We start from the raw sequence: 288,358 nt of genomic DNA on the forward strand, positions 1-288,358 counted from the left end.
TGAAGGGTCCCTGAACACGGCAGTGAAGGATTTTTGGAAATCTGTAGAAGGACAGGGGTTGATCCCTGCTGCCTCAGTGGATCACTGAGACCCTCGTGTGTTAGAAGGAGCTGCCCGAGTCCAGCAGAGTCCCAGCTCTGCCCCCTCTGGCTGTGACACCTGCAAACACTCGGTACACCTTCCTGCCTGTGGGGGGATTGGGATTATGTCCACGTGGTGGGCCCAGGTGCCAGGGAGGCGGGCTTGCTGAGCTGCGTCAGCAGCTGGGGATGTCTGCAGGCCGGGTAGGCTCCGAGCGTGCGTGGGGCCAACCATGCCAGGAACTGCACGTCTGGCAGCTGGCGTCCCACGCTGCCCCATTACGGCTGGTTTAGTCCAGGCCAAGGGGAGCCGTGTGATGCTTGATTACACACAGCAACGGTGCCCCATGTGGTCAGACGCTAGACTCAATGCTGCTATGAAGATATATCTTACGTGTGATTGCTATTTAATGGTTAAATCAGTAGACTTTGAGTAGAGCAGACGATCCTCCATAAAGTGGGTGGGCCTCATCCAATCAGTCGAAGACCATATGAGCAAAGACGGAAGGTTTTTTTTTTCATGTTAAAATGTGAATTTTAATTGTAAAAGTTGTATTCTGTAAATATAGTTATATCAACCTCTGCACACAGCTTGGTTCAGATATATACAGATATGATATACACGGATGTTATTTGTACCACAGAACAAAATCCATTAAACATTTACTCCTAGCTTCAGGATTAACCCCAGCTTTCTTTAGGCCATTAAAATTATTACCATTCAAAAAAGACGGAGGTTTTCCTGAAAAGGAGGCATTTGGCCTCAAGACTGCAACACAGAGACCCTGCCTGCTTTCCAGCCTTCTGCTCTGCAGAATTTAGATGTGCCAGCCACCCATAATCATGTGAGCCAAATCCCTAAAATGAAGCCCCCTTGTCTCTCAATAGACTACCTGTCATTTCTGTTTCTGTGGAAGATCTTGAGTAATAAAGCAGGAATCACAGGGTCAGAGGTCACCCTTGAATTAACTGTGGAGGCGCCTGGAGAGGCTGCCCCCGCTCAGGTTCTAGTGGAAGCCGCAGAAACCTCGGTCTCGGGGCTGCATGGCCCCTGTGTACTGCCCACTCCCCACCCCCTGGTCACCTGATGTCTTCCCCCCTCCCAGGCTCCTCATTTAGGGGCCCTTTGTCCTCAGACTAGTTCCAGCACTTTCTCCTGGACCAGTTCCCCACCTCCCTGCCAGGCCCCCGGATCTCAGCCGCACAACTCATGAGCAATCACAAGCAGCTCAGAAGCAAGTGGTACAATATAAAATTTATTATAAAACTTCAGCAAATATAAATATCCAGGTGCCCATTCCACACAGAGCGAGTGGCGGGGCAGGAGGAGGAAGGGTAGCACCGGCGGGCAGTGGAGTGTCAGGGGCTGTGTGCAGCCTGCACCCAGGAAGGCTGGCCTCTCCGAACGGGTCTTACAAAACAACTAAATTCATGGAAAAAAAATCCCAAAACAGCACAACACACGGGAAGGAAACCTGGGGTTCTGCGGGTCACCACATCAGCTGAGGACATCTGTCTGGGTGGGACGGCCACAACCTCATCAGGGCAGCAGGGGTGTGGCGTGATGGTCTAAACTCCAGTAGAACCTGAACGTCTGTCATCTGAGAAGCATGAAGAATGGGTTGGGATAGAAACGCTCGCTTGCAAATAGCTGACAAGGGTGACACACAGGCTACCAAAGTTCTGTTCTCCAGGCGTGAGTCTGAAAGGGACGGAAGCACTGTGGCATGATTTTGTGTTTCCCGTTTCCAGAAGCAAAGTCTCAAATCAGGACATGGAGGCCAGAGTCTGGTGTCTCCCTGGCAGGGCAGATGCCGCTTAGAGGGGACACCCAGTTCTTGTTCCAGAAGCAGGTCTCAGCAGACAGCAGCTGGGCTGCTGCGGCGGGAAGAGGGGGCCCTGGGGACGCCCACCTCCCTGGGAGCTGTCCCAGCTGCTTCTCCAGAGGGAGGCCGCTCACTCCAGACCCGGGGAAGGGGCCTCTGCGGGCCCAGGGGGGCCGGCACACTTGGCGGCAGAGCTGCTGTCCTTACTCCTAATTCCATCACCTTCTTTCTCCAAAGCACCACCCATTTAGCGTTTAGCAAGTTCAGCTCAGCTCCTTCTGTTTTTCTGACATGATTCATCTCAAGTGCACGTGATGAGCATGCGTCCAGGTCTGTAGAGTGGGCCTCCTGCCCACCTCCATACTTCATTGAACAGGTGTGTGCACCTGTGCCCAGACAGGCATTCAGAACCACGGTTTGCACGAGCACACACACACAGACACACACACACACTCTGTCCCGTCAGACAGCCAGACACAGCTCTCCTTCTCCCACTTCCGTCCTTCTTGGCTGCTTTCCATGCTCCCTGCATGGCTGATGTGGGCTGGAGATGCAGCACCTCGTATTCTCCGCCCTGGGAAGGGGCCCCCGCCGCCGGGGACTCACAGGTTGGTTGTGGAGCACGTCTTGCAGCACCGCTCGCCGTAGAACTGGTGGCTGCACATCCTGTGCTGGGGGACAAGAGAGCACCAGGGGAAGTGGTCTCTGCAGGTGCCATCTGAAAAGCAGAGGACACCGCGTTAGCCCGGGGTCCCGGGGGCCGTGGCTCTGAAGCAGCGGAGGGCAGCCCTCTTGGGGAGAGGTAGCTGTGTGCCGGGGGGGGGGGCTGTTCCCCCAAGACCCTTCTTGGAAGGCCCCTCAGAACCGAAGTGTCCTCCCTCCTGTGCTACCCCCACCCACGGAGTGACTCTGGTGATGACGGCCTGGCCGCGTTCAGTTGTTCTCTTCATACCAAACTTCAGTTATTAATTCTCCAAAAAGGAGAGAGAGAGAGAGACAATGTCACAGACTCAAGGCCCTGAGGCCGGGGCTCTCTACCAGTGGGCACCCCACTTCCTCGGGCCCATGAAGGAACCGCTCCAGAAACGTGACAGCCGTGCCCTGAAAAGCCACGGCCAAGCCGAGGGGCTCTGGACACTCACCTGTCTTCTCTGCGATGGGGCAAAAGTGGGTGTTGCAGGCCAGGGAGGCTGCGGGCTTCTGGTGCAGGAAGCAGCCCAGGGCTGGCCGGCCCCCCGCCAGGCACTGCACGGCCCTGGTCTGCACGCCGCCCCCGCAGCTGGCCGTGCACTGTGAGAAACACACGCACAGGGGTCAGCCTGGGCTGCCGGGGCCTGGGGCACCCCCTGTCTCCCGAGCTTCACCCGCCCCCCAGACTCCTCAGTAATTATGGGTGAGCTGACCAGGTTCTGGATCAACAGGGGGCCAGTACCAGAGTCTGAGACAGTCAGTCTCGGGGGTCCACAGTGTGATGATCACAGGGAAACTGGAGCGTATCTGGGGGGTACCATGGTCGCTCCCCGGGCCTACCCCTGGGTCCACACCAGAAAACAATCCCCCTTCATGGGAGTCCATCACCTGGGCACCCTCTCGGGACTCTTGCTGGGGAAAACCTTGACAAGCCAACTCCCACGGAGGTACCATAAAACCACGTTCCTCCTATATCCCAAGTTCCCGAGCCCTGGATGCCTGCCTGGAGGCGGCCACACACGCAGCCTGGGCTTGCTGGCATCCTCCTGCGGGCATGGCTCCGAGGCACGCAGGCCCTGGCGCTGTGAGGCAATCTAGCACAGCGGGGCACGAAGGAGCCCATGGTCAGGCGACCCCTCCCTAGCTGGCCAGGCTCCCCCGGACAGACCATGTGAGCGGGCCCATCTGAGCTCCACAGTGGGCAAGACATCGGGGGACGGGCCACCTGAGAGACGGGGGAACCGAAACCAGCAGGCAGTGAATCTGTCCAAAGAGGAGCTCCTTGGAAGTCTGGACCGAATTATGTAAATTATGCTTAAACCAGGTTCCTGTTTCAAAGATGCCAAGGATGTAGGCAAGCGGGGAGCACCTGCCAGAAGAGGGGTCAGACACCATGGCAGGTATCTGGTGCGTGGGACGTACGCGACTCCCTGGCTTCCATGCAACGGTAGACGGGTCTGAACGGAACTGGGCATGACAGCACGGCGCAGGCTGCTTGCCAAAACGTATGGCACGGCCAGGAGACAGTGACCACCGGGGCCACCCACGGGCATGCCGGGGGCCCATTCGAGTGCGTGAGGTCAGCAAGCCCTGGGCACCACTTCCCAGCGGACGTCAGCCTGCCAGTGAGCAGCGCCGCCCTCCTGCTTCGTTCCCAGGACCCGCTGCAAGCAGAGCCTCCCGAGGTGGCGTTTTAAAGTCCCTGGGGGTAGGGGCTCCGATGCAGCAGGTAAACCTCTTCGTCGAGTCCGAGTCCTGGAGGGTCATAAGCCGAAGGAATTGTTCTTTCTTTTCCCCTCTTTAGATAAAGGACGGCCGGGGCCCTGGCGGGGAAGATGCAGGACTAGCTGATCAGCATGTGGGTCTGGATCGTTTCCGAGGGGCTTGCCCCTTCTCTTCAAAACCAGCTTCAGCTAAAGCCCTCAACGACTTAGGTTCAATATACGACTGTAGCAATCAGGAAAACAAAACAAAACAAAACAAAACAAAAACAACAACAAAAAAAACCCAAACCCATTGTGGGCAGATCCCAGTCTGGCTGCAGAATTAGCAGGCTCACCCAGGATGGAGCAGACGTTTCCTACTGCCTACTGCACCCATCTGAACGTTCCGCAGCAGCACAGTCACGGCTTTGCGCTCTGCCCTTCGAGCCCCTCCCCGGCCAGCACGGCGGAGACCTTGAGGAACGCGGGCTGCCCTGGCCCAGGCTCACGGCTTCCCACGGGTCACATCTGCATCTGTATGCAGCCACGACCTCTCTGCCCCCAGCGGAGGCCCCGTCATCAGCAGCAGCCGGGCAGATTTCCAGCCTCGCTGGCGACATGTCTCATCCATGTGTCTCTCTGTGGCCATCATTTTGCACCACTTAAAATCATTTGGAAGCGACTTGATTCTGTCACAGACTCATTTATTCACAATGGGAATCGCTACCTCCCCTGTACCAGGCACCGATCCAGGCACGAGATACCAAGTGCTGGACACAAGCGACTTGCCCGTCTTCGGGATTTACCGCCCCTACTCAAACTGGGATCCTTCACACTTCGTGAAGAGACTCCAGGACTTGGATCTGCAGGTCAGAGCTCATGGCCTCTTCCTCAACTTGATGGGGTTTCACTTGAGCATTTCAGGAAATTGGAAATGGGGACCTGCGTTGGTCTGTCGACCTACACACGGCGACAAATGCCACAGCCACTGTCCAGACCGTTGGCTGCTGGCCTCACCCCAGGTCAGTGGCTCTCAGAGCCGCTGTGCCAGCAAACCACCTGCTGGACTCACCTCAAACCTGGCACTTCAGCAGCCCCAGTGGAGCCTGAGAACCTGCATTTCTAACCATGGTGCTCAAGCTGCGGGTGGGGCCACGCTTGCTGGGCCACAGCTCTAGGGGACAAGAGCTGTGTCGGCAAAGGTCCTTGCCTCCAGAGCCGACTCCAGTCACATCTGACAGAGCGCATGGAGCTGGTGCATGGCGTGACGCGACCAGGTGAGCCAGCCGTCTCATAAAGGTGCCCGTGTGTGGCCTCGGCGGTCACTGTCACCTGGCGGCCACACGGACTGCTCCTCCTCACCCCCCAGCCCACTTGGCTTACTTCTGCTCATCTTCTCGTGTCCCTGCTGCAGGTGTGGGAGGGCCCTGCACCCTGACTCTAGGGGAGCCTCTTCTTGCCTTACAGCCCCTGGAGGGCAGCCACCGCCCAAACTCCCCAGCAAGGACGGCCTACAGGTGTGCAATTCTGGGTCTGTCTGCTGAGGGGGCAGTGAGGCACCTGCAGCTGCCAGGGTGAAGCAGGAATGTCACGCCCTGAAGAGTGTCCCTGGGCTGCTATCCTCCACCGCCACCAGGCTCCTCAGGTCCCCGGACCCCTCTGTTGTCATCCTCCACACGCCTGCCTCCCTCAACCGGGACCTGAGGTCATGCACAGCTGAGCCAGGGCTCTTTTTGGGACTGCTCTTTCCGAGGATGCCCCACCCCGAGGTCAGCAAGTAGGGTCTTCTTGCCATTCCAGGATTATACAACCTTGTGGAATGTGAATGTGACAGCACCTCCTGGGAGCCCTCTGTGCTGCCCGCCCTCTGAGACGGCCCCTGCGGGTGTGTCTCAGACTTCCTGGGGGTCTGAGCGGTGACCTGCTAAGCACACATTTTCCAGAACACTAAAATCCTGAAAACCCTCTTCCTTCTGGATTTCATCTGTTTCAGGAACAATCTCCGTGTTTCTAGGGACATCTTGCACCCAGAGGTGCTACGTATGCTCTGAAGAGATGAGTGGGAAAAACTGATAATCACTTAGTGGTTAGCAAAAATGCAAAGAGTGCAATTTTAAAATAATGTCTGCCTCTGGGTTTGTTTTAAATGACAAGGATTGCCTTTCTGTGTCATTGGCCCTGATGGCAGAAGGCTGGTGATGCCTGCCATTTGCCGATGCTCTGGGTGGCTTGATTCAAAGGCCAATTCCCACCCCCTGCATTCACGGGACCCATGACTGCCTCAGGGCTTCTTGCAGGGGGAGGCTCATCTCCCAAACTCAGGTCCGGCTAGGAAACAAACCCACTTTCATTCCTGAGAGTCAGAGGTCTCACACCTTCCTTGTCCCCCTTGATATCACTCCCCTCCCAGGAGACCCACCAACGCTTCTCCCTTTGTCTCCTTCCTGGGGCCCTGCGGGCTGTGCTCTCTTTCCAAGTCTGCAGCTCTGCCCACCAGAGCGCTCCCCACTGTCCTGAAGACCAAGGTCCACTCAGGTCAGGGGGGAGAGAGCACAATCCTCAAGGGCTTCACCATTACAACCTCTGCTCTAAACATAAATGCAGCTGGGAGTTTGTGTACGGATTTAATGGCCTACAAATAGAAACTCTCTCCAACTCGGGTGGCTCGTGCTGTGACCTTAACCAGCACTGCCAGCAGGAAGGTTCTGGTCTCCCTGGCCGCCACCCATAGCTGCAAGACAGAGAGAGCAGGTCAGGCAGTGAATTCTTAGAGGTGGGTAGGCAACTGGATAGAAGGGGGCAGGGAACCTGTGTATTGTGTGTGTGTTTGTGTTTGTATGACTGTGTGTGTGCATGCCCATGGGTGTATGCTCATGGGGGTGCATGCCTGTGTGTCCATGCTTCTTTGTGTGCATGCCTGTGTATGCATGCCCGTGTGGACATGACTACATAAGTGCATGCCTGTGCACGTATGCTCACACGTGTGTATGCTCATGTGTGTGCATACTTATGTGTATGCATGCTTGCATATACTTGTGTGTGCATGCCCATGTGCGTGTATGCCTGTGTGTATGACCATATGTGTGCATGCCTATGTGTGTATGCGTGTGTATGTGCGTGCGTGCATATACCTGTGTGTGTGCATGTGCCTGTATGTGTACAAGTGCATATTGTTTGTGTACATTGTATACCCACATGCGTGTGTGTGTTTGATACGACTTTCATACAACCGTAGTCATAACTGCCATATCGATCATAAGCGACATAGCTCCTTGCCTCTCAGAACCAATGGGTTTCTAGGTCATTTGTGCATAGTCCTGCTGAAGAACCCCCAGAACAAGCCAGGGCTCCCACATTCCAGCACTAAGGACACACTCTCATCTCCGTCATGTAGAATCAGACAGTCCAACAGGTGTTCACATGTAAGCCATTCTCAGAGCAAATCAACGTGTGAACCACCTGACACTAAGCCCAAATGACCAAAACGATTTCAATCAGTCCTACCAGGCAACCCACCATGAAATGCGGTGATAAGCAAAGCCATTTAAGTCAACAGAAACCCTACAGATCACATAATAGAAACCATGGTCTTTTGACTGTGACAAGAATAAACCTGTCTGGGGGCAGAGTTCAGCCAGGCACTGGCCATCCATTACAGCCTGACAATTTCCCACAGTTCGGGGCGCGGAGTCTCAAGTACCAGCGCTTATAGCAAACATAACCCTTTGAGTTATTACTGCCAAGAAGGTGAAGTCTCAGAATGTAGTAGATGAGTCACCCAGGATAAAAACCTCAGGCGGCTTCTGTAAACATGATTCCTTAGACAAACACATTAAATACTTCAAAAAGCTACACAAGATGTATTTTAGGCTTTAGGTTTTAAATGAAATGCTGATAAACTTTGTTTTCCTAAATTTTCCCAAGGTCTCCACATTATGTACCGGGGGCTGAACGCTGGCTCAGGAGAGGCTGGGGAGCTGCGGCGGCTTCAGGAGCCTCAGTTTCCCCATTGACAGAGGAGGAGCGGTGTCGGGAACCACCTCTACGTGTCTCCGACCCACACCTTCCGAGGGACAGAGTACAGCCTCTGCCCCAGAGACAACTTGATTCCGCTTCTTTGCTCATCCCTCGCTTCCTCTTGCTGCATGGACTGTGTTCACAAGAAAATTAAGGTGCCTGCCTGGGAAAATGTGGCTGTTGATGCATTTTGTCGACTTAACATAGAAAATGCTTGGGAAGGATATAGCTCACACGCCCCTGCTCCGACCATTTCAGCTGAACAGTTTCTAACTGAACTACTTAGGGGAGAGGGGCTCATCTATTTCTAAATGCAAGTGCTTGGTCAGGTTGAAGACCCGCAGAACCAGCAGCAGGCTGGGACGCAAGCAGCGGGGTGGGGGGCACACAGAGGCTGGCTGCCACCACACACCTATCCTCCCCACCCCTCCGTCTCCTCTGCCTGCAGCTCTTTTGAAAGAGGAGAGAGTCCAGGCCGGGCTGCCCCGTGCACATGAGAAAGCTCCTTCCCGTGGTTCTGCTCCTCTGGCCAGGCCAACAGATGAGAGATTCAGAAAACGCTCCGCTCCTGCTCGCGGGGCCGGGCCGAGGTGAGCATCCTCTCTCCTGGGCACACCAGCATCACCGGACTCGTTGGGGTCTGGCCAGTGGGCCTGGCTCAGGACGCCTGGGCCCCACACACCCCTCCAGCCTGGGTGCACCCTGGAGCCAAGAGCAGCAAGGGCAGCAGATGTGCGAGCAGTGAGGGGACCTGGGACAGGCGGGAAGCAGAGACCACGTCCGAGGAGCAGAACCACCGGCAGGGACGGGAAACAAGCCCCAGGATGAGGACGGCCAGGAGTCCAAGCAGGAAACAGGGCAACGTGAGAGGTGGTTAACACACCACCAGCAGAATTCTTCCCTAGAGTGGAAGGTGGTGTAGACAGAGGTGGGGTGGGGGCATGGATGAGCTCCCTTGTCCTGGGCTGGCCTCGTCTGAGGGCCCGGGCAGGCCTGGACAGCCGGGGGCACTGCACCCCCTTCCCACGTGCACGGCCTCGGGGTTACCGGGGTAGACAGTACCGTCACCGACTTATTCCAGATCTTGTCCTTCTTCCCCATTCACACTCACCCCCGGGGAGGTCTGCTCTTACATAAAATAAAATCACGTTCGCCCACACTTAATCGGGTGACGATTTAGAACATGGCATGTGGGCCCCAGAGCCCAGCCTTGGAGAGCTGCACCCACACCTGGGAACACAGGCTCCGCACCTACTCTGGAGATAAGGGTTGGGAACTGGCTCCGTGGGTTCAGGGGGTACGCCCCCTCCTCCCCCCGCAGAAAGTTCTCTACCTACACCAGGAGCCAGCTCCCAGAGCAGGAGGCTCTGCTCACCCACTCCGCGGGCCCCGAGTGCCAGCCTACCTGAGACCAGGGTGAGGCAAACCAGCTGGCTCGAGGGGGGCCTGCGGCTGTGTGCAGGGGGTGCCGGGGGCAGGGAAATGGGGTGCAGGTGCGCTCCAGCTCCACGCTGGGCCGTGGCAGGTGCAAGCACTTCTTGGAGACCAGCTCTCGATATTTCCCAGAAACATGTTTTTCAGCACATTTTAAGAATCTTTTCTGTGTTCCTCTTTCACAGGTAACAGAGCACTAAAAATAAAAACAGAAGACGTGAGTGAACCACATTTCTTTGCTGGCGGCTGTCTCTTTTATAGCATCTGAGAGTCGCACTGTCTTCTGATTATATCAGCTTGAATAGTAATATAAGTGTAAAAATTCAATGAAATGGCATTTTTTGAAGGCATTGCTCTTGTAAAAAGGAGGATTTTAAGGCGCAGCATTTTGGGAGATCCGTAGGGGCAGGGCAAGCATACACGACGGGAGTCGTCCCGAAGCTGTCATTTGAGAAGTTGAAACGCTGGGTTGCAGCTGATGCTGGAATGTGCAGAAATCTAATACACATGGACGAGAACAAATGCCAGGGCTCCAGGAGTAGCACCGTTCAACCGTGGTGCGATGCTGGCCCCCAAAGTAGGGGCAGGCGGAGGACTCCCAGGGCTCATGACGCACCTTCCTCAGAAGGCTGGCTCAGGGCACAAATCCATTCTTTCCCCACCAGGGAGTGCTCTGAGGCCGGGCTGTCCCTCATGCCGCACAGGGCACGGGCACAGGGGTCCTGGGCAAACCATGAACAGCGAGCCTGGCCAACGGCTGCAGTCACAGCATAGTTGCAAGCGATGCACACTGCAGCACCACCAGGCCGGGCTCTGAGGGTCTCAGGAGAGAGGTCCCGGCTTCAGACACTGCCGCCTCGAGCTAGCGGAGTGGGTGGTGCTGAGCCCAGTGATGAATCCGCCTGGCTCAGTGTCTGCAGATCACATAAACGGAGGAGCCCGGTGTGTTTCCGCACCACAGAGGAGATGGCCCTGGGAGGCTCCTCTCTGCTGCTGCTGGGAGAAACTGGCGTGTGTGCGTGCACGTGAACTGTTCAGGGTGGAGACTTTCCACCTGGACACCACCCGCAGATTGCATGGCGCGGTGGCTTCCTTCCTACAGGCTCAGCCTTCAGGGACGCGCGCAGAAAGAGATGTCACTCCTGACGACAGTGCGGCTCAGTCCTCGGAGACACCTGCCCTCCCGTGTCCCAGGTGGGAGAGAACGGGAGTCCCTGGTTGGCAATGGCAGGCTTCCTCCGGTGAGCCAGCGTGTTTTTATTTTTCAGTGTCTCCGCAGGATTCAAGGCCCTGCTTGATCGATCTATCCCGCCCTCCTGAACAAGGCCTCACCGAAGCTGTTGGGGGGAGAGCCCAGGTCGGCCCCCGAGGGGAGTGGGGCTGGGGAGCCACTTCAGGGGTGCAGATGTGCATCTCTGGGACTGCGGTCTCCCAATACCCTGTGCAGAGGTGTCCCCGCTGTGTGCGGTGCTGCTGTCTCTCTGTAGGGCGTTACCTTTCTGATCTTACTGTCACCTCCACCAATGAATTGTTGCACGGGGTGATTAAGGAGATACCCTGGCCCTCAGGGTGCTGTAGAGATGCAGGGACCTGGGGGTGGTGTACCAATGACCCCTTCCCAGGGGAGGTGGCACTGGGCACGGGCAGCACTCTGTGCGCACCCTCATGTGGGGCCCCAGCCTCACTGGGCCCAAGCTGGTCATGTAATCTTTACCAGTCACACTTCCAAAAGCTTCCAACCAGCACACAGGACATCCGTGCCAGCGAAGCCAACAGAACAGATTCTTCCCAAAATGCAACCACCGTCCATGGAAACTCGTCTGGGGAAATGGTCCCCTGTCTCTTCCACCTCCTTCCTGGTCGACGCTCCAGGAGCACTGCCCCGGGAACGGTCACAGCTGTGCTGGGGTTACCTGGGCCCCCAGGACCCCTGCCAGCATGCAGCGCGTCCCTCACTCGTCCTGCCCTCAACACCGAGTGATGCTGCTGGGCGACCTGCTTGACGGAGGGGATTGGAGAGTCCCAGGGACGCCGGGACACGAATGCTGTGAAGGAGCTGGAGCCCAGAGGAGCGACTTGAGTGGAGGGAAGCAGACTGGAGGAAGAGGAGCGGGAAGCAGGGAGAGCAGGGGCGGGGAGACAGCCCCGGGGGACAGCCGGCCACGCGGTTCCGGCTGGACCGGGCGCACATACCTGGGACCAGGCAGACAGCAGCCATTGCAGCTTCTTGTGCTTGTGGCAGCGCTCCAGCAGGCAGACTTCGTGGGTGCGGGGCTTGGGCTCCGAGCTGCACACGGCATCCGGCAGCAGCTGCGCCCTGGCCGAGGGGTTCGTGCTCTTACAGGCCACCGACCTCTTCCTCCATCCCTTCCCGCAGGTTCGAGAGCACTGCAGGGGAAGAAACGGGCAGCTCCCAGCAAGGAGTGCATGCGACTGAGCCCGGGGGTCCAACCGCAGGTCTTGTGGGACCAGGTGAGAACCCAGCTCTGCGATCCTCAGGAGGAGCCCACCCTGCCCCCGTTACCTCTGCCCAGGGCCCGGTGCTCCAAGCAGGCGGGCAGCTCTGAGTGTTGCAGGCCTGTTGGCTGGAGGGCACGGGCTGTGGACACAGGCTGGCTGCCACCCGCTCTGACACGTAGTGTACCCGTCGTGTGCACTGGACGGGCCGGCTCTGAGTGCCCCCGCCGCACGTCCGGCTGCACGCACTCCAGTTCCCCACTGACCAACTGGGAGGAGACAAAGACGTCGTTGAGGGGCACCACCTTTCCAGCAGACACAGTGGCACCAGTCCCACCAACAGCCCACGGGCACCTGGGTATTTCTAGTTGCTCTCCAGGCCTGTCTGGTCCCTGTTGATTCTCCCTGCCTTGATTAGCTGTCCTGGTTCACCTGCCGTTGAAAATGACCGTCCTCAACCCATTCTGTTCTTCCCTCCAGCTTGGTTTTAGGTGAGAAATTCCACACATGTGCAAAAGGAAAGCCCCGTGTGTCCCCATCCACCCGACTTCAAGAATCTTCAACTTAGGCCCCAAACCCCATAGCATGCTGAAGCAAATTCCAGATGTGACCATGTTTCAATAGGCATCTCCAGAAAATGAGGATTCCTTGGTTTTTAAAACATCACCACAATACCATCATGACATCTAAAATATAAACCACGATTCCTTAATATCATATTATTCATATTATTTTATATTGTATCAATTCATATTGTATTTTTCAGTATCATATTATTCATTAATATCATAATATTCAGGGGTTTTGTCCCCAACCGTATCATAGACATCCTAACTGCTTGTTAGAGTTCAGAACCAGTTAGTCCACACTGTGCGATGGGTTGGCAGGTCTTTCTTCTCCTTTCCTCCATAGGTTCTTCCTTAATCTATTCTTCTATTCCATTTATTGGCATCAGAACCAATACTGCTCAGCTTGCTGAGTCTGCACAACTCTTTCTGATCATCACATGAGTTTGCAAATTATACCTCTGTGGTTCCACTTAACACGTTCCTCTGTCCTCCCCACTTTTATCTTAGCAGCTGAATCCAGTGGCTTGAGAACATTTAGGTTCTACGTATGTATGTATGTATGTATGCATTTCTTTTTTAAAAAGATTTTTTTATTTATTTGACAGAGAGAGAGAGAGCGAGAGAGAGCGAGAACACAAGCACGGGGAGTGGCAGGCAGAGGGAGAGGGAGAAGCAGACTCCCTGCAAAGCAAAGAGCCCAATATGGGGCTCCATCCCAGATGAACTGAGCCGAAGGCAGATGCTTCACCGACTGAGCCCCTATGGATGTATTTCTGGTATGATGGCCTCAGGCGTGATAACTTCCAATAGGAGGCTCATAATGCTTGGTCATCTTTCTTTGAATTTGTCAGAAGCTATAGAGAGTCTCTCTCAAAGTAACCTTTTTTAATTTTCTTTTCTGAGAATTAAAGTGTTTCTTGTTGACATGCATGTCGGTAGGCTGATGGAGGTGGGATGGATCCATCTAGGCTCAGCCTGCGGCACCACGTTGGGTATCAGATAAGCCTGCAAAGGTCAACAACGCTGCCTGCTGGCTTTGCACAAGCCCATCTGCAGGAGGCCCTACGATGCACTCTCTGGGTGGGGGTCATTGGAGGCAGGAGGGACAGAGGGTGAAATGTGGCCCAGGGACTAGGGTTCCTGTGATGGGAAGGCCTTGGGCTCCCCAAGGGTGGCAGCCCATTGGTCTCTCAGAGGACATGATGAGTCTCACTCGTATTTGTCTTCCTATTCAGGGCATTCAAGCAAACACCGGGAATTTGGCAGGTGACTTTGGGACCCAAGGGGCTCCATGCTGGTGGTTGTGAAGAACTGCCATGAAGGGCAAGGAGAAGCCATGGGTTCCTCACTCAGCCAAGTCGGCATGCCTGTCCTGCAGCGAGGAGCACAGATGGCCAGCCACGCTTCCTGGGGCAGCATCTGTGAGCCTCTGTCCCTTGGGATGCTCCTGGGGGCCACAAAAGGAACGCCGTGTCTCCTCCACAGCTATTCCTGGTGTGACTTAATCCAATAATGGTTTTCTTCTGAATCGTGGGGTCAAACAGAGGATTTGTGCCCTGATTTATCCTTTGGCTTTGTGACACACACACACACACACACACACAGCACGCTGGACCCTGACAGTCACATTCGGGTTAAGCCACAGCCGAGAATGCCTGGTGGAGAGCCCAAGAGACACCTCTCAGAAACACCCCGTGCCCAAGGGAGAGAGTCTGTCAGGACCCAACAGGGACCCAACCCATGCAGAGAGGGATGCAGCGCAGAAGACATGGACTGCCCAGAGGACCACTGGGATTGCTGGGTCTCTCTCGCAGCGTGTGTGCACATTTTTGTTTATAAACAGAGGTGAGGGCTGGCAATATATGCAACTTCCAAGTTTGTCATTTTAAAATGTGTTATGGAGCCTACTTAGGATTAAAAACCAAACAAAACAAAACTGAGAAAGTGTTAGAGCCAAGAGGAGCCTAAGAATACACAATCAGATAGAATGAGAAAGTTTCCTGAACCAAGAAAAGAACAGTAAGTAGAAACTAAGAAAAACTGAGTAACCTTGGAACTTTAGTTAATAATGTGTCAATACTGGTTTATTAATTCTAACACAGGCACCATAGTAATGTAAGATGCTAATAATGAGTGAATTGAGGGTGTGTGTGTGGGAGCAATGGAGACTATGTAATACTGAACTACCCAGTTTTTCTAGAAATCTAAACTGTTCTAAAAAGAGTCTATTAATTATTTTATGAGTTAATTATATTTCTGTATTTGAGTAATAAAGAAGTGGCTTACATGGTAAAGCTTCTGTAAATGTGTTTTCAGACTCTCTCTGGACCAAGGTGTGGTTGGGAATACCTGTGGGCCAAAGTATGGAAATACCTAAAGAAGGAACCAAGGGCTCCGTGCCCCAGGAGGCCCACAAGCCTCACAAGAAGGTGCCAGTTCTGGGGGTGCCGCGCTTACCAGCAGGTCTGAGCGGAATGACAGGCACTTTTCTCACGCTCTCAAAGGGGCTGTGACCCCGCAGAATCAGTAGAACCGTAGAGCCAATACCTGGACTCTCGTGAAAGCTGCGACAAATGAGGTGGCCAGGGGAGAACGGGGGGCTGACAGGGACAGAGGGGCCTTGTCTCTGCGTGTGGGCAGCCCTGGCATGCCTGGCGCCGTGGGGCTGGCACAACAGCTCCCTTACGTTTGTCTGGAGAGGGCTTCACCTATTTCATACCAAGTGTTTTTCCTGAACAGATCCTACCGTGCTTCTAGGAAAACTATAAAAAACGGTGACTCCAAGTTTTAGTCACCCAAAAGGAAACTGTTGGCTTTGTAGGAATCGTTCTAGATCAGCTGTGGAAATGTTTTCATTTTTCAGTGTCGACGAGATCAGTGATTTTTATTTCATGGTCAGCTGTGTAAGTTACACACCCTCGTTGTGAAAAGTCAGCTTTCAGCCTTGTGGCTGCGACGGTTCTGCATTTGGAGCCTCCGGGTGGCTCGTCTGTTGTCTCCCCCCATTTCCTACATTTGCTCTCCCAACCCCGAAGCCTTATAAATTCTAATTGGTGTGTCCACAATGGGGTTGCAAAGATGTCTTGGCTGCTCTCAGGCTTTTCACACCACCTCGTTAAGTCTTCTGTCTCCACCATCTTAAGCTGTTCCAACACTGGGTTGATCCATCCTCTGCCCTTCTCTTAGCCTGTCATTAAGGAATCCTCCCGAATGAAGATCATGCACACGGCATATGGAAGCGCCAAGTGTCTGTTTTATTTCACAGGCAGTGCTCTGGGGAAGTGTCTTGATTTCAGCTCATGAAGGAGTCAAACTCCACGCAAGCTTCTGTGTGGGTGTCTGAGGGTTCCGTGAGCAGAAGCCAGGTGTGTCTGGTTGCTAACCAGTGGCCATCCCTGCCCTGCCTGGTTCTGCTTTCCCGAAGTCCACCAACTGGAACAAAGCAGGTAGCTGGTATTACCCAGATCAGCTGGGCCTCCCAGGCAGGACCTGGAGGACCCAGCCACCCGGCCACCACGGTACCTCCCCGCGGAGGGCCCCCTGGCCCGGGCACCCCTTCGAGGCTCCCGGTGCCGCTGGAGGAGGTAGGAGAATTTATGGCTGCCTCTGGACAACTCAGGCAGGGTTTCCTGGAGCCGTTTGTTCAATAGTCAATATCCACAATTATCACCAGCCATTGGCTGCTTCTCAATAAAATGACTTTCTCTTCTCCATTAAAAAAAAACTTATAACATTTTGGTTTTGATTATTTCATGTTTCTTCTGAAAATGCAAATTCTCAGCAAGGGCATATGAAGCAGGACCAGGGCAGCCCTGGGGTCGCGAACTGCCACTCTGACTCCAAGGTCAGCGGGGCGGGGACCTGAGCTTGCTGCTTAGGGCGCAGCCCCACCTTGGGGCCACCCAGAGGCTGTCATGGATTTAGCGTCAGGAAGTCTCGCAGACAGCATGTAACTAAATTCATTTTAGAATTTAGTTCCTGTTTCTTTTTTTCTGTTTGTTCCATTTGCAGTTTCAAAACTGTGCACCTGCTTGACCTTTTAGGTCACTGTCTTTCGAAAAGGTAAATGCATGTTCCAGTGGCCATGGTAGATAGGAGGCGTCCACGGCTGGATTTAGTTCAGGAGTGAGCATCAGACACGGGGAGGGTCGGCATGGAAGTTCAGCTGTAACCACGGGGTGGCCACTCCGCTCAGCTGACCTAGGGCACACGGTGGTGCACCTGCCCCATTCCAGCGGGCTGCTCTGAATCAGACTGTCCACTCTTACCTTCCTGTTCCACCTGCCAAGACCTCTGCCCAGTGTGAGCGTGGGTGCTCACAGGCTCAGCCCTCAGAGCGCAGGGGTGAGACAGCTTCTCCTGTGGTCTGGCGGGACGGGTACTGTGTGACTTTGGGGCACGGATGGGCGTGTCTTCATGTGCAGGGAATTTGAGGTCTACCCCACTTTCCTTCTAAATGACAGGTTTTAAAAATCACATGGCACATCCAACAATACACAGATGCTACCTTGAAAATCTGTCTTTTTCGTAGGAAAAAAATTGGTCACAAGTTAAAGAGCACGGGCAGGCTGTATGCTGAAGGCACAGTGTCGGGCGCTGGGAGAACTGGTACCCGGAGCCCAGCCGGCAGGATGCCACGGGCCCAGGGTGCACCTGCCCCGACCGCTGCTCTGAGAGTTCGTTACTGGTCTGTGCCAAGCACGTTTCAACGGCACACACTAGTGCCCGCCATTCTCTGGGCAGGTTCAGAGGCAGGCGTGCTGCTCTGCAGGAGCCAACAATCTTGGTGCTCAAATGTGTAAGTGAACAGGGTCAATTTAGCCAGAGACCCTGGACAAACAGCTTGCACTCAGCTCACACTCCCACATCTGGAGTAATGCACCGAGTCCCCAGGTGCATCTAGAGGGAGGAGCAAGCCGTCAGAAATGACAGCCCGACACTCACCCACCCCTGTGTGTCGGCATGTCCTGTCCTGGGTGCGGTCTCCCAGGGGCAACACTGGGGACCGGCCCTGCATCTCACCTCAGAGCCAGACGTCCATTCCTGGCGGCCGGCTGGCAAGGACAGGGGCCAGACTGCGGAGACCAGGGGGCCTAGCGGGGAAGGCGGGCCCTGCCGTGGGCGCTGGGAAGCACGCGACTTGACAGCTACTTCATTGTGTTCAGCCTCAAAAGTCAAACCACCCCGTCTTGCCTGTGACCCCGATGGAGTGGTTTCTAATGAGCCAGACCCCTTCCATGAGCTGTGCTCCTCCCTACACGTGCTCACTGTGTCTTTGCCCCATCCCACAACAAAGGGCATCGGAGGGCTCACTCCGGGAGCGGTGCTGCAAGTATTCACTTCAGGGACTATGTGAAGCCAAGGGCAGGCGGGTTTTCATCATTAGGAGCCAACATGCCATCTGTACTGGATTTTCCTGTCTCCCCATCCTGCAACCAGATGCTGCCTTAAGGATCGGTAAGACCAGCAGGGCGTCCACGCACATGGGGAAAACCAGGGACAGTGGAATTCCGAGGGACACACAGATCAGAGAACCTGAGACTGCTCCCCTGGACAGGCACCCAAATGCTGTGGCAACAAAAATCCTTCACCGGGAGGTGTTGTCTCTGCAGATCACAGAGGGTGTGTGCATTCTGCTGACTCAAACACAAAACTTGGACTCATTACAGGTCAAGAGCCATCATCAGATTCTAAATGATGCCACGGTGCTGCTTCACTGAGCTGATGCTCCTCCATCCAATTTCCACGGAAAAATGGGAAAAGGAAGCTGAGCATCAAAGCTGGGGAGGACACCAGCCTGCCTCAGGTCTGGGGAAACTGAGTCCCAAGAAGCAAGGGTGGCCGCTGACACAGGGAGGGGCAGGGCCCCAGGACTGTTCTCTGCTCTCGGAGGTGAGTAGAGGATGAGCAGCATCCTTTCCATCCTCATATTTCTCCCTGGGGGCGCCTCCCTCCTGCTCCCATTCAAACCCATCCAACATCCAACCTCCCTCCTGCTTCCGTCCATACCCATTCAACACCCAACAGCTGAGCCTGAGCTGGTTACCGAGATGACAAACACTTCCGCACAAAGCAGAAATGTTGGGGTGGTGACTATGAACAGTAGACAGGCCAGCAATCCACACCGGATTGCAGCAGGAACTGTATACCCACTGAGCAGGGGGTTCTTTCTCCACTTTACAGGGTTTAACATCCCAAATTCTCCTGCCCGGGGAGCGTGCAGAGGGGCGGACAGGACCCTGGTCTCTGTTGGCAGCCCCACCTGAGCTAAGACAGAGGCTCCCAAACCTCAGCTGGCTGGTGCAGTTCTCAAACACCTCTGTGCTCCTGGTCTCTCCTCCGTTCCACAGGAACCACAAACCAGGGGTGGGAGGAAGGAATGTGGATTTTTACAAAGCCCTTCCTTCCCCACCTTGGTGGCCTGGGTGACCCGCAGAGTCAGAGACACGACTCTAAGAGATGCAACCTGCTGTTCTTGAGGACACTTCAGGGCACGGGCCCCTGCGGTTCAAAACTGCCCTCCCTCCCCTGCATTAGCACTGAGCTGACATTATTATTTAACTATTAAAAGAATTAGGATATGCCAATAGAATCCAGGGCTGAGGAGCCTGGTGAATCGATTCTTTTGGTGGAAGGCAGATACTTTGATTCCCTATTGTTAACAAGTCAGAAGGGCCCACCCAGGTGCTCCTGCAGACCAGTGCCCTGGCTCTGTGTAGCACTCAGGTTTTTAAGACTGTGCCCTGGAGCAGGTTTCTGGCCCCTGACCCCACAGCAGGGCTGCTGGGAGTGCAAGTCATGCAAGCTTAGGCTCCCTTCCCAAGAAAGAGCATCCCAGCACCAAGTACTGAGGAGCTGGCACAGACAGGAACAGCTTCCTTGTGTACGGATGCTTCCAACCTTGAAATGAAGAGCTCTGAGAAGTAGAGGTAACAGTGCCCAATCTGGATACCCTTCCAAGGTCCCAAACAACCCACCTGGAGAACTGCAGAGACATTCCTACCCTAGCACGGCTCCGTGGTGCACGGTCTTGCAAACTCACATTTTACTTGGACACGGCAGGTTGTGATAATGGACATTTTCCTAACTGGTGACGCCAGCGGGGTCCCTGAGCGGCAGGACCAATCTAACCTCAGGGCCGCCCTCAGGAGGACAAAGCGGTTGGGTACTCCTGGGGGAGTTTCTGTCCTGGGGGCCCTCCCCATCTGTTCTGTTCCTCTCTGGACACCAGGCAGACTGCCTGCATGGCTGCCTCCCTGCCGCTGGGTCCCTGCCAGCCTCCAGAGAGCTCTCTTCTCTATTACTCACAAGTGTTCTCTATTACTTCGTTAGACTCACCGGGCCTTTCCACTCTCCTGGCGAGTCACCCTGGCCACCGCCCATGCTGTGTGGAGTGCCGGCCGAGTGCTGGCCAGGGTGGTCAGCATCCTTCTGCTACCACCCAGTGACACGGAGGCGCACATGGGACCAGCTGGGCCTACACCCACCGGTCAGCTTCTGCCAGAAGAACTCGTTACTGGAATTATGTAATATAATTAAATTTGGTGTCACTCGATGCAACACGAACATGGAAACTGAGAAGCCTGTTTCTATGAAAACTAAATCGAATTTCTGGATTGACTCAGGAGAGACCACTCATCAAACAAAACTGCTGTCAGCTTAGGCGAGGCTGAGGACAGGGTAAAATGTGGAAAATAATTTAAAAATGTAAGTGATTTTGCACTCAGATGAAGGGGACAAGTTTCACCTTATTCTTAAAAAGCCCTCAGACTGGACACCATGGGTAATGGGCATGTGATTGCAGATAGTCAGCTCAGACTTCTTACACCCAGTCCTCCTCCCAGGGAGCTTTTGGCTATAACTAAAAGAATCAGAAATTGGAGGCATATTTATATTTAATGTGAAAATAAAGGTTCAGCATGTATATGTATTCTTAAGTGGTTTTTTTCCTCCTTGTTCTATTCTGTTCATCAGTGGGGAGAATAAAAGCTTCTCTTCTATCTGGTGAGAACCCCTGAATCCCATCTGGGGAGCTCCCCACCTGCGCAAACCCCAGCTCACAGAGCATCTCTGCTGACAAGAGAGAGGAACCCAGAGCCAGCAGTCCCTGCCTCGGCCTGTGCTATCCTGCGTGCCCATGTCAGGCAGGGGAGCCTTTCTGGCTTCCTCCCTGCAGCTCCTCCCACATCTCACCAAATCTACTTCCGAATGTCTAGCAAAGTCGCTGCCTCCTGTCCATCTGGCTGAATTCAGGTCTGTGCTGGCTCATTTTATGTGCCACTTGGCTAGTGCTTTGGTCCTGCACTATTCTAGATGATTCTGTGAAGGTATGTGTTAGATGAACTTAACATTTAAGTCAGTAGATTTTTAATCAGTAGCAGATTGCCCACAGTGGAGGTGGGCCTTGTCCAATCAGTTAAAAACATACACATTTATTTTGTTGTATTACCTCCGAGTGATTCCCCAAAGTGGGTAAAAATAATGTGATAGAGGGATTATGATGTTGAAAGTATGCAATTTTAGGATATTCCCGCTTATGAGAATTATTGAGGTAGTTCAGAATTACATTCTAAAAATGGATGAAGGGATATGGAAAACAATGCTCCCCAAGGAAAGGTAACTTAATACATTTATTCATAATCTAAAGAAAGGATGCTATCTCAATTATATGAACCTAAATTAGAGCTGGCCCCAGACAGGTGGTCCTCATCTCACCTGAGAATAGGACAAAAGTCAAGACCTCTGATGGAAGAGCATGGCTGAGAAGCTACCGCTGGTCCATTCCCCAAACCCTTATCTTTCAGAGAAGGGGGTAGGTAGGTACTTGAAGAAGTCCTGAGAGACACTGCTGATGCTCATCGAGGCCTGGAAAGGAGGAGAATCTCGGGGCCTGGGAAGCTGCTGTTGGGCAACCCCAAAGGGTAGTGGTTTGTTTCCTGCTTCGTCCAGAGAATGTGCCCCTGAGGCCACCCACTACCTTAGACGTTTGGGTAGCTGGCTAGGATATTAAGACATTTAGGCCAAAGCCAGCTGTATAAATATGAGCTTGCATGTTTATTGGCCCTAAATCTAATTTACTTTATTTAAGAGAAACTTTCTTATCTTCAGGATAAGATATCTTATCTTTGTTTCCTAACTGAGAAAGGAGACAAAACATCATTCAACTGTTGAGAAGATAGATGCATGAATAAATCCACCATCCAAACCCCCTACGAGATACCTACATACTGATGGGAGGGAGACTGTGGGCTTCAGCCAGGCTCAGGCTTTCTGGAATATGTTGTTTCAATCACATTGACACAGTGATTTTGCCCTGAAAACAGGACAGGCTGATAGGATAGCATTTTCCATCAAGACAGTTATTTTGCCTATTTTGCCATGAAGATGTTTCTATCTAGCCCGGGGGCTGGTAAACCACTTCCCAGGGGGCCAGGTAGCAAGTGTTTTCGGCGGGTGGGCCACACGATCCCTGTTGTGACAACTCAAGTGTGCCAGGGCAATGAGAGAGCAGCTAGAGACAACCCAGGGACACATGGGCGTGCCTGTGCTCCAGCTAAACCCTAGCGATGGTATCAGGCGGCCGGCTGCACTTGGCCTGGGGGCCGTGGTTTGCCAAACCCAGGCTCCAAGTCACTCATGAAGACTAGGATGGAACTGCAGATGGAACACATCTGAGACACCGGGAAGTGAGGGCTATTTTTACGGTAGCCAGGGTGCTCTGACCAGGTGAGTGCTCTGGCGTGTTATACCTATTCTGAGCGCGGCCAAAGCAGATTGCTGGCAGGGCCAGAACACACTGGCTCCATCGCGGGAGACAGATGTTAGCAATAAAACAGCAGCAACAAAAGCAACACGCCCAACACGTTAAGTCTCCAAGCTGTAGCCAAATACTTAGGAATCTGTAAGAGGCAGAGTGAGGCCTGTAGCGGGCGGCCTTCAACACAGCGAGCGGGAGGATGCCCAGCAGCACCGCACACGCAGGCCAGGAGTCCAGCCTACTAACAACTGCAAGCTTCTGAGCACTAGGGACTCGTGGAATTGTCCCCACGAGCCAGGGAGCAGGATGCTAGGATTCATTCCAGTTCGCCGAGGGTGGGGGTGATGCCAGAAAGGTCCAGGAAGCAGCATGGGGCAGGTGGGAACCAGTGAGTCCAGCTCTGGGGCCCAGGCTCTCGAGGCCTGTGTCTGCTCTGGGCCCTGTGCTGTTCTTGGTATTTAATGCCAATTCATCCATTTACACTCACACATGCACGCACACACATACCCATTAACATCCCCAGAGAAATTCTCATCTTACAGATGAGGAAACTGAGGCCTGGTGATGATGAGAGGCTTTGCTTCAGCCACTCAGGATGGTCAAGGTCAGGTGGGTGGCGAGGGAGAAAACCCCCAGAACCCATGTTCTTACCCACTGCGCAGAGCTGGGAGCTTCTCATGGGAGACTGTTATCCAAAGTGGCCTGGCTCGAAAAGGTCCCAGGAAAAATGCATATGTTCAAGGGCTCGGTAGCTGTGATATATCTCAGCTGCAAATTTTGTGATGCATTATCTATTTCATAATCACAGAAGCGAGCTCGCTACTCTAGGTAAAAGCTGCATCTTTCTACTCACGGCTAATTACGCACACAGGCTAGTGTTTTGAGGAGTCCTTAATGATTCGGTATTGAATCAGGGTCCAAATACTTGGGGCTGAGCTCTTTCCAAATGGCCTTCCCCTTCCTTGTCACGACATCAGACTTCCTGGAACAGCTGAAAGATCCCTCCCAGCCTCTCAAGACGGCCTATTTGGTGGTGCTCTGGGGGAAAGCCTGTGTATCTCACATGAACCTAAATATTCAACAACTGACCTGGGTTCATTTTTCTTTCTTTTAAAATGAATGACCTTCCCAGAGGAGAGGGTTTAATTCGTAGCTCAAGGTGCAAAGTGGAACTGAAATCACACAAGAATCACCCACCAGTGTGTTCCGACTCCTTTTGTTTGGATTCTCATTTTCTGGGGAAGGCACACCAGTTCTTCCCTTCTGTTACAGAAGGTGAACTCTCCCCACTGTGGCTTCTTCCTTTTTATGAGAAGATTTAAAATGATGGGCTCACTCCTCCTACGATTTCAGGCTTTTCTGGCATTTCTGCTTCAGGGTTTCTTGGATGCTCACTCCTAGATAAATACTTTAAAATGATCTTCTCCAGACTCATGAGTCAATTTTCTAAGAATGCTTTCCAGGTGGCCTCTTCCAGAGTCTGGGCCTGGATAGCAGCCAACCAGCACTCAGCCGGTGGGGGTGCAGTGGGGGTCCAGCCCAGGGGTGGGGGTCGGTCAGCTAGGGCCAGGGTTGCCAGGGACTGTCATCCAGGGAGCTTGCAGAGAGAAACCAAAGAAGTAGACGGAACCCATGTTTGACAGGGATGGAACCTGCGAGCAAATGGACCCCTGGGAAGAGACCAATGTTAGTATCCTGCCCTGAGTTTCTGTCACATTCTTTGCTGTCAGGTAGTAGAGACAGTAATAACATCGAGGTCACGTGGCCATATAAAGCTCCCGTGCTGTCCTCTTCGATTTCTGAGCACTTAATATGTGAAATCAAAACAAAATTGGTCATCTAATTTCCTTGCTTCCTTTGGTTTAATTTATGAAAGCGGTAATGACAACCGTATGATGGGGAATGGGAGGCATAAACCTCCCGAGAGGGCTCTAGGCAAGGATTCAAAAGGAAAGGACAGAAATGATGGCAGACACAAATACTGCAGTTTCCATAAAATGATGGCAGGAGATGACTTTTTACAGTGATTGCTAAGAATCCCTAAGTTTTATCTTTTGAGCCGTCAAACAGCTTCCACACTGAGGTCCAGGTGTGAAGGCAGCACATTCTGGTGACGAGCTTCCTGGCTGTGAGACTCCAGAAGGCCAGGTGCCAGCCGAAAACACATGGTTACCATCGGAGGGCAGAGTCCTCTTTCTTGACAAGGCATAACAATTCCATTCTTCGCAGGAAGGATTTCTCATTGTGGCACTTTAAGATTAATCGGATCCAGGAAATGAACACACAGAATTTGTAGAACAATATTGATGTAACCTCGTGGCTCCCAGCCCTGGGAAACCACCTTTTCCAGTTGCATGCACTATTCTTCAAGACATCTGCAGATGAGTCTTATTTTTCTCACCAAGTCTTAGAAACCCGTTGATTGCATTTTATGCCCATCAGGTAGGTCTTATATATTACCACATACTGCAATTAAGTAATATTGCTAGTTGTTAGTAGCATTAGCTAATTACGTAATTTACTTGGTCAAATACTGCTGTCATTTTTGGAGTCGACAAGCTAATGTAAAGCTTCAGATATTCTATCGCAGAACTTATCAGGTGAATCATGCTGTATATGACATATTCACCTACTGCTCTTAATAACACTGGAATATGAGCAGGGATGTATCTCATTAATGACATTCACTGCATCATAATTTGTATAATTAATTAGCTTACATTGCAAAAGAGTCTAATGATCCAATGGTATTTACATTATATACATGGACATAAGAAAATGCTCTACTGTATATTTAAGTGGTTTCACATATGTTCAGGACTCTAACAATGAGTCAGAGTAGAGAGAAGCCCCATATTTAAAGATCTCATTTTCTAGCTCTGCTGGTTTAAGTGACTCAGATTGGAATAGCAGCCAACCCATATAGCATTTCTGATCATTTATCCCAAAATATCATATGCAGAGCATAGAAATGATGTCTGGGTAGTTTAGACAGTACTGTGATGTCTTCCTTTAACTGCCCATATGATGTAAGGTCTACATATGTACAAGTAGCCATGAGAGAATTGCATTAGCATTCATAGACACAGGAGAGAAACCTGCGGGAAATTCAACTCCTTGAACTAGATAAAAGGATCTCCTACAGAAGAACAAGTGAAGGTGTTTGGAAATGCTGAAGAGGTCTCATGTGCAGCTCATTCTATAGCATGATATGACATTGGACAGTCTGCAAAATCTAATTGTCCTATAGAAATCAATATATGTCCCAAGTTGGAAAAACCTATAGTCAGACAATCTAGGCTGATGAATCTGATGCTTAAATCCCTCTAGTCTGCAGAGTTCCAATACTGGTAAGGATAACTAGCATCACTGAGATACTTTATCTGTATTAGCCTGCTAAATCTCATGGCAAATGTATATGGTCAGTTCAGTGATTACATCCATTTCAGAGATGGGAACCTGGAGGGCGGAGTACTAAGGACCTTGCTAATGGATCTGCAGGAGCATGTAGAGCCAGGATTTCAGTGAAGTAGCTGAGTCCTGACACCTGTCCTCTGAACCATGTTAGGCCCACGACTCAGAGGCCAACTGGAGGCATGTCACAAATATGGGTCACAGTGGCCACTAGGATTGTGTGACTAATCACCAATCCTGGAGGAATGCTCCAGAAGCATCTCCTTCTGCAGGCTGGATGGTGGTGTTGCCTGTAGGGATAAACAATGCTGTTGTTGATCAACAGACTTGATTCTGAGTTCATGTCTTTGGTAACCAAAGGTAGGCCACATAATTATTTGATGGGTGTGGACCACTCTTCAATAGCTTTATAAAGAAAGCACATATGTCTGACACTCTTTTTTTTTTTTTTTTTAATGTAAAAATCCTGGTGGAGATTTTGGGTAAGAAGGTACAACCAATGCAGTACAGAGATTCCTTTACCAAAAACAAATAAATAGCTGACAATTTGTGAACATATCAAAAGAACCAAAACAAAAGGACTAGTCACATTATAAACTATATTTGTTCCAGAGGTTCTTGGGAAAAAAGTACCACAGGAGCAAGGCCAGGAGGAAGGAGATTAGCTCCACTCTGGGTGCTAAAAGACTTGTCTGGAAATCCCCTGCTTCCACCTGAGCTGGGGAAAAGGAACGTTACATGGAACCTACATGAAGATTATAGAGTAACCCATGCAACAAAATGCACATGTGAAAAAGACAGCACTCAAAGGAAAGATGAAGAAAATAAAAATATTGTGAAAAAAGACCGTATCAAATACAATTCTGTAAAATATCTTACACTGCCCAGAAATTAAAAAGAGAGAAAGAACTGTATGGAGGAAGAGGTAAGATGACTGGGTGGCATTATAGGGAGCAAGAAGAGTACCAAGAGAAAGACACTCCAAGGTGAGCAAGGGGTAAGGTGATCCTTCTTGAAAATATCCTGGAGACACACTCCTGCTGGCCAGGAAAAGATTTAAACTACTCAACTCAAGAATGGGAAACTTGTGGGATCCAGGGATTGGTGAGGCCACTGGATCTAATTTTTTAAAGATTTTATGTATCTATTCGTGAGAGACACACAGAGAGAGGCAGAGACACAGGCAGAGGAAGAAGCAGGCCCCATGCAGGGACACCAATGTGAGACTCGATCCCAGGACCCCCGGGATCATGCCCTGAGCTGAAAGGCAGTCGCTCAACCATTGAGCTACCCAGGTGTCCCTACGAGATCTATTTAAATAGACCAGGAAGGTTGTAGCTCAGAATGAACATGTCTTCCTTATTGAAAGAATAGACTACATGATATCAAAATCATAATAAAATTAAAGTTAAATTGAAACAAAACACCCGAAGACCCTTATAAGAAAGATCGGGACCTGAACTGAAGTATGATGAGTCAAAAACAAAAGAAGGTGAAATATACCACTTGCCTTACTTTGTCCAACAATGTTTTTACAGCTTTAGTTTATTTCGTGATGTTGAGTAAAAAAAAAAAAGAGTGGCTTACACATATCATTTTAAGTTTTATAGGTAAGTATACTAAAATTTGAAATAGATGATATATTTCTGAAATAACCAGAGGGGCAGAAAAAGAGAAGACCATAAATCCAAAGTTAGCAAACAGTAGAGAACTATTTAAAAGTCACAAATAGGAAGCCAACACAAATGAAAGAATTAATGTTAGACATAGCTATGGAGACATCATATGCAAGTAAAACCCCAGATCACTCTGATAGAAATGGACACACATTTTAAAGAGAATACTACCAAATTAAAGGCACCTGTACAATAAAGGACACACAGTGGCCAACAGGGGGTCACTGTAGGAGCACCATCTGGTGCTGTTCATCACTTGTCTCAGGTATAGGATGACAGGTGCTTTCTTTCTCATCACCAATTTAATGTCCCAAGGGCTCACTTGTCCAAATGATGGAAACATATTCCAGTGACTTGGGGGCTGACACCATGTCCCTCACATAAACACGCAGAGCTTCAGTGCACACTCAGAGGTGTGTATGCTGTCTCTGGGCTCCCGTGATTCCATCTTTGACCTGTAAAGCCTGTGGAGCTGTGTGTAGATGAGGCTTATGTTCCAGGTCAAGGGACTAGATTTTTTTTTTGAGGCTCTGCAGCTCTGTATCCTGAGGGGGGTGTCCTGTGGGCTTCCTGGGGGCAAGGTGGGGATGGGAAGCAGGACCCCACCCTGTACTATGCTCAGAACCTCACACACTCTAAAAAAACAGATTCATCAGTCTTTCCTTTTTTCTTTATTGTTTCAGATTTATTTATTAGACAGAAGGAGCACAAGGGGAGGGGCAGAGACAGAGGGAGAGAGAGGATCTCAAGCAGACTCCCCACTGAGCAAGGAGCCCAATCTCAGGACGCTGAGATCATGACCAGAGTCGAAATCCAGAGTGGGACACTTAACTGGCTGAGCCATCCAGGTGCTCCCATCAATGTCTTTTCTTATTTTTTTTTTAAGATTTTATTTATTTACTCATAGACACACAGAGAGAGGCAGAGACACAGGGAGAGGGAGAAGCAGGCTCCATGCAGGGAGCCCGACATGCGACTCGATCCCAGGGTCTCCAGGATCACACCCCAGGCTGCAGGCGGTGCCAAACCGCTGCGTCACCGGGGCTGCCCCAATGTCTTTTCTTAAAACCTCTTCAAGTCTACTGTCATGTCAGGAAGATAAGGCATTCACTAAAATTCAGTAACTCTGAGAAAATACAATTAAGTGAAGTTTCTTATTATGATAAATCAAAATATAAGCGGCAAGTTCTATCAAATAAAGAGCTGAAATTGTTGACACATTCCAGTAAGGATCTAAAAAGGGACAGACACATTTTACTTTTATTCTAGAAGTATATGCCTTTGCAATTAAACTGAGGTGGGGTAGACAAGAGGTATAGATATTAGAAAAGGAAACCAAAATTATCATTATTGATTTATGATATTAAAGATCTTAGATTATTGACTGAAAAAAAAAATGGAAAATATAAAATGTTAGTGTCTGGTTACAAAACTCATTTGACTATAAAATCATAACTAATTAAAGTGTAATGGTATAAATATTTTACTTGCAACACTAATAAACATGCGAAATATCCAGAAAATATAAATGCTCATAGTCACTTAAGTAAATAAATCTATGTATGACCTCTTCTCAAGGAACTTAATGACAAAAATGGAGTAACAAAGAAAAAAGAAATGGGTTTCTGGTAGATGACTTTCATATTTTCAAGATCTCGATTTTGTCTAAATTAGTCTACTAAGGCTGTATAATCCCAATCAAAATTTTGGAAGGATCCCTTTAAAAAAATGTAACTTGGCAACATAAAGTTCACATGGAAGAAGACATTTGAATATCCAGAAAAATTCTAAAAAAGATAGATGTTTCATAAAGTGCTGGTCATCAGAGAGTGAAATTCTGGCATAGAAAAATAAACCAGGAAGGGCCCTCGGGCCAGTGAAGCAATGACCTCTGTGGATAAAGCTAGGATGGAGCTGGCCTTCCAAATCAATGGGCAGAACATGAGTTTTTTACTGAACGGCATTGGGGGATCGCTGGGCTGTGGAAGGAAAACTGTGGGACGTGGACTTCACCCCTCATGTCAGAATATAGCCTATTTTGATCAAAGTCACACATTTAAGGTAACCAAAATGTCCGAAGAGAATACGAGTAAATATTTCATAATATTAGAGTACAGAAAACTTTCAAGTTACATCTATAAACAGGAATCTATGAAAAGTAAATATAGTCTTCATTGCATCGCATACTCATTTAAAAATTATGTAACAGTAATAAAAATGTATCTGACAAGGTGCTCTGCAGATTTCCAGGGGTGGTCATCCCGAGAGCAAGGGTTAGGTGCTCAGTGACTCATCGGTGTATCACCCAGATGAGGACACTGGAGGATGGAAGGACTCTACCTGTTGTGGAGGGGCTGCAGGGACCAGGTGACAGTGGATAAACTGGAGTTGCCCTGAGCAACCTGGAATGTCCGATGACCCTTATGGTGGGAGTTTTGTTTTCTATGCTCTGTACATGCACACACATACACACACACAGACATGTATCAACATAGACTAGTTAACATATATTAACATGTTATCTGCTTCGATCACATGTACTTTCCTAATAGACACACATGTGTGCATGCGAGGAAAAAGAACAGAGGACAAGTAAAGATGTGTCAAATATACTTTCTTTTTCTTTTTAAAAAGATTTTACTTATTTATTCATGAGAGACACAGAGAAAGAGGCAGAAACACAGGCAGAAGGAAAAGCAGGCTTCTGCGAGGAACCTGATGCAAGACTCGATCCCAGGACTCCGGGGTCACGACCTGAGCCGAAGGCAGACACTCAACCACTGAGCCACCCAGGCCTCCCATCAAATATATTTTCATATGAATTCATTTATACTGAAAACTTACATGACTTTGATGGGTGCCTACGCGTGCCTATGATAATTTTCTCTCTGCACAACGTCCTGTGGCCGTCTGTCTGAGAGTCTCCACGTCTCTACCTCAGGATGATAGCAGTGCCGACTGGCCTTCTTGTGAGGATCAAATGAGCGGATCCCTCATTCGGGATCAGACTACTGCTGTGCACGACTCCTCCTCAGTCAGTATCATCCCCAGCACCGCTGGTGGATCCAGGTTTGTAAGGCTTGGAGCTTATATGATTTAAGGACACTCACCTCTAAGACTAGTAAAAACAAAACTGGGAACTTGCAATGAGAGGATCTTTCGCATCAGCTTCAGGGGAGGGTTAGCTTCAGGGGCTCCGTGCCCCCCCATCACTAGCATCCCTGCACTGATGTTGCACCTGCATCTCTGGAAGCTTCTATATCTCTTTTCAGAGTTACTGCTTAGGCTCCAAGGGTCACTATCACTGGCTATGAAGGAAATCCCTGGATGAGCATTTTCTATCATAATTCAGTTTGTTTTCATGTCACACGTGGAGCACGAGGGCGCGGTGACCCTCCACCCTGGCGGCCTGGACCTGTGGGTGTCCTCAGACACAGGACCATCCTGGGTCATCTGGGGCATGTTGATCGCTCTACAGACAATTTTCTTTCCTTTCTGCTCAATACCAAACGGATTTAACCCTAGACTGGCATCAAGGTTTCCAATAATTTTTCTCCATGTTTCAATTGCTTTTGCTTCAACTTTTTACTTCTAGCTATTACTATGAATGCCGCGGCAGCACCCACATTTTCAGGATCCTATGACTGTGTGGTTGTTACTCCAAGCACCACCAGCAGAAGCCTTTAGTAAGACATGGTGGACTGAGCAGCCGTGCTCACCTCCGCTGTGTCCCCCAGTTCTAAGGGAGCCCAGGCTTCCCACTGGAGATGGGGCTCGAGAGAACCAGGCGGGCTCGGAGACCCCCCGGCCAGCCCCTTCCCCACTGAGCCCGGTGGCTGGGCCCACCCGCCGCCTCCCCCAAACACGCTCACGTCTGAGGGCAGGACCCTTCCTGGAGAAACCTGTGCTTCCAGGGGAGGTGACGGACCCACTGATAAGCCTGTCTCTGCACAGGCAGTGTCCACTGCTCGTCCTAGGGTCTCTGTCTCACTGTGTCTGGACAATGAGGATCACGAGGAACTGGAGGAAGACACCAGCAGGACAGAGGGAAACCCACCAGCCCACTGCTAGAATAAAGGGATACAGAGGGAATAATTTGGGGGGGGTGTGGGGGTGGAGAGAGAACAAAGAAAACATAAAAGAAAGAAAGAGAAAGACAGAAATGCTGATGCTGTCCAAGCAGCACCTGCTCTGTGAGGTACGCCCGACACTCTGGGCCTGCTGCTCTCACCTCTCCCATGTCCCCTGCCTTGCTCTACTTTTGTTCTTTTTATCCCTGGTTCTGATCACCTTCTAGAATATTCCATCATTTAAAGAACATCTTATGTTGATGGCTGACTGCATCTCTCTTCAGATAAACTCCCCTAAAACAGGGACCTCTTTCAACCCTACTCATGTTTCCGCACGTGCCTGGTGCGTAGCAGACACTCCGATTATGATACTGGTGAAGTGAATCGATGAACTTAATATGTCTCTTGGGGATTATGTAAAGAAACCTAATGAGGCAAAGTTCAAGCAGTTATTGACTCTTAGGAACATAAAGTTTTTATATGCAAAAGGACACAGAATCAAATTATCCTATAGCCAGCAAGGACTATTCAAGAATGATGTGAACAGTTCCAACTATGGGACGTGGCCACATGGAAGGATGCAGGGCAAGAGGTGGTGGCCACACAGCACAGCCGCCGGAGGGTGATAAAGGAGGTGCAGTGGACACACCCTCCCCTGTGATGGAGAGAGGGGTAACCACGAGAACCACTATGTGGGGCATGGTCATCATGCCTGTTATTTTTTTTATTTTTATTTATTTATTTTTTATCATGCCTGTTATTTAGGAATATGGGGAAAGATACCAGGAGAGAGAGCTAAAGTGAGAGATTTTTGCCCCTGGTCAATGGGATTGGGGATGGAGTGGTGGGCAGGCAGGATTGTGATTTCTCATGGTGAGCTTCAAAGTACAGTAGAACTTTTTGAGCCATCTGCAAAGAGTTCCTAAATAGAGTAAAAATCAACTAAAATGATAGTGAAAAAGGCCAGCATCCTTGAGAATGTAAATGGATTCTTCTCTTTAGTTTTCTTTATTAAGGAAATACATAATAAATGCATCAAAACAATTAAAAAAAAACCCTGTTAGAATTTTGTTTGTCATAAAAGCCATGTGGCAGCTGGAGGAGGAAGGGGAATGCTTGAGTGGGCTCTTGTCTTGCATTGGATCCAGACAAATCTAAACATTCCGGGAGACTGTGGTCTTTCCTTTCTGGAGATTACATTTCTGACCACCACAGTCAGAAGCACATTAAAAATTTGTTTCCTGTTTCAGCTCTCTTTGACCTGAACTTATATGGAACCTGTAGGGGGAAAAAAAGCCACATGAAAATGTCTTAAGCTCTCATGTGGTCATATTTTTCACCGTGCAGAACTGTTTCCTCAGAGTGCAGAGAGGGCTTGTCCTGAAGGCATTATTTCAATAGAAAAATGTAAACAAACTTGTCTAAACAAACGAATTTGAGGATCTCTTTGGTTGTGGGAATACTGTTTAAAAATCTAGGCATGCCTTTAGAAATGAAACAGGTAAGACTTCCTGATAATTTTGTAAATGAAATAAGGACTGCTTAAGCAGAAACCCAAGGGAAAAAGAAGAGGGATGGGAAAAATCTAACATTGGGTGACTGCATTAATATTGTCGGAAAAAGAAAAAAAAAGAAAGAAAAAAATATTGTCGGAAAATTTTGTAGCCATATGACAAAATTCATGTGTAAGTCTGCTTTTCCTTCTAGACCCAGAAAACTCTATAATGTCCTGACAACTGGTAATCGGCTTGGTAAAATCATGGTTTACAGGTAACTTTGGAATGACAACACATCAACAAGTCAACCAAACTAACCTGACTTCTTAAAAGCAAATGTTAATGTGAATTGTGAAATAAATCATTAAATTCCCGTATCAAATTCTAAAGCCAATTACATTTTACCCTGGAACAACGTAGGTTTCAGTTGCTTGGGTCTATTTACATGTAGATTTTTTTCGACTATGGGGCGTGGCCACATGGAAGGATACAGGGCAAGGAGGTGGTGGCCACACAGCCCAGCCACTGGAGGGTGACAAAGGAGGGACAGGACTGTGAGTGTGTTTTCTGTTCCTTATGATTTTCTTAACATTTTTTTTCTCTAGCTGACTTTATCCTGAGAACACAGGACATAATATATACAACCTGCAAAATATGTGCTTCTCAACTGTTTGTTATGTGAAGGCTTCCAGTCAATAGTAGGCTGTCAGTAGGGAATTTCTGGAGAAGTCGAAAGTTATACTCGGGTTTTTTACTGCATTCAGGGTTGGGTAATGCAACCCATTGGGCACCCCAATATGTACTGATCAACTGCAGCTTGGTTTCCCTCTTTCGTAAATTTTTAAAAAAGATTTTATTTATATATTTTAGAGAAAGGAAGAGAGCACAAGCAGGGGGAGGCACAGAGGGAGAGAGAATCTCAAGCAGACTCCCCGCTGAGTGTGGAGCCTGATGTGGGGCTCCGACCCAGGACCCTCAGATCGCAACCTGAGCTGAAATCAAGAGTTGGGACGCTCAACCCACTGAGCCACGGAGGCACCTCTCGTCTCCCTGTCAGCTAAGGCTCTTTCAAGGTTACAGGAGCTCACTGGACTCATTGGCTAATTTTCCTTGCCCTGTAATGCCTATGATTTCTTTTTCTTTTCTTTCTTTTTCCGTGACATTCTTTCTTATGATGGTGGCAGTGGAGTGGGGTGGGGAGGCTAAATGGGATTCTGATGGGAAAAATAACTTTTTAAAATCGAAAACCTTACAGAACCCTCTGAAGGCTCAATAAGCCAGAAGCCCATCCTCTGCAGTGGTTGCTATGGAGATGGGTGTCCAGCTGAGCAATTGCAGGGGTCCAGGGCACAGAATTTCTGGGGTGTCTGAGCAATGCAGCTGTTACAAGATCTACAGCATGATGCAGAAAAGGAAGGGCCACCCCACCCTTCCACTATTCCCCTCCCTCCACTGCAGATGTGTGTGCTCACCCTTAGTGGGGAAATAACGGGTGGGTCCCCTCCCTGTCTTCCCACTCATGCTGCCTTCAGAGTCTGAGAAAGTCGGAGACACAGCATGCTTCCCTTGAAGGGAACTTCCAAGAGTTTTGTCTAATGCTATGGCCTTGGACCTCTCAGACTTCTTTTTTTTAAGGAGTCAGTCTTAAGAATGTCTTCCTTTTAAAAACCTGGTTTATGACAATGTCGTATCACGTCAAATACCAGGAACCAGGCTGGACACTTGTCAACCCCTTTCAACAAGAAAACAGTGGCCCTGATCCCTGAGCATCATTTCAGGGTAATCACATGAAATGCCCCAAACTCACCAACAGCGCCGTTTGCAAATTTTCTCCTCAGCTCCAAACACTGCCTTAAAACACCACCCTCTAATGAGGTCGGTCACTGGGTCTTGTTAAATAGTATGCAATGATTTACAGACACACCAAAACTCAGAGCGTACATCATTCAACCATCTTCTGGGAAGAAATTCATTGCAAGCAGATGGGTTGCTAGCGGCGCCAAGGGCCTTTTTCTTTCCTGTTCGATTTTTGCTAAGTCACATGGTTTCGATTTCTTGAGCTGCATCATTGGATGAACACGTGATTTTGCCAGGACTGACGTGTAGAGCCCTGTGGCCGGCTTGGGCACGGGCTACTGTGAAAGGATACGGGGCGACGTGAGCTGTGCTGCCCTTTGGGTGCGGACACGGACTCTGCGGAGGCTGCACGGGAGATGGGTCTGCGAACCCGCATCTCCCTCAAGGTGGTGCCTACAGAAGAGCTTTAAACGACCCACTCTCAACCGAAACCGCTCCTCCCTTGGCGGTTCTCCTCTGGAAAACACACCCCGGGAAACAAGCCCAGCCCGAAATGCCAAATGGCCCCTCAAGTGTCAGTGCACTGAACAACCCCTGGTTCTGTTGCCTTTAAAGTTATGTCTCTCAAAATCCGGCTCTTAGGATGGTTTGGCTTGTGACACTGACCAAGTACGCCCTCATCCAACGGTCCTGGGAGTGCATTTATTTCAAGTTAGTCAGTACAGAAGCGGGCCTAAGAGATGTCATGCAGGGCAGGAGCTACATGATCCCAGGAGCTTCTAGAAAACACCATGGTGTCTAGATACTGGAAGCCCCTGGGACACCAGGTGAGTGGTCTCCAGAAGCAGGGCACTCCTGCTTTGGGGACTGAGCCGCAAGCCAAGCACTAGGTGCTCATGTTTGGTGGAAAAAAGGCACATCTTTAGACACTAGACAAAAACAGCACCGTCACATGGTACCAAAACCAAAGTCAGCTGGGGAACAGAGGGACCAGGACGGCCCCCTTTCTAGGACTGAGCTGGCCTTTCTCCCTCATTCATTGATCACCAATTGGCAGCTGAAAATGCTAGTTGTACATGCCAAGCGCACATGCAACCACACAACAGGCCCTCTGAAGTGCCGGGCAGCACCTGGGAGAGATGTATTTCTACTGGTGAATCACTGAAATGAGATGAATGATAACCTGTTTTGTTAATTTTCTTGTATTCTGGGTAAGCCAACTCTGCCCATCATGTCTGCATCCATGACCAGGGTGCTACGCTCAATTTAGGGCCCTTGGCCGGGTGCCCGGAGGTGCATGTCCCTGGTGTGGTCACTGCCCCACCTAGCATTCTCCTTCTCTGCCTGCACTTCCCCTCACGCTCCAATGACTGAGTCCCTTTCACTGCAAAACCAAACACAATGAGTACAGAACTTCCTGAACGTGGGCCACCACCTCTCAAGCCACGTCCCTCTGTGTGCCCAGAGAGACTCTTACAGGTACCCGCCACGTCCGCTCTCTCCATCCTCCTGGCCGATCATCTCCAAGCACTCACGGGCAACTCTGACATGAAAATTTGAATAAAGGCTGGGAACCCTCCATGGGCTTCAAGGTCACTTACTGCTGCAGCCCTGCCTCTCTGCTGTTCTCGGCGGCAAGACTTCTCGAAAGAGGTGCCGGGGCCCAGAGCTCTGCTTTCTCATCTGTCCCTCTGTTCCCCACTTCTCTCTCACCTTTGTCCCCAGGGCCCCTGGAACTGGATCGTATGGTACCAATGCTCAAAATCTTCCCAAGTTTTATCAACACTCAAGGAAGGAATGGAATGCAAACTCCCCAGCCTGGCCTCCAAGGCCGTGCACACTTGGATCTACCTGCTACTCCCCTCTGGTCATGGCCTCTGGCTCCCTTTGACCAAGGCCACCAAGGCCTCCCAGCTCTCTGCCAACATCCAGTCTCCCTCTGCCTCAGGGCCTTTGCACTTGCTGCTTGTCTTGGCTGGAGCACTCCCACAATGCAACCTAAGAGCTCAGAGCAGTCTACTTCAATCCTCTAGGGGAAGTAAACACCCCCTGGATCTGCCACTCTCCGGATCAGCGTGCAAATGCACAGGTCCATATCTGTGCCTGTTGATGGCTGGCCCCCTGAGTTCTGTGGGTCAGGGCCCAGTTGCAAACCATCTAGAATGGTGGCACATACTAGGTCATCACTCAAAGGTCTGGCAGATAACTGAATAGATGTTGCAGTACATATGGTCTCTCAAACTAAGCCCTGCTGTGTGTAGTGAAAAGATGTGACTTTTTCCTGTGATAGCGTGCAGATGCTAGCCCTCCCATGGCCTCCTGCTTGTTCTTTTTAATGACATCAGTGAACCTCATGCTTGGAGACAGTATAAAGGTACATTTCAGTCCAACTTAGCTTTAGAAAGTCACAAAGTCTAAATAAGTGACGTCTTAATAATTTCAGGTCACCACATGTGAAAGTATCAGAATGAAAGCATTATTCACATGATCCCCAAATTTGGGCAATGTTCTCTCCACAGAGGGCGACACTCTTTAAAATGAGACCTCTGGGATCCCTGGGTGGCGCAGCGGTTTGGTGCCTGCCTTTGGCCCAGGGCGCGATCCTGGAGACCCGGGATCGAATCCCACATCGGGCTCCTGGTGCATGGAGCCTGCTTCTCCCTCTGCCTGTGTCTCTGCCTCTCTCTCTCTCTCTCTCTCTCTCTGTGACTATCATAAATAAATAAAAATTAAAAAAAAAATTTTAAAATGAGACCTCTGTATTTCCAAAACATAAGTGGCATTAAAACATTTATTCTTAATGAACACAGGGTTAAAGGAGCAGTTTTCTTCTTCGTTTTTTTTTTTTTTTTTTTAATTATTGTTTATTGTGTTTTGTTTTCTGGCAAGAAAAAACAAACTTAGGCTAGAGGCCTTTCTGGGGAGGGGAAGTGTTGCCTTTCTAGGACCAGCGGTGCTGGTCATGTCTCTGAGGCTCCCCCCTGCCAGCTGACTTCACTCTGGTGCAAATGGCCTGCGGTGCTGCTGTCAGGGAAGCCTTGAGCCTTGCTTCTTGAGACCCCACACTGGGGGTGTGTCCTTTCAGTCTGTCTCCAAACCCAGAGATTCCTAACACTCTCCAAAGACATATCAGAGCACTCTAAAATACTACACCATCCATCTGTGAGAAGATGTACTCACTTTAAGCTCTGCCACTGTTCACTTAGCTTTTTCCATATTTCTAAGGGCTTTATGATAATCACATGTGAGTGACCACTAGTGGTCTATTTTATTTATTTTTATCAGAAGACCACGGTGTGAAGAAAAGGAGAATACAGAGCTTCTGCAAATAGTGGAAATAAAAGGGAATAAACACAATCCTACAAATTCATAAGCAATCAGTAGAGTCACAGCTCATAAAAGCAGGTTATGTGTGTGTGAGAACTTATATTCTTTTTTAACAATTTTATTTATTTCTTTGAGGGAGAGAATGTGTTCACATGTGTGAAGATACACATAACCAGGGGGAGGGCAGAGGGAGAAGCAGGCTGCCCACTGAGCAGGGACCCTGACATGGGACTCGATCCCAGGACCCTGAGATCATGACTTGAGCCAAAAGCAGATGCTTAACGGACTGAGCCACCCAGGCGCCCCGAGAAATATATTATTGATTTGATAAAAATCAAATCCACGAGAAACGATGATTCAGTCAAGATGCAGAGAAGCCTAATAATGCTGACATTTAAAAACACAGAGAATAAAGAAATGTCAGGCACACCAGAACTAAGGGCATGGAAGCAAGGGTCACACTGTGAGCTTTCAGAAACAAACAGCTTAAGTTGGAAAACAATATTAGGGGTGAAGATGGTCTTCATTTAGCAACAGAGAACAATTCATGTGGAAGCTGTAATGCTACCAACACAATGTAGAAATTTAATGTTAATGATGAAATAAAAGTAGCAGGAGAAATTGAAAAATAAGCAACTATAAAGTGAGATTTTAAAATATTTCTCTCAGAAACAGATATATGAGACAGACAAAAAGTCAGAATATATTTGAATAGATAAATAAGGATAGTGATCTAATTGCCATATAAATAACCCTGCTCCAACACAGAGCACACATTCCTCCGTTCCCACAGGAAACGGTTATAAACACTCCCATGTTCAAGTCATAAAGGAAGTCTCGAAAATGCGAAAAATGATATAATTTTAACTCTTTCTTTGATCTTGATGTCAGAACATCTGAAATAACAAAAAAATTACCACAAAGCTCCATAAATCTGGAAATATTAAACTACAATAATTCTAAATAATTCACAGGTTTGAGAGTAAAGCAGTGGTACCTAATCATACCTAAAATCAGTATCCTATAGTTCTTCCCCCACAAAATGTGATTCTGAGTGAAGCTTCCAGTTTTCAAATATTTTCAGAAGCACTGATTAGCATATGTAAAGTGAATATATAGCTGTAGGTAAAGATTTGTAGTAAGATCTATTCTTTCTACCTGTCATGTATCTTCATCCATCCAACAATCATCTATATCTATCTACCACTGGTCTAGAAGTTATTTTTAAATTTTTATTCCAAAATATTTGGAGCATATATCATAGTGTATGTTATTTAGGGGACAATGATGTTGAACCTGATGGGGGGATTTGGTGAATTCTAGAGTCAATCATACTAAGGCCTGGAAACCAAAATAATAAAAATATTATGAAAAATTATTTATTTTATATTATTTAATGTATAAAACCAGTTAAGTTCCCTGAAAAAATAAAGTATTCCCAAGGTGACTTTCTGTCTTTTTTCATATGGATAAATAAGTAGATATGTACAGAAATATACAACGACAACAATACACACACACACAAACCCCAAACTAAAACAAATAAAGCAAACACAAGCAAAGAACCCTAAAACACAAAATATTTTACAGAACTACTACCTAAGGCAGATTCTTAGGTGTCAAATGACAAATTCAAATCTAGAAAGCTGGTTATTTTTATATTCCTACTGCCATGATTTCTACATTAATATTTAAGTGACTGAGGAAGTAAATTAAATCAGCCTTGCCTATGACAAATTCCATTTGTCCATATTTATAACCTGACTTTCCTTGGGGATGCATTCTAACAAATATCGTACCAGCTTGAATGCATTTTAAAGATTTTAGTTTTAAGTAATGTCTACACCCAACCTAGGCCTTGAGCCCACAACCTTGAGATCAAGACCCACACGCTCTGCCCACTGAGCCAGCCAGGCGCCCCTTGAATGCATTTGAAATTCATTGTTTTGGTGTCAAGTGACATCTTTCCCCAGGGGATGCTATAAGACATTACCATCTCTTTTTTTTTTTTTTTTGAAGATTTTATGTATTTATTCATGAGAGACACAGAGCGAGAGGCAGAGACACAGGCAGAGGGAGAAGCAGGCTCCCTACGGGGAGGCCGATGCGTGACTCGATCCCAGGACCCCAGGATCACGACCTGAGCCGAAGGCAGATGCTCAACTGCTGAGCCACCCAGGTGTCCCAAGACATCATCTTCTATACTAAGATTCCATCACATGAAGATGATGTGATCGTGATGCTCACTGGTGACCTCATGCTTTAGCAAAACATCCTTCTAAGAACAGTGCCAATTCCGGACATTTTTGGTTTCCCTGATCAAATGGAGCAGGTTGGATGCCTTCTCCCTGAGGGTGCTGGGAGCAGGACAAGACACAGGGATAAGAGCCGGGTCCTCCATGTAGGGGCGTGAGCCACAGCATCAGGCTCCCCGATGGAGCTGCGCCACGGCCAGATGATGAGGACTTGGGACGCATCTCAACAGACTGTGGACCAGTGATGGTCCTTCTGTTCAGCCTTATTGGCGTGCATCCCATCAGTGAAGGGGAAAGTCCAGAAGAGATCGGCACCGAGTCGCCTCCATCCCCTACATGTCCCATTGTGTCACAGGAGACATCTGTGATTTGAAGTCACCTTGGATTCACCTTCTCAGCCCTATTCTAGATGTCACTGTTGAAGCAGAAGCGGGGCTGGCTGCTGGGCAGGGCCGGCTGCATAATTTGTGGAAACCAGTGCAGGATGAAAGGCTGTTAGGAATTTCAAGTTGGAAGGGCAGAGAATGAAAGCGCGTGGGGACCCCCTACTGCAGGTCATATGCCCATTCTGCTGCTCGTTTATTCTCAGACACTCAGATAATCAGATGAACTAAAATGCTCACTTCTTTGGCATTCCCAGGCGTTAACCCCTTTCGTATGTGGGAATCACCTCAGGGACGAGGGCTCTTTTCATTCCCTGGCAACCCATGCACACCGACTGGCTGGCCGGCAGTTAACGTCTCTATGGCTTGTATCTAAAGGAGCTACGAGACAACATCACTGCCCCTCTCCTGTCACTGAAAATGTTGCTTCAGGAGAATATCAGTAATGAAGTTATCCTGCTCAACGTTATCTTGCATTTCCACAGTGTGCAACCAAATGCACCCAGTCACTGACTCGGGCACTTGGGGTGAAAGCAAAAGATTCTGCTAATGGGTTTGTCACCAGAGTGTGGGCAGAAATACCCTGCGCCTGGTGGAGAGGATTACAGGGCCGGGCTGCCTTCGTGTGACTTTCTAAAACAAGAAAACAAAGTATATTTGACCACCATCTATTTGACCTGAACACTTACTCTGCATTCGCAGGACAACAGGGCAGAGGGAAGAAAGGACCTGTTTCCCATCTGGAAAGCATTTCCTCTTGCACCATCCCTCCATCGTCCAGGAAGTCACGCTCTTAGGTGTTCACGCATCCAAACCCAGACAGTAGTTTAGATAAAGGACACGAGGAGCCACTCTGTTTAGATAAACTGAGAAATATAAGGGAAAGAAGTATCTGTGTGATTCATGGTTCGTGTTTCAAAGGCAGGTGATAGGAGAGCCTGACTGACTCTCAGATGAAGACAGAGGTGGCGGGGCCCTGGGCGCACCCGGGCCGTGTGTTCCGGGCCGAGGAGAAGCCTGGAGGAGCAGCTGGGAACTGCTTCTATAGCCAGAGCCTCCCCGACATTTTAAGATCATCTTCCTCCTGAGGTTCTTCACCCCCGGACCCCCACCGCATCGCCCCCGGGAGAGAGGGACAAGCTGGGGGAACCAGGCGGCCGAGGTCCGGATGCTCGCAGGGAGCTTAGCATTGCAGTCGGTGCGGCAGGGTTTCATTTTCATTTCAGTTAAAGAGGAGAAGGCTGGGGGCACCTGGGTGGCTCAGCGGTTTAGCGCCACCTTCGGCCCAGTGATCCTGGAGACCCAGGATCGAATCCCACATCGGGCTCCCTGCATGGAGCCTGCTTCTCCCTCTGCCTGTGTCTCTGCCTCTCTCTCTCTCTGTGCCTCTCATAAATAAATAAATAAATAAATAAATAAATAAATAAATAAAATCTTAAAAAAAAAAAAAAAAGATGAGAATGCTGTGGATTCAGATGTTTTAAAGACTGTTTTAAAGACTGCACTCCCGGATCCTTCTGGGACCCTCCCTGAAGGGGAACCAAAACACCAAATCACACCGACTGCATCTGGCATTCAGTCCCCGGAGCCAGCCTGGTGGCTCAGCGCTTGGGTCCCTCTGAGCATCTGCTGCAGCTTCACACCGCCACTGGGACACCAGGACAGACCGCCCGCAGCTGGGACATGGCTCCTGACCCTCACAGCAGACAGAGTCTAAATAAGAAAGGTGCACACACACCTTCCTGATCAGAAAAATGAAACTTGTCTTTTCAGCCCATTTGGTCAGAAACAAAAAACTGCCAGCATTCTGGGCAAGAGAGAAATGCATCTTACTTACATCACAGAGGAAAATAAAACAACTTTTTGAATTAAGATCGATTTTCCCAGCTCAATTGTTCAACTAAAATAATCCATAAGGATTAATATATGTAATATAAGCTCATTCTTCTGCATTTTGTCATAGTCTTGCTTTGCAGACTAAATAAATAACGGATGTGAATTTGTTTCTCCTTTTACACCACAAATAAAAACAGCCAAGAGTTGTCGAGTGCTTAGCACATGTGCTGTGCCCAGAGTACCTGCATTTTATGTGGATTCCCTCAACAAAGCCTTGTTCTCTCTCACCCCAATTACACACAAGTTGGACACACAAGGCGATCTGAACCAGGTCACTGGCTGCACAGTCCACACCTTTAAACAAGTTGCCAAGCTCACACCACCCTTGCTCTCAATCATTCTCGTAATCCTGGCCAACCCAGGCCACTCCATCTAAAGGACTCTGATGCACAGAGTTGGGGCCAGAGGCTGGGGCCACCTGTTCAGTACAGACCCGCAGAGTCTCACGCGTCATCAGGCCTCTGCTCTCTTTTGGGGAGGTATCGAGAATCTCGTTAGGGATCTCCCAGCAGGAAAGCACGGCCTTAGGTTTGCAGCAAACTCAGGACTGTCTCCAAAAGCTTTCTCCTTCCGAGAAGAATACAAGTACTCCAAGACATTAGACATAAATCAGACAGCCAGATGGATGGGGGTCTCTGGATGCTTCTTGGAGGAACTTGGGGGGGTGTCCTCACTATTTCTCTACAATGCTGTTCCCACATCAGAGCCAACCTCTCCCAGACTAGTCCCTTTCACTCTCAACTGTGCCTTTTTTTTCAGCACACAAAGCTCCCAATGGAATTTACTTATACAATTTTACCTGAGTAAGTTTAGAACACATCAAAGAACGTAGAGATGTTTTAGCCATAGATCCCTCAACACCAGAAACACAAACCATAGGGACGCAAAGGAGGCCCGGTGAGAAAAGTAAGGGTCCCCAAAGATGACTCGCAGGGAAAATGAGTGACTTTCAAATAGGTGTGTGTTTACAAGAGTGAATAAGGAAAATCCAACAACATCCATTTAAAAATCTTTCTTGGAAGGAATCAATAAGCATGAAGGGAAAGCAGAGTCAGAGACATAACCTATGAGGACTTTTCGGGAAGAAATGAGACTGTTGGCTCACCATGAAGGAGGCTGGAGTGAGTGGGGGATTCACAGGTGGGCTGTAGCAGAAGCAGAGGTGGTCCTTACCTGGCTGGTTCTTGTCTCTGAGGTCTGAAGTTGTGGGTTGAGAGAGTGGATGGGGAGGAGGAGGAATTCTGGAGGACACTGGAGGTGACACGGAACCCCGGGAGGGAGCAGGCGAGCAGGACGGGGTGGTGGGATAGCCTGCCAGCCTGGGTAGGTGGCCACATCAGAGAGTGGCCATACTTTTCAACTGAGAACGTGGGCTTTCATTTCCTTGGCAGGACGTATCGCTCCTGAGCCCCACAGACAAGCGTGGGTGTCGCCAGGGTGGTCTTAGGGTAGGATAATGGAGGAAGAGCTGGGCAAGATAGCTGGGCGGGCCGGCGGGATGAGGGTTACAGCGCCATCCCTGGACTCTGGGCTAGGGACAGGCCAGGGCATCCTGGACAGTGAAGGGGGGAGAGGCAACCGCCCCGGTGAGACAGAAGGGAGTGCAGGTCCGGGACTGGAGAATGGCAATGACAAGGGGTGGTGGTGGCCCGCAAGGGGTGGCTCGGACCCAGGTTGCACAGGAGGCGCCCCGGAGTTAGGCGAGAGGCTTTGACATACCGGCAGAGGCCTTGCAGCCAAGGCTCAAACACAGGAGACTAGATGCCCTTTCCTGGAAGCCCGAGCTGGTAGGCAGGTGGGGGCCAGGTGAGGGCAGCTCTGCTTCAGGAGGTCACCGGGAATCTGACGCCCTCCATCTGTAACGCCACAGGCTGAGAGGTGGCCTTGCCCCAGGGCTGGGGCCGGGGCAGTGAGGCCAGCCCTGCTGCAGCCCACGGAGCGTGAGAGGAAGAGGAGGAAGCAGCGCCTTTGCGGGGCGCCCACAGAAGGCACCTGCCTCACTGCCGCTCGCTTCCCGCAGCCCAGGGGGTGAGCGGGGAGGGGATGGCGATCATCTAGCTGGGCTTCCACGTGAGAGTGGAAGAACGTCTGTGTGTATGTGCACACACATATGTGCATGTGAGTGCATGGGAGTGTGCACGTGTGAGTGCATGTACCTGTTGGGGTTCTGCTAACAAAGACAAGGAGAAAACAGACGTGGAGGGGGCACCTCCTGGAAAGTGATGACGTGTTGACACAGGTAGGACAGGATGAGACAACAGAGACGTGGCATGCCATCGGGTGCGACCCCGAACATGCAGCAACCGGGTGTCCTCTTGAATACCCCACCTAGGGTTTCTTAAAAGAATAGAGTCTGGGCGAGCCCACCAGGAGGGAGCGAAGAGGGGGTGGGGGAGCCCCAAGGGGGGGTGGGGCTGTGGCCCTCTGGGAGAGGACCCCCTGCTCCCGCCTGTGGTTCTGGCCTTTCCTGCTGCCTGGCCTGAGCCCGGCGTGGGTTGCAGGCACAGAGAGGCCTAGTCTGGGGTCTCCACCGGCAGCTCACATCTGACCTAGGTGATGCTTAAAGTCACAACAGGGAGCTGGTGACTTAGTTTTGGGCAGGGTGTGTTCTCTGCATCCCCTCCAGAGGAGCCTCACTGGTCAGGCTGGCCTGCAGCGGGGTGAGCCACTCACAGGACATCCGGGGTGATGCCATGCAAACACTAAACGTTCCCAATTATCTGGAGCTTGAATGGATCCACCTTCACTAAGGCTGGGTCCTCTGCACCCACACGGGACATGCACACACTTATCTTAGTCTTGGGGAGGGAGGCTTCCCTGCAGCACAGCTAACTGGCTGTTCTGAGGCGCACCAGGTCGGCGGGCCCTGCAAGAACTCAGCACATGCTGCGCGGCCACCTGTTTCCTTTGGACAGGATGATCGGGGTGCCACACTGCCACCAGCCTCCCTCCGCCAACCACAGGTTTCATTTCCTCAACTATCCAGGACTTTGTGCACTTGGCATGTTGTTTGGACCCAGAGCAAACCTTTGGTACCCTGAGTGCCCGATGTCCAGCTCAGTACCACCCACAGGGTGCATGAGCCAGCGGATTGACCACGGAGGCCTATGTAGTGGGTACCAAGGCGTGTGGCCATTCCAAACACCTGTGTAGCCCCAGGGAGGATTCCAGGTGGGTGCCTGACACATGGTGGGTCATGGGGCTCCAGCACCAAAGTCCTCATGTCAGTTTTGAGTAGCATGTCTCTCCACGGCAGGCCATGGTGGCTGAGGAGCTCGGGCTGGGGCTGGGCAGGTGGCTCTCTGCGGAGTGGTGGGTCCCCAGCCCCCAAGGGAACAGGGAGACAGGAGGACAGGATGTTCCCAGGGAGGACCCTCCTCATCGTGGTAGAAGGAAAGGTCCCTACCTCTCAGATGCTGAAAAGTAGCCTCTGTCTCTATCCTGGGCCAGTGACCAGGGACCCAACAGCTCAGAGACCAAGGGAGCAATGGGTCCCCTCTCCCTCCTGTGTGTTATTGTCTCTGGGAAAAGCGTCATGCCCCTGAGGCACATTTCAGCAAACCTGGAATCAGTGTGGCAGCCACTGTGGATCTTTAAAATCAAGCAGTGTGAGTTTACCCTGCGCTGTTTTCAGTGCACTGCCTGTCTATTGCATCTAGTTGGAGTTTAGATTTTTATTCAATAGGCATGTTACTCAGGTGATTTTCACAGTCTTTTTGGGATGTGTCCGTTGTGAAGATGAAACCATCAGCACCAGAGAGGTGACTGGCATGCCTGGGGTGTCACAGCTGGGAGCAGGGCCGGACCATGGCCACCTCCTCGGGGTCCTGCCCAGCCCACTGACTCAGGGCACTGTGCTGTCCTGAGAACTATGGGGGCAGCAGTGCCTCGGGCAAAGCAGGATGCCACAGCCCCGGCTTTCTCGTTGTCACAGGAGTGAGCAAGGATGTGCGTGCGTGTGCATTCATGTGCTACAGCGATCCATGCTCCCTGACCCACCAGGCAGCTTGTGAATGGAGCCTTCCCACCCGTTTCATTCAGGGGGCAAATAAACCAGAGTGAAAGGAAGTGGGGGCTGAGGGAGAAAACATTACTGTCTGCACAGTACGTTCTCACTCCTGCCAGCCTGGAGGAATTGAAGGAAAAATTGAGCAAAGAGGATGCCGTTAGGAGAGCTTCCACTTACATTCACAAGATAGTCCAGACTACCTCCCCCAAACATACCTGTTCAGCAGGTTCCGTTACTCTTGCCTCTTCCTGTTCCGGATTACATGACAACAATCAGCACTTCCATCCTCCACACTCCGGAGCTCCCAAGACTCACTAAGTATATAGTCGCACAACTGTGAACCTGTCTGGCTGAACGTGGCAGCTCTTACCTGGGAGGACAGGCAGATACTTTGCAGGACACCACCCCCGGGACCGGTCGGGTGCTGGGATTACAGAATGATGTGTTGACCTGAAACCGCAGGTCTCGGAAGCAGCCAGCCCTCGTGGTCATCTGCCCTGCAGGGAAGGGTGCAACGTACAATAAAGACTCAGAAATGTACCCCATGGGGGGAGGCAGGTAAAGAACAAATGAAATCTCTTTTTAAAAAACATTATATGGTCTCATTCATTTGGGGAATATAAAAAATAGTGAAAGGGATTAAAGGGGAAAGGAGAGAAAATGAGTGTAAATATCAGTGAGGGAGACAAAACATGAGAGACCCCTAACTCTGGGAAATGAACAAGTAGTGGAAAGGGAGGTGGGCAGGGGGATGGGGTGACTGGGTGATGGGCATGGAGGGGGGCACTTGAGGGGATAAGCACTGGGTGTTATGCTATATGTTGGCAAATTGAACTCCAATAAAAAAATAAAATAAATTCAAATAGAGACTTAATACATAAAAAAAGACTGATGAATCACTAAACTCTACCTCTGTAACCAATAATACATTATATGTTAATTAATTGAATTTAAATAAAAATTTTAAATGTGTTATGCACAAAAAAAAAAAGAAAACATTTGAGGGTAAAAAATAAAAAAAAAATAAAAAACATTTACCATATTGGCACGTCTTTATGCTAATGACTCATTGGCCAACTACTAACATACTAGTCCTTTTCTGACCTGTCTTCATGTCTTTTATCAGGGAATTTCATCAATTCTAGGATGTGCGTACTTCTCTCCTCTATCTTCGCATCTTTAAAGTCAACATGTGTCTTATAAGTGGTGCCAGTGTATGTTTGATGACACAGTTCTTTCCTATTGTTTCTGGAGTTGGGAGCACTGCGCATTTCTCAAAAGAAACACAATACACCAGATTTGTGTTTCCGCATGAGAAGTCACAATAATTGATAATAAGTCAGAAACAAATACAGACAAAAATACATAAAGCAGTTTGTCACCAGAGAATTCAGAGGCAAATTTTGCCACGGTTGTAACCTGACTGGAGGCATTTCACAATAATGACTTAGGTGTCCTATCGAATGAGGTCAGTGGAAATGGTTGAAATGAAAGTTGGATCCATCCTCAGCCCCCATGCACATCCCCAGTGTTATTTACAGCTTCGCAACTCTGCCCAAATTTGTTCAGTATTTCAATTCATTAAATTTACCCAAAAAAGGTACTATTCTTCCTAGAACAGTCAAAGTCAGAGAGGCAGAAGGTTGGATGTTGGTTTGCCAGAGGCTGGGAGGAGGGGGTGGGGAGTCACTGTTCCATGGCACAGGATTCCCGTCTGGGAAGATGAACAAGATCTGGAGATGGACAGTGGGGATGTTTGTACAACAGTGTGCACAGACTGAAAGTGCCCTGAACTGTACACTCAAAGATGGTTACATGGCAAACGTTCTATCATGTATATTTTACCACAATACAAAAGGGACTTTGACTAGATACACATTCTGAAGGATGATGTTAAAGAGTTCATCCAGTGTAGAGAAGACTAAAGAAAGAACCCAACTGGCATTGTTTTAAAATGAAGATAATTAAAATATACTAAGATCGAAAAATGATTTCATTGTTGAAAGGAGCAGAGATGTGCTGCTCATGTGGCCCCTCTGTCCCCGTGGTGTGTAGCCAAAGCCCTGGCACAACTCAGCAGCCCCTCCTGTACACGTCTGGATTTCCCCGCCAGGCAGGTATTCAGAGCCAGGAACAGACGAAAGACACATTTTCAGAGGAGAAAGCAGCAGGTTGTAGATGCCGGCATAACCATCTCTAACATGAGCGTCCATGTGACGACATCCCTCTTTACTCAAGGAAAACTAAAAGTCTCTAAAACATACATTTCACAGTTTGGGTAAGCTTGGTCAGAAGGAATAAGACAAGTCAATGCCTTAAATGAGGAAAGCTACATTCTCTAGGGAGTTGACTTTTACTTTTCTTTTTTTTTTTTTTTTTAAGATTTTATTTATTTATCCACGAGAGGCACAGAGAGAGAGGCAGAGACACAGGCAGAGGGAGAAGCAGACTCCCTGTGGGGAGCCTGATGTGGGACTCCCAATTTGGGACTTGATCACAGGTCTCCTGGATCACGACCTGAGCCGATGACAGATGCTCAACCGCTGAGCTGCCCAAGTGTCCCATTTTGCTTTAAACTTGAGTCTTCCCAGCCCTGCCCTTCTAGCCCCGCTGTGTCCCTCTGTGCTGACCTCCCTGCTCCTCTGATTCCGCAGCTGGTCCACAGGCTGTCTTGTCCTCCCTGCCTTCACCTCTGCATACCTAGCAGATTCCTTCTCATCCCTTTAAATGAAGCCCAAAAACCCATCTGAATCCCCTCTGGTCAATGGCTCTTGGTCTGGAGCGGGCTTCAGAGCTGTCCTGTTGGTTAACATGCAGAATGCCGTGCCTACCTGCAGAGTCTCGGATTCAGCAGGTCTGGGGTAGGGCCTGAGGATTACATTTCTGTCCAATGTCCAGGGGCTGCTGGGGCTGCAGGCACAAGGACCACACACTGAGAACCCCTGCTCTGGGCAAAATCTGTGGCCAGGACTTTCAGGTCTCGGGCTACACCCATGTGACAGAGCAAAATGTCAGTGTTTGGTCTTTGTCCCAAGTTTCTGACTAACAGCTCCTAAAACTCTGGAAATCACAGGAGCTGTCAGAGTGTCTTTAGTAGGCTAAGAGGTGGCTGGAGGCTGGGGCCCTGGGGAGCTCAGGATGGGGCTGGACTCCAGAAAGATCCAGAGAAGAATAAAGGATTAGGATTTTTCAGCCCCACCCCTGCCCTCCAGGGATGGAAAAGCGGGGAGATTCAGTTCATCACCAAAAGGCAATGATTTCATCGATCAGGACTAGGTTACAAATCTCTGTAGGAACCCTAAACCATCCGGAGAGCTTCTGGGTTAGTGAGATCTCTGTGCTGAGAGGGTGGGAAACCCCAGCTCCACAGGGACAGAAGATTCCATGCCAGGGGCCCTTTGGGCAGTCTCATCATGTACCTCCTCTTCTTCTGGCTCTTCATTCCTTTCCCTTGGCACCCACAAGTCCTGTGCCTTCCTAGGTTCTGTGAGCTGCTCTAACAGATTATCAAACACGAAAGGGAGGGATTGCAAGAACCCCTAATTTATAGTCACGTCAGACAGAAATGTGGGTACGGGGATGCCTGGGTGGCTCAGTAGTTGAGGATCTGCCTTCGGCTCAGGTCATGATCCCGGGGTCCTGGGATTGAGTCCTGCATCAGGCTCCCCTCAGGGAGCCTGCTTCTCCCTCTGCCTGGGTCTCCACCTCTCTCTCTGTGTCATAGATGAAAGAAAGAAAGAAAGAAAGAAAGAAAGAAAGAAAGAAAGAAAGAAAGAAAGAAAGAAAGAAAGAAAGAAAGAAAGAAAGAAGAAAGAAATGTGGGTACATTGGGCACCCAGTCCTTGTGACTGGTGTTTTAATTGATAACAGTCTTCTGCGACGGAGCCCTTAAACCTGTAAAATCTGAGTAACTCCAGGTAGTTTGTATCAGAATTGAACTGTAGACATCCCCTTGGCCACTGGGTAATCGGTGTCTGTTGGCGCTACAAAGGCCACACACTCGGTGTCAGAAGTGTTGTGAATAGAGTTCAGATGAGGCTAGCAGTGGTTGGTGCTCATCTGTCCTGGCAAACCTTAATAGGGACACCCCTTTCCCTCTCAGAGTCTGTAGGTGTGGGCACCACACGTGGTGAGTCTGAGGACAGGGTTCCTGAAGACATATGTGTCATCCCTTGGAGCATATTTCTGGAGGGCAGAGAACATTATGCTGCCTGTCTGCATAATCCCTGTGATCCCCCTAATCCCTGTAGCATGCGTGGGTCAGTTTGTCCTCTCACTTACCAAAGAATTTTTAAGCCACTGGCTAATTTCATTACATTCAGGAACTTCTAAGCTCAGACAAGTTAATAGTGGGGCAACTAACTGCTAGCCAAAAAGTCATCAAAGTTGTAAGAGTATAGTCCTTTCTCTTTACATTACTTAGGCAACACATGAGCTGGGCACGGTTTTGGTGACTCATCAATGTACCAATACAGACCTGAAATCTGAATCCATGTTTTATGAACCTGCTTTTCCACCTGCTAACAAGGAATAAGAGACTATAAGATTAGAAAAAAGAAACAGATGTCTGTTTAAGATGTTCTGCAAAGAAGCTTGGGGATTCCCTAAATTAAGCCAGTTTATCACAATGATCCAATTTATATGGCATCCTATTGAGCAACAGTATAATGTCCTAAAATTGCTAAGTTTGTTCACCCTAATGAAAAGAAAAGGAAAACTAATCTTTTCTCTTCACTTATGTGAAGAGAATTTAAAAGTCCATTTTAAAAAATTCTTTAACCAAATTCATATGACTTTTTAGGAGGTGTGATTCTATAAATAATGGCTTCTGTTTGGTTTCCTGTTTTGAAATTAAGGACGTGTGAAATCCACCCCTTCTGCTCAGGCCCCAACAAACAATCCGGCCTTATCGTTCGCTGGGGGTTCTGAGCAAGTCACAGGCTCTTGATGAAGTAAATACGAAATTTCGTTTTGCTTTAAATAGCAAAAGAAGTTTACTTTATTAAAGTGGTTGTTTTTTCTTTTTTATTTGTCTGGCTTCTCTCCTGAGTGCCTCAGTGTCAGCCAAGTGCCAGGCTTTTACCTGTTAACTGGGTAGGAGGGAAATCTGAAGCTAGTCACTCTTTAGGAACGATGTATTAAACGATATATATATATATCACCCAAAGGAACATGGGAATTTGTCTGACACATGTGCAGGTTCTGACTCTGTGGTGACTTTGGAGAGTGTTCCTCTTCCTTGGTGTGGCACCACGGGCTTGTGGAGCAACCACATTGTTTGTTGTGAAGCACAGCCCCACAGATTGCAAGACTTCCTACAGGGTCCTTGGATCCCACCCACTGAATGCCAGGAGCACTCACCCCCAGTCGTCAAGGCAACTAAAATGCCTGCACACATGGGGAACACACACTTCGGACATCAGCAGATAAGGAAGACCACTTAGGGCTAGGAAAATAAAGGGTGAATATGAAGCATTGCCTTGAGATATTTAGCAATTAATAGAAATAGGACAAAACAGAAGGGTTGTTAGTAGGTCTGAAAGAATTCATCTAAGAAAGTAACAATGGTGAACATGGTATAAAACAGAATTTGTGGAATGCGGCTAAAAGTAATACTCAGAGGACCATTCATGGTCTGAAATACTTACACCCATAAATAAGAATGGAAATCAATGAATGTAATATGGAACAAAGAAATGAGAAGAGCATAGCTCAAGGAAGTAGAAACAATTGATATAGCTTGAAACAGAAATCAGTGTATTAGAAAATGGAGAGATTCCAGTGTATTTGATTACAGACAAAAACTTGAAGAAGCAACTATGTTACAAAGTGAAAAATCCAAGAGCTGATCTGGGGGACAGGGTTGTCACCTCCGGCCCGTGAGACTTTAGGTTAGATCCCACAAAAGAGAAGCATGAGCATAGGATGCGGGGAGCAGAAGAGTGTCAGAGCCCCACCACCACCTCCCTGGCAGCAGCGGGCATGAGCATGTGCTTGGCAGGCATGAGGTTTGCAGAAATGCAGGCATTTTCCTGGGAATCACGTGCGCCAGTGGTGGCTTGGCTCTAATCCTAACAAAGTGATTTCTGTAATGTTCTACAACTTCCTGGTTCTTAAATAGCCAGATCGACTCTGAGAGCTAATGGTATCTCTCCCTGACCTTTACTCCTCTACCCTGCAAGTATTTTGTAAGCAAATGATCCTTTATATTAAATATCTTCTAGTGTGACATACCTAGAATGGCTTCTGTTTTCCTGGCTAACCTGTCACTGATGCACTAACTTAACGAAGAGAGTAAGGAATAAGCACAAATATGCAAGATATGAAATGAAATTAAGAGAATATCCTACACAAAAGAAATGAAGTTCATTTAATGAGGGCACTTTGTTCAAATTTATAAGCATAATATTTAAAAATCTTACAGAAAAAGATGGTTTTCTGAATTAGCAAAAATAATTCCAAAAGAGAGAAATAATCTATGTGGTTTAATTACCAGACAGAATGCAAAGCTGCATTGAAAACCACCTAATTCCTGAAAATGCAAGAGAGTCAGATGTTGCGAATAGGTCCTGCCACACATAAAAGAAGAAATACTGCCAATGCTAGTTAAATTATTCCAAAGCATAAAAGATAATTTTCCAACATTAAAAAAGTGCCTTTTAGCACCCAGAAGAAACTCACAACTCGATAATACTTAGTAATATTAATGCGAAAAGAAAGAAAAAAGAAATAGGACAGAATCAAATAACACAGAGAAAAAACCTACAACTCTAGATGTTGATTTATGGTAGGAATGGCAGGATGGTTCAATAATTGGAAAGTCAGTTAATATATTTCACCGTATTAACAGATTAGGAAGAAACATACATTTCACCCTGTATGTAATAATGTTTAGCATGTGATAAATTTAATCTCCATTTTGAAAAAAACGTTAATAAAATAGGCAGCGGGTAAATATTTACTCATCAAATTTTGTATATTTGCATGAGTTTATGTGTATATGTCTATATATTTCTAGATAGATGCAAATATAGATATTTGTGTGTTTATTTAAAAAGAGAAGCCAACATCATGGGAAACAATGCAAACATTCCCCTTATGAGACGGAATAAGGAAAGAGCTTTTAATTATTAGCAGTTGAATTCAGGCGATTTTGGAGACATTGCCTGGTAAATTGGACAAGATGAGAAGAGGGAATATGAACATTATAGCAGGGAAATGACCTTGGGAGGTATGATTATGTATTTAGAAAACTCGAGAAAACAGACACGAAGGTCACTCGGTGGAGCTGCTGGGGTCAGGGAGGGACCGGAGTAAATACAGCAGGGGACCCAGGCTGAGCTGAGCCGGGAAGGCACATGCACCTGCTCTGGGGGGCGGGTCCATCCCAGGGAAGGGTCCAGCATGCTGTTCCCAGCACGACACTGACAAGAGTGCAAAGTTGTGCGGCAGAAGACGCAAGACCCGGGTGGTGGAAGACGTGCGGGAAGCAGCACTCTGGGGGGAATACGAGATGCCCACTGAAGGACAGGAGGGCAGACCCAGGGTCTAGGGGGTGCTGTAGAGGCGGGAGGCGCCAGGGGAGGGCGAGGTCTCCTGACTGCAGGATGCAGGACGGAGAAGCGGGGGCTGGGGGGGAAGGGCGCTGCAGGCTGCAGGTGCCCCCGGGACTGCACACCGTCTCCAGGTGAGGCTGCAGGAGTGAGAGCGAGGCCGGGAGGGCAGGCGGCCCACGGCAGGAAGGGAAGGTCCTCCTCGTGCCCCTGCGTGCAGTGAAGGCCACAGGCAGCCGGAGGGAGGGCGGGGCGGGGGACAGAAAGAGCTGTTCATCCTGGGCTCAGGAGGACGAGCACTTTCGGGAACAGGAGAGGAAGGGAACGTGGGATCTGGGGAGCGTCCGCTGGGGGAAGGAGGGGCAGCTCCTCTGCAGCAGAGTTAGGAGTGGGTAGCGGGAGCTCTGGCTTGAGGGGAGCAAGTGGGGTGGACACTGGGCAGGTGTCTCCCGCGGAGGGGAGCGGAGCTGCCGATGGGGCGCAGCCCATAACCCCATCCGTCCTATGGTCCCCCACCCTGGGCCTGGGTCTTCCCAGGGCAGTGAGGGTGCTCGACCCCCACAAAGACCAGCGAGCAGGCCTGGGACCCTGCTGGAAGGCGTTGCTGTCCTCCTGTCACAAAGTGCGACTAAAATCATGTGGGGAGATGCTACCAGCTGGACTCGGGCCCCGGGTGCTTTCCAGGAAAGTTCTCGTGTGTGATTCTCCTCCCGCCATCCGCCTACCCCGCCCTCACTCCCCTCCAGAGCATCGAGCTTTCCCTCAACCACCACGATCCCGATCGCTGCGGGCAAGCTCCTGGCTGCCACCCACGCGCCAGTGGCAGCGCTCACGGAAGCTGCTGCTGTTTTCCGGGCAGCCCTTCCCAGGAAGCGGGGTTCCCTGTGAATTCTGAATCCCGGGGCTCCAGAGGCGCCTGCGAGGGCTCCCGGCAGGCACGTGCCAGGGGGGCTGTCCACCCAGGGTTAGGAGAGAAGCCCCCTCGCTGGAAGGCAATCCAAGTCACTCCCCAGATGGGCTCTCAAGCTGGATCTAGGGGCTTCGGGTCCTACAGGTGCAGAGTGGGCTCAGGAATCTGCATTCCTCACAAGTTCCCACGTGGTGTGGACGCTGCCGGCAGGCACCATTCCCAATCCCCTCGGGTCTCAGTTACCCTTCCAGAAGATGTCCCATACAGTGAGCTCCCGCTGAGAGGCAGCCAGGCTCCTGAGGGTGCAGTCGCATCCTTTGCAACTCCGTATGTCAGATCTCACAGCCACTGCTCCCAGCTGTGCCCTAAGCAAACGAGGCTCACTGTGTGTGAGTGCATTTGTGTGTAAGGCGTGTTCTCTGCCCAAGAGAAACAGTTTCAGACCCTTAGGAACTTTGCCCTCAGAATAGCCACTAACACGTGGAGCCTAAATTTGGGATTACTAGGAAGTTTGGGTGGGGGGGGGGGCAGGCAAGGGCTCACTGTTACACTTTGTTGAAATCACTGTGACCAGCATTACCACTAATGCTCGAATCTATTGGCTCAAGAATCAGAAACCCCACATTAAAAATGGGCTGTTTGCTCAACATGCTAGAAGGGCCTCCCCGACGTGGTGGACACAAATAGCGAGCACCGTAAGGAGGGAGGGGGTCACCGGGAAGCCTGGGGAGGCGCACCCAGAAAGGGCCGCACGCAGGAGAGACAGGAACGGAATGTATTAAAATGCTTGCAGCGACCTAGGGTCAGAGAGCGGTTTGTCTTTACTATCAGTTTACGGCATTTGTGGCGAAAACTAATGACAACACCTACAAATGTGGGCCTTCATGAAAATGCACATCTGTCTTGCTGACATCACAGACACTGGGCGGTGAGAGGTGGGGGCGGGGGGTCCGACCGCCCAGGCGGCCCTCACGTGACCTCCTCTTGGCCTGTAGCCTGTCCACCCCCCTGCCCTGGCCTCTCCCTCCTTCCATCTCATTCTCCCCCGAAGGCTCAGCATCGAAGCCTAAAGGGGTACCCAAGGCGCTGACATTCTGGTTTCTTTTCCATCCATCTTGCAACTGTTGATTGACAAGGGGACCCAAACCAGAAAGCTCAGGAGAAGTCCCATAAAACACGCACCTGTGCACTTGGGCACACTGTCCTTGTTTATATGGGCTGCCACACGCACACAGAAATTCCCTCCTCAGCAGAGGGCCGAGAGGGAGGCCGACTCCCACTGCACATCCCTCCACATCAGGACTCTGGGGGCCATGCCCAGACAGCACACCTAAGCCCCTGGGGAGCATCCAGGTGTTACGCGGCCCAGCCACTTGGGAACAGGTTTAGGTGATGCTTTAAGAAATGATTTCTCACAGTTAAGTCAGAGCTGCAGCGAATCACGTGAGAGCACCTTTGCTTTGCTCAAGGACCTAGAAATCTGTGCCCATTGGCTTGGTCAGGATCAGAGTTCTTCTCTCACCCCCGACTGTTTGCCTTGACTTCTATCAGATCCCTCAGTATTTCCCCCCACGGTCTCTCCATGCGTTTCTGCCTGCGTTTCTGGGGTCTGCTCCCCATATTGCGTCCACCTGTCTGTCCCCCAGCCAGTAACCTCACCTGCAGGGAACATGGCAAAACCTAAGTGTAAAGCAAAATAAATGTTTTTTTCATGCCTATGTACAGCCTCTAGGTTGATTTATTTATTTATTTATTTATTTATTTATTTATTTATTTATTTTTAGGATTTTATTTATTTGAGAGAGAGCACACTAGCACAGGGGAGCAGCAGAGAGAGAAGAGAGCAGACTCCCTGCTGAGCAGGGAGCCCCATGCGGGACTCCATCCCAGGACTCCAGGATCAAGTCCTGAGCTGAAGGCAAATGTGTCACCAGTGGAGCCACCAGGCACCCTGTCTCTTGTCAAAGTACTTTCTGAAGTCTCTAATCAGAGACTCACTCACCATAATTGTAGATCACCATCAAGATCTTGGGTAGGATGTTCTTTGGACAAGGATGGGGTTACAGGTGGGTACATGTTAGAGGACAGACACTGAGATGCCAGCCTGGAAGGACAAAGGGAAGCCAGAACTCCTCTACCAAAGAGGTTTCCGAGTACCAAACAGAATGGCAATTTGGGGCATTACTGTGGAGCAAGTGGCTCCCAAATGCCAGGAGGCCTGACAGCCAACGGCCCAGGACGATGTGCTGCCTATGGTCCTGGGTGCTGGGACCGAGCTCAGCTGATGCCCTGTGGCAACAGAGTGGAGGCATGCTCCCTGCAGGAAGTGGCGAAATCAGAAGACATGTTATAGGACGCCTCTCTGCCTCTTCTTTAAGATGCTGCATCAAAGGGGCACCTGGTGGCACAGTGGTTGAGGACCTGCCTTCAGCTCTGGGTGTGATCCTGGGATCCCGGGATCGAGTCCCACATCAGGCTCCCTGCAGGAGCCTGCTTCTCCTTGTACCTGTGTCTCTCCCTCTCTCTCTGTGTCTTTCATGAATAAATAAATCCTTTAAAAAAAATTGTTGCAAAAAAAATAAAAATAAATAAATAAATAAATAAATAAATTGTGTCAAGGACCCCAAGTCCTCTGTTTCCCAAACTGAAGCTTCCAGGCACTACCTCCTGCCCTCTGCTCACACCATTGCCCCTAGGCACTGCCTCAATGTCCTGCCTGTTGGCCTCCGTCACATTACAGCAGGAAAATGTGGGGCCACCAGGTGTGTGCGTGCACACTCACACAGGCCTGCACACGCGTGTGTGCAGAACACACACTGCTCTGAAGATGGTGACATCATCCAAAACAGGGAGGAATATGCTCTGCGTCCCTGCCTGGGGCCACGTGAAGAATAAGATCAAGAAGTAATTCCTTCTTGCTTCAAGAGTTTAGTAACCCAAACTGTCCTGTTTCTTGGCAAAGCTGTAACATTAACAGAAGAGAGTCAGGACTGACATTTGTTTGGTGAGATAGGGTGTTGAGAGCTTTACAAGTATTCTCATTTAATCCCTAAAGGAGCACATGGGGTAGATTACATTATTATCCTCATTTTTTGGGTAGGCTCACTAAGGCATAAGAGGCTTAAGTAGCTCCTAAGGTCACCAGCTTTTAAGAGGCAGGGCCTCCCCAAGATATATCACCCTTTCTAAATGCAGTCTTCACATACTTATAGATCAAAAAGTTGTTGAGATCCTGCATTTGTTTATTTGACAAATATATCCTTGGTGGCTGGTGTGGGTTGGGTATGATGCTAGATGCTGAGGACACAGCAGGTAATAAAAAGCAGAAAAAGCCTCCAACCAACCACCACTAGGCCTGTTCCGGCACAGAATCTAAACACAGAGAGGATGCAGTGAAGACATATACCTAGGTCAGGTGTCACAGGGCCACAGATATCCTGGCCTAGGAAACTGAGAGTGGTGTTAATTTGGGGTGGCAAGGACCACCACCTGCTGTCTGGGGGGTGTCCTGGAGCTCGTCATTGGTGGGTGAGCATGGCAGAGACACGCTCAGAACTCAGGCAACACAGAAACCGGGCATAAAGTCATTTCCTCAGGCCCAAGGAAAAGTTCAGAACAATGAGAAAACTCATAGTATGAAATCAGTCCAGAAGAGACTCCAAACCAAAGAGAAATAAATCCAAGTGGTGCTCAATCCCACAGCAATGTTGGAACGATGGGATCTCGGAGGCACAATAGAAGTTCTTTTATCTTCAGGGCACTTTTTCATTTCCATGCAGTTGATGTGCCCAGGTCCTGGGCATTCTGCACAGATTGACTTGAGAACTTATATAAAATTATCCTTTCAAGTCCTGCGATGACATTTACCTCCGCCTCTGCATTTTCAGAAGGAGAATTACAGCAGAAGTTTCACTGCTTTTTCACCAGGATTAAATCAGATCATGAGTCCAGGAGCAAAGGACAGGGCAGGCTGGTGGTATTGCTGGCTAGACAAGAATAGTGGCTACACTCCCAAGCCTGCAGGCTGCAAGGGCTCGCCATCCATGGGGACAACATAAAACATTACAGGTCAGGTGCCCACTGCATGGCCTAGGAATGCCAATATCCCGGATAATCAAAATTGAAATGGTGAGACTCACCTGCACATCAAATCTATTTGTAGGTGGCAGGAATGCTTGAGATCTTACTTTGAAATTATTTCCCTTGCCCATCCATATAAACAAGGATAGTCAGAAAAGGGAATTTAAATATTTCATGCTTTGAGTGTTTTTAAATTTCTGAGAATATTCAGAAATATTCAGAAATACACAAATGCCTGAAAGCGTTTAGCATATCCAGGCTCTATTTTTACAGCAGGGTGGCGATAGTGGTGTTTCAGATTAGTTTCCTGTGGAACGAGATCTCCTTGGCCATTTAGCTGAATGTTTACTAAAACTTCGGTATTGTTTCTCTGACTAAGGACACATCTGCAGAGCAATTTCTCAACAGTGCTTATAACTGCTCAACTACTCTTCAGAAAGAAAAATCACAGGGTACACAGGAATGCAAGAACCAAACTGGCCAATATTTTCAAATGACCAAAAAAAATAGATAAAAGAGGAGTGTGGCATTTAAAAGCTAATGTAAGAAAGTCAAAGGTCCTGTAACTGCCATGATCCTGTAACTGGGGAGAGCCCAGAGCTGAGTACTGCCCGTACTCAGGGTGGGGAGCGTCACAAGCAATGTGCTTGGGCTCTACTTTTACCTTCTTGCTGAAACCAGCCCTGGCCAGTTCTTTAGAAATCATTTTTAGATCTTCATACTTTGCCAAAGTAGTACCTGGAAGGGAGTATTCGGTCTTGAAGACTATGATTTTACCAAACAAACTCCAGGTTCTCTCTAATTCTAACTGTGGAATGAATTCCAGCTGTAGCCAAAGCCTTACCCTTCGTTTTGAAAGAAGAAACCAATCATTCAAGCAAAACTACATGGAAAACTAGAAAATATTCCAGAGATGAACACATGCATTCTCTTGAGAAGCATGCATCATTTCTACCGCAAGGGCTAGATATTCATGGATGTGTAATAAACAAGCACCAAAGATCCTTGAAATCAGAGGATGGAGGGGGAAGCCAGGAAACCCGAGCGGGTGAGGTCCTGGGAGCTTCTCAGAGTCTAAATGATTCCCAGGTGTGTGTGACAGCTGTACCTGGCTTGATCCCACTGAGCACATGGCATCCTAATGTGTCCCAGAGCTGAAAGGGTGGTGACAGCAGTCACTTATGGGTGGCCCGTGCTGTCCTCATGCATCACTTCTGCTCAACAAGGAACTGGCCAGGATCTGATTTCCTCGATCCACTGACCTGTCCAAAATGGCAGAGCAACATGCTGCTCATCTTGCTGTGGGTGGTCAGCATCCGTCTTCATGGTTCCCAGTCTGGTTAGCAGGGTGGGAGGTGGGGCTGGAGACCCACCCACCATTGTCCTCCCCCCACAGTAGGAGCATGGTGAGAGAAGCCTGACAGGACCCCATAAAGGGAATGTGAGGGGCTGACCCCAGACAGATGGACACTTGAACCCACTGCCCCTGACCAGGGAAGTATGCCCAAGCTGGGGAGGCTCTGGGGATGGTGAAAGGTCCCTGCTCCCTGGAAAGAGTCGCAGTTCCCCATTTCACCCTGGTTCTCTGAGCGTGCTTGGGGATACAGACGAGTGGGGGTGAACATCACAGCGCAGCGCCCCCCCCCCCCACCACCAAGGAAGGTGCTCCTGCTCTAGGAGATGAACCTTTCCTTGGTTTCCCTCTGCTTTTTGAGGGCAAAGAAGTCAATGGAGGGTGATGCATTTTGTAATTTAGTAGAGTCTTGGATAAAGATACAGCAGGCATTTTTATGAACTCAGCTCAAAGGTAACCCAATGCAGGGAGGAAAGAGTAGAAAGTATTTCAAGTTGGTCCTGGGACCAAGAAGAACAAGGTCAACCCCTTAGTTATAGTTCAAAAAAAGAACATAGACTTTCTGCAGGATTTGGAGCATTCTAGCAAGCAAAGGAAGGACAGGGACGATCTAATGTGGAGCAGTGGCTGTGAAAAGAGGGTGATGTCAGCCGATGAGGTGAGTGAGTGGACTGACGGCACGACTGTACCCAGGAGCAGTCTCAGGAGAATGCTGGTGTTTCCGAGGACAGAGACAGTAGACCTCATCTTTCCTTATAGTCTCCTATCTCAGCATAATGCCTCTCATGTTTAAGGAAGAACGGCTGGATTGAAGTCCTCCCTTCCTTGGTTGAGGTGTGCGGATGTGCCCTGTTTCTCTGGCTACGATGCTGCAAAGGCACTGAATACTTTTCATATGAAGTAACAGTCCTGTTAATATTTCACTGGTCAATTCAAAGATGGGAAATTAAGCAAAAAGTCTCTGTATTCTCCCTACCTGACTTTAAGAAGTTTGAGATTCAGATCTGTGCCCGCAAATATTTGCTGACTCAACAAGTGAAGGAATAAACGAGTGGTTTGATATCAACAAGATAAGGGCAAGGTTGCTAATGATCTCTTTCCATTTTATAAACTTGATTGCTAAACCAATAAAGTTTATGCCTTAGAATATGGGTAGATGGTAAAGACAATATTATTAGAAAAATATAAGAGAGGTTGGTTTATGGCCATTTTTAAGATGTTCTGAGAAATTATTTTTTAAGATTTTATTTATTTGAGAAAGAGAGAGAGAGAGAGAAAGAGAGAATGTGCACACGAGCTGGGGGAGGGGCAGAAGGAGAGGATCTCAAACAGACTCTGTGCTGAGCGTGGAGCCTGACATGGGGCTCAGTCTCACAACCCTGAGATCATGACCTGAGCCAGGATCAAGAGTTGGACGCTCAATGGACCGAGCCACCCAGTCACCCCTAAGATTTGATGAGAAATTTTCATTGTGAATCTGATCAATATTTTCACTTAAATGGAAAGCATTATCCCCAGACATTGCACAGAGCACACTGGAAAGTTTAGAACATAGCAATAAGTCAAATTTTAATAAGCATTTCACTTGGAAGTAAATCAGTGGTCTGAGATTAGTTATTTGAAATGCACTGAACCAATTGGATCAGAGGCTGATTTTTTAAAATTACAGCATCTGTAATTTTGAGAAAGGGCTGATGCCTTTACCCTGGAAACAAGAGTCTAGTGACATCATTACCATGTGAAAGAAGTGCCCACCTGAGAGTCAGACATCCTCAGCTAAGCCAGTTCCTCTGCTAACGGCACTCCTGGCTTCCTGTCTCCCTGGCTAAGCCCTGACCCCTCACCGATGCCCACACTGTCTCAGAGTACAGTCAAGACACCCCTATGCAGGACCATTGAAATAAAAAATGTGATTATACTATAAAAGCGAATAGAAAGGAAAAAGGAGCAGAGGAAGCTTGGTAGAATGGGGGATGAATGGCCAGACCTGCCCAGTGTCTGTTAGGAAATTTTCCAGAGAGAAATGACCCCGTTAGAATAGAAAAGGAAATGGGACCTCTTTTAAAAACAAAACAAAAAAAGCATTGTTTCCTCCGCTGATGCCACATACTGTTTCTTGAGTGAAACAAGAGGTGGAGGAGTTTCCAAGTGTCCTTCCCAGCTCATGAATTCCCTAACTGGGTCACTTAAAAGATCCCCTTATAGATATTAAGTTCAGATGGAGATAACTAAGAAAAGTGTGGTTTAAAAGGTTCGCAATCAAAAATAAATAAATAAATAAATAAATAAATAAATAAATAAATAAATAAATAAATAAAAGGTTCACAATCCAGGATGTCGGGAGGTCTGTGCAACTAAATAAAGGTCTTGAAAACACAACACGTGCAGATAAGATGAAAATGGTGCCCATACCTCCCCTCTGCCCTGGTTGGGCATTCCCAGGTTTTGAATGTTGGGAGATGTGGTGACCAAAGCCCCCAACAAAGGAAGATGGGGATCGAGTGCTCTTTCTATCAGATTCACTGGTGAATTCAGTTATTTTCTCACAAAACTGAAAGCATGAGAACAGATTCATTTTGAATTGTCTGCCTCCACTGTTAATCATCCAGACATAATAGATGTGCTATTTTCAGATAATGCAGAATTTAAATAACCTGGCCTACCTTTGAGAAGTGAGAGGCCCCAGTAGCATAGAATTAATGAAACATTGTATAAACTCAAAGTAACTAAGGATTTATCTGCAGAAGATATGTGTCATCAGATATCACCAAATCCGACAATACCAAAGTTCAGAAAGGTCCAAACAGTGAATTCTGGTCACTTGTTTCATCAAGACAACAATTTATGATCAAGTTTGGGGAGCTAAAGGCCCCTACCTCAGAATAAATCACTGGCATTAATCCTTGACGAATAACCATGTGCTTTCAGACTGTTGAGGGAGGTCTGACAAGTCCACTGAACATGGATCACTTGCCAGGACTGAACAGGACAAAGCCTTGACCTCCAAGTCATCAGGAAATGAAGGGCTGTCTGGTCCATGAGGGGCCTCCTACTCACTGGCTTTCAGGCTTATGTTCAAGGGACCATAGTTCCCATCAGTCAGCACATGCTCCATTATGAAGGGAAGACCAGAGTGAAATCACACTGTGCTTCCTGGATAGAAAAAGCTTTGTTAAAGGATTAGAACAGACACCAGCCTATGAGAACATGTATGGTTGGGACTTTGGCCATGGTGGGAAGGATATGGGATCAGTAAGACCTATTTGAATCCACGATGGGTTGTCTGGGACAATTCCTGAAACTTCTGAGTCTATGGTTTCTACAGAATGAGGGGAGATAATACCAAGACCTTTGATACACTAATAATGATTGCTTCCAGGCACTGATTCTCAGAACATCTTCAAGCTTCAAGGACTTGAAAGGCTGTTGCAAAGATTTTGTGGCTGGTGCCCTCCTGCAGCCCAGAGCTGCCTCACACTGCAGGTTTCCATAAGACCATGTAGGTGACAACACACAGTAGGTGTTCAATAAATGGCAACAGCGTTTTTGTCACTGTCCTCTTGCTTCTCTTGAGAATTAATCCTGGGGCATTGAAAGAACAGGAGACTGAAGGCATGCTTTATCATTTTATGGAAACAGGATAGGGTCCAGTTTTACCCTGTCTGAGGGTTCCCATGTGGCCAATGGAGTACATGCTGAGTCTCAGGACCCAGGCAGGTTGGGTTTCTACCAGGAAGACTCTCAGAGGAACCACATCCTACACAAGGTGGTGAAGGACAGGTATCCTCTGCTCCATCTACGACGAACCCTAATTTCTCATCAGTTTTCCACCCAAGCACATTCACTGACTCTATAAAGCAATTCTTCTAGCAAATGATTATAGAATAGGTTTGAGGTTGATTTCCTCTAGAAACCTCAACCTGAGAATTATTCCTTAGGGATAATTAGGTGATTTGCAAGTACACTAATCACACATTCAGTCTCTTCAGGAACCTAAGACAAGTAACTTGGTAACAGCTGAGAAAACCAAGCATTGCTCAGAATGCCTGACACACAAACAGGAAACATGCGGGAAGCTGTCATAAAGAAACAGAGGTATGGAACCGCCATCCTCTGTGGACGTTCCCATGCAATTCCTTATATTTTTTCTACCAAATAGAAATGCACAAAGAAGAGTTCTGAAGATCACAATGTCCTTACACAAATATAAAGCTTTGTGATTTAGTTGTTGTTTTAATCAGACTCTATTAGATATCCTTAAATAGGGATGGATAAAATAAACTATATTTAATATAATCTGTGAAAGCATGAGGGGTGGTTGTAAGATCAGAAGACAAAGGGAAGAGAAGCAAGTATGATTAGAAATTAATTTTCCCACATCATGCACAGAGGATGCCTATGAACATGGTCCTGTTCCTTCGCTCCCTGAATGGTGGCACATGGCATCTCGTCTGGCCCCATCCCCAGCGAGGGGGCCCCATGTACTCTTCTCTATTTTGTAATTAGAGCCATTTGTTGCTCTCCTTGTGTGTAGAAGGGAATAATATTTTTTCCTCAGGAAGCTCTTCATGTCAGAATTTAAATAAGATTTCAATATTTTCTTCTTAGTTAATAATGGAAAGAGTTAGTGTATGTCAAGCACATTAGTGTTAACTGTCCACACTATGTTTTTTTGTTAATCTTTGTTTTTCTCTATTTCTTTTATGTCTTTTATTAGAACAACTATTAAGAATATATGAATTTATTTTTACGTTTTCTTCTAAATTCTTCATGCAAGTCTCCATTTTGTGTATCCTTTTTTACTTAAATATATAACTGTCTAAATTTATTTCTTAATTATAAAAAACTGGAATTCACAAAGCTGAAATCTATATGTCCATATAAAAACTTACCTGTTTTCTAAATATCAAATCGAACTGAGTATTGTGTTTCTAAATTTGAAAATTTTATTTGCCCCCCATTGTCAGATAGTGTATCTGGCTCTGGCTGAGAATGTTCCTGTAGTGAACTAACTCTATCAATTTAGGTATTCTTATGGTCAAATTCTTACAGTATTAAGATGACCAAGCCATTGACTGTCATGTGTAATTCTTCTCTCTGACATGCTGTTTCTAGTCATTTCCACAGCAATTTGCATAAAACTCCTAGTTTTCTGGGTAAATTTCAATATACGATTTCATAGTAAATCTTTTGGGCAAGACCATTGGACAAAAACCTCAGTCTGGATCACAATATTTTCAACGTAAGCTTCTATTTCTCATCACCAACATGATACATATAATAATTTGAGTGCCTTTCATTTCAATAATCTCAAATAACAAAAGTACTCTTTATCAAATCTTCCCTTAGGTGGAAAGTAGAAACCAATTCAGTACATGACTTCCTCAGAGCCACATGCTGACGTAGATGGATCAAAGAAGGTAAGCCAGGCCTCTGAGTGACATACAGAGCCACTGCTTCCTGCCCTCCCTCTGGAGATGGGCTACCTGCCAGGATGTGATGAGGACCCAGGAGTGCAGTGTGCCCATGGCCCGAATGTACCCAAGCCCTTTGGTGCCCACCACTGAGGGATGCGTGAGAAGTCACCTACCCCCTCCACAGGACACGGAGCACTCGGAGCGAATGATGGCCCACGTGTAGCGAGGCTGGGCACTGGGCTTCTTCTCACCCCGCAGCCGAGGCACTGAGTATTCCCAGGCAACACCCGGGTTCCTTCCCTGAAACAGAAGCTGTAAAATAAAATTTAAAAAAAGGCGGGGGTGGGGGTGGGGAATAGAACAAGTTAAAATGGAACTGATAAATATAAGCTAGTTTTTAAATAATACTTAAACAACAATAGCATCTACAATGATAAATACTGTCCCTCCTCCAAAATTTATATGGATTTCCTAAACAGAAGTGAGCTGTCAATGAGAATCAAACACATCTAGAAAAATGTAGATATTTGACACTTTCCCCTTACATGTATTATATTCCTCCATGCAAGCCTTCGAACACCTTTGTGACCTAACTCAAGTATTTGGTTATTTCCCCCCAGTGTCTCCTTGGGATCCCCCACAAATCCTGTCCATCTGAGTGACTCAGAAAGCGATGCCTATAAAGTACTGTCCCGCTTCCTATGAGTTCCAAGCAACCCAGGACTTGTGAGTGGATATCACCCATGCCACCATCAAAGCCAAGTCAGAGGACTTGCTGGTGTGACTGGATGCAGAAGTCTTTTGCCAACAGGCATGCACCCTGTGGCTCCAGGAGAAAAACATCTTCTCAGTAAAGATCTGTCAGGTTGCACCTGTCCATGAGCTGCAGCTTAGCACCTTGCATTTGGACTCTTTACCTCCTAATATGAAACCCAATCATATGGACCAGCTCCCTTTTCACTCATGAAGGCAGAGGATCCACTAATCTCAGCAAGAAGGCTTTTTATTCTGGAAACCTCACAATTAGTCCATTGATAGAAATCCCACCTCTGAGTCTTAGAGCCTTCATTGGTCTGGATGTGATGGGCCAGTGGGTAAAGACACCAGCCCTTCCCTGATCACCTGGCACCATATTCCCCTCCCCAAAAACACAGCTGAAGTGTTCATTGATGAAGATGTTCCAGAGATAGGAGTGAGCCCAGACAGGTGGCTGCATGGTGAGGCCACAAGATGCTCTCCTGCCTGACATCCTGAGCCTTTGCAACTCTTCTTCCAACCAGAACAGTTCCCATCAAGCCATGCTCATATTCTCACTTGGCCTGTCTCTTCTCCCATGGGATTATTCAAGCTAAAGCTTGAGATTGTGGGAGAGAAATAATAAGGGCAGGAATTCAAGGTGAATGCATTTATAACAAGGTGAAGAGAATAGCTTGGGATCAGGAGGGGAGACCCTCTGGAAAGCATCTCCCAGGAAGATACCCGAGAGTGGGGTGGAGGGGAAGGTCTGGGTGGCTCACATCTGCAGACCCGTTGTGGGCTGATGGGGTAACTTTTGAACCAAGTACTTGAACAGTGCACAGAAATACAAAACGGTAAGGAGTCAGCATATCCAGTGCCTGCCACCTCATCTGCCCAGTCCCATGGGGACAAATTACATGGTAGGAAGAGCCTGACTGCAGGTTGTGAGCCTCTGGGGTCATGGGTAGAGAACAGAAGAGCATGGGTTAGGAGGTGGTTGTGTGACCCCTTCCCCGCACACTGGGGCCCATGGACGGCACAGAGGGGACTTTGCTTCTGGGTGCTCGTCTTGCTCCCATTCCATAGGATTCCATGGAAGGCTGATCCCAGCCAACACACCGACAAAGGCAGAGCCCCCAACAGTGCCAGCTTCTCACAGCCACAGAGCTTACAGGACAGGGGCAGACTTTTGTAAAAATCGACCCATAAAGAACCCAAAATAGGAGCTTCACGATATGCATCGATACAAATTTGATTAGGCACGAGGCCACCGTCCCATTCAATGTATCCATTACTCTTGTTTCTGAGACGTCACCAAATTAGAATTATTTTGCACCTTTCAAATTATGCCAATAGCCCTCAACCTGCAAGGATGCCAGAAGACCCCACATCCCAGCCCAAAGATTAGAAGGCTGGAGTCTACCTCCACGACCAGGGTCTCGTTGGTTGGCCCAGAAGAGGTTAAGCTCTCCGGCTCGTAGGAGGACCGTCTGTAGTCAAACGTGGTGCCTGAAAACTTGTACCGGCCAGGCCAGTCCACCGTCCAGTGCCCGTTCAGGTAGTATTTTTTGAGGGCATTGCGCACGCAGATGTAGGAGGTAGACACGTTCATTTCGTGGATGCGAATACTCCGGGCTCCAGAAGGAATGGTGACCATCTGATAATACTCTGCATTAAAGGAAACGAGCTAGGAGAATGCAGTATCTCATTCAATAATGCTGCAGCAAAATCCCCGCGCACCTGGGGTTCCCTGCAGCTAAAACCTGAGAATCCACCTCGGGACCGGGACCGAGGAGAAGCTCTGGTTTGGTGGTGAGTTCCATTAGGTCTTTAAGTGACTTCTTTTCTTTTCTTTTCTTTTTTTCTAATTGGAGCACAGCTATTGTAATTTTCACCGTTTCTAAGAACCATTTGAATTGGTTGAATTGAATCTAAGAACCTAGCAACCACTTCCCATCAAAAGGAAAGGCTTGGCAAGCAAAGCGGGGAAGGAGATTGTGTAGGTCTTTTCAGGACCCTTTAGGATACAGTTTCCACTGCATCTCAAGGCTTCCTGCCAGAAAGTTCTACTTTCCATCCATCCTCTCCATGCAACACCTGCAGGCAGCTCCGCATACTCACGGTTGGCGCCGTGGTGCTTGGCGTAGAGCCCCTTGTGCGTCGTGCAGTCTGAGTTATTGCCCCTGCACACACCACAGGAGTCTTCAACAGCATCAGATCCCAGGACATTGTCACATCCAACTCTCTGGGGGACCGGGGTCACATGTCATTCGTGAAAGAAAAGACGACAAGGGCGAAGTCACAAACCTCCAGTGAGAAACCTCCCCTCTACAGCAGAGCATCTCATCAACACAGGCTAGTTCACAAATATTTATTGGATACCATATATGTGCACAGCGAGGCTGTAACTCGACTCTCAGATCCGAAGTAGGAAGCCCTGACACCCGTTCTCCTCAGCACTGCTACGCCACCTCGGTATCTGGAGCCCTAAAGGAAATCTATCAGATTGTCAGGCTGGAGACAGCAGCGCATTTCGGACCGACACAAAGCTCTTTGTCCTAGAAATGACAAGCCATGTGTCCTCAGGAGAGTCCACTGGACCATGCTGCGTGCAAGGCAGAGAAATAACACATGCCTGTGGGAATTATTCCCAGCCGTGAATTATGTAACGGGCATCTTTGTTTACTGTCTCAGAATTTAAGGAGCTCTTCATAATGTCTACGGTGCCCACTAGTGTTACACTTCCTAACAAATCGTTTAGCACACACCAGTAAAAAATCCATTCAGAAAGGAAGTAACCATAGCCCTCAATCCCTTGCTTGGGATCCTGAGGGCCGGATGCATTTCAGAACTCTGTCTTTTGGGATGTTAGGAAGGTAATTACCATATTATGCACATAATGTGAGAGTCCCAGCAGGGCCCAGGGCAGCTCCCATAATAAAACACATAAATGAGGTTTCTATGGCAAAATGCGAACATCATCACTCTAAACGAATTAAATAAAAGTGACAAATGGTCTCCTACCAGTCCAGGGCAGGTTTTGGCAGGTGGACAAATTCAGGGCAGCTTATATTGTGCTGCTCAATAAACCTGTCTGATAGCTTTTTTGGGATTTCAGAACTACACATAAGGGACTGTGACACTGTGTCATTAAGAATACCTGAAAATAATGAAATATTTAACAAGTCCAACTAGTAAATCGATAAAATGGACAGAGATTCGAGCATTTTAAAGCTGAAAAGAGGAACGCAGTCGATCTTCACCTACTAGTGTAAAGGATGGCACTGCGTGTCTCAGGGATGACCCAACTCTACCCCTGTCATCCGGCTAAGAGGAAGCTAGAATGAAGACCCAGGCCCTTGCACGCCTGGGTAGTAAGCACACTGAGTAACTTCGAGTGAAAAGCCATCATTCACGTGCAGCATCTGCGGCCTGGTGAGGCTTTCACTTTCTGCCTAGAACAGACTTCCTTCCCCGGCTCAGCTCCGTGTGCGGTGGCAGGCCCAGCGCTCTGGGGCCACCCAGCCGCCACATCTGTCTTCCAAGTCCCTCCACCCAGGAGACCCCTGCACCATGCAAAGTGGTCTCTGTGCTCAAAGCTGACCCCCATTCATCTATCATGCGTGCTGCGGCTCGCGCTACTGCAGGCTGACCTGGCCAATCTGCTCTTTCCCCTTCCCAGGCCCTGATCCCTCCACAAGTGAGGACAAAAACCCTCTGAGCGCCCCTTCTGGCTCTCTCACTCACTTGCCTCGGGCACTCTGATGCAGGAGTCAGGTCCTACCAGCTCACGCCTCCTCGCAGGCCCCTGTTCCCAGCCTGCTCCCCCAAACCCCTCTGCTACTCGGGCTTCCAGATCTAGCTCAGAAGCTCCCAGATCTGCATCCAGGAAGGAGTGAGATGTCTCCTGCTCCCCAGCCTCTGCTCGCACCTCTACTGCAAGGAACCCCCAGGGGCCTCGGGGGGGGGGGTGGTTTCTGGCTTCCCCTCCCCACCCCAGCTGGCTGTGAGAAGGAGGGAGAGGGCAGGATTTAAATGTCTGGTGTCTTTGGCCCCTTAGACGACGCCTGGCACAAAGCAGACTGTCTGGAGACGTGTGTGGAACAAATGAACGATCATTATTACCTCACATATCCCATCTATACAAACATTACGGCTATCCTCCGAGCATGGAGTCCCATCTTTGACTTTATTTGACAAAGAAAAGAAGAAATCAAATCCTTCTGCGATACAGTAGAGTTTGCATAAGTGCTGATCTTAAAAAGAAATACACACACAAACACAAATAAGAAAGATACTTAAGCTCTGATCATTTCCGCTCTAAATTTCAGATAGACTACTTAAAGTTTTTTTTTAATTAATTTTTTTTTGCCCATAAAATAACTCCCACACAATATTCATTGCAAAGACATTTTTCTACGGTTGTCTCACGAGGCTCAGGGTTCCTTCCCCTTTTTCATTCCTATAAGGCGTCACTATTAGTTTTTACTTTGCTGTGTCCTTTCCTGTCCTTGTTCTTTACCCACTGGTTGGCACATAGTAGGCATTCAATAAATATTTGTTGACTTGAACTACAGCATGACTGTTCAACTATCTTAACTAGTATGATTGACTACTCTCTTGTAGAAATGCAAAAGGTCGTTACCATTTGGTAGCAATATACAAAATTCTCACAAATAAAATGTAAAAAAAGAATTCAAATAATCACCAAATTTCGTAATAGCTAATGCATTTGATGAAATATATATTTTTGGAACTATAAAAGGAGTAACTTTTAGATAAAATCTCCAGAGGATAAATTTCCTATAAATAAGATTGTCAAAAAACACTGATACATGGAGAATATAGACATCATTGTACACTTAAGCATGGCAGACCAAGTTGGCTTCCTCTCTTGATAATCTATTTCAAAGATTTTATGAGCTACATAATTTATATGGACTTTCATAGAAACTTATTTCCCTTCCTTCTTAGTAAAGAAGGGAAGAGTTAATGATGAAAATATCCTCTGCCTTAGGAATTTTTATGGGCTCACATCTCATCTACAAATATTTTTGTTTATAGTACAATATGAGATCTAAATGGATAACCCTAAGAATCAAGTTGAGTATGTGTTTCCAACATTAATGTATTTATTTCCTGAGATTGTGAAGTCAGGAGTAACTCCCATATTTTGACCTTATTTTAAAGTCCTTTCTCCTTTTTCTCCTGCCTACTTATTTCTCACTGACTCAAATTTTACTGGGTTTAGCAATTAAAAACACAACTAAAAATGCTTTGTGTGAAACTCCTTAAAATTTTCCTTTGAGAATGTACTGATTTCATAAAGCTCTTACCATGAAAACATTACGTCCATTGGGCTGGGGAAGGGTAATGTCAGGTGAGATTTATGTATTTCTTAAGTGTTGCTTGGACAGTATTCCCAGTTTCAAAGAGTGAGATGACTAGCTGTTCTTTGAATTTCTCCTTAAATTATGCCCATTGAGCCACTAAATCCAAGTTATTTTAATCTTAAGAATAATACATCTTCCTCTCAACCTGGAGAGCACATTCTGACATAAACTACAGATAAACTTCTTGGTTTAGATCAAGACTTTTGAAAATAGTATACTTGAAGATTATCTGATTTTCAAAAAGATTCTAAACTTTTCCTCCCATTCTTTGGCCATTTTAAGTGTTCAATGGGTGATATCCTTATAGCAATATCACCATCAACTTCTGTGATTTGTAACTGGGAAAACATTGATCCATTATCAATAAATCATCTGTTTTGAACATTTTATCACTTCTTTGAAGCTCTTACTGTATTATGCACACACTCTCCATTTGCCTGTTAATTTCTGACCATACAGCTGGTCAAGTTTAGACAAGAAGCCAGTGGCCATGGGGCAGACAGAAGAGCCTGTGACCTCACACAGCGATATGATTTACCCAAATACCACACTTAAGATCGTGTAATTCTTTAAAGCGAAAAGATAACAAAGCACGAGGCTGTCACTAGAAAGAAGGATTTAAGATTTACCTTCCACTTGGGTGTATGGCTTCCACTTGTAGTGCCAACCTCGGAACCGTTTGCCATTGTACTCGGCACACTGAGCCGCGCGGAAGTCAACACTATTGTGGGGACATTTCTGATTGTTGCAAAGCCTCAGAGTACGAGTTGAGCCCTCACAAAACTTCCCTCCATGCGATGGTCTGGAACATATATTTTGCAGTTAGAAACCTTGTATTTTGGGGTAACTGGGTGACGAGCATTTAAGGAGGGCACGTGATGTGATGAGCACTAGTTATCTTGTATGTTGGCAAATTGAATTTAAATAAAGAAAAAGAAAAAGAAACCTTGCATTTAATAGCTACTCTTCCCTCCCTGGAAATTAGGCTTTTTGGAGAGATGAGCAGATCCTGTTAAATTGCACACAGTGACCAAGGAAGAAAAGTGCACTTCCAAGGGACACTGACACCTTCTTACCTATTAACGATATGGGAGGTATTATTTACAATGTCAGTAGGGCAAGTTTCCATGTGGAAGTGGGTTTGCCTGCATCTGTTCACTGCCACCTCCCAGCACCCCTCCAGAAGGCAGGGGGACATTGCGGTTCTCTTTGCTCCTCAGAGGTGGGACCCCTAAGCCAGGGTGGCTCTCCCAGGACTGCATAGTTGATGGAAGGCAGAGCTGAGATTGATACTCAAATATTTTGCCTTGCTTTCTAGATGGCAGCTTCTTTCTTACTACCAGCTTCCCTGCAGTAAGGCCAGGACACCAGATCAGAAGAGTAGAACCTGTTACCTTCCACTGGTTGGTGCAAAGAACCCCTGCTTACCACCCTGGAATCCATGTGGACACACAGGGAAAGGACATCCTCTTGACGCAAGGGACTTAATGGGTGTCACACATTAGAGACAGGGCTAAGGAGCTGTGATTTACTCATGTTTTAAACAAACTGAGGTATAAAAGGAGGATCTGGAAACACCCCCACCCCACTGCACTGGGGATTCCTTCTGACTGTGTTTTCTCACAGAAGGCCACAACTAAACCACATGTTGCAAAGGTTAAGATAGTTGATGAAAAGCCAAGCATTTTGCTTTATTTCACATCAAAAAATGGTTCTCACTGATTCTTACTCATTTGTGTTCTCTATGCTTTTCTGATTTATTTGCTTATTTTAGGCAGACACTTGGTATTTCACATAAATGTGGTTAAAATCCATTTCCTGAATGTTGCTGCTCGGTCCAGTAGTTTTAAGCATCTTAAACTATACCAAAGAGATGTCATTGTTTGAGAAATACTTCATAGAATGACTTCCCTACATAGTGATCCTTTTAAAAAAAAATTCCAGTATAGTTAACATATAATGTCATATTAGTTTCAGGTGTACAATGTAGTGATTCAACACTTCCATAACACTGGGTGCTCATCAAGACAGGTGCCCTCCTTCATCCTCATCACTTATTTCCCTTGGCTTCCCACTTATTTCCCTTGGCTTCCTCCCCTCTGGTGACCACCACTATGTTCTCTGGAGTTAAGAGTCTGTTTCTTGCTCACTCTTTTTCTCTTATTTTCCCCCTTTTGTTATTTCTTAAATTCTACATATGAGTAAGATCATATGGTATTTCTCTTTGTTGGACTGACTTACTTCATTCATCATAATGTCCTCTAGCTCCATCCCTGTGGTTATACCTACTCCCTGATTCTCCAGTACCATGTGACGTACAGATGAATATCACTGAGCTGAGGTACACAGTCTGCTGGGAAGGTTCACGGCGTAGAAATCACTTGTAAGGAGGAAGTGCAGACATGCTTACTTGGGATTTGTGCACAGGCGGTCTCTGTGAGACACCCCTCCTCCGCAGGTTCTGGAGCAAGGGGACCAGGAAGACCAGTCTGACCAATGGCCATGGGTGGGCTTGGGGCCTTCATCGCCGTACTTCACACACTGTCCTCCACGGCACCACTGAAAGTTAAAAAAATAAAATAAAAAAATAAAAAAATAAAAAAAAAAAAGGTTGCCATGACTCACAGGTGGATAGGCAGGTCCATGGCTGCCATGATACTCAGCCGTGGGGAGTTGGGTTGGACAGGCAGACATCAAAAGCCCACTTTTGTGTAGCACATCATACCAGTACAGTTAATGTAGCTTTTTTCTTCTTTCCAAACCTAGATTGGCTCTATAAATCCCCCCAGAGGAAGATACAGAGAAGAATCATTTTCTAACATCTGAGCTGCTGGAATTCAGCACATTTAATTAAGTAGTGTTGTACAGACTTTCAGTCTGATTGTTGAGCTCTCCAGTGAGTGAACTCCAGCCTCCCTGGAACAACGTGCTTTTCATAGCTCTTTGAGAACAGACAGAGTCTTGGGTAGAAAAGTCCAGCTGGAGGCTCCATGTGACTCAACACCTTGTCATTTCTGGCTGGTGCTCTGCGCCTTCACTCCCAAGCACCTGGGCTCGGAGCCTGGAGCCTGGAGGTTGTTAGTGGATGCACATCAGGGGTCACACTGCTTTCCAAGGAGATAAAACAGCCCACACAGGAGCTCCATCTGCCCCTAACAGGCTGAAGATGCTATCAGCTCTCCTTTCTCAAGAGGAGTGCTTGTCAATGCTAGTTCACACTAAAAGCCATGTGTTTTCTTCTCTGCCATCACATGTAAAGGGTACACAACATCTAATGTTGTGTTCAGTTGTGCTGGCTTTCTATACATGGTTTGGTGTAGACTTCAACATCTTTGGGCCATCTGTTGAGAGGAGAAAAGGCAGTTGCTTGTCCCTTGCTGCTGGCCTGCATGGAGGAACAGAGCCTGGCCTGAGGGAATCTTCTCAATTCTTTCCAAGAAAAAAAAAAGTTTCTCTTTTGTTACATCCTGCCCACAACCCCAGGTGATAGAACCAAGTCCTGGAGTCCCCCTGACACCCTCAGCTCAATGAGGGGTGTGCAGGTGACAGCAGGACTCTGTTCCTTGGTGGGCTGATGAGTCCAAGGAGACAGCTGGATCTTAGCAAACCAGGGTTCAGTTCCTTGGGACTTTGGGCAGGGTCCTGGGACAAAGAGGGACAAGGACTGTGTCTGTTGTGACTGTTTTGTCCCATTTAAAGAATCATCTGGTCAGAGCTTTCTAATACAGTAGAAAGAAAATGGGAAAGCAGGACCTCACAAGTTGAAAACTCAGAAAATATTTCCAGGTTTTGAAATCACTTGAAATAATTCTTCTTTTATGGCTATGATTAAGCCAACGAGTTGGTTAAATTTTTTTTTGTATATTTTTTTTTTATTGGAGTTCGATTTGCCAAGAGTTGGTTAAATTGATTTTGCTTTGGTATTTAAGGATTACTTTAAGAAAATGTGGTTTAATTTTGTTTTAAAATTACTCAAAATATTTACCTTTTTTTTCAAAATTTATGGTTTATTCTGTTTATTTTTTTAAAGATTTATTTTTATTTATTTATGATAGACATAGAGAGAGAGAGAGGCAGAGAGAGAAGCAGGCTCCGTGCCGGGAGCCCGACGCGGGACTTGATCCCAAGACTCCAGGATCGCGCCCTGGGCCAAAGGCAGGCACGAAACCACTGAGCCACCCAGGGATCCCCTATTCTGTTTATTTTTTAATGTAAGACAATAATTTTATAGATCACTATTTCCTTTTCTTTGGTAAGTCATAGTACACTACACATGTTCTTTCATCCTGCTTCTCCACTTAGCAGTGTGTCTGGAGATTATCTCTTGGAAGCGTGTAGACAGCTTTCTCATTCTGTATTTGGTGTTTTGCCCTCTTCATGGACATCTGCATGGTTTCTGGTCTTTGGCTGTCAAAATTCGTGCTGCAGTTAGCAGCCTCACCAATGCAACTTCTGTTGTTTGTGTCAGTGTATCCTCAAATGACTATCCTTTTAAATGCCATTTTAAAAAGTCTTTCTGAAAATCTGAGGAGAAAGCATGTATCATATCTCCCATGGAGGTTGAGGGGGACGCGTGGGTGCAGGCAGACACAGACCCGTAAACACACTCACTCGCATGCACATGCGACCTGGACTATAATTCCACATGAATCACCTGTGGATCCCAGCATGAGCAGGTCAGGGGAAGAGACTGTTAAATAGACATAAGACATTTCCACTGAAACATCAGTTAAGTTTCCGAGTACTGCATCCCATGAGTCTCACCATTTTATATTTTATTGATGGACAGGGTGGCTTTTGAGAAAAGGCTTTACCTTAGCAAGCAAGATGGCGTGATGAGTACTTGTTTCTGCTATGATACTGTCCCCAGAGTCTTCAAGTCACACCCAAACCCAGCACACACAGGAAGCACCCTGATAAAGTCCAATAGCGGGCTCAGGGAGTAGGGTGAAAAGGAGCCTCTGTATTAGTTCTGCTGTGTGGCCTGGGGCAAGTTACTCAAGTGCTCTGAGCCCACATGTCCTCCTGAGAAACTTAGGGATGGTGCAAGCTACCAGAATGAGTTGTTCCAAAAATGCAATGCAATGACACAGGCCAAGTACCTAGCACCAAATGTAAATATAATGCAAGAATGGTTTAATTCTACATTAGTGACCTGTAATTGTTAGAGAGCTAAAATCTGCTTTCATGTGTGTAAGGCTGTAATCTGAACCCCTCGTCCTGGATTTCCCATGGTGTAAGCACAGAAAAACCTAGTGTCCTTTCCCTGGAAGGGTTTTTTGAGTGCACCCAAGGCGGGGCTACAACGGGCTTACCCTCACAGGGTGGTCGTGAGGATTGAAGGTCAGTGATGTACTAAGGATGGAGTCTGACACTACGAAATGCAGTTTAGTTCTGTTTATAACCATGCACAAGCCTCAAAGGCAGCACAAGGTGGAGGGAGATAGGTTCCATCCAGAAGAAAAGTTCACAGAAGCAGTACAAATATTGCCAGTCATCCAGAACACACCAACTGCTTTGGGATACTGCAGTGTTGACATACTGACTTCTGGCAATGCACACTTCTAAATCACTGAACCTCAGGGACACAGGAGAACCAATAATACAGGAAGACACACAACTAACAGCAAAGGGAGCTTTGGCAGGAGCCTCTGATGCTGTCCCACCATGGTCACCATGCAGCCCTTGGGCAGAATACATTATTCTGGGTAACTTTTAGGCATGTACTCTGCCTTAGCATGCACTAATTCTTTTTTATATGAAGGAATGGCCCATATTTGGAAATACATGGAAAATAATTTAAAATACCAATGAAGTTCAATTTAACCATGCTTTCGGGGTAAATAAAATATAAAAGAATATATAGGTGATTCTGAGGATGCGCCACAACTCTGAAGTCAGTCCTACAGGAAGTAGGGGACTTGAGAAGTGTCTCATGCCCAGGTGACCTGTATCTCAGGGGCAACAGCGAGAGGACTGCCTATTTTTCAGGAAATAGGCAGAATTTTGCAAACTATCACCTGAATAATTTCTAGCCAATTACATGCAGAAAGAGGCAATCATTGGCAGCTTCAAACTCAAGCAAATTCCCTGGTGTCCTGTGACAATGGCCATCTCCAGGCTGTGGTGCATCAGTATGTGGCTTGTCTCTTTCCTCTTCCAAGAATCTAAAGGCATTTTTATTAAATTTTTTGCGTTATGAATTATGTAACTACTGTCATTTATATCTCTAGAAGGATTTAATAATCAACCCCACCTTCTCTGGGGGACTGCAAATAAAGCCCATTGGCGTGTGGAGCACAAGCAGACGCTCTTCTCACGTAAGTGCACACAGCACAAATTAACACTGTTTGTCAACACATTTAACCTTTGCTGTCTGTACTCACATTTAAGTAGACTCAGGCTGTGATATACTTACTTTGGAATTTACACATAACAGATCAATGCTATTTAGACATGTATCTCTTTCATGGTTATTAGTGTCACTACAGAGGTCACACACCTAGTAGCACAGAAATGGGTACAGGGACCGTTTGGGTCCAATATCTATCAATAGCCTTGTATTTTAAAAAGAACGATGCACTCACAGGTTAAATCAAAGGAATCAAAATAATTCTTTTGGGTGTAAAGGTAATTTATTTCGACAAAGGAATGATCATTCCTTCCCAGTGAGCAATAAATGTGCTGTTTATTTCTTTCATAATGTATTTCTCCTTAATGTATTTCTTTTTTCCTAACAAAACACCTCTTCTTTTTCCCAGGATACATGGTAGGTCAGAATGGTCTGCTCCAGGGTCTTTAAATTGATTGCTCTGTGGCTTTAATAATACTACCTAAAGTGGGTTCCATGCATGGTTGAAATATGGCCAAGAGTGTAAAGTTTCCCTTTATTAAATGGATGTAGTCACCACCTGTTGCTTGGCATCTATGTCTACTAATTGCAGATAGCCCATCAATTACATCATGGGGAGAGGAGTAAAGTGAGGAGGGAGCCCCCTTCACAGTATCAAAATAAATTAAGCATCATTCTGAACTGGGGGTAGATTTGCACAAAAAAATGAGGAATACAGGGTGACAAAATACTGACGCAGGAGGAGGCAAGGAGTTGGGTAGAAAGGTTCTGACATCTGAACATGACGCATGATCTAAGATTAGCTCCTTACCATGTCATGCCCACAAATGGTGCCTTCTGCTGCGGGCATAAACTTAGTCTCACATTTCCTTCCAATCCGGTGGCACCACAGGGCTTTACAGATATCCTACAGGGGAGAAAAGGTCATTAGTATTTCAGATGGTCCACAAATCTATAGTAAAATATTACTGAAAAATACAAGGGGAAAGTAACTATTATAAATTAAGAGCCATTATCTACTTAGCAGTAGAAAGAAGCATTAGTATTTCAGATGGTCCACAAATCTATAATAAAATATTACTGAAAAATACAAGGGAAAAGTAACTGTTATAAATTAAGAGCCATTATCTACTTAGCAGTAGAAAGAAAGAACCAGAGAATTAGGTTCCAGACTTGTCTCAATTACATCCCTGAAACTTTATTTATTCCTATGTATTTACCATAAATTTAAGAAAATTATTTTTTCTAAATTAAAAAATAAAATACTCTTAACTTAGAGGTTGCAAAAAACTGTAAACAAATTATAATTATAAAAAAACTGATAAAACCTAAAATTTTATCATTTATGTTTGGCCTCACCATTCACTAAGTCTCTAAGTCTGAATCCTCATTTCAAGATTAAAGATGATTATGAAACTTTCTGGCTTGTCCATCCATCGATCCATCCATCCATCCATTCATCCATCCACCTACTCACCCACCATCCTCAATCATTGATGAAGGTCTAGAATATGTCAGTTGCCTTGCTAGGAGGCCATTTCCATAAAGAATATGACCCAGACTGACCCTCTGGAGGATGGTCTAATGGGGTAAATTTGCTGTAAGTCACCATATGGTGCACATGGAAAGAGATGCCCCTACAGGGGAAGAACACAGTGCAGTGTGAGCCTGTTGGAAGGAGGAAGGAGGAAGGAGGAATGGGCTTGGCATGGACACTCAAAAAAGGACTCATGGGAACATGAGATCTTTGAGCCAACTCCTGAGCTGGAGGTATTTACTGGGTGGCAGGGGGACGGCGTTCAAGGAGAAAGAACAAAGACTCCATGCAAAGGAAGGAAGATGTGAAGGAAAAAAAATGAAAAAATGTGTGTGCAGAGGAAGGAAGACCCACGTGGCTGACCTAGCGGTAAAACAAAAGAAGATCTGAGAGTTACACACTATGAAAGTCTCTCCAAGTGCAAGGAATTAGTTTTCCTTTCATTCTCTTCTGAGCCCAAAGGAATGTCTTAGTGAAAGGCAAGCAGTAGGACTCAGAAAATGATGGAAACTTCAGGAATGCCAGTGGTAGTAGCTTCAACTGCATGGGAGAAAAACATTTCTTAAATTATCTGCACAACTATTCTGAATATTTGAACAAGCGGCTGTGTTATTTCCCAAGATATTTAATGGCTGTATCTACTGGGTGATCTGTATCATAAACAAAATGCAACACGGCCAAACGTGAACATAGTTTTGCTTCAAAGATGGCATTTTGCTGCCTTTATGCTTCCACTCCCTATTTCTTGATGTTAAAAGGTGTGATCGATCCTACGGAGCTTCTCTGCATGGCGTGTGTGAGTGATCTTTTGAAGGGGGTTGTTTCTAATAACCAATATTAATTTCACTTTCATAAAACTATTATTAAATCTCTTTTCTAAGCTTAATTATTACATTTTTGGAAATGGAGGACATAAATAGATTTCCCACCTGTACCTCTCTCACTAATAACTCAACTTTGAGGAACTTGGAATGGTAAGAAGGAAACCTTCAATGTTTAATCTAGGTATCAGCTGCGTTTATTTTGAAGTGTCAGAATAACCTCCTATGGGTACAATCAGTGTAACGTTAAATTTCATTTCCCTGCAAAGTCCTCCAAGACCACTGAGCATGACTGGGGCAAATATGTCATCTGGTGTTTAGTGCTTTCCTTGCCTCCCAAGATATTAATTGGCATGCTGCACTGGGGCCTCTGTTCTTGCCCAGAACAGCATTGAGGGATCAGAGTCCTAAGAAGACCTCAAGGAATCCATAAAAGCAGGGGCCTGGGTATCTGTAACTCTCCAAAGGGACAACTGGAAAGCTCGGCTTGCTTGCAGGGTGACAGTTTGAGAGAATACCAGGATATAAATAAAGCTTCCTTGAAACTGGAGCTCACGGACCCAGGCTCAAGGTCTGGGTGGAAAGGTGGCGGATCAGAACCAGAGTCTGGAGTAGGCATGACTGCCCTTGAGTGGTGGCCCACTGCACACAGCTGGCTGGCTGGCTGGCTGGCTTACAGAGACCTCCTAATTCAGGAGCCTGGGATTGCACACACAAGCAAATGCAGGCATGAATGGATGAATGGATGAACAAATGAATGAGTGGGAGTGAAAGAGGTAGCCGCTCTTGTGGGCAGGCCAGCCGGGAAATGGACTCAGTGGTCTAATTGAGAGACTGGGCTTCGGAGAAAGAAGGTGTATCTGGTGAGGACGGGAAGGGCGGACCGGGGCAGGTAGAGTCCAGCACGCTTGTATCCTTGAGGATGGCAACACCCACTCCTCAGCTTGTCCTGAGAGCTACGTGAAGTGGCTGTAGGTAACATGCCCAACTCAGACTGGCACCAAGCCAGCACACACTTCCTTCACCACTTGAAGGGAGTGAGGTGGTTCCAGCCCAAATGAAGCTCTCTGCAGGGCTTCCTGGCTCTGGCCCTGGGGAGCCAGTGGTACCAATTCATGGGGCAGTTTCAAAGATGATCCAAGATGATACAAAATAAATGTTTTAAAATATGAAATTATTTTTCTGTATTTCTGGCACAGTGCTCGATACCTAGCTGACTTTTAATAAATATTTTCTGAGTGAGTTGAACATCTGTTAGTTTGTTCCCATGGAAACCATGAACAGAATGAGTGGGAACATTTTTTTGTGTAAAAGGAAATTAATAACGGTCAGTGCAATGTTATCATAAGGACATCTAAGACAACATAAGGGGGCCACCTTATGTCTGAAAATAGATCTAGACCCTACTATTTAAAATATTTTCTTTTTTGAAGATTCTTTTTTTTTTTTTTTTTTTCAGAGAGAAAGAGAGCATGAGCAGGAAGGGGCAGAGGGACAGGAAGAGAGAATCCTCAAGCAGACTCCCTACTGGGCATGGAGCCCAATCCCACCACAGTGTGATCAAAACATAGCACCATAGTGCTGAAACCGAGTTGGACACCCGACCACCTGTGCCACCTAGGCACCCCTAAAGTATTTTCCTAATAGACTTACAAGATAGTTTTCTGGAACATTCTACAGAATAAAGAACTACGAATGGAAGATACTATTAAAGGTGACAGTCTTTAACTTCACCAAGGACAAAGCTCTCAAGTATGGGATGCAGGTGATAGCTTGCCCAGAAAGCATGTGACCCACTAACCCCAGTGGCTTATGCCCCTTGTGTACTTCAGCCCATCTCGGAACCTGCTGCGTCCCCAGTTCAGCTCTCCAGGCAGAAACCAATCACAAAGAGTTAAAGGAGCCTTGAAATATCATATAATCCGTGTTAGTGTTATTCAACATATAGAAAAGTATTTGAGACTTTGGTACCCTAGAGAAATAACTGACATTTAATAAAAATATGACACTCTACCCTGGAAAACAAATACAAATTCTAGTACCTCAAAGAATTAGATAATAAAATGGCCATGAAACAACCAAACAACTAAAAACCAGGTACACCCTCTTATCATACTTTGACTAAACTGCTAACTTCTAGACAATAATGCGCAATGATTGTATTAAATCAAGCATTATTATTGTATGTCATTACATTCTTAATTAAATTTCAGGGTCCTCTTGGAACAAAGACCCTATTAAATCATATGTCTAGGGCCAAGGACCTGGAATGTAAGACATGCTGGGTGTGGGGGAAAGCTCCCAATTTCACATCAGTACCCAAGACACCAAGGTGATCAAATTTCAAAGTAATTCTGGCAGCCTGTATCTCAGACTGCAGGGTCAGGCCACCGAGTGCTGATGATATTGACGAAGCAGAACAGGGCACTGGATGAAGATGCAATGTTTGCAATAACTAATGGTTAGGAATAAAAAAGCTGAAGCCCACACGGACAGCCCATGCTCGCTTTCATCTTTGCAGGTGAGGAATCTGATCTTTAATGAAGGTGCTCACCTGAGAGTCTATCCTATAATTCAAGAGCTATGTTCATGAAGACCCACTTCAGTCGCACTGACTTGGTTGAATTAAGCATTACAACCGAACACCTCAAATAAAGCCAACATTTTCCCATGACTGTGTTGGGAGTTTATTGTGGGATTTCTCTACTGTGAGTGCAGCGTCACCGGATCCATTTCCTCAAACTGTCTGTATTAGACTCTCCAAAAATACAAACTGCAAATGTCATTACAAATCAGGTTATAATGAGATTTGTAATTTATCACAATTATTTGTTTTTCAAGTAGTGGGGTGCTTTATCAGTAGTTCCAATGGTCACTTGACGAGGCATCAGAGGACAGAAGAAGCCAAGCTGTGGTCATACAGGTGTGTGAATTTATACACGTGAATGTAAACACACATTTGTCCAAGAGGCAGATGCATGTGCATTTGCATTGGCTATTAATTTTTCAAACTAAGCAGCAAATGGACTTGAAAGAGTCCCTTTCTTTTTTTGTTTGTTTTTTGTTTGTATTTTTTTTATTGGAGTTCAATTTGCCAACATATAGCATAACACCCAGTGTTCTTCCCATCAAGTGCCCCCCTCAGTGCCCGTCACCCAGTCACCCCAATCCCCCATCCACCTCCCCCTTCCACCACTCCTTGTTAGGTGTCTCTCATGTTCTGTCTCCCTCTCTGATATTTCTCAGTCATTTTCTCTCCTTTCCCTTTTATTCCCTTCACTATTTTTTATATGCCCTAAATGAATAAGACTATATAATTTTTGTCTTTCTCCAATTGACTTACGTCACTCAGCATAATACCCTCCAGTTCCATCCACGTTGAAGCAAATGGTGGGTATTTGTCGTTTCTAAGACACGAAGAGATGGAAAAATATTCCATGCTCATGGATTGGAAGAATTAATATTGTGAAAATGTCAATGCTACCCAGGGCAATTTACACATTTAATGCAATCTCTATCAAAATACCATGGACTTTCTTCAGAGAGTTGGAACAAATAATCTTAAGATTTGTGTGGAATCAGAAAAGATCCTGAATACCCAGGGGAATATTGAAAAAGAAAACCAGAGCCGGGGGCATCACAATGCCAGATTTCAGGTTGTACCACAAAGCTGTGGTCATCAAGACAGTGTGGTACTGGCACAAAAACAGACACATAGATCAATGGAACAGAATGGAGAACCCAGAGGTGGACCCTGAACTTTATGGTCAACGGATATTCGATAAAGGAGGAAAGACTATCCATTGGAAGAAAGTCTCTTCACTAAATGTTGCTGGGAAAATTGGACATCCACATGCAGAAGAATGAAACTAGACCACTCTCTTTCACCATACACAAAGATAAACTCAAAATGGACGAAAGATCTAAATGTGAGATAAGATTACATCAAAATCCTAGAGGAGAACACAGGCAACACCCTTTATGAACTCGGCCACAGTAACTTGCAAGATACATCTATGAAGGCAAGGGAAACAAAAGCAAAAATGAACTATTAGGACTTAATCAGGATAAGAAGCTTTTGCACAGCAAACGAAACAGTCAACAAAACTAAAAGACAACCTACAGAATGGGAGAAAATATTTGCAAATGACACATCAGACAAAGGGTTAGTATCCAAGATCTATAAAGAACTTTTTAAACTCAACAGCAAAGAAAGAGTCCCTTTCTAAAATCACATTTGCCCATCTATCACCATGTTCAACAGATGTTAATAGAGGAGCCCTTCAGTGCTAACTGCTGGTTTAGGCACCAGGTAATTTGCTTGTTATTATTTATTTATCAAAGATTTTATCTATTTATTTGAGAGAGAGAGCATGAGCAAGAGGGGGGGTGGTAAAGGGAGAGACAGAGAAGCAGATTCCCCACTGAGAAGGAGTCCAATGCAAGGTTGGATCCCAGGACCCTGATCATGACCTGAGCTGAAGGCAGATGCTAAACTAACTGAGCCACCCAGGTGCCCTGCTTGTTATTTATTAATTTAAATTTCCCATTAGTGAACTTCTGGATCTTTATACTTCAACTTAACAAAATAGACCTATTTTCATAAAATTTCAGTAGCCGTTTGTTGAAAAAAATAAATCTTATAACTGAAAATGTTCTGAGATGCTTTAATTCACATGGAAAATAATCTAACTGCCCCACCGTATCTAAATTTGAGATTCAGGACCCTAGAGATTCTGGCCACACAAATGGTATTTAACTTAGAAAACACATAAAGTTTACTTACGTTGAAGAACAATTAAAAAAAAAAAAGAACAATTTTACATCACAGGAGATGAGCTGACATAATTGATTTTAAGGGATGTACTTTTTTACTTTTTAACCTGAAAAGGTATTTCTTCTACTGTCCATGATGAAGTAACTGGGACCAGGTTTACTTTTCCAAAGAAACACCACATAAAACTGGACAAAATATATGGGCCAGTCATTTTAGACTTTGCAATAGGCAGCATAGTATGTGTCCCTTGAGAGAAGGGAGATTCATAAGGTGAGTGCCACTTTCACTCCATCAATCTGCCTGGGAGCACTTTCCTGATACTGTTCAGAGAGGTGGATCCCAGGCAGACACCAACAGTCTTCCTGAGGGGAGGATGCAGAGATCAAAGCTGGGGCCTGCAGAAGTAGCTGGGAAGCTGTCAGAATCTGGGGCCAGAAAGGAAGAAGCCGCCTTAAGTAGGGGGCCCCAGATGCCTGCCTGAGGATTTCCTGCAGGTTTTTCCTAATCTGTGGGGTGAATGGCTGATGCACCAGATGACACTACATGTGGCCTAGCATAGGGCAGCAGCTCTGGGCTGGCAGCTGAGCTGCTGGATGACAGAGGCCATGCGATGTTGGGAGACACCGGAGTTCTGGCCCACAGGCAATGGAGAGACCTCAGTAGGTATCCTGGGCCCTCCGTGGAGAGCCCGAAGTCTACACCCTGGGAAAACCCGAAAAAGAGGACCCCTAAGGAAGAACCAGAGAAAGCCTCAAAGGGTGAAGGGATCACCTATTATAATAATATAATACAAATTCATATAACATTAGGTGATCTTGTACTATGTTACAAATACACTTAAGGGTATAAAGGAAAAAGTGGACAGAATGAGAGAAAATACAGGAAATTTCAGTGGAGAATAGAGACTATAAAGAACCAGATGGTATATCTGGAACAAACACTTAAAATCACCCAAATGTAGAGTTTGCTGAATTGTCTAAACAAATGATTAGGAATACCAGGAGATACAGCTGATGATCAACTTTTTATCAGAGACAGCTGAGTCCAGAGGAAAATGGAATTATATTTTTAAATGTCTACAGGAAAAAAAATAAAGAAAAAACTGTTTAGGATTCTATATTCAGGAAAAATGATTCTTTAAAATGGAGGGTGGATTTAATGGCATTTTCAGATAAAGAAAACCTGACCTACTTTGTGCCTAGCAGGTGCAGGCTACTGGGAAGGCTAAAGAAAGATCTTCAGGCCAAAGCAAATGATGCAATTCGAAGCTGATCTGTAAGAAAGCATAAGTACTACGTAGTAAATCTGTGGGTGAATATAAAAAATGATGTTATTTTACTTAAAAGCAACTTCCTATGTTAAAACAAAAATTTTAACGTTGTGTCATGTGGCTTGTAACATGCACAAGGTGAAATACATGATGGTAACAGTACAGTGTGAGGGTCACATGGATTCACTTGTTGTAAGTGAATTTGAATTTGCATCTAAGATGCAAATTAAGGCAGAAAATAGAATTGTTAGAAGTTTAATCCAAAAGGAAATAGAGAAATAAAAAAGTGTGTCCAACAGGAGATGAAATTTAAAATCTATCAACACAATTCCCCACATTAATGTAACAAAAAAGAAAAACAGTATAACTACATCCTTAGAAGCAGAAAAAACATTTCACAAGAGTCAATAAACTTTTGTGATAAATACTTTGAACAATCTAGGACCATAAAGGGAACTTCTTTAGTTTGATAAAGGGTAAGTATGTAAAACCAACAGCTAACATTACATGTTTTACTTTTAAAAAAATTTAATTTTAATTGGAAAATAGTTAACAGGCAGTGTTCTATTAGTTTCAGATGCACAATACATTGATTCAACAAGTCTACACATGATTCAGCACTAGACACGGTAAGTGTGCTCTAAATCCCCAACCCTTCACTCCCAATCCCCTCACCTGCCTCCCCTCTAGTAACCCTGTTTGTTCTCTGTAGTTGACTCTGTTTCTTGCTTTGTCTCTTTTTTCCTTTGTGTGTTTTGTTTCTTAATTTCCACACGTGAGTGAAATCACGGGATAGTCGTCTCTCTCTGACTTACTTCACTTAGCATAATACTCTCTACACGTACCACATTTAACTTCTGACTTCCTGTATTTTCCAAATGGAGCCAGGGTACCATGGATGATACAGTCCATGGTCAGAGAGCAAAATAATGTGGAAACCAGAAGTATACTGTAGAAAATCCCATTCTTGAAAAAAAAAGAATTAGTGTTATGTTCCTTGTTCTTAACAAACAAAAGAGTAACACTCAGAAAATTCTTAGAGATTTCTCATCGAAAAGGCAACCTTAGGAATACATGCAGATGGCAACTGATTTATTGCTCTTGTTCCAAGCTGACATTGCCCAGCTGAGGAGATAAGGATCTGGTTCTGGCACATGGTTGTAATGGACCTTAGGGGAAGCTCTCCTTGAGTTTAGAAGAAGAGAGATTATCATGTTTGATTTAGATTGGGAATATTCCCAGTACATTATGAAATGTTGGAGGTTTCTAGAGGATCGTATTTTTTCTATTTTCCCGTTTGATTTCATTATAAACTAGAATAAAAGAAATCTCAAAAATTGTTACTTTCATTTAATTTATGGGTAGCTTTCCTTGCGGTCTGGTACGGCAAGTTCCCAGATCCCAACCAGCCCGCCCAGCACAAGCGCACATCTCTGTGTCACACACAGAATTTATGTTAGGGAGCCACGCCAGTCCTGTCCCTGGGCTCAGTGCCGTAGATCACACCTTCTATGAGAAACTTCTCCAGAAATGCTGTATTTGGGAAATTTAGTCATCAGAAGCTCTAGATAGGCTGTGGCTCTAGAGTAAATTCTGCTTCTATCTGAGGAAGCTAAAGCAGGGTGCTAAGCAGGGTGGTACCATTTTCTTAACAGCATTTGAAAAAAAATCGCAGAGTATTAATTTGCCAACTTACACCAACTAGGGATCATTGCTGAGCTCCCACATGATAAATCAGAAAACAAGAGCTGACCTAACAGGCCAAGTCAGTTCTCCAATGAAAACCGATACCCACACCAGTATCTACCATCATCTTCTTTGCCAGTAGAACATGTGTTTCCTGTTATATAAGCCCAGCTCTAACATACAGGATTTGACATTTGGTAGGCACCCAATAAATGCAAAATACATCAATGTCCGTTACACCGAATAAAACGGTTCTGTGAATCATATTGCACTGAGCATTTGCCAATAATCACTTGCCTTTTTGAAATCCAGCATGCAGAGCTTGGCTTTCTCTCCAAACTGCCACTTGCACTGAGTGTTTGCATCGTATAGCTCTCCGGGCAACTTCTCAGGGTACTTGTACTCCTTCATGGGCTTCGGCTGGTCCGCAAGGCACAGTGCCTGGGCGGTGCTGCAACACAGAGGACATGGTGATTTCATGAGACTTATCAGGGATGCCCCCTCGGCTAGGCCTGGATGTTGTCCATATGTCCATGGCATGTGAAGAAGAGGAGGCATTCTTCCCCTGCGGTCCAATAGGACATTTATCTCGATTATATTTTCATACAGGGGCCACATGTCCTGACATCGCTCATAATGCACTTCACCTCTTCCAGGAAGGCAATTTGTTCTCCATTAGATTCCTCAAGCTTAACATGGGGGAAATGTGAATAGCACAACCAGATGTGCAATGTGAGAGGCACCGACTGCGGACACCTTTTATGTATACTTCTTGCCGTAGAGGGTCAAAAGATGGAAACAGGCATTGTGGAAGACTCAAAGACTAGAATTTCCTTTCTTTCTTTTCCTTTCTCCGTCCTTCCTTCCCTTTCTTTCCCCCTTCCTCTGTCCTCTCTCCTCTCCCTCCTCTCCTTCCCTGGGGCAAGAGCCACCTGCACACCAGCTCACAGTCTCCAGAGGTTCCCCATGGAACTCAGCAACAATCTCTACAAGCAATGCTCTAGGCTCAGGCTAATTTCTGACTAAATCCCCACATCCAGAAGGAAATTAACTCTGCTTAAGTTCATTAGCAGTTGGCTAAAGACCAACTAATGATTCCTTCCTCCACAAACATGGTATTCCCTTCCCTAGCAGGGACAGGCATAGTTATATTTTTTTGCATTTGGAGGGAAGGCGAACAGTGTTTGCATGTAGCAACTGAATCTTACTTGCACATTTCAGTAAGCCAAAAAAATCCCCTCTATGTTCACAATATATTGAATGATAGCAGACCTGCCCATGGATCCCTACACTTTTCTTTGTGAGGCTGCCCACCTTGACTAGGATCTTTTTGGCCTCAATCTCCATGGCCCAGTCACAGATTCCCCTGCCCTGGAGCCCACTTGTGCATGACTTCAATTCATATTCATACATGAAACACGAGGGCTGTGCGGCACCAGCTATTGTGGATGAGACACCAGTCCTACATACAAGGAGGTCAGGAACCTTTTCAGAGGGGCACCTGGGTGACTTAGTGGTTGAACTTCTGCCTTTGGCTCAGGTCGTGATCCCAGGGTCCTGGGCTCGAGTCTTCCTGTGGGGAGCCTGCTTCTCCTTCTGCCTGTTTCTCTGCCTTTCTCTGTGTGTCTCTCATGAATAAATAAATAAAATCTTTTAAAAAAAAAGAAGAAGCCTTTTCAGAGCAAACTGAGAAGTATAGATTAAATCAAATAACAGCGAAGTGTTGAGAGCAGTGGCCAGCTCATTGTGAGCATTTAATAAATGACTTGTCTATCGCTGCTACTATGATCCTAATGCAAAGGGATAGTTTTCCATAAAGAAAAAATGAATAAAAGCATCATTAACACTCCAAGACAAGAGTGATTTGGGAATCTTGGAATTCCATAGAACCTTTCTCTGATGTTCCCTATTATGTCCCTGAGGCAACGTCAGGGTGGCAATATTATCCCTATCCCATGGACAGGAAACTAGGAAAAGTCAGCCAAACTGGCCCCAGCAAGAGGCTGAAAATTCAAGTAGGTTCACAGGTTCAGGAATTTTTATAGTATGTGTAAATGTAAATGTATAAGCACATGGCAAGAGGACAAGGTTCCCGCCCGGCCAAGAAAAATGAAGTGTACAGAGCTGGAGCCTGGAAGAAGGGGCAGGAACACACATATCACTGCTGGGATGTGCAAGTTGACTCCAGCTAGCCTCACCTCCGAAGGACTGCAATTCCCCAGGTGGATCTGACCCTCGTCCTTTGGGTTAGCCTCCTGCTTGAACATGTCTGCTGTCTCCCCCTTGGTCGCAGCAGGTCTCACAGCTAAGCACAGGGCCAATGGGGCAGGTGTGAGAAGACCCCGTGATGTGGGTGGAATGCGGAAAGGAAAAGCCACTGTGCAAACAATCCACCATAGTATCCACATGAACAAAACGTGTTTTGACTCTGTTGCATGCCGCAGACAGAAGTCAGTGGCCTACATGTGATAAGCCAAACCATAATGCTTGTATATCATGTGGGAGAATATATTTGTGACTCTGGGTAAGCAGAGCTTTTTTATTCCAGCAACCCACAAAAAATACTAACCCTAAAGGAAATGTATGGATTAATTTGGACTCTGTTGCAAAAAGAGGGATGCCCGGGTGGCTCAGTGGTTAAGTGTCTGCCTTTAGCTCAGGTTGTGATGCTGGGGTCCTGGGATTGAGTCCTTCATCGGTCTCCCTGCAGGGAGCCTGCTTCTCCCTCTGCCTGTGTCTCTGCCTTTCATGAATAAATAAATGAAATCTTTTAAGAAAACCTGTTAACCAAAAGTCACCATTAAATGAGTAAATACCAAGTCATAGAGTGACAGAAGATACTTACCTAATACATATTTTCCATAATGGACAACGTGTTCAGAATGTATAATGTGCTCCCATCAAGAGACAAGAAAAAATAAAGGAACTTAATTCACAAGAGATTTGAGCAGGCACTTCACAAAAGATTATTCAAATGACCATTAAACATGTAAAAAGATATTCATTCTCTTTAGTGACCACTTTGCTCTGCCACTTATACACCAGCAAAATGGCTAAAATGGAAAAGACCAACAAGACCAAGTGTTGGCAAGGGTTCAGGGCCATGTGAACACTCATAACTGTGGACATGTGACTTTGCACAACCCTGTAGGGAAGTTGTTGGGTGTTGTCTCCTAACACTGCAGACTGCATATTTACAACCCTAAAGTTCCAGTCCTACATATGATCATATATATACACACACACATAGACACACATATACGTATACATAATATTAAATTTTATTTATATATTTTATATATACATATATACATATGTACATACATATATACATAAATTTTATTATTAAATAAATTTTTGTTCAATTATTATTATAAATAATATTAAATAATGCTATTTTTTATGCAGCAACAAGGATGAATCTCATAATCATGATGTTTAGCCAAAGACTCCAGATACAGAGTAGTAGGTAACTCATGATTCCGTTCATAGAAAGTTCAGAAACAGGCAAAACTAACCTATGGTGTCCTGCATTAGTAGAATGGTCATCTCTGGGGAGGAGGGAAATGATGATGAGAGTAAGCACCCCAGAGGGTGATCACTGTGCTCTGTAACTTTTTATACAGGTTGGTTAACACATCTATCACCTCACATACTTGGATTTGTGACTGTTGTATCATGAGAACTTTTTTTTTAAGTAGGCTCCACACTTGGTATGGAGCCCAATGTGAGGCTCAAACTCATGACCCTGTGATCAAGACCTGAGCTGAGATGAAAAGTTGGACACTTAACTGACTGAACCACCCAGGCGCTCCAAGAGAACTTTTAAGATCTACTCTCCTAGCAGCTTTCAAACATAGAATACAGGGCTGTTCACCAGTCACCATGCTGTGCATGAGAGCCCCCAGAACCCATTCATCTTAGAACTGCTGGTTCTTCTGGGAAGAAGTTACACTACAACGCACTATGTGAGTTCATTCACTGAGCTGCACCCTTAAATTTTGTGCTTTTCTGCAGATCTTTTTAATCACCACAAAAATAATGTTAATAAAAAACAAGGCAAGGTCAAAGGTACCAGAGTGATATTTCAAAATCCTTTTCCTGCTCTAACTGACCAGCCATAACATGTGAGAGAGCTTGAGAGATCTGACAGTTGTCTCCCCTCCTTGCCCAAGTCAGGAACAGGGGCCCTCGGAACAGATTATGTGACTTGCCAACGTCAAGGCCTTCCCAGACATGAATGATAGAGACACGATCAGCATGTCAGCTCTGATTTCGTGGGCTGCTCTTTCCGCCACAGGGCAGAGCCCGTTCTCCAATCTCACTGCGGAAACCACGGACAGCTGTGGCTTGGTTTTTCTCATGATGAACACTGTACAGCAGGGCAAGATATGAAGTGAAATGTGTTCTTTCCATTACACCCCAAAACATGCTTAATGGGCTCTTGGGTCAAATCAAATTTTCTCATTGACAAAGGTGGTATGGGGCACGGCAGGGGATCCATGCACCCCTCAAGCTCCTGGTTGCCAGCGAGGGCCCTTTACCCCATGGACTGAAAATAGGATCATGGGGTCAGAGGGGAGGCATGTTCACTAATGTGTAGTACATGATTCAAATTTTTAAAAAGTAAATTGAAGATGAGTCCCTGCTGTTAATGTTATTGCTTTAAAATAATGAGCTAAAATTTCCCTCGTCCTCGGCCTCCTGGACACAGACATGAGTAAAGAGATGAGGTCTGTGTCTGTTCCTAGGAAATGACACATGACTTCACTGACTAGGTTGATGAATTTACTCCAAACATGTATCTATCCTTCTTGACTACCAACTGTGGAGAAAGTTGTGCTGACAACTTTGGACCAGTTGACTTCCTTTTTTTTTTTTTTTTTCTATATTTTTCTTCCACGTACCAAATGCTAATAAAGGAAAGTGGACTCATCTTTAAAAGTTAGCCACTTATCCTTACTCATTGTTGGGATCATATCCAAAGAGCCACCTAATTGGTAGAGAACATAACGGGATTGTGATTACTTGGAAAGCAGGAAGTCAGCAAACATGTCAAAGAAGATAGTCTCTGATTCATTAAACCAATGAGACATCACTGCTAACACAGTGTAGACATGTCCGATTCACGACTGGTCATCCCAAGAAAAAGAAAGCTTGAGTGAATTTGACAACAGGAGGCTCTCTTGGAAAATTTACTCTTTCAAGAAAACAAATTTGAGCATGTATAATCCTGCATATCTGTTTATAATCATGTGGCCCAGCAAAATTGGCAAAGTTCTTGAAAATAAAAGTTTATTACTGAATCGCCACACAAGGGTTTTACGGACTGACACAAAAACAAATGAGCACACTTGAGCAGACATCGAACCGTCCTGGGATCCCAGAGCAAACATGTCTTTGAACCACACTCTTGGCAACCCCTGCTGGGACTACAGTCTGATTTGAAGATCACAGCCCATATCTAATGTCATCAAAACAAGTGTTCTCTAAGCATATAACTATTCTCTTTCCATGAGTTCTCCTATAGTTCTTGGCAGCTTAAAAACCTTATCTGGATTCTTTCATGATGCTGATTCTAACTGTACACCCAAATCTCGCATCCTGTGCTTTCCAGGCTGTCTGGGTACATTTCAAAAAAATTAATAGTGATTCTTTTCATCAAAACCACAGAGATGAAAAAGCTGTCAAAATTTTGAAAAATAATCTAGAAAAGTATAGAAAGGATCTGTGATATAGAAAACGCCAATGGGAACTTATATTTATGCTCTTTTTTTTATTACAGAAAGCAGAATTCTTCACTCACGTGCGTGTGTGTGTGCGCGCACACACACACACACACACTAAACAAATCTGAACAGCTGCAAGAATCAGCTACAAACAACGCTAACAATGACCAACTTGACTCCATAAGAACCCAGCACAGGGTACAGCAAATGTTGAAAGGACCTGGATGTGTCATGTCACTTGTAGAATGATGCTAACACTGTCTTTTCTGGTAATAGAAGTAATAGAAAAACAATCAAGCCTATGTTACTAGAATAAAGATTTATATTACCAAGAGACAGATATTACCCACAAAACTCTCACTCTTCTTGGGAGGCATAAAATATGGAAGACAGCCATCTTTCCCTTAGGCGGTAAAATATCTTGACTGATGTGAAGTCTCATCATAAGAACACGAGGGAAGACCTCAGAAGGTTCAGAAGACTTGCTACAAGGTCATCTGGAGGACTGAGGGGACAGGCAGCGAGGAAGGGAAACAAGCCCCGGGCTTGAGGCTCCACGTGGGTGCAGGGAGTGGTCTGTGATAATGAACAAACGGGCGTATAACCAACAGAAATACCCACATGACCCCGTCCCGAGGTGTTCTAGAGACAAGACAATGTAATTTGTGCAACAGAAAAAAAAGGGAAGGAGAGGTTTTATTGAAAAAATAATAAAGAAAGAGAAAAAGGGAAGGAGAAAATAAAGAAAACCTAAAACCCAAGGTGAGGAGCTCAGTAGAGGCCAGTGGAAGCCTGAATGGCGTCTATAGGGTACAGTAGGAGTGGGATACTTTTGCCACTAATTCCTAGCTTGGAAGAACTAGTTCTGGGCTTTTACTGTAGGAACGTGCACCGGTTGCACTTGGAAGGTAGATATCTGGCAGCTAAGCTGGTGGCTCCTGGGAGTTGCCAATCTGTTTCTCCTCCTCCAGTTCTGGTCCAGCCAGCATGGGTCATGCACCCTGGGGCCCCACCTCCACTCCATGTTCCCTATTCAGTGGCTGGCATCATGTTGGGGCAAAAACAGGAGAGGTAGAGGCATATGTCCTGGTGTCTGGGACTGGCCCAGGATGGACTCCCCCTAGCGTGGGCTCCAGAGGAGGGTAGAAGGGGGGAGCCATCAGGCAACGTGGGTTAGTGTGCCCACCGTAACCACTGAGGTATTTTCTACCAATGTTTTTATTTTGTGTGACTATTAGTACTTACAAGCACTCACTCTATGACATATAATTTGTTACAAGTATGTGAAATATATTTTATATAGCAGATGCATAAAGAGTATTCTGTAAATATAAAGGATGTGTATAAAATATATAGAGACGTCTATCACTGCAGGCACTTGGATAGACCTATAGTTCTGTATATATATAGACACAGTTTCATTTCTTTTAAAGAATTCTGTGCTGGCAAAAGCCTCACTTTCCTTGAAATGTTGGTATTTGCCCTATTTTGTGTTACTGTGAATAGATTTGATCTCCTTTCTTGCTTTGCTTCCTAGAAAGACTTCTGCCCAATTTCAAGCTTCAAAATCACAGCCAGGGATCCCTGGGTGGCGCAGCGGTTTGGCGCCTGCCTTTGGTCCAGGGCGTGATCCTGGAGACCCGGGATCGAATCCCACGTCGGGCTCCCGGTGCATGGAGTCTGCTTCTCCCTCAGCCTGTGTCTCTGCCTCTCTCGCTCTCTCTCTCTGTGTGACTATCATAAATAAATAAAAATTAAAAAAAACAAAAACAAAAACAAAATCACAGCCAAAGTCTGTATTTTAAGATTGATATAATTGTTTTTTTCTGTTTTTCATTTTTTATTTTCATTTGCTCTTCCTGTTCATCTGTCAATTCTAATTTTGTTTAAGATTTTATTTATTTATTCATGAGAGACACAGAGAGAGAGGCAGAGATACAGGCGAAGGGAGAAGTAGGTTCCATGCAGGGAGCCTGATGTAGGACTCAATCTTAGGACCCCAGGATCACAACCTGAGCCGAAAGCAGACGTTCAACCACTGAGCCATCCAGGTGTCCCCACCCCTACTTTTTTTTAAGAGAGAGAGTGTGCATGAGTGCAGACGGGCACGGGGAGAGAGAGAAGCCCAAGCAGGCTCCACATCCAGTGCAGAGCCCAATATGGGGCTCAATCCCTGAGATCATGACCTGAGCCAAAATCAAGAGTCAGATGCTTAACTGACTGAGCCACCCAGGTGCCCCTAAAGACTTTTTTGTATGTTTTCTTGTCATAATCTGCTCCAAGTTCTTAAAGTAAGGTGATTTGGTTTGTTAGCTTTGTCCAAGCACATATCACCGACACAAGAGTGCTAACTCTCAAACCTTCCTTGATGAATCTCAGAAATGTGAACCCATTTAATGGAGAACTAACCGCGGCGGCCCCTTTCCTGCCAGCACTGACGCATTTGGGGAATAAGGAAGCACATGCTTTGTGTCTCCTTGACAGGAATCGGTGGATTATTGAGAGTCGGCATGTTCGTCAGAGAGGGAGCATAAGCCTTCTGTGTGTCTGGCAAACTACATTTCTGTACAACAAATACACATGTCCTCCCTGCTGAGCAAAAGCAGGTCTCCTTGCCAGGGCCAGGGCAACAGTAATGTTCCCGAAATGACATAGGTGGAAAGGGGTGTGTCTGCCACGAGGAACAGAATCTTGGGACCGCAGTGGGTTGCAGGTGCCACTGCTGGGGCCCCAGAGAACCCACTCAGAAGGGACGAGAAGGAGGGAATGCTGGGAGCCTAAGCTGCTTCTCAGAGGAGGTCACCTTCCCAGAGTTAAAAGCTACTTTCCACATGAAGGAAGACAGTCTCCCATCTTTTTCAAATTCAAACAAGTCAGTGTGTTAAGATAACAAAAGTAGAGGCTCTGATTTCAACAGAAGTGCTGTTGCTGGGCTGTTTGCATCCAGGCTTCCTGGGAGCAGAGGGGGAGAGGCCGGGGCCAGGGGCCGGGGCCAGGATGCCCACACCGAAATCTGGGTTCCGTTTCCCCCGTGGCAGGAGCTGGGGCCAACGATGGGCACACGTGGGCCTCTGTCTCTCCCCTCGGAGCACAGGGGCAGACGACATTCCTGACCCAGCCCCTTGCAATGTGGGCCGTCAGCTGCGTCCTTGCTGCCAGGAACACAGCCCTGTCCTGCACGCCCTCCTCGGCCCCCTCCTGCCCTGGGAACTGCTGGCTGCTGTGCACAACTAACTCCTATAAGAAGCAGCAGCTGCAGGATGGGAGGACCCCGTGCAGCAGACTTGTTGACCTGTGTAGGAAGATGGTGCGAGTCAGAAATAAGGCTCGAGCCTTAAGCTGAAAACAAACTCCAAACTCAACGTCCTGGAGATTTGGGGGACAATCAGTCTTACTAGCAGATCTAAGGCTGCTCCTTAAAGTCCCTTCTTTCTCTAAAAGGTTTAAAATCTCCTGACTATCTTTTTCAGGAGGTCAAAGTATTGACTATGCTTGTGCTATCATAAAAGTTTCCAAAAATAATTATTAAAATTGTGAGATTTTAGAAACAGGCTAAGGTTTCTTCTTCTAATAAGAAATGCAGTTTGTGGAAAAGCAACCCCCACCCAAAAAAAATCCCCAAAAGTTACATGTGCTGTTTTCCCACTCTGTGCATGGCAGGTCTTCCAATCCATGAATAAAAAATGTTTAGTTACGGAAGTGAGAATTTAAAACAACTCAGCATTAGTGACAAATACTTTGATTTGGTAAGTATCTTGGGTTTCCTTTGAGTCTAAAGGTCAAATGATGTTGGCTCAAGCCTGCAGGACTTGGCGCTCAAAGGAAATGTTTGGCAAACTTCTTGGCCAAGTGAATGTCTCAAGACACCTTCGAATGGGAACCATCTTGGGAAGTCACAGCCACGCCTGGGCTGCTTGGATAGAATCAGGCTGATCAGGGAGGGATCTATAAGGGCGCTAAGGGACATACAACCAGCTCCGGGAGTTCATACCTTAGAAATTTGTGCAGGTACTGGCGGCTGCAGGGTGACCAGGAGAAGACCCCGTTGCGTCCTGCCAATGTAGGGGACATGATGTTGCCCTCAGACTTTTTGCACATGTTCCCTTCTCCATCATGGACCATGCCGAAGCTACGAGAGAAAGAAATGATTCTTTCAAAACAAAGAACAGCATCAATGACCTAATATATTCTAGCAAACACACATGCCAATGCTGTGGACGCCTCCCTTCTGGGTGCCAGACAGGCAGAAATAAAATGTCTGTACAGCCAAATGGTGGACAGTAGAGCTACCATTTGGTCAGTTGTTTGAAAGAGCACACCAACAGAAAATGGAGCACACGTCCAGATGTCTGCTAAAGACAGATGTTCTAATTATTTTTTAAAAAAATTTCAAGTGGGGTGTGGAGGGCAGGTCACTTGATCTTGATAATGCTGACAGTGTTCTATAGTGCTTCATCTCTCTACACTCTTTTCTGCTCACCAGGAATTTTTAGAACTTCCAGGTGTTTGTCAGAAACACAAATGTGGGTTCCCCAGGTGACTTGGATGCCTCCTATAACTGGAGAGCTGACTTCCTCTTGCAGGTCCCCTGCAAGTATCCCGCCAGGGGCTACTCCACCTCACGCCAGGTCTGCACTGCTGGGACGGTCACAGCTGGACCACATTCCTTGCGTCCCTTTGGAAGAAGTAGCTCCATGGGGTGTTCTGGCTGCCTTTATGTGCGGGAATTGCTTAAAGGTACACCTGTTGCTCCTCCCTAAAAATCAGACCATCTGGGACTCAAGCTACATTGGCTCTTAGAGTCCTTAACAGGATCCTTTACAGATGGGCCAATTCCACAATGTCAACTGGCACCCCCTCACTGTCACTTGAGAAAGCTCTAGCCCTATGCCTATAAGAATGCCATTCACTAAGTCATTACATCTCTCCACCAAATCAGCTTCTTCTTAACTGCCTAGAGCTTTGGCCTGTAGGGGCGTCTCAGGTTGCCATCTTCATCTACCCTAGAAAAGCACAACTAACTGCCTCAGGGAGAAAGCCTGGGGGATTTGAGAGCTCTATTTGACCCTGAAGACTTCCCATTAGGGCAAATATATTCTTAGAGAGTCGAGTCATTGCTGGCCATTAATGTCTGTCTAGTACCTGCCAAATCACTGTATGGATTCTTAGATAATGGGGTTCCACATGAGTGGGGTACAGGGCAAAGGGGAAGGCCAGGGGCAAAGCAATGAAGGGCAAGATGGCTACTGGGCTTGAGGACATTCTTCCACCAAGAATCCCATGACAAGAGGAAGCAGGGACAGAAGACTCTAAGCACCAGGGAAACGGGCTCCAACAGTGGGCCAGGGAATCTGCACTTGCTACTGAGGCTAAAGACACAGTTTCCCACTTAATGGCTTGCTAATAGAGATTTAATAGTATCAGCAAAAATAACAGCTAACACTTGTAAGCACTCACTAGTTTTCAAGCCGGATATTAACCACATTATTTGTATTTTCTAACTTGAACCTCCTGAAAAAGCCTATAAAGTACATAGAATATCGTGCCACCAAGAATGAGGACTGGAGGGGCCCGTGCCCACCATCTCAGAGTCAGAACTGGGACCTGACACTCCGGACAACAGAGCCCAGGCAGGACCCGGGCAAGAGCGTAACACGAGCACGATTGAAGGGCGTATCCAAGGAAATCTGGCGTGCAAACATTGTTGAATTTCTGCAAAATTCCTGCTCAGTACCAAGGGTGATGCAGATGGAGTCATTTCAGCCTCCACCCATCCTCTGAAGTTCTATTAAAAGCAATCAATCAAGGCCAGGGTAACCATATAGCAGAGGAAATGTGTCATGGCTACGAAAGGGATTCAGCCTGTAATCACATATGGGTGGCTGCCTTGGGGAGGAAGTTAGGAAAACGAATGACCAGGGTACCCTGTTTTAGGTGGCCCTTGACCTATGAAGATGTGGTTTGGGGTACCCGAGATAAATTTGCTACCACTCTGCCTACATTTCTAAGGAAATGAGAGCCACAACAGCCCTGGTCCGGCGACATGTGGGTCTTAAACTTTTCAATCTAAGGTATTTTCAATGATTCTTTTTAGAATTGATTCTCAAACTCTGCTGTGTGTCAAAATACCTGAGAAATGCAGCACATAGTGTAGCACCTCAGAGCCCTTCCTGGTAGATTTTTTTATTTAGTAGCTTGGGAGTTAGGCTCTGGTATTTGGGTGTATTCTAATGCAGTAAAGTAATCCCGATGATGCCCACCCAAATCTCAGCATGACTACTGACACAAAGACAACTTTGTGAGTTGTCTTTCCAAGAAGTACGATGCCCATATATTGTACTGTGATGGATGCCAGTACATTAGCATGAAAAGTACCACACAGTGATCACATTTGATAGCAACATTAATAAAGTCATGGAAGGATGAACAGAACATATTTTGAAGATAAGGCTGGTATTTTGGCAACCAAGAAATATAATAACTATTCAAGTTATTCATACCATTTTCTTTGCTTCCGTGAACCATAGTATTTCATTCAAAGTTTTTATCACCCCATATGTTGTAACAGTATATACTGTTTTCTTTCCCATCTACTAGCTTTTAAGTTTCTAGAGGACAGAGGTTCTTCTTATCCATGCTCAGCCCCAGGCCAGTACACTCACTAGCCCAAAACAGGTTCTCCACTGATGTTTGTTGCATAAATAAGACCAACCTTTCAGCTATAACGCCCACTCAAATACCCAAGTGTAAACATAATTTCAGATTAAACTGGACTTGAGAATTATATTCAGAGTGCAATGCTTTTAATGTCTCTACAGTATGTTTTGAGTGATTCCATTGCAGCAGCAAATATTCCCTTATTACTAATGAGTTACCTGAAATGATGAATGGCCACATCTTGTTAGAGGTTGTATCAACTATCTCAGACTATTCAGACAGCAGTAGTTAAGGAAACAAGAAACTCTTTGAAGTAAACATGTCATCCGGATGGTTAAATCACACCCTTGGTGCCATGACACTGCCGTAAGTGGACCTAGGTATCAGAGCTCTGATGTGGACTTTCCAAGAAGCACACCCCCTCAACTCCCACCCTTGAGAGGGAAGAAGCTGATGTGGACACAGCATCAGGCAGGTCTCGGGGGTTGGGGCAGGTCAAGCAACCAAAAAAGGGGAGGCTGAGCAGCTGGGGGCCTCGATCAGGGTCTTACCTCTGTCATTCACAAGCAATTGGATTTGAGGCAATTTACTTAAGTCACCAGGCCTCATTTTCCTTATCTATATAATAAAACCTTGCTCTAAAATTGCACAGAAGACCTGGCACTATGCATATTGCAAAGGAAAATCCTTAACTTCTATCCATTTCCTGATTCAAATGTGATCTTGCTCATTTTACTCACTACCCACATGTTACTTGTATACATACGTATGGTGTGCGTGTGTGTGTGTGTGTGTGTGTGCAGCCAAAAGTCAATAGGTGTCAAATACTTTTTGGATTCAGGAACAAAAAGTCTTAGGAGGTACAAAAAATAAAATTTGTAAGGAATGACCCACAACCTGCTGGGCTCCCTAGAGGGCAATCTTACAATCTCTGGCCAGAAGATCTTTATGATATTCTATAAGCCTTCAGAATCACTGGTGCCTCCCTGACCCAGCTATAGGGACTCAGGTTGAGTCAGGTTGATGATGCAGCACAGCCACAACTCGGGGAGGTTTACACCTCACCATCAAATGTGTGAAAGGGCATCTAACCTCACCAGCCAAGCCTGCTTGAGCTAACTGTATTAGGAAGCCAATTCTGCTTCTTTCGGGACTTCCCTGGTCCTCCCTTATGTGGCCTCTTGCAATGCCTACAGCCTGCATGGCCCGATCTTTGCACACCATATCTATTTTGTCTTTCTGTTAAGACTCTTGGAGGGGGTGAATCACTAGTCTTTTCATAGAACCCCACACAATGTTTTGCTGGCAGGATGGAAATTGTACCCAGTGAATGGGGTCAATATATGCGGGAGAAGACAGGTGGCAGAATGATGGGTCCTGAATACTCCTAAGCACAGCAAATATGTTTTAATATTGTCTTGATAGTCTGAAACGATAATGCAAGTTAAGCATTTAAGCCTGTGTTGTATGCTATGAATGCTCAGCTCAACCAACACACTTTAAATTGCTCTTGCAAACACATGCAGAGGATCTCAGACTCTCTTGGTTTTGCAGATGGAAGCCTAGGCAAGAGAAGAAAAGGCAACACGCACTGCTGGCTGCCGAGCTGCAGGAGAACCATGTGGATCCAGAATCCCAGGCTTAAGGTCCTACTCCTCGATTGCATGACTTCCTTAGTACACAGGGATTTCCAAATGGACTCATGCCATTCAGGTGACTTGTCCTCCAAAACCTGTAGCTCTGAGCTCAATGTGTCTATGCTGATTTTCAACAACTGCGTCTAGCAACCTGCACATCCTATGCAAAGTGATTGAACATGCCAGGATGCTTATGCTACACCACTGGTTTAGGAACGATCCCGACTCAATCCCGCATCCTAAAGGAGAACACACATCCTCACTGCTGGCTCCATCTCCCTTCCTTTCCCAACACAAATCCAAACACTGGTTCTTAGCGATTCCCTATGGAAGTCAGATTTCTTAGTGAAACCACAAGATGCCCTGACATGAAAATAACTGGACTTAGTAGAAGAAATTGGCTGGACATCCACAGAGATCTTTCTTTGAGTCAAAGGTTAGAAAACCTCTGGCTGAAAAGCCTGGAGTAAAAGTACACCTCCAACTTCAGTAATATCCTCTGAATGTAAACAAACCTGAAGAAGTAAAATTAACCTGTAAGACAGGATGTTTTATAAAGTCCTAACAGATGTAAGATTACTTATTAATCCTTAAGGTGCAGAACTCAAAAAATAGACTCCCCTTGGAGTTCGTTGACAGACATGCTGTTGATGTTATGATGCTTGATCCAAGCACCAAAGCTACAACTCTTCTGCAAGAAGTGATACTTATTAAATAAATGAACTGGATAGGTGTGTTCATTTTCAATTCAATGCAACAAAAACCCATGGGGTTAGATCACTAAGTCTTGCATGTTTCTCCCATTTGATATAGTTGTCATGGCAAATGACTCCGTTCATCCATCTACTCTTCCCTGACTCACTCTGTCTGTTCCATTCATTCACATTTGCTGAACGCTTGGCATAGTCTACCCGCCGGACTGGTGGAGCAGAGACAGGAGTGTCCCCAGTGGTATCCCTGGCTTGAGCTGCATGTGAAATCGCTCTGCAAATCTCACAAAAAGTGTTCCACGAACAGCAGGTGATACTATTAGTACTGCCGTTATTACTAGTAGTACTATTGTCACTCATTTCGCCATTTGGCACATGCAACTCATTTGCACATCTCCTACAAGAACTTCCTATTTCCTCAATATGATTGGAAGTGACTTCATTGGCGAAATGAAATGGTCAGAGTTCCCAGTTCCTGTCTCTTGCATCCTGTCTTCTAAATGTCAGGTGAGCTCAAGAAGGACCTGATAATTTTCTGGACATTAAGTCTAGAGGAGAGGGGGTGGGGGAACTCCCCTTCATCCAAACTACAGCCCATTTCCTTGCTCCCACCCATCATCCCACTTGCAATAAAAACACTTTCATCTTGAGGTGCCTCGGTGGCTCAGTGGTTGAGCGTCTGCCTTTGGCTCAGGTCATGGTCTTGGGATCGAGTCCAGCATTGGGCTCCCCGCAGGGAGCCTGCTTGTCCCTCTGCCGGTGTCTCTACTTCTCTCTCTGTGTCTCTCATGAATAAATAAATAAAATATTTTTAAAAACCCAAAAAACAAAATACACATTTATCTTGTTTGGAAGAAAGAGTTTCTCCATCTAGATCCAGTCCTGGTGATGAAAAGGAATATTAATTGACTGCTTTGAAAAAAATAAAAAAAAGACACTGATTCTTGCTGACACTGAAGACCAGTCTCCGATGGATTCAGTTTAACTTTGGTTAGACCTGCCACCTGCAGCTGTGTGCATGGCCAGTCCTGCGCTTCATCTGCTCCCTTAATACTGAGCGGCTCAGCCTTTGTGACTTAAACATTTCTTACCTGGATTGTTTAATTAGATTCAGGTATGGTTCAGGGGACAGCAGGAGCCTCGTGTCGTTAACTTAATGAGAGTTTTTGAAGTTTTAACTCTAGCAGCCTATTAGAAATACAATTATGATTTAACTGGAAGCTTCATAAAGTGTAGGGGAAATTTTCTAGGCACTGAAAAAGTCAATCATTACCTCTAATGATGAAAGGATCAGAAGCAGAGTATAAGCTTCATTTTCAGGTCATCAGTTCACACAGTCAAGGCCTCCATGGGATTGCACTACAGGCAGGTGCGCATATATGCACAGAAGCACACAGACATGTGTGCGTGTACCCACAGATGTTGTGAACAGGTACAGAGAACAGGCATAGCCTCAGTCCATTTATACCCGGGGATGGAGAGGTCGGTTCTGCAAAAACTGAATCATGAACACTGCCTTTTGCAGATTTTGTGATTTGTAAGTAAAATCAGGGTGAAAGTAAAAAGCAAAAAAGCCTGGTTGTGCATTTTCTGGAAGAAACTTCAAGCAGAACTGCAGTGTAGCAGGAAGACACCTGCGCTCCCACTGCTGGAGCTCACGCTGATTACACAAGTACAGGAAATAGCAGGTGAGCCTCTGGAAGGCAAACACTCTAACAGAGATGCCTTGACCCAAGGCAGCTTATAGAATGATTGGCCCAGGAAATCTCATTTAAGAATGATAGTTCCTGTAAGTAATTGACAGAAAGTTTTAATTCTATAGAAACGAATGTAAAATTTTCATGTTAAAGATGCCACCAATGACAGGCCACCTGTCGCTGAGCCCTGCCAGTCCAGCGCTGACATCAACCTGTGCCAAACCCAGGCCCAGTGCACCCTGACTTCCTCCATTTCGAAACTGACCATGCTGGGCATATGGAAATTTGGGCAGCAGACCAGTTCCTACCAGGCCCAGCCTCTCATCTAACCTGCATTCCCCAAACTCTGCTTGGCACATCGGTCAAAAAATATGTGCCTAGAAATTATATGCAAAACTCCAGGGTAACTGGTCGACAACAGGAGGCCTCGTTGTCACTGTCGTCCCCCATAGGAACTAACCATGGAATGAGGTCAGCACACAGGACCAAAGTGCAAAACAGGACAAAAGAGCAGAGGCTGAGACAACTGAGTGCAATCGTACACGCATGTGTGAGCCGGGAAGTGAAGGGAGAGCAGAGGGCAGAGAGTGTAAATGTGGGAATCTCCATGGCTTTAGACTATGCATGGTTGGGCACTAAAATAAAAACATAAGAAGGGGAGCCCTGGGTGGCTCAGTTGGTTAAGCATCTGATTCCTGACCTCAGCTCAGGTCTTGATCTCATGGTTGTGAGTTCAATCTCCATGTTGGGCTCTATGATGGGCATGTAGCCTGTTTTAAAAAAAATAAAAATCAACCAACCAAACAAAAACATAAGTACTTAAAGGATCCATGTCCTACTTGTTGGTGACATTCTCCATGGATAAATGGGATGCCTCTTACAGACTTGACCTAATAAATCAGTATTTCTATGGCAATCATCCAGTAGGGAAAGCACCCCAGAATCCACCCTCCCATGGAGTGCACTCACTTGTGTCCAGACTCGTGGGCAATGGTGAAGGCCAGTCCAAGACCTGTATCTTCATTAATCGTGCAGCTGCGATATTTACTACACATTCCACTTATGGGCGCAAATCCTACAGGGCACAGAGACCAAAAGAATATACAGCAGTGTTGTTGCAATAAAATGAAGATGGTGTATTATATATGCCTGTTTATCCTCCATCCTTTAGAGAGGTGTGTTTCTTAGCTTCACCGAGTGAAATCTGAATGGAAACTATCAGACAAGCACATAAAGGGCTCTTTGCAACATGAGTGAAGGGGATCTGCTCTCCACATGGAAAAAAAATCATGGCTCTATATGGTGCTCACGTCACAGGCTATAATTGGAGCAAAGCAAAAGAAGGGGATTCACTGTAGATGGAGGAGAATTTCTGCCTTTTTAAATAAATATCTGTGGGGATGCCAGAGTGGCTCAGTGGTTGAGCGTCTGCTTTTGGCTCAGGGTGTGATCCCAGAGTCCTGGGATCGAGTCCCGTATCAAGTTCCCCACAGGGGGCCTGCTTCTCCTTCTGCCTGCATTTCTGCCTCTCTCTCTCTCTCTCTCGTGAATAAATACATAAAATCTTAAAAAAAAATCTGTGTTCTCAAAAGTCTGAATAAGAAAGTACCATAGAAAATGAGTGCATCAGGAGGTCCCCAAGACCAGCCCAGGTCCAAAGACTCGCCAGGGGGTTTCACAGGACTCGGCCTTTGTCATACTCACAGGTATAGTTTCATACAGATACCAAAGGATGCAGAAGAACAAAACTAGCAAAGGGAAGGAGTGCATGGGAAAAGGTCTGGAGGAAACCATGCAAGAGTTTCCAGAGCGTCTCCCAGTGGATCCACACAGGATGCACCCAATTCCCCCAGAACCACGAGGCAGGCTCATTAGAGACCCAGGACCCAAGGATTTTATCCAGGGCTGATCACACAGCAGCCCTGCCTGGCCTGCACCCAAACTCCAGACTCCCAGAAGGAAGGCAGACGCTCTGTGTAAACTCCATTATCTGTGCAAGCGAGTGGTGTAGGCACAGTGAGCCAGCTCTTCAAGCAAGGTGCTGGGAAGCACCCCAGAGTCCTGGTTCTCAGAGGCAGGCCAGGGCTCGCCTTGTAAGCAGGTCTTTCCAGGAACAAGCAGTCACAATTAACCTCTGTTCAGCCGAGCTCTTTCTGTGTAACATCCCAGAAAGAAATGTAGGGTTAGAAAAAACATCCAGGAGAACCCTGGTCAATGGCACATTGTGCTTTACACTCTTTGGGAAAATATCAAAGTACTACCTCCAACACATACCCAGCCTCATAAACAGGTTAAAAAAATTGTTAAGATTGCAGCATTCAGCAAATGCTGCTGTCTAGCAAAGGGAAATCGGGAATGTAATATTGCTACATCTCTACAAACATTCATAAATGTTTCTGCCACAGAATGGGACACCCTTGAATCCCTTCACCCTGTTCTCACAAATGGGAGATGAAAAGAGAGAAACAGTTTCTTAAAGGAATTCTTGAATCTACGAGGGACTTTTCCTTGTGAAGTAATCACTTTGGGGGAGTAAATGCACACACTTATGCTTGGCGTGAAGTGCACACAGGGAAGCACATCTGTTCTGACAGCTGGATTCGGCAGCAGGTACCGCTGTGGATTGGCTACAGGGGGCGAACCCTCAACATCCCAGGCCCCTGAGAGTGCACAGTGCTCCTCAAAACTCTGAGGGAGGGTCTTACCCAAGGTGTCACAGGGCTCATTCTTCCAGGAACATATGTCCAGACCTGTCAGCAAGATGGCGTGGTCATGGCGGGTGCCGTCTTTGCCCATCAATCCCGACTGCCACTGGCAGAAGCTGCTTAACGTGTGGTCTGCGTGATGGCTTATCACGAGCCCCGGCTGCCAAGACAGACCAAGACCCCCACGACAACAGAGGGAAAACACATCACAAGGCAGCTGTTACTCCACTACTGTCATCAACTCAGATTTCAACTACATAGTGGATCTGGTCTATAAGGTAATATACCCATTTCATGGATTAAAATCCAAAGGAGGGTGTCTTATAAAAAAAAAACAGTACAGATTCAATGTAGACACTTCTGTTGTTTCTGTAGTTCTGTACAAATACAGCTGGTATGTATTTGGCTGACCCTGAATGTATTTTCAGTGCCCCAAGATGACAGCTGTGCATGAAAAGCCTGCATCAAAATCTTTGCGAAAGATTTGTAGACTTGGGATCCCTGGGTGGCGCAGCGGTTTAGGCGCCTGCCTTTGGCCCAGGGCGCGATCCTGGAGACCCGGGATCGAATCCCACGTCAGGGCTCCCAGGTGCATGGAGCCTGCTTCTCCCTCTGCCTGTGTCTCTGCCTCTCTCTCTCTCTGTGTGACTATCATAAAAATAAATAAAAATTAAAAAAAAAAGATTTGTAGACTTATATAAAGCAACAGAGTCATTTATATGTGACTTCGCAGGTGCATAAAAACACCTAGACTGCTGATTTCATAACCAAGCTGGGCAAGTGGGATTTCTATCTCTTAGGGTTTGTTATGACAGTGTTAAATGAAGTTGCTTTCCTACAAAAGCAACATGCTTATGGGAAGGGGCAGGTCAATCGGTAAAGGTCTACTTCTAGAAAACAGACTCGAGCCAGAAGGAACTGATGCAGGGTACGTTCCACCATATGCATATACACCAAGTTCTAACAGAGCAGCATGGAAACGTCAGAGTGAAAGGCCCCTATGGGGAATGCGGAATGGAGATGTTAGGGGGTAGGGGGTAGCAGGAACACCCACTAGGCAGCGGGGAGTTATGTGGATTTTGCTGCTAGCTTTGCCTGTGGCTTGGTCAGAGAGAGCCAGGCCAACCAGCTCGATCCAGGACAGCCTGAGCAAGGCATTCATGACTAAAGGTTGGGTTGAAATTTGTGCTTCTCGCTCACTGAATGTGTTTTCTCCTTTTGGTGCTTATTTTGTCTTTCCCGAGAGTCAAATGCACGTAAGTGAAAGGCCGTGCATCACCACTGGGACATGCCTCACATTCTTCAGCAGGTGATTTCCAGGAACACTGCATTAATCAAAGTTAACACAGGTGTACGATCAAAAGATAACCTCGCTTATTCTCTGCAGCTTGGAAGGATTCCAAGGTGAAAACAATTTAATATAAGGAATAATTAACCTGTCACCTGAGACGCCCTGCCAGTTCATCACCCCCCGCCCAGACACTCGCTCACACCAAGACAATGAAGTTGTATCTTTCTGACCGTCAGGCTAGAAATGGGCTTGTGCCCATGCAGGCCCCCACTCTGCCCAGAAAAAGAGCAACACGGCAGCCGCTCACCATCCGGAGGCATCTTAGATCTTATGGATGATCTTAGGTTTCATCTAAAAAAAAATTTTGTTTTATAAACCAGAGAACTATGGCTAACAGGGGACCCTGCTAGGATGTCAGCAAGGGTGGACTGGCCGCTGGGCTCGATCATCCCATGAGGAGCCAGTGATCAGCTCGGGGCTGAGCAGAAGAGAGAGTTCTGGATGGTTGAGGTGCCACCAAACGTTCCTATATGACCTCACTGTGAACCGCAGTGCATGCCCGTGCATTTACACAGGGACACTGGAACGAGGCAAAGGAGATGCTTTTACAAACCATGGAGATCAAGAGCCAGCATAATTAGGTATTTGGATTCAACAAGAGAAATGCACTTGACATTTCAGTCTCTGTGAAAACACAATCCTGTGACTGAAGGTGGTAGGGGCTTATGCGGTCAGTCTCAGGAGTTACAGAGGAGGTGTACAGGTGACAGAGGACACAATGCCCCACAGTACAATTTCACTGCTGGCCAGAGGGTAGTTTTAGTGTTCTAGCAAAAAGCAGAAAGGGCTCAGTTCCACCTGGCAGCCCAAAAGCTCATGGTGGGGAGACAGTGGAAGACATGCTTTGCACTTTCTCTTCCCAATGTGGTTCCCATCCCCACACCGAAGGCAGCTCTTCTGTTCTGTGCTTTCACAGGCCTCCTAAGAGGGTCTTCCTTACTACCTCTGCACACGTGCAAAATCCAAATAATCGTGAACAGAACTGATAAAAAGCTCAATGCATCAGACACAAAATACTAAACACTTTAAGTTGCCAAGGGAGGGAAAGTCAAGAGTCCACAGAAGGATCACATCAAGGAAAATAAAGCCTCATGTTGCATTATTTATTTTTCTGGGAGAAAAGTAGCTGGTGGTTTCAGAGACAGATTATTACCTGTTCTTCCTCTAGAAGAATCAGACCTACAATTGCAATGTTGATGTTTCCTCCTATCGTTCCGTCTTTGAACAAAGCAGACACCTGAAAAAGACAGGCAGTCCCTGTCAGTCCCCACATGTGGTGTCATTCCCTCTGTCCCCTGGGTCCTGCCAGTGATGGCGGGTGCCCGTGCTCTTGTGACACAGCCGTGTTAACTTTCTCATACTGCTGAACAGACAGATATAGAAATACCTAGCAATCAGGGAGACCAAGTATTGCATCCTCATCGTTGGTGCCCCTGAATACCAAGCTGAAGTTTGGGGATGTGAGTTCTACCCCTTAGGAAACACCCCTGAAGCCTCTGAGTTGACAAGAGGTCTCATTTGAATATAACAGAATGTTACCCATAGTGATGACTTCACGGGCAAGCACTCTCCACACACTCTGGCAGCGGGACTTTAGGGAAGCTCCCAAGAGAAACACTCAGGAAAAAACCCAGACGATCCAAGAAAGTGAAGGAAAAATGTGTGGAAAGAAGATGACCAAAGAAAGGTGCCCACGATGCTATGGCAGCAGATGTTGGTGGCTAACTGAAGTGGCACCTGGAATGATGAGAGAGGGCCCCTCTGGTGCAGAATACTGGGAAAGCTTGACAAAATACAAGCGACATTGGCACAAACCAGAGCCCCTATGTCCTCACCCCCTGGACGCCCAGCGGCAAGCACCTCTATGGCACCAGCCCGTCAGCCCCCTGGGAGCTCACGTGGGGCGGGCTACCAGACATGATGCCATCAATAATACCCACGTTCAGGGGTCCTGCGGCGGAATGCAAAGTATGTCTTCAAAATATCGTCATCCCAACTATTTTTTAAGACACACTTAGGTGACCCAGGATCTTGTCCTGCCCTATCTCCATGTCACTTAGTGGGGCTTAGATGCTTCTCATCACTCCTCATCATCACAGCAGCTGCCAATCTGGGACTCAGGACATGTTGCCCAAGATGGCAGCCTACAGGGTTGTATGCTTCTCTGACATTATGGGTCAAATAATGGATATTCATTATTTAAACATTAATGGTCCTAAAGAGATGGGTACTTTTGTACAGCCACCTAAAATCACACATAATGATGGCAAGCAGATTTACTACACTACATCGTCGCAGCATCCTCTTGCAGGTTTCTGGTAGATGAAGACAGTGATCCACCCAAACCATGCCCCCAGCTCACAGAAAGGGTCAGACTGTTCACCCTCCAAGGGGTATTCTCTGGAGTTCTGAACACGGCTCTTTTGAATGGAACACAGTAAGAGTGACCGAGTCATCATGGATAAAACATTTCTTGCATATGAAACATCAATGCACACACCCCATTAGGGGGAATTACACACGTGGCTTCAACAGCAAGGACTTTCCTACCATGTTGAGTATGGTCAGCACGTAGGTGGTGATATTTTCGTGGCCGTGGTTCTGCATCATCTTTCTATCCACCACCACCAACGTCTCCACGTTGAGCTCTTCATTCCTATGGGACTTGAGAAGAGAGCGCTTACGCCGAAGACAAGATGCATATTCGTCAGGCAGGATGAAGAGATCCTCCTTGGGAGGCTTGGGCATGTCTACGGAGGGGATGTTCGAGAATAAACGAAAGCAAAAGTCGTCACTCAAAACCAGCGCTGGATTGTGACATTCGAACTGGAGATTCAAAATGAGCTTTCATATAACCTTTAACCTTTGTGATATGAAACTTGTATTAAAGTGGAGCTTTAAATGTAAATAAAGCTCATAAAACCTAGATGTCGTGGAACCCAACACTGTAACTATCTCTGTGTAAGTTTGTCTTGATTTAAAAGCAAAGAGGAGGACCCCTTAGCTCTCATGTTCCAGCCTCAGACGCACAATGTTCAAAGACATTGGGGTAAGGACTCGTGAGCAGGCCTCTGCAGAACGCTTTCTGACAACGTGGTGGAACCAAGTTACAGACCACAGCGCTACCTTGAATCATTTTCTTATTTGATCAATATTGATGGCCTGATTCTTTTTAAAGCTGATTCCCACTTCAGGATGCATAACTGGTTTGTCTATCATGTTTCAAATGGGTTACGACCATGAGGCGCAGATCCGCTTCCGGGCAGAGCTGAATTTCTTAGAAAGCACCATATTTATCTCAATTTAATTGCAAGACAAAATATACCCTGTCCTCTTGGAGTCATTTAAAAATACTTTTGGCATGTATAATCAGTAAGTTAACACTATGTTAAAGACAATTAGGTTTAGTGGATGCCTCTGAAAATCTTTTCATGTGAATGGATGCTTCAAATTACCCAAAGATTCAGGTGACACTAATTCAAAGTTACGTCGACTCTATTCATGGACTGTGCTGCCAAAAGATGCTGTTTTGTTTGAGTGGTACCCAGGTGCAGTGCATTTTTGTTTGCTAAAATACTCTCTAACCTAAATGAACCCAGTGGAGGCTAATAACAACTCTGGAAAAGTTATTAAAGCACTCGTTGAGCACCACTGACCTTGCTGCAATTGCAGAGACACAACTCCACCCTAAGAGCTGTGTCTACACCAGCTCTGTGTAGGGATGGGGCCACCAAGGCACAGGGAAAGAACATTAACTTGCTCACAGTCCTTCCCTAGGGGAAAGTGTCAGAAATAGGTGTCCAAACTGGCAGCAGGATCCTGGAGTCTCGGGTTTAGCTTCACCACTGATTTTAAGCAAATCAATCTGCCTTTGAATGCCTCTTCCCACAGGAGTCTAACCTAAAAATGGCCATTTTCTGAGCCACAGACTCCAAAAGGAAGAATCTCTGTAAGTGTGAACTGCACTAGGCTGGGATTCTTTAGAGATGTCAAAAGCCCCATCAACAACATGGAAATGTCCATGCACAGGTAGCGGAGGTCTCAGGAACGACATGCTTCAGCCTGGAAGTCTGTACACCATTCTGGCCAGTCACGTGCCCAGCAGGGAAGGGACAGAAATACCTGGCGAACCAAACCACACCATATGGGTCCCTAATGTTTTCCAAGAGGCACTTGGTGACACTTTCCTTCTCTAGTCGGATTAAGAAAACAAGAGCAACTTTTTGTTTCCATTTTCCAAAAACAAAACTTCTTGCACAGCTTTTTTTCAAACAACTGTGCCACATCAAACAAACAGAACCCATTACTGAGGTTCTGAAAAGCCTCTGAAGGCAAACTACACCTCCACACGCATGCACGTGTGCACACAGGGACAGCCACGGCCACCGAGATGAGCCCACCAGCCTGGCACACAGTGTGCCTTTGCTGTTGCTGGCCTGCAGGCCTTGGATCACCTCCAGGTAAGAAGGAAAGGGCCACATCGGTCTGAGCAAAGCCAGCACTGCTGGATTTCCTCTCAGCCCACAACAGCTTTGGTTTGGGACCTTGGCAAAGTGGTAAGGACAGCCCTGCCAGGAGCCAGGTGCTCAGGCGGCGTTTTGTCCCTGACCCGGGGTCTGTCCTGCACTGAGCCCTGCCAGCCCAGACTCTGGCCGTGACCCTTACCATGCCTGAGTCCTGCCTCGTGCTCCTGACCCTGCCTGGCCCTGTCCTCAGCCCCCTTCCTCTCTGCTGTTCTGTGTCCAGGCAGCCGCAGGCAGCCCCAGGCAGCTGATGCTGACATGTACGCCCTGTTCCCATACCTGGTTCACCTCTGTCTTCCCTGACTTTCTTGACTCCTGTTCACCTCCTTTTGCTCCCAGCTCCTTTCTTTCTGCCACTGACTGAGCCCCAACTTAATCGATGTGGGTTTGAGTCTCTCAAGTGAACGTAGCACAGGGCTCTTCTGTACAGGACAGGCCGAGTTCAGGTGACACACCGGTGCGGAGGGTTCAGTGTATCTGTGTTCTGCTGCGAGTACCGAGGGGCCACAGGCCATCACTCTATTCCCCCTGCACCAGGACCACCTCTATTTCAGGCTGCTGCATAAGCAGCTGACGAAACCAGCAGAAAGAGAAGGGCTGGGACAAGATGGGCTCACTGGGGGCAAGTTTAATAAATAAAGTGGTGCTGGAGGGGAAGCTGAGGGAAGTGAGAGGAATCCAGTGAACACCGAACTCCCACTCCTGAACCACACACATATGAACATCGCATCACCTCCTGAGTGTTCACTGCACAACAAAGGGCCTCCTCCACAAAGCGCCGGTGATAAATTGTGGGTAAATGAGGTCATGCCTAGCCTGTCCTTTTGATGTAGTGGAGTAGAGCATATAAATATGTATGGAGATAAATTATCTGGCAGAAAACTATGCGGACTTTAATAAATCTCGACCCCCCAAACAACAGAATTACTGAGTAGACATGCCAGGCTTCTCTAGAAGACAGCCAGTGGATTCTGCTGTATGTCATTTCATCTGCCCCGGGAATGGTTCTTTTAAACTAAAATCCTACCACCATCTGTCCGTCTACCATGAGAGGGGACATAGCGAACACACGGATGATGGAATCATCACTTAAGCTGAGCAAGGACGGCCCGTTAATCCCACTGCCTGGGCCGACTACTCCGAAGGAAACCTAAAACATCCCATCGGCTTACATAAACGTCCGAATGGTTAAATGCACAAAAAGAAGCGCCCTTACATACATTTCTTGCGTCTTCCACAGAAATGCTGCTTTTGTGGCTGCTGGAGGCTCGAGCCGCTGCGCAGAGGCTGATTCCCCAGCTCCCGATCCCTCCGGGTCAGGACCGCCTGGGGAGCCCCTGGAGCCTGCACTTCTGTGGATCTCTTGTATAGTATGTGGGAGGGGGGTCCAGCCCCAGCGGAGTCCTGCAGGCTTCCCACTAGGTGGGGGGGAAGCGGCTTTAGGAAGTAATCTGCTTCTTGGGTTCTTATCATGCCCGACTGGAAAAGAGAGGAAGAGAGAAAGAGGGTTACCCCCTTTGCCCTGAGAACGACCACCCCCAGCACCACCTCCTCAGCGCTCCGGGGGTGCCCTCTTGCCTCCAGCACCTGGGCTAAGGATGAGGCCCGGAAAGACCCGGGGCAGAGCCTTCCCATCTGCATCCTCCCAGGAAGGTCCGGGTGCAGGTGTGCCACGTGTTCCACCACGTGCCACCAGGTTCCCACGGGGCTCTCCGTACAGAGCTCATGTGCACAGACTCAGATGCTGGTGTGGGTGCAGGGCAGGCCCCACATGGGAAGGGAAAATCTAAATCCCACCAGAGTCATTTGCACAACTCCTTTCAAACTTGAATATAATGCTACCCTTGACATAAAAGTGTAACTTAAGATTAATCCAGAAAGAAGCACAAGAGAATTTCCTTAGGGTATCAGGAAGGTCTTTCTGAGCAAGGTATCGTGGCAATAGGGGAAAACTAACTCATAAAAACACCAAAAACGTCTGCTGAGCAAATGTAGCATAAAGAATACTAAAAAAGGGGCGCTTAGGTGGCTCAGTGGTTGAGCGTCTGCCTTTGGCTCAGGTCATGATCCTGGGGTCCTGGGATCGAGTCCCACATCAGGGATCCCCGCAGGGAGCCTGCTTCTCCCTCTGCCTGTGTCTTTGCCTCTCTCTGTGTTTCTCATGAATAAACAAATTTTTTTTTAAAAAAGAAGAATACTAAAAAAAATCTTAAAGGAGGCAAAATTGAAGGACTGCTTTTTACCTTCTAGAGCGACCAATATATTCAAAGCCTGATTATAACCAGTGTTGGAGAAGCCAGGGCAGCGTGAGGTTCTGGAGCAGCGCACCCTAGGGCAGAACTAGGAAGCGGCTGCCATGGCCTCCTGCCACATCCCCGACTCTGGAAGTGTGCTGTCAGTTCTAAGGATTCAGCCTTTTGGGATTCTTACCAAGTGCTTCTTGTAGGCACTTCTCCCACACTGATCTATGCGTGTAACTGTACACTGCAGCATTGTGCACAACAGCATAAATGTACAAGCAAAACAAAAAATAACAAGAATAAATCATCAAAATGTTTACCGATTAATTCAGGGTAATGTTTTTAAAGTATAGTTATATGTTTGAAGAGGACATAACATTAAATAAGACTAGGTAATTATGTGATGTTGATAATCATAATCAAATCTCTTGTCTCAAGTTCCTGTGACTATGGCTGACATCTTCCATATAAAACCTTGTTGAAATCATGACTGCAGTTCTGTGAGGTGGCCATCCTATGACCCTCCTGTCAAAGATGAGGAAATAGAGAAGGAAAGTGACTCACTTCTGTTTCTAAGGTAACCTGGCTGGACAGTAGGGTGTAAGGATTCCCACAAAATCAGAACTGGCTCAGGAACTGCACATTGACGATTTATACTATAAGGGATTCCAAGTGGGATTAATTTTCAAAGTGTATAATAGACAGTGTGATCCCAACTCTTTCCATTTTAAAAAAGCATGCTCTGCACTTAGAGAACTTTCCTGGGGGAGCAAGAGCAATCGCCGATGTAGGTGGGCAGTGGTCTTCGGGGCAAGGCCGTGAGAGGGAGCTGCTTGCAACTTCGAATCTTTCTGTGCCATCCAAGTGTTTAGAATCTGTACATATTCTCACAAAAATAATGTCAACGGCATTGCTGGATTATGGGATTATGGACAATTTTTAAATACTCTTTGTAAATGTTACTCTATAATAGCTGTAATTTGTGAATATAATTAGTTGCTCCTGCACAACTGTCCAGCGGTCACTTAGAAGTCTCTGGTACTAAGCTGCCAGTGTTACAATCATGTTGATTTTCCCCAAAGTTACCTTGATAATTTACTACCCTGAGTGAGACACTAGTTACTCACAGAGGCTGAACAGGTGCATGTGCACCTGTTCATAGTAGGCCTCTGATTTAGGAGGCTGAGTCTGACTTCCACTGCGGAGCACCCTCCCCACCAAATGAGCTTCCACGTTGGGCTGGGCCGTCCTGTGTGAGCCTGGATATCTGCACGTGGTGGGATGACAGGCGTGAGGAAGCACTCCTTAGATCTTCTTAGATCTCGGTAAAGGGACAAACACAATGCTCAGGAACAGCAGGGTTGGGGGTGGGAGAGAAAATGTTTATTGGACACTGAGAGATTGAGCCCTGGCCCTGGAGTTCCTGCTGGCAGGGCAGGGTGGGGGTGTAACCGTGGTCAGTTATCAAGGAAGCCATCAGCACCATGGGGGGTGGCCCTCCTGGGGCCCGAGAACCCCCTGGCAGTAGAAAGGGAGAACACTTGGAATTTTTGGCCCACCCCACTGAGTGGGAGGAGGCGCCTCTCAGGCAGTGCTCTCCGTGAATAACCTGGGAATCTGTGTGTCCCCTAGAAACTCTAGCAGTGAAGCTCCCATGCGACTACTTGGGAACCTTAAAGTTCACAGTCCTATCAGGGAGGATACTAGCGTGGAAGGGCACGGCAGCTGCGGCAGCAGAGTTTCATCCTTCTGCACTTCAACTAATGCAGTAGTTTAGATGCAATGGAGTTGCAGTAATGCAGTCATGGCCGTGCTCACCCTTCGTACAATAACACCACCCAAGGACGCTTTCTACACTTTTGAAGGTAACCAGTTCAAGTATTAACTTAAAAAAAAAAAGACTTCATTTTTCACCTTAAAAAAAAAAAACAAAAAACCTTTTCTGATCTGGAAACTACTCCATGCATTTCTTATCACCCCTTGGAAGACCATCTGAGGTGTCATTCGGCATGTCTCACTGGAGCCCCAGCGGACTCAGAGAGCAGCCGGCTGAGTCCGGCGCCCCAGAGCGCACCATCCAACTCCAGTGGTGCTTCCTGTGTGACTTTCGGTGGTTTACTCAGCCTCTCTGTGTTGTGTTACCCTCTAGGAAGTGGAGATAAGGCTCACTGGCTGTCATGAGTTTGTAGGACTTAACAATGAAAGTAGTTTAAATGCATGATCCACAGAAAACATGCAGAAAAGATCTGCTGAGTGAATGAAGCGAAGAGTGTAAAATATCATACTTCACCTCTGATGATCTCTGATTCTTTTCTGATAATTCTGGGGATTTTCACCGTAACAGCATGAGATTTCCCCTGACGTGTGAGAGCTGGTTCACCCCAACTCCACCATCATAACCTCAAACACCTCCCTGCTTCTGGCCTGCTGTCTTGTTTTTATTCTTTCTGGCTTTTGCATCTAAAAAACTTGTGACCTTTGACAGCTGTTCAGTCCCAAAAGTGACTCCTGCTCTGCCCCCCGCAGGTCGAGGCTCTGTTGTGGGTGCCTGAGGCTGAGAGGACCAGATCCTCGGGCAAGAAGGACTTCGTGTAGCTCGAGGATTTCCTAATTTTCATGAACAAAGTAGTCAATCCCCAATTTAATTAAATACAGAGACTATAACAACTGATTAAGCCTGATGTTCTGATTTCCTTATAATCAACAGATATTGAAAAAACACAGAGAAAGTAACTGTTATCTTGCTGTATCATTAGTTTGCAAGCTTACTTAAAAGGTTAGATAAATCACTGAAGATTAATGTTGTCTGCTTATTAAAGCTGTTCTTTATTGAACCAAGAATATTTATCTGGACACTCATCAAATGACCAGTGCACACCTGCCCACAGTAACCACTGCGATGTCAGCTGGGTGGATTATTAACCAGGCTTTCAGAAAAAAAGGCCAGTGTCCTTCAAACTTTGCAAAGGAGCTCTCCTGGGGCCTGGATCTCTCCTGGCCAGCTCTGTAAATCATTTTACATTAAATTGATCTCACACTCGTATTGCATTTGTAAGGAAGGAAGAAACGTGTGCGAGGCTAGTGCTGAGAAAATGCTGTTTCTCGCTCAGCAATGTACGAGGAGGAAACACTGAAGCTCAGAAGTAGGATAATTGTGTTAGACCGTTTTGTTCACAATTAAAACTTGCTAGATTTCTACTGAAAAATCAGTTAAACAGAATACATGTCTACATAATATGAAAATGTAGTTGACATTAGAGATTTCTCAGGAGGAAGCAAGCAAGGGAATCATTCAATAAATGATCTTGAGATAACTGGTTGGCTCTTTGGTAAAAAACAGATCTCAATTTCTTCTTCATTCCATTCACCAAAATAATGGCCAAATGCAGCAAAGAGTAACAAAACTTAAAACAACTAAATAAATTAAATAAAACATATATTTGTAATTTTGATGTAGACACTTGCAGATGGAACAAAATCAGGAAGCTGTGAAGAAAGAGATGGATAGAATTGGGTAAATTCAATATTTGAGTATGGTGAGAAATACTATCGAGTCAAATGACAAGTTAGGGAAAATTCTTGAATGCAGATGACAAAAATCACAATCCTTAAAAATAATCCATAAAAACTAGTAAAAAATGAAGAAGTAATACAACTTTAAAAAAATGGAAAGAAAAAAATAGGGCAAAAAAAGAAAAAAGGCAACTCACAGGTGGGAGAGGTTTATAAAAAAGGGTTTGATTTTACTTCTAATTTTAGCAAGAAGTTGAAAACCACAATGAGACGCCATCCTACTGGCTGACCAAAAAGGCAGCATATACCCTGTTACAACCAAGATGTGAGGAGAATTAGTAAACTGGTGAAGCACTTTTGGAAAGAATTGGCAGTGTCTCTCAAAATTGTAAATACATGTACTTTTGACCTAATAATTCTGCAGCAAGGAAGGTACCCTAAAAAATTCTAACACATATGCCCAAGATATGTAAAAGGATGTTTATCATAGTAAAAATTAATAAAATAACCCCCAAATAAGAAATACTTGAAATCCCCCCTGATGGAAGACAGGTTATCATAATGAGACTGTATGTATTGCAAATCAGTATCAGCATTTGAAAACAATTAGATAGTTACTGATAGAGAATTGTTTCCTAATTTATTTTGGGGAAAAAAGAAAGTGCAGAACTATAGTGATATTAGTAAATACCTTCTGTTTAAAAAAAGGAAAAAAGTTTGTAGGTTTATATCAATATGTTTATATCTATTTATAAAAGCTGTCCATAAAATGGAATATTACTCAGCTACCAAAAAAAAAAAAAAAAGAAATCTTGCAATTTGCAACATGAGGGTGTCATCCTGGATGAAATTAGACAAAGATCATATGATTTCACTCATGTGGATCTAAGAAACAAAACAAATGAACACATAAAAAGCACGGAGAGACCTGTAAATACAGAGACACCAACATTAAATTACCAATATTTCCTGCCTTACTATAAAATAGAATCTTATCAGTGACTTGACTTATGATTAGCGCTCAGACAGAAATGATATTTATCCTACCAGGAGTGTCCCTGCTTGAAGACTCAACTGGGAGCGTTGGTAGTGAGTGCCCCACACTCACTTCTTATGGCCACTTCAGCATGGCAACAGAACTCCTTGCCCCTCACTTGTTTCTCTGCAGGGAAGGAATAACTTGTTTATAAGTCTGGACTCAAAACTGGGCATGGAAGGCACAGCCCTTTCTACTCAGGACTCCGCCCACCCCCGGAAGCTGGCATCCTCATGGATCTTGATCATAGGATAAGCTCAGGTGGGTGAATCCCCCAGGAGGGTGACTGTCAGGAGTCTAGCATCTCTTGCAACTCACTGACTGCGTGTGTCTACATTGGGGCCCACTTTTAGGAAATCCACTCACCTGCACAAATATTCCACTTTCTCCAAAACTGACTTTATCAGTAATTTTAAAAAGGATACAGATGTGTACCATTTGAGTTACTCTTTTTGTTCATATTTTATAATTCATTCAGAATACAGAATGTATGGAAAAGGGAAAAGGGACAGTAAGAGGTAAGGAAATAGGGAGTTACTTATTGGGTCACCTCAAAACCCAATTATTTTATTTTCTCTCAGGTGGCTTGTTAATTAGCAGATATCTTATTACGGGTACTATTACGAACATAAATAGATATGATATACTAGTTACTTTGTCTTGGGCTCCACCTATGTGCTACATAATGTGCTATGTGTTTTGCTATATTCATTATTGCTGTTCTAATAACAAACGTATAACATGAGAATTAATATTTCCATTTAAAGAAAAGGGGCATTAGGGGCACCTGGATGGCTCAGTGGTTGAGCATCTGCCCTTGGCTCAGGGCATGATCCCCAGGTCTGGGATCGAGTCTCACATCTGGCTCCCTCTGAGGAGCCTGTTTCTCCTTCTGCTTGTGTTTCTGCCTCTCTCTGTGTGTCTCTCATGAGTAAATTAATAAAATCTTTAAAAAAATAAATAAAAGGGACATTAAATCTTAAAAAAACTGCTCAACATTGTAGACCTAGTAAGTGGGCTAGCTAAGATTAATAGTCAGTGTAAATGACTCCAATATATATGCCAACACATCAGTGCTTCCTCTCTACCCCTATGTTAGTATTAGCAAACTATGGCCCCTGGAGAATAACACTAGTAATGGTGGTAGCTGAGTGTGACCTTGGATTACTTGTAGATGTATATGGTAAACTATAGGGCAAAAGTAAAAATGTAAAAAAAAAAGAAAAGAAAAGAAAAGAAATATAAGTTATATACTGAAGTTATATAACTTATATAAATATATAACGTAAGTTATATGGAATCATATAACATGCTCATTTAAAACCACAAAAGGCAGAAAAGAGTGGAAGACTATAATAGGAAAAAAATACAAGGGCAATAAAAAGAAAACAGTAACAAATACCGTTGATATTAATCCAACTACATCAATAGTCACTTTGAGTGTGAATGGTCTAAATGCACTAATTAAAAGACAGAGATCATCGGAATGGATCAAAACACAGACCCAACTATGTGTCATCTATAAGAAATCCCCTTTACATATAAAGACATTTACAAGTTAAAACTCAATAGATGGAAAAAATATACCACACTAGCAGTAATCAAAAGAAAGCAGAATAGCTGTATTAATTTCAGACAGAGCAGACTTCAAAGTAAAGCTATTTGTCAGAGATAAATGATAAAGGGGTCAGGTCTCTGAGAAGACATAACAATTCTTAACATGCATGCACCTATCAACAGGGCATCAAACTATGTAGGGCAAAAACTTCTAGAATTGCAGAGAGAAAGATGTATCTACTCTTATGGCTGGAGACTTCAGCACCCCTCTTCCAGAAATGGTGAGATCCAGCAGGCAGAAAATCAGTAAGCTCTGCAACACCATTCACCACCTGGATGTAAGATCTCTGTACATGGCTTCATCCAACAACAGCAGAATATATACTTTCTCAAGCTCACATGGAACATTTTCCAATACAGACCACATTCTGATCCATAAAACATACTTTAAAATATTTAAAAATTTAGAAATCATAGAATATCCACTCTCAGACCACAAGAGAATTAAAGTAGAAGTCTATATCAAAAAGAAAATAGGAAAATCTCAAACTAGGTGAAGATCAAACAACACACTTAAAAAATATTCTGAACTAAATTAAATTGAAACACAATTTATCCAAATTTGTGTGATGCAATGAAAGCAGTGCTTAGAAGGAGATTTCTAGTACTGAATGCATATATTAGAAAAGAAGAAAGATCTAAAATCAATAATCTAAATTTTCACTTTAGGAAACAAGAAAATCAAATTAAACCCAAAGTAATCAGAAGAAAATAAATAATAAGAATTAGAGCAGAAATAAATGAAATTGAAAACTGGATATCAATAGAGATTGTCAATCAAATTAAAACCTGGTTCTGTTAGAAATGGTGAGATATACTAATGCTGCACTTGGAGAAATATCAAGTCCTGAATGCTTTCCTTTTTATTTATTTATGATAGTCACGCAGAGAGAGAGAGGCAGAGACATAGGCAGAGACAGAAGCAGGCTCCATGCACCAGGAGCCTGACATGGGATTCGATCCCAGGTCTCCAGGATCACGCCCTGGGCCAAAGGCAGGCGCTAAACCGCTGCGCCACCCAGGGATCCCACCCAGGGATCCCTGCTTTCCTTTTGAAAAATAAAGAAGATGAGGGGCACCTGGATGATTCAGTTAATTAAGCTTCCAACTCTTGATTTTGGCTCAGGTCTTGATCTCAGGGTCTTGGCATTGAGCCCCGAGTCAGGCTCTATCCTCTCAGCACAGAGTCTGCCTGAGATTCTCTATCTCACTCTGCCCCTCCCCTCACTTATAGGAGTGCACATTCTCTTTCCCTCTCTCAAATAAATAATTAGATAAAACCTTTAAAAGAAATAAAGAAGAGGAGCAAACTAAGCATTCACTCAAAACAATTTTTAAAATGCAATGAATGGCTACCTAGAAACTAGAAAGGCTAATTAAAAATAATGAATAATTCTAGAATGTATGAATTGGTAAACGGTAGAACAATGTGATTATTAAGCCAAAGAAGTCTAGTGAGCCCAAGATCTGGTTTTTAGAACAAAATGAGCAAAACTCATGAAAATGCAACGAGGATGCAAAAGCTCAGAATATAGACCATAATATGGAATATGGCACATATTTATAATAGGAGATCAAACTTCTTTTGGAGATTAAATGTCACTGTACATGTATTCTCAGCTTTCATTAGTGAATTTGTTGTTACTATTTTTTTGTGTTTTTCAGTTTTGTGTGGTATTTCAGATTCATCTATTACAAGTATTTAAGTTTCTGTTAGACAGAAAACCTATACATACACTGTATAAGATGGTGGCCCCTAAATTTTAATTAAAAGAATAAAATAAAAATTCAGTTCTCCAATTGCTCAACAGCCACATGTAAGTATAAAAAAAATTCAAATAAAATGAAGTCAAATAAAGTTAAAAATTTAGTTTTGCAATGACTCAGTAGCCACATGTGACTAGTGGCTACCATATTGGACAACACAGGTATTTCCATCATGTCACAAAGCTTTATTGGAAAGTGCGACTCTAGAAGAACTGGTAATAAATCTTCAGGAGCTTACTTTTTAAGACTAGTTTTCCAGATACAGGAGAGGTGGCCACAACATTTCTCTATCATAGTGTGTATCATACAGTTAGGAACAATCTTACAAATCCATCCACTAACATCTTTATCAAATTGCCCCAGCTGAAATATTCAAAACATATTATCAAATTGATTGCCTAGTAAGATTACTTTCGGTTGGCACAAAAATATCTGACCTAAGAATAGCTCAAACTAAAATTCTACAGATCCTGTTTCCATACACTCCCAAGACACAAAGAAATAGTTAAGCAAGTCATTGAGTAAAGGCATTAAATTTAGTGCTGTTGCTTACTATGACCAAATACCATGGATTAAACATTAGAATAGATTCCCTTACAGAGCTGTACAACACTGAGACATGAATTAACTTCCATAGGGGAAGAAGCTCACAGTCCTTCTCATCTAAGAAGTGTGTAGTTAGTTTGTTCATTTACTCACTCATTTCATTAATTCAAAGAATATTTGTCAATTGCTTGTTATGAACCAGACACTCTTCTAGACAATCTAGATACAACTGTGAACAAAATAGACAAATATAATGGCCTTCTTGGAGCTTAAATTCCAGTGTAGAATGGGGCAATGAGAGGAGAATACACAGTAGACATAAAAAAATCATAAGTTAAAAGGCAATGTGTCAGTTCTTCCTAACTCGATCTATCGATTCCATGTAATTCCAATCAAAATCTCAATGAATTATTTTGTGAATATCAACAAAATGAGTCTTAGGTATATACATTATGGCAAAAGATGCAGACCACTCAAGTCAATATGAAGGTGGAAGAACAGCCATAGTTCTTTAAATTTTTTTAAAGATTTATTTATTTATTTATGATAGGCATAGAGAGAGAGAGGCAGAGACACAGGAGGAGGGAGAAGCAGGCTCCATGCCAGGAGCCCGACGTGGAACTCGATTCCGGGACTCCAGGATTGCACCACCCTGGCCCAAGGGCAGGCGCTAAACCGCTGAGCCACCCAGGGATCCCCCAGCCATAGTTCTGACACGACACGAGGGACTTCAAAACATATAAAGCTACGGTAATGAAGACAGTGTGTTCCTAGAGGGAGCAGAGACAGATACATCCATGGAACAGGACAGAGCGCCCAGAAACAGACCCACATAAGTACAGTTAACTCATCTCTGGCTTAGGAGCAAGGGCAGAACAATGCAGCAATGACAATTCTTTCAACAACTGGATGACCACAGGCAAAGAAGTGAATCTAGACACAGACGATACCCCTCTCACAAAAATTAATTCAACTGTATTACTATAAAATGCAAAACTATAAAACTGCTGGAAGTTGACAGAGGAGAAAATCTAGATGCCCTTGGGTATGCAATGACTTTTTAGATACACCACTGACATGATCCATGAAAGAAATAACTGATATGCTGAACTTCATTAAAATTTAGTTTCCACTCTGGGAAAGACATGGTCGAGGGAAAAATAAGACATGCCACTGTCCGGGAGAAATTATATGTTAAAGTCATCATGGATCAAGGACACAATGGTAAGAAAATGATAAAGCTCAACAACAAGAAAGCAAACACAATTAAAAACCAGGCCAAAGACCTTACCAGACACCTCACCAAATAAAATATGCAGATGACGACAAACAAGCCTATGAAAAGATGTTCCACTGTACACATCATAAGGGAAATGCAAGTGAATACACCAGTGACACAAGACCGCACACCCATTAGGATGAGAAGGACCCAGAACAGGGACAGCACCCTGTGCTGCTGAGTGTGGAGCTCACTGCTGGGATGCAACACGGCGCAGCCACTCTGGAGACAGATTAGTGGTTTCTTACAAAACTAAACACACTCTTACTATAAGATCTGCAATCATACTCTCTGGCATTTACCCAAAAGAGGTGAAAACTTTATGTCCACACAAAAAATGTGCCCACAGATATTCATAGCAGCTGTACTAATACGCAACCAAGATGTCCTTCAGCAGGTGGATGGGTCAATAAACTGGGGTCCACCCATACAATGAAATACCAGGCAGCCCTAGTAAGAAGTGAGCTATCAAGCCCAGAAAAAGCACAGAGGAACCTTAGATACATATTACTCCATGAAAGGAGCCAACCTGAAAGGGCCACGTGCTATGTGATTCCAACTCTAGGACAGTCCAGAAAAGGCAAAACTACAGAGATGGTGAAGAGAAAGATCAGTGGACATCAGGGGTCAGTGTGAAGGAGGCATAAGAAGGCAGAGCATAGGACCTTAGTATACTGAAATGACTCTGGGTGACACCACTGTTCTGGAGTCACGTCACTAACTTTTGTCCACCCACAGAGCATATGATGTCAACATGCAGCCCAAATGTGAATTATGGATGTCGGGTGACTGTAGGGTCAGTGCAAACTCAGCAATTTTGCTGTAAACCTAAGCCTGCGATAAAGGATGTCTATTAAAAAAAACAAAAACAAAAACAAATACAGAATGAAGAGGACATTAGGAAGACGTGAAAGGAGGCTTTGGTTTTGAATAGGGCAGCCAGGTAGGCCTCCTGGGGCAGGTGGCATCTCAGGTCTTGGATGAGGAGTGGGCCGTGAGGGTACTGGAGGGGAGGCTGTGGGCCACACAGAGACTAGAGCCACCGCAATGGCCCTATGGCCCTACATGGCAGCCGCTGACGTTGTGTGTTTGCAAAATATCCACAAGTGACAGATTTGCCAGCCTATGGTGATGAGGTTGATGATCACTACAGTAACAACCATCAGGCAGGAGCTTGTTCAAACTGCACAACCTTCCGAGCCATCCCTGTGATCCGTGTCCACGGCCACTCCCAGAGAGCCGCGCTCACCATCTGCTGATTCCATTCTGGTTCTCCTTCTGATTTTTCTCTACCTTTAATTTGGGCCAGGGGTCATAGAGGAAGCATGAACCAGATCTCTCCTTACTTGCAACCTTGCAGCGATGTCCTCTGACTTGCAAACACGATCTGTGCCGGGCATGTTCAGGCTTCCAGGAGCATCACCCTCCGGCCTGTGTTGGTTTAACTCCTGGGCTCTGCTCCCGAGGTCTTGCCGGGCACTCAGGATGCTCCGCAGTGCCAGCCACTGCTCCTGTCCCAGGGATACGGGGCTCGCTCTGGCCTCAGGGCCTCCATGCCCACTCACCCTGCTTCCTGACGCACACCCCATCCACCCTCTACTGGCCTGGGGCTTTCTGCAGTGATGGGGTGGGGGGAGTGGGGACTTGCCTGCTGTCCTGTTGCTCTTAATGCCAGGCAGTATTAGCTCTAGCCTGGTGGCACCCACAGCAACAAAATAATGGCAAATGGTGGCTCCAGAGGCCAAAGATCATGTTCAAGTCCTGACTCTGCCTCTCCTCAGATGGTGAGGGCAACTGTGTGAGGGTCCTAGAACCCAGGTCCTATCTTTTCAGAGGATAAACTCACAGCTATTTCCCAGTGCAAAAGTGGCAAAGAGAGAGACAAAGAGACAGAGACAGAGAGAAAGAGAGATTTTAGTGATGTCAATCAAGACAGCAGAATGTATTTCTAAAATCGGGGGCAGCCTGTGGGAAGCTGGAAGACTGGAGGCAATGTGCAAACCCCTGTGCTCGCTGGGAAAGGATAGCCAACAGGTCAAGGGCAGAGTGGGGAGGTCAGAGCAGAGCCGGACAGCCACAGCCTGGGTCGGCGGGGCAGAGAAGTGGGTGACAGTCATGGCATGGGGTGGCCACATGTGTTTCTCATCAGAGGTCATGGGTCCCCAGGGTGTCGTCAACTGGTTCTACAAGCCATGCTTTCTGCACACACTCAGTCCCTCCCAGTGTGTGACTCGGTGGCACCCTTCCCTCTGCACCGCTGTAGGCATGCAGGCAAATCCTGACAAGGACTTATCCAGTGGACACTGAGCCCAAATATCCGCTGTCTTCCCAGCCTTGACTCGTCACTGGAAGTATCTCTCTCCCCAACTGGACATTCAGTCCCTCAAGACGGTGCCCCTTCATCTCCAGGTTCCAGGCTGGTCATACCCTGTTTGTGTTAGTCATATTAAAATGCTTGTATTGATTATTGATCACCTATCATGGCCCTGCCTTGGTTCCAAGAACTGGATGCCCTTATCATCATCAGTAAACCTCAGAACAGGGGCACCCGGGTGGCTCAGGGGTTGAGCACCCACCTTAGGCCCAGGGCGTGATCCTGGAGACCTGGGATGGAGTCCCACATCGGGCTCCCTGCAGGGAGCCTGCTCCTCCTTCTGCCTGTGTCTCTGCTTCTCTCTCTGTGTCTCTCATGATAAATAAATAAAATCTTAAAAAAAAAAAAATAACCCTCAGAACAGACTTGTCAGGCCGGATTTGGGGAAATAAAGAAATCGAGCATGAACACCTCAAACATCCATCCATGAGTGACCAGATAAAGCCAGCACAGCCCGCACTGGCCACGGGAAGGCTGGTGCACGTGGGTGGGTTGAGTGCATCACGCGGAGCCGGAGCAGCCAAACCAAACCCTCGTACGGGGTGAGTTGAGTCCTAAGAAACATGCAGAACACACAAAACTGTTATTCAGGAAGCAGAATGGGCTGTGGGCTGGGGTGGGCACCATAGGGCCTGCGGGTGGCACGGGTGTCCCCGGGGGCGGCAGGAGAGCCCACAATGGGGTTGTGGGTGCGCTGTGCTCCTGCTGACCAGTCACCGTCCTCTGCGCTGGCCGTCTTAATGTTCTCTTGTGTAAACGGGGCCTCAGTGGAGCTTTTAGAGACACTACACACCGAGCTCCCAGTCAGTCGGAGAAGGACAATCATCATATGGCTTCTTTCATATGGGGAATATAAGAAATAGTGCAAGGGACCATAAGGGAAGGAAGGAAACTGAGTGGGAAAATCAGAGAAGGAGACATGCCCTGAGGGACTCTTAACTCTAGGAAATGAACACAGGGCTACAGAAGAGGAGGTGGGTAGGTAAGGAGATGGGGTACAGGCTGACAGGCACTGAGTGGGGGCACGTGACGGGATGAGTGCTGGGTGTTATACTGTATGTTGGCAAATTGAATTTAAATAAAATTTAAAAATTAAAAAAAATAAAGATGCCAGTAAAGAAAGAAAAGGAAGAAAGCAAAAGAGAAAGAAAGAAAAAGAAAAAAAGAAAGAAAGAAAAAGAAGAAAGAAAGAAAGAAGAAAAGAAAGAAAGAAAGAAAGAAAGAAAGAAAGAAAGAAAGAAAGAAAGAAAGAAAGAAAGAAAGAAAGGAAGAAGAAGGAAGGAAGGAGAGCATGCCCCTGCCGGGGTCACAAACCTGGAGATCACAGGGCAGCTCCCAGGCCTATGGAATTATTCATGCTCATTACCAACCCCACCTCCCCAAAATCCAGCAGTTGAAAAGTTTCTAAAGGAGTGTGGTGTATTTCATTAGCAAAGACAATCCCTGACAAGTTATATTTTTTTCTTCACAAGAGAAAACGTAAGAGAATGCCCTGGGGACCAGCTCTCTGTTACCTGTTGGTCAGCCAGCGGTGGCCGTTACCACAATGCTTCGAAGCTGCCTTTCTGTCAATACTCTGCGTGTGTCTCTGGCTCAAGCACAGTGAAAGGATATAATGTCATTAGAAATACTGCTGAGGTGTCCACAAGAAATGCGTGGGACCCACCAGCTGTGAGCCAGGCTGAATTAGGGGGGCCAGCCACTATTTAAAATCTGAAATTTCTGTAGCCTTCCTTGATTAATTTTGGATTAAAAAATGCTTTCCATGTATGTTCTATGTCTCTCTGCCTGTCTCTCTTTCTGTTTTTTTTTTTTTTGTTTGTTTGTTTGTTTGTTTGTTTTACTACTAACCTATATGATCCTGTAAGCTGATAACCACTGAAGCTGTGACAGACACATAAGCTCTCCAGAATTCTCAGGAGGAATCAGGACTTTCTGAGCGAGACTGTGCAGAAATACTAGCTACCCCCAACACAGGCACCCAAGTGATTGAAAGCCAGGTGTTGGACACCTAAGTTCTCCTTGTGCTGACAAGGTCCAATGTTGTCCAACCCATTAGACTCCAAGGACACAGACAGACAATGTCCCTGGGTGGGGACATGGGTGCATGGGGACAAGGCCCGTCATGTGTTCTGTGACCCAATGGGCATGTCTCAGAATCAGGCTCTGACCCTTGCTAGACGGCAGCTGTAGGCAGGTTACATAATCTGTCTTATTCTCAGACTCTCTAACACAAACTGGGAATAAAAGCTCTTCTCAAAATGCAAGTACAATGAAATGCAGTAGTGAGGTATGCAATGAATCTGCATGCAAAAATTCCAGGCATACAGTAGGTGCTCATCAGTTATCTTCCCTCTTTATAATGGACCCATTTTCATGTTTTACTTAAAAGCATGAAACTGCATCACTGACACATACATTAACACAAACGTTCCCGTGGGAAAGCAGAATTCACCATGTGTTTGCTCCACAAGAACCAAACACGGACTACATGACACAGGGGGACCAGGGCACATGGAGGATTAGCAGAACTGCAGGTTCAGTTTCTTCCCCGCCCTCTGGTTTAGGAGCTGGAGAAAAGCAGTGGGTATGCTGGAAGAGAGAACAGCCAGGTCAACCGCGTTTGCGAGAAAGCATCCCCGTGCCCCGCACTGTCTGCTTGCCAGGAGCACAGGAACCCCGTATCAGAAGACCCGCCAAGCAAGCCAAAGTCTAAGGATGGTTTGCTTTTCCCACGAGAGAAAAAATATTACCAGAGGCTACTGTCTGGGCACGAGCTGAAAATTTAGGCTCTAAGGAGATGATTAACATGACAACAGAATAGGAAGCATGCGTGGATGGAGGGTAGGTTACGGCCCTGTGCACACTGGATGCCCTCAGTGGCTGGAGGTTGCGTAAGGCCCCGTGCACACTGGATGCCCACGGTGGATGGAGGGTGGGTTATGGCCCCGTGCACACTGGTTGCCCGAGGCGGATGGAGGGTGGGTTACAAGCCTGTGCACACTGGATTCCTGCACTCAGCTGAACAGGAATTCCCCCACGAGCATCTAGATCGCATGATGGCACCAACAGCCAGACTTTTTGACACTGCCACGTCTGTTTTCCAAAATGTAAGAGTAAACCGTGAGTTACACTGATGGACGCTACAAGGTTCCCCACATGCGCACCGGGTCCACAGCAGCTGGGCTCGGCCTCTCCATCCCCCCACAGAGCCCACGGGGCCACACCTGTGACAAGGGGCAGATAAAAGGGCTGAAGCCAGAGAAAGCAGAAGTTGGCTGGGGCTGACTTTGAAACCGAGATCAAACAAAACTGACCCCTTGCAAATCTCTAAATCGAATCCATTTCATAGCACACGGGCTGACAATGAAATCTGAACTGTGAATAATTGCCAGAGGAGGGGATTAATTTGCAAAGGATACAACAGAACGTGATACCATCTCAAGATGTAACTGACCTTGCTCGGCCCTCCTGGTTGGAGAACGGATATTCTCTTCTGATCGTGTTACTGACTACATGGCACTTTGATTAAAGTCTCCTTATACGACCCGACTCACTGGTTGGTTTGTATGTGACCGAAGACTGCCTCTCAACAATTTAATTTTCGGTAGGCCTTAAGACATTTTTATATTTAAATGGCAATCTGTGACACCATCAAATTCTTCTTACTAAAATGGTTCACATTTGAAGACATTAGTGCCCACATCAGTTCACACCTTGCGTGTTCCCTATACATCTAAAGGCACAGACGTCCCAGGGACTCTGACCGTTCCTGTGAGGCTGAAGCCATGGGTGCACACATGGGACTCCACCCTGAGGTGAAGCTGGGGTGTTAAGTTTCTAAAGTCTAAATAGGGACCACTGGGTGACTCGGTGGTTGAGCGTCTGCCTTCAGCTCAGGGTGTGATCCCGGGGTCCTGGGATCGAGTCCCGCATCAGGCTCCCTGCATGGAGCCTGCTTCTCCCTCTACTTCTCTCTCTCTCTCTCTCATGAATAAATAAAATCTTAAAAAAATAAGTTTAAAATAAATATAAGGAGTCCTTTCATTAGCCTACATACATGTAAACTTTTACATGACCTAGTCTGTATTTAGAACAAAATTCAGAGAAAACAGTCGCCCCACAAAGTCCCTGCAGCCTCAGCAGCCTGGGGATTCAGTTCTTTCAAGACTTTAGACTGGGGGTCATTTCAAATACGTGGGCACTAGCTATCTTCTACAAATCTCATAAACTGAGCGGCTCTAGTTCTTCCTCTGGTACAGGAAGATGTGACGCAGATATTACTCTTTCAGAGGGCTGACCACAGGGAACTTGAAAGTGTTAGGGATCAGTAAGCTCAATTTTATTAGAATGAGTAAGCTCCTAAGCTTCTCCCCAGTGGACAGTAGACTGGATTACTGGAGGCAGAGGTAGGAAATTACGATTGATATTAGACCCAAAAAAGTTTTTAGGTTGTAAATATAATTATGTTATGAACCAAAGCAATATTCGAAATTCAGAATAATGATACTAGATGGTGAAGGAAAGCCTAACTCATAGTATTGGCCCTCGTAAGGAACACACGATGACTTATGGTTCTGCATATGGCACCCTTACCCAGGCAAGGCGTTTACATATTTAAATATTCACGATTTACTCTCCTAATACTTGCACATATACGTGCATGTTTCAGCTGGTCACGGAACTGAGTTGTAAAATAGCCTAGCTTCTCTTCTGGCTTATTATCCTGCAATCCATCATTCTTCATTTTATTACCTAATGATGACCTGCAATGGGAATAGTCAAAACTCCCCCAGCTTCAGTTAGAGATTAATCTCTGCAAATAAAACCAGGTTTTTGGCTCCTCTGGCTGCCACAGGGGGAATGCAGAGTCAAGATGTCAGCTATTCTGGGCAACTTCCTCATTTATGATACCTTATTAAGCACAAAGTCATCTCCCAGGTGTTGAGGAAAGACATCATAAACGCGTGGGCATAACCTATGCTTCCAAATGTTGCATAAACAACACTCTTGTGTTTTAAATCGTTTGCCCGAATGATGTGTCTTTTTATCATCCGAAGTGCTTTCAAGTAAATCACCCAAAAGGCTCTAGTGTAAATAAAATATTTTCTCATTTTATCCCCATTTCATCCATGAGGCTTCTCTGAAGGTCAGTGTAACTCTATCTCCTGGTTCCTCAAGTTGACTTGAACCTGCTTACACTGCAACATGGGCAGTTTCTTTCTTTCTTTTTTTAAAGATTTTATTTATTAGAGAGATAGAGAGAGAGAGAAAGAGAGAGAGAGAGAAAGAACGTGCAGTGGAGAGGGGCAGAAGGAGAAAGAGAAGCAGACTCCCCTTATTGATTAGCTTGGTTCTGGATTTCAATTTTAAAAATGCTTAATATTTAATATAACAAATAATATAACAAATAACAAAGTAGAAATGGATTTTTTCTTGTTTTATGGTAAATGCCAGCTTTTTATCCCTGAAAGTTTATATAGAATAAATGTGCTGCATCACTTTTTGAGAAGGATTCAAGTTGGAAAGAATGCCCTTCCTCAGAAATCCTCATGTGCAATAGGTAATCCCGCTCTTGTCATAAACTAGATAACTAAAGAAGACATGTGTCCAACACACAGAGACACAATCGTGTACTTATGTTCACTCAACAACACATAACAAGCTAAGAGGTGGACAAATCCACTTAGTTCTTTGAACTGTACTCTATATAAATTAGATCATATCCTGTCACCTGTCAAATATACTGCAATGTTTATTTAAAATTTGTTTAAAGACTCTCTCTGTCATTAGAGAAGTTACTCATATGGGTAGGCCTGGAAAAGTGCTCACTCCCAGGGGTCCTTTCCTGAGACTATGTGAATGTGAACAGCACTGGCATTATTCTCTTCCTTGCTGTGGAAGTATGTTCCCAGGAACCCAGGAGACATGGATCCATGTGGTGACTGTATGGCAAGTGCATGCTTTCCAAACTCAGAACTGTTTCTAGATAGGGAACGTGGGTGGCTCAGTGGTTGAGCCTCTGCCTTCGGTTCAGGTCATGATCTCAGGGTCCTGGGATTGAGTCCCACATCAGGCTTCCCACAGAGAGCCTGTTTCTCCCTCTGCCTGTGTCTCTGCCTCTGTGTGTCTCTCACGGGTGGATAGATAAATAAATAAATAAATAAATAAATAAATAAATAAATAAATAAATAAATAAATAAATAAAACAAAATCTTAAAAAAACTGTTTCTTGATAGAGCTTTTTATAGTGTCTCCACCCTCTCTCTGGATGCTGGAACTGTCTCCAGCATAGATGGAACTCATATCTAAAGCAAGGACTTTTTATCCATCTGCCCACCCATTCATTCATTTATCCATCCACCCATCCATTCATGTACCATCCATCATCTACCATCAATCCATCTATCTGTTTATCCATCCATCCATCTATCCATCCATCCAATTCTTTCCATGGGCCAGGAGCACTGTTGGGTGCTGGAGGTCCTGAAAGGATTCCTGAGAACCATGAACTTAAATGTGGCTTATCATAGTTGAGGGACAGACCCTGCTTTTTGTGTTAAGAGAGAAAACATACAATGTACTCAAGTGGAAATGTAAGGTCAATGGAATGACATGACCTTAAGTTCACCAAGGCAAATATTTTTCACAGACTTTGTGCACTAAATAAATCACCAACTTTCTTAAACTACATTTCATTTTACATGTTTTTGCTCCAAATTTCTAATGTTTTAAGGGTTGGAGATACAATTATTCAATGACAGAAAATCGGGATGATTGGCTATATCACATCATTGCCTATTGAAGCTCTCTGCTATTTTAGAACCATTTTAAAACTAAGGGCAGCCAGTCATTATAGCATCACTATAAACTCTGTGAGTAATAGCATGTGGACCTTTTTTAACTTTCTTAGTTTAATTTTTGTTTTAAAAGTGATAACTTTTGAACTATATTGACAATGTATACCCTATTGGATATGTCCATTTATAATCAATTGATGGTAAGGAAAAGAAGAATCCTGCCTACATTTCTTGAGACTATGAATGTGCAAATGAGATATTTTTATTTAGTTTCCCTATAATTTCACAGAAATTATAGAAAAAATAATCTGAAATTAACAGTTTTCACGATTTTAAAATGGTGGATTTATTTGATCTAATGTCTTTAAAACATACGCTGTTTTTCCTTTAAAAAGTAAACTCTTAAGTAAGTGAAGAATATGTTCAAAAAAGGACAAAGGATGATGACTATTATTAGAGGAATCAAAGTCAGTAAAAATGATTCCTACCTGGAAAAACAGGGGAATGGAGCATCAGTAGAACAGCAAATGTCTCCAGTGTGCTCAGCCCCCAGCTCCCCTCCTGCGCTCCACGAGCCACGCGCGGGCACGCCGGGAACACTGGGAACACTGGGAACACTGGGAACACCGCCCTACTCTGCAACCTCCTCTGGCTGCTGATCGCAGGCCTTCCAGCGACCGGCTGCACACGGGGGAGGCAGAAGAACGAGTTCCTGCCCCGTCCTGTCCCCCCACCCCCCGCACTTCCTGCCTTGCTGCCCCACCTCCCATCTCCTTCCTGCTCCTGTCCACCTCTTCCCTGGGCAGCAGCGTCCTGTCCCAGGTTACATCACCTGAAGCACCAGCACAAGCCCCCTCAGAGTCCAGCACCAGCTGCCCACCCCCCCCCGCCCCCGCCCCCCGGAGGTGAACCCTCAGCAGGTAGCTGAATTGCAATAATCACAACCTCTTCGCTGGGTGCCCCCCCCCGCCCCCACCCCAGGGGCAGTGGCCGCTTCCTCCTGCATTTGCTATCCTGTAAAGCTTCAGTGCTCTCTTCTTAATGTTTCAGTGGTTACCTGTTTAGTGCATTGCATTACTTCTCTCAAGTTGTGTGGTTTCTGTGTTCTAAGTGGACCATGATTGATACAGGCAACAGTAGAGAGCAAGGAAAGCACAGCAGGGAAAAGGCTAGGAAGTATGTGTGGAGGAGGGGAAGAGCAGGCATTTTGAGATGTGTGGTCACGGAAAGTGACAGTTAAGAAGAAAATAACTGTCTTGCTCTGGCTGAACCTCAGGCAGGCAGGATCCTCTTACTCTCTGGACTGGGCTGGACTTGCTCTAGAATAGTCACTCCCTAGAAAAGCAGGCTTCAAGTATCCTTGTCCTTCAGAGGATCCTAGACGTGGATTATTCCCCAGAGGAAAGGATCACAGGAATCATATTCCTGCTTCCTCAAGGAGACCCGTTTGGCTGTCTCAGGCAGATGTTGCCGATGGAGGAAATCCTAGTCATGCTGGTTGTGGACATAAGGGCACCTTCTAATGATCGTTTCACCAAATATTCTACCAACCATGAGTGTCCATGTGAGGGCTGTCCTCAGTGGTGTTGGGGGAAGCGTCCTGATGAGGACTGCAGTGCTGACCACCAAGTAGAAGGGAAGCCTGCCATCTGTCCCCTCCCCACTGCTATCTGGCCTACATCATTTACTTTTACTTTATTTGTAAAATCTCTGCCAAATATTCTAACATTTACACTCCTTCAACTGGTTCCCCAGTATACGAACAAGTATGAGCATCCAGTGTGATCAGTGCAAACCACTGGGCTGAGAATCTGGACACGTGCGTCCTACACCTGTCTAAATCTACCTGGCTTGATGATACCGGCCATGTCACGGCACCCCCCTGAGGCTCAGGTTCATCATCTGGAAAATAAGGGGATTGAAACAAAACTATAGATTTTATAATTAAATTCCTCTAAAAATCTCATTTTTGTTTACAATGAATGGTAAGCTAATAGAAAAATCTGTAGGTCGCCTCAAGTATAAAAGATTATCAAAATGTTACCTTGATCAGGCTCTTGCTGGGCATGGAGCCTAACATGGGACTCAATCTCAGGATCTTGAGATCATGACCTGAGCCGAAGTCAAGAGTTGGATGCTTAACCCACTGAGCCACCCAGGCACCCTTTACTACGTTTATTCTTAAGGAACTAGCAAAAACATATGTATTTATGCAGTGCTTTCCTCTGGTTCCCCACACTCACGTTTAAATTTCCTAATAACTACCAACTTTGGCTCTACTTCCTCTAAAACCTTAGTTTTTCTATTATTTTATTACATGCCTCCCGAGACTCACATATTTCCAACCTGGTTATCCCATCACCAGCCTTCTCAGGTTGTGATGCTGCTCTTAAAAATTCATCTCTTCTGACCATTCTTGCGCTGGTTTTTTCCCTTCTGCTCCTGCTTTATTTTACTGGCTCCAGAATATTTCTCAAAGTATGTTAGAAGTCTGGCAATATTTCAGACAGTTTCCTAGGATTTATTGGGTGCTGCAGAAAAACTCTCAATGACTAGAGTTTCCAGAGAATCCCTGGAGTCTGAGGTTGGGAATCAAACCTACGACAGTTCAAACCAGGGCTCTGGGTAAGTCTCCAACCAAGTGAGGGAATTCTTAAACATAGCAGAGCGCTGTGGCATTTACAAGCTTTCCAACATTGTTGAAAGCAAAAGAATAATTCGATTTTAGGAGAAGTGATATGTATCCTATGCATTAAAGCTCTAATAAACACAATGCTTTATGTAAGAGGAGCTAAATTTCACACAGATTTTGTGCCAAGGGTAACTGACACACTTGCTATTCTTTGGGGGGGAGGAAGGAGCTAAAGTGATAATCCAAGTACAGAACTTGCATAAAATCCTTTAAGAAAATCTAATCCTGTCATATGCAATAGAATGCATATCTAAAGGAACCTCATTAACAGTTTTGACTAATGGGAGTTTTTAAAAAGTTTGCCAGAAATCTTACCAGAAAAAAACATTTCTGAGTAAACTAAAAGCTTCAACAGAAAATTCAGGGGGTTTGGCATTAGTCATGGAAAGAAATCATATAAAATGAGTTATAAAATTAACTGCATAGTTATTTATACCTCAAAGAGGTATAGAGAAAATATAGTATTTTTTTGGTAAATTTGAAATACAAGTATTCACTGCAAGAAAAAATGTTGGCTTATGTTAACAAGAACTTGGGGATACAAAGATGAATAAAAGAAGGTTTCTTGAAGAGCTCACCACCTGATATAAAAAAACACATCTGTAGGGGCACCTGGGTGGCTCAGTTAGTGTAGCGTCTGCCCTTGGCTCAGGTCATGGTCCCAAGGTCCTGGGATTGAGTTCCTGCATTGGGCTTCCTGCTCAGTGGGGAGTCTGTTTCTCCCTCTTCTTCTGTGTCTCTCCCTCACTTGTGTTATCTCTCTCTCTCTCTCTCAAAATAAATAAATAAACTCTTCTTAAAAACCCCAAATCTGTAAATAAATAATTACATGATGAATCCATTTATATTTTAAGAGAAGCTCCTACTACACCATAAATGAGGAGACTAAGTTCTGAGAGGACTACATGAGGAGGAAGGGGGCATTGAGGCAGAAACCAAATGAGAAAATCATGACCCCTTACAGGAATGTTCAGAGATGATGGCATGAAAATTCATGTAAATGATCCTGCAGGTCCCTATAGGGCAGCAGTAGCCTGGTGGTACTGGGAAGTAAAAGTGTTCTGTGGTTTGAAGTGCGGGTTCTCTCGAGTCAGGTTACCTATGCACAAATCCCACTCTTTTAAGAATTATCTTGGGAGTCATCTGTAAAATTGGGACGATAAGTGATCTTGGGCAATGATCTGTAAAATGTGTTAATAAAAGCACCTAGTGGAGATTCCCCAAATGTAAGCGTGAGGGGTGATACAGATCTTCTCTCCAGTGAAATTATCATTTAACTGCTAAAAATATTCTCTCTCTCTGTCTCTCTCTGTATTACCATTACTCTGAATCAAAAATTGCTCCAGTTTGATTTCACTGAAGAGAAGCAGCTATGCAGGAGCTTGTCCCTAACCCTCCAAAGGTGCTATACTTTAGTAGAGCAATTCATGCCCAAGGGTGTTGTACAAAATAAACAGACAAAAAGCACAATCAGCTAGCAGTTAGCACAGATTTACAGGTGGTGTGATACCAACTGCCGCAGACCAGCACAGGTTCCTGGAAGAATGTGCATATGCTCTAGGTTGCACCCTGCAAGAAGCAACATCAGAGGCTGCACGCTACATGGAGAACAGACTTCTCTGAACTAGTCCTGCCAAGTCACTAAACCAGCAAGTGAAAACAGAATAGCAACAAGCCCTGGAGCTGCAGAGTATGGCCAGTATCTAGAGTTGCTATACAGTATATTCTCTGTGATGCTCAATCCTTAGCAGAAAATTGTGAGACATGCAAAGAAACAGAAAAGTGTGGCCCCTACACATGAAAAGAGACAGGCACAGAAACTGCTTCTAAGAGGACCCAGATGTTAGGTTTTATTGGCAAATACTTCAAAGCAACTATTATAAATATGTTCACGGCACCAAAGGGAACTATATCTAAAGAATTAAACTAGGTCTAATGAAGATGTCTTCCAAAATACAGAATAAGAGAAATTTTTTTTTTTTTTTTTTTTTTTTTTTAATAAATTTTTATTTATTTATGATAGTCACAGAGCGAGAAAGAGAGAGAGGCAGAGACATAGGCAGAGGGAGAAGCAGGCTCCATGCACCGGGAGCCCGACGTGGGATTCGATCCCAGGTCTCCAGGATCGCGCCCTGGGCCAAAGGCAGGCGCTAAACCGCTGCGCCACCCAGGGATCCCAGAATAAGAGAAATTATAAAAATAATCAAATAGAAATTATAGAGTTAAAAAGTACAATATCGCAAACAAAAACTTCACTACAGAAACTTAATAGTAGATTTGAGCTGCCAGCAAAGAATCAGTGGATTTGAAGATAAACTGAGAAGGATGTTGCCATTTGAAGACACAGAGGAAAAAGCAAATTAAGGAAAATGAGGGGAGCCTCAGAGGAATGTAGTACAGTAACAAGCACATCAATATATTCATCATGGGGGTACCGTGGGATGAACACTAAGATACTCACACCTGTACACGTCACAGTAAAAATGCAGAAAGACAAAGACAAAAAGAGAATCTTGAAACAGCCATACAAAAATCCCAACTCCTATGCACAATAAACTGCAAGAAGATAAACAGCAGACTTCTCCTGAGAAACGACAGAGGTCAAGAGGCAGTGGATGCCATATTCAAAGTGCCCGAAGGGGGGGAAAAACACTAACTAAACAATGACAAGAATAAAAACAAGCTATCTCCAGTGATCTCTATGCAGCCACCCAAATCCACGTGAGACACTGCTTCATACTCGCCAGGACAGCTGTAAGAAAAGGATGGACAAGAGCTGACCAGAATGTGGAGAAATAAGAATCCTCATACATTGTTGGGAGGATACAAAATGGGAAAGCTAATGTGTAAAACAGTCCAGAAATCCCTCAAAACATGAAACATAGAACTTCCATAGGATCCAGCAATTACACTTCTAGGTATAAACCCAAGAGAAAACTGTATGTCTACACGAGAACTTGTACACACATAGCAGTGTTATTGACAACAGCCAAAGAGAGTACAGACAGTAATATCCACCAACAGCTGAAAGGATAAATAAAAATGTGGTATATATGTACAATGGATTATTATTTAGCAATAAAAATAATGAAGTTTTGATACATCTTACAACATGGACATTATACTACAGGAAAGAAGTCAGTCACAAAAGACCACATGTTGCATGCTTCCTTTTATGAGAAATCGCCAGATTAGGCAAATCTATAGGGATAGAAGGTAAGGTTCATGAGGTCTAGGAATCATGGGGGTTGAGGGGATGGAGATTGTCAGGGGTTTCTTTCTGGGGTGATGCACAGTCTCAGATTAGGTGTAGAGAGATTTGCACAACTCCAGAAATATACTACAAACCACCGAGTTACACATTTCCAAGGGGGGATATCTCTACAATGTATGAACTACATATCAAAAAACTGTCTTTTAAAAAAACAGTACCTATCTGTTAGTGTGGTCATTAGGCTAAGCAACATAACAAACAGAAGGCTATTCACCAAGTATGTGGCACAAAATCCTCGGTAAATTAGGGTCGCTCCTTCTGCTACTGTCCTGGCCATCACTATTTCCCGCACCGTCACCAGCAGTCATTCCTGAAAGGCACCTGCTTTGCAATACACCTTCGCATGCCTGTGCTGGGTGATCACAACACACCTGTGATGTCAATCAGGTAGAGACATAGGAATTACACACACTGCTATTTATTTATTTATTTATTTATTTACCTTTTAAAAAAATAACCTTACTTAGTGAAATAAGAAATATTTTGAGTCAAGATACTTGGTGGCAGTATCAGGACTACTTTAGAGGTCTTTCTAGAGTTAACAGATGATGCAATAGAAAGTTCTGTGACCTTGACAGATGTTAGCAGTCTTTCCTGGGGCATCCTATTCCTCCTCCAGCAGGCATCACACCCCAATTCTACAGTGAAGATTCAGCTTGGACAAAACTACTCCAAAGCCCTACATGGGTGCTGCCACGGGTGCCTGCAAGGCAGGATGACACACCCTCTCTGCAATTCTTGGCACCCAGTTGTGTCCTATTTCATCACTGCAGTGACACTGCCTGTTCCCTGTCTCTCTCATCAGGCAACACAGATCTGAAGCTCATTCATTATTCAAGAGAACCTCAGGAAAACACTCATTTTAGTTTTTCAATAATATTTATTTCCTATAAATAAGACCATCAGCTATTCTGATGTTCTTCAAATCCATTGTTAGAGCAAAGTGCTCCCAAACACAAAAGCAGAGAACCAGTGGAGAAAACTAACAATCAGATTGGAAACTTCATTGTCTCATAATTGTCAACCATGTTCTCTAGCTGAAGACATTAAACTCTTCACTAAGCAACATATTTTAACTTACAGGTGATAGTCTCATACTGTAGGTGAGATCAGAAGAAGAGAATATAGATTTTCTTCCCTCCCTACCAAAGATGTTTTCAAAATGTTCTATCCACGAAGATCTACAAAAAGATGTGAGGGACAAGAAGGTAAACCAAAGAGAATTCTACTGACACCTGACTGTTGGTGGATAGCTGGGTCAATCATAAACACTGAAGAAAAAAAAAAGCTTAACTGAGATCTACCTGGGATTTAATTAGATTTAAAAAAACAAGAACAATAAGAAAAACAAACGAAAAAAAGAGCCCTCCTCTAATGTGATAATATGCCATTTTTCTTCATACCTTAAGAGATTGGAAAGATGAGCCATGAGGTAGCCATCAATCAAGAAGGAAATAACAGACTTGGCAGCTACTTGAGGGTCGATCCCATTCAAAATTGTTTATTATCTGGCTAATGACAAAGGACTTCTTATCATCCTTTTTGCTCCTTTAAAATGCCTTTGATTTGTCCTATCATATGGCAAATGCCCTTGAACCTCACTCATAAGTCTAGTTGAGGTCACGTCTGTAATGATCATCTACAAAATATCAGTGAAGTTAAGTTTAGTGTACTTGGAAGATTAATGGTGGAAACATACAGGTTTCTATTCCAGGGACCAAGATATTAAATTCCAAGGTTCATTATCCAGAGGAGCCTTTTTTTTCCTGCTTTTTTTCACTTCTTTATCTTACATGCAGTTGTCACTTACAACTTGTGCCGTTAACTCCTATGGAGATCAAAGAGAATCAGAAATCTCAAGCTCCTGCCAGCCAGCTCTGCTCATGGGATGGACTCCAGGGCATGGCTCAGCCATCGGGAGAGCCTTGGCTCACAGGACTCGGGTGTCAGTGAGCCTGCACCCCCTCTAGGTTAATAGGAAGCACCTCGCCCAATCACCACAAACAAATCCAAAAATATGAGCTCTGAAGGCATGGCACACCTCCCTACCACACAGATGGCTGCCATTTCCGGTCTCAGCCTTCGTTAAAGAAAGCCAAGGAAGAGATCTCTTCCTTTAGTGCATTATATGAAGAGTTCTTGCCTTCTAATTAAGGAAGATCTGTTTTTCTTGGGAAAACATGGAAGAAATCAGCCACACTGCCTTCAATCATAAAAATTATACCAAAAAAATCACCACTTTATCCTTGTCCAATCCCTTTTGTAGCCATTCTCAAATCAAAAGCTCTTTACAAATTAGGGTAGACATGGAATCAGCGCATTCCAGATTCCCCTGAAAAGCAGGTGTTCACAGTTCTTGAAAATGTTTAGCAGGATTTAGCATTTGCATGTATGTAGAATTTGAAGTGACTGGTTACAAGTAAGTGCCCCTTCAGCATCCAGTAGCCGCACACGCATATACAAAATCTTTATAAGATGCAGAGTCTGAGTTCCCTCTTTCCAAAGAGAGAAAGAAATTTAAGAGAGACTTAAAGCATTTTCTAGAAATGTAATAAATGCTCAAAAACCTGTTTGTCAAACCTTTAATATGGTCAAGACCTTCAAAGGTTTTGGGCACACATTTTCACCCAGCTACTGAAGTCATTATCTTGTGCATCTGTGTGTGACTGATTAATGTACTCCAGACCCTAAGCATCCATTAAGTTTTTCTTCCCTAACAATATGGAATTATTTAAGAAAATTAAAAGACAAGGCATTAAGATTTCAGCTTGGGGCATTTTCTCAACGGGGCCAGCTGCTCCTTCCTGAAGGGTCCCGGCAAAGGGACCACCAGAAGCATTCAAGTGATGTTCGGTGTCTAAATCAGATACTAAGAAAATGGAGAAGGTACCACAGAATCATCGGTCTGGTAAGAACTGAATCACCCGGACCTGGATTCATCACCGCATTTGGAATGAACGCCCTAATCTGTAAGCACATGATCCTCAACAGAATGGAGGGGGTAAAGTGCTTCCAGGCATCTGATCAAATAATCCACCCAATCAGCTTAGTACTGTTGTTCTATTCAGAATGAAGACATCTCTGTAGCACTAGCAATGGACCAGAAAGTTACAGTGGAACCATCCCAAGAAGTTCCTGTCTTCAGACCTGGCCATAAGGTCTAATTTTCATGCTGGCATGCTCTTCCAAGGTTCTTGTAAAACAACAACAGAAGCGTGGGCACATGCACTACCGCCAAATGGGCCAAAGAAGGCCGCACAACATATTTTAGACAGTATTACTTGGCAAATTTCTCCTGCTTTTACAGACTGAAGAAATGTGTCCTGCAATAATGTAGGAATCAAGTAAAATCTCTCAAGGGAAAGCTCATCCCCCTGCCCTTCACACCCCACTGACCCTGACACCTCACTACAGGTGGCAGGAGCTGTACTCACCAAACCTTTGCATGTTGAGAGGGCCACCGTGGAATTTTTGTGGGATCGTAAAGAGCCTTGATAAAAACAGAAATCCTCAGGTGAGAAGGCATGCACAGATTTAGTGCCTCCCTTCCCCAGTGTCTGCACAATAAATCCAGGAGCCACCAGGTTGCTGGAAGCTCTCAGCTCCATGTGGAAATCATGCCTGAAACCCTTCAGTCGGAGATGGAGAGGCTCCACTCCAAGCTGGGCAAGCGCCCTCTTCCGCCTCCGAGGGTGCGTGATCTCATGGGACAAGAAGTCTCCATTGTGGTCAACTTCATAGGGAGACACCAGGTCATATTCTGAAAGACAAAGAGAAGGTGTGGCTGAGTAAGATCAGAATTCTGAAAAGAATCGGGGAGTCTTAGAATATAATACATTACATCATTCAGATGCCAGTCTTGGAATATCATCCATTGCCAAATGATAGGAGGAAATTTCAGCATGGAGTCCACTTCAAATCCATGCTCTAGGATGTGCACAATCAGAGTCAGAAGGGAAAGCCTTCAAAGTGGACTTTAGTGAAGTGTCCGTTGCCCCTGATGTGCTATTCCCAATCCAACAAAATCTGATGCTCCAAAGGAATAAGTGATCACAGATCAAAGAAAACAGAAAATGGGCTTTTAGGATTACATTTCACAAATTTTACTTTGCACTCATGATAAGATAATATGTAATCAGTTATGGTTCTAAATATTCTTTTAATTGTGCTTTTTGTTTTTTTATAGAGATCTTCATTGAGCTGACAAGAAATTTTAGCTTGAAGATGTCAAGGATTTCTCAGAAAGCAGTTAAAAAGACAACTATGATGGGCATTCTTTGCTTCTTCCTATTTTAATATTTAATTGTTAAGTCAAGGAATCCTACAAATCATATGCAGACATATCCCAAATGCTAACATGTGGGAATGCTCCTGTGTGGTCTGCCCCCCCGACTCCCACCACTTACCTGCTCAGAGGCCTGAATTCCTGACACTCCGTCAGAGTTTACCACCCAGCATCTTCCCCCAAGCACACCATGGTCTTCTGCTCACTCCAATTCACAGTATGCTAGCCTAACACACATTCAAATAACTCATTTTTTGAAATGTCAAGAAGCCTCCAAGGGGCTGTCAGATTTCAGGGCACCCACACAGACCTGCAGAGTGTCAGCAGCTGACCAGGACAGTTTTACCTCCGGTGTACACCTGAGTTCTCTCCTTCTCTGTGGAAAGCATAGAAGGAAGCTATGTAGCTCCTTTCGTTACCAATCTGTGCCATCAGGAGGCTGTTAGGGGCTCTTAGGGCCCTTTTCAGTTTTAATGAGAGTTGGACATGCTTCTTGGAGTCATAAGGTAAAACACAGAAATGGCATTTGGTCAGAAGGAAACAGTATTTAGATAATTGCTTTTTCTGGAAAAAAAATCAAGTTTTCTTTTTTTTTAAATTTTATTTATTTATTCATGAGAGACACAGAGAGAGGAAGAGACATAGGCAGAGGGAGAAGCAGGTTCCCTGTGGGAAGCCTGATCCCAGGACCTTGGGATCATGACCTGAGCCCAAGGCAGATACTCAGGTGCCCCCAAAGTGAGCTTTTCTTCACAACTAATCTCTTTCAGGGCAGGTGTCCCTGTGCCAACAGGGTTTGGGAAAGATCACACTGGAATAGACCTGGCAGCCAGCAATGATCAGAAATGGCACACGCTGGGTCTGGGTCAGGAGAGGCAGAGAAGGCTGCAGATGGTTAGGCCCAGCCTGGAGCCCACCATGCTGAAGCCTGTGGCCAGGTGTGTGTCCAGGACCAGGCAGCCAAACCAACTGAGTGGCGGGATAAATGAGGCCATTGCTCTGGCCTCAGTGACCCCAAGGAGGCCATCTCCTCTGAGCAAGAGCTTTCATGGCAGACCTTTCTGGGCCCCCTGTTGGCCCAGGTGCCTGGCCCCACCATACAGGTATCCACAGGTCCCCTGAGAGTAATGGGTGAGCTGGGCCACTCGTAGCAGGTCGTGGCAGACCACCTGACAACCAACCATCAATATCTACGTGAAGCAAGGCATCTGTGTCACAGAGGGCAAAACATATTGGGCCTATTTCATATTTTACTTAGGAAACCAATAAAGTAAACAAATCTGGTTAAACTGTAGGCAATGACAGGGGAAAGGGGGAAACAAGTCAGGGGTTGGCTGGTCTGGTGTGAGGATACCAAGCTGTTTTGGGCTGCTCTGAGACACAGGTGAGGATTGTACACCTCTTTACCTTGGGTTCCACCCACCACCATCCTCACCAGACCCCCCACCCCCACCCCTGCTTCTTGGACCAAGGAGAGGGGCTGGTGCAAGTGGCAGTGGTGTCCCTTTCACCCTGTCCCCTGGGACTCCGGGGGACAGCTCGTCTCCCCCTCACCCCAAGCCCATTTCTATTGTAACAGAGGCTGTGGACTCTTCCAAACACTGGCCAACAAATTTACTGCACATAAAAAGATGATTACCACTGAAAATAATCAAATTGTTTCCAGATGATATAAGCCATATTCTTATGACCTTTGTTTTGGAGGACATATAATATGTGTCCTTTATCTGCAGGGGACTTCTAATATGTACTCTCAAAATAGTGACTGATAAGGCTCTTTTACATAAATACATACGGCATCCTGCTGATATATGCTAGACGACCAGCTATCTCAGGGGAAAAAATAAACAGCCTGCTTTACTGCGTTTGCCAATTCCCCTGGTGTAAGACTCCCAGGGTCACTGATCTCCATTACCAACATGATGTCACTCAACACGGGGCGGGGAAGAGATGCCCAGAAGCACACCAGTACACACGCAGCACCTCCCGCACACAGACTGATGTAAATAACATCAGGCACACAGATGATAGTAAAATACAGATGGTAGAAATGATTATGCATGATGAGATTTGCCTATTTTAGCTTTGTTTTTAATAGGACTTCTCTCACAGTAACTTTATATATTTTCATTTTCAGTGACCAGCTCCACACTACTTAATGGAAAGTAACAATCAGCTCTGAAGAATGGTATGTGCTGGCCCCAGGCCACCAGCTCCTCAAACAGCTAAGCCATCCTATGTGATCAGTGACCATCCATTCCCAAGGATGATGAAGAAAATGCGTGGTGGAAAAAGAGCTGTTTTTTCACTTTAGTCTACTGGTTCTCAACTGGAGTGATCCCCATTAGTCACAAAGTGGGAGGGCGATGGTGGTGCTCCTGGAATGTAAGGACCTAATCCAGCGATGCTGCTGCATATTCTTCAATGCCCAGGACAGACTCTCTGAAGAAGATATTAATACTGCCAAGGTGGGGAAACCCTGATTTAGTCAGTCCAACAGCAGACCTTTCTATCAAATGTGTACTCTTGGTTTTGTATAAATGAATGTGAAATAAGTTCATAGCTAAAGAATTCAATGAATGAACAAAATAAGCATAGCAACTCATCATACACATGTTACTATCTGGAAATAAATCAATATATAACTGCAGTAGACTGAAAAAGTTTAACCTTTGAGCTTATGTTTTAAGATTATAATCCCCACAACTACTGGCTTGTGATTTCAAGAAAAATATGGTGTGATTCCTAGTCTTTGAGAATCTTATTTTTTTTTAACTTTTTAAAAAAGATTTTATTTACTTGTTTTAGAGAGAGAAAGAGAGAGCATGCATGCTGGGGGAAAACAGAGGGAGAGAGAGAGGGGGGGATAATCTCAAGCAGACTGTCTGTTGAGCATGGAGCCTGATGTGGGGCTAGATCCCATGATACCCAGATCATGACCTGAGCTGAAATCAAGAGTCGGATGCTCAACCGACTGAGCCATCCAGCACTCCTCTTTGAAAATCCTTCAAATAAGACCTGTGTCCTATACACACTTGGTTAAGGAGAGAAACTTCATATATGACTGCTCCAGGCAGTGGCCAGAACTTCAAGAGGTTTTCTGACCACAGCATCAAGTCTACGAACACGTTCTGGTTTCAGAGTGAATGCATGAGGTGTAGACCACCTGAGCCTGCAGGGCTGGTTCCTACGAGGTGCACAGAGCAGATTCCACCCCTTGCATCCTACCCCTGTACTCAGTGAGATCACATCCACAGCTTGAAAGCAGCCACGGTGTGAGTATTTACCCCATGGGAACCAGAAAATGTTATAAATCCAGGCTCTAGAGAGCCTGTTGTTAAAGCCTGACAAGCACAGCACGGGGGAACCTGAAAGAGACTGTGCTGTCTCATGTTACCCGAACGTTTGAATGTAAATCAATATATCTTCCAATGCACACACACAAACAACAGGTCTATTATGAACAACGAAACACATTTCTAAAGAACTTCCAAACCTTGCCCTGGAAGCGTAACTTATTCTAGAATTAAAAAGCTAACAAATCTGTGATACATCTTGGCTCTTAATAGGAGCCATTATTTTTATTCCAAAGGCATATTTGTAGGAAAAGCATTAAAATCCCCTATTAAGGAAAAACAATTCAGAATCAGCCAAAATGAAATGGGTGTACTTAATGTCTGAAAATAGTTTAGTTATCCGCTGTGGCCTCAAGAGTAGAGGGAGTTCTCTTTCCTGCTGCATAATTGCTTCAGACACCGAGCAAAATTGGCAATCACGGTTTGAATTATGCGTTCAACAAAACTTAGGGCCAGAAAGAGTGATTCCAAAGCCAATCTGTGTAACAGATACCTAGATATCCAACAGTACACTGACCCCAGCAGCACATAAAGCGCTTTACCCTGGTTCTACTGTTCTAAGTAGAAATAAGTAACCTGCTGGGCAGAGTCTTTTCTCTGGTGGCCTGAAAGCCCTCGAGTTGACACCTGCTCCCTCAACCTAGCCCTGCAGAATTCAAGACCTAAACCGCACAGAGGGCAGGTATGAGCCTGGGGTGTGTCCACTGAGCCAGGACTTCACTGGTGATGGCTCACACCTTCCCCTCCAGTTTCTGACCAAGCGAGGTATGCGGTTGTCATGGCAATGCTAGGCTTGTGACAACAGCTGAGGTGCCAGGTGATTTGAGGCGCATGCCAGGCTGGCGTCCAGCTCGCAGAGTCTCCCCAAGGAGCAGGGGAAGCACTCTTGTGTGGGCAGGCTTCAACTTCTCCTCCTGGAAACGGTTCTCTGTCTAGAATGCTCTGACCTTAAAGAAAATTTGTTTTCTGTAAACTGCTATACAGTACTCTGAAAATGTCCTGAGACCCTGAGGAATTTTCGTGATTTCCGAGAACTAGAATGTTGACCCAAATCTCTTTTTTTCGGAAGTGTGTGTAGAGGGACAATGTGACATGGATGATCATATTGTAGGATGCATCCCCAGGGAAACATGAGGGAAGACAAGGGCTAGCCGAAGAAGGTGACCTTTATTTATTTATTTTTTTTAGAAGGTGACCTTTAAATAGATAATCACCTTTCTCTAGCAATTACCCAAGGAGAATTTACAAGTATTTCATATCACTTACTTCTCGCGCCCTCTGGTGGTGGAAAAGAAGGTCTTCTGTTCCAGCCTTCGCCTACCTACCCCTTTATTCATACACTATGCATGGAACTCATTCAGTAGGACCGAATTCAAATAGTGCATGTTACACTCCCATATTTATAAAGGAAGGGAAACTACATTCAAAAATTCTGAATTATTAACTTTTCTAGAATTTCTGCAAATACGTTGGGGTAACCAAACCTCGTTCTCCCTCTAAAATACTGACACTTGATATGTCCATTGATTGTTGCCAATGTGCACGGGGCAAATATCAAACAACTGCCAATGGATTGGGTTCGGATAAAAAGCTCTCAGCAACTGACACCCCACAGGTGCCCTCCGCCCTAACCTCCATCCATTCCCTGGAGACCTGAAACTCACAGCCGCTGCTTGCCAACAGCACAAGGAAAACCACGCACTGCAAATGGATCAGACTTGTACGCGGAATCATGGTATGAGATAACCCGCGGGGCTTAGGGTGTCACAAAAGGCTGATAATGAGACATTCTCTGCACAACATTTCAACTGCGTCCCAACTTTTGAACAGCATCCGTCTTCATACTACATGGTAAAGGGCTGAGCAAAAATGGCTTTCCTTCGTCCCCCGCTCTGTAGTCCAGGATCTACAGAGAAGCTGCAATTTAAAAAGCCTGGAGGGTCAGGAGGGGGCGAAGGGGTGGGGAAAGTGGTGAGCGCCTTTTGGTCTCCTGAATGCACACACTAGTAAGGCCTCTGGATTTTTCCCTGCTTTTTCAATTTTCTTATTACATATGCACGCCTTGCTTTTTTCCGTCCGCTTACGGTAGGACGCCGGTGCGCGTTACTGTGTCCCAAGGGAACGAACACACGGAGATGCGGCGGGCGTCCTGGGCGCTGGCTCCCGCGGCGAGCATCCTAGCGGGGTCGGCCGAGCCGGGGACGCTCGCCGCTCCTCGCGGAGGACTCGAACCCCCCTTCCCCGCTCACTTACCGCCTTCTTCCAGCCAGTCGGGCCGCGCGGCGGAACCGGGAGGACGCCAGGCGCTCGGGCTCCCCGGCGAGGCCGCGGCGGGTCCCACGGAGCACGCAGGTGCCTGCTGGAAAACAGCCGCCACGCCTCGGTGAGACCGGCCCCGGAGCCCGTCCGCGGGGAGCCCGTCCGCGGGGAGCCCGTCCGCGCGGAGCCCGTCCGCGGGGCCCCCGCCCGCCCCTGCGGGGACTCACCTGCACGGCCACCTGCGCGAGCAGCAGCGCCCACAGCGCCGGGCCGCCCCTCGCGCCCCGCGCCCGCCGCCCGCGCTGCGCCCCCGCGGGGAGACCGCGCCGCTCCATCCGGGGCGCTCGAGGTGCCCGGGGCCGCGGGAGGGCCCCGGCCGGCGGCTGCTCGTGGGCCCGGGAGCCGGGCCGGGCCGCGCAGGAGCCTCTCCGCGCGGGGTTAGCTCTGCGGCTCCTCCGGGCGCGCGGGGGGCGGAGAGGCGGCGGCGGCGGCGGCGGCGGCGGGGGCGGGGGCGGGGGCGGTGCAGGAGCCCGGGCCCGCACCGTGGGAGAGCCGCGGCGGGAGGAGGGCGGGCGGGGGGGGGAGGGAAGGAGGGTGGGGGGACGGAGGGAGCCGGCGGGGGCGGCGGGCTGGGGAGCGGGAGGGAGAGGGCAGGGGGGAGCCCGAGGCGGAGGGTAGAGGCCGGAGGACAGGGCGGGGGGGGAGGAGGGCGGGGAGGATCCCCGTGGGCACCGGCTGGAGAGGCGGCCCGCAGGCTGGGTGCGCGTGTGTGCGCGTGTGTGCGCGTGTGTGCGCGTGTGTGCGCGCGCGCGTGCAAGCTGGAGCCACCGTCCCGGCGCCCTCCGTGCCTGCAGCCCCGCTGCCCCGCACCCCCAGGGCCGACCTGCGGGGCCTGGGGCGCAGACACCTGCGGCCGCGGGTGCACAGGGGCCCCGCGTGTGGGAGATCGAGCGCCTGACAGCGGCGCCCAGCTTCGCGGAGTCGCGCGGTTCTGAGTGTGCAGATGTGCGTGGCTCTTGGATCTTGCAGCCACGTCTCTTTCCAGGTCCGTCCTGGGATGCAGGGGTGCTCCTGGCCCCGGGGCGGGGCGGGGGGAGCGGCCACCCGCCCTGGGGAGCCTGTGTGCCCGGCGGGGGCGGCTGGGTGCCTGCGGGGAAACCAATCCGTTAGGAGGCCTTGGGGTGAAGCATGCCTGTGGGCCCGGCTGGAGCCTGGGGGCTGGGCTGCGGAGGGCCCCCGGGAGCTGCAGGTGCTTGAGCACTGGTCTACTGGTCTGGCAATAAGCCCAGTCAGTGTTCTAGGATGGTGTGTGTGAACGTACGTGTGTGCGCATTTAAATGTGCGCCGTTTGTGCCTCAGTACCCGCTTGTGTGTGCATGCGTATGCACTCGCGTGTGAGTGCATGTGTGCTAGTGCGTGTTCTCACCACGTGCCTGTGGCCACTCTGCTCCACCAATGGCTCCTTTACTCCTTGGCCACTTACCTCCTGCAGGTCCTGTGGTTCTATTGTCCTTCACATTCACTTTATCCCAGATTTGCCTGTTTTGCACAGTTTGGAGAGGAAAGTGGAGAGAGAAAAGGCGACTGTGGTCTCTGCTCAGCTACTTTGCTCTGCTCTGCTCAGCTGGCTTTGAACCTGCAGACATCTCTTACCTCTGACAGTCCTGAAGTGCCAGATACCTCAGGCTTGGATGGCAGAACCCCCAGGCTGGCAATGGCTGGCACTCTCTCTCTCTTTCTCTCTCTCTCTTTCATGTGTATTTATTTGAAAACCCTCCTCAAAGTGAAAACGGTTCTAAAAGGCCTGCCTGCATTGGAGGTGGTCTTAAAAACACCTGCCACCTCCCCTTGCTCCAGCTCCTGCAGAGTGTCTGTTTCAGGTCCCTGGGCAGGGCAGCGAGGGAGCTCACCCTGGGGAGAATCGGAGGCCGAGGTTGGTTGGGCAGAGCATCCGAGTCTGGCAAAGTTTCTGCAGGAGGCAGCGGTTCCTTCTGTCTTGAGTACAGGGCATCGCACACTTGAGAAATATGAATCTCTAATTATTTCTAATTACGCTGAATGTAACCAGCGACGGGATCAGATTTTCCAAGTTCAGCTAAGATCACATGAAGACACCCAGGGGTATGTGTATATATCTTTAAACAGATGGAATGAAAGAAGAATGGCTGGTATAAAAGGATTCCGTTTAAGGATTTTTTGTTTTCTTTTTGAGTAATACTTGTTAGGTTTTTTCCAAAATGAACGGGGAGAAATTAAAAAAAAAAAAAAAAACAGCAGAGCCAGGCAATAGGTTCGAGAGTGCTTTTAATGACTCGGAGAGGTGGCCAGAGTCAGGGAAGTGCCACCCGGGTTGGGGAGTGTGGGGGTTTTTAAGCCTTATTGGTTCCTGTCCGGATCCGGGTGGGTCCCTTTCCAAATTAGGCAAGGGAACACCGTGTCCCTAGGTGATTGGCTGGGGGTGGAGATAGTACAGATGATGGGGGGTCCCCACCTTCCCCGGGTGGGTCCCTGGATGGAAAGTTTAGGTTTCCCATCTAGGCTTTGATTTACTGGAGATGATGGCTGCTTTGGTGGGAAGATCAGCCATTTTGGCCCAATTTGAGGTGTCCGCCATTTTGGGTGCCCCTGTCTCTCAGCCAGCCCAACAATACTGAATGAGTCTCTTTCCATTGTGAAGAAACAATGTCCTTTCCAGTGATGAGCCTTTTCCAGTTCCTTTCGCTGCTCACTGAATCCAGGACTCATCCCAGACTAGGAATGTGTCTGGATAACTCGGGGAGCAAATTCCAGCCTGGGGTCAGGCTGGGAGCCTTGAGGACGGAGCCTGGTGAAGTGGGTATAAGAATGGCCTGGAAGGACGCCTGGCTGGCTCAGTGGTTGAGCTTCTGTCCTTTGGCTAAGGTCTTGATCCCTGGGCCCTGGGTCCCCACAGGGAGCCTGCTTCTCCCTCTGCCTGTGTCTCTGCCTCTCTCGGTGTCTCTCATGAATAAATATATAAATAAATCTTAAAAAAAAAAAAAAAGAATGGCTTGGGAACAACGTGGAAGGATGAGATTTGTGATTTCTAGTAAGATACATATAGTTGGTCTTTCCATTTCAGGCAGAGCTTCTAAAACCCTTGGAATTTCCTAAGTAGAGAGCCACAAAGGTGCCTTTTGTTATGTTAATAAGGTGACTTTGCATCCAGTGAAGGGAGCTGGTTGCTTGGAGTGCCAACCTGGGGATCAGAATGTGAACTTCCAATCCCACTTCTGACCTCCTCACTTCCCAAGGAAGGGGAGACTGGCTGGAGGTTTTGTTCAATTACCAGTGGCCAATGATTTAATCACTCATGCCTATGTGTAAGGAAGCCTCCATAAACCCCCCAAAGGGACGGGGTTCAGAGAGCTCCACGTTGGTGAACAGGTGGAGAGTCAGGGAACAGGGAACGTGGAGCATCAGAGAGTGTGGAAGCTCCTTGCGCTGCCCCCAGACCCTGCCCCCAGACCCTGCCCCATGCATCACTTCCCATTCCACTGTTCCTGAGTTATATCCTATTAAAACAAACCGGTGATCTAGGGAGTGAAATGTTTCTCTAAGTTCTGTGAGCCACTCTAGTAAATTAACTGAACCTACGGAGCAGGTCCCTTGGATCAATCTAGAGCCATCTGATCAGAAGCTCAGGAGACAGCCAGGTTTGAAATTGGCATCAGAAGTGGGGGTGGGGGAGGTCACTGTTACCTGAGCTGAGGCTGGGTCAGCTGGTCTGGCCCCACAGCACTTCTCTGAAAGATGCTTTATGGGCCTACAAGTGGCAAAAGTACCTGCACAGTGTGAAATAATACCACAATCAGAAACAAGGGAAGGACATTTTTGATGTAAGAAGCTTTACATTCGTGGAGTGAGAGGTTAGGACAGGGTGTGTGTCTTGTGGGTGATCTGAAGTTGAGAGCTCCCCTGAAGTCTGGCTTAGTACAAGAGTTAGGGAATCAGAAGATGCTGGAGGAACCGCTCTTGCAGAGTGGGTGGCAGATGTAACACGCAGCCCCTGCATTTCCTCCAGAGACCCTCATGAGTCCCGGAGGAACCTCAGCAAGTCAGCCTGCTGGGGCTAAGAGGACACCTTCAGTCTCTGGGTCCAAGGATCCTTCCCAAGATCTTTCCCAAGAAGCCCCAGAGCTTCAGAGCTTCAGTGTCTGACTCCAATGCTGAGTCTGTTCCGGAACCTGGTCTCCTCCCTCACTGTGAGACTTGACTCTTGGAAAGAAGCAAAAGGGAAATTGGGAGCCAATGAGACAGACAAGCTTAGATTCCTAAATTCAAAACGTGGCATTTATAAGTCCCTTTCCCTTTGTGATTAAACACCTAGAAATTTAGCTCAAATATTAGATTATAGAAAATTCAATCATTTAGTGTTATTATTTATGACAGGTTTATAATCATACATAGATATTTTTAAAAGGGGAAGGGGCAGAGGCAGAGGGAGAGAGTCTTAACCAGCCTCCATGTCCAGACTGTGAGCCAGACACAGAGCTCGATCTCACCACCCTGAGATCATGACCTGAGCCAAAATCAAGAGTTGATGCTCAAGCAATTGAGCCACCAAGGCACCCCTATTATTTGTTATTATTATTTGACTTTGACATAAATTCCCCCATGATTCTCTCCCCACTCCCAATGCTGAAGTTCTTCATAAGGTAATAGGCATCTGAGGATTAGTCACTAGAAAACCTTAGGAAACAAGACTCAGCACTGTTCCCTCATGTCACCTGGCCCCAAATCACACTGGCTCCTGCTGTACGTATTTTCTTCTAGTGAGTACAAGAGCAAAATAAATCTTGAAGTTCCGTGTATCGTTCAGCTGTAGTTGCATCAGACAAAACCCCGCAACATGGAAGGAGAAGCATTTCCTTCTGCTCTGGGACCTGTGCGCTGGCTGGCTGCCAGGTGCGGAGGACCGGGTCTGCTCGTCTGGTTGCTCTTGCTCATGAGTGCTCTCATGAATTTTGGAAACAGGGAGAAGGCCTTGCGCACATGAAAGCAGAGACTAGCAGATGCCTCTGCACGCCATGGAATGCCAAAGATCGCCAGAGCCCCCGAGACCCTAGTGGAGCAGCTCCGAACACATTCTCCTTCGCAGCCTTGGAAGGAGCCAACCCTGCACCTCCTCGAGCTTGGACTGTCCACTTCTGGCACCAGGAGACCATCCGTACCTGTTCAGGCCACCCCGTCTGTGGTGCTTTGTGACAGCGACCCTAGCAATCTGACACAATCTGCACAATACAGTAAGTTTTCTATGGACCAGGAAGGAATGTCCAGTAGAAATGATATCGTGGACATGCATGCCTGACCCCCTATTCATCCCCAGGCCTACTGACCAGAACACAAGTGAATCCAGCCTAAGAGCTCAGCAGGTTAGCAGTTCCAGGTCCTGGTTCCTGGAAGAAGCATGCTGCTCCCCTAGCACCTGCAGGTGCCCCCTCCTAGAAGGACTCCTAAGTTGGGGGGCCCGGTAAGCCCTTGTGTGCCCTGAGAAGGCTCCCAGGGCAGCAGTCCTCCTCCTTTTCTGCCTGAGTGGCCTCCCAGAGGCTGCAAACATCCTGATTCCTGGGCCCCATCACTAGAGACTGACATCATGGGTGTGGGGCCTGCGCACCTGCATTTGTAATGTTCCTCAGAGGATTCTGTGAGCAGCCAAGGCTGAGATGGAGCTTCCCAGGCAGCTCCGAGGCAGGGAGGACTGGCAGGGGACAAATAGGGGACTCCTTGGGGGTCTGCTGGGGAGAGGGTTGTACCCGAGGCTGGTTGCCAGTGAAGTGACTGTACCTTGAAATGGTTTATCTGTGTGTGTGACAGAGTGTGCCTGCACGTGGGAGCATGTGCAATAGTAGTAGTTTGGCTGGAGTATGCAAATGTGTGTGTTATTTGTGTCAGGCTGTCTGTCATTTGAAGTAAGTCATCTTACTTGGAGCCCACCAGGGAGGCCCTTTCTTCATGGAGCTTATGAAGGGCAAAAAGTGAGCCCTTCCAGTGGGAAAGCCATACATTGAAAAGGTATTTTCGAGAATGGTTGTATTTTAGGAAGAAATGCAGGGAACTGCAGGAGTGGTCGTCTTGCATCCTATTTGTGTGTGTGTGTGTGTGTGTGTGTGTGTGTGTGTGTGTTTGGACTTACGGTATTTTTTTAAGGACACATCAATTAATGTGGGCTTCTGGGGGCTCCTGGGTGGGCTCCTGCTTCTGGCTCAGCAGTTTAGTGTCTGCCTTTGGCTCAGGGCATGATCCAGGGGTCCTGGGATGGAGGGGATCCCGTGCATCGGGGTCCCTGCAGGGAGCCTGCTTTCCCTCTGCCTCTGTCTCTGCCTCTCTCTCTCTCTCTCTCTCTCATGAATAAATAAATAAAATCTTTAAAAAAATTAATGTGGGCTTCTTTGGAATTATTCTGCTAATAACACATGATTATACTTTTTAATGTAAATACATAGGTCTTTGGTATATAAGTTGGTAGCTCATTTCCCCCCTGGTTTTGATTGGTAAGCTTTCAGTCTTACCTGCATTTCCTCAGTTGTGAAGTTCATGTTTCCTGACTTAACATTTCTTACAATGTCAATGAGGATTTCACATGATAGGGCTTCTACCCACTGTCCTGGCCGATCCTCCTCAATCCTCCCCGAGCAAGGCCCTGGCCACTCCTGGCTGGGCTTATGGGGAACAGTACCCGGGAGTAGACGTACCTGGCTTCTCTCAGCCCTGATCCTGTTCCACTGGACGTGGAAACTAGCTATCCACATGCTTTTCTGAGCATCTTCTGATGCCAATTTGATGTTTTCCCTTTTTTGTTTCCTATATCATGTATTTTCTGATTGCTTTTAGAGCGCTGACCTTCTCTCTAACCTGCTTCACTAGCTGTGTTTATAATTTGTTCCTGCAGATTCTGCTGGCCTGAGTATGTGATGAGTGAGTAGTCATTCTCTGTATATTTCACTTCTAACCTGCCTCCTCTATTACAAGGTTCCGTGTTCTTGTTTCACAGAAGGCAGAGCCTTTCCTGGACAGGAAGTACCAAGAGTTTCAAGAAACTTCCTTCTGGCTTTTGCAGGAGGCCGTGTTGAGGTGCCTTAAAAGCATACAGTTGCAGAAAAATCAAGGTGGCTGCATGCACATTTCAGGGCATGATTCCTGTGGAAACCACTAGATCTGCATTTCCCTGTAAAACCCCCAGCCCCTTCCTCTGGGGTGGGGAGGGGAGAGGGTTGCAGTTTGGAAGGCCTTCACCTCCTGCCCTCCTCACAAAGCAATAAAGCTATTGTTCCTCTTCATCCTCAGCTCTGTCTTCCAGTTATGTTTCCGAGTGGGAGCACAGAGGTGGGTTTTGGACAACAAGGTCCACATAGATGTGACCTCTGAATTCCCCAAATGCTGGGTCCCTGACATTGCCGTGTAGGATCTTCTGTACTTTGTCCCGTCCACGTTCTTGACCGCTGTCTGATCTCAGGCAGGAGCTGTCCACACTGATGGCTGCTGACAGCCTGGCTAACAGGATCCTCTCTGTCCTCTTCAAGTAGCCATGGTGGAGGGCATGATCCACTTCCTTTGGCAACACTTACCTCTTCTGGATCCCACTCCCCTCTCCAACAGGCCTCTGCCAAGCAACCCTCTGCTCTCCTGCAGTGCTCTGATTCGCTCTAGAACATAAAAGTTGATATCGCCAAGGACCACTGCTTCCAGATTCTTTCCCATTTCTGCCTCTGGCTTTGCCAACATATTCGAGGGAGCTCACCCCACATTCACCCCATTCATGGCCAGCTCCTTCTTTGCCCTGTCCTCCTGTGGGATGCTCATCTGATCTTCCTGAATGGATGGGAGGGCCATGTGCGGGATTGCAAGAGTTTACTTAGGACATCATCGGATCAGGGTGAGGAAGGCACTCCACGTGGCCAGGCTAGAGGGCGGGACCAGCATGGACTAGGTTATCAGAAATCAGGTGAGAAATGATGGCCTGTACACACATGTGTTCAATGGATTTGTGGAGAAATGAACGGATGTTAAGTTTCCTTAAGAGAGAGGACTGGTGCACATTAGAAAGTAGATAATCACACAAATGAAAACAATTTGAGAGTAATCAAGATATTATAAGTGAGCAGCTTGTTGCCAGGACAGACAGCAGGGAATGTGAAGCAGAGTTCTGGATTTTACAGCCTAGTAAAATTTGCAAATGAAAACTCTAAAAGAACATCAACTTCCAGTTGGCAGGCTTCCATTTTTCTAAGGTAAGAAAGAATATGGTAAATGCATCATCTCAAAATTAAGAATGCTTTTTAAATTGAATGTCGTTAACTAATAGAACGCGCGTTATGTTGGCCTGAGTTGTTCTTATTCACCATGAGCCACCCTGAGTCTGTAAACAATTAGAAAAACGAATTCATGATGGGCAGAAAGGACTCCTCAGGATGCTCCACAGTGTTATGACCAGACAGAAGCCACAAGCTTCAGGGAGCATCTGGAAAACAAGCAAGGAGAGAGGGTGGATTGAATTCCACATGGAGGAGAAATCATTGATAAAGGCACTCAGGCAGTGCTTGTCCTTCCTTTCCTGGATCCCGCTTCCTCGGAAGGAACCTCCCTGGGTGACATCCTGGAATCTTCCTCCTTTGCCATTCTGGAAGTAGAAACAATTACAGCTGCCTCTTTCTCCCCGCACCTTTGAGGCAAGTGCATGTCATGGCCACACACCACACCTTGGCTGAGTGCCTCCTACCTTGGCACCACACTCAGCTTGTGCCCTGCAGGTTCTGTGTGTCAGCAGAGGGGGTCCCCAGAGCTGCAGCCCCCAACCAAAGTCAGAGAGTCCGGGAGCCTGAAGCTTAGCACTTCTGATTCTTGCTCTAGTGCTAAAATGGCAGCTGGGTCAGGTGAAAAAATTGGAATGTTTGGCTAAACCAAACATTTACATAGTCCAAAAGGCCCCAAAGTCTAAAATACAAAGCCCACCCCAAACCTTCACCTGTACCATGGCTCCCCCTAATTATGTCATCAATGTTCCTGGACATTAAATGTTCTCCTCCCACCAACCTGAGGCCTTCCAGTTCACCCTGTTTGAGGGGGTAGCATCTATGCACTACAGTGGGGACCAACCAGATTAAGGGCACATGTTCTCAAGAGGGAAGAGGTATAGGAGGGGTCGGGAGGCCTGGTTTATTCTTCTAAACTCTCCAACTGAATAAGTGACCCCTTTCCTGGGAACCTTGAGAGGCAGAGGGAGTGGAGATGAGCCCCAGGGTTCTAGTTCCCAGAGCTACCCTCCAAGAGGAAAGAGGAGAGGTAGGATGCCCTCTAACAGTATGGAAAAAGGGGCACATGGGGACTCGTGGGTTAAGCATCTGCCTTCAGCTCAGGTCATGATCGCAGGGTCCTGGATAGAGTCCTGCGGAGCACGGAGCCTACTTTTCCCTCTTCCTCTGCCTGCCACCACCCCCCCCCCCCCCCCCGCTTGTGCTCTCCCTCTCTCTCTCTTGGTCTCTCTGTCAAATAAATAAATAAAATTGTTAAAAAATATCAGTATGGAAGAGTTTAAAAATGCTCCTATTTGGAGGAGTTTCTTGTTCAACATGCCCATCCATGGAACGTGCCCTCATAGCAGCACATTCAGGGCATGTGTCATTACAGGGCAGGACGGCAAGCAACACACGAGGCTGTCACTCACACAGGAACTGGAAGGTTGTTCCCAGTAAATTTTAGGAAGAACAGAAGCAGTGTGAGTCTTGAGGAGTCACCCACTGAGAAAAAGTATCCAGAACCTTGCTTTTCGAACAGCACGTTGGTGAGGAGCCATCCCCTTCTTCCCACACTGGAGCAGATAGGTTTTTTAATGAGATAAAAATGAATTACTAGAACAAAGAAATGAAGTAGACATACAATACACAATCCTCATTTTTTTTTTTTTTTAATTAATGGATTCAGGTGATATGAAGCACCTCTGTTGAATTGCCTGGAGAGCTTCCAGTTGCTGCTCTGGGCATGTCCCCATCCCCTGTGGTGAGCATGGGCCACCACCGCTGGCTGGTCTGGTAAGTCCTCAAGCAGGTGGAGTCCAGGGGGGCAGGGACCCGGGCTCCACCTGCAGGCGGCATCTGCCCTCTGGGACCGGTCTGGGGTCTGGGGAGTGCAGCCACCACTGGGCGGCCCTGAGCGGGGAAGGGGCACCAGGGCCCAAGCACCACCCCCACGGCTTTCCTCTGGTTTCCCTTTTATAAAAATTGGTTTTCTTCTTCTTCATTTTCCTCCCTTTCTTTTATTTTTCAAATGTAACCACACAGTGAATCCTTCAGTGAATTCCTGAGCGGCAGCTCCAACAGGGAGCTGTCTCCACCCTCTCCTTCCAGACTCAGGGTCACCCTGTGTCCTTCCTGATGTGTCCAGTCACTCCGCCACGGCCTTTCCAGCTTACCCCAATCTTTTTGGGCCTCAGTTTCCTTATCCAGGACAGGAGTGACAGCAGTGCCTCTCGATGCCTTACGGTTAGATGCAAGGATGTAATGCGGAGCACAGAAGAGCGCCTACACGTCCCTGCTTCCCCCTGCAACTGACCACAGGAACAGAGGCCCCAGTGGAGCAGAGCATCCCCAAGGAAGAGGATGGAAGAGTTTGAGCAAGTCACACTGTCACTGGCGAGGGATGGCAGGGCAAGCCTTGCAACGTGCTTCTGTTCCCTGACTTATGACAAGGCTGACTTGGAATAAAATGTCCAAACCACAGCATTTTTTTCCTTTCAAATATATCACCGCTGTGGTCTGATATTTGCTTTTGCAGAGGAGAGCAAGTCTGGAAGCAAGTTTGGGTTCATTTTCATGATGGCCTGTTTTGCTCTTCAGCCTGGTTTCTCCTAGGAGCAGCACATGTCTTGGTGTTTTTACAGGATGTGTCTGGCTGTGCATTTTGCCATGAATTTTGGCTAGAATAGCATAAGTGTAGTTTTTTTTTTCAACTTTGGAAAGATCTAAATACTTATGTGCTTATTATTTGGGAAATATGGTACTCCATGAGTGTTGTTTAGCGTTAAAATGGTAAACAGGGTTGGGGTAACTGCTGACATTACCGAACTACAAAGGCAATTATTGAAAAAGCCAGCACATATGCGTATGTGTATATAACTAAATGAGGTTAATAAAAAAATTGTTTTCACATCCCACATAATATTTTCAAGAAGCACACAGGGAAGAAGGGGCAGAAAAGCAAATGAAATTCTTCTGAAATTCTATCCTACAGATGAGGGAACCTGCCTCATATACTTGTACTACTTCATTCATAACTTCAAATATCAGAGAATGAACCTAAAACCCTTCTGTAAATACCGTGGTAAAGATAAGGAGGATATATGAGGAGAGAAAAGTAATGAGATTTTGAATATATATATATATATATATATATATATATATATATAAAACCCCAGAGACTAGAAACCAAAAAATGAAAATGAGAAAGCATAGAAGACAGAGAATGACAAGAGAAGACACTAAAAAAATATATAAGTACCTAAAATAGATTAAATTTTCTTAACACTTGAAACTAAGGTAATGTGGTATGTCAGCTATATTTAAAGGAAAAATGGAAACTAAAATCTTAGATTCTGTTATGGAAGTAAAATTTAATCACATGCTCTTAAAAGTACACATATACTGCAAAGGAAAACTGAAGTATTAAATTAATTATTCAATTAATATTAAATTAAGTTAAAATATTTGTCAGGTAACTATCATAAGACGGAGAATGCCAGGATATGACCGTGGGCACGTTTCCTAATTCTCAAGAGACCTCATTTTCTAGCCCTTGTAATAGACACAATGAAGGTGGATATGAGGATGAGATAAGTTACTATTTATAAAGGACCTAGAATCATGTCTGGAATGTAGAAATTGCTCTATAAGTTTAGAAAATTTTCAATATGAATGAAATTTAATGCATTTAAATGAAAAGTGGAAAAAATGGAAAAGCGTAGTTGGTAGTAACTGATCAGTAAAGATCAAATCCAACATGACCATCAATGTTTTCCTAGCTCCAATGCCTGCTTCCAAGTCCAGTTGACTTACATGGGAAATAATTCCAGTGATCCTTCCAGAATAAAGATTGCATCTCTTGAACAGAATTTAGCATTTCTGCAGACTGAAGGCCAAGAACTGCACAGCAAATCTTTGTGACCAATCTGATTCAGTTTTCCCATGTAAATACCTTGAATAACTGCAAAAACTTCATGAAGCTCACGAAACTCATGGGAGAAGAGAACCCAGTGTTTCTCTTTGCAAAAGAATCTGGGAAAAGCCTGGATAATTTCCAGAGATAAAGAATCTCATCGACACTTAACAAACACTACAGTGTGTGCTGCGCTTAATGCCCCAGGACAGATTCAAATGGAAAACCTTGCCATGTACAGCTAATTAACGTCATGACTCCATTAGTGAGCAATTTTCGTTCAGCTGTCTCATTCTATCTTCATGAGACGACAAAAATCTAAATTCCCGGATTACGAAATTCCAAATCAGTAACCACATGATAATTATTTTATGGACTAGGACCAGAGTTTATCACCACATTCTTCATGTTACTTTTATGAGCGAAACTAGCTGTTGGTCTGTAAAATCACCAGGATACAAACATTCCCACTGATGCCCCATAACTGAGCCATCATTTCTTCCGGGGAATTCAAACTCACGGTTTTTACCGAAGAGGGCAAGTAGAAGCTTCTCCCTCTCCAACTTTCTATACCTATTCCCTCAAAAGAACCAATGGGTTTGGCTGGTGTTTCTGAAACATCTTCAAGCCAAATCCAATTTGGTAAGTGTACAGACCTGATTGCATCCGTCAAGACGATGTGGAATTTGAAAGTACACTAAATATATAATAAGACAGATTAAATCTTTCGAACTCTAGGTGCCTCAAACATTGGCCAGGCCCCTCTTAGCAGGGACACACCCCATGCAGCATCAATGCAGATCACTTCACAGAAAGAAGCACAGTTGATCAGATAGTCTGGGGCAACACCATGATTTTCTCCTGTCTTTTCACGTTGTAAGATTTATCAAAAACCCCTTTCTAGAGCAGATAATCACGTTCTATCCACTGACCAGCTTTCTTCCCTCCCTCCTTCACCTGGCCTCATAGTGTCTGTCTCCAGGTGTGCCTTGCTCACTGTCTGCACTCTCCTGGGGTGTCTGCCCACTGTGTGTCTCTCCCACAAAGGGGCTTGGGGCCCCAGCACACAGCAGCCTTCCATACCCATTAGCCGCCTGCATGATGGAACAGGGCTCCATTCAACTTTCTTTTCCTTTTCTTTTTAAAGATTTATTTATTTTATGAGATAGAGAGGACCACAGAGAGAGCATGAGTGGGGAGGAGAGGGAGAAGAAGCCTCTCTGCTGAGCATGGAGCCCAACATGGAACTCGATCCTGGGACCCCAGGCTCATGACCTGGGCTGAAGGCAGATGCTCAACCACTGAGCCACCCAGGAGCCCTTCCATTCAACCTTCTTACACCACTGAGGATTCTCAAAAAAAAAAAAAAAAAAAAAAAAAAAATCCATGCTTCTCTCTCCCCTGAGCAGTCACAGAAGAGCTAATACCTTCCATTGTGTTCTGAAAAACTCAATATTCTGACTGAGGCGGAAAGCATGAGACCTTAGCATGTGTTTTTTAGCGTGCAGATCCTTAGAAGAGTATTATTTGTCCAGATATGGAGAGGCCGGCCTCAAAGCATGGTTCTCCCAGGTGGGATGTTAATTAACGGTTGACATTCAATCTCCATGTCCCTCCTCCTGCCCAGACCCTCGGCACCTAGCACAGAGAAGAGAATCTGGAACTTTGTATTTTAGAACACGAAACAGGTTTAAGTCTTTCATTTCAAGAGCTGCCCACACATTTTAAACGATGCGAGCTTCTCCTTCGCCATGCTTCAGGGCAGGGACAGGCCAGAAGGGAGGGAAGACGGACAAGGTTCCAGTTCAGGTCTGCCTGTTTCCTTAAGAATCCATGGGAAGTCAGACCTGGTAGGTGCCTCTGCACATCCTGGACTTCGCTCTAAAGTGAAAGAAAAGTGTGGGCTGTGAGCTTGGGGGCCATGGCAGTAGGAAGAGAGGAGATAGTCTTTCATGGGAGAAACCTAGCGAACTCAAGCTCCTAGCTTGCTGCAGAAGGAAGTCCGAGGACGCAAGCACCAAGGATGGCTCTGGACTTTCTAGATGCTTCTACTACACCTCACCCTGCTCCCATTCCTGCACACGTAACACCCGAGGACCAGGCTTCAGACTCTGGCAGGACCCCTCGGCTCACTTCCAGTCACTTGCTTTCACTGGTGTCTCACCACACCTCAGCCTGTCCCCCTAATCCCTTACTCGGGGACATGTCCTCAGACACAGCATCGAACTTGGCCTCTGAGGGCGCTGACCTCAGCCTCTCTCATCTCTCTCGGCACCCCTTGATTGTCCTCCTCAACCCCCCGAAACAAAGGCTCCCTGATTCTGTGGTCGAGCCCAGACCTGCAAGCCTGCCTGAGCCCTCGGCACCTTTCCTCTGTCCCTGGTTCAGGTCTGCCATCTCCCATTGGCTGTCTGTCCAGGGATCCAATTCTGTCCACTTGAGCAGGACAGGGAGTAAGCAGGGCAGGAAGCTGGATGGCCCCACAACAAAGTAGACAGGTCAATCCAGTCCTGGGGAGCACCCCAGGGAAGGCCTCATGGGAGGAAGCCACACCATGGATATTCTGGACCATGGCAACACCTGCTGCCTCAGGGACCTCGCTAATGTCCGCAGAGAACATGCCATTTTTCAGTGGTTTCATCCCAGCCACCTCCTTGGGGCAAGTGTGACTGGACTTCTATCATCCCTGGAGGGGTGGCAGGTGGCCCAGCAGGATCTCCAGGGCTCGCTCCTCTGACACACCCCAGCGTGGAAGGCCCAGCCCCAGTCCCAGGCCTGGATCTTTACTCAGGACCCATATCATCCACCCTGCCGCCCCCTGTCAGCCCTGGCCTTGCACTACATCCCTTCCCAGACTTCAGCCCCAAATCTGTCTCCCGGCCTCCAGAAGCATGGCCTTGAACCTTCCTACACTCCTTGCTGCAGCAGCTAGGAAGTGGGAGATCTGCTTTGTCTCCAGGATCTCGTGGGAGGCAGATGCCCGGAGGGGCTCAGAGGCCATGGACGCTGCCCCAGGACAAGTTCAGGAATCAGATGGGACACAATCCAGCCTGAAAGGCATCCAGTAGCAAGCCTACCTCACGGAGGAGCAGAGAATCAAGCTTCCCCGGGGAAGAACCTGGAAGCAGCCGGGCCCACCCCACCAGCACCTTCCTCCCAAGGCCGCCTGCAGACAGTGATCCCCCTCCCCCGGGCAAGAGGAGGGAGGAGTAGAGACAAGCAGGGTGTGTGCCCACATTCCCCTTCAGCGATAGTCTCCTTGGTGGACACGAGGAACAGCTCATCACTGTTTTCCATAAACGAGCAGCTTTGGTTCTCCCTCAGCAGATTGCCCCCGAGGTTTGTGGCCACCTGGGCTGGGTCTGCATCTGCTACCGAAGGGCCACTGGCCTTCCTTCCAATCTCGCTGAGACCACTGGTGGAGGGATGCTGCTGCCCCGTGGGGGCTCTGACACCTGTCAGGCCAGCCCGTTACCTAAATCCCCTCTGTATTTGTTAGCACCTGGTCCCGAGACACGAGGCCCCATGTGAATTGAGCGGTGCAGTGTCAGGGCTTAGGAGCTCTGAGCAGGAGCTGCGAGATGTCAGGGGAATCTGCATGGCACCCTTGGACCAACATGCTGCAGAGGAGCCAACGCGGGAGGGTCGCCCCAGGCTGGTCACAGCTCTGCCCTGCCACTGCATGAAGTCCAGGTCACAGCTCTGCCCCTGCAGACTCCCCTGCATGAAGTCCCACTTTCTGTGGACCCAGAGGCCCCCCACCTGAGGGAAGCCACACTCTGGGGCTCTGCAAAATGAAGCTATAACATATCACTTAATTTGTAATTAATTCATTCACCCGGCATCTCTTGAGCACCTATCGTGTGTCAGACCTTCTCCATGCAGAAGCAAAAAATTGAGCTCGAGGCATGAGGAGAGGTGTGCATGTCCCTGGAGCCCACAGATGGGGCACGGCCTCCCAGGACCCTAGCAGCATGCAGCTTGCTCCTGGAGCCGGGAATGCCCTTCACAGCCACCCTGCGGCACCCGGCCTAGCACCTTTTCTGTGCCCACAGCAAACACTGAGTCACCTGGGGCTCTAGGACCAGACCGCCAGGGCACTGTCCTGACTCCTGCACTCCCTAGATGGGGGCTCCATGGAAGTAGCTGATCCTATCTGTGCTTCAGTTTCTTCATTGGTAAGCTGCAGGGCACGATAATGGGACAGCCATGCAAGCTTGCTATGATGCAGATGCTCAGGGCAGGCTAATCTGTCCCTATTGTCACTGTGACCACCACCCCCTGGGCTTCATATGGTGCATGTTCACTCTCTCACCATTCTGGAGGCCAGGGGTCCAAAGCCAGTGTCACTGGATGGGGGTCGGTCCCTTCTCAGCCTCTGTGGTCACATCCTTCCCTCTCCTGGGTTCAGTCAAAGCTCCACTTCTAAATATATTTGTGTTTGCATTTAGGCCCATCAGAGTAATCCAGCAGAGTCTTCCTGTCTCAGGATCCTTCGCTTAATCACATCTTCAGATACTCCTTTTCCATAAAAGGTACTTCCCAGCACAAATTCCAGGAGACAAGATTTGACATCTTTGGGGCTGGTATTTGGCCCACCACAAACAGTAGGTGCTAAATGTGTGCTCTCTGTTCTTTGTATTACCTGTCTTTTAGTTCACCTGGGTGAAAGAAAAACATGCATACATAGTCTTTCGAATCTTGGAAAGTGATCCAAATGTTTTCCTTGTCCAGGAGAGTGTTTACTGGGGCACAGATATTTTTCAAGGGATGTAATTCCTGTCCAGCACCTGCTTCAGTAGGTGCTGTGCCTGCCTCGCCCAGGCCAAGGTCAGCTGCCTGTGTGGCCACCTCACACGGCTACCTGGGACCCACACTGGTTTCCAGCCAAGGGTATAGCTGCAAAGCCAGTGCCACCGGGAGACACTTCCCCACACAGCTCCCACGTGGTCATCAGCCTGCTGGGTGGTGCTCCTGAGATCTGCGGCCCCAAAGCCGAACCCCATTTGTGTTGCCAGGCCATGTACAGAGCCTGAAATTTCAGGGGGAACATCCACAGGGTCTTCCCTTCTCCTCCCAGGCTGAGGTCTTAGAAAGCACTAGACAAACAGAGATCACGTTAGTTTTATTATAGATGATGCCTGGGTGGGCACCAAGGAGGGGCACAGTCAAGCTTTATGTAGACTTATCTGGAAGGACTCACTTACATACACTCACACCCAGCCTCATAGGTTGTTCTGGAAAACTGTAAACCATGGGCTTCCCTGGCCCTGTCCCACTAAGGGACAGAGTCCATCCCACTAAGGGACAGAGACTCATGCTCTCTATAGAAAAGGGGCCCCAGAGGGTGCTCAGAGAACCACAGTTTGCTCCCTGCACCCCCATAGTAGGCAGGTCACCCCCTGCATCCTGGGGATGGGAAGCTCTGGAGGCAGGTAGGGACCCCATGGGTGGATATTCCTTCTGCTGCAGGGGAAACAGGGTTGCCTTCGGTATTGTGCAGTGTGGGAGGGGACTGAGAGGTGAGAGGCTGGGAAAGGAGGTGGTCAGAGGTGGTCACCTAGGGACAGATGGGCGCACCCCCAAAGTCTGGACTTTTGTCCCCAGGGGAGCCCTGTGGTGTCACTGGCTGGTGGCAAGGGGTGTCCCCTGCCATGGGCATGGGTTTGCCTGCAGTGATCGGAAACCCCTTCTCGGGGTGACAGCTGGTGGTCAGTACCTGACTAGTGGGCACCCCTGGGAAGATACAGAAATTCTTAGTTAATCGTTTGGGACCATCCAGGCATTGGATTTGAAAAACACCAGCTGAGTCGATCATATGTACTAGATTTTGTTATAAACCATAGCAGGGAGGATTCGGGGTTCATTGTAAGAAGACTTCCCATTTTTTGAAGGAGACAAGGACCTTTCCTGGGTTGGGGAGATGTCTTAGGGAGAAGGACATGGGCAGGGTCTGGTGGCCAGCAGGGAATTCCCTCAGGTAGTGGCTGGCTGCCCATGGCCCCTTGCAGGCGGAGCTGCATGGCTCAGGGAAAGATGGGTGCCCATGAAGCCCTAGGGTTCTAGAGCAGGGGCGGCTCTCCCCTGGGTCCCTGGGGATCTCTGGGAGTGAGGGACAGGGGCAAAAGCCCTCCTAGGAGGAGAGAGACAGACATCCCCAAGAGAATGAGTCACCCTAGAGGGGCCAGGTGTGTGATTTAAGCTTACACAACCCTCAAACCTATAACACAGGTCTAGAATTCATTCTTGTTTTGCTTGTTTTCTGGCATCCTGCTGTTAGCTAAGAAAATGAGGGCTTGTGCACAAAGTGAACTGCCATGTGGGGAACACAGAAAGGCTCCTTTCTCCTGTGCATTATGGTTATTTCTATTAGTTTGGGACGTCCGTCACAGAGGTCCGGCTGGCAGGAGTGCCTGGAGACGCGGCTCCCACACAGCCCCAGGGTCCCTGGGACAGCACCCCGGGGCCAGGGGCGGCAGGGAAGGGGACACCCTTCTTTTAACCAGCTGAGGCCTCTACAGGGAAACTGGGTGGGGTTCACTCCCCATGCTGCAGACCCCCTCGACTGACCTTTTTTTCTGGAATATTCTTCTGCGTCTGTGGATTATTAAGCTGCGGTGAGGATGTGTACAATTTGGCTGCTCCCTAACCTTTCTTTACTTTTCAGTCTTATCCCCATTTCTCATCTCTGTGGATTTCCTGCAGCACCTACCTGAAAGAGAAACGTGCCCTCAACCATTCCTCGGGCGTTACATCATCTTCAGGGCAGTCAGACACACCGTGAAGCCTCCGTTTGTGCAAACGCCTGTCTTCTCAGGAGCCTGGCTCTTGGGGAGCTCAGCCTCCCCACCAGCAACATGCAGAGTCAACAAGTAATGATATGATTCCCTCCACTGCTGAGGTGCGGCCCCCCGGGAAGCACTGGGTATAGCTGGGCACGTCTTTCCTAGCGACCTGCAACCTGCTGCGGCTGCCGTGTGGCTAGTGAGCCCCAAGCTCAGTCTAAAGCGTGGCTGTGGCTGTCCTTTACTCACGTGCCCTCTGCACAGCTGTCCCCATGGCACTCACAGGCCGATCTGCTTCTCTGGGTTTGAAACCATCCTACTGAAGAGGCTCCATTGTTCCTATTCTGTTCTGAATAGCTTTTTTTTTTCCCCCTAACAAATTCACCTTTTGTCTTAATTTTTTTTCTTTCGGTCCTAGAGTACAAAGAATTTCACATCGCTCAGTGAATATATGTCATAAACTAGTTTCCCAAATTGGAGTATCTGACATTCACCACAGCCTGTAAGCTTTAATGTAGTGGCTTTCATTTAACTACTTGCCATAGGTCAATAAATGTCAGATTTCTCTGAGACTATATACAAAAAACAAAAGACTTTGACACCATTTTAAAGAGCCAAGTTAAAATTACTGTGGGTTTGGTGCCATTTTTTTCATGTGAGCAATGCCAGACAAAAGGAAGTTTATGAATGCCGCCCGCTTGAAGGAATAATGCCCTGTACAGAGCAAGACGGAGGCCCTCATGTCAACCAGCAGCTCATGTCAAGCGGTGATGCAAGCAGCTAAGAGTGCTGCAGCCAAGAGCAGATACTGCCCAAGCCAGTAGCAGCTGAGGACACATTGAGAATCAATAACCAGCAGAACCAGAAGAAGTCCGCAAGGGCCTGAGATCGATTAACTAACTCCCTTTAAAAAGGAGGAGTTTTGGAGCAAAATGTCAGACTTTCTCGACTCTGACCACATCAAAAGGCTGGTGCTGCCCAAGGCTCTGCCCGGCTCATCTCCGAAGAGAACTGAGATCCTCTGCTGTCGGAAGGTCATAAGCAGCACCTGAGATGACCCTGACCGGACTAAGGCTTTACTTCCACTCTGTGTTCACAGACTGACTTTGGGTCCTCATTTCCTATCCCCCCCTCTATGTAGTTTCTTGTGTGACTTTGTCTTGTGCTTTGCTTTGTGTGCCGTGTGAGAAGGCAAGTCAAACGTGTGGTGAAACGTCATGGAATCTGGAATCCTGAACCTGCTTTATGATTATGTTCACCTTGCTCTCGGGCTGAATAAAGCTGACGTCGTGGAAGGGCACTTCATACCGTGCTCACGATGTGCCTATTTCCCTCAACAACCCAGAAATCTGTGGGTAGCAATGACTTAGGGCTTTTGTAACACAGATGGTCAAGCCCACGAAAATAGCCAGCTGGCATCGACTGGCTGGGCTCTAACTATTAAATACACGTTGTAGGTTATTTACTCTTTCCTGAGTGTAGCTATGGCTGCATATGATAAGCTGTGGACCTGAGAGGCATCAGAGGCTCACTCCTTCTTATGGGTGAACTTTTTGCTCCTAGAACTGAGGAAATTTCTAGAATGGTCTGGATCTCTCTTCTTCATGACTATGTTCCTTTCCTCTGTGTGTCTTTTGAATCCAGTTTCCTCTCTCAGGCAAGTAGAGACTTGAGAAGGGCCTAGACGGAGCTTATTTTCCAGGAGTCTGGAGTTGGGGGTGCAGGTGATAGAGGAGCTTTTGTTACTGAACCAAAGTGGGTCAACCTTTGGAGAGTCATAGACAGACACTACACCAGGTGGGCTGGACTTGCCTCCTAAGGTCACCTTTATTTGCAGCAAATGAGATTACATGGAATGATTTCCAAAGTTGTGTCTCCCTGAACAGGGATAAGCAGTCTCCTTTTATTGGGGTTTGGGATAAACATTCAGAGGGTGATTCTAACATTATAGTGAAGCTGAGGTAACTGTGTATTTACATCACATTTTCTTTATCCATTCATCTGTCGATGGACTCTTGGGCTACTTCCATGCCTTGGCTGTTGTAGATAATGCTGCCATAAATGTAAGGGTGCATATGTCTTTTCAAATTAGTGTTTTTGTTTTCCCTGGGCAAATATCCAATAATGGAGATATTGGATCATTTGGTATTTCTAGTTTTAATTGTTTGAGGAAACATCATACTGTTTTCCATGATGGCTGCTCCAATTCGAATTCTTACTAGCAGTGCATGAAGGTTCTTTTTCATCTGCATTCTCATCATTTGTTTTCTTGTCTTCTTGATCCTAGCAATTCTAACAGGTGTGTGGTGATATCTCATTGTAGTTCTGATTTACATTTCCCTCAAGATTACTGATGTTGAGCACTTTTTCATGTGTCTGTTGGCCATGTGTATGCTTCCTTTGGGGAAATGTCTATTCAGATCCTCTGCCCATCTTTTAAATAGGTTGTTTGGGTTTTTTTGGGTTGAGTTGTTTGAGTTCTTTCTATATACTGTATATTAACCCCTCACTATATATATTGTTTGCAAATATCTTCCCCTATTTGTGACGTCTTTTTTTGTTGTTGTTGATTGTTTCCTTCACCATGCAAAGTTTTTTATTTTGAAGTACTCTCAATAGTTTCTATTTGCTTTAGTTTCTCTTGCTTGGTATATGTATCTAGAAAAATGTTGCTATGGCTCACGTCAGAGAAATTACTGTCTGTGCTTTCTTCTAGTATTTTTATGATGTCAGGTCTCACATTAGGTCTTGAATCTATTTGGAGCTTACATTTGTGTATGATATAAGAAAGCAGTCCAGTTTCATTCTTTTGTGTGTGGCTGTTCAGTTTTCCCAGCACCATTTATTGAAAAGACATCTTTTCTCCATTGCATATTTTTGCCTCCTTTGTCTTGGATTAATTACCATATAACTGTGGGTCTATTTCTGGAGTTGCTATCTTGATCCATTGATCTAATGTCTATTTTGGTGCCAGTCCCATACTGTTTTCGATGACTATAGATTTGTGGTAAGTCTGGAATTATAATACCTCTGGCTTTGTTCTTCTTTCTTAGTATTGCTTTGGCTATTTGAGATCTGAGGTTCCAGACAAATTTTAGTACTATTTGTTCTAGTTTTATGAAAAATGCTGTTGGAATTTTGGAAAGGGATTACATTGAATCTGTAGATTGCTTTGGATAGTATTATACAACCATAGAAAAGGATGAGACCATACGATTGGAGACAACATGAATAGATTTGGAGGGTATTAGGCTAAGTGAGATCATTTGTACTGAGAAAGACAAATACCATATGATATTCCACTTATAAATGGAGTTTAAAATGAATAAACCAAAAAAAGCAGAATCAGAACTAAAAACAGAACAAATTAATGGTTGCCAGAGGGGAGGAAGATGGGGGGGTGGGCCAAATGGTTGAAGGGGAGTGGGAAGTACAGACCTCCAGTTACAGAATGAGTAAGTCACGGGAATAAAGAGCAGAGCATAAGGAATACAGTCACTGAATCTGTAATAGCAATGCAGTAGGACAGATGGGAGCTATGTGGTGGTCACAGATAGCATAATATATAAACTTGCCAAATCACTAAGTTATACACTTGAAACTAGTATACCACTGTGTGTCAACTCTGCTCAAACACATACATACATATGTAAACTTTTTTTTTTTTTTTTTTAAAGAAACTGATAGTTAGGCAGAAGCTTCTAAGCATTTCCTGAATTCAGGCTGCCAGCCTGGTGAATCTTTGTGGGCTTCATTGAGTCAAAATGCAGGGTCTGATTTAGGGGAAAAATTAATCCTCGAGAGATGCCTAGCAAGACATCCAGCTGGATCCCCATTCCGGGGGCACTGGAGGGATATTTTTGGAGGAGCCCAAGTGTCAATCATGAGTCAGGGAAGTGGGCAGCATGAAAGACCCAAGTGGATTCAGAAACTCAGGGCCAGAGATGTGGCCAACATCTCTCAAAGCCTTTGCTATTAGCACCCATCAATTGCTCGTACCATGCATTGGATGCATTGCAAAGCCAATACATATATGCTTTCTGAAGTAGGGAGGTAAGACTGAAGAGTATTGTCAGGGGCTCACAGCATCCTAGGGGCAGCAGAACCTTCAGAAAACAAACTTCACTGTGTTTCATTCTGCCTACCTGGGAGCTGAAGTAGCAATTGATGTACTTCTCCTAACTGCAAAAATCAAACACCAGATACAGGTCAAAGACAGAATTATTTTTGAATTTTCTGAAATTCTTTTTTCTTTTTTAAGATTTTATTTATTTATTCATGAGAGACATAGAGAAAGAGGCAGAGACACAGGCAGAGGGAGAAGCAGGCTCCCTGTGGGGAGGCTGATGTGGGACTTGATCCCCGGAGCCCAGGGTTCACGATCTGAGCCAAAGGCAGATGTTCAACCACTGAGCCACCTAGGTGTCCCAGAATTTTTTGAAATTCTAAAGCCATAACTTGTTTTACCTGGTCAGCCCATTTTAAATTTAATTTAATTTAATTTACATCACTTAAAGCCCTGAGTGCTAAACATGCTCTTCTAAAGTGCAGATGCGCATGTACTTATTCCATGAAGCTACACATAGATAAACCCCAGTGCATTCATTTTGAGCTAAAGGAAAACATCCCCCTAAAAAACAGGGACAAACCAGTCTCTGGTGTTCAGGTGGCATTTCCCTGGCAGAAGGAGTGCCGTGGAGGTTGAATGGTAACCACTGCTTGCTCCATATGACTTTTCTCACTGTGATTCTCAATTTCCCCCAGAAACAACATGTGGGGCACCAGGCCACATGCATGTTAAGGTGCTGAAAATGTGATGTGGACTAGGAGAGTTGATAGAAAAGATGCTGTGACCATGGACTGACTGCATGAAATCAAAATACTATTATTATATTTTTAATTTGGATAAACTGCCATTGTCGCAAGTTACAACAGTTTTTGTCTTCAAGCATGAGGAACTGGAGATTGCATTCGCTCAGGTATTCATCCAAAAACATTTATTACATCCCTACTGTGCACCAGTCCTGGTGCTGAGGCTGGTATATCAGCATGAGCCACGCAGAGCAGGTCTGCCTGTGGTGCTCTCAGTTTGAATTGGATTTTCTTTACTTTCTTGTCTCACTTTCCCTTAATAAACTTTTCCTTTACTTCATCCTTTGTGTCCCCGAGACTGTGAGAGGAGAACCCTGCAACCCTGCAACAATATCAAATGGAGGGACTCCCTTGGTCTGGTCACAAAGGGATACAAGTTGGAAAAAGTAAGATGGATGGATGGGCCTCTAGTTTCTAAGGCGAGGCTAGCTTGAGTCTCGGAAACAAGTAGAGTCATGATAGTTACAGAGATAATTGGGAAGGAAATCCTAGAAATCCACAGCTGAGCAAACTCTGAGGTCAGACCTGGGTGCTCACAAATCTGCTCTTCGCCATTTTGGCACATTTAGAAGTCTTGCAACCCTAATACTCTTCCATTTCCCATCCATATGTGGAACATGAAACCACCCATTTCATAGGTCTGTAGCAAAAAAAGAAAAAAGGAGAGAAAGAGTGTTTATGTAAAGGCACATGGCACTTAGGGATTGCTCAGTCCCTTTACTTTCCCACCTCCCTGTGCCCCAGGGCTGGTACCTTCCCACCTCCCTGTGCCCCAGGGCTGGTACCTTTCTACCTACCTGTGCCCCGGGGCTGGTACCTTCCCACCTACCTATGCCCCAGGGCTGGTACCTTCCTGCCTCCTTGTGCCCCAGGGCTGGTACCTTCCCGCCTCCCTCTGCCCCGGGGCTGGTACCTTCCCGCCTCCCTCTGCCCCGGGGCTGGTACCTTCCCGCCTCCCTCTGCCCCGCCTCTGCCCCGGGGCTGGTACCTTCCCGCCTCCCTCTGCCCCGGGGCTGGTACCTTCCCGCCTCCCTCTGCCCCGGGGCTGGTACCTTCCTGCCTCCCTCTGCCCCAGGGCTGGTACCTTCCTGCCTCCTTGTGCCGCAGGGCTGGTACCTTCCCACCTCCCTGATTTCAGAGTATACCCCTCTGTTGTCTCCTGCAACCCGCCCTATGCCATGAATGTGCACTGCTGTCCCACAGACCCACAGGAAGCTGTATTAATGTCACTCCAGTCCATTGAACGTCTTGCAGATCAAGTACAATTTCTTACTTCGGCTTCTATGCTGGTGCTGTTTCTTTGCACACGGTACACTTTCCTCCCTACCTTTGAAGGGCTTCCAACATCCTATAGAGTCGTTCAGTGCTCAGCCCTGCTCGCTGACTGGATCACTCCATGTATTGTCTTGTCTCTCCTGTTTCAAACTACAAATTTTCTTGTTATTACTCAGGTAAGCTGAGGCCAACAGATGGGGCAATGACTGTCATGGTAAATGCAGTTGGTTACTTAAGGGTCCCAAGAGGAGGGATACACCACATGACGGGGGGCCACATGGGGAGGCGCACCCTTCTGGGTCGCCAGGAGGCAGAGGGAGAGGGGGTGGAGGGGTAAACATGGACGATACCCTCTACTGTGGCTTCCCCAGGAGGAAACAGACTCTGCTGCATAGGCAGGTTTAGAATTGGCTAATGAGACTAATTTTGGAGGGCTCTGGGGTGTAGGAGCTGTTCTGAGTTATCTAGTCATGGGGGTGACTAGTTTGGGGAAATAGTGTCCAGGTCATAAGCACCCTGATAAAGAGAGTGGTCAGGCTTAGGCTCTGGACTGGTTGGTGCTCACACGACAGGCACACTTCCAGGCATCTTTCAGTCTGTCAGGAATTGGCCACCCCTGTAAGGGGCAGTCTCTTCAAGATTGACAAGGCCGTAATAATGTCAAAGCACCGGAAATATAGAAAATAGAAAGGCCTGACTCAGAAATCGCCTTTTCTCTTGGCATTTTCATCTGCCATATGTTCTTATTTGTTAGCTCATCCAGCTCAGCGAATGACCTCCTAACAGAGGGATGCTTCCTTGTCCCAAGCTTACAATTTTGCAACATCTACTAGTGTCAATTGCTTATAGTAAGTAGTCAATGGGCATCTGTTCATCGAAAGAGAGCACAATAGGCATTTTACTTGGAAAGTGGCAGAGAGAAGAGAGGGCACCAGAGATGAGGGGAACCAGTAACCAAAATTGAACAGAACGTGCATGCTTTGACTGCAAGACTCACCATCTGACCTCTAAATGCACTATTAGCAATAGTCTGTTGTACTGAAACTCCCAAACAACACAAAAAAACCCTCACGGGCCACCTGGATGGCTCAGCTGGTTAAACATCTGCCTTTGGCTCAGGTCCTGATTCCGGGGTCCTGGGATCGAGCCCCACATTGGGCTCCCTGCTCAGCGGGAAGTCTGCTTCTCCTTCTCCTTCCCTGTTGCTTGTGCTCTTTTTCTCTCAAATAAATAAATAAAACCTTAAAAAAATAAAGTAAAAAAAAAAAAAAAACCCTCACAGAATGCAGTAGTGAGAGAGATTGGGAAGAGCCAAAAGATAACTGCTATTTAGGGTAGTAACTGATATCATTATGAACAGGGATAGCATCATGCCTTCTAAGCGCAGTAAGGACGATATTAGATGGGATCAGTAGATGAGTGTGCCTATTAGGGAGAGAATAAATGCCAGGAAGATGTTGGTGTATACTTTGGACATATGATAATTATGAGTTTAATCATAATTTAAAGAGTCAAAATCATTTGTTTTGGTTTAAAGTAATTATCATATTCGGTTCATTCTAGACCTTTTCCGGTTCATTCGTAAGCTAGGCTTGCGGCTAGTAGGGAAATTAGTAGAAGTGCTATAACTAATATTATCGGTTTGCTGGTTTGTGACGCTCAAGGAAGTGGGAGGAATAATGCAATCTCTAAATAGAAGAGTAAAAATGTAATAGCTACTAGGAAAAATTTTATGGAGAAAGGTAGACGCGCAGATCCCATGGGGTCAAAACCACAGTCGGCAGCTGCAGCTGCTATTTATTGCCACATCCTGGTTTTTAGCACTACCTAGAAAACTCAACATTAACCCAATGACAGTTAATAGCCCGGGAGAATCATCTGGTTAAAAAGATGGCACGTAAGACGCACGTTCAGTTACGGGATGGGCGAGAGTGAAAGGAGCTCCTCCTCGGAGTCCCAGGAATGGCTGCGCTGGGTGGCCGTGCTCACGCGGCTCCGTGACTTCGGGAGACACATGCAGGGAGTCGGCCCGAACGCCGCGGGGCCTGGGAGGCTCGCCACAGCTTCACTTCAAACCAATCTTTCAAATCAGATTTGCGGATGCCTCCTCCACTCGGCGGGGAATGTGGAGGGCGGCGGTCATCGAACGGTTCGTCTCCGTTTAACAGCTTCAAAGCGTCACAAACACAAGACCCTCATGAACGCTCGCAAGCGAGGCAGCTTGAACACGGGGCGTTGACCACAAGCTGGTTTTGGAGACTGGTTGTCTCTGCTCCGACTGGGGCAGAATCTAGGGACGTAGCTTTCAACCTTCCTCCTGGGGCACAAGACTTCAGGAGGAAGTCCGGCGAAGCTGTCCGGGGAGCCGTCCAGAGCGCGGGGCTGAGGAGGGCAGGTGGGACGTTCCCGTGCGGCCCCGCGTCGGCTGCGCCGGTCGTCCCCCTTGACCGGAGGGCACCGCGAGCTTCCCTGCTTCATGGAAGAGGCTCTGCACAGAGGACGCTCAGGGCACGCTCCTCGGGCCAGCGACGGCGCCAGCTGTCATCAGCTCTCAGCTCCTCTGTCAGCCTCCCAGGGTCAGATGGGCCTATGCTCCCCGGCTCAGGCAGCCCGTACCCCTCTCACACGGGCAGGTGCTCCCCCTTCAGGTGGGCACGCGCTCCCCCTCACGTGGCCATGCGCTCCCCCTCAGGCGGCCATGTGCTCCCCCTCACGTGGCCGCGAGATCCCCTCACGTGGCCATGTGCTCCCCCTCAGGTTGCCATGTGCTCCCCCTCACGTGGCCATGTGCTCCCCCTCACGTGGCCATGTGCTCCCCCTCATGAGGACGCTTGACGCGTGCTCCCCCTCACGTGGCCGCGAGCTCCCCTCACGTGGCCATGCGCTCCCCCTCAGGTTGCCATATGCTCCCCCTCATGAGGACGCTTGACGCGTGCTCCCCCTCACGTGGCCACGAGCTCCCCTCACGTGGCCATGTGCTCCCCCTCACGTGGCCATGTGCTCCCCCTCATGAGGACGCTTGACGCGTGCATGCTCCCCCTCACGTGGCCACGAGCTCCCCTCACGTGGCCATGTGCTCCCCTTCAGGTGGCCATGTGCTCCCCCTCACGTGGCCATGTGCTCCCCCTCAGGAGGACGCTTGACGCATGCATGCTCCCCCTCACGTGGCCACGAGCTCCCCTCACATGGCCATGCGCTCCCCCTCAGGTGGCCATGTACTCCCCCTCAGGAGAACGCCTGACCCGTGCTCCCCTCAGGTGAGCGCGAGCTCCCCTCAGGTGGGTGCGAGCTCCTCCTCACGTGGCCGCGAGCTCCCCTCAGGTGACCATGTGCTCCCCCTCAGGAGGCCGCGTGCTCCCCCTCACGTGGCCGCGAGCTCCCCTCACATGGCCATGTGCTCCCACTCAGGTGGCCATGTGCTCCCCCTCAGGAGGACGCCTGACCCGTGCTCCCCTCAGGTGAGCGCGAGCTCCCCTCAGGTGGGTGCGAGCTCCCCCTCACGTGGCCGCGAGCTCCCCTCAGGTGGCCATGTGCTCTCCCTCAGGTTGCCATGTGCTCCCCCTCAGGAGGCCATGTGCTCCCCCTCATGAGGACGCTTGACACGTGCTCCCCCTCACGTGGCCACGAGCTCCCCTCACATGGCCATGCGCTCCCCCTCAGATGGCCATGTGCTCCACCTCAGGTGGCCATGTGCTCCCCCTCAGGAGGACGCTTGACGCGTGCTCCCCCTCACGTGGCCACGAGCTCCCCTCACGTGGCCGCGAGCTCCCCCTCAGGTGGCCATGTGCTCCCCCTCACGTGGCTATGTGTTCCCCCTCATGAAGACGCTTGACGCGTGCTCCCCCTCACGTGGCCACGCGCTCCCCCTCAGGTGGCCATGTGCTCCCCCTCACGTGGCCATGCGCTCCCCCTTAGGTTGCCATATGCTCCCTCTCAGGTGGTCATGTGCTCCCCCTCACGTGGCCATGTGCTCCCCCTCATGAGGACGCTTGACGCGTGCTCCCCCTCACGTGGCCACGAGCTCCCCTCACGTGGCCATGTGCTCCCCTTCAGGTGGCCATGTGCTCCCCCTCAGGAGGACGCTTGACGCATGCATGCTCCCCCTCACGTGGCCACGAGCTCCCCTCACATGGCCATGCGCTCCCCCTCAGGTGGCCATGTGCTCCCCCTCAGGAGGACGCCTGACCCGTGCTCCCCTCAGGTGAGCGCGAGCTCCCCTCAGGTGGGTGCGAGCTCCTCCTCACGTGGCCGCGAGCTCCCCTCAGGTGACCATGTGCTCCCCCTCAGGAGGCCATGTGCTCCCCCTCATGAGGACGCTTGACGCGTGCTCCCCCTCACGTGGCCGCGAGCTCCCCTCACATGGCCATGCGCTCCCCCTCAGGTGGCCATGTGCTCCCCCTCAGGAGGACGCCTGACCCGTGCTCCCCTCAGGTGAGCGCGAGCTCCCCTCAGGTGGGTGCGAGCTCCTCCTCACGTGGCCGCGAGCTCCCCTCAGGTGACCATGTGCTCCCCCTCAGGAGGCCATGTGCTCCCCCTCATGAGGACGCTTGACGCGTGCTCCCCCTCACGTGGCCGCGAGCTCCCCTCACATGGCCATGCGCTCCCCCTCAGGTGGCCATGTGCTCCCCCTCATGAGGACGCTTGACACGTGCTCCCCTTCACGTGGCCACGAGCTCCCCTCACATGGCCATGCGCTCCCCCTCAGATGGCCATGTGCTCCCCCTCAGGTGGCCATGTGCTCCCCCTCAGGTGGCCATGTGCTCCCCCTCATGAGGACGCTTGACACGTGCTCCCCTTCACGTGGCCACGAGCTCCCCTCACATGGCCATGCGCTCCCCCTCAGATGGCCATGTGCTCCCCCTCAGGTGGCCATGTGCTCCCCCTCACGTGGCCATGCGCTCCCCCTTAGGTTGCCATATGCTCCCTCTCAGGTGGTCATGTGCTCCCCCTCACGTGGCTATGTGTTCCCCCTCATGAGGACGCTTGACGCGTGCTCCCCCTCACGTGGCCACGAGCTCCCCTCACGTGGCCATGCGCTCCCCCTCAGGTTGCCATGTGCTCCCCCTCAGGTGGCCATGTGCTCCCCCTCACGTGGCCATGCGCTCCCCCTTAGGTTGCCATATGCTCCCTCTCACGTGGCCATGTGCTCCCCCTCATGAGGACGCTTGACGCGTGCTCCCCCTCACGTGGCCGCGAGCTCCCCTCACGTGGCCATGTGCTCCCCCTCACGTGGCCATGTGCTCCCCCTCAGGAGGACGCCTGACGCGAGCTCCCCTCAGGTGGGCGCGAGCTCCCCGTCGGACGCTCCCCGCACCGCGCCTCCCAGCTCCCGCCGATCCTCCCCCGGGCGGCCCGGCTGCCCCTGCGCCCGGGGCTCCCCTCTTCCTAGTGACCGTCGCTCGGCGCTGACCTCCCGGGAAAGGGTCCGGAGCGTCCTGCCGGCAGCCGCGGCCCGAGCGCGGTCCCCTTGCCGCTCGGGGAGGCCTGTCCGCCGCCCGCCGCCCGCCGCCCGCCACAGCCTCTCCTGGGGCGTCTCGCCCCGGCCCCGGCCCCGGCCCCGGCCCCACGTGGCCGCCCTCACAGGGCAGGTGCGCAGCCGCCGGCGCCTCCACGGCGAGGCGAGCCCGAGCAGCCCGAGCGGCCCTGCTGCGTCCGGACGGCCGGGGTTGCGCGCGGGACCTGCCGCCTCCGCCTCCGCCTCCGCCTCCGCCGTGGCCGAGCCCCCGTGCTGGCTTCTGGCCGCCGCCGCGTCCCCGCAGAGCCCGGCCGTGAACGCGCCCGCCCGGCCGCCCGCCCGCGGGAGCCTCGTCCCGGCCACAGTCCTCAGCGACGCCCGACGCCAGGGCGCACCTCCGGGCCCCGGAAAGCGGGAGACGACGGGACGGAGATGCCTGGGCGGCTGCGAGCTGACGGTCCCGACGGGGTCCGTGTCCTCACGCCCCGAGGAGCCCCGTGCGGGTGGCGCCAAGCCGGAGCCCGTCGGGCCCCAGCGCCCCCGCTCGCCGTCGCCCTCCTGTGACGGCGCTGCCGGCCCCCTGGTGTCCGCGGACGGGCCGCACGTGCACTGCCGGGCTCGGTGTCCGCGGTCGCGGGGAGGACGCTTCTGTGCACCACAGACCCCGGGGGAGGAGGAGTTTCAATGTATGGAGCGGCAGGACTTTCATAGCCGAGGCGGAGTGCTGAGGCCCAGCGAGCCGGAGGCGGAGCTTGGGGGACTAGAGTGTTCGGCGAATATCCCTACAGGTTGATTTGACTTTATTTTATGTTTATTTATTTATTTATTTATTTATTTATTTATTTATTTGTTTGTTTTTGAAGATTTGATTGACTTATTCATAGAGACACACACACACAGAGAGAGAGAGAGAGGCAGAGACACAGGCAGAGGGAGAAGCAGGCTCCTCGCAGGGAGCCCGACGTGGGACTCGATCCCGGGACTCCAGGGTCACGCCCTGGGCCAAAGGCCGCCGCTCAACTGCTGAGCCACCCAGGGATCCCATATTTTATTTATTTAAAGATTTTATTTATTTATATGAGGTACTGTGAGGGGTTAGAGTGAAGCAGACTCCACACCTAACAGGAAACCCGACCCAGGGCGCGCTCCCAGGACCCCCGGACCATGACCTGCGCTGAAGGCGGACACTTACCCGACTGAGCCACCCGGGCTCCCCTCAGATGTTGATCTTATATAAGTCAACAGACCTTCTGTGGCCTTCATATAAGACAGAGGGTTTTCTTTTCTTGAATCAACCACTTGGCCATATAAGGAATGGTTGGTACTTTATTGTCGTAACACAAGAGAAACAAAAAAAGTATGTACTTATTTGGTTTAGTAAACTCGATCAATGTAACATATCTAGCGAGGTATTTAAGGTTTTCAAGTCCTGAGTTCTCTCTGGTATAAGTTAACCTTTGACCACATTGTCCAGCTTAGGTAAGTCTCTGTTGCCACATCTAAGACACTTGCTGCTTTATAGACTCATCCCTGACTTCAGAATTTCCACTCAACAGGCACCTGCGCACAGGGAAGGAAGCAAAGGTGCCACCCACTCGGAAACTGAAGAGCTGGGGCAGGCGGAGCAGGGCTGGTTTGCAGTGCTGACCTACAGGCCAAGGTGCCCTGGGAGCGTAGGCCACCGGGCCGGGGCTACAGGTGAGGCCGGGGCTGCAGGTGAGGCCAGGGCGGGGCAGAGGACAGGACTGGAGGGAAGCCTCATCTGAACCTACACAGTCCCCCGCGCCCTGAGCTGGCTGGAGGACGTGGGTCGGGGGCCACTGGGCCACGTGGCCGGGAGGGCAGACAGGGTGGGGATGGACCCAGCCCTGGGACCTGTGTCGGGAGAATCAAAAGGAGCACAGCCCCGGGGAAGATGGGGTGCCTGCCGAGGAAAAGATGGGAGGCAGACCATTTAGACCTCCAAGTATTGCAAGTTCAATTATTTAGACTGTTTTTTTTTTTAATTTTTCTAATTTCTAAGAATTCTCAATATTATTAAAAACAGGATAAATTCTTTCTGTCACACTACAGTACACATTTTCTCCCCAGTTGACAAGTGGCTTTTAGCTTTTTCTATGATGAGTTAACCATATAGGTGGCCAGTGTCTGTGTCTCCCTGCGTGGGGTTTGCTGTCACTGTGTCCCTGCTCTTCCCCAGGGTCACCTTCCACACAGCCGACTCACCCCCCAGAAGAGTGTGGACAGGCCCCCTGTTTATTCACATCTCTGTGTCCTTTGGGAAGGTTTTATAGTTTTGTTCAAAAAGGTGCTGCATTGAAATTCTGTGCCTCTTAACAAATATTGTCTTTCATAACATTTCTAATAGTTACTTCTGAAATACAGAAATACAAGATTCTTGTTCATTTGTTGTTTTCATCAGCCACCATGATTTGTGTGTGTATATCAGTAGACCAACTTAGTATTTATAAACAATAATTGTTTGTTATAGAACTTTCTATTATTTGTGACATATTTCTCAGATTTTTTCAAGTCTCATAACAATGGTTACTGCATATAAAAATTGTGAATCATAAAAATGATAGCAAATAACCTTGCCTCATTCCAGATTTTATTTTATTTATTTATTTTTAAAAGTGTTATTTATTTATTCATGAGAGACATACAGAGAGAGGCAGAGACACAGGCAGAGGGAGAAGCAGGCTCCCTCTGGGGAGCCCAGCTGGGGACTCAATCCCGCAGAGCATGCCCTGACCCGAAGGCAGATGCTCAACCCCTGAGCCACCTAGGTGCCTCTGACAGAATTTGTTTAAAGAAACAAACTTTGTACTTCAGATTAGTTCTAGAGTTATAGAACACTTGCAAAGATAGTACAAAGAATTCCTTTATACCCTGAATCCAGATTCCTGTATTGTTAGTACATAACTTACATTCTACATTTGTCACAAGTGATAAGGCAACAGGGATGCATTATTTTTAACCAGTCTCCATGTCCCATAGTTTTACCTAACGTCCTTTTTTGTTTCGGGACCCCGTCTAGGATGTCATATTACATTTAATCACCTTGTCTCCTTAGGCTCCTTTGGGCTGTGACATTTTCTCAGACTTTCCTTGTTTTTGATAACCTTGGTAGTTTTGCAAAATACTGATGAGTAGTTTTATGGATTATCAATCGATCTGGATTTGTTTGATGTTTTTCTCATGATCAGACTGGTATTATGGGGTTTGGAAGGAAGAGTATGGTGTACAGCACCCTTATGATCACATGATATAGAGGGTCCCTACTGTCCACATGACCTTACAGTGATGATATTGATATTGATCACCTGGCCAAGGTTGTGTTTGCCTGGTATCTCCACCATATGTGACCTTTCCCCCTTTCTATACTGTCCTGTTTGGTGATACATTAGCAAGCGTTCCCCACCCATGGGAGACCCACCAGGCATGGCCCCCAAGTGAGAAGCTGAGCAAGGCCTTCTTGATGAGGGAATGTCTACAGATGCTACTTTGAATTCTTCTGCTTGGGAGGTTTTCTTTTATTTCCCATTGACTAATTCATTCAATAATTTCTTTGTTTCAGTATGGACTCATGGATATTTATTATATACTTTGGGTTGTAATATCATAGTATTACTTATTATGTTGCTCAAATTGTTCCACCTTAGCCATTGTGAGTACTTTCAAGTCAGCTCTGGTGTCGTGACCCCTTCGTTTTTTTTTTTTTTTTTTTCTGAGTATTCACTTATATTCTGATATATTCGGTTATTTTTCTAAGAAATGCTGGGTTCTTCTAGGGAAGAATGGTATTGGGAACAAGACCTGGGTGCTGGACGTGCTCATTTCCACTAGGGTATTATGGTTTCTCATTCCAATTTTATGTATTTATTTGTTTACTTAAGATTTGTTAATTTTGAGGGTGGGTTGGGGCAGAAGCAGAAGAAGAGAGAATCCCAAGCAGACTCCCCACTGAGCTCAGAGCCCGAGGCGGGACTTGATCTCATGACCCTGAGATCATAACCTGAGCTGAAATCAATAGTCAGACATTTAATGGACTGAGCCACCAAGACACCCTTAATTCCAATTTTTAAAATAGCTTTATTTAGGTATAATTGATATCCAATAAAATTACATCTTGAAGGGTATAATTTGGTAAGTTTTGACTTTATGTACACATCCATGGAACCATTACCACAATCAAGACAATGAGCATCTATGTTGGCCCCAAAGGCTCATCATGTCTGTTTACTCTCTTCCTATTTCCCTTCCCACCACCCCTCACCCACCACTCATCCCAGACAACCAACCATTGGCTTCTTTACTCTGCATAGTATTTTGAGATTCACTGATGTTGCTTCATGTGTCAATAGTCCATGCACTTTTTTTCTATATAGAATGCATCATTCTTTTTTATTTTTATTTAAATTCAGTTAGCCAACATACAGTACATCATTAGTCTCAGATGTAGTGTTCAACAATTTATCAGTTGCATATAACACCCAGTGCTCATCACATCGCATACCCTCCTTAATGCATTTTTATTGTTGAATAGTATTCTGTTGAGTGGATATACTCTAATTTATTGATTGATTCCCTTATTATTGGGTTGATTCCAGTTTTTGACTATTAAACACAAAGCTTCTGTAAGTTTTCGTATATATATATGCTTTAATTTTTCTTGGATAGATATTACAAGGGGAATTTTTTAGTTACACCATAAGGGAACGTTTTACTGTTTCCAAAGGGTTGTTGTTCCAGGGTGTTGAAAGTTTCTTAATCTTTATTTGTTTTTGTTGCTGTAATAGTTCAGTCATGTTCCCACTTAAATGTATATCCCTAATCATATCCTAGTTTGTTTTCTCTATTAGTTTCATTTACATAAAGTCAATACTTAAACTTTTTAGAAATTTTAAGAAATTAATTTTCTCTTCATGTCTTCTTATGGATTTATTGAAAATGATTTTCTCTTTGTCCCTTTTTTGTGGAAAGTTTAGTAGTTTGGAATTTTGTTTGTGGTCTACAACTCCTTACCCTAGAGATAACAGGAATATTTATTTTAATGAAGTCTAAAGTTAATACATTTCTGACCTATCATCCTGAGCACTAGGATTTCAGATTCTTTTTTTTTTTTATATTTTATTTATTTATTCATGAGAGACATAGATTGAGAGAGAGAGGCAGAGACACAGCCAGAGGGAGAAGCAGGCTCCATGCAAGGAGCCTGACATGGGACTCGATCCCAGGTCTCCAGGAACACACACTGGACTGAAGGCGACGCTAAACCGCTGAACCACCCGGGCTGCCCTCTTTTTTTTTTTTTTTTTTTTATGTCAGATTCTTTAAACAGTTTCCACGTATCTGCTGTTTTTGTCTGAGATTTACATCATCTTGATGTTTCAATCCACACATTACAGAAGATTGTTATTGATTCAAACAGTTAAGATATGAATGGCAACTCTTTCCTCATCATTTTTTCTTCCATTTCAAGTTTTCCTTCTGAGATAACATTTCTATTTCCCAGAGTACATGATTTCTCTTAGTGACAATTCAGCAATAGTGCATTCCCTGTTTTTGTTTGTGTGACTATGCTTTTTATTTTATCATAAAAACTCAGAACATGGTCCCCCTGGAGATAGGATTCTAGGGTGTTTTCTCACCCATCAAAGCTGGTGTTGCAGTGGCTTCTGGCTTTCTTTATTGTGGCTGAGAACCTGTCAAGCTAATTGTCAGTCTGGTCATTCTGCTATAATCTGTTTTCTTATGATTCCTTTAAAGATCTTCTCTTTGTATTCAATAATCCTTAATTTTACTACAATATGCACTTATGTGAATTGTCTTTCTTTAATCCTGTTTGGGATTAAGATATTTGAACAGGTTTTTAAAATCTGGAAAATTCAGAGTTATTATTTCATCTTCAAGGATTGCTTCTTGTCTTTATCTCTGCTCCTCTGAAACTATTACTTCACATTTATTGGATCTACTCTCTTCTTTCATGTCTTCTCAGCTAGGAGGGGACATTCATCGCCAAGAGCCTGAAACATAAAACCACTTGCTTCTACATCTACTTTGTTTTAAGGAGAGTAGCAAGCAGTTTTACAAAAGAGGTTCTAATAGGAAAGAAGATTTAGTGTTGTCTTTTATTTTATTTTTTAAAAGATTTTATTTATTTAATTTATTTATGAGAGACACAGAGACACAGGTAGAGGGAGAAGCAGGCTCCCTCTGGGGAGCCTGATGCGGGACTTGATCCCATGACCCTGGGATCACAACCTGAGTCTAAGGCGGATGCTCAACCACTGAGCCACTCAGCCGTCCCTAGTGTGAACTTTTAAACTCAAATTTACCCACAGGTAAGTCAAAGATATGTGGTGGAGGTACTTTCTTTGGAAGTAGGAATCGTGTGTGTGTGTGTGTGTGTGTGTGTGTGTGTGTGTGTGTGAGAGAGAGACAGAGAGAGAAACTACCATGGATTCTGATTCACAACATCCATCCATGTACCTTGTTCATTGGCTGAAAGCCTACAGTACGTCCGGTGCCCATGCAGGTGATGTCAGCTTTGTTCTCACGCCTCCACACTCTGCTCTGTTGCCATTGTCACCATTGGTTTGTTTTCCTTTGGGATCAAGGTGGGTGCTCGCATATAATGTCTCACGTTAAATTTGTTCTCCTGCTGTTCCTTCCTGCATGCCTAATTTTGCCTACTTACACCTACCACGGACCCAGCATCTAATATCTCCAAGATGAAATCCTCCAACTCCAATGTCACGTGATCTTCTAATCCTACCAGTTCACAGGAAATGTCCAAGGCCAGCCATCACTGAGCCTAATGAACTATAGAATATCAAATTCTGTGCAAAGGGGATGCTTTCACTCCCAAACATTTCTAGTTGCTTAAAGGGCTCCCCTTCTCAGGCTTGCCAGGCTCTCCTACCAAGGCCATGAGGATCTTCTAGACCTACTGTGGATCCTAAAGTCACCATTTCCCTGGAGTATGGGTGGGTCCTTACAGTAATCGGGAAAAGAAGAAAAGGTGGCCGGGGAATCAGGATGGCAGTGGGTGGAAGGATGCACCCCACATGTCCGGGTGCCATCTGCCAGCAGTCCTCAGCTGAGGGCTCAGTTGCTCTTTTAGAAAGCAGCAGGCTAGGGTGGTTTTGACCCAGACATGATGAATGCACAGCAGTGAGGGGCACGCTGATTCAGGGACAGCTCCCTGACCAGAGTCCCCGGGGCCACGGCAGGAAGTCAACAGGTACCGGGTAATACCTTTAATAATAAAAGAAGCATGTGCATGCTGGAACTCGGCATGTAAAAGTCCACCTCTGGGGAGAAAGCCGACAAGAAGCTAGGCGTATAAAAATCCTCGGAACAAATCCACCGCTGGCTTTGAAACAATACCAGTGAAAAGAAAAGTAGCAGCTGAATTTGGTTTGAAGCCACGATAAACGGCTTGACTCTGCTTCCAGGGAATTTGGCAGAGCTGAGGCTGCTGTGTCTTGCTGCTGCCTCTTGCAAACATGCATTTTTGTTTAACGGAGTTTCAACAGCTCGGAGTGAGGCCTGGCCCGCCTGACCTGGGCTTCCCCAGAGTGGCTTGGGCTTGGTCGGACCTCACCTTGCCTGGTGGCGCCCCAGCTCGCCACCCCAGGTCACTCAGCCTCTTCGAGTCTTGATTTCCTTGCCTGCAAAGAGAGGGTGGTGCAGTAATTCTACTTATTTTTAGAGTTTTATGAAAAAAACGTAATTTATAAGATGCAAAGTCCTTGACATGCCTCCTTGGTGGTGGTGCCAGGCTGGGGCAGTAGCTGCAGGGAAGGAGTCTTCGGGCTCCAACACAGGCGGCCTGCAGGATGGTGGGCCATGCTGCTCACTGGATAATGCAGTGGTTCGTGCAGTCTACTAGCTTCTGGGGCTCTCTGGGGAGGAGGAAAGCCTGGGGGGCGACGGCGTGGGATTTGGGTTCTGGGGTTCCTTGTGGGTTGGTTGAGAAGCCTATTCCCAAAATAGGATTCCCAGCTGATATCTGGACAGGTTAGTTCACTCCGAGACAAAGGTGTGGGATAGCAACACCTGTTAGGATGAAAGTCTTGGTTTGACTTTGAAAATGCTCTTGGATGAAGCCTTAATGGTGGGAGGGCAGATTCTAGCACCATCCTCAGGACAGTTCAGGCATCAGAAAATTAGGAAGTAACTGTCCAGGCCCCATGTAACCCCAAAACACAGTGGGGACTTGTATTGCTTGGTAAATGTCTCCTCTGATCACATGAACAATCTTCTCGTGTGAGAGGAAGCATGGATAGGACTGAGCCCGGCATTTACCTCCCGGTGGCGGGTCTCTCTCTTTCCTCAGTAAGAGAACCCCCCAATTTTATTCTCATTCTGGCATACGGCCCAAATAAAGACTGCATCTCCCAGTTTCTCTGAGGCTTGGTGGGGTGAGGAGCACAGTTCTAGGACTTCGCAACAAGTGGCATGCCCCTCCCAGGGGTGTCCTTGCAGGAGGGCTACATTCCGCTCTCCTTTCTGGTGGCTGGGAGCAGACACAGTGGCCAGGGCTGCAGTGACCATCTCGGGCACCCGCATCCGGTGTGAGCATCTGAGGAGCCTCTGAAACCCTGCAAGCCCACTCTTGCCCTCCTCCCACCTGCCTGGACCTCCCTTTCATGGGGGACACAGACACACGGATCTTGTTTAATCAAAAACTACATCTTCCAGGGACAGGGGAAAGCTCTTCCAGAGGCCACTGCCAGGTTGAAAGGCTAACTCAGCTCCAGAATGACGTGCAGTTACCTACGAAGGGGTGAGAGTGAGGAAAAAGGAGATATTCTAGGAAGCAAAGGGAACACTGATATTCTGAAATGGATGCAAGAAGGAATTAACATTTGACTTCTGAGCTTGGGTTCCCAGTTGAGACAGCAGGGGTGAGCATTCGTTTATGTTGGTACGCACGTGTGAATCACTCCAGTTTTATTAATCGACGTGGTTCTTTCCATTCGATGCTGTACTCAGACAGCTGGTGGAATGGCTGGTTCTTCTTTGGCATTGGGATGTGACAGGGCTTTGCTCCGAGGCGTAGGGTGCAAAGCCCTGGCATGTGTGTGCGCAGCCTGCAGACTTGAGTATCTGATTCCATCCACACGCTGTAGTTTCTCATACAAAGTCTTCCATCGAGCGTGTGGGCACACGGAAGGGGCAGTGAGGGCATAAGAGAGTCCCTCTGTCTGATGAGCTAGCAATAGACAGCGTGTTAAAGAGCATGGTGTCACCCAGAGGCCTGTGTTGGCCAGACGGCCTCTGCACCCCGGTTAATAGCTCACTCTTCACAGAACTGATTTCTGACCCCAGAGGTATTTCTAAGTGTTCCAGTGACTGCCCTCATCACTGAGTAACCGGGGTTCACACAAAACACCTCAGCGTGGCCCCTCAGAATTTGTCTTGCTTGGGTCTCCAGGCCGTGTATCATGTTGCCCATTCACTTTCCCTGCAGTGAAAAGATTAATGTTTGATCTGAGTAGCCCTCGAGCTCACAGAGGGCCATGGAACCCTGAGCGGAGTGTGGCTAAGGCCTTGGGACAAACTGACTCATCCTGGTGGGCGAGTTCTCACATAGAGGCTCTCGATGATCCTGCCTATGCAGGCCTAGCACCCCAAGTGCACAGCACACCTGCAGGGGGGATGCCACTGGCCCTCTGGCTTGTGAACCTAATTTTCTAACCCAACAAGGGCTTGTAAGGTGAAAATACCGAAGCATTTTGTCTGAAGCCCACTTTCCAATTACACTGCCACATAACAGGTGGGTTGCATGGGGTCTCTCCACTGCCCGGGGCAGCCCTGTTTGGGGACCCCTGAGGTAGAGTGTACCTTTGTGACCTGGGCAGAGAAGCAGGGCCCAGGCCCTTGCTAGCGCTTCAACATCTCTGCCTTGTTCACAGACTCTGCCACCAGCAACCTCGAGGCCTTTAGGCACTGGAGGGCTTTTGTGTCTGAAATTTCGCTTTGTTAAGGCTTCCTCTTTTTTTTTTTTTTTTTAAAGATTTTATTTATTCATGAGAGACATACAGAGAAAGGCAGAGACACAGGTAGAGGGAGAAGCAGGCTCCCTGCAGGGAGCCCGACATGGGACTCAATCCCAGGACCCTGAGATCACACCCTGAGCTGAAGGCGGCGCTAAACTACTGAGCCACTCAGGCTGCCCCTCATTAAGGCTTCTGATTAAAGATACTCTGGCTTTCCACTTTGAGCATTTGCATGTATTTGGGGAGATACTCCATTGAATGTGATGTGCTGAAGCAGAGTCATTGGTGGGAACACCCAAAGCAAGGTGGGTCTTCACCCATGGGGCCTGGGGCAGCCGAGGTGGCTGGGGTAGGGGATTTCACGTGGCTGTGTCTTCTCTGCTCCCTGCGTGGGTGCTCCATGCAGGTGAAGGACAAGCTGGTCAACCAGAGACCCTCGTAGCCCACCGCACAGCTCCCGAGAAAGCCAGGCAGACAAATGCCCCGTTTTGATGATGAATTTCTGGGTGTCAGCAGGCTGGTCATCCTATGGCATCTGCTGTGCACCAGTGAGTTTATTTACTTGTTTAATCCTTCCCGTCACTGAGGTGGAGAAGTTAGATGAAGATTCCTGCTTCGTAGATGGGGATGCTGAGAGCCAGTGCTGTGAAGGGACGGCCACCGCCTGGGGGGTCCACCCTGGGCTCAGCATCTGCATCCTGGCCACATCCGCCCATGGGAGCAGGTGTCTCCTCAGGCGCTGTGCTCCAACAGACCCCTGGCTTTGCAGGCTTGGCTGCAGGAGCACGATCGTTCCCGATGCTCTCAGACCACCGTGGCTCAGGAAGAATGGTTTTGACAGGAGTGATTTGGTCACCATGGGCAAACCTAACTTTTTCCTGGCAATGATCCAGCCCCTCTATGTCTCTGGATCTCAGCTTTCTGAGCGCAGCATCCTAACCACCCTTAGGAAACAATCCCTCTCGGGCTTTTCAATGTCAAGTAGTTCCTTAACCATTAGTTGTTAAACTAAATATGTGTCTTCAGCCTTTAATGCAACTGTCTCCATCCCAGCCGTCCACACTCTGGTGTCTCAGGTTCGCACATTTCTTTGTGGCTCGACACCCATTTTTGTCGCTGCCCTTCCTGATGGAGGCTCATGCCTGGGGGGTGGTGTGGAAAGTGTGTCCCTGTGATTTCAGAGGCTGCAAGCAGTCACAGCGCTGTGAGTGATAGAAATGCTGAGTTCTGTCCCTGGGCCGCCCTTGCAAGTGGCTCTGAGTCCCCTCTGCTTTTGTCATGTGCACTCACTGCATTGTGGTCTAGACGCCTTGTGGGATTGCTCAACTTGCAATAAAACAACAACAACAAACCATTTTGGTGTTTTAATCACATGACCAGCAGACAAGTTTTACTTTACGAACATGTTCCTGGGATGGCTGACAGGTTCTTGATGGAAGGCATCAATCCTTCTCCGAGTGGCATGATCTAATCCAGCTAGCCGGGTTTCCCTGCGGCAGACAAGCCAGAGGCTTCAACCTGCTAGGGGAACACGGGCTGGCACGGGAGTCAGGAGGGAGGGGGTGGCCCACTCGAGGCCTGGGGAAGACGGAGAAAGAGGGGAGGGGTGTGGGAAGCCCCGAGGGGGGCGCCCAGGACGGATGCCTCGGGACGCCCCCTCAGTGCACCATTTCAGAAACTGGCCAGCCGGGCAGGACGTGACTGGGGCTCAGTCAGAGTAGTCAGGGACCCCAAACACATTCCAGCCAGTTGTTCTGGGTAAAAGGCATGAGGCCATGAATAATTCGTGGAGATTGATGAGCTTCCTCATGGAGAATCTGGCTGAATTTTTTTAAAAAATATTTATTTATTCAGAGGACACAGAGAGAGGCAGAGACACAGGCAGAGGGAGAAGCAGGCTCCCTCTGGGGAGGCTGATGAGGGACTCGATCCCAGGACCCCGGGATCACAACCTGAGCCAAGGGCAGAAGCTCAACTGCTGACCCACCTGGGTGCCCCAAATCTGGCTGAATTTTGAGGAGCTCCAGGAAGAAGACAACATTGCCCCTGCATGTTGGTGGAGGGGGTGGTGGGCGGGGGGGCAGTGTGGGGCAGTGGTGAGCAGCCTCAGGGAAAGAAGGGTTCCTTCAGGAGGCTGTATGATGGTACAGAGCTGGTCACCTTTGCCCTGGAGACTAGGAGCTGAAAACTGACCTCTCCCGAGACTCCGCCTCTCAGTGCGTGAAGTAAGGGGCTGTGATGGTGTCTCCCCTACCTTCACTGAGTCCGAGAGTGTCCCTTTTTGCTTGATGATGACTCTGGTCTCTTATTTCTCCCTGGTGGCATTATTTGTTTCCCTGGGGCCCTTGCTCTAAGGTGGAGGGTGTATGGTTTTGTCAAGAGCGAGCCCCTGGCACAGCAGACCCCAAGCAAGGAGGGGCCCCAGGCAGGGAACAGCCCACCACCTCCCCTTGTCCACCTTCTCTCCCCTTGTCCCCAAACTCTGCTGTAGCTGAAAAGGCTGCGCCGGCCAGGAAGAGCAGCAGCCTGGAAGCCGAGCTGCCCCACAGCCAGAGAAGAGAGAGGAAAGCAGAGAAGCTGCTCCACGGGCCTGAGAGGACATGGAGACAGCACGCTCCCAGGGAACAAAGGGAATGCACACTTGCACCGGCTTGCACATGGAGGATCTGCACTAGAAGGTGGGCACCTCCCAGGGCAAGCAGGCTGCTCTCCTGGGAGACACATGCCTTCGGAGAAAAAGTGAAGAAAAAAAAATTTCCTCTGGGTTTATACCATCTTAGCCCGCAGAGATCACACTTTCAGGAAAGTTTGTTGGCAAATGGATTGTCATGTGGGCTACGGCGTGAGCTGTCCAGGGGCGACTTTCACGGAAGACGCGGCAGGCCCTGGGTCGGGCTGCCCTGCACAGGCTCCCTCCCTCTGGCCCATGCCCTGCCCTTTCCGTCTCCCTAGCCTATTGCCTGAGCCAGCCTTTTTTTTTTTTTTTTAATTTATTTTTTATTGGTGTTCAATTTACTAACATACAGAATAACACCCAGTGCCCGTCACCCATTCACTCCCACCCCCCGCCCTCCTCCCCTTCTACCACCCCTAGTTCGTTTCCCAGAGTTTCCTTTCATGGTGGCCCCGGATCTTTGGATCCATGGACTGGGCGGTGCCAAGGACAGCCTACGACAGAGGTCATCAGAGTGGCCAGCCACATGGCTGTGATCGCAACACAGAAGATGACCCGGGCCTCCCGCACTCTCCCTCTGGCTTCCTTTCATAGCTGGCTTCCCACTTCACTTTTCAGCCCTTTCCAGCCCTGCTGTGGTTTCTATTATTTAGGATTCCTGTTTATTCCTCCAACTGGTGTTCTGGGTATTCCTGTCTGCCATCCACGATAGAGTCAACTCACAGAATCTGCTCCTCCAAACCTCCTGTCCATGCCTTTTCGGCTGGGGAGCACACGCTCCGGTCCTGGGCCTGAGTCTGCAGGTCACCTGGGAGGCTGCAGGATGACTCTGAGGGGTTAGTGTCTACGCGGACTCACTGTGTAAGGGAGGCTGCAGAGATGTCAGCCTCTCCATGCACTGGTTACAACACAGTGACATGCTGACAGTCTGTCCTGGGAAAAAGAACAGGGCCCACAGAGACTTTACAACCAAGTGGGAATATGGAATCCTCTGGACATTTAAATCACATCTCCATTGTGTTTCATCTCTAAGAAACATTCCTTTCCATGACGTGTTTCAGTAGCGTCTTGAAATCCCTCCTCATGGATTGAATACACTGAAAATAGGCTCAACCATATGCCTTTCTGCGCTCTGTTGGGTGTTTGGTTCTTTGACTCATCACCCACACCACTTACAATATGACTTTGTAGTGCATCTCTGAGAACTCCACTTGGTATCGTACTTTGAAATTTCCCACTTAATTGGCTTTGATATGGTCAATGGTATTACGTATGTATATGCATGTGGGTGTGCGTGGATGTATGTGCAGAGTGCGCCCGTGTGTGCACCTGTGTGTGTGTGTGTGTGTATGTGTGTACACTATGCTGTGTAGCCTGGGTTTGGCTGGTTTAGCCCCTCCACTAAAGCTTTGTCCCTGTGGGAAGCATTGGATGGATGGTAAAAAGCAAAATTACAGACATCAAGGATTAGATGATTGAGTTTTAAGGGAGTGAACAAATGTTCCAAATTAGGAAGAGACTTGAGTGAAGGTCAGCATGTTTGAAGACGTAGGTAGATGAGTAAATAGATGAATGGTTGAATTTTATGTAATATTTGCTCAGAATGGATGATTTCCTTTGACTTGTTTTTTAATGACTGGATTGTGTTTCAGCGCAGTCTGAGGCTCTCGGAGAAGTTATGCAGGAAGCACAGAGATTTCCTGTCACCCCCTTTCATCCCACGTGGTCCCCCATTCCCTTCAATAGCCTGCATGAGTGTTGTGTATTTGCTGCAGCTGAGTAGCCAATGCTGATGCTCTAATTTTGATAAAGTCACTGACGCTTTAGTCTGCTGGGACCCAAAGAGTCCCCAGCAGAGGGTCCGGCTGGGAACTGAGCCGGGCCCACCAGCCCTTCCTAGGTCTGGGGGAGCCGCAGCCTGCCTTGCCCACTTGGCTTTCCTCAGACTGATCCTTATTCTAACTCAAAACTCATCAGGCTGGTGCACACCCCCAACTCTGAGCGTGGCAGGTGTCCCAGGGTCCACCTCCAAGGCGGGAGCCCTAAGGAATGCTCCCTTTTACTACATCCCCGTCCCCTACACCAGGGGAGTAGGGGAGCTGGGAACCTTGTGCAGTGGAGGCAACCGTGGGTCAGTGGGAAAGGATATAAATGAGTTCCTGAATGAACTTAAGGAGTCTTGTTTTTACAAAAATGGATGGCTTGCCTGTGGCCAGTTCCACTCAGCAGAATTGCTAGGTACTGCAAGTGCACTGGGTACCCACAATCTTCTAGATTCCCCAAAATATGTTTTTCTTCATCTGAGCCCATTTTACTCAGAGGTTGAAGTGGCTGGAGAAAGGTCAGCGTGGACAAAACTTGACAGGTTTGTTGATCCTTTGCCTTGACCTTGGTCTCCTTGGGTTCAATATAAGTGCATGTGGGGAAGTGAGAGCTTCCTGGGCATCTGTGAGGATGGGAAGAAGAAGAATGTTCTTGCCAGGGTGGGAGAGCAGACGTGTGAGACCCGGGCAGGCGGGGGGCGGGGGGGCGGGCGAGGGCCAGTGCCACCTGTGCCTTCTCAGCCACGCCACCTTGACAAGCCTCCATCTGCTCAGGCAGCCGCTGGTTGTCATTCCGCAGGGAGCAAGTGGGAATCTAAATCCCCCACAAACATGTCTCCATCTCGAACAATGACAATTCTGTGTGTAGCACAAGAGTTCCCAGGATACAAGAAATACATATTTCGGGACACCTGGGTGGTTCAGCAGCTCAGGTCGTAATCCCGGGGTCCTGGGATGGAGTCCCGCATCAGGCTCCCAGGAGGGAGCCTGCTTCTCTCTCTTCCTGTCTCTGCCTCTCTCTGTGTGTCTCTCACGAATAAATAAAAATACAATCTTAAAAAAAAGAAATACATATTTCTGATGGCAAATTCAATTCAATTCAATGTTCATTGAATTCAGTTCAATTCAATGTTAAATCCATGTGTTTCTTCAGAAAAATCATTGCATCTCCCTCAATGCCAAATCCTTCCCAGCTGCCACACAGGACGACCCTCCTGCACAATTTTCACAGGACGCGAACAATGTCCTTCTGGGGCCGTGAGATGGGCACGCGTGCTCTTGGCTCATCAGCTACTGTTCATCTCTTGAAGACCCCACGACAGTGAGCAACATCTTAGTTGCCGACCTTCCAACCAGGGGAATCTATGACCTAATGGTTTTCTTGTCTTTTTCTTGAGAAATAAGAGAATTAGATTTGTCCTGGGCTCCCTAATTACCCCTGTTTTTAAATTTTAAGTACATTAATTTTTTCTTCTCAGCCCCTTAAACAGCGTGTCTCAACCTTGGATGTAAGTTAGTACCACATGGGGTGCTGGGAAAATACCAATGACACCAGTTGGGACCAGGCCAACTGAACCAGAGTCTCAGGGGGCAAAGCTGAGCCTTTTGTCTCCTGGGTGGGGAGGCGGCTATTCCTGGTTTGTGTATTTGTGAGCTCCACCGGGGTTCTTATGGGAGCTCAGCTTGGGGACCACTGCACGTGTGATCATGCTTTCTCCCTGCCCTTGGGATTTACTGTCTGAGGCGTGATTCTCAGAGTGTGCTGCTCTGACCAGTGGCAACAAGGTCACTGGGGCAGGAAACACCAGTTCCAGGGCCCTGTAATAGCTCTGTGGACTCAGAAACTCTGGGGGTGGACCTAGTAATCTGCACTGTCATCCCTCCCAGGTGAGACTGGCATGGGCCGTATCCTGAGAGCACCTGTCCAAGGCACCAACTCTCCCTTCCCCGGAAGCAATTTAAACCTCCCAACTTTGGCTTCCTTCCACCAGGCGGGGGGGTCCATCTCGACATCCCAGCAGTGAGTGCCTTGCAATCACGTCAAGTACAAAACCCATGTCTCCCTTTTTGTCTCTTCCTGTATTCCTTAGCATGATTCTGGACATCCAGGCTCAATATCTGAGTTTTCTGAGCTCTACCTTGTTACTCTTCCTGGCCACCAATTTGTGCTTCTCCTTCCTCATTGTGAGGAGGCCCGGCTTTCCTGGGACCATCACAGCCACTCCTCCCAAGGGAACTGGGACTCTGCCCTCCATGCCTTCCCTCACTGTCGTCACCTTTGCTGCTGCTCTTGGAAAAACCTCCCAGATCTCATCAAACCCTTCTGCCCTTAGGCACACCAGAAACAAACACAGCCATCAATTCACCAACATTAGCGCCAGATGCAACCCTTCCCCCCTCCATCGGGCTGGATGACACTCATCCCCACGGATTGCCCCACGGTCAGACCCTGGCGGCTGGGAGTGTGGATATTCTGCTGGTTTCCTGCCTCTGCCTCTCGTATCTCACTGCTGCTTCTGCTGGCATCACTTCACTGACTGCATAGACCCTACCCTCGCCACCCTCAGGCTCAGCTAAACTTTGTCTCCTACCTACAAGTGTTGACACCTACAAGTGTTGATCCTTTAGCATTCTCTTTTGCAGCATTTATAATGCTTGACATATTAAGACGAGCTCCACTTTTTACGGCAAACAGAACATAAACTCAGAAAATCTCCCTCCCTTTTTCACCAGAGCCTTATAGATGGATTAGGCATTGGGTCATTCCTGTTTTTTCCTCTTAGACTTCCCCTTACTTCCTTAGCCACCTGCTGGGGTGTCCGCTGCATACTTGAGTGTGCCTTACCACAGCTGCTCCAAACAAGACCCTCTTGATTTATCTAATTTTCTTTTTTTTTTTTTTAAGATTTTATTATTTATTCCTGAGAGACAGAGAGAGAGAAACAGAGACACAGGCAGAGGGAGAAGCAGGCTCCCTGTGGGGAAGCTGATGTGAGACTCGATCCCTGGAACCCAGGATCACAACCCCAGTCAAAGGCAGACACTCAACCACTGAGCCCCCCAGGTGACCCAATTTCTCTAACTTTCTTGATGATCTTCCTACTCTCAGAGACCCAACCTGAATCCTTGGAGATCTTTTCACACTCTTCAGCCCCCATATCCATCATTTACTTAGACACGTTGATTCTTCTTGTTTTTTCTATGTGGTTTGCCTCTTTTTCTCTAGTCTTTATGCCATAAGTCTAGTAGATTCCCTTGTCATTTCATGCCTGTTAAATGTGTGGCAAACACAGGCTGGAACAGGTGTTTAAGGAAGAGATGCCCTTGTCTTGCTAGAATGTGTACTGACAGCTCTGCACGAGGTGGCTGTTAATTATGGATACCCTGACCCAAGCCTGGCTATCTCAGGATGCAGCTACTCGGGCAAGAGGAGCAGTCAGCATCATGGGCAGCTCCTGGTACCAGAGTCTTTCTGCTCACTTGACCATCAGGAGTGCTCCTACCAGCTTCCATCTTTACACCTGCTCGTGTGAGAAGCCAGTGTTGGTGTCAAGGAGACACACACTCAGTTCTCTTCCCACGGCAGCATTTGTGCATGGAGCTTCTGCAGCTCAGAAACCAGGGAGGTTCTGCAGCTCAGAAAGCCCCAGCAAGGCAAGAATGGGGAGCTAGCTCTGAGTCTCCACTCCAGCCTGTAGTCTTTGCTCTCTGATCATTTTTTCTCCAAGACTCTCTTTTGTTTTAAGGTGCAAAGGGAATGCATAGTACTCCAATAACTTTGCTCAATAAATCCTCAATCTCTTTATTTTCCTGTAAATTGTTAACATTCTCCTTTATACTCTGGAGGCCCTTGAGTTCAGAGTCTCAGACCAGTTTGGGGCCATCACATATACTGTGCATCCTGGTTCACCATCCATCTTCAGGGTGTAGCATAACTGAGACATCGGGGCCTCAGCACTGGGGCCTCAGCTGAGACCAAAAAAAGCCTTATTTAATATCTGGCTACTCAGTTATAGCAAAATGTATATGATGCACCATAAAGAAATGAGTTCAAATACAGACCAAAGCTAACTCACTCCAGAACTAGTGAGGCCCAGCATTTCATTTGGCTCAGCTGCCTCTCCCCACAGAGGGCTGGCACCCAGTGCTTGCACCCAGTGCTTGCATCTGCTCACCAGCCATATCTCTTCCTTCCAGTGGCACCAATTTCTGGTGCGTGCGTGTGTGTGTGTGTGTTTGTGGGCACGCACAAGCACTTATACACTAGGCCAGGCATGTTTTCTCAGATTTTGCAAATTCCCTTGATCAATATTAAAATTAGAAAGGGGATTTTACCAATTGTTTCCAGGGCAGTTTTACTTCCTCTGTTAAGATTTTTGAAATATTCATTATCCGGGAATAGTTTTTCTCCCAGTTTGTAGTTCCCCAGAGCTTCTATTTTTAATTTATTTTAATTTAAACATCCCATGGCACACTGCTCTGCATTTTCTGTCTGATTATACTGCAGGGCTTGAGAGGGTCTCAGGGGAGCCAGAGGCTGGAATCTTCTTTTCCCAAAACCCCACTTCTTGGTTTTTAGATATCAAATAATTTTAGTTTGTCTCTGGGCAGATTGCCAGCTGCTGTGGATCTGTAGCTCAGGCCTTTGTCATACTCTGGGACATTTATTAGGCATTTTACCCAACACTTATAGCTCATATGCTTCTGACTTGAGTTATGTAAGTGTAATCCAGTGTGGTCAATATTGAGTGGAACAAAATTCCTTACTAAAATAAATTCAAATTAAATATTTCAATTTACTTATAGCTAACCATGCTTACCTAATTTGTTCATAGTAATAAACAGCTTTATTTAATTTTTTGAAGACTTTATTTACTTATTTGACAGAGACAGAGAATGAGAGAGCTCTAGAGAGAGCACAAGCAGGGGGAGTGGCAGATGGAGAGAGAAAAGCAGGCTCCTGGTGGAGCAGGGAGGTCCCATAGGGCTCAATCCCAGGACCCCTGGATCATGACCTGGGCCAAAGGCAGACACTTAGCTGACTGAGCCACCAAAGCACCCCAGTAATAAACAATTTTAAAACAAATTCTTCAAATGTAGAACAAGCATATGAGCACAACTTATGGAAATGATAGGAGATTGACTTCATCACATTGCAGGCAGTGGAGAGTGTGATGAGACACATGTCAGTGACACAGGCATTTTCTTCTTTTGCTGAGAGACTGACCAAGAATTGCATATGAAAAAGTGCAAAAAGAAAGTATTTATCAGAAAATTGACTGACAACACTTGAACTGTTTGCCATCAACATCTCTCCACACTATTATTTTTGTGAATTGAATTTAAGCCTTTTTTTTCCCAGGTGGTGTTGACATGGGTCACTGATTCTCTTGCTCTTTATGTGCACATAAACTCATTGATTTGTAAGTTTGTTTCTTTTACTTATTTTTTAAAAAGATTTTATTTATTTATTCTTGAAAGACACAGAGAGAAAAGCAGAGATGCAGGCAGAGGGAGAAGTAGGCTCCTTGCTGGGAGCCCAATGTGGGACTCGATCCCAGGACCCCAGGATCATGTCCTGAGCCAAAGGCAGATGCTCCACCACTGAGCCACCCAGGCACCCAATTTGTTTCTTTTAAAACCAATCGCAGAATGCATTAATATCTCATTCATTGTGATCTCGTCAATTTCTGCCTATATTCATGTGGCTAAAACTTCTTTATACTTCATAAGTCATACAGTATCTTCTTTGTTACATTACTTTTGGCATTTCAGCAATAAATTGGAAGAGGCAAGGATTCGAATCCATAGCCTTATACATCTACTAGGGTATTTTAAAATTATTCCTTAAAGTTGTTCAGAAACCATTGGTGCTTTAGAACTGCCATGCATGGTGCACCTGGGTGGCTCAGTCGGCTAAGCATCGGCCTTCCGCTCATGTCATGATCCTGGGGTCCTGGGATGGAGCCCTGCATTGGGCTCCCTGCTCAGTGGGAGCCTGCTTCTCCCTCCCCTGCCACTCCCCCTGCTTGTGCTCTCTCTCTGTCTCTTGCTGTGTCTCTGTCTCTCTCTCAAATAAATCAATAAAATCTTTTAAAAAAAGAATTGCCATGAATGTGATAATGTTCAGATGATTGCATATAGCGATGGAAACATCACTTCAAGTCCTCTGACCCTCGATAGAGTAAGATGAAACATGAAAACTATTTGTACTGGCTTTGGGTTTTTAAAACTCAGAGTAATCTGTGGTTAGTTTACATCTAAGAACCCCAAACATCTTTTACAGAATCATTCTTTATCAAACCAACAAGAGATGAACATGGAGCAGGGATTGTTAATTCTCTCTTAAAATGTGGGGTCTTCATTGGCTGTGATGGCAGCTGCTTTGCCTTGGCCATTGGGCAATTCATCTGAACCTCCAATGGAGATTCTGTTTGCCCAGCTGTGCTTTCAATGTTTCCACCTAACCTCCCCCGGCCCCTCAACCAGTTGTAGCCTCTTGGGCTTTGTGCATACAATTGGTGTCTCCACAGCTTGTTAAGTGGTTACACTCTTTCACACACCACTACATGTGGAAACCAGGGTGGATTTCCAGCCCCTCAAGAGGAAAAGCTGGGGTTCCTCAGCAACAGCAGTCTTAAAACTTGAAACATCATTTTGCAGGAGGGGAAAAAGCCTCCAAGCTCAGCAAAATGTTTTTAGGCAACAATTCCTGGGGTTTCAGAGGCAATGCCTCTATGATTTTCAGGAACTTAGCCTCTGCTGTTGGGTCCATGTGTGAATGGTGCGTATCAGCTCTTCCACTAACACCTTAGCCAAAGTTCTATTTTACTGGAGACCTCAAGCTTCTTTGTATTGTGTTTGAAGTGTACCTAAAAGTAAACGAGGGGCTGGTTTAGTATCAAGGGTAGAGATCCCTGTAGTATCTAGTTGGTGGATCCCACTCCCAGGGTCCTCACTGTCTGTGGATCTGGTTTCCGGGGTCCATCAGCATAGAATTCTATTCTGCATATGCTCACCCATGGCTAATTTCTGGCCATCAATCAAGATGAGTAATTAGAGAGAAAAACAATCTGAATCTTTGACCACAAAAGGAGTATTATTTGAATCCTAACCAATGAGTGTGGCAAGGTAACCTCAATCTAAGTCCTACATAAATTATCACAGATCCTAAAATATTGGGATTTCCTTGTTTAAATTACATATATAGGAAAAATCAAGTAAGTATTCAAATCTGTTGTTAGTAAGGTAAATGTTAATACTATGTAGACTTCTTTAAAAATACATAAATAATGTTTGGCATGGACTGTCTGAAAATCATTTCAAGACTAATAACACTGCAGGAAATACACTTCTTAGCTCATTCTAAGCAACAAACGTAACCTGAGTCTGTCCTTCAGCTGGTTGGGTTTGGTGGAGGTGTAAGCAGTTGCAAACAGAGAAGGCTCCTATGAGCACTTACCAGAAAAAAACTCATATTGGTTCAAAGCATTCCTTCTGGGCCATCTAGCCAAGCTCAGCCATGAAGTCTAGTAAGGTCTGGAAGGACACCCTCCATTACTGTTACAAGATGGTTTCCCTTCAATGAAAAATGAAAATGAGAGATTCAGTGGAAAATCTCGTTTAACCAATTATCAGAGCTTTAATTACTTGGTCTGTGAAGAATCTAACATCCTTCCTTTTCCCCTATCCCTTGTAAAGGACAGAGTTAAAAGTGGGCAATAATGTATGTGGTTAATTCTGTGAAATAAATGTCAACAGGACATTATAATGAACTTCCATTTCTCCCAAATCCAAATAAGTTATACTTTGATTCTCCGTTTGCTCAAACACACTCTCTGTCATGTAGATATATTATTAGTATTATCTATATAATTAAATATTTTAATTTTCTACAAGAAATAAATAAATGGACCCAACCTTGGACTATGCATGGCCATAGCAGAGGTAACAATTTGCAATGACCAGGAATGAAACTCATTCACACTGTCCTCACATCGATTGGTGTTGGGCCTGGTAATCACCCATTGTAACAACTCCTTTATTTTGCTGTGAAAAGTGATTTATACATTTTTTTTGAGCCTGACACCCTGCAGGATTCCAGGCTCCCTCTTCTCGCATTATTCCCCTGTTCCTTCTTTCCACAGACATTGTCTGTGTGTCAGGCAGAAGGCAGGCCAAGCAGAACCCTGGGAGGCTGTGTGAGCCACAGTTTGTGCTCAGAGGGCACAGGAGGGAACAATGTGATTCTGAATAAAATTAAGGAGGGCACTGAAGACAGGGAATTAATTTTGCCCATGATGGGGGACCCTGGATTTTTCAAGGGCCTTATATGTTTTGAATATCATAATTAACATTCCACCTATTAAGACAGTGCAGAGAACAGAGCAACCAGATGTGTTAGGAGACAGGCTCCCTCTGGAGCCAACATCCCATGAGATGGTGGTGAGGGCTCAGCTTCAGGATGGGGCATGAGCTCAGGTTTTGAAGAGATTTAAGCTAAAGTATTGAAATTTATTTTGAAGACAGTAGGGACATTTCACATTTCCAAGGAGGGAACTTTTAAGAACTGATCTGTGTTTTCAAAGGCAACTCCCAGAAGTTTGGGCATAAATTAAATGGAACGTGTCTGGAAGCTTCATTGTTTTCTCTTCTACATTCAAGTCTGTGGTCCAATTCAAGTTCATTTCTGTCTCTGCTGTGAGGTAGAGGCCAATATTCACTTAAAAAATTTTTTTTTATTTATTTATGATAGGCACACAGTGAGAGAGAGAGAGGCAGAGACACAGGCAGAGGGAGAAGCAGGCTCCATGCACCAGGAGCCCGACGTGGGACTCGATCCCGGGTCTCCAGGATCGCGCCCTGGGTCAAAGGCAGGCGCTAAACTGCTGCGCCACCCAGGGATCCCTATTCACTTTTTTCTATAGAAATATTGGATTTATCAGGTGCTCCCTATGCAAATGTCATACTTTGCCTCTGATTGATAGTTATTTCTTCATCGCAAACCAGGTCACTCTATATGGTAGGTTGATGGCACAAAGATCCCAACTAATGGTCTCCCTGTATCCACTCCTTATAATTTTTACTTCTGTCCTATTTTGCTTTGGACACAGGCATATGACTTATTTTGACCAAGTGAGTGTGAGTACTGACCTGCAAAGTACATGTGAATCTCCAAGAGTGCTCTTGCATGATTACACAGGCTCTCTTTTCAATCTCTGAATTTATTATGGTAACATGGGCAGGGGGTATAGGGTTGTCAGGGACCCATGGCTGAGATCCCGGTCATGTTGGCTATCCTTGCTGAAGCCATTGTAGACTGACAAACAGCCAGCTGACCCTCAACACATGAAACAGCTCAGACTCCGAGGCACTGACCAGAAACCCAGCTGAAATCAGTAAATCTCTCCAGCTGACCACTGACATATGAACAATAGTAAATCTGCATTGTTTTACAGCATCACATGTTAGGATAGTTTGCAAAACCTCTTGTTCATGACTGCGGGTAACTATTGCAGAAATTGCTGGGTCGAAGCAAGTACTGCGATAACAAAAATCTAAAGTTCTTGCCATCCTTTGGGACTAAGTGGAGAAGAAGATTAGAAAAATGCAATGGAGTTTCTTAGGAGGCTGGAGTCATGGTGGCCCATGACATTTAGCAGTGGAACAATTTTTAAAACCATCATACGTGGTGACTTGAGCTAGCAGATGTACTGAATAAATGTTTGGATTGGACAATTATATTTTGAGGCAGAACGCTGAACATTCAGCTGGCTCCTATTAGCTCTGTAATGAGCTATGGCAAGAACTGGGCATTTTACAAGCAGAACTTAGAGGAAATATGGACACATTAGAATTTTCAGGATTGGGATGTAAAATTCTCATCTCCAGCATTTCCAGTAGATAGAAGTCTCAACGCAGTGCATCTACTCGTCTAGATAAAGGGTTCTACAGGCCATAGACGATCAATCAAAATCAACATGGATATAACACTATCATTGTATTCCTGAATTCACAATTCATATTCAAGTTGTACTAGTTTTCCCAATGATGTTCATCATCACTACTCTTCTTTTTTATACTGGAGGATCTAGTTCAGAGTCCCACATTGCACTGAATTGTGGGGATGGATATTTAAACTCCCTTTAATCCAGAAAATACACTCCATCTTCCTTTATCTTCTGTCATCTTGACATTAAAAATTCAGCTGTTATTTTGTAGAATTTGGGTTTGTTGCATACTTCCCTGTGATTGAATTCAGGTACACCTTTTGTACTAAAGAAGTAATGTTTCCTTCTCAGGGCACCATTTTTGTAGGCACATAATGTCAGTTTTTCCCATTATTGGAGATGTTAATTTAGAGTACCTGGCTAAGGTTGTGCTAGGGTCACCCATTGTAAAGCTATTATTCTGTTTATAATTAACAAATAATTTTGAGTCTATGTACATATTTATTATTTATTGAACCTCCACTCATCAGTTTTTGCATCCACTGAAGAATCCTGCTTGAATCTATTACTGCATTAATGGCATTGCATTTTCTTTACCATGCGTAATGCCATCAGGGCTGTTGGTCACATGTAAATCAATTCTAGATAGTTTAAACAGGAAAAAAAAAAAAAGTTGAAACAGAGTAGAGACACTCAGAGAGTGACCCGCAAAGACTCTCAACATCCTTTGAGATGTTGCAGTGAAGAGCAGTGCTCATATGCACAGCATGGTTGTTCCAGGGGGAAGGCCCACTGCCCACCACAGACAGCTCTGCTTGTGCTCCGCACGATGCCACGGCTGGGCCTAGGCAGGGGCATCTTCCCTCACAGTATTGGAAGCCACAAAGCATCTACTTTTTAGATTCTTTAGTTTCTGAAGAGAAGCCTTATTCATGCTTGTTCTAATATGCTGATTGGTGGAGACAGTGCGTATACGGTAGCTGAGGGTGAGTCTGGGAAGAGAGTTCTGGTTTCTTTCCTGTGGGGGTAGGGCACTGACTCACAAAATGAGGGATCCACCAACCCCTGGAAAGGAATGCTCGCAAGACTGTTTTTAAATGATTAACTTTAACAGCCATATGTTTCCTTCCTTTCTCTCTTGTTTATTTTTTTAAAATTATTAATTTCTACCAGTTTGAAACAGTATCCTCACTCTTGTTTTCTTTCTTTAATGTTATCCATGCTTTTAAAATATGATTCACCCTACATGTTTGTAACACTGTTTGGATTTATTTAAGATCTTTCATCTCCTTCTACAAAAGGTCAAGGAGCATGGTGTGCTTTAGCTACCCACTCACACCCTCTCGGCCTGCTTGTGTAGTCTAGAATTTTCAACTGAGCCCTCTCAACACAAAAATCAGATTTGGCGACAGAGTTATAGTTACCTGGGTCTTTGCAGAGCTAGTCTTTTTAAGTCCTCTCCATGCCTCTGAGTGTACTTTCCTCCTTTTTATAATAAACAGTCTCTTTTTTAAATGTAGAATGTTGCTGGGATGCTTGGGTTGCTCAGCGGTTGAGCATCTGTCTTTGGCTCAGGTTGTGATCCTGGGGTCCTGGGATTGAGTCCTGCATGGGTTCCCCTCAGGGAGCCTGCTTTTCCCTCTGCCTGTGTCTCTGCCTCTCTCTCTGTCTCTCATGAGTAAATAAATTAAAAAAAAATTTTTTTAAATAAATAAATGTAGAATATTGCTAACCTGTCCTAGAATTTTGAGACTGAATGTCGTTATCACATCATGAATTTCAGTGTTCAGGGATCAGCACATGTTTCCAGGTTGGTCTGTTTTTCCCCCTCAGAATTTCCACTACTTTCCCACTGCTTTGTCAACTTTACCAAGGAGAAGTCTGCTGTTACTCCAGCGGGTATTCTTTCTATTTAAAAAAAAATATTCTTTCCCCTTTTGCTCTTTTGTTTTCTGTTCTAAATTTCATTGTTTTTAGGTGGATTTGTCTTTTTTCAACTTGCCCCGAACTCAGATGGAATTTCCTATGGAAGGTGCTGGGTACTTACCAGGTAGAAAACTGTACAAGCCATCACCTCGTGGACACCTGTTCCTCTGTTCTTTCCTTTCACCTTGCAGTCTCTCAGAGTCTCTTCTGGGCTGTGTGGTTTTCCTTATCTTTTCTCAAATCCCTTCTTGCTGAACTCCTTGGCAATTGTCTGGGTTGCTCAACTCTATTCTTCCTGCTCCATCTCCAGTCTGACTGTCTTAACTTTGGTATTTCCTCTCCAACAATGGCTAAGAGACATTCTTTCACTCATTAATTCACATGTTCATGTATTTATACATGTTTTGAACACGAATTTATTGAGGATCTATCAGCACTGCACCCTCTGTGTTAGGGGTGACAATTCCACATTTTCATGAAGTCATAAAGTGGACCTTTTTTTTTCTTAAATATTTTTATAAGCTTAGTTTAAGGTAAGAAAAATCTGGTTACTAATAATGTAAGTCTCAGGCTATCAGTCTCAAAAAAAATCACTAGTTAAAATCCCAGAAATTGGCTCCCAGTAGGAGAAAAGGAGAATTTTTTCTCTGACATTTTATTCCCTGTGGGTGGGAATCTGATGCTTTCCTTCTGTGGGTCACATGCTCACACTTGTCCCATTAACTATCCCGCCTGGAAAGATTCAGGCCACACTTAAATGTCTTTTTATTCTCCAATTCCTACATAACAAATAATCAATATTCTCTTTTGATAGTGGTGGTGATTAACTCACACAAAACTCTACTTTGTCTTTCCTCCCCCTCCTTCCCTTCTCCTTCCCTCCCTCTCCCCTTCCTCCTGACATTTCCTTCCTTCCTTCCTTCCTTCCTTCCTTCCTTCCTTCCTTCCTTCCTTCCAGCCTCCCTCCCTCCCTCCCTCCCTCCCTGTCTTCCTCCCTTCCTTCCTTCCATCCTGCCTGCCTGCCTTCTAGGCCTTCAGACTCCTCAGAGCAGCAGATGCAGGGACAGATTTTCAGCACAGCAGAGCACACTATTGCATCAGGGCAGATGTGGTATTTGAGGAGATAAGCTATAAGACCTCTTGGTGTGTCAAGGGGACTCTGAAGAGGAGGTGAGGGAGGTGAGGTTTGAATAGAAGCTTTAAGGAAGACATTTGGGGGAGGGGCCATAAGAGAGAGCATGTGGTGGCAGCGTCCTAGCATGAGCAGCCATCAGAGAGGAGAAAAACACAGCTTCAAAGCTAGTTCTTCCTTTGATTGGCAAATATCGAATAAGTCACGTAACCATTAGTCTCAGTCCCCCATTTGCAACATGGGTTAGCAACACCTGCCTCAACAGAGCTGCTGAGAGCAGTAAACCAGATAATGCCCTCAAAGACCTTGGCTCGGTGCCTGGGTGAGGGGGCCCGCTCCAGGCCTGGGGCCGCCCTGACTGCTGTGCGCTGGGGGATGGCCAGCTGCCAGCATCCTTCCTTTTCTCCCCCAAGCCACTAACACACGGCTGACTGTATTAGCCTTGCTGAGGTGGTGAGTTCATTGCAATAATGGCATGCCCCCGCCTCCAGCACTGGGCACTCTGTTGTGATGGCTGAGTGCTTCTTCTCTGGGAAACTGGGGCCTTGGCCGCCCACAGCCATGGTCAGCTCTGCGCACCAGGTGCTTCTGCTCAGCTCCCTGCTGGGCCCAATGAAGCAGGGGAGCAGGGTGCAGGAATCACTGGTCAGATGACCCCCTCCCCACCGGAGGCAGAGCACATGCCCTGCGGGCCTGCCCACAAGGCCACCCAGGGCCAGTGCTCCCTGTGGGAGGGAGTGGAGGAAGCCCAAGGTCAGCCCAGCTCCAGGCACAGACCTGATCCAGAATAAACCTACTGAGGCTGCACGTGTGCCAGCGAATCTCGGTGCCTAAGGAAGGGCGACACTGCTCCTCCACCTGCCACAGGTTATCCTGGTGGCAGGAAACAACCTGCAGTGGTCAGGTGGTCATGATGACTAACTATCACTCTGTCAATCCATCTGTCCATCCAGTGGAACTTGGCTTTGGCATTGCAGCCAATGGAAAATGGAGTGACTTAGAACAAGCAGAAACCAAGGGCTTCATACAATCTGAACCCACTTTATTACAGTTCCACCCTTGATGTTGGAGAATGCTGACATTATTTTATTGGGTTTCTTATTTAGGGTGAGATGGGAGCTGCTACTCCTTGTATAGAATCCCTTTTCCTCATTCTGAGATCAGGCTGCCAGAGAAGTTTGATCCAGGAGGGAAACTCCTGGGAGCGTACGAGGGTGGAAGAAACCACCTACATTAAATCCTTGAGGAACTGCTCTTCTTGGGGCAGGGACTGCCCTCCGGGATCCACAGCCTCTGAGCCCCAACCACGTCCTATTCCATTGGCCCTAAACAGAAACTAGAGAGGATGAGGAGAGTCCTGCCAGGGGTTTTCTTTCCTTCAGAAAAGTATTAATCTGGGGATGTATTCTTGCTTCTTTGTTTGTTTTCTTTTCTAAGATTTTATTTATTTATTCATGAGAGACACCGAGAGAGACAGAAACACAGGCAAAGGGAGAAGCAGGATCCCTGTGGGGATCCCGATGCAGGACTTGATTCCAGAACCCCAGGATCATACTCTGAACCACCTAGGCATCCCTGGGGATGTATTCTTAAAAAGCAAATACTCATGAGGCACCTGGGTGGCATAGTTGTTTGAGCATCTGACTCTGGATCTCAGCTCAGGTCTTGATCTCTGAGTGGTGAGTTCAAGCCCTACAATTGGTTCTGCACTAAGTATGGTGCCTACTTAAAAAAAAAAAAAGTGCAGACACTCAGTCCATCTTTCTCCTACCAATTGCTAATACTTATGGTGTACTTGCTTGTTGGGCCACCTTGACAGGGGGGTCTGGAGCCCACCCACCATCCTGCCATTGCTGTCTGAAAGGGATGTTGGTAAAGGTGGCAGGTGTTAAAACTCTGGGAGAGGAACTTCAACAGTAAAAAAAATGAATAATAAAAAATATTTCTAGCCTAAGATTCCCTTTTCTTGACTAAGTAAAATGTTCACATATGGTAGAAGTAGGAACAAAAGAGCATTTGCTGTCACTAAAAGAAACCCTCGCTGTCTGCATAGGATAAGGGACTTTATCTGTTCATGGTGAAGTGAATAAAGCTTGGGAAAAATTATCAAGGTTGGATAAAAGAAACAGGTCTGTGTGTCACTGCCAATTGTCCACATCATGTGGACATGATGTGGACACATCATGTCCGGGATCTGAATATAAAGTAGTGAGGACAGCAAAGTGACTATGTGCCTGGGGGCAGCACTCTGATTCTCTAGCACCTGCCAGTATGACCACCACTGGCTGAGCATACCTATGGAGCACTTGAAATTGGCCTAACCTGAATGGAAATGTGCTCTAAGTGAAAAATAAATACTGGATTTCAGTGGTTTGGTATAAAAAGAGAATGTAAAATATCTCACTTAACTTTACGTTTATTTTGATCAGTGCTGTGCTAGGAGTTGAGAGTCTGGATCAATGGGCGTTCGGACCAAGCGCAGGAGGAAGGTGGACCAGCTACCTGGATGGAGCTTGCAGGGGAGGGGAGGTGGAAAGACCCTAAGAACAGACCGCTGGGGAACAGGAGCTGTGGTATTGGAATGACATCCTCTTCTTCTGACTGGGAAGGATTTTTAATACATATCATACAGATTTTTTTTTGATAAGCTAAGTTTGAGCAGTTGGCTGAACATACACCTTGGTGTGGATCAGAGTTGTGATGTACAGCCCCAGTCTAATAATGCTCGTCCCCCAGGGGTCACTTATCTAGCAGAGATGTGGGGAGACCCAGTCCAACCTCCTCAAGAGAGCAAGAGCAATGAGATAGAAAGACCACAGATGATTTATACTCAGTGTGAACAACATGATGTTACACTGAACATCATAGCAAGTTGAGAATGAGTAGCACCAACTAGGGGTTTTGCCCACATTTGGCTTATGGACTCAGGCTGAGCTGGGAGGAAATGGGGAAGCCCTTTGGAGAAGAACATGCTGATGAGGTGATCAGTACAGGAGTGATCAAGGTACAACTCAACACTTGGAGCCCAAGTGATGCTGGAGGCTAGATGACAACTGAGGCATGGGGAGTCTGAAGGAGCGGCTGCTAGGACGGACCCCCTGGTTTTGGACTGGGGCAACATCAACATCCTGGGTGGGACAACACCTCGTGGGATGGTGACACACGAAGTAAGACAGCCGGGTGTTTGTGTCCAGCAGGGTTCTAGGTGGTGAGCGGTGTTAGCATGAGGCCCAGCCAGCCCAGGTCTGGGGAAACTAGGCTACGTACACACTCACACCCACAACAGATTCCGTGGGGTTTTCTTGTCATTCCCACTCTCTGACTAGATGCCTCCTCAAAACCACTTCGAGTGCCCATTATGCCCCATGGTCGTCTAGGATTTCCCAAGTGGCCACTTTCCACTGCGATAGGCAGAGGCATCTGACACAGTGTCTCAGGCACTTGGCACCCCGGGTTGGCGTGCCCCCTGCACACAAAGCCGACCTCTTGGGCCGCTGCTCCCAGGTGTGCAGGACGGCATCCCTGCTTTGCTCTTCAAGAAACCCTCTCTATCCTTCTAGCTACTGTAGGAAAAATCTCTTTATGTGACATATATGTGGCCGCACGGATTCCACAGCCCGAGTTTTCCTGCCCAGATTAATAAATGGGATCCAGTTATCTCTTTTTTAAGGGCTGTCTTTTATAAATGCCATCTATCTTCTAAACCTGCCATATCATTTTGTACATTTTTTTTCCCATTTAGGTAAGTTGAAGTCCTGGAATGTATTAATCCGATTTAACAGATTGTGTGTGTGTGTGTGTGTATTTATTTATTTATTTATTTATTTATTTATTTATTTCCTAGCTACCAAGTATGTCCAAATTGTGTATTGAAGCTTAGAATGAGGAATGTAAATGTTTTCTGACATTTTGTAATTTAAAAGTTTCCTTTGGACTCAATAAACATAAAACTATCCTTCTAGCAAGATACCTACGACTAAAGCTGGGAGACATTTCTGTAATCATCTTGCCTGTGGAAGTTGGACAGTTCCTTGGCAGACGAGGGAGGTTCACCTACAAAGGACGTATGAGAACCTTTAGGGAAAAGATACCTCCAAAGCAATTATGGATTTGAGAGGTAGGGATTGTCCTTTCAACAATTGGCTCTGGGCAGGACTGAAAAGGATCTGGGGGAGGCATGCCCAGTCCCCTTTCACCCCTTCTACAGGGATCAGGTTTGGGTACCTGACAAAGGAGCCCGGGGTGGGGGTGGGGGGTGGGGTGGAGGGCAGGGCTAGGGGAGGGGACAGCCTCTTTGCAAAGTTTTCCAAAACCTTTGAATCAATTCCCCTTCTGTTTTCAGGTCCCTGAGATTTGCAGACACAAAACAAAGGGATGGAAAAGATAGGTTTACAGGGCAAAACAAAAGTGGATTTCAGAGAAATAGAGCCAGATACAATTAGACCAAGGACATGTGCCCATGTTAGTGGTTCTCAAGCTCTCGTCTCTTCTCCATCCTGAAACCCAAACAGATTACCCTCCAGTGTTAGTGAAAATTGGAAAAAATTGGAATATGCCAAAAAATTGGAAAATAATCTGGTTCTTAGTCAGGACTGAAAAAAACCTATTAAAATTTGGACAGTTCTTTTTAAATTCATGGCAATGTTTTTGTTTTGTTGTTTTGTTTTGTTTTAACAGGAGAAGGATCTGCCAATGATTGCCGGAGCTGAGCATGTGGCGAGTGCCAAGCCCAAGTGTCCAGTGAAGCTGAATTCTTATGTAAAGATCAGAAGTTGCTGGTGTGCAGCAGGACTTGCCTTGGTTTCCCAAACTCACAGAAAAGCTGCTTCAGAGAAAGCCCTTGCCCCTGAAGCACGAGAAGACAGCTCTCCACTAAAACTTCTACTTTGGGCCCAAGACTTAGAAGAAACCCATTAGATCATCAAGGTCCTGTTGACTGAGAAGCGTCGATCAGAGCACATCCTCACCTGGATGTTCCCGTGTGAGACGTGAAGCTGCCAGCAGACAGAAGACATAGAGGCTGGAGCCAGGGGTTATCATCGAGGGCATGTGGGGCCCCAAGCATAAAACCAAGCGGAAATTTCGCTGTTGAATAACCTGGTTTTTCTGTAGGATGGGGCCCAGACTACTGTGTTTATCAACTTGTGGCCTCCAGCTTCTGGAAGCTCATGTCCTCATGTTGGAAACAAAGACAGAGCAGACAAGCTGTCTGCATGTTGCCAGGCACTTCTGACGAATTTTTTTTTAATTATTTATTTATTTTTAGAGAGAGAGAGAGAGAGCCTGCACGAGGAGGGGGCGGGCAGAGGGAGAGGGAGAGAGAATCTCAAGCAGACTCCAAGCTGAGCTCAGGGCCCGACACGGGGCTCAATCCCAGGACCCTGAGATCATGACCTGAGCTAAAACCACAAGTCAGATGCTCAACCAACCGAGCCACCCAGGTGCCCCAGGAATTTTTGTTTCAAGTGTCCTATATCATGACCTAACGGGCGAGCTCCAGCTGAGGGTGGGCTGCCAACACAGGAGTCTCAGCCTTCTGGAAGACAGGAAAAAGAAGAAAATGATCCAAGGCCAGATTCATGGCCTGAGTTGAGATGGGAAGGGGAGGATGGTGTCCTCTGAGCAGACAGCAGAACAGTCGCTGTGAGGCCAGCTCACACCTGCTCCCTGTGCCTTTGCCTGGAATTCCTACTCACCACAGCTACATGAGGACTGATGGTGTAGACAGGGGGACGGCGGGCCTGAGGGAGGATCAAGTGTCCCTAGCTGTTGGCAGAAAACCTGCCCCTGCCTCTCTGAGTCAGCCTGGTGCACCCCTCCCGGCTCTCCCACCCAGGCGGACACCAGCCTCATCCTCTGACTGCGGGCCCCCCATGCTCCCCACGGGAGTGCTCAGCTCACCCCAAGGGCTTGGCCGGGACCCTCCCCAGGGATTTACTCTGCTTCCAACCCTGATGGCTTGGATCAAAAGCACCTCTACATCCTGTGTGCAGAGGTGCAGGCAGGGGGTGCAAATGTTGATTGATGGCAAGCAGCACTAGTGCCCACTGCAGTGTTGGGAAGGGGTGCTCCACATGCCCTCATCGTCCTCCCTGTCTGAGCCTGGCAGGGGAGCCCTCACTACTGCTGCTTCAGAGCCTAGGTAACCCTGGTTCGGCTGTTACTTGGAGGATTTGTCCAAGGCAGACGCTCAACCCCTGAGCCACCCAGGAGTCCCTGGGGATTTGTGATGGTTTAAGGAGAGGAGTCAAGGGGGGTGGTTGCTCAGTGATATCAGCTGCCCTCCCACTACCTCAGCGGAGCCCCACGTGGCACATTGTGGCTGCCCCCCGGCCATACAGAGGGGACTGGGTCCTATCCTGTAGGATCCCCCTCCTCTTCCTGGGGCTTAGCAACCACCTGTGTGGGTGTGAATCACCCAAGCTCCTCGAGCAGATTGTTGAAAACTTTATCACATGATCCTTAAGCAAAAGAAATGGGTGAATGGAAAAACAGAGAGAAAAAGATAAAAAGATGTGTATCTATTAACAGAAGCACATGCACAAATGTGTGTGTGTATATATAGACACATCCACACATCCTTGATCCTTGGCTTGGCTGGTTAGATGGAGGATGAGGGGTTGATTGATGAAGTCTATACAGAATCTTCCACTGGTACCTTTGGCTGTCCTCAGAAACTCTGAGAGCTCAAGTAAATGTTGCCAATACCATTGCTGTCGTGTGGGCCGTGCCTTTTCCTGTATTCTTTCAAAGATGCAGGACTCTAATAACACAGCGGACCTATCTCTCTAAATTCTAAATTCCGGGAGAGAATGAAACTGAGCACAGGATCACTGAACCACGTTCCGGAAAGGAGAGTGACCCTATTAAAAGATATCAAAAATATTCTTGTGAAGGACTCCAGTTGCTTATATACACGGGCACCTAAGCAGCTACTAATGAACTGCAGAGGGTATGCTAGATAAGGGGACAGTGAAATAAAATGTTGCTGTTTGAACATAAGTATATTTTTAGCAGGTTCTAAAATAGTTACCCACCATATTTTAAATTCCTAGCTAATCTTCACTAAATATTTGGACTATTTAAAGTTTAAAATGTTTCTTTTGAAATTTACACACTTACATACACATCTAAAGCTGTGTGTCTATCAGACGTGCTGTGTATGAGTGTGTATAAGGTAACGGTCACTTTGAATGTATAGAAATGGCACAGAGCGAAGCTGGGGTGGTGGAGGCAGAGACGTTTCGTTAGTATAAATGCTGCTCTGGAACCCTGCTTGGCAGGATCCCAATAAGGCAAAGAGATCCTGGTTGTCTCCGAAGCAGAATGCATCCTGCTGTTTTGCTGTCTTGGATTACAAGAATCCCTGGGCGATAGACAAATTTAGAATGCATTTGTAAACTAAAATTCATTGTAGGAAACAAATTGGTCCTCACTGAACTTTCCCAGTGGGCATATTTCTCTTGAAGTATGGGAATTCATAATTACATTCTTTTATAGACTGGTCACTTTTCTCAAGAGTGTTTGAAGTTCAAGCTGAGAACCCTGGATTATCCAATTTTCCATCCACATTGTGGGATTCTATAATAATTCCTTAGAAATCTATTCCCCAAGCTTCGTTTTGTCAGTTCAACCAAGGTCTGAGTATAAATCCCATGAAGACAATTCAGAGATCAGCCACTTAGTGGGTTTAAAGTATTCGGAGTTTTTAAGTGAGGTGACAAGACTAATTTCAAAAATTTTTTTGAAAAAAGTCGATCCCATCAATTTATCATTAATATCAGGGGAGATCCGTACTCCCCAACCCTACACATTGTTAGGTTTTACCTACACTCCTTCTATATTCCAGAGGAGGCTGTGCACTTTAAAGTAAGAGCAGATGCCTTTCTGGATGAGAACCTGAGTCCATGAAACCCTCCGTTCTATTGCCAACAAGAAGGCCCAGGGACGCTCCAAGAAATGGCCCAGTTGTTTGACCTGACACTGAGGTGCACTAAGGTGCATTTACAAAACTGTTCTTCATTATTTCACCCAAACCATTTTTTACTTTCTTGAACTTCTTTTTTTAAATTTTAATTCCAGTATGGTTAACATACAGTTATATTAGTTTCAGGCGTACAGTGACTCAACAATTCTATACATGACCCAGTGCTCATTATGATGAGTGTACTCTTCATCCCCTTCACCTGTTTCCCCCATCCCCCCACCCTCCCTATGCCAATCATAGGTTTGTTCTCTAGAGTTAAGAGTGTGGTTTTCTTTTGGTTTGTCTCTCTCTCTTTTTTTCCCTTTATTTTTTTTTCTTAAGTTCCACATATGAATGAAATCATATGGCAACTTTTTGACAGGCTTATTTTGCTTAGCATTATATCTTCCAGGTCCATTAATATTGTTGCAAATGACAAGATTTAATTCCTTTTTATGGCTAAGTAATATTTCCTCCTGTATATATACCACATCTTCTTTCTCCATTCATCAGTCAATGGATGCTTGGGCTGCTTCCGTAACTTGGCTATTGTAGATCGTGCTGCAATAAACACAGGGACGCATGTATTCTTTTGAATTAGTGTGTTTGTGCTCCTTGGATACTTAGTGATATGATTACTGGGTCATAGGGTTGCTCTATTTTTAATTTTTTGAGGACCCTCCATACTGTTTTCCACAGTAGCCTTACCATTTTGCATTCCCACCAATAGTGCATGAGAGTTCCCTTTCTCCACATCCTTCAAACATGTGTTGTTTCTTGTGTCGTTTTCACCATTCTGACAGGTCTGAGGTGATATTTCATTATAGTTTTTATTTGCATTCCCCTGTTGCTTAGTGATGTTGAACAACTTTCATGTGTTGGCAGGCCATCTATATGTCTTCTTTGGAGAAATGTCTATTCATGTCTTCTACCCATTTTTAACTGATTGTTTTTTTGGCGTTGAGTTGTAGAAGTTCTTTATATATTTTGGATACTAACCCTTTATCAGATATGTCATTTGTAAATATCTTCTTCCATTCAGCAGGTTGTCTTTTTTACTGTAAGGTCTTAGGGCTATGAGCTGTGTAATTCTATCCCACTCTGTGAAGTAATACTTCTTTTTTTTTTTTTTTGTTCTAAACCTGCCTAACTCAAGTTTAAAATTTCTTTATAACAATTACATACAATTAAAATATTACACCCATTTCTGTCCTTTTATTCTTTTATAGCTCATCTATTCTCAAAAATAATTTGAGATGACAAGTGCCTGGCTTTCAGCAGATCACATACTTGTCTACATTTTGGTCATTGGAGTAAAACTCCTGTATCTCATTTTCATTATAATACAAGTCAGAGAAAGACCCATGAGTTCCTGTCTTGAGACTACAGTTAACCCTCAAATAGCATGAGGGTTGGTATGCTGACCCTCAACCCTCACATAGTCAAAAGTCTGTGTCTAACTTTTGACTTTCCAAAAAGTAAACTACTGGTAGCTTACTGTTGATCAGAAGCCTTGCAGGTAACATAAAGAATTGATTAACACATATTTTATATATTCATATATATTATGTGCTGTATTCTTACAATCAAGTGCGAGAAAAGAAAATATTATTAAGGAAACCATGAGAGAAAATACATTTACAGTCCTAAACTGTAATTTATTGAATTTTGTATTGTATTTTATTGTATTTATTGAAAAAATCCACATGTAACTGGACCCCTGCAGTTCAAACCTGTGTTCTTCAGCAGTCACCTCTATTAGCCTATTAGCCTCTTAAACTTTTCTGCTAAAATAGGCACCATTGGATGAGTTATAACAATTCTTTACAGCATACATTGGAAATAAAAGCATAACACATTTTTATAACTGGATTTAACTAAAAATTTGGCTGAAATCCACAGAACTATAAAAGTTTTGGTCCTCACTACAGTGTATTTTGCTGGTGACAGACCAGGCAGTGGCTGACCACCTGCTGGACCTGGGCCTAAGGTTGGAAGCCACAGAAATCCTCCCTGGCAGTGCTCCTTTGCCTCTCCCTTCGTCATTATTCTGTTTATTGTTTATTCCCTCAGGCTGCAATGTAAACCACAGGGAATAAGGGTTCCTCCCTTCTGTTCCCTGTGGTTTCTGGTGGCTGGTTAGCTCCTGGCACATGTTAGGTACACACTGGTTGAATGAGCTACCATTATGTTAACTTACTTAATCCTCCAACTCCCCTTCATGAATGTCCTGGTGTTGGCCCCATTTTATAGATGAGGAAATGGAGGTGTAAGAAGCATTTTGACTTCACTGAAGTCCCACAGCCAGGAAGCCACCACACTGGAATCTGAACCCATGCAGTCAGATGTCCAGACGCCTGCTCTTAAGCATTTTGGCACAATGCCTGTGCTTCCTTAAGAACTGAGTGTCCAGGGGACTGTGACCAACAAACCTCTTGCTCTCACTGGTATAGCAGCCCAGTATGAGAGGCAGATATTAAGGCCACAACCATACCAACATCTCTATGTTGAGAGCCCTATGATCAACTCACTGGAAACCTTCTTTTGGCTGGAAGCATTCTGTATTCCACTTTGTCTACCCTCTGCAGAAATATCTCTATGAAGGTTTTCACTGATCCCCTTGAATTCCTGTCAGCTAGAGTAGCCACAAGGGTCAGGGGCAGGTCTTAGAAAAAAAGATCCTAGTAGTAGCATTTTATGAAAAATTAAGAATATAAAACCCCAGAAAAAGTGACGTGTGATTCATTCATATTCTGTTGCTGCCATAACCAATTATAACAAATTCTGTGACCTAAAGCAGCTCAAGTGTATTGCAAAATAGTTCTGTTAATCAGACACATGTTTTGCTGGGTTAAAATGAAGGTGTCAGCAGGGATGATTCTTTTCTCCAGACTCCAGTGGAAAATCCATTTCCTTGCCTTTTCTAGTGTCCAAAAGTGGCTCACATCCTTGGTACATGGCCCCATTCCCCACATTCAAAGCCAGACAAGTCATACTTCATTGACTCTGCTTCCCTCGCCACACCTGTTTCTCTGGCTTTACCTGAGAAAAGTGTTTTGCTTTTAATGATACAAGTCATCAGATTAGGTTTACTGGGATATTCCGGGATAATCTCCGATCTCAGCATCCTGAATTTTAACTACATCTGCAAAGTCTCTTTTGCATGTAAGGTGACATCTTCATGGGTTCTGGGAATTAAGATACACTCATCTTTTGGGATGACTATTCTGACCACAACAATAACACATGGTTATACGTTAGAGTTACTGCCAGCCAGGAAATTAAAATGGCCCCCAAGGCTTCAGGTTGAAGAATGCTAGATAGTGGGGCAGCTGATTAACTGGGAGTGTGCTGATTTTTCCTCCAGACAATTTCACATGTTAGGATTCCTTTCCATTCCAACCACCAAAGCTCAGATCAGTGATCTGCTGGGTAGACTGAGGCTCCACCTTTCAAAGCCCCTGGAACCTGCATTTTCTGGCCTCTCCAATCTTAGAGCCACATTTGGCTATTGCGAATCTAAGGTCTAAACACACCTTTTGTCCTCACATGGAAAACTTTAATGGCCCTTCAATGCCCAAAGGAGGAAGTTATTTATTCCTCAAAGAGATCCTCAAACCTTTGGGAGTGGAATTAAATCATGTGAAACTTTCATTTGTTTGGCATTTGGTTTAAAGCAGGTGCTAACTAGCCACGAGCAGGTTAACATAATCACTTCATAAGTTGGACGTGAGAACTGGAGGGGTTGGGAGGGGGAACATTAACAGATGTATGATGCATTTTGGGTAGCTTATGCTATTTTAAATAATTCTTTGAAATGTTATTCTAAGCTTAATAATGAGAAGTCAGCCTCTGTCTTGACTATATTTTCTCAATTATTTGGCATTTGGAACAAATGCTTCATTTTACATTACATTGCACTTGCTTAATTCAATTCAATAAACATTTTAAAACTTCTAAAAAAATAAAGCAGGTGCTATTTCATTTTTGTTGTTTTTTTTAAGAATTTATTTATTTATTTGAGGGGGAGAGGGACAGAAAGCATGAACCTGGGGAGGGGCAGAGGGAGAGAGAGAATCTTAAGCAGACTCTCTGCTGAGTGGGGCTCTAGTTCATGATCCTGAGATCATGACCTGAGCAGAAACCAAGAGTAAGACTCTTAACCAACTGAGCCGCCCAGGTTTCCCCATGGTGTGTATTCTTATAATCGAGCAAGCCATAGGTACTTTTAACATCTTAAGTTTTATAACGACTTATACATTTTAATTTTGTATATTGGGTTAGGCTATAGCTTTCTTCCATGTGATTTTCTTTGTTGGTGTTGAACAAGATTCTATTCTGTAAAAATGCATTAACATTGCTGAGCTCAAAAGGAGATTTATTACTTTCACTACCTCATGCTCACGGAGGGAATAAGAAAACAGATGGGTCTAGTTCTTTCAAATCAGAAAAACTCACATGGATCAGGGTGGAGGGTAGTAAGGAAGGATGAGTGCATGCAGGAGGTATCCCTTCATCTATCATGGGACTGAACGAAGACAATTGGACATGACTCTGCCAGCATCGAGATTAACCACAGCCCAGTGGGGCTTCAGGTTGAGTACCTGACACAATGTCCTAGAGTCCCCTGGAATATAATTTTCAGTTTGCATATTTTTATTTGGATAAGTAGATCACAATTGAGATCACAAGCAAGTGAGACTTGAATGCAGAGGAGGAAGGGATTATCCTAAGGATACCAAGCTTCTCCTTCTTCAGTCTCTGAGCTGCACTCTCCCCGAGTGGAGGGCAAACCCGGGGCCCAGGGCCTTGGAGCAGATCTTTTTGATCAGACACCCCTGAGTGTCCATGTAGTGAAGACGGTGTGGACCTGGCACAGCCCCACAAGCACAGCAGGACTCCTCGGGCCATCAGCTCATCCCTCCTCTCCTCTAGTCTTCAATCTTCTGAACTTCTCACCTTCCTTCTGACTTTTCAAATATACATTTTTGAAAGCAATACAAATCTGTTTAGAACAACCATATAATGACAATGGTCGTCACCCTAAAATGAAATGTTATTTCTGACACAGAGAATTCAAAAGGCAGTAAAAGAAACTTTTCCTTTATCTGAGCATAAAAAGTATTGCTCTTCATCATGGACTCCCTCCTCACTCCCTTATTGAACTTTATAAGGAGTAGAATGGCCTTTATCCCCACATATCTCATTTCAGAGCTAAGAACACTACTGAAGTGATTCATTGCAAGGCTAACCCTCAGCTACGGAGCCTGCTGGTGGCCTGACCACAGAAGGGACCACTGTTCCAGCAGGTGTCTGACTTTTTAGATTCAGTCCACTGCTCATCATCAGTATCAGTGAGGGCCAGCACTGGTCTGTGCCCCAGACTTGACAGGTGGTAATTGCCACCACATCTTCCAGTGCCATACAGACACATCCTGAACCCAGAAAGAAGATAAAAGTCAGTAATGCTTTGGATGGTGGGCAGGTTTTCTCTGCTAGGAATTATCATAAGCTACTTGCTAGCATGTTAAACTGAGTTTGCTTATACTGATATAATATTAACTCAAATATATTTAAGCCATATTATCTTCAACTCCATCTTTAAGTGCTTTGCTTGTTAACTACAGCAATGCATTTGAGTCTCAAAACTGTCTAACACATATGTTAATAAGTCAGAGCAGAATTTGAAATAATGGAGCAGAAAAATATTCTCGGGTTAACTGAAATTTTCTGTAAAATGATTACAATTTAGTTAAAGACGATTTATCAGATGCCTGCTTTGGGAGGCACTGCTGTGTCTTGATGTGTCAAAGTGTACACAGAGGAGTGAAAGAAGCTCTTGTTCTCCATTAAATTTGGGCATGGATGATGAACCAGGTGATGTAAAGAGTCACAAGTACACACTTAGATGGTGTGGAATATGTGTGCTGTCAAACTGTTGAATCAAGTCTTCATGTACCACTTGAGCGCGCTTCAGTTACAAAGGCAGTGGGAATAGAAAACAAATTCCTAGTGACCCCAGTGAGTGAGGCTGAAAACTAATAAGGGGACCCCTCAGGGGACGTCTGGGTGACTCAGTGGCTTAGCCCCTGCCTTTGGCCCAGAGAGTAATCCTGGAGTCCAAGGATCAAGTCCCACATCAGGCTCCCTGCATGGAGTCTGCTTCTCCCTCTGCCTGTGTCTCTGCCTCTCTCTCTCTCTCTCTGTGTCTCTCATGAATAAATAAATAAAATCTTAAAAAAAAATAAGGGGACCCCTCAGGAAATGGGTAAATTCTTAGCCCTTGGAAGACATACTTTGAGTCAAAGTTGGAGAAACTAGAAAACAAGGGAAAGTATGTAAGATGTCAGGGTGAGGGTAGAGGGTAGGATGGGTGTTATTGCTCTATATTCCAAAAAGTTCCATTTTACTAGATTTATAACATGAGGATTCAGTTTTATTAATTTCTGAACAGAGTTAATGAACACAGATAGAGTTTTTTATTTGCATTTGGCCTATGTTTTCCTTTCGTTATTTCCACAAGGGCATAAATTCACTCAAGGGAGGAACATTAAAATTGTTAATACAATTTATGATGACCATGGGGAACATGTATAGTAATGTTCTTTCCAAAACATGGTTAAAGAAGAGCTCCAGAAATTGTTATTTTCCCTTTCCACATCTGTAATTTTATAGGAAGTCATTTTTTTTTGTTTCTTGCTTGTGATTAATCCCAAATTTTCTTTTCTAAGCTAAAAATAAATGTCAGCTATAATACTGAGTTAGGAGGTATCAATCCCTATGCTGTAATCCAGTGCGTATCTCCTGTTTGCTAAATGCACTCTGTCAGTCCAGCTAGGACATGGATCACATGAGGGGAGAAGGGGCTAAAAATCCTTATGGTGACAAAATTATCTTTTTTAAACAAAGTGTTAAAGAATTAGGACTTGATCCCAAAAGAGAGAAGATTGTTCTTGAGCAGGAATCCAACATAAGATGAGTTACATTTTTGGAAGATAGTGCTGGAGACAGAGGTCAGCATTGAGTGGAAGGTCCAGCAACCAGCAAAGGCAAAGTGGCCACATGCTAGGACCGTGTGGTAGGTCAGCCACACCGACTAAGAGGACAGCCAGGTACTTTCAAATGTAAGCCAAAGCACTTTACAATCCCCAGACGAGGCTCTTATAAAGAATCAGTGTCCTGTCTTTCTGTATATGCGTTGGATATTATTGTTCAGATTCACCAAGACTAATTTTGTACCTTGAGAATATGTTATTCTCTTAGTCCCATGAAATTATTGACATTTGATCAAGGTGACATAGATGAAGCTAAAAATTCCCGTAAGTTCTGAAGGCTACAGAGCGGCATGGTCACAGCTCCATACACTGAGCATCAGCACCAGCCCCACCTCTTCCCATCACCAGCCCCTCTGCCACAACCACCATCCTTCCAATGGTGCCAGTGAAGGACTGCTTGATGCCACATAAACAGAGAAACTAGGTTGTCACAATTTGGAAACTCTATTTCTCTGTCTTAGCCTATTTAAATGTTTCAAGGTTTCAGCCAAGTCTATCTCCTGAATAAGCCCCAATTTCCTTATTCCATTTATATGAGAATTTTCTCCCATCTCTGACACTTCTTGGAAGTGTAGGACCCAATCAAAGAATAGTTAAGACTTGTCGAAGAAGTGATCTCTTTAAATAGAGTTTTTGATACAAACTCTTATTTTTAATGATCTGTAAATGTAATACCTTGTTAGCTAATTAGGTTACTAGTGGCTGTGTGATTATATAAGATGACTCTACAAGCCAAGTCTCATTTTTTTTTAGTGAATATGAAGTGTTTTATATTTCTAATAACATTGGAATGAGGAAACTAGAGCTATAATTATTTTCAGATTTGCTGATTAAGTAGCAAGGCAATCTGAGTGAGTCAGCTAAAAACCTAGAATTATAAATTTATTAAGGTAGCTAATTAAGGAAAGTATGGAAAAATGGTTTCTTATACAAAGTGATCACGCATACATAAAAAAATTAAGAATTTAAAATGTTAACAATTAAAATCATATTCTAGAAAAACATTTAAAAAATAAAATAGGATAAGAATAGCTGTCAGGAGTAATGATAGCTCTCTAAGCTTCATGGAAAAAAAAAGACTCTCAAGTAAAATAAAATGAGAGGAGCAATATTAGCTTGGAAACATTCACCTCTGGGTGAAGTCTGGATAGAGAAATATGGTTGATAGTATATAAAATCATTTTGGAGGTAAGATTAAAACATCAGGATGTCATTTATAAAATGACGAAGTTATGAAGTGTTCTGTATGAGTTGTAACAAGAACATCTGGGCACCGATATGAGATGAAGCAAGGTCAGCTGTTTATTGCAGGCGTCGTAATGAACCCTTAACTATTGGGAGTCAGTGTGCCAGCATCCGGGGAAGGTCTAAAGATAGCCCAAAACTTTGAGCTGTTCAAAAAATCTCTGAAGAATTTATACAGAGGAACTATTTCCCTAGATGTGATGAACCGAGCCTCCCCAGCAGAGTTCTCAAGGATGCCAAATAATTTTAAATATCCTAAATAACTGATGTTGGAGGAAAGAGAGATACTTAATTGAGTTGGTTAATTTATATATAATTACTCATATCGCATGTCTTTCTATTGAATATTTGAGTTTGCTTATAACAAAATAAATATCTTTCATAATGGTAAAATGTGTATACGGTTATAAAATACAACGGAAAAGAAAAGGCATATGTAATATGTACAAGATGCAGCAGGATTTCTGTGAATGAATTTCAGGCAGGGCTTTGGAGCCTGCTGACATCATAAGTAGAAATATGTGCAGAATTCCGGTTATGAGAAAGGAGAAAAAATGTCAAGTTCTCGGTGACACAAAGAGATCTCAGTCCTAAGTTCCAAAAGAACTTTCTCATATAGAAGTTTGGCATTATGTTATAAGGAATAATTATGTCGCTTCAGATGGCATCTCTGGATGATCAGACAGGAGCAGACACAGAATAGCAGCGTGGAGAGGGGTGTGGATGGGAAGGAGATTTCGTGTCCCCACAGGTCCTAGACAGGAGGCATGGCAGCCCTGAGGAGGCCACGTGGAGAGAGGGTCTGTGGTCAATGCCTTCGTGGGGGTCAGGGTGGGGCAGGTGAGCCACAGTGTGTGTGATGTCACCAGCTCGCCCCCTGGAAGGACAAGAAGGGGGACTTTGTGGCAGAGGCCAGACTTACACTGGTGCACCTGGTCACCGGGTGTGTGTGTGTGTGTGTGTGTGTGTGTGTGTGCTCACAGCCTCTTCATGACAATGTTGAGACAGTAGGAAAACACACAGTTTTTAAGAATTTAAAATCCATCCTGAAGGAAGGACCTGAGCCACTGTAACAGCTGAGGCTCTCCGAAACATTTTTACAGCACATTTTTATTGACCATTTAGTAATAGACCTCATAGCTTCATCCCAGGGAGCATCCATCATAAAACCTATCATCACTCAACTCTAAATCTGAGCTACAGGAGACTTAGAATCCTGTAGCTCAGATACACAGTGGATGATTGTCTAACTAGATCTGGATTTTGCAAGTAGAGCCTCTAAATGTATTCAGCCTGAACCATGTATTTCTCCTAGAACATCTCATGAATTTGACTTTCCTAGACCAACTCTTCGGGAGAATTCTGTTGCCGTGCCGACAGGCTCCATTCTTTGATTTCTGAATGAGAATAAGACTATAAATTTTACTCTATTTTATTTTATTTTTAATTTTTATTTATTTATGATAGTCACACACACACACACAGAGAGCGAGAGAGAGAAGCAGAGACATAGGCAGAGGGAGAAGCAGGCTCCATGCACTGGGAGCCCGACGTGGGATTCGATCCCGGGTCTCCAGGATCGCGTCCTGGGCCAAAGGCAGGCGCCAAACCGCTGCTCCACCCAGGGATCCCAAGACTATAAATTTTAGAAGAGATTGATGAAGGAGTCATTTAATTTATTGAGATAATGGAATATTTAGTAAGATAATTAGGGCAATGAAAACCACATAGAAAATGTGATATATTTTGAAAAGAAAAGTCAGCTTATATTTGGGATTTACACTAATAGAGCAATAATGAACTGTTGTGTAGGCAGACTTCCAGGTGTCCTGCCTTTGAAAAGGGAGTGGTGACATGAGCACATAGCCAAGGCCCTGCTTCCATCACCTACTACACCACCAGAAGCTTCTAGCTAATGGAATGGTGGGCTAGTCTGTGAAGGTGCATCGGAGGTGCCAACTCAAAGGTGATACCTGCGAGGATATGGTGTCATCCTCCAAAACACAGTGTAGGTGCCCAGTCGATGACCATTTTGTGCCTGCGTCTTAAGACATGCCGTCTATTCTATTTCAGTGCCATCAATGGAGTCAGCATACATCAGAATACAGATGTGAACACGTTACCACCTATTGAATTGGAAAAAACAATATTGGACAAACTAAGTGATTTTCTATAATGGGCTATATCTCTAGTCCCAAGTGCAAGAGATCCAGTGATCTGAGAAAAAGGGGGGAGGCTTTCAGACATGTGACTTTTTATTTCCTTGTGACTTAATGAAAAACAAATAAAAAGCATCAAAAGTAATAGAATATTTGCTTTTTTTGTAATGTAGGCATATAAAATTTCTGATTTTTTTTGTTCACTATAATAAATGTAGCACGCATGCAAACTAAAGAAACAGGAGTGCACGTGATGTTATGAGCACTGGGTGTTATACACAACTAATGAATTTTTGAACTCTACATCTGAAACTAATGATGTACTATATGTTATATAATTGAATTTGAAAGAAGAAAGAAAGAAAGAAAGAAAGAAAGAAAGAAAGAAAGAAAGAAAGAAAGAAAGAAAGAAGAAGAAAGAAAGAAGAAAGAAAGAAAGAAAGAAAGAAGAAAGAAAGAAAGAAGAAAGAAAGAAAGAAAGAAAGAAAGAAAGAAAGAAAGAAAGAAAGAAAGAATCACAGCCAAAAGCTCATTTGGATCCAGCAATAATGAATGCAGTGGTCTGATGCATTGGCCGTTTGTATCCTGCATAATTTCTGACCCTGGCTTCTTGTGCAGGGGAGAGTGAAAACATGCACACTTGATTTTGTGGCTGACAAGCCCAGCTAGCACCTCCTGGAGCCCCTGTGCCCTGGTCTATGAGCCTCAAGCTGCTGTGGGGACACTGCCTGCCCCTTGTCCTGAGTCCTTACTCATGCCCTGGGCCAAGGTTATGCTCTGTTATCTTCTCCTACAGGAAATCCAAGCAGTTGCACTAATAACCTAGAAGGTCAGTGATGGATTAAGTGATACAGAATTCTAAAAAAATGCATCTCTGTGGTCCTTTGGTTCAACTGTGCCTGGTGTGTCCTGGAGGAGGGCCTAGGAAGCCTGTAGATTTGGGAGCCAGTGCCAGCAGGGCAGTGAGCCCCAGCCATGGCCCTTCTGTCACTCCCTTTTCTCCACCGGGGTCTGCCGTCCACCCCCAGGGAGGTCATTGGCACCTTGACTGGGTTGGCCTCTGATCTTTCGTCTGGTACTTTCTCTTCTACAGGCCTGGCTGCTCTGCCCCTGTTTTAGTTTGGTAATAATTATCTTCACCATTCAAGGATTCTGCTGCTCTATGAGTCTGGTATTTTCATGTGTAAATTGAACTCTTAGCTATAATGATTTCTTTAATTAACTGTCTAAAATAAGATACAATCCTTGGATAATAGTTCCTCTATCTGGGGGCGCCTGGGAGGCTTAGTTGGCTAAGCATCAGACTTCACTTTGACTCAGGTCATGATCTCAAGGTCATGAAACCAAGCCCTGTGCTGGGCTCTACACTCAATGGGGAGTCTGTTTGTCCCTCTATTTCCCCCTCTGCCTCTGCCCCCACTTGGACATTGGTGAACTTTCTCTCTCTCCGTCTCAAATAAATAAGTAAAATCTTAAAAAAATAGCTCCTTTATCTGAGGTTGGCAGGCCTATGTACTTTAACAATTTTATCTCTTTCCTAAATCTCCTTTAACATCTTGGTATCTGCTTTATAATAGCAGCAGATCACAGACTTGGACAATAAGCCTGGTAGGACCACCAACTGTCAACATGAATGATGTCTAAACCCACTGACCCAAGTCCCTGTGATGTTGCTGCTTCACTTGCCACATAAGATAGACAAGAGGTAGTTTCCAGAAAAGTCTGGCATATTTATACTGAGTGTGTCTTGCAGTTCTCCCTATATAGATGCTTTTCTCTTGGGGCTTTGTACAACAGGGTTATCAGAGAAGAACCAAAGTTAATCCGTAGGCTAACACACAACCATGTTGTTCAGCAGGGAACAGAATGATAGCTACACAGCATAAACCAGGGAGTCCTACAGGCCTACGGTCAGCTTGGCTGATCCCCATCTGCTGTCACTGCTGTCCTGGAGGAGCCATTCCCCAGCAAAGATGCCAGCAGTGCTTTCCTGGGTCTGAGTCTGGGTCTAGAGTGTCCCTATTTAGTCTGTTCACTTCCTAGAATCAGGGAAACCAAGAGTGGGTATTCCAGGTTGGATCATGTCTCTCCAAAGTCCTCGTGTCAATATCCTAACACCCAGGACCACAGAATGGTGACTGCACTGGAGACAGGCTTTTAAGGAAATGAGCAGAATAAAGTCAGGTCATTTGGGTGGGTCCTGATCCAGGATGACTGGTGCCCTTATAGGAAGATGATACGAGGACACAGGTATGGAGAAGGATGACCATGCAAAGTCACAGCAAGAAGGTGGCCACCCCACACCCAGGAGAGAAGTAACCAGAACCTGTCTACACCTTAATCGTAGACTTCTAGCTTCTCCAGGAGGGTGAGATCATGAATTTCTGCTGTGGAAGCCCCCGGGTGCGCTTTGTGACAGCAGCCTTAGCAAATCAATGTGGCTGGCAAACCAATGTGCTGGCAAGGCAGAAGGTGACTGCGAGACAGGGATGCTGGGAAGGAGGCACCTGCTGGGATGGGAGCAGGTGGGAACTGGCCAGGGGGGCCAGGTGAGAGGGAGAGAGGCAAGCAACCCTGTGAACACAGTACATACTTGACAGCAAAAACGACACTATGTATTGTGGTTACATACTAAACTGTCCTGATTTTCCCATCTGGCCCCCATGACCTCACTTTGCACCTGTGACAGTAGCCGCCGTGCATCCATTTTGAGAGGCTGACATTTGTGTAACACTCTTCTCAGACCTTGAACCGGATGCTTGCCATAGAGGAACACGAGAGTGTGGTGGGACTGGATGCTGGGCCTACCATCTACCTGAAGCCTATCACAGTCAGGATTCCCACCGTACCCAAGACAGAACTCAAAGGGTACCCAAATCTGACTTCTCTCTGAGGTTTATACAAAAGCGAATTCATTATCTTCAGTTCTTTCTCATCTTTTCCACCAGGGTATCTTTCCAAATTCTTCTTTAATCGTGTGTTACAATGATTTTCCACGTCTCGCAGGAACAGAGTCCTGACTTTTGAGGCCAGCATTTAAGGCTCCCCGCATTTGGTCTAAGACAAGGGGACCAACATGGGGGGGGGGGTCCTGCTCCACTCAGGACATGGCTTGAAGGAGCTCACATTCCCTGCCTGACATACCTCATGCACCTGTTCCCAGACCCCTTTCCCAAAGCTCACGGACATGGACACCACTTCTGCTGGTGCAGCCGGGCCCGTCCACTCGAAGTGCGGCTGGACCATGGGCCCCGGGCTATTAGCTGAATCTCCATCCTGTCCTCACCAACAAAGCAGAGCCAGGAATACAGTCCCAGTGTCCGCTGTCAGATAGCATCCAAATGTGGGGGAGGTGGTTTGGGGCACAAGACCAAATGCTCCAGAGCAGAGCCGAGGAGCCCGGCCTTACAGAGGTATGTGTGGAGAAAGGAAGCTTGGCTTCCTAAGATCCGAGTGAACCCTCTGTGTAGCATGGGTGTCAGAGCGTGGGGCCCAGGCTGCATTCACAGAATAGAGCATCCGGAGTGAAGGGTGCAAGGGTTTCCTCCATGGTCCCTCTGGCCTTCCTACAGGTCCCACATTAGTTCTGGATGCCTCCTATGGATGGTATCAGGCAAACAATGCTTAGTCTGAAAGCCACGGCCAGGGTGAGTGGCCAGAGGAAGGCCTGGGAGAGGCGAGGTGGAAACTGTGACAGCACTCAGCTGTTCAGAGAAACTGAGAACAAGGGAGGGGTGCTGCTCTCACACTTTTGGAGGGCTCACTAGGGAAGCAGCCCAGGGATCCATGGAGTTCATGTTCTGTAAAAGGATGCCCCAGTGTGAGAGCAGCCAGGGCTGTCCAAAGATGGAGAAGTCACAGTGGAACCATCAAGAAAATTCCGAAGTCCCATGCTGTTTCTCGAGTGTCCTGCATCCACATTCAAGCCAGTCCTATCTACTCCACCTCTGAGTAACCACACAGACACAGTGCATTCCTTTCCTCTCCTGGCCCAGTGGTCCAGGCCACCATCATGACACTCTGCAAACAGTGGCAGGGTCCTAACCATTGTCCTGCCCCATCCTCCTCCCTGCCTCCAGCCCAGGCTTCAGGCCACAGGAAACTGTCGTCAAATGCAAATGAGATCATGCCATCCCAGACTAAACCATTCCCTTCACTGCCCATTGGTGTTAGGATCAACCTGAGCATCTCCCCTGGCCCCAGGACTGCAGGATGAGCTCGAACCCAGCCCTTCACCTCCATCCCAGGCCACCTTCCATCCATTCCCTAGTCACCGATCACACTGGCTTCTTTCAGGCTCTTGACACATCAAGCTCTTCCCTCCTGAGAGCTGTGCACTTGGTGTTGGCTCTAGTGAAGAGCATCTCCCTCCTCAGCCCCCAGCTTTCACTTTGCAGGTCACCTTCCCAGTCCAGCCCAGCCCCCTCACTGCCTGCATGGGGGCAACCATTCCATCATCATCCTGTCTCCCGCCCTCCTGATCTTCCCTTTGGGTCACTTCCCATAGTTTCTTCTGTTGTGGGTGTTTTGATCCATATGGGCAGGATCTAATTCTCCAGTGTTCACAAGTCACCTCACACAGGTGAAGCCACCCCTGACCCCAACCCCCACCCAAGTCACCCTACTGTCCCTGCTTTTCTTTCTTTCTTTTTTTTTTTTTTTTTTAAGAGTTGTTCATCTGAGCACAGAGCCCACGCCGGGGGATCAAGGGAAACAGGACATGTGGATCCTGACTGCCTCGTAAACCTCTTGTCACAGGGGTGATGGTCTTCAAATCAAAAGCACATTCAAACTGAGTTCTTACATGCCTGTTTTTTTGTTCATGTGTCAGAAATGCTCAAAAAATTTTGGTTACCAAAGAACTCTTCAATTTCTTTGAAAAAATTCTAGGCTTTTTTCCACTTCTCAGCTGATGCATATTCAGAGATAATCAATTATATTTAAAATTACCCCGAAGAAATCATGTTAGGATGGTTCTGGATTTGTTGTTCTGCTATTGAAAGTCAAAAAGATGAAACAGAAATTTAAAAACCTGGAAATTTTGCATGTGACGAGTAGAGCAAGTTCTGGAATTACCCACGATTTCAGGCTAAACTTATCCACGTTCCCTCAGTTTTGAAGGTAGTATTGAAGTTGAGTCCCATTAGATTTGAATACTATTTATATGGCACGACTTATTTTTTTCCCTTCTTTTTGGCATAGACAAATCTGATATTAATGTGGTGGGATCAAGGTATTAAATCCTCAACCACCTCTGTTCAGGCCAAAGGGGATTCTGAAGCGTGTGTTACAAAGCAGTGGATGTGTAGCTTGAAAATAAAAGCTTGTAGGACAAGGAAGACCCAGGGCATGGGGACGGTGGCATCCCTGGCCACCGTGATCATGGCTATGGTGGGGAGCAGGGACTGTGGCTCCACAGCAACAAGAGTTTGGGTTCACATCAGAGGAGCAGAGTCGGACAGTGAGGACGAGAGCAAGGGTGGCACCTCCTTGAGAACATGGCACAGAGGCCCCAACTGGCAGCCAGAGCGAGTCTGCATGTGAGCGCGGGGACTGCCCACCTGGAATCCTGCTTGCCCCGCAGGGCTCGCCCAGGACACTCCGGCTTTGCTGCTTTTCTTTGTCAGGGAAGGAGAAAAGAGCAAACTAGAAAAATGGATCGAAAGAGACCTCCCGGGGTCTGACAAAAACTACTTTCAGCCCAAAGACACTGGCATCCAATTCATGGCTCCTCTGGGAAACTCCATGATGGCATTTTCTGGCAGCCTAGGAATGTCTAAGAAGTTAGTTCCAGTCTGCTCGCAGAGAGCTGTCTCCCCGACGTGCCAGCCCCACACAGTGTGAACACACCACGGATCAGTTCTGGACTTTCTCTTGGCCTCAGCCTCTTTGTTCTCATTTGGTAGGCTGACCTCCGCCCAGGATGCTTCCCTAAACCTTTTCAAAATCCCATAGAACATGGCCATGGCATTTATGAGAACCAAGAGGCCAAATTACACGCAGCACAAGGAGTAGGCGGGTTCCCCTGGAAGCTTCCAGCATCTCAGTGACAGGGGTGGGCTGAGTGCTGGAGGGACAGGGAGGGATTCAGGTCGCGATTAGCACAGAGATGGAAATATCCCGTGCAGCACATTTTCCAAGAAGGAAAGCATACGAGGAGAAACCATTCGTTTCCATTTTGAAGGTTAGAAACCCTTCTGATGAAACACACGTCCTCGGTTACGGGGAGGATTTAGCACAGCAGCCAGTGATTTGCTCGAATTAGTGACATTCTGTTTCAGTGAATGTTTTGAGGCTATTTGAGAAAGCAAACATTTGTCTGTTTTCTATTTGACAATTACATGGATTAGAGCAGATTATAGCTTAAAAACGTTACTGCTGCAAAAATTTCTGAGCGAATTCACATTCTCACTTTTCCTAGTGCACGGGCGACGTCTTATACATGTATCGCCAAACTAATTCAATGCAAGTTACGTTTTGGTGGATTTTATGGTTTATGATTTTTAATTTCATCACCTCATTGGTTGTAATCGACACACGAAAGACATACTGATTTTTAAAAGTTGACGTTGCTGGATCCACTTCACTGAGTGTTGTCTTTGATTCAGCTGATTTCCTTGGTTTCTTTCCAAACACACAGTGACTTCATCAGCAACTGTGATTTCTGATCAATTTTGGTTTCTGTGCTTTGTGGCTGTTGCTGTCCTTATTTTTCTAGCAGTTTTTCTTTATATAGTTTGATGCTTTGTTATTTAGCTGTAAATTGTCACAAGTGTAATAAATAAATAAATAAACTAGAGCAGTAGTCACTTTAACAATTCATGAAAGAAGCTGTACCCAAGATTTAATACTGAAAGACGTATTTTGGAAGATAGGAATATAAGGAGTAGCACCATTTGCTAAACTGGGCACCATGTGAACCGACAAAGCTCTCCACCTCTAGCATTCGCTGTGTCTACATGGAGCAGGATGGTTCAAATAAGGATAGTGACAGAGAGGAAATAGAAGCAATAAATTACAAGTTTCTAGTAAAAGAGAAGTCATAGCACTTTTAACTTCAGTGTTCTTAATATTTTGTTTTTGTTTTTTTTAAAAAAACATTTTGTTTGAAAGCTCATGTATGAGCATATGTATGTATATGTACCCACAAACGCACATGAAAAATATATCATATTGGGCTTTTTGAAACAAGTAGTTCTTTAAAAATCACAAACTTTTTACTATCATGGCTTTAACTGATTCAATGCATTTCAGAGCCAATCAAAACTAAATTTGTTTTGTTTTTAGCTCTTGTTTTAGACCAGTTGAGGGCATGGGTTTAGCCGGTGCACCTTATGTAGCTGGAATGGGTTGTGGTTTTCTTTGTCAGCCCACGGCCACCCCGGCGAGCCCTGCAAGCCCAGAGTACAAGGGATGATTTTACCCCCAGCAACTGATTGGAAGTCAGTAGTTTTGTATTACCTCCCTTTGCTGCTGTAATAAATTGTCATAAACCTGGTAGCTTAAAGGAACCTGAGGCTTGTTCTCTCTCCACTCTGGAGGCCCAGAACAAGTCTGAAATCTGTTTCAACTGGGCTGAAATCAAGGTGTTGATGTTGGGGGGCAGGGGCACACTCCCTCTGCAGGCATGGGAGGAATTTGCTCCGGCCTCTCTCAGGTTCTAGTGGCTGCTGTGTCCCCAGCTTATGGCCACAGCACTCCTATCTCTGCCTCTGTGGTCCTATCTCCTTTCCTTCTCAGTATGTGGAATACCTCTCCCTAAAGGTGCATGTGATTGCACTTAGCACCCAGCCAGATAATCCAGGGTAATTTCCCTATTGAAAGAATCTTAATTTAGCCACCTCTGCAAAGATCCCCTTTCTGCCATTGAAGCTAACATGTACAGGTTCCGGATTCGGAGGTGGCTGTCTGTGCCTACCATAGGTGAGTGGTTTGCTTTTTATCAAATCAAAGAATGGGAATATTCCTTTTCAGAACCTAAGGCATAATCATTAGTATCAGATTTATCTTTGAAATCTGCACAGGAATTTCTGATCTCATCTATAATGTCAGCATCTAGTTGCTAGTGTCTAGATACAGCTGCCGGGCGCCAACAGAAGAGTCTCCAGTTTAACAGCATCAATTTTTCTTTTGCAGCAGGAGTTCACAATGTCCTGTAACTCATTATGCATTTTACTGTATATTTTTTCCTCCAACTGTGAAGTCTTTGGGTTAGGTAGCTGAAAAGTTAGAGTAAGATTCAAGGTTCTGGGTTGGCCTTCTCCAGGAACCACAGGCCAACCATTTGGCCTTCCAGGGCCTGCTTCTTCCTCCCCAGTGAGTACTCACCAGCTCATGAGGATGCTGTGATAGTTGGGGCAGTGCCCGTCCAGCTGTTCCCTCTCGAAGACAGAAAGAAAAAGAAAGAAAAATCTGGAAAAAAAAAAAGTTCAAACTGCTGGCAATTTTTTGGACTGCTTTGACTCTATCATGACAAGTACCAGATTGCTTAGGAACAGAAAGAGGATTCAGATCATGCTGCCTTTCCTCTGAGAGCTTAAACAGTAAGCATTGCCCTTCCCTGTGGGCGCAGCACATATTCAGTTATGTATAAATACCAAACAAACAGTAATACAAAATACACCTTTTTTATATGGGTGTTTTTTTCTAAATTCACATTACTGAGAAATGTTTTAAAGGTACACAACTGAAAAAGAGTCAATCACTTCTGCCTCAGGAATTATATTCCCAGTAATGGATGCAAGGATTGTCCTGGACAGAAAAACATGTGCCAGCCGCAATGTCACATGAAATGTTTACTCTGTGAACCGTCGATGGGGTTTTGAAAGAGTTAATAATGTCTTTCCTGCCTCCACATTTGGCAGTGATTAAGAGGTGGAGCCAGAAGTCAGAGAGATGGAGAGTAAAATAGTTGCCTTTTCTATTAATAAGGCTGTTTGCACAAGACCACTTCCTTCTCTGGCAAAGTGGGGTTCCTGTTCAGCAGCCCTGAATTAAACCCTGCCAGTTATTGATTGAAAACTTCAGCCTCCCCTGCCCTTGACAACTGGGACAGGGAGTTAGGGGATGGATGCTTATTTCAGACAGATTTCCAACCAGAGCAGAGCCAAAGAACAAACTGGATAGGCTCTCTTTCTTCTCCTCAGTTTGCCAATCAGATCGTTTGTGCCATCTCTATTTGGAAGGAGTGAGTGGGCAGAAAGGGAGGCCAGAAGTACAAATTAATCTAAAACAAGAGCCTCGCATGAAGAGATAATGCATATTTTTCTATTAAATTTGACATCATTTCCTTATATATCCAATTTATTCTGCTAAGCCAACATTCACATCATAAAAATGACCCAATTTCTCCAGTCCCCAAACCACCATAATGAAACCTCTTCCTAAAAGCTAAGAAGGGGTCTCCTGGGATGCCTTAAGGGGGAGACACACTAGTAGCAGTCGGAATATTAATGAAAGCACAACCCCAAGGCAGGAGAAGAATCAGTATCCTACTTAGATATAATTCAGAACACAGAAATTGGGGGCGCCTGGGTGGCTCAGTCAGGTGAAACACCTGCCTTCCTGCCTTCAGCTCAGGTCATGACTCTGCGGTCCTGGAATGGAGCCCCACGTCGGGCTCCCTGCTCAACAGAGTCTGCTCCTCCCTTTCTCTCTCCGTCTCCACCTGCTCATGCTCACTTTCTCTCTCTCTCGCAAATAAATAAAAGCTTAAAAAAAACACACAGGAACTTTTTTTTTAAGATTTTATTTACTTATTCATGAGAGACACACACACCCAGAAAGGCAGAGACACAGGCAGAGGGAGAAGAAGGCTCCCTGCAGGGAGCCTGATGTGGGACTCGATTCCGGGTCTCCAGGACCACACCCCGGGCTGAAGGTGGCGCCAAACCACTGAGCCACCCGGGCTGCCCACACACAGGAACTTTTGCTTACATGCATGACTTTGAGCCATTGCTCAGAGTTTAACCTGGAAGAGAGAAATCACATCAGTTATATAAATATATATATACATCTATCTCAACACATAACTGAATGCAGGGAAGCCAGTGCACGGGTGAGAGGAGCTGAAGAGCCAAAGAGAGAATGGTTAGGACCCAGAGATTAGCAGCAGCAGAAAGCCACCACACCTAGACCAGAGGGTACAGAGGTACAGAGTGTGGGGGTGTAACTTAGCTGACCCTCGCCCCAGTGGGCCATCCTGGGGATGCTGGGGTTACCATACAGCCACTGCCATTGGAGACAGAAGGAAGAGCCAGCTGGCTTATCCCATCCATCCACCTTCCAGTTCCCCCATCCCAGTGGTGGGGCCACACCCAGCCAATAACTGGGGACGTCAGTTTAGAGTCAACGGTTTTGAAGCTCAAAGCAGAGCAGAGAAAGAGAGAGGAATAGACAGGAGGGCCAAGATGCCCAGAAGTCATAAGCAAGAAGAACAATTTTTTATCCTACTTTAGATCAGGGAAGCCTGTAACACTTTTAGAAAGATTTCTATAATTGCAGTTATTTTACTTAATGGATCTAAAGTGGAAAGTTTCAATAACTTGGAAAACAGATACAAATATAAGAAGCAGAGTGGTTTGAATTAAACTTGCAGACCAGTGTAAACTGTGTAAAGCCCCAGAGATTTTGAGAGTGTCATTCTATCACAGTGAAATGCAGTAATGTAGTCACTCAATTTCACTGGACATGAAATAAAAGCATATGGATGCTGTATATTCTTTTGGAGTGGAAAAAACTACAAAGTATAATTTTTTAGAAGCTTCTCAACATTTAAAGTATTTAAAGGGTGACGAAGATTCTGGTTATGGACTAAATATTTGTGTCCCTCATCCCTCCACCCCCAGCTCTAAATCCCTATGTTGAAACCTGGTCCCCCAGTGTGACGATGTCTGTGTCCAGAGATAGGGACTTGGGGAGGTGACTGGGGCTGGGTGAGGTCATCAGGGTGGAGCCCTCAGGAGACGGATTATTAGTGTTCTCATAGAGTCGAGAAAGAGCTTGTTCCCTCTCCCTACTTCACACCGTGGGAGGACCCAGTGAGAAGTCTGGACCAGAAGGACGCCTTCACCAGATTAGAACATGTTGGCACCCTGACCTTGGACTGCCCAAACCGCAGCCCTGGGGGAGATTCAGTTCTGTTTTTCATAAGCCACCCAATTTATGGTGCCCAAGCGGACCAAGACAATGCTCTCCTTGACCAACTTGATCAAACTCTGGCCAGGCTACTCTGAGCTCTTTCAACTGGGTTCTGTCCTTCGATGTGTCCTCAAGAGCCCAGTTTCAGCAGGAATCCCACTAAGCCAGTTCAGCCAGACTCCCTCACCTTCAGTATCTGCCCAAATTCCTCATCTCCCACCATCCATCCCCCAGGTGACTTCTGATCTCCTTGGCCTGGCCTCAGCAAGAATCCTGCTGGGTCGGTTCAGCCAGAGTCTCCCTCACACTAAAGCTTTCTCTTAATAACGTTTGGCCCACCAACCCCCTCACCCTGTCCTTTAAACTAAAAATTCCCACTTTTCCTGACTATACTTAGAGTTGAGGCCAGTGTCTCTCCGCTACTCCAAAACCCCATTGCAGTGATCCCTGCAGCCATCCTGAATAGTCTGCCTTACTGTTTTAACAAGTGTCATGAATACATTTTTTCTTTGACAATGGATATCTGGAAAAGTTGTGTTCTGTGATTTATTCTAAGTGTCATGATACTATTTTGAGAACATAATTCAAATGCCATGATAGTTATAATTAATACAACACAAATATACTTGATAAATTTAAAGACTAGCTGAAGAAATAAATGAACATACACAAATGTTTAAAATACTTCTTCTGGTATAAAATAAATTACGTAGATTTAGCTTTTATTCTTTCCACAAGTACCAAGAATTCAGTAAGAGCTAAGTACTCTTTTAGGTGAAAGGGTATAAAAAGGAACAAAATACAAAATATCCATACTTACATGAACCTAACTTTAAAGTGGGAGAAATACACAATAAGCAATGCAAATATGCAAAAGTCAGGATATACTTCAGTTACTGGTAGGTGGAGAAAAGCAATACAGTAGTAGGTAGACCATGTCATGTATTTTGGTGGGAGATTTCAGTTTTGGGAAAAGTTTCTAGAGAAGTCTCAGAAAGAAGATGAGGCTTGAATGAAGATCTGAAGACAGGAATGGTAAAGCCATCCAGACTATGGGGAGGAATAGATGTGGGAGATGATGGCAGAGTTTGGGTTCAACCACAGTAGAGAAATCTCATGAATGCCTAGGATATCTACTCGAGGTTCCAGAAAACTACATGTCTTATGAATAAAGATCATGCTTTATAGGAAAGGTGATATACTGGGAATAATTTAAAAGTGAAAGAAGCTTCTTAGGAGGAAATAGCCTGATGGGGTCCACCAGGAATCTGGCTTTCCCACATAATAAAATTTTTCATCCTTATGAAGGAGGCAACAGAATACTTTTTATCACTCATGATGTTTGGCATACAATACAAATTTATTAGATAGGTAAAGAAGCAGGAAAATATGATCCAGTACCAGGAGGAAAAAAGCAATCAAGAGAAAGAGATTTCAAGATAACTGGGTGTTATTCTATATGTTGGCAAATTGAACACCAATAAAAAAATAAATTTATATAAAAAAGATAGCAAGATAGCTAGATACCAGAATTATCAGAAAAGAATTTTTAAAAATATTTTATTTATTTATTCATGAGAATGAATAATCTCTCAGAGAGAGAGAGAGAGAGAGAGAGAGAGGGAGAAGCAGGCTTCCCTCAAGGAGCCTGATGCAGGACTCGATCCTAAAACCCAGGATCATGCCCTGAGCCAAAGGCAGACACTCAACTGCTAAGCCACAGGCATCCCAATTTTTTTTTTTTTTCAGTATCAGAGAAGAATTTGGAAGTAGCATTAAAAATACATCCAAGAACCTTAAGGAAAAGATTATTATAATGAGTAGACTGATGGAGAATCTCCATAATGACAGGAAACTTATGATAAACTATTAAATGGAAGTTGTAGAACTGAAAATAACAATATCTGAAACAAACAAAATTGTTGGATGGCTTAACTGTAGATGAGAAATGGCAGCAGAAAGAACCAGTGAACCTAAGAACAGGTCAAAGGAAGTTAACCAGTCTGAGGAACAGAGAGAGAAAAAGAATTACAAACTGACCAAAGCCTCACTGACCTGTGGAAACAATATCAAGAGGACTAACAGAGGTTTAGCTTGAGTCTCAAAAATAAAGGTAGATGTAGAACAGGCCAGAACAATATTTTTTAAAAATAATGATAAAAATCCCATAAAACTTGTTGAAAAATATCAACTAAAAGATAGAAGAAGCCAGAAAATCTCATGCAGATTCTATTTAAAAAGAAAACAACTGGGGTGCCTGGGTGTTAAGAGGCTGACTCTTGGTTTCAGCTCAGGCCATGATCTCAGGGTCCTTGGATTGAGCCCCATGTCAGACTCTGTGCTCAGTATCAGATCTTCTTGGGATTTTCTCTGTCTCTCTCTCTGCCTCTCCCCTCTTCTTGAGCTTTCTCTCTCTCTCTCTCTCTCTCTCTCTCTCTCTCTAAAATAAGTAAGTAAATGTAAAAGAAATTAAATCTTTAAAAAAAGAAAAAGGAAAATAACTATGTGTATGCATATTCGAGTAAAATTGTTGAAACTGAAATATAAACATAAATCTTGTAAGCATTTAAAGGAAAGGGACCCATTACACAGAGGGTAACAATACTATAAATGGTACCTGACTTCTCATAGGAAGCAACTAAGTACCAAAAGTAATGAATCAGCACCTTTAAAATGCTGAAAGGAAAGAGGAAAGCCATCCTCCAATAGAGCCATACATACACGATCACAGAATTTTTTTAAAAGGTGCCAAGTTACCTCAATAGAGGCAGGAAAGTCTTTTTAACAAATAGTGCTGGAACAACTGAATATCCATATGGGAAAAAAAAAATGAACCTTGATCCTTAGCTCACACCACATAAAATTTTTACTTGAAATGAATCATTCGCTCAAACATTAAAAACTCTAAATATAATACTCTAGCTACAAAACATAGGAGAATATAATCCCAATTTTAGAGTAGACAAAAATCTCTTGAAGAGATGAGGTAAAAGCACTAAGCATAAGTAAAATATAATGGATTAATTGGATTCTGTTAAAATTAAAAATTCTGCCCTTGAAAGACACCACTAAGAGTGTGTGAGAAGTTTATGCAAGCCACAGTTTGAGAAGAAATTTTTGGGATATGCGTATCTGACATGCACTTGTATCCAGAATACATATAAATCAACAGTACAAAGTCAGAAATCAGATAAAACAAAAGATCTGAGCAGACTCATGTGATAAAGAGCATCAAAAGTCAGAGATTGGCAGAACGGCTGAAAAAAAAAGATAGAAATATATGCCCTCTTCAGAGACATATTTTAGATCCAAAGACACAAATAGGTAGAAAGGAAAAAGATGAAACATACATATCATGCAAGCATAGCCTGCATTAATGCTGGACAAAATACTCTAAGACAAAATTATTATTCCAAGATATTTGGAATGATAAAAGAGTCAAGCTATTTGGAAGGTATAACAACATGACAGCTGCAAACCCACAAGCATACTCAGCAAATTAGAAAAGTAAATGAGGTAGAACCTTACAGAATGGAAGAAGAAATAGGCAATTTAACACTCATGGCTGGAGACGTCATAACCCCCTCAGTAATGGCTGCCACGACTCGTTGGAGGAGCAACATGACCTTAGGAGACTTGAATGCGACCATAACCTAGTTGGACCAACTCACATCTCTACATACTCCACCCAAACAGAGCAAAGCACACACTCTCCTCAAGCACACAGGGAACATCCTCCAGGAGAGATCAAATGCCAGGCCATAAGACAGACCTCAATACATTTAAGAAGATTGAAATTATACAAAGTATTTACTCTGGTCACAATGGAATATGATTCAAAATCAATAACTGGAAGAGATTTCAGATATTCACAATCATGTTGAAATTAAACTACTTGGGACACCTGGGTGGCTCAAGGTTGGGCATCTGCCTTCGGGCTCAAGGTGTGATCCCGTAGTCCAGAGATGGGAGTCCCACATCAGGCTCCCCGCATGGAGCCTGCTTCTCCCTCTGCCTGTGTCCCTGCCTCTCTCTCTCTCTGTGTCTCTCATGAATAAATAAATAAAATCTTAAGATAAAAAGAAATTAAACTACTCACTCTAAATAACCAATGATCCAAAGAAGAAATCAGAAGGGAAAATAAAGAGTACCTTGAGGTGAATAAAAATGAAGAGAGCAACACACCAGAGTTTACAGGACATAGTAAAGCACTTGATAGAAATGTATATGTAAACACCTCTATTAAAAAAAAAAAGAAAGAAAGCTCTCAAATCAGTCAATTTACCTTCCACCTTGAGGAACTGGAAAAAGCATATGAGCTATTAATGAACTGGAGCATAGACAACAATGGAAAGGGAAAAAAATAGTTCTTGGAATAGATCAAGAAAATTGATAAACCTTCAGATAAAATGACCAAGAGAAACCAAAATCAAAGATAAGGAGGAGGCATTAATATAAAGGAATATAAGGGAATACTCTGAACATCTCTATGCCAACCGATTAGTTAACTCAGATTAAGTGCACACATTTATTGAAAGATGCAAATCAACAAAACTGACATAAGAGGAAATAGACAATTTGAATAGCCCTATAGCAATGAATTTGAATTAGTAACTAAAATCTCATAAGCAAAAGCACAGGCCCAGGGAGCCTCACTGGTAAATTCTATAAACATTAAAAGAATTATTATCATTATTATTTTACATTAAACAATTAATACCGATTCTTTACAAACTCTTCCAAAACTAAAAGAGGAATGAATACTTCTCAACACATTTTATGAGGCCAGGATTATCATGATACTAAAACCAGATAAAGGTATCACAGGGAAAGGAGACTCCAGACCAGACCCACTGCCCTTATAATTATAGATTTAAAAAATTCTCAGCAAAATAGTAGCGAGTGAATTCAGCAACATGCATTATACATCATGAATAAGTGAGATTCATTCCAGGAATGCCATGTTGGTCTCACATCAGGAAAATAATTTAATACACTCTACCAATAGGATAAAAACCTCATCATGTATATTTACTTAGGCTTGAGCGGATAATTTCAAGCTAAAATTACCTTTTCTACAAAAATAAAGCTAGCATATTTGGGTCTTTGGCTCTGTACTAACTGTGTTCTATGAATTTTTTACACAAAATCCAATTTTCATTTCCTATCTCTCTTTTAAATGTAAAGAATACCACTCTTTGTGTGTTATGTCTTATAGACACATTTCATGTTGGGGTGAAGAAATAGGGATAATTCTAAATGATGAAGATTTTAATCACAAACCACAGTTTCTGGACCAAATATGTTCCAGACTTTTCAAACTTGTGGAGGCAAGAGTCAATGACACTCCTTGGGGGGTCGGGGGGCTCACCTCAGACCCCCATTCCACAACTCTCCACATCTTCCTCCAAGAGAAAAACCTCGATTTGATCCATTTCTTACTTGAAAACTGCTCATTTATAGGATTTTCAGCTTGTTTTCTGTATAAGGTTTTTGATTCTTCAGGTACTATAACTCTGACATCTGACACATAATTACATGTTACTTGTATATTATAGGAAATTATTTTGGTGAATTATTTATTTTTTAAAAAGAATGATATTAAAAAGGTAGGGCAGTCAACTCAAGAGTATCCTGCTAGAAGTCACTGTACTTGAGTACTTGTAAGGATACAGTATAATCCAGTCAATAACTGCGCTTCTACTGGCTGTATTAGAGATGAATGTGAAAGAATCAATCAGTAGCTTTGCCAGGCACATTTCCACATCAGAGCTGACACCCTTCTTTTGTAGACCAGGCCTGGTTTTGATTCTTTTACATAAATTGTAGGAAAAAATTTAAACATGCCAAAGTATCAGTAAATGGGTTGTTCTAATGTCTCTTTCCAGTCCAATCACACAAAATCAAGCACCATTCTGGAATCCTTCACTGGAAGCAGCCCTGCTTCCCTGCTACTCTTCCTTTCACTTGTCTGATCTGTAGTCCTGACCCCACTGCGTCTAAGTTAGGTGAACACAAACTTTCCTCTATGCATCTGTCCTGAGGGAGAAAGACAGGCACTGATGACATCCAATCACCCTTCTGTGGTCTCATGAGAAAGGTCCATCCAATGAGGGGTATTTCTACTTTTTGGCACTGACATTAAACAGCAACAAGATGCATCTTTGCACAGAGACTCTGCAAGCTTTACGTGTTCCACTTGTGGTGACCAAGTGAACAACATCTCCTTTCCAAGAAGTGTGTATGAGGATCTCAATGTGGCTGGCTTGGGAAAACTAGCTAATGCTCCTTGTTTGGTCTATTTATTAAAAAGAGAGGGGAAAATGTTCAATGTATGGTGAGTGTCAATAAGCTACAGTGCTGTAGCTTAAAAAGTGCTGTAAAAAGGAGTTCCACCAAGAGACTTCTGGAATAGCACCTTAATATATGGCTGCAATCTAGCTAAAAAATAATGTAAATTGACTTTTGGTGATGAGCTCAACAGTGAAGTGTTCCTAAGATGTCATTCCAGCTAAATGATTTCTGGGGCAAATCTTTTCAAAATTGAAGAATCCTTTTGTGATGGGGAAAATATTCTCCCACCTGAACAGATTTATTGTCTGTATCTTTGTTCTATTTTTTTAAACCAATGAATTTGACAATGGATAGGTGATTGTGGTATATTCATACAATGGAAAATTATCCAGTAATAAAAAGGAACAAATTACTGATTGAGAAACTGCTCATCATGGCAACCTCCTCCCACCCTCTCAAGATCCAGTGTGGCAGTGTGATCTCGTTAAAGCTTCTTGGGGACCTCCTTTTGTTTTAGAGAGTGGAAACACACAGAAACCTCTGCTCCAACATTGAAGTGTCCCAAGCCACCCACTTGCTCCCTTGAAGCCAACCTAGGATGGCCAAATGTTTCCTAAACCCCAAAAGAAAGTCTCCTTGCCTCCAAAAATCCCACTTTAATAGGATGCTTGTCAGTCAGAGACTGTTCCTCGTATTAACTGCTGTGTCTTCTCCTTACTCTATGAAACATATTCTCCTTTCTTTTTTTTTTCTCCTTTCTAACACCATTGACATCCTGCTGAAAAGAAGCTAAAAGCAGATGGGTTCCCATGTTAGTTTATATATAAATAGCTTATGCTTTAAACACACACACACATGCATAATGAAATACCTCTTCATGCCCATTAGAATGATTAAAACTAGAAAGAGAGGCAACATTGCAGTTTGCCAAGTATGTAAAGCAACCTATACTCTCATATGTTAATGGTAGGAATTTAAAATGATGTGACTCCTTTGGAAAATGGTTTAGCAGATTTTGGAAAAGCTAAATACATAATTACCCCATAAGCTGGCAAATTTATTTCTAGAACCTTACCCAAGAGAAATGAAAATAAACTTCCACAATAAGAATTGTATAGAATGTTTAATCACGGAGGTCTAAAACTAGAAACAAAGATTCTATCCATTAGCAAATAGAAAATATATTGGTTACTTTTATGTGCCAACTCCATTAGGCTATGGGGCTCATGCGTTTGGACAATCACTAGTGTAGAGGCTGCTTTTAGATGAGATGAACATTTAAATCTGTAGCCTTTGAATACAGCAGATTGCCCTCCATAATGGGGGTGGTCCTCATCCAAGCAATTGAAGGTCTTAAGAAAAAGTGACAGGTCATCAAGGAAGAAGGATTTCTGCTTCCAGATGGCCTTCAAACTTGAGCTGGAACATAAATTTTTCCTTGAGTCTCCAGCCTGCCAGCCTGCCCCACAAAATTCAGACTTGCCTATGTCTATGGTCTTGTGAGCCAATTCTTCAAAGTCTTTGTACACACACACTATTAGTTCTACTTATCTGGAAAATACTAACTAACAGTAAGAAAACTGGGGTAGAAATGCCTGAGTGATTCAGTTGGTTAAGTGTCCAACACTTGATTTCTGCTCAGGTCATGACCTCAGGGTTGTGAGGTCGAGCCCTGCAACAGGCTCTGCAGTGAGCATGGAACCTACATTTTAAAAAGAAGGGGGTGTATACTGACATAAAGGAATACTACCCAGCAATAAAAAATAATGCACAATTAATAACCATATATTAATACACATTTAAAAGCCGTAGCAAGTGAGATAATCCAGATACAAAAGAGTAAATACTATATGATTCTATTTATATGATATTAAGAAATGGGTAATGCTAATCTATAGTCATGGAACATCAGAACAGTGGTAACAGAACAGTCATGGGAGAGGAAAGATGAAGGGCAAAGTGAAATATTCTGCATCCTGACTGAGTGTGGTTACTTGGGTGTATACATCTGCAAAACTCAGTGGATCACACATTCATCATCAGCGTGTTTCACTATAGGTATACTTTTACCTCAGTTAAATAAAAAAAGATGTCTGTAGCTTGGTGAGAGTGACAGCCACAGGGTCAGGAGAAAGACGTCAGATTCCGGGTGTGTGTTAACCCCAGAGCCAGTAGAGATTGCTGTCACATGCTGTGTAGGGTATGATAGCAAGGGAGGAGCCAGGAGGAATCCACATCTTTTGGCTGATGAAATGGAAGGATGGTCTTCTCATTTACAGAGATGGGGAACAATATGAAGGTATATATTTGGGGGTTATCTAAAATCCAAAGTCTGGACTACGTCAAATTTGAGATGTTTAACTATGTGTAGTGGTGCTGCTAAGCCGCTACTGTGCATAAGTATCTAGAATTTGGGGGAAAGTGCCTGGCTGGGGATTAAAATGTGGGCTGAATCTACATGCAGACGATGTTGAAACCCTGAGACTTGATGGGCTTATCAGCAGAATGATTGTGAATAGAAAGAAGAAAGGTCCCAGGAGTGAGCTTCTTGGATATGAGAGATAAGTACGGAGCCAGCAAGAGGACTCGGCAGGAGGAGTGAAAGGGGCAGGACAGCCAACATGAAGAAGCTCTGACTCTTCTCACTGGCTCATTGTCTCAGTGAGAGCTGCGAGCATCAGTGCATGTTCTAAGTTACTTACAAAGCTTTGGATCTTTCCAGTGAACTAACATAGCTAAGAGAATAGTTGATATAGAGGTGCCAGTTGCTAAATCTGGTGCCAGTTAAATCTGAATGATAGATTTTTCTACCAATTTAAATATTCCAACCCTTACACCTCAGATGAAACAGACCCTACACTGTGAAGGTCCATGTGCTAAGATGTTTAAGGCAAGATATGATTGCTACTGTCCCAGATAGCTCCCAAAGTCCACCAGGGCTCTGTTGTGAGATATGAAAACCTACTGAGAGTCAAGGTCAATTCTTTGATATGTTGTTGATGCAGATTAGGAACACTGGAGTTCATATAATAACCCACCCATGTGCTATTTTAGTCCATTGGGCTGCTACAACAAAATGCCATAGTAGGGTAGCTTATAAACCACAGAAATTTACTTCTCACAGCTCCAGAGAAATTACCCTATTGCTGGTGAGAGTCCCCTTCCTGGTTCAGGGATGGCTGTCTTCTTGCTGTGCCCTCACATGACAAATGGGCAGAGGGAGCTCTCTGGGACCTCTTTTCTAAGGGGCACTAATCCCATTTATGGGAGTTCCACCCTCATGACCTAATCTCAGGCCCCACCTCCTGACACCATCACCTTAGGGATTAGGATATAATGCATGAATTTTAGGGGAGCACATTCAGTCCATAGCAGGTGTTAACTGCTGTCTATGCATATATTCATAGCCAAGGGAATCGTAACTATTACAAGATTTATGTTTTCTCTTGAAATACAGATGGGTTAAAGGTATCATGAAAAGAACATATTAAAGAAAATCATATTTGTGTTTAGATATTTGAAGTAACCAAATGGGGCTCATCAGGTGCATATGTGCAGAAGTGTGCCGCAAGAGAGGATGTCTAGGATACATGAGTTAAAAACCTCTCATTTCACTCAAGAGTAGAAAGAGCAGGAGTGTGAGGTGTGATTTGGGCATGTAGTCAAATGGATGAAGTTAGAAATTAACATTAAATCCTATTCTCTCTGTAAAATATTAAGCACAGCAAATGCTGTATAAATGAAGCATCTATTGAAAATTCAGTTTGCATGGCACCCAGATAAGTTGTCTGCTATTAAATTATGTGTTGATTACAATCTTATGATTCCTTAATAAGAATGGAGCAAACTCAGAGCATTTGAAATTACGAGAGTGGTTTATACACATTCAGTTAAAGCTGGCATAAGCAATTTCCCAAGTGATGCCATTAATGGGGTTTACAAGACCTCCCCCATTTCTCTTTTAGAAGTTAGTGTGCCCTGGAAATTTGGTTTGTCCATGGGAAGTCCTGCCATCTCCAGGTAAACAGAGAGCCAGTCCCGTTCCCAGTGTTTGGCAATCCCAGAGGTCAGTGGAGCCAGCTCTGTGTGAGGGTGTCCAGACGCCAGCATGACATTAGCTGATTTCTAAATTCACATTAGAATTTAAGATTTTATAGTTCTCATATTTTGTAAAGCAATCAAATGGTAGCAGGTGGGCGTTTCTGTTACCTTGGTGTTTTACTGGTGTAGAGCAGTGATTTTCACAGAGGGACGAGATTGCCCCCCAAGAGACATGTAGCCATGTCTAGAGACCTTTGGTGCTGTCAGCGTCAGGAAGGGGGCTGCTGGCACGAAGTAGGCAGGGGCCCGGGAGGCTGCTAAGCATGCTGCAGTGCACAGGCAGCCCCCACCTCCAACAAAGAAGCACCTGGCCCCCAATATTAATAATGCCGAGGTTGAGTACCCGTGATTTAGAATCAGTGACCTGATCTTCTAGAAAGCAGCCACCAGCCATCATCAATGCGAGCTCCATGTGATGAATAAGACAGAAGCTTCAGGCTGAGGACAGGGGGCTGAAGTGTGACCCCTGAAGGCTCATACATTTTGGGTTGGAAAAGTAAGAAACGTTTATTTGTATTGCAGTGATATGAGAGACTTTGCAGTAGACTTTATAGGAGACCCCGAAATAGCCAAACAATGAGCCTGAAACAGGGCCAGAGATCTCTCTCTGAACCCCAGCCTCATGACTGAGACCCTATCTTATTATCTAGTGCACAGAATTCTGGCAGGTTTTGAGAACCTTGGAAATGACGGGGACATGGACAGCAGGATGTACACCTGCTCTCGGTAACGCAGGCTGCTTCTATGGGGGAAGGCGAGTCCAGACACAAGCATATTCTGGTTTGAGATGATTCTTTTTACTCATTTTTATTTAATAATAGGAATAACAAATGACTTTTACTAAAGGAAACAGTGATAGGCATCTTAGAAACAACTTGTCTGCAGAAGTGCTGGAAAACAAGATGGCTTGCTCATCCTTGCAGGCGGATCTGTTATCCACAAACACACCTGTGCCTGAGCCCCCCTGATGGGTTGTTCAGCTCTAGCAGGAATGACCACCGTGCGTGTTTAAAGCAGATGCTCCTTGGAAGCAGACTGTAGTAACACGTCCCTGCTTCCAAATATCCCCAATTCACTTTTCACAACTGTTGGAAACATGAATTGTTGGATGAGAAAATACAGATCTGTACCTGTATATGACAGCCAGCTGGCTTTTTTTAAGGAGACCATAAGGTATGAAAGCCATAAATCTTAATACCAGCCTCCAAGTCACAACTATGGGCACACCAAACCTGCAAAATTGCTGTAGTTAACCACCAGAGCATAATCAACATCTATAGCCAGGACTCGCTTAGTTTTTTCATGGTAGCCTGTTTATTACACTTTGTTGGTGATAGTGGTTGTCTTTTGAGTTTATATGGGGGCAGTTGGTTTTTAAATAGATGATATTAGGACATATTGTGTGTGTGCACACACGGTGGTGCAGCCAGCCAAGACCTGACACAGTAGTAATGTGAAGGTGTAATGACTCCAAGGTGTGGAAGCTTATGTCTTATTTCTTACCCTGTCACGTAAAATCCAAAACAGTGTTCCTGGTGGGTGGGTAGCTCTTCCCTAATCAGTGATCCAGGAACACATGCTCCTCCCATCTTGGATTGATTATCTCCAAGTTGGCACACAGGTCTACATTAAGTCAGCAGCTGAAGAAAGAGCATGGAGACTCTTTGGCGGGGGGTGGGGGGGGGTCTCATGTGCTGGGCCCTCACATATTACTGAGTACTTCATGTCTGTGTCTACCTGTGTCCATTGGCCTGAACTCCATCAATTCCCTGGCCACACCCAACCACCAGGGATCCTGTAAAATGCCATGCCACTGTGTGCACAGGAATAAAATGGCACGGATTAGGTGAGCAGCTAAGTGGTTTTGCCATACCCAGTTCCAATTCTTACCTCACCCTAACAAACAGTGTGGTGTACAAAACCCTCTGTCTGTTTTTGTTCTAGTTTCTTCAGTTATATTCAGACTCATGGGCTACATGGGGCCCCCTTCAGCACTGAAGTTCAACGCTAAATCAACCAACTTTAATAACTGTTTACCATAAGGGCATGTAGGGGACTGGTCCCCCCCCCCCCAAAAAAAAAACCTATCACCAATTTACATAAATTATTCTTGAAAACTTTCATATCTATAATTAAAGGGAAGCAAAGAGAAGCAGAATTTAAATGTTGCTGCCCTGCCATCAGGCAGGCCCTACACTTGGCTTGGCACAGATAAGTGGTGTCTGAGAGTCCTGACCAAGTCCTAAGGGCATTCTACTGGAAAACAAGTCTAAAAGGCCAACCGAGCCCATATTTTCTGAAATGTATTTGTAAACATTTATTTTTTTCAGTGAAGACTGCTGCGATTTTCTGAAGATTTGCCCACAAGCTACATTTCCCCTGTGAGGACCTGCACTTGACCTCCAGTGGAGCCAGATATCAGATGGTGCTTTTCCACCTGGAACCAACTAAAGTGCGGTGCTCAGCTGATGGAAACTACTACGTTCACTTGAGTTAGTGTGTCTAGAAAGTGGAGGGGAGGCTGGTGAGTGAATACACCATCTGTCAAACTCTCTCTACTCACTCAGAGGCTGCATTAATGAGTCAGGCATCGTGAGCCGCTTCCCAAGCCCAGGCCAGGTTGTATGCAACTCATCCTGCTTCCCAGCGTGTGCCTGTGGATTCTCAGATTGAACACTGTGCTGCACAACAAAGCAAGCAGACACGTACACCACGGATTTGTTAAATAATATAAATATCAGCTTATAGTCACCGACTTGTAAAACAACAAAACAGAGCACTAGGATGATTTCAGAGGTATGAGTCATAAAGCACAGCCTTACTGAGATAAGTGGCAAATTGAAAAAAAGTCACTCGAGACTCATCAGTGGTACCGAGTCCTTTTGTGACCGGCTCTGGATTTGTCACAGAAAAGCAACTGCAACCTGAGATCTGGGGGTGTCAGGCACAGAGCCCTCCAGAACTGACAAATCTACCTTTATTTAGATGTTAGGAGACAGGACATAATGTCTCAGATTGGTAAGAGTGTATGTACGTAGTCAGGGGGAATATGATGTAGGCGAATCACCTTGTGGGGGAAATAACTCCAATTTGCTCCCAAAATGGAAGAGAAAATTGGATGCTACAGGGAGTTTGCCTTGCTGTCTTCCCAACACAGAAGAATTACCCAGATTCCTGGAAGCCCATTGCAGTGGTGGCCATATAAGAGAGCTGGGTCACCTGCTCTGTTGTCCCATTTATCTGATTTAGGATGCAAATGGGACATTGATGAGATATTTATTTGATAAGTTGATGAATCATTTTATCGTTTTTTACAGAAATGATATGCTAACAGAAATACTTTCAACAGAACAAGAGAAAACAATGCTTACAATTGATAAATGAGGAGAAACCAGAAAACAAAAGAGGAAAGTGGAATAGGTAAGTGTCCCTGCACCCATAACCCCTTTGGGAAGTATTTACTTGTCTTTTATTTTGGAAAAAAAAAAAAAAGAGGCTTAACTTGCCAGCCTCCACACAGTGTGAGCAATTCTTTATCCCTGGTGTCCCCTGGGCTTCCATGACTGCGTCTTTCTCCTAGTGTCCTTCCCTTAAACTCATTCCTACATCTATTGGATTGTCCTTGTCTGGGTGGGGGGTTCCCAGGAAGACCCTCAGGATTGGTGGCTCATAGGAGGACTCATGAGACTCAGAAAAGCTGTTATACTCACAGTGATTTTACTGCAGTGAGGGATACCGAGTAAAATCAGCCAGGAGAAGAGACATAGGGCAGTGTCCAGGGGAAGTCAGAGGCCAGCTCCCAGGTGTCCTCTCCCAGCGAATGTGCCTGCCTCCCAGCAACCCTGTGTGACCACCATGTGGTGTGACCAGGAAAGCTCACTGGAGCCTGGGGTTCAGGGTCATTACTGGGGATCAATGGTACAGGCCTGAAGTGATTGCCTGTTGAGGTTATTCGTTCTTTGGATTTCTAGAATCCCTACACCAGGCCTGGCTTTAGCAGTCTTTACTTTCACTATCCCAGTGTAGGAGGAGGCTTCCACTAGAAAGCAGGTCATATTGCAGCAAAACTTCCAAATTGCAGGGGGGGTAACCCATAAAAGTGCCTAAGTGGGGGTGGGGGGAATCTAGCTCCGCTTTTCTAAATAGCTTATAAGGCTTTATACTTTCTCCACTCCAGACCTCTCCATACTCACTTCGTGCTGTTTAATGCCCTAAAACCCACATCCTCTATTTCTGCCTCTGTTGATGCCTTCTGCCTACCATCCTGGTCTTCACCACTGTGATTGGGAAGATACTTAAGAGGGTGTGTGCTTTCAAACACTAATATGTAGCCTAGCAATCAGGTTATGGGTTGTAGTTACTTACTGGATTTTAGCCACCGTGGGAGGAGCCTCACTGCTGGAGTTGGACACCAGGGGTTCACCCAGCCCATGGACACCGTGAGAATTCTCAGTAATGTGAAGTCCCACATGTGCTGTACCTCACATGGGGCCTCAATGGCCTCCTTTGTGGGTTTCTAGAAACACCAATTATAGTTTCAGCTGCAAAAGGAATCATGAGTGACTTAGGATCATTTCTCTGAGTTTGAGAGACTCTAAGAGGCTTTGAAGTGTCTGTAAAAGTAACTGAAGAAGGATAAGTTCACACAGTTGATTTCTCTTCCACTGGGTAGGTTTCAGTGATGTACTGGGGAAAAAATGCTATCTAGAGAGTAAAATCAATAAGACAGGAAGACTCTACTTGAGCTACCAGCAAAGAACAGGTATTTTGGAAGGAAAAGAGCACAGAATGAAACTAATAACTTTCCTGTTGTTCTCACAGGGTTATATAACACCTTTATTTTCAAGGCTCATTGCATTGTATTACCATTTTTCTCAACAGCTTTACAATGTCCCAGGGAGACAAAGACAAATGTAATTATGTCTATATAATGGATGAGAAAACTGGAACATAGAATGTTTCATTTAAAAGTCCCTGGTCAGCAATGAAAGCAAGAATCAAGGCCATATTTAGTTATTCCCAGAGCCCAAGAGTTACTCAGTCAATAATAAAATAGTTTGAGATCCCTAGGAGGCAAGCGTTGCACTAGGAGGCAAGAAATGACTTTGATTCAGCCCAGCGAAAGATCCAAGCATGAAAATTGATATGAAAAACTATAGCATGATATGTGCTGTAGTATTGCTATGCACATCCATTATTAGTTACTACCTCCATGGAAAAATGTAGAATACCTACAACGTGTTAGATACACTGTTGAGTACGTGCCATAGGGTATAGCAAACAAAACATGTGTTTTTTGTCTTCTTGGACCTTGAAGTCTGGTGAAAAAGACTTGTTAATACACAAATACCATTATCATACAATGCTGAGCAGGACAGGACACTGTGGACAAGCTTATAGAAGATCCCAGAGTTGGGAGGACTCAGAAGAGATTTGTTCCTGCTGCCGATGGAAGCACAGCATTCATGTTAACATTACTTTTCTCTACCTTCTCAGTATCAATTTGTGAAAGAGACCAAAAAGGAACAGGACGATGAACTGGTGTAAGGGTCTGAGCACTGGTCACCCCCTAGGTTGTCTTGAACAAAGCTTTAGGGATGGGCAGTGAGGTTTCTGGGATTGTTTCCAGCATTAACATCCCACTTGCTCTCTGAAAGTCTGTTTCTGGAACACTCAAACATTGGAAAGGGGTCATATGAATCCATTTGAGTCATCTTTGACCTTGTATCCCATATTGTCTCCACTAAACCCCTAAGAGTGACAAGATGATGATGGCCTGAAGGCTATAGAAATGAGCTCTCCAACCCAAAGGGCGTCCACTGCCTCCAGAACAGTGTGGACCCAAAGTAGCCATGTATGACTTGCTGTATTCTTTGAATGTCTAGTAAAATAGCTAATTTTGTAAATGGAGCATTTATGCCTTTATTTGTGATGTTAGGAGAGGAAATGACTTCATGGGTCTGACTTCCAGTCTGAATACAGATGTCTGAAAAGTGAGGACACTGTAAGGAGAACCTCTCACTAGCTCATCATCTTTCATACTAGAGGAGCCACAAGTCCAACTCTCATCCCTCCTTGAGTGCACTGGCCTGCTGCAGACATCCTATTTACTCCAAATGTTTAGAAAGCAGTGCTACCCATAGCTAGGTGTTAGCTGATGCACTGTTAGACTGGCAGACGGTTCGCGGTAATGCAGACATTGTTGAGAAACATCTTGGAAAGGAGGGTCACTCAAAAAACCACAAACTACTGAATGGCGTTATCACACCTCCAGAATTGTGCTCAGCTCTTTGCAATCCAGAACTATGATTACTAACAAATTGTTTACTGGACTTGAACATTTATTGAAAGCATTTGAGTCCGTCTTTATCCTGGCACATGTACAAAATCAGACTTCACTATTTCTATTATTCTTACCATGTTTCACACACGTTTTCTGTGTTGGTCTTTAATTAGGCTGGTTCTAGCGAAAACAGTTCAGCCCGCTCAGGGAGCATGACCCAGAGCAGTGGTTCTCAAACTTCAGAACAGAGAAGAATTACCCAGGAGCTCCTTAAGATATGACTGCAGAGGCTCAACCCTAGAGTTTGTGATTCAGTAGGCCTGGCATGGACACTCGCTTCTCTGTGATGCTGATACTATGGATCTGGGGACCACATATTGAGATGCACTGATATGAACCACCTCCCACTTGATGGGGACCACCTCTCACTAGATGTGGACTGTGTTACTCTGCTGACTGCCATGCGAGCAGAGTGCAGTGCCAGTTGACCACATCCTATCAAACTTTCCTCATGACCCAATGATAGACATATTGTAGGTGTTGAGCACCAGAGTATTAAAAAACATTCCTTTTTTTGTACTTAAATTTTAAACATCAAAGCAAAATAAAATAAATGTCTTGACACTGATAGCGTAGACGTGAAATTAACATTCACCTGTGGGCACAGACACATCCCTTAGCCAAACAGATATTGTCGACTTTAGGTTGACAGGTTACTATTGTGAATCACTGATAAATATCCCCAATTTAGGATTTCTTTGCGTCTCTTCTGAAATTTTAAATTAAAAAAAAATAATAACTCAGATTTCTTGACCTGAATGGCTTGAATAAATCAACCACACACCCTGTTCAAAAATGTGTGGACTCAGGAGCTAAGCACTTGCATTGCAGAATAATGAAGTAATGTTAAAAACATAATCAACTCCACCCATTTCACTCCTCCTTCTTAGCTTCCGCCTTAGCTTACAGGTGGCTTGCCAGAAGAATAAGAACCAATTCTCAAGAGATATTCCAAACAAGTCAGGATCTTGGAAAAATAACTGGCATAGCAAACAATTCCAGCTCCGGTCCCTTGGAGAGATGCGTGTCCGTGTACAGAAGGAACATGCACATATTGTTTGTCTTCGGTATTTTTATACTTTTACAACATTGCAATAAAACTTTCAAGTAACTATATTTTAATTAATAATAATTGTTGTATTTGATATTTAAACTAGTTAGTTGGTTCTTAATATGTTAGTTAGGTTGATATGTTAGTAGGTTCTTAATATGATCCATGAGAACAAAGTGAATATTTAACACCCACAAATGTGACATGTTATTTTTTATAGATGCTTTTACAGATTTTGATCCTGAAGATGTAATTTATATACACATCATCCCTGTGCTCCAGGTTCTATTTTTTACAAATTATGGAAAACCCATCCTATTCAATGCTTTCTTACTTATTTCTTTACTTTTATTTTTCAGAAAATTAAAGTGAGGAAGACAACTCCCTAGAAAGTTCTTTCCACTTCCGATTTTCTGAGAAACTTTCCATTTTATTGTCAACCACCAGATGGAATACCTAGATATCTGCAGAACACATAGAGAAAGAAAAAGATGGGTCCACTCTTGGAGAAATTTGTAACATGAACAGAGGACACAGAGTGCAGTCTCTTGACCACTGCTTTGTTTCTGTCATCTTTGACTGGAAGATAGCATTCAGGCTGGTCAGTCCAGAGGTGTTAGCTAGGAGCGTCTACACCCCTTGAGAGCTGGAGCAAGCAAGCAATCAGTTGCCCCAGGAAAGTGCAAGACTTCAAGCCCACACAAGTTACAATTAAAAGCCCCCAAGAATATGTGCAGATATGATGGAGGAATTATTTCTCCATGAGAAAATATTGAGTCGTGGGAGAGGAGCCAGATGAGTGGAGGAGGCAAATATTTTTCCAATTTCAAAATTGGAAAAAGGAAGAATTCCAGAAACAATGGGCTGATCGCTTCAACAGGGACCACTGACAACAATGAAGAAGTAATTATTACCAGTCCAATGAGCACTTAAAAACGAGGAGCAGTCATGAGACCCAGTCCAGTTAGTTTCACAAAAGCAGTATGCTTTGTCTTTGTGTTTAGTAAATTCATTTTCCTGGGTTCTGGTTACACAAAGATTAATGAAGAGCCATACTTGAACTTGGAAACTCATTCCATCCTTGCATCAGACACCATTTTAGATTTTGGGCTTCCTACTTTAGCCCGGCATGTAGGGGTCCTTATGAAATCCTGGTGCGCTTGATGAAGCCACAGTTCAACAGGTCAGAACCGCCTAAACATTCTACTCAAAGATGGCTACAAACTAGTCGGTGTCAGGCAAAAGAGAAAACCCAAAAACACGGATGACTGTGTACTGTTGTTTATCACGAATTAACTTCTAAGGCCCAGAAAACCATGCTTATAAGATTTGCACACAATCTAAAAGGTCAAGGGAGAGGGAATTGATATAACAGGTGACAGAATTGAACTTAGTACTATCCAGAACAAAGGAACTGGGACCAGGAGGGGGTTTAACTGGGCAATGTAAAGTTAGGAATTTATGGGTAGTTGTTCACAAGATTGCCAGCAATCAGAGCTCCATACTTTTTTTTCCAGATTAAAGCTCACAGAGCCTGAGTGTGAATTTATGGAAGTGCTAGTGTTTTGATTTGAAAGGGTAGTGGGAACAATGTCTGTGCCGGCAAGTTCAGCTGCTCCCATCCAGAGCAGCATGACTTTTGTCTTCTATACACCCACAGAGGGTGCATGCCATGGAGGACCTCATGATGGGTGGGAGGCCAACACCCAATGAGGAGCCCTTGCTGCAGGTCACCTCTGCAGACAGGACTTGAACATGAGTGGCCGGGGAGATGGTAATCACTGTGTCACCATGGGCACAAGATGATGTATTTCAACAGGAATCAGATCATGGCTTTGCTATAAGGAATATGCACCTACAAAACTCTCCCATGAGGTGGGAAACCATGTGTCCTGAAATGTATTCAAGTCAAGGCTGAAATTATGTAGAGTGGATACTGCATGGGGGCAGGGGAACAGGATTGGACCAGATGAGGGGAGACCCTTCCAGCTCTAAGATTCTGTCCTCCCGTGATCCAGCTGGCCAAGTGCTCAAGACTCTTTCCAGCACGGGTGCACACATGTATACACGCAACTCAGAAAGAGCCCAACCTGGAGGAATTGAGAGATGCCCAAGCACAGTCCCCAGCCTGAGACTGTGGGTTCTTTACCCAAAGTCTAATGCTTTCCAGAGACCATCCAGCAACACAGCATCTCATCTTGTCTGTGGTGTTTTCTACTCTCATTTGCTGTCGCTGCCTCAAGAGTTAGTTGTGTCTAATGAGCTCTCTGTCAGGTTTTAATTAGATTTTGGTTTCATTATGGTTTTCCCCCTCTTTGCTTCTATTTGTTTCCTATGGCAGCACTTGGGATGTTGAAGTAATGCTTGTCCCGTGTCCAGCTTCTGAATTAGGATAGCATGGTTCTGAAAACCCGATGAAAATGTCTGTGGACATTTCAATTAACGAAGGAACTGTATATCATGATGGGTGATTTTTTTAATTGCTTCCACAAGAAGGGAACAGCATTTTTTTTTCCTGGATAAAACAAAAGAAAAATGTAAAATGTAACAGAAGGGAAATGTAATAGATGAAACCTTGGAGACTAATGGAGGGAGACATGGAACTCATTGTCGTTCTGTCTCCCTTTATAAAGTGAAATGAATAGTCATGAAACATTTTGAAAAGTATGAAATGGTAATGATAACACTCTTTTATTAAACATGGTATAATTTAGTAATTGGCAATAATAAGCCCAGAAATCATCCCATACTCTACCTCTGAGGAATAAACTTGCTAACTACATCAGAATTCTGTGTTTACTCTATTTTCACCGGGGAATACGATGAAAGAACAAAGAGCCGCTTAAGTTGCTGGTGCCCTCATCTCCTTAGAATTCCAAGATGTGACCTGGACCCAAACCAGGGAGTCACCTTGGCTACATCCTCCATTCCTTCCTGTGCTCCTGTGTGCGTCCAATCAGTAATCTGCTCATAGGGCAATTTCCTATGTGACTCTTATAATGTGCATTTCTTCTCTTTGGCTTTTCCAGTTTCAGTGGTGTGGATGACGGTCCATAGATCCCAAGGCTGTTGATCTTTAAGCCTCACAGAAGAGCTTTCCAAGAATGCAATCCATGAGAGGAGGTTCCTTCAGATGAAGGATGAGAAGATGGCGGCCTTGGGATCCCTGGGTGGCGCAGCGGTTTGGCGCCTGCCTTTGGCCCAGGGCGTGATCCCGGAGACCCGGGATCGAATCCCACATCGGGCTCCCGGTGCATGGAGCCTGCTTCTCCCTCTGCCTGTGTCTCTGCCTCCCTCTCTCTCTGTAACTATCATAAATAAAAAAAAAAAAAAAGAAGAAGAAGATGGCGGCCTTGTCTACAGGGCTGGGGTCACATGGATGAGCTTGAGGAGAGCTGGTGAGGAATGCACGCTGCACATCCTCGAGGGCTTGCTGTAAACAGTCTGGCCCCTGTTTATAGAGCTAAGGGCAGAAGGGAAACTGGGTCCTTGATGTCCAGGGTTGGTGGGGACACACTGTAGCACATTTAACAACATTTTCACTATTTGCTATGAAAACCACACACTCTTAAAATATCAAGAAAACATCCCAAAGAAGGTTCCAATTAGATGGATATTTTTACTCAGGTTTATTGGTACTGGGGGAGCATAACTAAGTCCTGAACCAACCGCAGTTGTGCAGAGTGGGTGTCAGCCAAGGAAATTTAAGAAGAACAAACATTTAATCCCCAATATTAGAAATGTGCTCTCATGCAAGCCTCCTTTGAACTGAAGTGTAAAACGATAGGAAGAAAGAGAGTCGAACACGTTGTAACAGACTCATTTACGCAGACAATCTGGAATGGAGATAAAGCTGGGGTCACTGAGGGTCTGAACACAGAAATAAGACATTTTATAAAGAAAATAGTTGCTCCTGTCAGTGTGATATCAGCATGATTTAGAAGAAGGAAAGCCTACTTCTTACAGTGCAAAGCAGAAGTTATTCAACACTCGCTTGGATTTCATCAATCTTACAGATTTTATATGTAGCCTCCTTTTTTTTTTTTTTTTTTTTTTTTTTTTTTTTTTTGACAACACTTTTGCTTAATTCCAAACAGGCAATCTGATCAGGAAGGACAGTGATAAGCAATGAAAAAGCGGAAGTTCTGCACAATGTAGGTGTTGGAGTAACGTCATGTCAGTCAGCCCCAGAGCATATGAAATGGAATTGATATGCATTACCCTGAGGCAAGGCGCACATTTGGGAGTGGATGCCTACACTGGGTGGGATCACACAGCAGTCTACACTCTAGATCCCTCGGGGGTTCCAGGGCCTGGAACTAGCTAGCGCTTCTCTTTTCTCCACCGGCCACCCCTTTACTGCTTTCACCTCTGCTAAGTTTTGCTTCTGCTGTGCCTGACTCCAGGAGTGCCTTCCCACTGCCTGGAGGAAGACTCCCTTATCTCAGGTTCTAATTCAAATGCCACTTCTTTTGTGAAGTTTCCTTTGACTCAGACGCCCAGATGCGAGCAGAAGCTATATCTCTGGGTGTTGAGTGACAAGCTGTATGTGGCCCTGTCCTCTGGCCAATGCTATAGGGGTGCTTCATATCGTTTCATGAGATGTGACGAGATGTGTAGAGGCCAGGCTCTTATCTGATTATCTCCATAGCTTTATTTTTTTGTTTTTATTTTTTTTTTAAGATTTTATTTACTAATTCATGAGGGACACAGAGAGAGGCAGAGACACAGGCAGAGGGAGAAGCAGGCTCTCTGTGGGGAGCCAGATGTGGGACTCATTCCCAGGATCTTGGGATCACTACATGAGCTGAAGGTGGACGTTTAACCACTGAGCCACCCAGGTGCCCCATCTCCATAGCTTTAGAATCTAGCTCTACGTTTGGCACATAATGATTCTTCAAACAGTCTTTGTGGCTTTTTGAGCATATTGTTGATTCTGTAGTGTGTCTACTGTCTACCCAGTAAGTAGGATGGGCTTCTGGGACCTCCCACATTCAGGAATCCCGCCTCCTTTCCCTTCTATCCCTGAGGTTCTGACCCCGGCTGCTGACCTACTGCTGTGGTGGACAACAGGGCTCTGACCACGGTCCTTTCTCATGGCCACATGCTGCTCCTTGTCCTAGCCCCTGGAGCTGATCCAGGGGCTAGGAGAAGGAACGAGGCCTTTCTCCCAATGGGGATGAGGTCGTGCCACTAGGGCCAAGTGAGCAGTGAATGAGGATAGTCAATCACAGGGTCAAATATTCAGTTAAGCAAATTAAGGCAGAATTGAATGCATGCTTTCCAAGAACTTGCAGAGTTGTGACCGCCAAATAACTACTGCAAACTCCACTTGGGTGTTGCGTTCTCCTCAATGTCCATCAGCCACCAATCCCTGGAGCTGGAATGCATCAGAACCAAGGCTGCCAGGAAGCAACTTGAGTGGCTTTGCTCATGGAGCAACAGCTAGGTGTCAGGTGTCACCCACATGGAGTTGCCTCTCATTTCATCCATGACAGGTGTGGCAATAGGTATGGGCTGAGATGGATGTGCAGGTCCAGGTCCAGGGTTAGGTACAGGTGTAGGTAAGGAGCTCTGAGTTGGAAATCTTGGCATCCACTCACAGCTCAGTAGAGCGTCCGCAGGCACACACGCTGGCTGCACCCATTGGCTGAATTCCAGTGGCATCACTTGCAAATCAGAGCTCTCTGGGGGACCTTGGAAGACCAGGAAAGCCATGTCATTAAAGTCTAAAAACGGAAACATCTTCCCTTGCAAATGATCCAAGCCCTGTACACAAATGTAATTTGTCTCATTAGCATACAGGCTACACTTCAAAAGGTATTATAAGTGTTTTCAGTTAGTCCTTAAAGTAAGGATTTACTAGGAGGGGTTGAAATTAAGTATCAGCTTCTAGTCACATTTCTGTCTCCTGGGTGATTTTCCTGGCATCACTCTACTTCCTCCCCAGGCATCTTCTGCTGGTGTTTATTTTTATTTGTTAACAGTTGGAGGAATCTATGGGTCCAACACTCTTACTCTGGTAGCTTAATATGATAGAAGTTGAAATACCCTTGGAGTCATGAATTTTTGTTGGTTTCTAGAATAAGAGGCTAAAGGAGTTGCTATTTCTCTTTGGTCCATAATTTTTTTTAAGATTTATTTATTCATTTGAGATATATAGAACAAGCAGGAGGGGCAGAAGGAGAAGAAGAAGGACTCTGAAGCAGACTGCAGTGAGTGACAAGCCCATCTTGGGGCTTGATCCCACAACCACAAGATCATGACCTGAGCTGAAACAAAATTTGGACACTTAACTGACTGAGCCACTCAGGCTCTCTCAATTGTTCTTAATAATGTGAATTTTTAGTAACTATATGTGTTCCTTGAAAACATAGAGTCCATCCTTCCTGAGAACTGGAGGATGAGGTATATGAAGCCTGCATTTAATTTTGAGGCAGACATTGACATTTTCAAGGATGAGCATCACCCTTATTAAGCATTATACAATTAGAAAAAAAGTGTATGAGTTTTCTTTTGCTGCACAACAAGTGACCAGAAATTCAGCAGCTTATCAGCTTATCATTCTTTAGGTCAGAAGTCAACACTGTGTGCCTGGATTCTCTCCTCATGGTCCTACTAGGCTAAAGTCAAGGAGTCAGCTGTATTGTGTGCCTTTCTGGAATCTCTAGGGAAGAATTCACTTCCAAAGTTATTTAGATTGTAGGAGAATTTGGTTCAGTGTGGCCATCTGAAGGAGGTTTTTGTTTCCTCATTGGCGATCAGCTGGGACCCTTCCTCAGCTTCTTGAAACTACCCACATTCCTTGCCATGTGACCCCCTCCATCTTCAGAGCCAAGAACGGAAGACTTCTATCCCCTTAAATGCCTCTAGTTCCTTGAAATCTCTTCTGCAAGGAAGAGAGGGCTCACCTGATTATGCCCAACTGCTAAAGTCAATTGGCTTGGGATCTTAATTACGTATTAAAAAATCCCTTCACAGCAGTCATCAGATTGATGTTTTATTGGATAACTGGGTGAAGATGTGCAGAGGACACCAGGGAGTGGAACACTGTAGGCCATCTCAGTTTTGCTTACCACAAAGAAGAGAGAATGAGCACCTACTTTAGACACTCCTTGATTCTTTCCTTTAGTGCACATCTACTGAGTATCTTTCACATCAGACCACATATCTCCTGCAGACAGAGGACTCATGAGCTCAGTTAACAATATTGCAGGAGCAAGGGACGTGTAAGCAAGTGGTGATTAAATGGTATGATATGGCCATCCTCGATTTAAATATACACCAGTGAGTGTTCAAACCAGTTTAACAGAAACAGAAATAGTATGATACACATTTAGAAAGTTAAACCATGGCACCTGGGTGGCTCAGTCGATTAAGTGTCCAACTCTTGATCTCAGTTCAGGTCTTGATTTCAGGGTTATGAGTTCGAGTTCCATGTTGGTCTCTGTGCTTGATGTGGAGCCTACTCAAGAAAGAAAGAAAAAAGAAAAAAAGAAATGAAAGAAAATAAAAGAAAACTTAAACCAAAGGTTTTACTGATGATTAATAAGAAAAGCAGTAGGGAGGGGATCTGTGGTTTCTGGCAATAAATGGGGAGCCAGTATCTAGAAACTGAGCCAGGAACTAGGAAATGGGATAGAATAAGGGGTAGATTTAGGGAAAATAATGAAGTCCAACTTTATAGCTTGAAGTACAAGGAAACTTCCTGGAGAATTTTCTGAGGGGAGTCCTAGCCCCCACGAGATATTTGGGCTGTGTGCACTGTTGGTGAAGATTGAACCAGGAACAGAGTTAAGCCTACTTGCCTGGGGGGGATTGAACCAGGAACAGAGTTAAGCCTACTTGCCTTGTATGTAGAAAAATAAAATACTCAAGGATGATATTTCAGACAAAACTAGTGTTTTTCTTGAGACTTGAATATTCATGGATGTTTGTTTTATCCTCCAAGTAGAAATTTCCTTTAGCTCATGTTAGCATGATGTTGCTCTTTCATTATCCAGCTTCCCCCAGGTAGTCAATGCAGTGACTGGCCTTCGGTAGCTGCTCAGGGGCTGTTTCTTGATGAGTTAATGATTGACTTGTGAATCAGAGTCCCCTCGATGGTTACTTATGCCAGACAACTGTGCCAAAGCCTTAGGCCAGATGAGATAATGTATTGTAAATGCACAAGTGCTCTAATAATACACATTATTACAAATAGCCAAGGCAAACGTAAATAGCCCAGGCAAAATGGTAAAAGGAGGGAGGTTCTGAGTTCCCCAGGGTTTTACTAGTAAAGGCACCAGTTTAAAATTAATGTAAGCCTGGGAAACATATGCCAACTTAGTGGTGGGGAGGGGGTGCTACAGACATGGCTGCTGGCAGTCAGGAAGAGTCGATGCCCCATAAAGAAGAGATCTTTGGATAGGCTTCCATTTTCTCTTCTCAGAAAACCAGCAGGAGTGTTCCTGCTCCAGAACCTCAAGGTTGAACAGGAACTTTTAAGGTAGACTTCCTGTGAGATCCTAGAATTATTTTGTCTATTTTGTCCCTCAGTGTCGTCAATAACCCAAATTCAAATCTAAAAGAAGATTCTCCCCAGAATGTTTCTCCAAGTCTCCCAGGCTTATGGCTTTGTACCCTGTGGACTGTGTCCTCATCCTTGTGCAAGTCATAGCCTCTGTGTCCAGCTCCATGAAAAGAAATATGTGAGCCAGTTCCCCCTGAGGAATGGCTTCCTGACTGGCTCCTGGCTTTTCCTCACACCTACTACCCACCCACATCTCCTGGGATTTTCATCTTGTACTTTTGTGTATGACCATGGGGCATCACCAGCTCTGTGCTGATTCTCACAGAACACATAATCTATTAGCTAAAGACTTAGCATGGTCCTTGCATATTTGTCTCTTTGGTTTCATTTTTATTATTTTATTTTAAAAAATTATTTATGTATTTGTGAGAGAGAGCGCAGAGGGAGAAGCAGACTCCCTGCTGAGGAGGGAGTCCAACGTGGGGCTGGATCCCAGGACCCTGAGATCATGACCAGAGCTGAAGGTAGACACTTCACCGACTGAGCCACCCATTTTTAATGCCTCTCATTTTTAATCTCATCATTATTTTATGGATAGTCTATACATTTGTAAAATAATTGAGTGCAGTGATTACTGTATGTATTTATGTGAAGGCTTTCATGCTTAGTTCTACATTAATGCATGTCTTATATTCTTATGAATACTTTGATTAAATGGGATGGCTCAAATACCCAACTCTTCACCCAGTGGAGAAGACAAACTGTCTGCAAAAAGATATGGCTTTTTAAACCTATCCATTCTGTTCAGAAGACAAGGAAATCTCTTCCTTTGTTTCATTGCTGGACCTGTCACCTACTATTGATTCTTCCATTCCCGTTTCTTCTATCTCTCTCTTTCTCTTGCTACTACCATCATCAGAGGTAAGGCACTCATTACTTTGTGTCTGGTTGCCTTTGAAATAAGGACAGAACTGACCCACATGGAAGAGGATTTAATCCTAGTGCAAAATAATGGCAAAGGATGATCATAAGACCTAATTTTTCCCTCTTTTTCCCCCTTCCTTCCTGGAAGACAATGCAAGTAATGAGATGTGCAGAGCCATAATAAACACACTTACACAATCATGCTAAACCCAACTTCTTAGCTAAGACATACACTGAAGTAGAAGAATATGTAGCATCAGTGCAGTCTTTTTTAGTCAATAATGGTATCTCTGTAACCATTTTGGAAAGCTTCTGAAATGAATGCCTGTCACCAGGGAGTCTACTATTGAGGCAGAAGGGTTTCCAACTGCATAGAGAGAAAAGGCAAGGTATGTGGAAGATAGATGGTGAGTGTGCAAACTGGCCAAGCACAGTAGGATCCATGTGCCCCTCTTGCTGTGTCATGTGGAATGGAAAAAGCAGAGTTAAACTCTACTGCTGGTCCGGATGTCATCAGTCCAGTCCACTGTAATAATCCCCCAGGACATCTTTCTGGTTCTCATCTCCACTCCCATGTTTCTGGTCCAACCAACCTGTACTCTATCAGACTAATGCCTCCCCAAACACCCGTTTCATCATGACATTGCCTGGGTCAAATAGTTACAACCTAGACAGCAATCATCTAACAAATATTTATGATTTGGCAGCCTGGGCCACTGGGCTACAGCAAAGCCGATCTGAGTAAGCCATTTGTACTGTCCTTGAAGTGCTCAAAGCCTGGAGAATGCTGGTGGCAGGGGAGTACCTTGGTTAGGAGCTCAGGCTCCTGCTCTGGGCAGGATGGGCTATCATGCATACTGAAGTGTGAACCGGGAAGGGAGTCCATCGTGTGATCCAAATGTCTCATCTGCCAAGAAGAGACCTTGATTGCCTCTCACGGGGTAGTTGAGAGATTGCCTATGAGAGAGCATGCTGGGAACAAACTGCTCTAGAGTTCAGTAGATATCAAGACATACGATGATTCAGCATGATATTCATTTAGGACACTCTTTGCCTTGGCTCTGGATTACCTTGCAAACTCTTTTTCTGACTCTTCCCATAAATTACCATCCCACCCTGGGGAGCTATCCACACCTACCTACTTACTTCCTTTCAAATTTCTGCCGGGAAGAGACCTGTGCATCTACTGAGAATAAGACAGAAGGTCTCAAGATGGTCAACAAATTAGTTGTTTCTCTGTCCTGTAACAGCAAGCCTTCCTCCCTCAAGTCTTGGTTCTAAGTGCTGCTGGGAGACCAGATCGGATTCAGTCCCCGGTGGGGTGGGTTGTGGTGCAGAGAGCAACATAAATAAATAAGACTGGACCCATGTTTATCATCAGGGCTGAATATTTTAGCACGTTTATGTTAACTCTCACATCACTCTGTGGAGTGTGGTTATCAGACTGAATTTTTGGGTGATGCAATCAGGACTCCTGGAGATGAGATGATTAGCTCATATTCACTCCCTAAGCAAGTGTTCACATCCTGACTCCAAAGCCCAGATTCCCCCCCTCGTTCTGTCCTGACTCTAGAAGAGTTTAAGACCATTTTTGACTGGCTCCTTGGGTCAACGTACAGGTCTGTTCTTTCAAAACTGGCAAACTGCTTTTCAGCATTTGAGTGATGAGACAACTCTTCTGTAGGGTGGCTGGTTATCAGTCTAGGAGGATGGTCTGCTCCTCCTGAGGAGCCCTGACAAGCAGGGGAACAGGTACTGCTCACGCGGCCATTTCACTAGAGCCAGTCTGCTAGTTATTAAGTGTCTGGAAGCTATTTCCCAGTTTTTAAGTAGCCAGGATTTGCTGCTAATATAGTCAGAGTCAGCATTACACTCACTGCTCATAAATGACTTGTTTAGAAGGAAGCAAGACATGTTGTGACTTGGCCGCCTTCTATTCTTTGGAGATAAGGTAAAAGTTCCTAGTAACGAAACACGAAAACAAACACATTGCAATTATTTAACATATGTTACAAGTAAATAATTGGAGAATGCACATTTGCCTTCTTTTTCCCTGCCTTTCCTTTGAACTAACACATTCCCCCAGCTGCCAAACACATGTTTTCCAGGCAATAGAGTCTCTGGGAGGGGCAGAGCCCGGTTCCCCAATGTCCCCTGCCCGGCGCCGTGGTGCCCAGTGGATGAGATCAAGCGCTAACTCTGCCCATGGGTGACAAAGGTCCTCGTGTGTGCCAGCAATTGGTCCAATTGAATAAATCCTGGCTTGTTACTTACCTCAGCACTGAGGTGAGAGGTGCCCTTCCCAGATGGGCCCCCAGTAGAAGCCAGCTAGTGGCAGAGCTTCTGCTTTCCTGAGGGTCAGCGCCCTACCATGCTGGTGCCAGGCTGCCTGTGGAAGGTACATATGCATACAGGGTGGAGGTGTGTGCTCTAGAATGGAGCAAGAAACGGTGAATACTTCATCTCATTGTTCTGCCTGGAAAGTCACCCAGCCTTTCTGTGTCTCAGTTGCCCCATGGAATTGACCTCTTGGGGTGTTTGAAGACATTAGCAGAACGAATTACATAAGTCCTGAGGGCAAAGCCTGAGCCATGGTAAGCATTAGAGAGATGTTTGCTGTGACAATGATGGAGATGGTTTATAGTGGCCACAGTGGTGATTAGGTTGTGTAGAAAGCTCTTAGCAAACAGAATGATTAGAGGTACAGTAACTGCAGCTCCAGTAAAACAAACACAAAGTGTTCAAGATGGTTGTAGAGTCTCTTTTATTATTTACTTATTATTTTTATTTTCATTTAATATTGCCATTAATAAATAAATGGATTGCATGTGTCTAAAGAGTTGGGATAAACCTAGCAAGAAATACAAAATCTCATCTTTTGACTTGTTACCTCATTTTGGAAGGAAAATGTTTTATTAATTAAACTTAGTTTGGTTAAAAATGACTTGCTATGATTCAGTTCATACAAAAATAAAACATTTCTTTTATAACAATCAAATCCAAGTTTTCCGTGTTCCAGTTTTCTTTTACTCAGGGGATTAGATATTTAAGGTAACATTGTTTTTTGTCCTGTCTGGAGGACTCTTCTTGCATTAGTAGAATACTTTGGTTACATTGGATTCACCAATACGTGATTATTAACTAAAGTGCATGTTCAGATTGCCTTTTTACCCCATATCCTTCCTGTAGCTGGGGTCCCATCTTAGATACTTCATTATGTTTATTTATTTTTAAAGGTTTTATTTATTTATCCATGAGAGACACAGAGAGAGAGGCAGAGACACAGGCAGAAGGAGAAGCAGGTTCCATGCAGGGATCCTGATAGGGGACTCGATCCCGGGTCTCCAGGATCATGCCCTGGGCTTAAGGCGGCGCTAAACCGTTGAGCCACCCAGGCTACCCCCTTATTATATTTAATAGGCATATCTCCTTAGGCTCCTCCTGGCTGTGATAGTTACTCCATCTTTCTTTGTGTTTGATGACCTTGACAATTTTGAGGAGTTCTGGTCAGGAAATTTGTAGAATGTGCATTAAATGAGATTTGTCTACTGTTTCCCCCATGATTAGGCTGAAATTATGGGATCTGGGGAGGAAGACTCTTGAGACAAGGTGCCATTTTCGTGTAATCATATCCAGGGAACATGCTATCAACATGACTTACCACTATAGATGCTGGTCTTGACTTGCTGGCTGATGAGATGTTTGTCAGCTTCTCCACTAAGAAGTTGCTCTTTTTCTTCCTTTCCATACTTTACTCTTTGGAAGGAAGTCACTGTGTGAAGTACACACCACACAGTGGGGTATTGTTCTTTATGAGTGGAGTTTTGTTTTTGTCCAGATTTCTATAACAAAATATTATATAGACTGAGTGATCCATAAACAACAGAAATGTAGTTGTCTTGGGTGTGGATGCTGGGAAGTCCTAGAGCAAGGTATGGCAGCTTCTTTGGTGAGAGTCTCCTTCCAGGTTCACAGATGGCCGTCTTTTTGCTGTGCCGTCACCTAGTAGATGGGATATGGGAGCTCTCTGGGGTCTCTTTTATAGGAGCATTAATCCAATGAATGAGAACTCTATTTTCATGAATGACCTAAAGACCTCGACCTCCAAACACCATCACATTGGAAGTTAGGTTACAACACATTGAATGGGGGCGGGGATGCATAAAGATTCAGACTATAGCAAATATCTACATACATTATTTGAAGTTCTTCTGCATGGGACATTTGTCTATTCTTCCCCATATATTCACTTAATAATTTATGTGTGTCAGTGTGAACTCATGGGTATTTATTGTATACTTGGAGTTACAATCCAATACTACTTTACTTATTCTATTATTTATTTATTTATCTTTAATTTATTTTAATTTATTTTACTTTATTATATAGATGTTTAGCTACAACATCGGGGGATCTTCAGCTGGCTCCTGTGTCCCTGTGACATGACCCATTATTGTGCTTCTTGTTTGCTTGTTTAGTTTTGAGAAATTCCTTACCTTCTGATACTACAAAATGCTCCAAGCTCATTTTTTATACACAGTTAGTCATAGGATCAGCCCTTTATCTAAGGAGTCCTGGCTCCCTTATCAGAGAGTGGACTTAGAAGCCGAGATCTGCGAACCAGATGTTATTTGTTACTCCTGGGTGTTGTTGCTTCTTGACCCTCTCAGCTGGCATAGCAAGGAAATAAATGTGTGTATTTGAATCCCTATATATATAAATATCTATACCTATTTCTATATGGCACCATCTGTTTCTATATTTTGTTGATTATGAGTTTAAATGGATATTTTAGACTCTATTACACAGCTTCATGGATCATTCTAGTCTTCTCTCCTTGTTCATTTGTATTTTCCCCCTCCAATAGTGAGAAAACTGACTCTCACTATCTTCTATTCATTCACCTAATTACTTAGTTATAGTATTCATGAGCACAGGAGCATGTTAGTTAACACAAAATAATCTTATCAACCAAAGTGCAGGGCTATGTCCAATTCACTTTATTTTTTTCAATTCCACTAATATCTAAAGTTGCTTAAGTTAGAACTTTTCTCCTCATTTCCTTTAGGAGGTTGTCTCATGTATTCTTTATAGTGTTGGATTGTTTTGTCATTTTGCATGTTTCATTGAAGGAAACCCTGACCTCCATTGTAAGGATGTGCTAGAGTTTGTTTATCCATTCATCTATTGAGGCACATCTTGACTGGCGCCACTTTTAGCTGATAATGAGTAAAACTATTATAAGTATTTATAAGTAAGTATTCGTGTGGACATAATTTTCAAATCAGTTGGGTAAATATCTAGGAATATGATGGCTGACTTGTACGGTAGGGCTTTGTTTAGTTTCGTGGGAAATTGCTGTACTGGCTTTCAATGTGGCTGTGCCATTTTGTATTTCCACCAGCAATAAATGAGAACTCTGCTTAGTGTGCACCCTCCTGGCAATCAGCTTTGATGGTTTGTGTTTATTTTGTTTTTTTTTTTTTTTTTTTTTTTTATTTTGACCACTCCAATAGGTGTCAGTAGAATCTAATTGCCCTAATAACAAATGATGCTGAACATCTTTTCACTTGGTTATGTGTCATATGGTCATGTGTGGGTCTTTTCTGTTGAGGAGTTTTCTCAGAGCATTTGCACATTTTAAGTTTAGGTTGTTAATTTCCTAATTGTTGAGTCTTAAGGGTTCTTTATGCATTGTGAATACAAGTTCTTTATTGAACATGTGTTTTGAAAATATTTCTCCCAGTCTGGGGCTTTGATTTTCATTTTCTTAAGAGTGTCTTTCATAGAGCACCAGTTTTTGACTTTAATAAACTCCAATTTATTATTTTTTTTTCTTTTCATGGATTATGTTTTGGTGTTGTATCTAAAAGCTCATCACCAAACACAAAATAACTTGTATTTCCTTCTAGAAGTGTTATAGTTTTGTATTATGCATTTAGGACAAAGATGAATTTTGAGTTAATTTTTGGGAAAGATGTAAGATCTGTGTCTAGGTTCATTTTAAGAAGTAATAGATGTTCACATATTCCAGTACTGTTTTATTGAAAATATTATACTTATTCCATTGTATTGTCTTTTATATAAATCAGTTCAATGTGTCTGTGTGAGTCAATATGTATATAAGCACTCTATTCTGTATTATTCTGTGTCTCTTTCAGACTTTCTACATATAAAATCAAGTAATCTAAAAAACTAAAATTCAGTTTTACATCTTTTTCCCAATCCATACCTCTTTTATTTCCTTTTCTTATTTTATTTCATAAGCTAGGATTTCGAGTGTGATGATGAACCGGAGTATCGAGAAAAGACGTCTTTGCCTTATTTGCAATCCAACATGGAAAGAATCTAGTTTCTCATTAAGTATGTTGTCACTATAGTGTATTTCAGAAATTGTTTATCATATTAGGAAAGCTCCATTCTGTTCCAACTTTGCTGAGAGGTTTTTGTTTATCATGAATTGGTGTTGGAGTTTATCAAATGGCTTATTTTTTATAACTGATAAGATCTTGTGATTTTTGCCTTTGGTCTGCTGATGTGGTGGATTAAATCGATTAGTTTAAAAAGTGTTGGACCAGGCTTGCACAATTTGGATATATACTACTAGGTTGCGAGTATAATTTTTTTTGGTGTACATTGTTTGGATTTGAATCACTAATATTTGTTGAGGGTTTTCACATCTATGTTCATGAGGTTCATGAAAGAGATTATCTGTAGCTCCCCTTCCTTACAATATCTTTACTTGGTTTTATTGTTAGGGTATTGCTGGCCTCACGGGATGAGTTAGGGAGTGTTTCATCTGTTTCTGTTTTCCAGAAGATTCCAGTAGAGAAGAAGTATCATTCATTTAAATATTTGGTGGAATTTGTTTATGAAACTATTTGAGTATTTTTCTGTTTTGAAGAGTATTAACTCAATTTCTTTAATTATGTAGTTTTATTCAAGTTCTAGATTATATATTTCTCTTTTTGAGTTTTGATAGTTTGCCTTTCAAGTTATTTTATCTAAGTTATCAATGTGGTGGGCACAGAATTGTTCACAGTATGCTTTATTAACCATTTTAATGTACATAGGAACAGTAGTAATGACATCTTTTTTACTCCTGATATTCATAAATTATGTCTCTATGTTTATTTCTTTTTTAGTCTATCTGGAATTTGTAGATTTTACTGGTCTTTTTAAAGAGCTAAACTTCAGTTTCATTGGTCTTTTTATGTTGTTTTCCTAATTCTACTTTTCATTAATTTATGCTCTAACTTTTATTATTTATTTTTTCTACTTTAGGCTTAGCGTGATCTTCCTTATCTCAGTAGAGCCTTATGTGGTTGAGTTTGCATCTTTTAATTCTCTGACATACAAATTTGATGGGACAATGGTCTTTCTAACCACCGATTTTGCTGCATCCTCCAAATTTGGGAGAGGTCTCTTTCATTTTCATTTAGGTCCAAATATATTAAGATTTATTTTGGAAATTAATGTTTGATTCATGGATTATCAAGAAGGGTGTTGTTTAATTCCCAAAGTCAACATATTAGACAATTTTCTAGCTACCTTTCTGTTACTGCTTTCTAGTTTAACACCCTTGTGTGAGAATGTACTTTGTATGATTTCTAATTTTTAAATGTGTTGAGATATGCTTTATGGTCCAAACTGTGATCTCTCTGAGTTGATGTTCCAGGTGAGTGTGAGGAGAATGTGTATTCTGCTGCTGGTGGTCGAGTGGGCTATGAAAGCCCACAGATTAGGGTGATGAAAGTGCTGCTCAGGCCAACTATCTCCTTTGCTCCCGGGATCTCACAAATACCAACAGAGGGCTGTTGAAGCCTCCAGCTGTGATGTATATTTGTTGATCTCTCCTACCTATAGCATCCGTTTTGCACTCTGATGTTAGGAGCAAACTCATTTATGATTATGTTGATGCCTTTGGGGAAGAGAGCATTCCAGGTACTGTGGAGAAGGGACTTCGCAGATGTGATGAGGTGACCTATTTTAAAATAGGAAGATGATCTTCGATAATCCCTTTAGACCAATCTAAATGCCGAAAAAGAGCAGAGATGTTTCTCTGGCTGGGGACATGGTGAAGACACAGTCGGAGAGGGTCCAGACCTGAGGAGGAACCGATGTACCCCGGCTAGCACTGGTGTAGAGAGAGTGCTGTGAGCTGGGATGTGGCTGCCAGAAGCCAAGGAGGACCCTGGACTGACAGTTAATGAGTAATATCGACCAACAACCTGAATGAGGTCGGTCATGAATTCTTCCCCAGAACGTTCAGAAAGGAAGGCAGCATGTCTACCACATGCTCTCGGAGGCCTGAGACCCAGAGCAGAGAAACCTCGGGAGTCACACGGTACCCAGGCTTCTGACCTACAAAGCAATGAGGCAGTAAGTTTGTGTTTGAGGCTCTTAGGTTGGCTGTAACTTTTCGCAGTAGCAGTAGGGACCAATGCCCCGTGCCTGTGTGTGGGCTCTGAAAACGGGAGGAACAGCCCACGGAAGAGCCTGGTGAGGGCAGGCCGACAGGAGCCCAGAGAGCGGGGTGGGCCACAGGTGTCTCAGCCAGCTCAGGCACCACAACAGAGCACCACAGGCTGGCAGCTCAGACGACAGATGTCCATCTGTCATGGTCCACAGGCCAGAGGTGTGAGGTCGGGGCCAGAGTGGTCGGGTTCTGGTAAGGGTCTCGTTGTGCCCTACAGATGGCCGTCATCTGGCCGTGTCCTCCTGTGGCCTTTCCTGGGTGACTCGTGCAGAGGGAGGGTGGGCTCTTGGGAGTCTCTCCTGTCAGGGTGCCACCCCAGCAGGAGGGCCCACCTTCCTGACCTTATCCAGCCCTGCCCCTATCTAGGGGGACACACACAAGTCCAGTCGGACAAGGATGCATTAACGTTTTCTCGGAGGTGGTGGTGAGGATTCCAGAAGGCACACACAGTGGACTGGCCGCACAGGGTGGGAAGCCAGCATTCTCTACTCTGGTTATTCAATTATCTGCCCAGCCTCCCTTCACCCCGTCCTCTTCCCCACTCGACCTCCACGCCCTAACTTTCCGATACACATCCTGCTGGACTTTGCCTGAGATCCAGTGAATCCCAGGAGTCCGGAAGCACCAGGAATCTGTAATGTCTCTGGGGAAGAGTCATGCTCCTCCAGGTGTGCAGCACCTGGACTACTCCCGGTCCCAGGTCAGCTCCCAGCCACACCACATTGGTGCCAGCTACATGCCTCCCTTTTTCCCATGGATTCAACCCAGTTTCCACAAGCCAGGCTACATATAGCCTCCCTGGAGCCTGCACGGTCCTCTCCTCGCTGCCTGGGTTCTCAGGGTGCTGCTCCTGTGACTTTATCATGACACCGAGGACACCGGGTGACAGCTGCATCATTAAGTAACAAACGCCCCCGTCACTGGGCAAACTTTCAAAGCAGAAGACACCTGGTGTAGCCGGTGACTTGCACGTTCCCAGTAAACTGTGGAATCACTTCATGGGTTTTTGAAGAACAGAGGTGGGTGTGGACTGTCTGTGCCATCCTTGGCCTGATGCTGCCCTTGTGCCCTTGACTGTTGCTGGACCCGATCTACAAGTCCTTGGAACTCACGCCTTCCAATAATACTGTGAGCGTCTGCAGTGTCCGGGCACAAGAGCTGCCACTGCGAACGAGCTCACGTGGAGTCCCTGGTGGTAGCAAGCAGCACCCTCCATAAGGGATGCGAGAATCACTGCCCTCTGAGGTCAGCACCGCAGAGGGAGCCCCTGACCCTCTGGCACAGAGAATGTCAGGGCCCGCATTTGCGCAGTCTGGGAGGGCTAGGTGGACGTAAGGATGTGTCAAGCCACAAGGCAAAAAAGGGGCCAGCTTGTGTGTGGCCCTGGAGGGCTCCGGGGGGCTGGGGCAGGAGGGGAGGGTGGCAGGGGCAGGTCACGGAGGCCAGAAGGCAGGTGAGCCTGGCCCATCAGGGTGGACTGGTGGATCTCCAGCCTTTTCGCGGGGACTGAGCTGCCATAGGTGACCCTGGCTCCCCGGTCTCCTCCCTCAGCCCTGCCTGCAGGCTGTGAGTCCCCACGAGGACACTGCCCCTGTCCGAGCAGCCGAGCAGGTTGTTTGGAATGAGGATGGTGGGGACAGAGCTTCGGCAAGTGCTGTGGACTCAGAGGGGACTCCCATGGCGGGAGAAGCAGGCCGCCCCTGGACACAGAGCGGAGGCCCCTGGTGTCCCCCATTTTCTCACATTGCCCGGGCCTCTGGCTGGCCGGGCTCTGATGGCAGTCCCACGCTGGAACCCCTCCGTGGGGGGAACCGGGAGGAGGCTCCTCTGTAGTTTGTCCTACTGTCAGACAGGGCGCTGGGCTGGGTACCATGGACCCTCCTCGACATGAAAGTTCCAGACTCGAGGGCTGCATGGAGCATCCTCAGGGGTCCGTCTGGGGGCTCCGGCCTCCTTCCTCCCACAGCGTTGGTCGCTAAGCACAGACAAACGAGATGGGCTGGTGTGGATGCACATTACACATTCCAGGCCAGGGCCTTGGGCTGCATCGAGCATTTCAGACGCAAGCTCCATCGGTTGAGACCAAAACAACAAAGAGCATGTAGATGAATGAAATGTAGACAGTTTTCAAATTTGATTTGTAAAACAAAAGTCTGAACACATTGTCTTACTGTCTTCAACATCTGGTTGAATGTTTTATATCAACGTTTGGATTGGCCGGGAAGTCATCCGTTGTTCACAGATTGGATTGAATTGGTTCTGATGTTAGGGCTCTTCTGGGGGGACCCTCGGTGGTTCCCATGCTGGGTTACAGGCCCAGGAAGAATCCCTTCCTGAAATTTCCTTCAGTCTTATGTTTAAGCTCTTCATTGCCCTTGGTCAGACGCCTGAGTGGGAGAGGCCATGGGCTTTCTAGAATGATCTTCCTCACCACATCAGTGTTCTGAGCAGGGCCGGCCAGCCGGATCCCCCAGGGATATCTTTTAAAAGTCAAGATTAAATCACATCTTCTTTATCCATTCATCTTTCGATGGACACCGAGGCTCCTTCCACAGTTTGGCTATTGTGGACATTGCTGCTAGAAACATCGGGGTGCAGGTGTCCCGGCATTTCATTGCATCTGTATCTTTATACAATGGAATATTACTCAGCTATTAGAAATGACAAATACCCACCATTTGCTTCGAGGTGGATGGAACTGAAGGGTATTATGCTGAGTGAAATAAGTCAATCAGAGAAGGACAAACATTATATGGTCTCATTCATTTGGAGAATATAAATAGTAGTGAAAGGGAATAAAAGGGAAAGGAGAAAAAATAAGTGGGAAATATCAGAAAGGGAGACAGAACATGGAAGACTCCTAACTCTGGGAAACGAACTAGGGGTGGTGGAAGGGGAGGTGGGCGGGGGGTGGGGGTGACTGGGTGGCGGGCACTGAGGGGGGCACTTGATGGGATGAGCACTGGGTGTTATTCTGTATGTTGGCAAATTAAACACCAATAAAAATAAATTTATTATTAAAAAATTAAAAAATAAAATAAAAATAAAAGTCAAGATTACCCTGTCTCACTTCAGGACCACTGAGCCAGAGAATTTTGTGGGTCAGCCCTTTGGGGAAGTGCTGGCAGGCTTGGCATCAACATCTGATCTCATCCTCCTGCCCTTTGTGGGCAATGGGGTAGCTTGCAAAACACCAATGATTGCACAGGAAGATTAAACCAGGAGTTTTTAAGCAGTTTCCCTTGCATGGGAAAAGGAGGTCTGCCCCTGAGGCCAAAATGCAGCTTCTTCCTTGTGCTCTAAACCCACTTCCCAAGCCAGAGTACTGGGATGACTGCTCCCTGGCAAGGGCTGGGTGTGATAGCGTGGCTGGCTGCCTGGAGGAGGAGGTGGGGGAGGAGAAGGAACTCCTTGAGGGTAGGAGACCCAGGGAGAGGACAGCAAAGCTAAAGGAGCTGAGCGAAGCTTCACCCCAGGGACTTGTGCCCCAGACTCGAATCGGCTCGATGCTCCTCTTTGGGACAGAGTGAGTGAGTGGGAGCAAGGGACAGGAAGCTAGAGGAAGCTGGAGCAGGCGAGGAAGGCTCCCCAGGCCATGCCTGTCTCTCTGCGGATGGCCACCTCCTCCTGTCCCATCTGCCCTCTCCAGGCCTCCGCTCTAGCGCAGACCACATGATGCAGAAGTTGGACACGTCCCCGGACAGAACCCCGTGTCCGCCGTGCGGCTGTCTGGCTTCCCCATGCGCTGACCCCGGGCCATGGGCCTTGCTGGAGAAATGTGCCCTCTGGGGCGGCTGGGCCAGGGGTCCCTCTGACCTAGTCTGTGCCTGTGCAAAGCTGGTCCTCGATGTCAGTGTGTAACCTCCACCATGGTCTTCTCCACGGACCAGACAACCTCCCCCAGTACCTACTAGTCCCTTTCCCTCTATCCAGTTCCTTCATGGAAACAAGAGACCCCCACAGTGGAAGCCCCTGGAGTCGCCGGTTCTGGGGCTGGTGCCGGATGATAGATACTCCGCTGGCCTGGCCACTGCCTGCTGCTCTCTGTCTCTCTGTCTCACATCGGCTCCTGGGGCATCCTGACCTCAGATGTCCAAGCTTTCCTTCTCCATCTCCTTCACAAAAGTCCCCTGGGGAAACATCCTTCCATTTGCATCATAAACAACAGAAGACCTCCAACCCCTCTTGGTCTTGGTGTTTTTTCAGATACGATCTGAAGATTCTCCTAGGTTTTGTGATTATGTTTCTAGAAGTTCAGGCTGACATCTGTCCTTCCTGCTCCCTCTCTTTGATTCCCTGCACCCCAGCTGAGGTCAGGGGTTCCCCCCCACAGTATGGAAGCTCTTCTCAGCAGGGCCCCACTGAGGGGCCAGGAAGCCAACCCATTGGCTCATCCTATCTTTACAGGCAGCATCTGACCTTGAAATACCCTTCAGCCTTTATTCTGTTCGAGTGTGCGTGCTCCTCTCTGGGCTCTGCTGCTTCTCCTCTGCGCGCTCTACTCTTACGATGCAGCCTTGCTCTGGGCACTTGGGTCTGTGTTTCTCCAATTACCACCCTTAACTCTTCCTTATTCATTTTTCTTTTTAAAAGCATATTATTTATTCATTTATTTATTTGAGAGAGAGAGAGAGAGAGCCAGCATAAGCAGGGGGAAGGAACAGAGGGAGAGGGAAAAGCGGGCTCTCCACTCAGCAGGGAGCCCGACATGGGGCTCCGTCTCAGGACCCTTGGACCTGAGCCAAAGGCAGATATTTAACCGACTGAATCAACCAGGCGCCCTTATTTATTATTTTTTTAAATCTGTATCCGGACATTCTGCTAACCTCTACATTTATGCACCTGCCTGGCTACTAGACTTCCCAGCCTGGCTGTCTTTGGGCTGGGTGCTGTTTGAAAAACACCCTTTGTGGGCAGGCCACTGCTCTTCACTGAGTCTCTGACTTGAGGAAAAAGCATGTGTGTGTGTATCTCCAGACCCTGAGCGAGCCTGAGGGCAGCACCTTGCAGAGTCCATTCTTTACAAAGTTTGTTCTGCCCCAGGTCACCGGTGGAGGTCCTGGAGGTCCTGGAGGTCCCGGTGGTATGCCACAGTCACCACCTTCGAAGACATCCTTACTATGGAGCACACATGCTTTGGCCTGCCCCACCATGTGTGCAAGGTCACGGAGTACCTATCACCCAGTGCCCCGAGGTACCTCACCTGCTGCAGGTAGCTTGCCTAGCTACCTGCTAGTCGTGAAAACATGACATGATTTCCACGTCAAGCTCAGCTATTGGAATTCACCGAGGAGACCCACTTCGTGATTTTGATGGTAAGAAATCAAACAGGATCAGCAGTAAGCTCTGCTAGGGTCTGAAGAGCCTGGGAGCACATCCATAATTTGCAGGTGAGCATAATGCGCGTGGCTGTGTCAGGCTTTTCCGTGAAGTGCTGATTTGCGGTGCTCTGAATCCCTTTCATTGTGCATTGAGATTGTGTTTTTGTTTTTCTTTTGATTCTTGTTTGTACTTTTGCTTTCTTTCATGCAGTTCTGAATAGTCTGCCAATCTCTAGTTCACAGACCTGTCCAGGATGGCCTTACTATGCCTCTCAGCTTGACTAAACTTTGGACAGATTTCCTCTCGACTCTTGTCCCATGACCTCTCTTTTCTTTGAGTATTTTCTTTGGGAAACTTGTAATTGTAAGCCCTTTTTCTGTATCTTTGATAGACATGGGACTCTTTTAAGAACCTCTTGTCACTTTTCTCACCTAGCACTGTCTTTTTCAAGAAGCCAAGAGCTGTGCCTTTGAGATGGGATGGTGAAGAAAGATAGCACCCCTGCCTCCTGGGAGAGGAGGAGCCTTGGTTTGGTGGGTGACAATCAGCAAACATGGATGGCCTAACGAGGGACAGAAGCATTTGCAGATGCAGGAAAAAATCAATATGCTGGATGAACTTCCTTGACCAATGTCTTTCCTCACACCCTCAGTGTTTTTCCACCAGTTCATTGAGAAAACTGACTTCCTGTCACTCTGTTTTAGTAGAGGTGAGTTCAGAATGAGTCCCAGTCTCCCTCTCCTATTGCAAAAGCCTTGAATAAAGTCTGCCTGTTTAACCTTGTCCAGTGCCGTTTTTGCTCTGATGGACTAGCGGGGTTGCATCCTTCTCTGTCCCAGATCCATTAGATCAATGCTGTTGCTTCAGAGTTACAGGAAAATGTATGACTCTCAGAGAATGATGGGATCCATGAAAAATCAACCATTAAATATATAGGCTGCACGAGACACCGATCAGACACAGCGAGATGCCTAAACTATTTCAGCCAGGAAGGGGTTTTCTTATTCTGCTTCTTTGTTTCCATTTTTTAAAAAATTTTTTAAAGATTTTATTTATTTATTTATGAGACACACACACACACACACACACAGAGGCAGAGACATAGGAAGACGGGGGAGAAGCAGGCTTTCCATGCAGGGAGCCCAATGTAGGACTCGATCCCAGGACTCCAGGATCACACCCTGAGCCAAAGGCAGATGCTCAACTGCTGAGCCACCCAGACGTCCCTTTTTTTTTTTAAATTTTTAAAGATATTTGTTTATTTATTCCTGAGAGACACACACAGAGAGGCAGAGACACAGGCAGAGGGAGAAGCAGGCTCCATGCAGTGAGCCCGATGTGAGACTCAGTCCCAAGACCCTGGGATCACACCCTGAGCCAATGGCAAACGCTCAACCGCTGGGCCAGCCAGGCATCCCAGGAGGGGATTTTCTGTATGCATCTGACATGAGAGGACTCGGACTTCATTCAGCACTGTGTCCTGATGCCTGTGTCTTCAGGGCACTTCAGTTCACGCAGCCTGTCTCTCCCTCTCCCCTCCATGTCGAGGCCTTGGCCTAGGGAAGATAACCTCTCTGTACCCTGAGTAAAGATAGAAAACATCTCTGGTTTGTTCCTAAAGAAGCAATTGGTCTCTTTCCTGTGGGAGCCCATATTCCTTGAGGAAACTTCTTGTGCTCAAGGTCACCAATCTCGAATCCCCGGAGAAGACAGGGGACTCTGCTTGCCTGTGGACACCTCTGCATCCCCTGCTCTATCTGCCAATGCCCCCTTGATTTTGCATTCTTCCCAAAGAGCTAATTCACAGCTTTCCAACCGAGTCCCAGAGGATCTTCTCTCTATACTGCATTTTTCACACAGCTAGGTCAGGTTTGTGTTTCAGGATCTGCCATAGAGAAAATTCTGCCCTTAATGCCCTACACTTTCAGCAAACATAATTTCCACCCTCGGACATTGGAGCTAGCTACATTAACTCTCTTAATTCTATCACTGATTTTTGTTAAATCGCATATGGCAAACTTGCCATGACACAGCATGATAGGATAGCCAGTAGGAATTTTAAAAAGTGCTCTGAAACTTTGAAAGTATTTTTCTGCATCTGGATTTTCACTTTGAATCATCTGGCTGTACTTTATCAGATTAGGTAATGCCGAACAAGAAAACCATCCCCACCTCTAAAAGCATACCTCAAGGGCTTTGTTTGTGGTGAAGGAAGTATTTGTTAAATCAAATACATTTGTGATTTTTGACCAGAAACTGCATTAAAGTTTGGTAATTAGAGGAATCAGCGTGAAAAATTGTGCATCATGCAATCCAATCTCCCTTGTGAATCCAAAAAATTGGAACCCCATCAAACAACTTGATTAATCAAATAAAATGGATCCATCAGGCCTATTAGCGTATCAGTGATTTAGGTTTAAAGTAGCAATATATTGCACATGACTTTTGGAATCATTTTAAAAACTGAAAGCGAATGCCTACATCTTAATGGGCAATGTATTCTAGGAGCAGCATCACGCCCCTCCCATGGTAATGCACATATTCACAGTACTGTGTGAGTCAGTGACATCTGTTCTCTCTCTTTTTTCTGCTAGAAGAATGAAAGTCCATTAGATTTTAAGAGAAAATACATTTCTAAGACACTTTCAATTTTGGTTTCTGCTTCATGTTGGTTTTCACCTAAGAGTTGTCTTGTAGGGTTTAGACTGACCATGGTTTTATGGCCCATTTTGTCCATTCTCTTCTTTAAGATTAACTGAGGTATTTTAACAACAATGTCATTGTATTTTCTAAACTTTTTTTATTTGAGTAGAGTTGGCATGCAATGTCACATTACTGTCAGGTGTACAACATAGTGATTTGATATTTCTGTAAGTTATGCTTTGCTCATCACGTCACCACATAGGCTATCCCAGTACCATTCACCATACTCCCTGTGCTGGGCCTCACACCACCAAAACGTTTTCTCCCTATAACTGGAAGCTTGTACCTCCCTCTCTCTTTCACCTATTTGCTCGCCTCCCGTCCCTCCCCTCTCACAGCCATCTGTGTGTCTTCTGTATTTAAAGATCTGTTTCTGCTTTTTAGTAACAATGTGATTTTCAACTAAAATGATGAATTTGAGCAGTAGTTGTACATATTCTGCAGATGTCTTTCAAAAGGAGAAGAAATTTTTTTTTTGTTGTCATATATTGGGACACCTTCCTACTTGTGCACACAGGCAGCATGGAAGGTTCAAAATGTATCTCTGGAGCATGGGGTATGGATGGTGGGGAAGAGATTGAATTAGCTGGCAGGAGGATTGATACATGGCTAAATTAAATGTGTCCACTACTCCAAACAGGTATCCAGGGAATGGTACCCATCATACCTGTGGCATAACCACAACAATCCTGTCTCTGTCCTCCTCTCCTCTTCCTATCTGCATCTAGTGGGAAAAACTTAATTCAGCACCCAGCAACAACCACACTAAACAAATGGTTTGGAAGAGTTTCTTGACCTTGTGCTTCCATGTGTCTTCAGCAGCTGCATAGTGGAAGGGATGCTCCGAGTTCACAACATAGAGATGCTGTTTGTAACATAGCCCAGGACCAGGAAAAGCACTCACGAAAATACATATTCAATTACTGCATTGCAATAAGATGGCAAAACATGAGTACTAGCAACACATTTGTTTTATAATTCCATTAGTGGTAAAGAGATACCTGGACAAAAAAAAAATCTGAAAATAAACCCTTAGTTTAATTAAAAATGCAGTACAGAACCTTGTTAAGTAAATAATAAAAATGATAATACATTTGCATATTCACTACCAAGTAGAATACAACAGAAGAGCAGGGTTTTCAAGAAATTCTCATGGAGGCTACATGAATGTATGAAACTTCTTTCCTTGTTTTCTGACATTTGAAGTGTGAAAATTCATTTTGATGACACCATTGATATAGGAAATCATTTGACTGGTGGTTCATTGGATTGATACCAGCACAACTATTGCCAAGCACTCCAATGTGCCAATTAGTATTTTTGCTTGGCTTTGTATCAGCTGAATCATCTGACTTTGAAGTTGCCAAATTTTTCTGCCTAATGAATCCCAGGGGTCATGCCACAGGGTATTATGAAGTTCTTCCTCCACCAGACATGAAATTCTGTGTTTACATTTTTCTTTTTAAAATCTCAGTGCTTGCCTTTGCTTGCTTACCAACACATTTACTTTTGTAACTAAACCAAAGGAACCTTGCTTTTTCTCACCCATTTTTACATACCAATCAGGACAGCATTTTAAATGCCTCCTCCTGGGTGAACAGTGGCTTGTAGACAAGGCTCCCTCACTTCTGCTGTTGGTGCTGAAACCCATGATCGATCAGGACAAGTTCATCTGTACCCCTGATCATAGTTGGTGCCCCCACTCCGGGCCAGAGCATGTGTGGGAAACACTGAACACCCTGTTTCTCTGAAGACCAAGGGACATCACCCTATCAACACATGCTAGAAACTGTGAACTTGAAAAACAAGGGAGGGATATCTTCACTTAACATAGTGTTTTCTAAACTTTTTTGACCTGCAAGAATGTTTTCTCTTTTTAATGCCATGTTTGTTAATATCAAGTAAAACTGTTACCTTGACAACATTTTGGAAAATGACACCATCCTACTTTGCTGTGTTGCAGAGTTTCGCAGAAACAATAACGGGGGTAAAATGGTCTAACGTTTCCAGAATTGTTGTGGTAAGAGGATCACAAAGTGATGGGCAGCTCTGTTCATCAAGGGGTGAGCCTGCAAAGTCCAAAGGGGTCTGTAATGGTTTTCAAACACAGAATCGAAGCTTAGGTCTGCGTTCCAGTTAAAGAAGGGCTTCAAAAAAGATTCCAAAACACGGATGACCCTTGATTTCAGTCATGACATTGTTTAGGAGCCTTTCATGTTTAGTTACTGTTTTGGGTTCAGATGAGACTACCTAGCCATTTCAGAGAAAAGCCTCATTTCTAAAAGCTGTTTCAATTATGCTCCAGATGTAGCACGACCTTACTGCCCCCCACCCCCACCCCTTCTGGGATCAGCAGGAATTCTGCATCATTTCATCACATCAGCTCTGGCAGTCAGAGGTCGTTCAGAAGTTCTTGACCACTTATTGACCTATACTTTTTCCATTTCACTAAACACTAGGAAGCTTAGACCAATTGTTCTAGCAAGAGTCAAATCTGACAACATTTCTTGGTCAGAGGGTCAATTCCTTCCACTTTTACCATCTGCAAAACATGCTGTCACCTGGAAGCTGGCAAGGATCCTATGTCTGTCAGGAATATCACTGCTCAATACCGCTTTTACCCTCTGGGGATGTGGTGGGGGGCATTTCTTCACACTTAAATGAATTATGACCAAAAAACAAAAAAAACAACACAGCTACTGAGAGTGGGTTCTTCTGTCTTGCAGACATGGGGAAACATGAGCAATAGAAGAAATCCTGCCATCAGTCGTCCTGGTCTGCTCAGATTGCCACGACAAAGCACCACGGACCGGGCAGCTGAAATAGTGCATACTTCCTGCAGTTCTGGAAGCAGGATGGGCAGGGTCAGGAAGCCAGCAGGTCGGGCTCTCGTCGGGGCCATCTTGCTGGCCTGTAGATGTCCCCCTCCCCTCCGTGTGCTCACAGAACCTCTGCACAGGGCCTGAGCCTGGAGAGGGAGCAAGTCCTCTGTTGGGCCTGATGTAGGACCTCACCCAATCCTCACCATCTCCCGATGGCCCTGTTTCCAGACACCATCACGCTGGGAGTTAGCTTTGGCATGTGAATTTTGAGGGATGTGGTATTGGTCTTAGCCTATTCATAATGATGCTCTTGGCTAGGAAGGCTGGAGGCACCCACCCAGGCCTGCAGAACTTCTAGTGAGTCCCCAGACATTCCCCTGCTGGAGCCAATGTAGCTGTGTCGGCCCTTGTGGTTCTCATTATTATTGCAGGATGCACTTCAGCAAAAAGCATCTGGGAACTTTGGGAAGAAGATTTATTACTCACAGGTCCTGAAGGGTACATGGCATGTCCAAGGCCACACAGCCAGGTCATGGGTAGGGAAAGAGCATTGGGAGACCTGGAGCTCTGCTGCTTCTGGGGTTAAGGGTGGGGTGCCTAGGATTTATGGGCTCACTATAGGCTAATTTAAAACATAAGAGCAGGAATTAGGGTGTGGGGATGATGAGGCTAGGTTACTCAAATCCTCTGTAACCTAGACACCCAGGATTTTCTACAGAGGGAACATCATGGGTGGGGCAGCCTCATGCCTTGTCCTGTTTTACTGGTAACTGTGTCCTAGAGCCTGCAGAGGTTTATTTGAAATGGGTGTCTTTGAAATGGATGTCTTGGCAGCCCAAAGATTTAACGTCAGACACTTAGATTCTAATCAAAGGACTTAAAGTCAGGCCTTTCCTCTCCAGAGGGATGCAAACACTTGGTGCAGAACAATGGGCTACATAAAGATTCCAACTTTCAGTCTAGGAAGGCAGCATGGCATACCCCAACCCCTTCCCTTCCGCAGACTGTGCCTCTTCTGCAGTCACAGCACACCTGCTGTGGGTTCCAGGTCCTTCCAGATGTTAGTAACTGTAAACAGCCCGGTCTGTTCCTGTTGCTTTTCTCAGAGAGGTTTCCAGCACTGAGCAAATTCTAAGTGTGCCATTGCAAAGAATAATGTCACTGTTATCTTGGTTTTGGCAGGAAGGTGCTAGGCGTGCACTAAAAAGCCTTGCAGAGATCGTTTTTATTGATAGAACTTGCCACTTGTTAGATCGACCAACTATTCATTTCAGTGAAGGAATTGATTAAAATATGTGATGGAAGTAGTAAAATCAATGAAATATTTTGTTAAAGCCTCAAACTTAACCTTTAACTGCGAGGAAATAGGAGTCATTGCACTGACAGGAGGGGGGCTTTGCTGTGTCATCCCCAGGCTCCTACCTTCTCAGAACAGCTCGCTGGTCACAAGCGATGCTTTGGGCTTTGGCTACAAAGGCAAGGAGATGCTTCGACCCCAGATTCAGGAAGCAACTGGTCCTCATGCCAGCTCTCAGGAAAAAAAAAATCATGCCATTGGTTTCCAAAGAGCATTTTCTGTATTTGCAGCTCTAGAAAAACGTTAGCAACTATCAGAGGCATTCTTTCTGGTTAAGGACCAACTCAACTCCTTCCTAAATTCATTTATGAAAACCTTAACCTCCAATGTGACTGTAGGTAGAGATGGAGCCTTTAAAGAGGTGACTACAACTAACTGAGGTCGTAAGGGTGGGGTCCTGATGTGATATGACTGGAGTCCTTCCAGGAGGGGATCAAGGGAGGGGGGGGCTGCAGACTCCAGAGGAAAGAGCCCGTGTGAACACAAGGAGAAAGCAGCAGTCCGCAAGCCGAGCAGTGAGGCCTCAGGAGAAACTGCACCTGCTCACCCGTGGATCTTGAAGTCCCAGTCTCCAGAGCTGGGAGACATAACTGTCTATCGTTTAAGGCACCAAGCCTATGGTATTTCATTATGGCAGCCGAAGCACATTCCTGCATCCTTTCTCTGCTCCACATTTTGGATAATAACGGAGTTGTGATATCTAGGTCTGTCCCACCTAGGTGTGGAGCTGCATCATCTGTACCTACTGAAGACACTCCAGAATCTTTAACCATCCATCTGGTGAAATACCTACTTTCTTCCTTGGCCAACCCCATGCTAGTCCTGGGCTGCCAGTCTGAAAAGATGTGTAAGACCCCCAAGGGCAGCTATCGACCATCCCCAGGGGCTTGCCTGCCAAGGACTGAGCACAAAGGAAAATAAAACACAGTGTCTGCCTTCAACGAGTGTGCCCCGAGATCTAATAAGGTAGGGATGGCTTGATTTGAGAAGAGTTATCTTCAGCACTAGGCTCAGGATCTTCGAATGTTTCTCCAGCCCTCTGTTTCTAGAAACAACAACAGTGTTTGGACTCTAGCATTGGTTGTCAGAGCAGCTTTCCTCCACTTGGCCTGCAGTTCAGGCTTCTCCCTGGCTTAGATGTTCCCAGTCCCCATGGCCCTTCCCATGACCAGGTGCAGGGGCTGGAATATTGAAGACAGTGGTTCCCGTCAAGCGTTCCAAGTCCATTTGAAATGTGCTGCTTCTGTGAATGTCCTCTCTTGGCTGCTGGAGGTGTGCAACTTACATGCATCCTTTCCAGTTGCCTGTCTTGTGTCCACCACGTTTCAGTTCTTGCTGATGCAACTGTGTCCTCCATGCACCTGCTAGGTCCCAGTCATGCTGCCCCACGCAGATGGTGCTGCCCTAGCATTGATGCTTGTGTTTTCCTAATTTAGCTGCAACAGGATGCTTCCCATTTGTTATCTGGTAACCAACGTGTCCAGCTTCTGCCATAAAATGTGCACCATCCTGTAACAAGATCATATGGCTCACTTTGCATTTGTTGGGCCTCATCGAGAATACTGCACTGATCTTAGGAGGAACATCACTGTCTGAAAGGCAGATTGTGTGCTCTGTAGAATCTCAAAATCTCTACTTCAGCACGCTCACATGTGTTAGACGAGGCTCTCCCAGCCCCTTTTGGTTCAAAGCATGGTCACAAAACATAGTTTCACTTTGTGTCTTAATGAACTAAATCTTTCTGAAATGTGTAATCCAAGGATCTAGATTTTTAACCAAATCTCAACCTTCTATATTTAAAAGGAGGATAATAAAAACCCTGCATTACACAGTGTGACACTTGAATAGGGACTATAAGAAGGAGCTTGCTTTAGAAAGCATGATCCATAAGGCATTTCTCAATGCTATTTTTATCTCTTGTGAATCTCATTGATCTTTCTGGTCCAGAATGCCCATTCTAGAAAGTGTCAGGGAGCTTCCCACCTCACCTCTGCCACTTGGTCCAGGAGTGGGTACACAGACCCA

General features: G+C 45.8%; 2 protein-coding genes and 2 long non-coding RNA genes across 5 annotated transcripts; 3 read left to right on the forward strand and 1 right to left on the reverse strand.

Moving 5' to 3' along the window:
- Window positions 1–1,316: 1,316 nt before the first annotated feature.
- ADAMTS16 (ADAM metallopeptidase with thrombospondin type 1 motif 16) lies at window positions 1,317–151,126 on the reverse strand. The gene is made up of 23 exons (XM_038583954.1): window positions 151,019–151,126; window positions 150,786–150,888; window positions 144,326–144,651; window positions 114,974–115,232; window positions 111,781–111,980; window positions 110,384–110,467; window positions 107,880–108,039; window positions 106,144–106,249; window positions 98,465–98,602; window positions 89,042–89,195; window positions 79,465–79,560; window positions 74,712–74,860; window positions 72,931–73,103; window positions 71,034–71,164; window positions 69,030–69,153; window positions 68,332–68,576; window positions 66,344–66,482; window positions 47,227–47,353; window positions 12,275–12,476; window positions 11,944–12,138; window positions 9,722–9,946; window positions 3,049–3,196; window positions 1,317–2,577 (listed from the first exon to the last, which is right to left on the reverse strand). Exons 1-23 carry the CDS (start codon window positions 151,124–151,126, stop codon window positions 2,369–2,371), a joined length of 3,801 nt encoding a protein of 1,266 aa, XP_038439882.1. The 3' UTR covers window positions 1,317–2,368.
- Window positions 151,127–151,696: 570 nt separating this feature from the next.
- LOC106558191 lies at window positions 151,697–162,172 on the forward strand. The gene is made up of 5 exons (XR_005383688.1): window positions 151,697–151,836; window positions 155,787–156,055; window positions 160,437–160,590; window positions 160,731–160,837; window positions 161,239–162,172. It is a non-coding gene; the product is annotated as an uncharacterized LOC106558191 (long non-coding RNA).
- A 15,637-nt stretch (window positions 162,173–177,809) lies between these two features.
- On the forward strand, window positions 177,810–194,308 carry LOC119877860. Its single transcript, XM_038583955.1, has 4 exons — window positions 177,810–177,911; window positions 178,342–178,536; window positions 182,900–183,041; window positions 193,848–194,308. The coding sequence occupies exons 1-4, from the start codon at window positions 177,810–177,812 to the stop codon at window positions 194,306–194,308; spliced, it is 900 nt and encodes a 299-aa protein (XP_038439883.1).
- Window positions 194,309–225,680: 31,372 nt separating this feature from the next.
- On the forward strand, window positions 225,681–227,431 carry LOC119867430. Of its 2 annotated transcripts, none has more exons than XR_005383512.1 (2): window positions 225,681–225,967; window positions 227,201–227,431. It is a non-coding gene; the product is annotated as an uncharacterized LOC119867430 (long non-coding RNA). The 2 variants fall into 2 exon arrangements; XR_005383513.1 differs by having other exon boundaries at window positions 225,681–225,927.
- The last annotated feature ends 60,927 nt before the right edge of the window (window positions 227,432–288,358 follow it).

Source organism: Canis lupus, chromosome 34 (assembly GCF_011100685.1).
Source record: "Canis lupus familiaris isolate Mischka breed German Shepherd chromosome 34, alternate assembly UU_Cfam_GSD_1.0, whole genome shotgun sequence".
Taxonomy (NCBI): Eukaryota; Metazoa; Chordata; class Mammalia; order Carnivora; family Canidae; genus Canis; species Canis lupus.

What these genes read in the sequence shown, in the direction of transcription:
- LOC119877860 (XM_038583955.1), top strand. Translation starts at nt 177,810, where the DNA reads ATGGGCGAGAGTGAAAGGAGCTCCTCCTCGGAGTCCCAGGAATGGCTG. An exon ending in GGCAGGTGCTCCCCCTTCAG is followed by an intron (nt 178,537 to 182,899) that starts GTGGGCACGCGC and finishes TCCACTCAACAG; the next exon opens with GCACCTGCGCACAGGGAAGG. An exon ending in CCACCGGGCCGGGGCTACAG is followed by an intron (nt 183,042 to 193,847) that starts GTGAGGCCGGGG and finishes ACTCTGCTGTAG; the next exon opens with CTGAAAAGGCTGCGCCGGCC.
- ADAMTS16 (XM_038583954.1), bottom strand. Translation starts at nt 151,126, where the DNA reads ATGGAGCGGCGCGGTCTCCCCGCGGGGGCGCAGCGCGGGCGGCGGGCG. An exon ending in GCATGCTGGATTTCAAAAAG is followed by an intron (nt 79,561 to 89,041) that starts GCAAGTGATTAT and finishes TCTCCCCTGTAG; the next exon opens with GATATCTGTAAAGCCCTGTG. An exon ending in GTATCTGCCTGTCCTCCCAG is followed by an intron (nt 12,477 to 47,226) that starts GTAAGAGCTGCC and finishes GTCTCCTCCCAG; the next exon opens with TTGGTCAGTGGGGAACTGGA.